At 34.2% G+C, this 282,984-nt stretch overlaps 15 protein-coding genes across 32 annotated transcripts; 7 read left to right on the plus strand and 8 right to left on the minus strand.

Annotated features, from left to right (window-relative positions):
- Positions 1-11,942: 11,942 nt before the first annotated feature.
- LOC128922899 (uncharacterized) lies at positions 11,943-12,740 on the minus strand. The gene has a single exon (XM_054235294.1). It carries the CDS (start codon positions 12,738-12,740, stop codon positions 11,943-11,945), a length of 798 nt encoding a protein of 265 aa, XP_054091269.1.
- An 823-nt stretch (positions 12,741-13,563) lies between these two features.
- On the plus strand, positions 13,564-15,524 carry LOC128922900 (jerky protein homolog-like). The gene is made up of 2 exons (XM_054235295.1): positions 13,564-14,705; positions 14,772-15,524. Exons 1-2 carry the CDS (start codon positions 13,896-13,898, stop codon positions 15,522-15,524), a joined length of 1,563 nt encoding a protein of 520 aa, XP_054091270.1. The 5' UTR covers positions 13,564-13,895.
- A 7,532-nt stretch (positions 15,525-23,056) lies between these two features.
- Positions 23,057-26,024, minus strand: LOC128922706 (protein toll-like). Its single transcript, XM_054234179.1, has one exon. It carries the CDS (start codon positions 26,002-26,004, stop codon positions 23,410-23,412), a length of 2,595 nt encoding a protein of 864 aa, XP_054090154.1. The 5' UTR covers positions 26,005-26,024; the 3' UTR covers positions 23,057-23,409.
- A 4,462-nt stretch (positions 26,025-30,486) lies between these two features.
- LOC105220630 (protein toll-like) lies at positions 30,487-33,861 on the minus strand. 2 transcript variants are annotated; one of them, XM_054234480.1, is made up of 2 exons: positions 30,812-33,861; positions 30,487-30,626 (listed from the first exon to the last, which is right to left on the minus strand). In XM_054234480.1, exons 1-2 carry the CDS (start codon positions 33,340-33,342, stop codon positions 30,515-30,517), a joined length of 2,643 nt encoding a protein of 880 aa, XP_054090455.1. In that variant the 5' UTR covers positions 33,343-33,861; the 3' UTR covers positions 30,487-30,514. The 2 variants fall into 2 exon arrangements, with proteins under 2 accessions (XP_054090455.1, XP_054090456.1); XM_054234481.1 differs by having other exon boundaries at positions 30,796-33,861.
- Positions 33,862-39,474: 5,613 nt separating this feature from the next.
- LOC105213262 (pleckstrin homology domain-containing family G member 4B) lies at positions 39,475-78,386 on the minus strand. 2 transcript variants are annotated; one of them, XM_011185962.3, is made up of 7 exons: positions 77,895-78,386; positions 73,689-73,841; positions 73,104-73,437; positions 41,286-41,372; positions 40,387-40,491; positions 40,184-40,315; positions 39,475-40,120 (listed from the first exon to the last, which is right to left on the minus strand). In XM_011185962.3, the coding sequence occupies exons 1-7, from the start codon at positions 78,167-78,169 to the stop codon at positions 39,689-39,691; spliced, it is 1,518 nt and encodes a 505-aa protein (XP_011184264.2). In that variant the 5' UTR covers positions 78,170-78,386; the 3' UTR covers positions 39,475-39,688. The 2 variants fall into 2 exon arrangements, with proteins under 2 accessions (XP_011184264.2, XP_011184265.2); XM_011185963.3 differs by lacking the exon at positions 73,689-73,841.
- A 4,083-nt stretch (positions 78,387-82,469) lies between these two features.
- Positions 82,470-105,973, minus strand: LOC105213264 (uncharacterized). 6 transcript variants are annotated; one of them, XM_011185964.3, is made up of 8 exons: positions 105,817-105,973; positions 96,936-98,371; positions 84,999-85,091; positions 84,272-84,575; positions 83,925-84,011; positions 83,744-83,848; positions 83,529-83,663; positions 82,470-83,442 (listed from the first exon to the last, which is right to left on the minus strand). In XM_011185964.3, exons 2-8 carry the CDS (start codon positions 98,018-98,020, stop codon positions 82,933-82,935), a joined length of 2,319 nt encoding a protein of 772 aa, XP_011184266.2. In that variant the 5' UTR covers positions 98,021-98,371; positions 105,817-105,973; the 3' UTR covers positions 82,470-82,932. The 6 variants fall into 6 exon arrangements, with proteins under 6 accessions (XP_011184266.2, XP_028896814.2, XP_054090977.1 ...); XM_029040981.2 differs by lacking the exon at positions 105,817-105,973 and adding an exon at positions 101,026-101,142; XM_054235002.1 differs by lacking the exon at positions 105,817-105,973 and adding an exon at positions 100,829-100,981.
- Positions 105,974-111,039: 5,066 nt separating this feature from the next.
- LOC105213265 (glutathione S-transferase S1) lies at positions 111,040-123,143 on the plus strand. Of its 2 annotated transcripts, XM_011185965.3 has the most exons (6): positions 111,040-111,168; positions 111,260-111,317; positions 120,965-121,240; positions 121,322-121,489; positions 121,556-121,698; positions 122,615-123,143. In XM_011185965.3, the coding sequence occupies exons 3-6, from the start codon at positions 120,997-120,999 to the stop codon at positions 122,780-122,782; spliced, it is 723 nt and encodes a 240-aa protein (XP_011184267.1). In that variant the 5' UTR covers positions 111,040-111,168; positions 111,260-111,317; positions 120,965-120,996; the 3' UTR covers positions 122,783-123,143. The 2 variants fall into 2 exon arrangements, with proteins under 2 accessions (XP_011184267.1, XP_011184269.1); XM_011185967.3 differs by lacking the exons at positions 111,040-111,168; positions 111,260-111,317 and adding an exon at positions 111,854-112,008.
- Positions 123,144-124,666: 1,523 nt separating this feature from the next.
- Positions 124,667-127,181, minus strand: LOC105213266 (enoyl-CoA hydratase domain-containing protein 3, mitochondrial). The gene is made up of 6 exons (XM_011185968.3): positions 127,024-127,181; positions 126,690-126,950; positions 126,443-126,627; positions 126,225-126,349; positions 125,988-126,151; positions 124,667-125,928 (listed from the first exon to the last, which is right to left on the minus strand). The coding sequence occupies exons 1-6, from the start codon at positions 127,054-127,056 to the stop codon at positions 125,839-125,841; spliced, it is 858 nt and encodes a 285-aa protein (XP_011184270.1). The 5' UTR covers positions 127,057-127,181; the 3' UTR covers positions 124,667-125,838.
- Positions 127,182-127,767: 586 nt separating this feature from the next.
- Sply_0 (sphingosine-1-phosphate lyase) lies at positions 127,768-132,282 on the plus strand. Its single transcript, XM_011185969.3, has 8 exons — positions 127,768-127,994; positions 128,300-128,722; positions 129,777-130,201; positions 130,270-130,506; positions 130,573-130,782; positions 130,858-131,096; positions 131,169-131,315; positions 131,387-132,282. Exons 2-8 carry the CDS (start codon positions 128,569-128,571, stop codon positions 131,610-131,612), a joined length of 1,638 nt encoding a protein of 545 aa, XP_011184271.1. The 5' UTR covers positions 127,768-127,994; positions 128,300-128,568; the 3' UTR covers positions 131,613-132,282.
- Positions 132,283-139,008: 6,726 nt separating this feature from the next.
- LOC105213273 (homeobox protein 5) lies at positions 139,009-223,760 on the plus strand. Of its 8 annotated transcripts, XM_011185981.3 has the most exons (8): positions 196,318-198,398; positions 211,229-211,503; positions 211,561-212,045; positions 212,351-212,596; positions 213,607-213,917; positions 214,183-214,936; positions 217,252-218,058; positions 218,756-220,508. In XM_011185981.3, the coding sequence occupies exons 1-8, from the start codon at positions 197,726-197,728 to the stop codon at positions 219,519-219,521; spliced, it is 4,317 nt and encodes a 1,438-aa protein (XP_011184283.2). In that variant the 5' UTR covers positions 196,318-197,725; the 3' UTR covers positions 219,522-220,508. The 8 variants fall into 8 exon arrangements, with proteins under 8 accessions (XP_054090980.1, XP_028896821.2, XP_028896820.2 ...); XM_054235005.1 differs by lacking the exons at positions 196,318-198,398; positions 213,607-213,917; positions 214,183-214,936 and adding exons at positions 139,009-139,438; positions 165,813-166,322 and having other exon boundaries at positions 215,131-218,058; XM_029040988.2 differs by lacking the exons at positions 196,318-198,398; positions 213,607-213,917; positions 214,183-214,936 and adding exons at positions 164,685-164,821; positions 165,813-166,322 and having other exon boundaries at positions 215,131-218,058.
- Positions 223,761-223,767: 7 nt separating this feature from the next.
- On the plus strand, positions 223,768-225,387 carry LOC105213272 (uncharacterized). Its single transcript, XM_011185974.3, has 2 exons — positions 223,768-224,544; positions 225,193-225,387. Exons 1-2 carry the CDS (start codon positions 223,769-223,771, stop codon positions 225,329-225,331), a joined length of 915 nt encoding a protein of 304 aa, XP_011184276.1. The 5' UTR covers position 223,768; the 3' UTR covers positions 225,332-225,387.
- On the minus strand, positions 225,213-229,100 carry LOC105213271 (general transcription factor 3C polypeptide 3). 2 transcript variants are annotated; one of them, XM_054235010.1, is made up of 4 exons: positions 227,936-229,100; positions 226,829-227,878; positions 225,815-226,765; positions 225,213-225,699 (listed from the first exon to the last, which is right to left on the minus strand). In XM_054235010.1, exons 1-3 carry the CDS (start codon positions 228,755-228,757, stop codon positions 225,845-225,847), a joined length of 2,793 nt encoding a protein of 930 aa, XP_054090985.1. In that variant the 5' UTR covers positions 228,758-229,100; the 3' UTR covers positions 225,213-225,699; positions 225,815-225,844. The 2 variants fall into 2 exon arrangements, with proteins under 2 accessions (XP_054090985.1, XP_011184275.1); XM_011185973.3 differs by having other exon boundaries at positions 225,213-226,765.
- Positions 229,101-229,247: 147 nt separating this feature from the next.
- LOC105213270 (DET1 homolog) lies at positions 229,248-232,298 on the minus strand. The gene is made up of 3 exons (XM_011185971.3): positions 231,003-232,298; positions 230,608-230,924; positions 229,248-230,432 (listed from the first exon to the last, which is right to left on the minus strand). The coding sequence occupies exons 1-3, from the start codon at positions 232,026-232,028 to the stop codon at positions 230,000-230,002; spliced, it is 1,776 nt and encodes a 591-aa protein (XP_011184273.1). The 5' UTR covers positions 232,029-232,298; the 3' UTR covers positions 229,248-229,999.
- Positions 232,299-233,441: 1,143 nt separating this feature from the next.
- On the plus strand, positions 233,442-239,601 carry LOC105213269 (putative helicase mov-10-B.1). 2 transcript variants are annotated; one of them, XM_029040990.2, is made up of 10 exons: positions 233,444-233,851; positions 235,198-235,376; positions 235,440-235,553; positions 236,423-236,579; positions 236,652-237,043; positions 237,174-237,286; positions 237,359-238,108; positions 238,568-238,923; positions 239,177-239,309; positions 239,374-239,601. In XM_029040990.2, exons 1-10 carry the CDS (start codon positions 233,822-233,824, stop codon positions 239,379-239,381), a joined length of 2,232 nt encoding a protein of 743 aa, XP_028896823.1. In that variant the 5' UTR covers positions 233,444-233,821; the 3' UTR covers positions 239,382-239,601. The 2 variants fall into 2 exon arrangements, with proteins under 2 accessions (XP_054090989.1, XP_028896823.1); XM_054235014.1 differs by lacking the exons at positions 239,177-239,309; positions 239,374-239,601 and adding an exon at positions 239,010-239,101 and having other exon boundaries at positions 233,442-233,851.
- Positions 239,602-269,105: 29,504 nt separating this feature from the next.
- On the plus strand, positions 269,106-282,680 carry LOC105217985 (uncharacterized). Its single transcript, XM_054235007.1, has 17 exons — positions 269,106-269,270; positions 275,311-275,495; positions 275,555-275,668; positions 275,864-276,020; positions 276,092-276,477; positions 276,609-276,721; positions 276,788-277,513; positions 278,007-278,317; positions 278,380-278,528; positions 278,588-278,701; positions 278,874-279,030; positions 279,121-279,509; positions 279,645-279,757; positions 280,386-281,135; positions 281,639-281,994; positions 282,284-282,416; positions 282,486-282,680. Exons 1-17 carry the CDS (start codon positions 269,241-269,243, stop codon positions 282,539-282,541), a joined length of 4,239 nt encoding a protein of 1,412 aa, XP_054090982.1. The 5' UTR covers positions 269,106-269,240; the 3' UTR covers positions 282,542-282,680.
- The last annotated feature ends 304 nt before the right edge of the window (positions 282,681-282,984 follow it).

Here is a 282,984-nt window from a genome sequence, read left to right on the forward strand (position 1 = left end):
CTTCGTTATAGCGTTATTTTTGGCGATTTTGCCGACTGGTGTTTCGTTCATTTGCAATTGAGGAGTAATTTTAAGGCCGAATGTGCCGTTTGTTTGCCTACTAACAGGTGCCAAGTTACCCCTATTCCCGTTAACCTTAGTGGTGAAAATGAGTGAAATTGGTTCTGGAATCACATCAGCCCTTATATACTATATATTATGATTTTCTATGGTACTTTATGCCGAATATATAGACCAAATTGTGTGTTATCTTAATAAAATTACATCAATAAATTGCGAGAGTATAAAATGTTCGGTTGGACCCGAACTTAGCCTTTCCTTATTTGTTACAAATTGTTTTGGGCAAAATATTATTTTTTTGTTTTCTCTTTTTATATTTTTCTTGTCAACTCGAATAAAATTCTCTTATTATTATCTTCCTCGCAATTTTTCCATATTTAGTCACTTTCTAATCTTTTTCTGGCTTTCCACGAATATTTCAAGACTAAAATTAGCCAGATCGGTTTGGCCGTTCTCGTTCCCTAGTGACGCCTACATCTCTACAACGCTTAGTTAGCCGCCGAGCGGATATTTTTCAAAATTGTGATATCGTTTGAATGGAATGTCAGAATCTAATAATTCAAAAAGTTATATAAAGGTTTTGAAGCGATCTTAAATAATAAATCATTTATTTCGATAAGGATTAATACTAAGGTAAAAATAAAGAGCCTTTTCAAGTAGTGGTATTTTAATGAATTTTTGTTTTTATAAAATCGCTTTTTGTGACAAAACTATAATAGTTAGAGATATGATATCGCGACGTTTTTTGTAGATAATGATAAGTTCTACAAAATTGTAGTACATCTCTTTGTTATATCTTCAATCGTTTTCGCAGCATTCGCGATTAAAGAAAGTTTTTTGGTATTTTTTTTACATTATCGGAGTTTTGGTAAGGAACCCTATTTTTTTTTTTTAAACTAAATATAGCCTATGTCACTCAGGGATAGTATAGCTTTCCAACGGTGAAAGAATTTGTCAAATCGGTACAGTAGTTTCGGAGCCTATTCGAAACAAACAAACAAAAAAAAACAAACATTTCCTCTGTATAATATTAGTATAGATATTCCTTTAATTGAAGACCTTAATCCACTACCTCAATCGAGAAATGTAACAAAATCAATGTATTTAGAAATCTCCAAAATTAATAAATTTATTTTCGTTTGTTCAAAGACTTTTTCGTATTAGCTTGAAGAGATTTAAATATTACATACATACACTACAAAAAAATCAAAGACCGGAGCATCCACATGTAGAGACCAAGATGGTAATCTGGTAACCGATGTCCAGGGCATACTGGGATTATGGAGGGAACACTTCTCCGACCTGCTGAATGGCAGTGAAAGTACAACACCAGGAGATGGCGAACCCGATTCCTCAATCGATGACGATGGAATAGATATTCCATTACCCGACCATGAAGAAATTTGAATAGCACCTGAAGAACAACAAAGCGGCAGGGTCCGATAGGTTACCGGCTGAGCTATTGAAATACGGCGGCGAAGAACTGATAAGGTGCATGCATCAGCTTCTTTGCAAAATATGGTCGGAAGAAAGCATGCCTGACTGGGATCTTAGTGTGCTCTGCCCAATCCATAAAAAGGGAGATCCCACAAACTGTGCCAATTACCGTGGGATAAGCCTCCTAAATATCGGCTATAAGGTTCTATCGAGCGTACTGTGTGAAAGACTTAAGCCCACCGTCAACAAACTGATTGGACCTTATCAGTTTGGCTTTAGACCTGGAAAATCCACCATGGACCAGATATTCACCATGCACCAAATCTTGGAGAAGACCCGTGAAAAGAGGATCGACACACACCACATTTTTGTCTATTTTAAAGCTGCTTTCGACAGCACGAAAAGGAGCTGCCTTTACGCCGTGATGTCTGAATTTGGTATCCCCGCAAAACTAATACGTCTATGTAAGCTGACGTTGAGCAACACCAAAAGCTCCGTCATGATTGGGAAGGACTTCTCCGAGCCGTTCGATACCAAACGAGGTTTCAGACAGGGTGACTCACTATCGTGCGACTTCTTCCATGTATTGCTGGAAAAAATACTACGAGCTGCAGAGCTAAATAGAGAAGGTACATTCTTCTATAAGAGTGTACAGCTGCAGGCGTACGCCGATAATATTGATATCATCGGAAGCAACAATTGCGCCGTTTGTTCTGCTTTTTCCCGCATGGATAAGGAGGCGAAGCGAATGGGTCTGGAGGTGAATGAGGACAAGACGAAATATCTCCTGTCATCAAGCAAACAGTCGGCGCACTCGCGTCTTGGCTCCAACGTCACTGTTGACAGTCATAACTTCGAAGTCGTAGATAATTTCGTATACCTGGGAACCAGTATCAACAACACCAACAATATCAGCCTCGAAATCCAGCGCAGAATCACTCTTGCCAACAGGTGCTACTTTGGACTGAGTAGGCAATTGAACAGTAAAGTCCTCTCTAGACGAGCCAAAATCAAACTCTACAAGTCACTTATCATTCCCGTCCTGATTTATGGTGCAGAAGCTTGGACGATGTCAACATCAGATGAGACGACACTAGGAGTTTTCGAGAGGAAAATTTTGCGCAAGATTTATGGTCCTCAGAACATTGGCAACGGCGAATACCGCAGACGATGGAACGATGAGCTGTACGAGTTAAACGACGACATTGACATAGTTCAGCGAATAAAAAACAGCGGCTACGCTGGCTAGGTCATGTTGTCCGAATGGACGAAAACACTCCAGCCCTGAAAGTGTTCGATGCAGTACCTGCCGGAGGAAGCCGAGGAAGGGGAAGGCTTCCACTCCGGTTATTATTCTCATAATAAAACTACATAAATGTATGGCGAAAGTATAAAATTTTCGGTTACCCCCGAACTTAGCATCTCCTTACTTGTTTAATATATGGTTTTGTCAATATCAGAAACTATTTTCCCGCCTTTGATTTTGGAGGAGACATGTAGAACAAAATGTCTACCACTTACTTCCTTTTGCTTAAGATATTAAAATGGACAGATTGCGATCATATGACACTTTAAGCATAAACAATTTAATTTATGTGATACATTTTAATATGGAATTAATAAAATGTGCGAAACAAACAGATAGGTACTTATCGGTGTGGCTTTAGACCTGGAAAATCTACAACTGACCACATCTTCACTATGCACCAAATCTTGAAGAAGACCCGTGAAAAGAGAATCGACACACACCATCCGAAAAGGGCTTGCCTTTATGCCGCTATGTCTGAATTTGATATCCCTGCAAAATTAATACGGCTGTGTAAGCTAACGTTGAGCAACACCAAAAGCTCCGTCAGTATCGGGAAGGACCTCTCCGAGCTTTTCGATACCAAACGAGGTTTCAGACAAGGTGACTCACTATCGTGCGACTTCTTCCATCTATTGCTGGAAAAAATAGTACGAGCTGCAGAGCTACATAGATAGTACAGCTGATGGCGTACGTCGATGATATCATTGGAAACAAAACCCGCGCCAAACAGTCAGCGCATTCGCGTCTTGGATCCCACGTCACTGTTGACAGTCATAACTTTGAAGTTGTAGATAATTTCGTACACCTGGGCACCACCATCAACACCAATACACACAATTGAGAAGATTACCAATTGGCGCCAAAACGAGGAATAAATGGCGCGCTGTCGTGAACTCGGCTAAGCGGTCTCTACACCAGTCTAGAAGAAGACAATTTTTAAGGTTTTAACAAAAAACGGGGTTTACCCAGAACTCAACAGTTTGGAAAAAAACGGATGTAACAGATATTTACCAAACCGATAACACAAAGGCCTTAGTATAGTCATAATATACTATATTCATAATTTAAAAAAAATCTCGGAATGGTTATTGCGGTTAAATATTTTTAAATAAATTTCTAAATAAACATATACGCATTATGATTAATAATCATGATACGAATCATACATATAATAATTGTTATGAGCACGAATTTATATCTCTGGTATAAGTGAACTGTATTTATACTACAAGTTCATACAGGTAATTTCTGCAGTAAAGAGGAACATTAATTTTCTACATTTTGGTAAGTGGATACTAGCTTTGTTCACATAACGGTTGTTTGTAATTCAGAAAACTAAACGAATTAGATATATGGTTATATATATTAGGATGAGGGACGAGTTGAAATCCGAAAATGGTCGAAATCGGACCAAAGTGTCATAACTAATGGTGGCACCATAATCCACAAAAAATCTTCGAGTTAGAGAGACTTCGAATCCAAGGGAATTGGGAAGAATAGTTATATAACCGCACAAGATGCGATGACATACGTTTGCGCCTATAGTCATCCAGATTTATATATATATATATTTGGCGTAGGAACCGCTTTAAGCGATTATAGCCGAGTCATCCAGATTTGCTCATCACAATTATATGCAATCCAACATGGAATGAAATTTAAGAATTTTTGATGTACTTTTAATCAAGCATCATGTTTTTGGAAAGACTCGCTGCTGGATGTATTCCATGAATGGTAATAGGATTGCCACATGCAACAAAACAAAATTACGGCAGATCAAATTGACCGAATCATCTTAGTAGAAATACCAGATACGGTCATTGCTCTAAACTTATTCGACGTCGTTTACATAATTAGATGATGCATAATCCATGTGGCACTCTTGCACGATTCAGCGTGTATGTTTGATGGATGGCGGATTCATCGATCTGAAAGTACGAAACGTCGCTCTCAAATACCTTTAAAACACTAATTAATAACCCCATATAGCAACGGCAATCTTCGGAGTAGAGAATGTAGCCGCACCGCTCTATGAAATCAAGCTAAACTAAATTCAGGAACTAAATCTTCGTGATTATGTTGCACATTGGAAGCACATCAGACAGTTGGTTCCAGAGCAAAGCATTGGACTGTTTTTGATCAAAATACTGGTAAGACTATACATCTTTCACCCATTGTAGCAACCATTCGATCACAAAATAATATTGCAGTCTGGAATTGTAGTAACTGAGTTAAAATTGAAATGGTCACAACTCTCTATATAAACCTATTAATAAGAGGACTTGCGATCCAGAAATTATAAAAATCAATGACAAGCCGTGAATTCCGAAACACCTTTCACCTTTAAAAAACTAATGAGTTCTATTCCATGTTCGACACATTTAGTAAGATAATTAAATAAATCTGAGAGCTCTACATCGGTCATAATATCCACTTCTGCGCTATAACTTCCAGCCATCAAAGATCTATTTTAATTTAAGTAGAAATACAAGAAACAAGCATAAACAACAGCTAAATTATACGGGATTCATCAACTCTTATAATATCAGAACACAACTTTGTGCTTATGTACCCATGGCTCTAAATATCAGTAAATATCTGAGACGTCCTAATGAATGTATTAAACTATAAATGTTATGAAATAACCTCACGTCCACAAGACTCGTATATTAAATCTCAATATCGTAAAATATAAATAGATCTTAAATTTTCTAAATCCCCACATATTTACCTGATGATAATGTGCCCTTGTGCTAAAAACCCAATATACGGTTTTTCAAACTTCCGTTGGTCTTTATACTGTATATATCGCTCAATATGAACATACTCAACAATTCCTTACTTATTTACTCAAATGTTTATTTAAATGCTATATATTTCTTCATAAAGTATACAATTGAGAGGATTTTGTTAGTAGTGGCCATATAAGTTTATAGTATGAGAGTTGAAAATAATAGACAAGTTTGATTAATTATTTATACTTTCTGTTTCACAAAAGAGGGGGAGGTATATTTCAAGCATCTACACCACCATATATTTCGCCAATTAACTTGTCCCATAACATACATTCGTCCATTTACTTCTCAACTCAACTTGTCCCATAACATACATTCGTCCATTTACTTCCAGCATATCGGTATTCTGTTCTCTACCCACCCCTTTATATGGCATAGCATAGCGTAATTTTTCCCAAAATCTGGGATCTTCCCAATCCAAGTAAGTATTCATCTGCAAATATGCCCGCAATTCCTTATCCAATAACTCGTTGTTCGTAATTTCACCGTAATTCACAAGAATTATGCGCGTACGACCCTCATTCAACGAGCATTGATGCGCTGTGCGAAACTCCATGCGCGCCCAATCCGATTCGATGAAGTGCTGCGACAGCACTATGATCGTACGACGCGACTGATCGACCGATTCGATAATTTGTTCCGCTATATAGGCGCCCGGCAGCCAATTACGTTCGTGTGTGCATATGAGAAATGGTGGATCTTCGCTCTCTTCAAGACGCGGAAGTAGGGTGTGGTTGACGAAGTCAGCATCTTGATGGGCTTACGATATGAAAGCATCGAATTTTTTATTTTTATCCAATTCGGATTCTTTTATACAACAAGCCAATATGTTGTGAGCATGTAGCCAGACTTTCACTTCCAAATTATATTTATAAAACAGTGCGATAAACAGCAGTGAAATAATAATGACTACTGTTGCGGTTGTGACACTTGCGATCACAAATGGCGAACCTTCACCGTTAACCACAACTTTGCACAAGTCGTCCACATTTGCGGAGACCAGTGCAACATTCTTTAGGTTAACACAGTGTAGCAGCTCGACATCGGGACTACGTCGCTGTTGTGCGCGTATGGTATACAAAAAATGCTGCGCAGTACAATCGCACCACCATGCATTTCCACTCAGATACAAAAACTGTAGTTTATCGCTGTCATTGAGTAGTGCGCGCAACAAATCAGCACTTAAAGATTTTAGGCGATTACTACGTAGATCTAAAACCGTTAAATTGACGGGCAGTTGAAAGAGGCTGACATTGGTGATTTGATTGTACGAGGCGTTGAGTTGCGTAACGTTGGCATAGCCGAAGGTGGTGTTTGGCGGCAAAAAAGTCAGCTGATTAACACTAATATCGAGTATTGAACTCGTGCGATTAACTTGTTCGGGGCGTGGCAGCTTGTCGATAACGTCGAGTTGTCTACCGTTGCAATTGATGGTCAGCAAGTCGGATTGTGCGTAACAGTCGCAGTTTGTAGGACAAAATATCGGTTGCCAAGCACAAAGCTCGTCGCGTCGCAAATGTGCGATATCCGTTAGTAGTTCGGTTGACGTCTCCTTACACTGTAAATCAGTGAAAAGCGGGCGATAATTATTATTGTAAATCCACGCCAATTTACAATCGCACACAACAGAATTGTCGGTCAGTTCGATTTCGCGCACACAATCGTCTGTTGTATTTGGTAAATTTGTTAAGATGTCACACAAACGATTGTGACTCAAATCGATCACCGTCGCATTAATCTTGGGCCTTCCTGTGTAAGTTTTAGGTTGCAACTTACTGTTGAACTCGATATATTGCTCTAAAACCAAAGGTATATCGTCATTGAAATGTGTTAATAATTTGTCCCAAAAAATAGTTTTCAAGTTGTTCTTGCTTAAGTCTAGCCAATACAGGTAGAGCTTGTTTGGGCGAAGAGTTTTGGTGGTAGATGTGTCAATAAATTGTAACTAAGATCCAGTATTAGAAGTTTACGCTGCTTTTCAAATAGTTTCTGTGGCACTACACTAATTTTATTGCTACTCAAATTCACATAATTTAATTGAGTAAGTGATGTAAAGAGATTAGCGTCCAACACTGGCATATTATTTCCGACTAAGTCCAGTCCATCTGATCTCGGTAAAGCTTTTAAAATATTCCGTTGTCAAGGTGGGATTATTCCATGAACTTTCTACGTTAAGCTGAAGTTTGTAGCCTGAATTTCTATCAACATGTAATTCAAATGGTGTAAAGTCAATGTCATCTCTGGATATTACAATTATTTGTAGTTTAAGAATATTTTGAAATATAAGTTCAATATTTGTAACAGCAAGTTGCGAATTATAGATCAAAATTAGTTTATTCAGTTCATTTGTATATATAGGTTGTCGTTTCGAAGCAAGTTCTATATATATGTGTGGGATGTCCACAATAATAATAAATAAATTATAATTCTTAAGTAGGATGTGTGTAGCTGCTGCTGCGAGATCACCAGAAAAAGGAAGGGTCGAACAGATGATATTTCAGTGTTGCCATATCAGCATCAAATAATTATATTGCAGGGTTGCATTTTAGTTGATGATGTTGATTGAAGTTTGGCCTTGCCACAACACTCCCCCCTATGCGGGAAAGCGAAAACGTACTCGTCGTCCAGATTTTGTTTGATATTCCTTCTGCTTAGTTGTTTGATTGGACGGGGTTTGTTTATCCTCTGCGACGAAAGCTGATTTTAATCGGTCGATGGAAATGTTCACGTCCTTTCCTCGGATTTTGACTTTGAAAAATTTGTCATTTCGTTTGACTACGGGAAATGGTCCCTCGTATGGAGGTTGAAGAGGCTGACGAATTGCGTCATTGCGTACGAAAACTGATGGCGTTGACTGTAAATTCTTTTCCACGAACGGTGCATGCGCTGAGTTATTTGTTGTTGGTGACGGCTTCAGTGCCTGCATGCGTAAGCGTAAATTTTGGACGAATTCGCATTCGTTAGCGTTGTGCGTATGTTTTTCCGAAAAGAACTGACCAGGTAATCGAACAGTGTTTCCGTAAACCATTTCTGCGGGTGTCGCTTTTAAGTCCTCTCTCCATGAAGAACGAAAACCTAAAAGAATTAGTGGGAGTACTTCGACCCATTTGTCTGTCATGTAGCATTTTATTGCTGTTTTCAAAGATCTATGCCACCGCTCTATAAGCCCATTTGACGCTGGGTGATATGCGGTTGTACGTAAATGTTTTACGCCTAACAGTCTGGAAAGATCTCGGAAGAGTGCAGATTCAAATTGTCTGCCCTGATCCGTTGTTATTCTACTCGGTACCCCAAATCTGGCGATCCAGTGTGTGTAGAAATTGAATGCTATTGTTTCTGTCGTCATGTCTTCGAGCGGGTATGCCTCCAACCACCGGGAATAGCGATCGACTATAGTCAAGCAGTATCGATATCCCTTGCAAGGTGGTAATGGCCCTACAATGTCCATGTTAATATGGTCAAATCGTTGTTCCGGTAACATAAATGTTGATAGTGGTGCTCTGTTGTGGCGTTGTATTTTGGATCTTTGGCATGGGATGCACTGCCTGGACCATAAGCGGCAATCTTTTCGGAGACCAGGCCATACGACCTTCTCCGCGATTAATTTTGTGGTTTTAGCCGCGCCGGTGTGTGCCATGTTGTGTATTGAGTCGAAAGCTGTTTTGCGAAATGCCGGAGTTAAGTACGGTCGGACTTTGTTGGTGCTTACATCGCAAAAGATTTCTGTATCTGTGCCTGGAATCGGAAAAGTTTTCATTGTTAGGTTGCAATTCGAATTAAGTAAACGTTTGAATTCTGAGTCGGACTTTTGACTCTCCGCAAGTTTGGCGAAGTCGAGAGTGTTTGGAGTATGTATGGCGTCGATGCGTGACATTGTATCAGCTACTATGTTGTCTTTTCCGGGGATGTATCGAATGTCTGTTGTGAATTGTGCGATAAATTCAGAATGACGCATTTGACGCGGGGATGCCTTTTCTAGCTTTTGCTGGAACACATATTGTAATGGTTTGTGGTCCGTAAGGATGAAAAATGGTCTACCTTCGAGCATATGTTGAAAATATTTCACTGCTTTGTACGCCGCTAATAGTTCTCGATCGTAAGTGCTGTATCTTGTTTGTGGTTCGGTAAGGCGTTCGGAATAAAAGCCTAGTGGTTGCCACTGGTTGTTGTCGTGTTGTTGTAGTATAGCTCCTACAGCAGTTCCCGAAGCATCTACAGTTAAACTTAGTTGTGCCGCGGGCTTGGGGTAAGCGAGTAGAGTTGCATTACATAATTCGTTTTTGCATTGCTGAAATGCCTCTTTTGCTTCGTCGGTCCACTCTACAAGTGATGTGTCGTTTTTGGTGTTACCTTTCACTAACTTGAATAAGCTCATTTGTGTGTTTGCAGCGCAGGGCAAAAATCTTCGAAAAAAGTTTATCATGCCGAGGAAACGTCGCAAATCACATGACCTGGTTGGTAATTTAAAATTTCGAATGGCTTGAACCTGTTCTTCTGGTGGTGAGATTCCATTGCCGTTTATTTTGAATCCTAAAAATTTCACTTGTGGCTGGCCTAGTATGCATTTCGAGCGGTTGATGACTAGTCCGTATTCGCGTAGCTTTTCAAATACTAATTGGAGATGTTGGCGATGTTGGTTCATGTCCTTTGATGATATCAATATATCATCGAGATATGGACAGGCGAAATCGTATTCGCGGAAGATGTGATCCATGAATCTTTGGAAGGTTTGACTGGCGTTCCTAAGACCAAAACACATGAACGGAAATTCAAACAAGCCAAATGGCGTAGTAATTGCTGTCTTTGGAATGTCGTTTGGTTCCACAGGAATCTGGTGGTATGCCCGGCGCAGATCGAGTGTTGAGAAAATTCTGCAACCATGCAGTGAATGTGTGAAGTCGTGGAGGTGTGGAAGGGGATACCTGTCGGGCTCGGTGACAACGTTTAATCGCCTGAAGTCTCCACATGGTCTCCACTCGCCGTTTTTCTTCTTCGTCATATGTAATGGGCTTGCCCATGGACTGCGAGATGGACGACAAATGCCTGCGTCCAACAAAAATTGTATCTCGGCTTTTGCGGCTTTCAGTTTCTCAGGTGATAAACGTCTCGGTTTGGAGAAAACTGGTGGCCCTTTCGTGACGATGTGGTGTGTGACCAAGTGATGTTGTTTTTTGGTTGTGAAATTTTCTATTGTGATGTCTTGGAACTTTCTCAATAAATCCTGGAATTGTTGATTTTCATTAATGCAAGATAAATTCAAATCTACTTCATTATTAGCTGACACTGAACATAGTTTGCTGATGCTTGTGATGTCGTCGATTAGTTTTCTTTGTCGTAAGTTGACTGATAGGTTGAAATGTGATAGAAAATCCGCTCCGATGATGGCTTGCGACACGTCGGCAATGATAAAGTTCCAGGAAAATTGTCGTCGTAGACCTAAATTGAGGAACATTACTTTTTCACCATAAGTTTTTATGGTCGACCTATTCGCTGCGTAGAGGTAGTTATTTTTGTTGCCCGGCGCAGATCGAGTGTTGAGAAAATTCTGCAACCATGCAGTGAATGTGTGAAGTCGTGGAGGTGTGGAAGGGGATACCTGTCGGGCTCGGTGACAACGTTTAATCGCCTGAAGTCTCCACATGGTCTCCACTCGCCGTTTTTCTTCTTCGTCATATGTAATGGGCTTGCCCATGGACTGCGAGATGGACGACAAATGCCTGCGTCCAACAAAAATTGTATCTCGGCTTTTGCGGCTTTCAGTTTCTCAGGTGATAAACGTCTCGGTTTGGAGAAAACTGGTGGCCCTTTCGTGACGATGTGGTGTGTGACCAAGTGATGTTGTTTTTTGGTTGTGAAATTTTCTATTGTGATGTCTTGGAACTTTCTCAATAAATCCTGGAATTGTTGATTTTCATTAATGCAAGATAAATTCAAATCTACTTCATTATTAGCTGACACTGAACATAGTTTGCTGATGCTTGTGATGTCGTCGATTAGTTTTCTTTGTCGTAAGTTGACTGATAGGTTGAAATGTGATAGAAAATCCGCTCCGATGATGGCTTGCGACACGTCGGCAATGATAAAGTTCCAGGAAAATTGTCGTCGTAGACCTAAATTGAGGAACATTACTTTTTCACCATAAGTTTTTATGGTCGACCTATTCGCTGCGTAGAGGTAGTTATTTTTGTCAGGATGTCTACGTTGTTGTTGCGTCGGTGGAATTACGCTGACTTCGGCTCCTGTGTCGATAAGGAAATTCATTGCGGATTTTTTGTCTCGAACGATTAAGCGGCGGTTTGTGTTGTTGAGCCTGTCGTCGGCCGCCATTGACGACAGACTAGTTAGTTTAACTTTTTTGCGCAGGGGCTGCGACATTTTTTGGCTTCGTTGCCGAATTTCAGGTGGTACCAGCACAGACCATTTGAGCTGTCATTTTGCTTGCCGGAACGAGATGGAGGACGGTTCCTGCTTCGACTTCTGGATCGATGATTAATATTTGCTTTAATCGAAGCTATCTCTTTTACAATTTCAGCTAATTGTTTCTCGATGCTGGATTGCGCTTGTGTGGTTATGTGTTGGGCTTCGACCGCGTGTACCTGTGGTGTGTCGCTAACCTCACTTATTTTGTCTGCGAGTAGGGCTAATTTGTCCAGAGGTTCATTGCTGATGGAAATTATTAGGCGCATGTTGGATGGTAGTCGACTCATCCAGATGGACTTTAGAATGTTGTCATTTATTTCGCTGCCGGCTAAACTACGCATTTCACGCAAGAGCTGTGATGGCCGCATATCACCAAGCTCTTGCTCTTGCAGTAGTTTTTTAACACGTTTTTGCTCCGAGTCAGCGAATTGCGTGATTAAGCGATTTTTCAGCGTGAGATATAAGTCACTGTTTGGGGGATTTAAAATTATATCACTTATTTGAGCCAGCACGTTGCTTTCTATTGCGGCCACGATGGTGTGGTACTTGGTTTTGTCGCTCGTTATTCCTCCGGTAATGAATTGCGACTCCACTTGCGCGATCCACAGTTCTGGCTTTGCGTGCCAGAATGGTGGAATCTTTATCGAAACTTTTGCCACTTCCACGTTGCGGGCGTGCAAATTTTCTTCTAACTGGTTGAGTGCTTCGTCCTCGGCCATTTTAACTTACGTCGGGGTCACCAATATGTGGGATGTCCACAATAATAATAAATAAATTATAATTCTTAAGTAGGATGTGTGTAGCTGCTGCTGCGAGATCACCAGAAAAAGGAAGGGTCGAACAGATGATATTTCAGTGTTGCCATATCAGCATCAAATAATTATATTGCAGGGTTGCATTTTAGTTGATGATGTTGATTGAAGTTTGGCCTTGCCATTTGCCTTTGCAATTTATCTCATCCAAATAACTTGAGTTGTGTAGCAAGTTAATATTTAGTTTTGTTTCTTTTGGACAAACCACTAACATTTCGCCCCCGTTTGAATCCAAGCCCATGTAAATATCACCGAATTCATCGTCAATACGACAAGAAACACCAAAATAACAAAAATAAGAGATTCCTTCATACGAAGGGCAATGCTCATCGTATTGCGGTAGATCGATAAGTTCGGTAATGTTCGATTCGGCAACGAGCACAAACACAACCTTGTTGTTGTTTAATAGTAAATCACTTAGTATATAGACGAGTATTATATACATATTTAGTAGTTTCAGTTTGATTGAGTTTAATATTTATTTTTCCTCCACGCCAAATAGACCTTGCAGACCAATTTACATTTGCGAAATACTAAATAATAAGTTTGAGATTCTATCAGTTTAACTCATTTAAATAGTTCTTTAATTTCTTATCAAGAAAATATTTGTAAAACCGCAAACCCGAATTGTTGGCTAGTTGTTGTTGTGAAATTTATAAAAACCAAATCATACTCTAACACGAATTTACACTCAGGTTTTGAAGGGAGAGCAATATTAAATATGTACAGTATAAACTCGGTAACCGCAACCCTCGATACACGCAACTCCTCGATTCATGCAACACTATAAAACATAGCATTGTAACCTTTATAAGTGCAGCTACTCAAAAATATTGACCTCAATAACTGCAACTTTACATCTAAATATGTTTTGCATCAGTTCTTTTTTGTCGGTTTCTTCTTATGGCATTTTTTTGTTATGTATTCACAAACTGATCGTTATTTTACCGTTGCTCTGTCGACTTTGCTGTTTTTTGTGTGCGTTAAGAGCAATTGTCAACAAATGACTTTCATTATCAGTTTATTTTGCAACACGCCAGTAGTGTTTTATGTGTAAAAGTCATGGTGGTCACAAAAAAATTAATAAAACTAACAATTAAAGAAAAAACTGAAATTTTGGATAAACTAGAAAGTGGTGTATCAACAAAAGCTCTTTGTATTGATTATAAAGTTCACAGATCGACAATAACAAGAATAAAGAAGAAAAAAGCTTGTATTCTTAAATATGCCACAAATATGGAAGCTGGGCCAGGAAAACGTCAAACCTTAAAATCTTGTGAATACCCAAGAATGGAAAAGGCTCTCTACAAGTGGTTTTTGAAACAAAGGAGTGAAAATGTGCCTATATCCGTCGGTATCGTCAAAGCAAAAGCTCGCAAGCTCCATGAGAAAATAAGAGAAAAGACAGGATGTTTTCATGCAAGTAATGGTTGGGTATCTAATTTCAAAAAGCGATATGGCCTCCGCCACTTGAAAATTTTTGGAGAGAAGCTTTCCAATAAGACAGCGTCCGTCGGCCCATTTGTAATACGTTTTAGAAATAAAATCAAGGAGCTTGATCTTTCTGCAGAACAAATTTACAATGCCGACGAGTCCGGATTGTTTTTCAGGCAGATACCAGATAAAACGTTGGTGAGCTTCAAGGAATCATCTGCTCCTGGTCGGAAAGTTAGTAAGGAAAGAATAACATTTCTCGCATGCACAAAGGCTTCGGGTACGCACAAAGTTAAGCTCTTTGTCATTGGAAAAGCAAAAAACCCTAGAGCATTCAAAAATTTTCAAAAAATGCCCGTTGTCTACAAGGCTAACAAGAACTCGTGGATGACTTATTTGTTTTTCGAAGACTGGTTTCATCATACGTTTGTTCCTGAGGTGAGAAATACGAAATGTATTGAATTTTTGTTTAAAATGTATTTGTATTTTTTTGGATTGTTATAGGTACGCGAATTTCTAGAATTCAAGGGACTTCCCAAAAAAGCCCTATTGGTCTTGGATAACGCCCCGTGTCATCCTAAAGACAATGAGATGAAAAGTGATGATGGAATGATAACCGTTATGTGTCTTCCACCTAACTGTACCGCGATCCTCCAACCAATGGACCAAAACGTTATTAACTTAACAAAAGTCTATTACAAAAAAAGTCTTTTGGAGCATTTAATAGGGAATAAAACCACTCATCTGGAGGAAAAAATAAAGGAATTCAACTTAAGACATGCTATCTGTCTTCTTGTAAATTCATGGGAAAAAGTGTCAGCAAGCTCCATTCGCAAGTGCTGGAATATTTTAATGAAACCAGATGTTGAGTGGAGTGAAGAGGACGATATTCCTCTCAGCATTCTAAAAAGAGAAATTGAAAATGAACGCGCAATCCTTGTACCAATGCTCCAAGAACTTGCACCAAATGATTCGTTCACAAATGAAGAGCTAAATGAATGGATGCACGAAAGTGTTGCTTATCAAGAAGTGGATAAAGAAGCCGTAGAAATTGAAAATTCTGATGTTATTCCACCTCCTAAAATAAAAGTATCAGTTGCTATGCAATCTTTTAACACATGCATTCAGTGGGCTGAGGAAAACGATATTCCAATAAAAGACATTATATTTCTGAAAGAGCTTCGTGAAAGAGCCATAATAAAAACACTTAATAAGAAGAAAGTGCATACAACAATACCCGATATGTTTAAAAAATAAAATTTTTAATAAAAAAATAAGCTTTCTATATCATAAAACGATTTTCATTTGTCATATTTCTTGTTATATATTTTTCCTCGTTGGGTGCAACAAACTCAATAAGTGCAACTACCTAGATTTCTATTAGTTGCGATTACCGAGTTCGTACTGTACAGTTTGATTTTTGTGTAATCGATTATATATGGATAGCGAATATTCAATAATCGATAATTTATCGATAACAAATTTAAAGCAATCGCTAATATATCGTTAATATCGCCAGAGTAATCAATAATATATCGATAATTAATCGACTTTTAAATTTTTAATATTTTTATACTTCGCAACATTAAAAAATGTTTCGTTTATTATGTATTGAAAACCACTCATTTAATTCGGTTTTTATCGCTTCAGCATTTTGTTATATTTTTGAATATTTGACAATTATGGCTACTCATTGTACTTCCAGGTTTAATAAATCGTATAGAATAGTTCAATTATTGCAACCTAATTTGTTAATTAGTTACTGACTGAGCCCCATTCGCGAACCGCATATTGTTGTTTATTTGAAGATCGAAGAACGACGGAAGCAAGGGAATGCGGTTCCTGTGGGTCGCAAGTACAGAGTTCACCAATAGAATAACGAATGTTATTTGAGTCAATACCACCGGTTAATGGTACGTACAATATTCTCAACATATCATGGACCACGTACAACTCAATTTACAGGACAATGCCCCATAATCCGACAATCATTAAAGCAAATATCTCTACACCTCCAAGTCAGTTACATACATTTTTTGCTATCATCATTCGACATGTTTTCCATAGAACCCTTCCAACCTGTGGCATTTTTACAAGGATAATATATCAGAAGACTTTGTACATCAAATTTGTGTTGGTTCACGAAACTCCGATCTTGAATGAATGAGGAATGAAACACTCCGCAAGGCCAAAAGTTTAACAGCATCGAAAATTATCATTTGGGGGCAAATTCACAATAGCGCGAAAACGAGCATTACGCAATGCCTCGAGATGTTCTGTGGAATCAATTAGTTTACAACTTCGCGTTTCTAATTTCCGCCGCAAACTGTCAGTAATTCCACGCTGAACTGCTGCCGACAAAATAAAGGATTGGCTCAAATCATCGAATCTATGGCGCTATGTGAAGAAATGCCAGCTGACCACAAACATGCGAATTGCAATGCCGAACGATGCATCCGCAGAAAATTTTCCCGAACAATTGCTGACTTTCGGTAATGGTCGAGAACATGCCAACGAAACGAGTGGATGTATCAACCAACCAAAACTTTACAACGGAAGAAAATTGATGAAAAATGTAATTAACGCGACGAGTGACAGTATGAGTTTGGTGTACCTCTGGTCCACCATTTTACACATGGATTTAGCGGTTTATTTTTCCAACGTGTTAGGATTTTTCTTGTCTTGCTCCTGTCCAGATCATCGTAAAGACAGTGCATGGGTTTGCCAATGTCGGTCGCGTTTCTGGAAGACAGTTTTACACCGTTCTTGGCAATTTCGTCCACAATATAGTTGCCTTCAATGCCTTTATGTCCTGTCACCCAATAGAAGTGAAGACACGTGTTCCTAGCAACTCTCTCAACTGCCACCGTGGTGTGCAAAACACTTTTGGCCGAAACGCAAACCGAGTGTAGCCTTGATTGCTGCTTGACTGTCTACGTAGATATTGACTTTGGAGTCGCCAGCTGCTGTATTGAGGGCTCTGCGGCTTTCCCAATAGCAAACAGATCCGCTTGAAAAATACTGCAGTGGTTCGGAAGTTTAAAAGGCTGCCTTCCACCTAAATCCGGAAAGTATATTCACGCTCCTACCCCGTCCTCCATTTTCCAACCATCCGTGTAGATATTCAACGTGCTGCGTGAGGTTATCATCTCATTATTATCTCGTGAGTCGAGAGCGCTGCGAGTCGTTGAACCCTTTCCATTGGCTTCCGGTAAGTTAATTTCTTTATGCCTGTCCACCACACAATAGCACAATTGGTCTTACTATTGTTGTGTAGCACCAGTGTATGAGAGAGGGAGAAAGCCCCCAGGTAGTGCGAGCAGCTGTCTGCATGCATATAGAGCATTACTGGCCTTCCTTACCCTTTTCTCCACATTGTGCTTCCACAGCAACTTACTGTCCAAGACCACTCCTAGGTACTGAGTGCGGTCCTTCGGTGATAGTTCTGTTCCGTTTAGCGAGGGGATTTTATATTTCCTTGTAAAAACAAGCAGATCGGTTTTTTCCGCATTCAACCCTAGGCCTGCTTGTGTTGTCCAATTTTGGACAGTATTGAGTGTGTTGGTCATAATGTTGCTAATAGTATGCAGACACTTTCCCGTTATTATTATGGCTAAGTCGTCCGCATACGCTAACTATCTTGGGGGCTTTACCTTCCAAGTTCTTCAACAGATTATTCACGACCAGTGTCCAAAGGAGCGGAGAGAGTATTCCACCTTGCGGAGTGCCCCTACCAACTTCCTTGGTCATTCTGGCATCGTTCCATTCTGCCGTTATCATTCTAGAAGTCAAGAGGCTTTTTACCCACCGTCGTATGACAGGTTCAACCCCTATAGACTCGATACCATTCAGAATGGATTCCGTTCAAACGTTTTTGAATGCACCGGAAATGTCCAGAAAAGCTCCGAGAGTATACTGCTTATATTCCTGGGCCTTTTCGATGTTAAATACTAGTGAATGGAGTGCAATCTCTACAGATCTGCCTTTAGTATACGCATGTCGTGCTTTGGACAGGCTGTCAGGGGACCATGCGTCCCTTATATGCACATCTATGATTTTCTCTAATGTTTTCAGTAGAAAAGAGGTTGGGCTTATCGGCTTACACTCTTTTGAGTAGGTTGGGTTGTTCTTACCTGCCTTTGGAATGAACACTTTCCTAGCCTCTCTCCACGAGTGCGGCACATACCCGAACCTTAGGCATCCTCTAAAATCGCTTTTAACCACGGCACAACTAACCGTGGTACATTTTGTAGCATGGCTGGGATGAATCCATCCTTGCCTGGGGATTTTAATGGACTTGACGAGCGAATTGCCCATTCAATCTTGTCATCCGTGATAATGTGTTCAGGAAAGTTCATTGGACATTCCACTACACACTCAAGAATGACTGCGAAGTACACACTAACAACGTCCTCTAATGAGTCCTCAGAGTTGTGCGTCCATTCCCCGTCATTTTTGCGAATCAGACCCGGTGGAGCGGGGCTCTTGGATAACAGCTTTCTGAGCCTTGCCACCTCATTGGTCTTTTCAAAACTGCCTCAAAAACTTTTCCAGGAATAACGTTTGGTCCTACGCACTAGCTTTTTGTAGTCTCGTAGAAGATCTTTATATTCGCCCAAGCATTCCTCATTCTCTGCTATTTTAGCCCAGTTGAACATCTCCCGTACCTTGCGTCTGCAGGACCCGAGCACTTTGTTCCACCAGTGGGGCTTTGTGTTGTGCTTCAGTTAAGAGCATTTGTAAACAAGTTTACGCCCTCTAGTTCTTTATAGGAGTTAAAAATGCAAGGTCTGAGTCTCTTAGACAATAATATCCGTCTGTAGAGGTTCCAGTTTGCCCTTCTGGGATCCCTTCTACATACACCTCTTGTTTTAGATTTCGATCGAATGGAAAAATAGATGTACCTATGGTCAGAGAATGATAGTGTATCTAACACCTTCCAGTTCTCCACCAATGCACCTCTACTAGTAAAGAGAGTAATATCTAGAACGTTTTTTCATGTGGGTCCTATAGAAGTAGGTTCCTTAACTCGATTGGCTAGCGCTAAACTACTTTGAATGATAAAGTTGAATAGTGACTCACCCCTTTCATTTATATCTGGGCTTCCCCAGATCATATGATTTGCGTTGTCGTCGGCGCCCATCACCAGCGCCTGCCTCCTGTTACTGGATGTAGCCGCCAGTTTATGGAGCTCCGCTGTTGGCGCCTAGCTATCGTGTGACATGTAGCAGGATACAAGGAGTACAGTTTTTTGCTCACCAGTATTGCCGTTATTACCCTGTTGGTTACGCTCAGGGTGTATGTATTAAAATTTTTTTACTTTAGTTCAGAGATCACGTTATCCGAAGCTATCCACGGTTCCTGGACTAAAGCCACGTCGTAGCCGTCCTTCTCTAAATTAAGAAGGAGCTCGGCTGAGGCGATCCTACTCTTGTGGAGATTCACCTGAAGTACCCTCAGCTCCTGATTTTGACCCCGCCAAGCCATCCAGCTCCATCGAAAGTTGGCATGGGTGCGCTTGGATCGGAGTCCATCCTTGCGAAGAGGACTTCCAACAGCTTCATCTCCACTGCTTTCCACCGCTCTTGTGACATCTGTCCCAGAGGGTTACTGCGATCTATGAGCGCAGCGATCAAGTGTCGTTTCACAATCTCATTAACCGCCGCCGCTGTTGTAGAGTTGGTTTGGCAGTAACAGTACAACCATCGCAACCTGCTCCCGTTGTAGTGGAGGTGCGACCGCTGGCGACACACCTTCTAGTCTCACTGTTTATAGAGGTTATCCTAATAAAAATCTATTTTTATAAACACCGAAATCTGCTCATTTATTGCCTCTAAGGCGGAGCAAAGTTCAAAATACAAAACAACAACGTTAAACAACCTTATTTAATTCATTTATAATCGAGTTGCGTTCTAAAAAATTGGGATGAAATTAAAGAGCTCCAATAGATGGAAAAACATTTTGGACCGCCATGACATTACCGCTTGTGTATATAAACAAAAATTTAAACCTTTAGATGTTAGATGTTTTACATTGAATATTAGAAAAGAGAATTACTCATGCTGATATTTTTAATAAACAAAATTACGCAAGATAAGGCCATTGCTCCAGATTTATTCGACAACGTTACTAAAATTATATGATTCATGATGCATGTGGCGCATTCAACAACAATTCACCATGCATGTCTGATGGATGGCTGCACATCTTAACGTTCTTTCTGCAAAGACCCTAATTTATTCTGAGGTAGCGCAATGTTACATATGAAATGTATCGGCTAAAGAGTTGCAACATCGCAAACTAGGAAACACAAGGACAATCGTTGGAAGTATGTAGATTCAATATGGAGAATTCAGTCTTCCCACATGACCAGCACTCTGTATGTGGTCTGTAACATACAGAAAACCTACCGATTCTTATTCGTATTCGCACCAGATGCAAAAAACAGAAATATTGTGTAATCCACAGCACTTCAATATATATATTAAACAATTACGAAGGCATTTATTACGGGGTTAGTTATAGTTATATTTATACTCTCGCAACAAAAGTTGCTAAGAGAGTATTATAGTTTTGTTCACATAACGGTTGTTTGTAAGTCATAAAACTATATATATATATATATATATATATATATAGGGTTATATATATCAAAATGATCAGGATGACGAGACGAGTTGAAATCTTAACGAAACTTGGAACGCGTATTCCTTGGCACCCTGAGGAGGTTGCTTTCGAAAATGGGCAAAATCGGACCATTGCACTACGCCATAAATAAAGTTATAAAAGTAAAATTTCGAATAAAGGTTCGCACTAGGAAGGGCCATATAATGTATAATGGATGTAATTTTTTTGATAAAGTGGGCGTGGCCCCCAAATAGGGTTTTTGTATATATCTCGCAAACCAATAAAGCTATACAAACCAAACTTGCTGCAGTCGTTTCTTTTAGCCACTTCTTAATACAGTCCAATTAAAGAAATCGGATTATAACCACGCCCACCTCCTATACAAAGGTTAGGTTGAAAATTACTAAACGTGCGTTAACTCACTAACGAAAAACGCCAGAAACACTAAATTTTACATAAGAAATTTAGGAGCTGCGCTCAGATTTTTATACAAAATGGAAAATGGGCGTGGCATCGCCCACTTATGGGTCAAAAACCGTATCTCAGGAACTACTCGACAGATTTCAATGAAATTCGGTATATAATGTTTTCTTGACACCCTGATAACATGGATAAATTGGCGAAATCGGTTCACAACCACGACTACATTCCTTATAACTCAATTTTAAATTCCTTCTGATTCATTCACTTTATAATATGTACATAAGGAACCAATGAAGATAGCGGAATAAAACTTTACACAAATAGTACATATCATCTCTGGCTTCACTTGTGGAAAAAATTGTCGAAAACGGACTATAACGTTTCAAAGCCCCTGTTGAACTCAGCATCTAAGGGTCTCTCTGCTAATTTAATGTAATTCAGAGGAAATTGTTCTCTTCTAATAATGTGTCTCTGTTCCAAAAAATATTAATATCGGGTCATAACTTCTTCTAGCTTCCATATAACTAATTATGGGTTTGTGTGTTATAATAAAATTTGTTCAATAAATTGCGAGAGTATAAAATACTCGGTTGCACCCGAACTTAGTCTTTCCTTATTTGTTATATTCATATATTTATTATAATTTCCGTGCTTAAATGTGACTTTTTTTATGTGAACAACTAAATGTTACTCATACGCCGTGTTGAACAAATGAAATATTTTATTATTCTTTTCCTTTTATCTTTTATATATTATATTCTAGTAATATTAAACCTAAATCCGCAATCTCAATCGAGAAATGTAACAATATTAGTGTATTTAAAAATCTCTAAAAATAATAAATTTATGTTTGTGTGTTCAAAGAATAAAAATGCTCAAAAACTCCAAAGAAGCAAATGTTGACTTGACTTGACAAGAGCTTACACACTTCTACATACTTACACAAGACTACCAATATTTAAATCTGTTTAATATTGATAATAATCGGTAGAACTACAACGTTTACTAACAATATGTTGCAGTCTCCGTTTTTACTTTGGCGTTGAGTTTGTTGATTCTTTAGATTTTACTACAACAATCACATTTACAAGCCTCTCTCTTTCTAGTTTCCACTTCTTGTTAGCTAGGAGTTTTCTACAATGAAAAATACCGTTTCTAGATGAAAAGGATAAAAAGAAAATTGTTTGATTGGTCCAAAGTATATACAAGAATAAGAAGCATTTAACCTTTATATATGACACATACTCATATGCAGATCATCAACTCTCTGGCATACATATGTTTTGTAGTTGTTGCTTGTTTGCTTCTCTTGCGTTTGCTATTGACATTAAGTGTAATGATGATTTGATGAAGCTATCAAAACTGAGAAAACACTCGTCCTCGCCGCTTGCCTTTTGATTATAGCGACTTGATTGCTTTGCAACAAACTGTGCACATACTCACTCTTACACTTCTGTAGTTAGTTAATAAATCTCTCTGTGCTTCACTTTGTGTTTGTCCCGTTCGTTGTTGGTGGAGTGTTGATTATTTACATTTCGATTAGATACTATTTATGTCATTTAATTACAATATAATCTGTTTTCTTACATAAGTTAGGACACTTTTGACAAGGTCACTGGTTTGAGAGACATGATATATAATTGCATATTCGAACGGGCTATTTGGTATGAAGCAAGAAATTTAGACGGAGATAAATATATTGACTTTAAAATTATATTTGTTATAGTTAAAAGGTTGCATTGAACGATTAACCGAAGTACCGCGGGAGCAATACGTTTACACTTTCGCAATATGTTGTAAGGAATGTATAACAGTTTTCTTCACAACGGTTGTTTGTAATACCAAACTAAACTATCTACAGTATATACACCAAAATGTTCAGGCTGAAGAGTAGAGATGAAATTCTGTGCATAATAATGAAAATGAATTTCCGTCAGTATTAAATTAATATTGGTGGTTTTAATTTAAATATGTATATATCCATTAATTTTATTAAAATGATGTATATTTTTTGTATTAAGTATACAATAGAATTTATTAAATTATTTGATTACAAATGTACTTTACCAAGTATCTCCTTCCTTTGTGGTATTTAGACACTCTCTTCACGGAAATCACTCAACTCAGCTTGTCCCATAACATACATTCGTCCATTTACTTCCAGCATATCGGTATTCCGTTCTCTACCCACCCCTTTATGTGGCATAGCATAGCGTAATTTTTCCCAAAATCTGGTATCTTCCCAATCCAAGTAAGTATTCATCTGCAAATATGCCCGCAATTCCTTATCCAATAACTCGTTGTTCGTAATTTCACCGTATTTCACAATAATTATGCGCGTACGACCCTCATTCAACGAGCTCTGATGCGCTGTGCGAAACTCCATGCGCGCCCAATCCGATTCGATGAAGTGATGCGACAGCACTATGATCGTGCGACGCGACTGATCGACCGATTCGATAATTTGTTCCGGTATATAGGCCCCCGGCAGCCAATTACGTTCGTGTGTGCATATAAGAAATGGTGGATCTTCACACTCTTCAAGTCGCGGCAGTAGGGTATGGTTGACGAAGTCAGCATCTTGATGGGCATACGATATGAAAGCATCGAATTTTTTATTCCTATCCAATTCGGATTCATGTATACAACAGGTCAATATATTGTGAGCATGTAGCCAGACTTTCACTTCCATATTATATTTATAAAATAGTGCGATAAACAGCAGTGAAATAATAATGACTACTGTTGCGGTTGTGACACTTGCGATCACAAATGGCGAACCTTCACCGTTAACCACAACTTTGCACAAATCGTCCACTTTTGCGGTGAGCAGTGAAACACTTTGTAGATTAACACAGTCTAGCAACTCGACATCGGGTATACGTCGCTGTTGTGCACGGACGGTGTACAACAAATGCTCCACAGAACAATTGCACCACCAATCATTTCCACTCAGATACAAAAACTGTAGTTTGTCGCTGTCATTGAGTAGAGCGTGCAACAAATCAGCACTTAAAGCCGTTAAACGGTTACTACATAGATCTAAAACCGTTAAATTGGCAGGCAGTTGGAAAATGCTGACATTTGTGATTCGATTGTATGAGGCGTTGAGTTGCGTAACGTTGGCATAGCCGAAGGTGGTGTTTGGCGGCAAAAAAGTCAGCTGATTAACACTAATATCGAGTATTGAACTCGTGCGATTAACTTGTTCGGGGCGTGGCAGCTTGTCGATAACGTCGAGGTGTCTACCGTTACAATTGATGGTCAGGAAGTCGGATTGTGCGTAACAGTCGCAGTTTGTGGGACAAAATATCGGTTGCCAAGCGCACAGCTCATCGCGTCGTAACTGTGCGACATCCGTTAGTAGTTCATTTGACGTCTGTTTACACTGCAAACCAGTAAAAAGCGCGCGATAATTAGATTTGTAAATCCAAGCTAAGCTGCAATCGCACACAACAGGATTGCCGGCCATTTTGATTTCGCGCACAAAATTGTCAATTGTATTTGGTAAATTTGTTAAGGTGTATATGCTTTTAATAGAATTATGCGCTAAGTTTATGCGAAAATCGCGTTTAATGCCAGCTTTAATTAGCCAATCCATATCAAACTCGCACAAACGATTGTGACTCAAATCGACTAGCGTCACATTAAGCTTTTGGTTTCGTGTGTAATTTTGCAACATACTGCTGTAATCGAGATCTGGTTCCAAAACCAAAGGTATATCGGGACTGAAATTTGGTAATAATTTCTCCCATAAAATAGTTTTCAGCTTGTTCTCGCTTAAGTCTAGCCAATGTAGATAATGCAACGGTTCTAGAGTTGCCATAAGATTTTCGGTGTGGTGCAAACCATTGCCATTCAGTTTCAACTGCTTCAGTAAAACTGTTTGGGTGAAGAGTTTTGGTGGTAGATGTGTCAATAAATTGTAACTAAGATCCAGTATTATAAGTTTACGCTGCTTTTCAAATAGTTTCGATGGCAATTCACTAATTTCATTGCTGCTCAAATTCAGGTAATTTAATTGAGTAAGTGGTTCAAGGAGATTTGAGTCCAACACTGGCATATTATTTCTGTCTAAATCAAGTTGTCTGATCTCGGCGAAGTGTCGAAAATAGTCCTGCGTCAAGGTGCGCTTATTCTTTGAACTTTGTACGTAAAGCGAAAGAACTTTCGCATCTAAGTCTATAAAATCGAATTCAAATGGTGTAAAGTCAATCTCATCTGTGGATTTTACAATTATTTGTAGTTTAAGAATATTTTGAAATATAAGTTCAATATTTGTAACAGCAAGTTGCGAATTATAGATCAAAATTAGTTTATTCAGTTCATCTATATATATACGTTGTCGTTTCAAAGCATGTTCTATATATATGTCTTTGCAATTTTTCGCTTCCAAATAACTTGAGTTGTTCAGCAAATTAATATTTAGTTTTGTTTCTCTTGGACAAACCACTAACATTTGGCGCCCCTTTGAATCTAAGCTCACGTAAATATCGCTGAATTCCTCGTTAATTTCACAAAAAGCACTGAAATAACATGAACAAGAGATTCCTTCATACGAAGGGCAATGCTCAGGGTGAAGCGATTGATCGATAAGTTCGATTAAGTTCGATTCGGCAGCCAGGCCCAACACAAAAAAGGTGTTTAATATTAGACCACTTAGTATATAAGCGCGCTTTATATACATATTTAATAGTTTTAATTTAATTAATTATTTAATCTTCCTCCACACTAAATAGATCTTGCGGCTCCATAACCGACCGAAATACTAAATAATAAGTTTTAAAGTGTGGGAATTTAACGCATTTAAATCATTCTTTCATTTATTATCAATAAAAATATTTCTGAAAACCGCAAACCGTCAAAATGCTTTCTATTTGTTGTATATGTATGTTGTTGATATGTATGTTATTGATAATAAAAGTTAATGAATCGATAAAGTTTCGATAATTAATTGTGATGTAATCGATAATGCATTCATTGTATATAGATGTGTTGTGCTCGCTATAATATGACTAAAATGTGGTGGTCTAGTTTTATATTTGTCCTAAAAAATATTTAATATTATAATTTCACATTGTTTGACAGTTAGGGCTACCCATTGTACTTCCGGAATATGCACATGATGTTATAGAACTCTCTCAGTATTTCGGATATGAACAACTTATCGAAAACGGCAGTACTTTCTTCAGTGCTTTTGTAGTATTTATACCAAAACTTTAAAATTGGCGACGTCAATGATTTTATAAATCGTATAGAATAATTCAACTATTACAACCAAACGTGTTCCTGTTTGATTACTGTTCGCGAACGTCATTCTACTGTTGTGGATTTCATGTTCGGTCTGCAGAATGGTCCGATGCCACGTTAGTACACAAGGAACGAAGGACGAAGAACGACGGAAGCAAGGCGATGCGGTTCCTGGGGGTCGCATGTATACAGTTCACCAAAACTTAATTTACAAGAAAACGATACCTATTGCATCCGACAATCGTTGAATCAAATGCACACAATATTTGATATCGTTAATCGTGTCTGTTCACGAAATCGTGATCTTCACATTATGGATGAGATGATACTTAATCTGACTTTGCTCTCGATCGAAGTCATGATTAACCCCATGTGAGGTCAGCAGTTTATTAGTCATATTAGGAATGTCAATGCCAAATCGTTAATATAATCATCAGTCTGAAAGCACGAAAGTTGCTTTATCAATACATCCTCAACAAGTACGCGGAGATTAAAATCGATCGGCTCCATACATTCGAATGAATCAAACCGAGTTGCGTTCTTGTGTATTAGGGTGTCCCTTATATGACGAAAAAAAAATTTTTTTAGAAATTCAAAACGCACACCCTATATATTTTTTATAAATGTAAATAAATACTCAAATATAAATTTTCAACCCCCCAAAGTTTTCTTTGTCTTAGTATATAGCCATTATTATGAGATATAGCCTATCTATTATTTGGGTTACTGTAAAATTGATTAAAACGCTATTAAATAAAAAAAAGTAGTTAGGTTAGACAAATATTTATTAAAAGAACCTTAAAATTAAGCAGGATAACTTCTTTTTAGAGTGCATTAATTTAACGGCCCTTTCAGCAGTGTCATTTACGACTTTTAACTGGCTTACTTTTCGTAAAGCGTCCTGAAAGGCAGCATTACCTTCCCAAGCAGATACATCTAGCGTCGATGGAAAGTAGCGCTTTCCAATATTCGGACTTTCCTCTCTGTTTAAGTTGGCAATAATTTCCTTTTTAGTCTCATTATCAACTTTATTATCAAAAAGTGATAAACTAACAGTTTCTTCACAAAGGTACCATAAATACTGACTAAACTTGCTTATGGAAGCTTAAGATATAGCTGCATACACTTTTCATACGCTTTCAATGCTTTCAAAAAGCACAAATCTTGGTTTAGTGCTTTAGTCGCCACAGAGCATTGAAGCCATGGTTTAACATACAATGTTAAAATAAACAAACAAAACCTTGCAGAGCCTTTTTATCATTAGCGTTCATACGAAATTGAGACTGCAGTAAACATATTTTCAATGAATATATTACTCTTGACATCCATCTTGCCTGGTGCATAGCTCCAGGAGGTCTGATTTTTATTTTACGTTCTTTATCTCCTCCTCAAAAATACTACACATAGCTCTACCAATTCCCGATAGTCATCTCTTACAAAAGATTTGTCTAGTTCTGCCTTATAATATCAGTCTCAGCAGTATAATTCTGTATGAAATCAAGGCATAGTTCAATATTATTAGAATCGATGTTTTTCCAATTGTCTCTAAACTTTTTGAAGAAGGGAATGTTAGGACTATTAGTTACTTGTTTCAGTTTGATTTCAAAGACAGATTTTAGGACCAATCTCTCTCTCTAAAATCTGCTCTAGAAGAACACAAGCTCCACTGAAACGGCCGGTATTAGAAGCAGTTGTATCGCAGCACATTATCTGTACTTTTTCATTAAGATTCCAATCGGAGAGGGCGATTGAAACGGCATTGGCTTGATCCTTACCAGAAGAACTGTCTAGTTTTGGTACTGCGAGAAGCTGTTCGCTATTGTCAAATGAAGCAATAATTGGTAAACCTTCTTCTTTTGAACTTCGCACGTCCAACCCAGGTAAAAGTTTCCCATCCCAATGAACTGTTACTACATCAGGTATATTGTTCTGAAAGTCAGCTTTTATTGCTTCTGCTCTGGATTTTCTAGTCTGCGTACGAATTCGCTGAATTGAGGACTTGTTGATGGTGAAATCATCGCTACTTAGACCAAGTGCCTCTACGACTGCATGAAGAATGTAAACAGAGTCTTTTATGCTGAGTTGACATCGATCCAATGTCGCAACAAGTTTAGGTGTTACAATATTTTTTCGACCTCTTTTATTAGAGCATGGAGCTTCTTCTGGTACTGCGTTTTGTGTATCCAAAATCCATTAATGGCTGTTGAAGTTGATGGGACTGGCAATAACTCCCTATGTCTGACATTTCTTTCCTCTTCTCCTATATGTCTTTGTTTAGCTCTTTCTTCTTTATCCGCTAACTTTCTGTCCACACCACCAAGACATCCTGGTCGACCTGGCTCCCGTTGTTTCATCAGAAATAGTTTGTCTTCCTCTATTCTTATCATATCAAAAGCATTAGTATGTGCGATATTAAATAAGTTATCAAGATTATTCTTAAAATCATTTTTACGATTTTTAAACGTAACTTGAGTTTTTTTGATATTTTTTTGCAGTTCTCTCCATGAATGATATAGGTCTATTAGTTTCTTTACGCAGTTGGGAAATGCTTTTGTGGGAATTCTTGCCTTTTCCCAATATATGATACACTCCCTAATCACTAAATTTGCACTTTCACTGACAGTCAATTTTACTTCTCGAATATTACAAAACAATACAGCGAGAACGATTACAGCGATTTGATAGTAATTTTGCAACACTAATTTGATGGCTAGGCAAACTGATAAGGAAAATATTTTGTTTATCATTTCGTAATTCAACCGACATCTTTATACATAAATACGAAATGGCAATTGCAACCCGTCGCTACAGGTTGCAGCGCTCAGTTGCGCGGTTCTTGTATGAACAAGTTTCAATCGCAAGTCGGCACGGGTTATCGTTGATAAAACGAGCTGATATTTTTTTTAAATGGTATTATGCTTAAACAAAACTTTTAAGAAGGTATGCATAAAAAAATAAACACTTCGAGATTTAAGGGACACCCTAATGGTTATATCAGATAAGGTCATTGCTCTAGACTTATTCGACGTCGTTTACATAATTAGATGATGCTTGATCCATGTGGCGACTTCTACAACATTTCAGCATGTATGTTTGATGGATGGCGGCAAATTGATCGATCTGAATGTACGAAACGTCGCTCTCAAATACCTTTAAAACACTCATTAATAACCCAACACAGCAATGGCAATCTTCGGAGTAGAGAATGTAGCCTCACCGCTCGATGAAAACAAGCTAAACCAAACTCAGGAACTAAATATTTGATTTGTTCAGACAAATCTTCCACAGTTGGTTCCAAAACAAAGCATTGAACTGTTTTTGATAAAAAATACTGGCAAGACTATTCTATATATTATATTTAAAACTATTAATAAGAGGACTTGAGATCCAGAAATTATAAAAATCAATGACAACCCATGAATTCGGAAACACCTTTGACCTTTAAAAAACGAATGAGTTCTATTCCATGTTCGATACATTTAGTAAGATAATTAAGTAAATCTGAGATCTCTACAGCGGTCATAATATCCACTTCTGCGCTATAACATCCAGCCATCAAAGATCTATTTTAATTTATGTAGAAATACAAGAAACAAGCATAAACAACAGCTAAATTATACGGGATTCATCAATTCTTATAATATCAGAACACAACTTAGTGCCACGGCTCTAAATACCAGTAAATATCTGAGATGTCCTAATGAATGCATTAAACTATAAATGTTGTGAAATAACTTCACATCCACAAGATTCGTATATTAAATCTCAATATCACAAAATACAAATCGTTCTTTTTTCTATATCCCACATATTTACCTGATGTAATGTGCCCTTGTGCTAAAAACCCAATATACGGTTTTTCAAACTTCCGTTGGTTTTTGTACTGTATATATCGCTCAATATGAACATACCGCAACAATTCGTTACTTATTTACTCAAATGTTTATTTAAATGCTATATATTTCTTCATAAAATTTACAATAAAGTTGATTATATAAATTATAAGAATACAAATGTATTGTATACAGATGAGTCCACGGTTTGACCAAGTTTCTCTTCCTGTTCATAGTGGCCACATAAGTTCATAGCGTGGTAGTTGAAAATAATAGAAAAGTTTGATTAATTATTGATACTTTCTGTTTCACAGAAGAGGTGATGTTTATTTCAAGCATCTACACCACCATACTTATTTCGACAATTAATTGGAATGCAAATTATTCAACTCAACTTGTCCCATAACATACATTCGTCCATTTACTTCCAGCATATCGGTATTCCGTTCTCTATCCGCCGATTTATGTGGCATGGCATAGCGTAATTTTTCCCAAAATCTGGGATCTTCACAATCCAGGTATGTGTTCATCTGCAAATATGCCCTCAATTCCTTATCCAATAACTCGCTGTTCGTAATTTCACCGTATTTCACAAGAATTAAGCGCGTACGACTTTCATTCAATGAGTTCTGATGCGCTGTGCGAAACTCCATGCGCGCCCAATCCGATTCGATGAAGTGCTGTGACAGCACTATGATCGTACGACGCGACTGATCGACCGATTCGATAATCTGTTCCGGTATATAGGCACCCGGCAGCCAGTTACGCTCGTGTGTGCAAATGAGAAATGGTGGATCTTCGCACTCTTCAAGTCGCGGCAGTAGGGTATGGTTGACAAAATGAGCATCTTGATGGGCATACGATATGAAAGCATCGAATTTTTTATTCTTATCCAATTCTGATTCATGTATACAACAAGTCAATATATTGTGAGCATGTAACCAGACTTTCACTTCCAAATTATATTTATAAAATAATGCGACAAGCAGAAGAGAAATAATAATGACTAATGCTGTGGTTATGATACTTGCGGTCAAATACGGCGAACGTTCAACAGCTTGGCACAAGTCGTCCACATTTGCGGTGAGCAGTGTAACATTCTTTAGATTATCACAGTGTAGCAGTTCGACATCGGGTATCCGTAACCTTTGTGCGCGTACGGTGTACAATAAATGCTGCTCAGCACAATCGCACCTCCAAGCATTCTCACTCAGATACAAAGACTGTAGTTTGTCACTGTCATTGAGAAGTCCGCGTAACAAGTCAGCGCTTAAAGTTTTTAGGCGATTACTACGTAGATCTAAAATTGTTAAATTGGTGGGCAGTTGGAAGATGCTGACATTTGTGATTCGATTATACGAGGCGTTGAGTTGCGTAACGTTGGCATAGCCGAAGGTGGTGTTTGGCGGCAAAACAGTCAGTTGATTAACACTAGTATCGAGTATTGAACTCGTGCGATTAACTTGTTCGGGGCGTGGCAGCTTGTCGATAACGTCGAGGTGTCTACCGTTGCAATTGATGGTCAGCAAGTCGGATTGTGTGTAACAGTCGCAGTTTGTGGGACAAAATATCGGTTGCCAAGCGCACAGCTCATCGCGTCGTAACTGTGCGACATCCATTAGTAGTTCATTTGACGTCTGCTTACACTGTAAATCAGGAAAAAGCGCGCGATAATTGGAATTGTAAATCCACGCTAAGCTGCAATCACACACGATGGGATTGCCGGTCATTTTGATTTCGCTTAAATCGTCAGTTGTATTTGGTAAATTTTTTAAGGTGTATATGCTTTTAATGGAATTGTGCGCTAAGTTTAGGATAAAATCGCGTTTAATGCCGACTTTACTGAAGCGTTCCATATCAAACTCGTACAGACGATTGTGTCTCAAATCGATTACCTTCAAATTGAGCTTTTGGTTTCCTGTGTAATTTTTAAGTTGCAACATGCTGTTGTGATCGAGATATTGCTCTAAATCAAGAGGTATATCGTCATTGAAATTTGTTGACAATCTGCCCCAAAAAATATTTTGCAGCTTGTTCATGTTTAAGTCTAGCCAATGCAGGTAATGTAACGGCCTTAAAGTTGCCATAAGATTTTCGGTGTGGTGCAAACGATTGCCATTCAGTTTCAACTGCCATAGAAAAACTGTTTCTTTGAAGAGTTCTGGCGGTAGATGGGTCAATAAATTGCAACTAAGATCCAGTATTATAAGTTTACGCTGTTTTGCAAATAGTTTCGGTGGCAATTGACTAATTTTATTGCTGCTCAAATTGAGGCAATTTAATTGAGTAAGTGGTTCAAAGAGATTTGCGTCCAACACTGGCATATTGCTTCCGACTAAGTCCAGCCGCCGAATCTCGGTAAAGTTTCTAAAATATTCCCTCGTCAAGTCGCGCTTATTCATTGTACTTTGTACATAAAGCGGAAGAACTTTCGTTTCTGAATCTATAAAATCGAATTCAAATGGTGTAAAGTCAATGTCCTCTGTGGATTTTACAATGATTTGTAGTTGAAGAAGGTTTTGAAATCTCAATTCAATATCGGCAACTGCAATTCGCGAATTGTAGATCAGCGTTAGTTTATTCGCTTCATTTATGTCTATTACTTGTTGTTCGTTATTATTTTCCGTATAGATATTGTTGCAATTCAACTCTTCCAAATAACTTGAATTGTGCAGCAAATTGATACTTAGTTTTGTGTCTTTTGGACAGACCACTAACAATTGGTGCCCTTTTGAATCTAAGCTAACGTAAAGATCACCTAGTTCGTCGTTAACTTTACATTCGATAATGTAATAACAGTAACAGTTGATTCCTGTATACGAAGGGCAATACTCACTCTCATACGATTCGGGTTCGGTAAAATTCAATTCGGCAGCGAGCACAGACACCACTTGGTTGTTTAAGATTATACCACTTAGTATATAGGCGAGTATTATATACATATTTAATAGTTTTAGTTTAATTAAGTTTGATATTTAATCTTCCTCCACACGAAATAGACCTTTAGGATCAGCAACCGAACGAAATACTAAATAATAAGTTGTAAAGTATGGGAGTTTAACACATTTAAAACATTCTTTAATGTCTTATCATGGAAAGTATTTGTGAAAACCGCAAACACTAATATGCAGACTTGTTGTTGCTGGGCTCTTTATAAAATTTATATTTCATATCTCAGTCTTTTTTATTATTTTTATTTTAAGGCAATATTTAATAAATGTATAAAATTATTTTTGAGTAATCGATAGTATATCGATAATAAATTTTAAACAATCGCTCATATATCGATAGGCAAATCGAAAATTGTTCGACATTGAAATTTATGCAAACAATAACAAAGGCCAAAACTGAATTTGCTTCTTTGAATTTATCAACTGATTCTAGTTAATTTGGGTGCGCTTTCATGATATAGCTTTTTTATACCCTCCACTTATGACCTCCAATTATGACCGTCTGTCAGTTTTTTCCAATTTTTTTTTTTTTTCATCTAAATTTTTTATTTGCTGTTATAGTTATTGCCAAAACAAAATTCTCACAAAGCATTAAAAATATAATATATAAATATAATTCTAGTTAAGGAATGTAAAGCTTCTTTTAAGATACAATCTGGAATGAACAGCCGGATCAGAGTCTCTTTGCAAGTTCCAACAGTAGTCTGCCATCATATGTGTATCCCACCTTGCCTGGTACCGATTCTCCATAATTTTGATATCTTGGTGAAACCTTTCTCCTTGTTCTTCGCTTAAATTACCCAAATTTTCAGGAAATCGGTCCAAGTGACTGTGCAAAGAATGAATTTTAATACTCATGTTGCAGCCAAGGTCTCTGAACTTATCCAGCATATTCTCCACTAATTGAACATAAGCTATATTATTTCCCAAGAAATTTTTTATAACTGCCCACGCATTTCGTACAGTTTCATACATTGACTTATCAAAATCGTTTTCATTCATAAACTGCCTTATTTGGGGACCGTCAAAAACTCCTGCTCTAATCTTATCTCTACTTAGATCCAGCAAAATGCAAATATATGCAAAACATTCCCCATCGCGATTCAGAGCCTTAACAAACTGCTTCATGAGTCCTAATTTGATGTGCAACGGTGGTAGGACGATCTTATCACGTGGAACTAAAACTTCATTTACAATATTTTTATCGCCAACAATCATTTTTTCTCTCATAGGCCAGTATTTTTGTCGCCAATGTTGTTGCTTGGATCTGCTATCCCAGAGACACAAAAAGCAAGGTCATTATACACATTACCATTGTGCAAAAATACGCACTTCAAACTCCTCTTGGAACTGTCCACGAAGAGACGCCAATCGCTGGGTAGATACTGGGATAACCCCATTTCCCCCCCCCCCATTTCCTGCATAAGGCCTTTTATATTATTACAAAACACCAGATTGCCTTCCTGAGTAAAAAATGTTAAAAAAGCTGTATCCCTGGTACGGTAATATGTTATTTTTGTTCCACGTTCTAACAATTTCTTATCATTTAACCCCGGAGCTAACCCTTCAGACGCTTCTTTTGATAAGGCCAAATCTCGAATTTTGTTATTCAACTCGCATTGATTAGAACGTTGAGGAATAGTTTATGTGTCTTCGAAAACACTGTCGCAATCACTTAGATCATTAGTGGCATTATGTTCAAACTCCGAATGGGAACATCTTCGGAATGGGGAATTGGACGGCGTGCCGACGGTTTATCGGAATACTGCCATTTATTTTGATTTTTCGTATTAATACCAGCAATACTCACTAAACAGAACTCGTCCAAATGATTTCTGGACTCTCTCTAAACCATCGGCACACCAAACTTTAGCCTATTTCGTTTTCCTTGAGTCCACTGTCGCAAATTTACACAGCAAGTATTGCACACAATGTGTGGAGCTCAGCTGTTATCTTGGTCACCAAGATCAACTCCAAAGTAATCTAAATACGATTTTTTAACAAATTCCGAAAAATTCTGTATTCTCCACAAACCGTCTTCTATTGAAAGTCATTTCTATTTAGATCAACACTTTTTAATAAACTTTGCCAACTGCAATAAACCACTTCTTACAAGCAACTAACTTCCGATATACAATTGAAGCGCAATAAGAAAATATAACGTTCTCAATAATATTATACAAATAAAATACCAATTAAAATAAAAATAATCAGCTAGCACCTACACAAAAAATAATATTTTCGGAAACCTCTTGTACCTAGTTTTATATACCATCCAGTAACTGAGTTACTAAGTTAAATTAACCGAATTCAAATTTTTTTGGAGAAATTTTTTTTTATGTCATAAGTTAAGTGGAGGGTATAAAAAATCTATATCATGAAAACTAGAGCTAATAGAGACAACATGATTACATATTTGAATTCAGCGCGCCCAAATTAACTAGAATCGGTTGATAAATTTAAAGAAGCAAATTTTTTTTTAATTTTGTCGGGCTGTGTAATATATCGATAATGCAGTGTTATCGAATGGCATATTCCTGTATGACTGTATGTGTGTTAATATGTATCATCACAATTATTGTGTATAGTAGTTCTTCTTTTCTTTCTTGGTCACAGCTCGTTAATTTTATGCCATATTCCAAAGATTACTTTTGTCCATGTGTTGCACCTTGCTCATCCTCATATGCATTGCAGCAAATATTTTGCTCATTCTCTCATTTTTGCCGCAATTTGCAGTAAGCACAGATTTAGTTTTATTCATATTATATTAAATTTTTTTTGGCAAAGCACTGACCGGAAAATCAGCGCAACGCACAGCACTACCGGTCCGAGACGTGCTCTGTCAAACAGATTTTATGATTAGAGGCGGTCTATCATAGTAAAGACAGTTGCAAAGATGTCTTTGTTGCTTGCGAAAATTGGTAATATGGGCACAGTGTGCCAAGGAACAAATTTGGTATATTCGTGTTTTCAATAAGGAATCAGACCATTTATCCAGACTTCATATAATATGGATCTATCTTGAGTGCTAAGGTATACACTAAGAACGATCAAGATCAAAGAAAATATACTATAAGATTGACGGACGGGCGGAGAGACCGAATGGTGGATGGATGGACCGGAAGACTGAACGACGATATTTCGAAAAGATTAACGAACGGGTGGAGAAACCAAAGGACAGCAGAATGGATAGGCAAACAACGAGAGGGGGACTAACGAAAATATTGACGGACGAGCAGACATACTGAAAGAAAATTGGATTGAGAGGGAAGCTGATGGACGCACTATCAAAAATTGACAAACGGACGGAGGGACAGATTGGAGGATGGATGAATAGGGAGACTGAAAGACAAAATATCAAAAATATTGACGGACGGGTGGTGAGACTAACGGATGGATGGGCAGACCAAAGGACGGAGTATCGAAAATATTGACGAACAGACGGAGAGACCGAAGGACAGTTGGATGGATGGGCAGACCAAAAGAGGGACTGACGAAAATATTGACGAACGGACAGACTGAAAGAAAGATGGATTGATGGGCAGGCTCTATCGAAAAGATTGACGAACAGACGGAGAGTCTGGAAGATGGATGAATTGATGAATTGATGGGCTGGTTGAAGGACGCACTATAGAAAAGATTGACAAACGGATGGAGAGACCGATTGGAGGATGGATGGATGGGGAGACTAATGGACGAAATATCGAAAAAATTTACGAACGGATGAAAGACAGATGGATGGCAGGCTAAGGGACTCACTATTGAAAAGAATGATGAACGAACGGACAGACTGAAAGGCGAATGGGTGGATGGGCAGAGCAAAGGAGGGACTAACGAAGTTATTGACGGACACAGACGTCCGGAAATCAATACGTTAGTACATTCATTTAAGGAAAGTAACTTCGAAACCCAAAAACTTAAATGGAAAATAAATAAATTTTTAAACAAATTAAAGGTTTACTGAGAATATCAGCGCACAAACCCACTGTCGCCTCCAAGGATGTTTACTTTGCCTTTAGACTATTCGCAAAGAAAATTTATGCACAAAATTTGCGCATTTTGCATATGTTCGGATGACAAAAAGTACACACACATACATATGTATATACATGCATACAATCTCCTATAAGGATGCGCACTCATATAAGCTTAAGATCCTTTGCACACACAAGCTACCAGCAACTGATGATGATACATAGTCAAACAAAACCGGCAACAAAATAAACAAAGCAGTGCACAAAGGCAATGAAAGCGCTGCAAAAGCAAAGAGGAGATGAAACAAGAAAAATAACAATAAGCAACAATAGCAACAATAAACTGTTTGGCTTTTGCATTTGTAGTGGCCACATATACCTCAGATTCATACATGCAGACATACAAAGGACTCCTGCAGGGCGCGGCAAGCAAATGAGTCCAAACAGCGGTCGGTCGGCATTCGGCTGGGGGAGCGGAAGGGGCGGGGTGTGGTGTGCAGTGCGCACGAATGAACAACGAAAAAGGCAATTTATCATAAATATTTGTCAAGGCTGGCGGCCAGCAATATAAAGACAAAATAAAATAACAACAATAAATATAGCAGTGATGGTGTAGAGTGCGGGAGGTGTGGTGTGCTGCGCTGATGATGACCGCAGTGGGAGGATGGGCATTAAGTTGCAAGTTGCATGCTTGAAGAAATCACTGCCTCTACTGTTGGCAACACAGTTATTTTACGGCTCAGCGCACACAAGCTGCAGTGCTTTCAATATTCTGCTGGCTTGCAGTTGTTTGTTGTTTCTTTTAGTTTATTTTTAGTCAGAATTTTTGTAATTGTTGCCAGCGAGGAACTGCTGCTGGCGCTTAATGCCTCTGGGATGGGTTGGGTAGAGTTGGCGTCCAGTCGCGCATAATGATGCATGTCCTCAATGCGCTCGGCTGACAAATGCATGCCGCACATACACTCATACAGAGTTGTAGTAATTCAAAAACTTGCAAATAATACATGTGTTAACAAAAAATTAACATATAAATAATATTTTCGCGGAGCAAAGAAAAAAATGTGGATAATAAAATTCATGAATTATTTTAATTTGTGGCTAACAAGCTGTGAAGTGAATGGAGGTTTTTTTGTCGTAAAAATTCCAAAGGTTTTATGAAATTATAACAGTATGATATGTTAAGTAGTAGTATAAGAATCATCGTAGAAATTCTAAAAAAATATCAAATACCAGAGTGTTTTAGCACTTCTTAAAAGCTCACAATTCGTTGCTGGTTCGTGAATTGTTGACCAAAAACAATTATTTAATGATGCCGCAGTCTTCATATTCGTCAGTTATGACTCCTATTGTGACTTTTTTCTTCTTTCCAAAAATAAAGAGAACCTTAAAGATTGATCGTTTCAGAAGTTTACTAGAATTTGCTGAAAGAGCCAAAGGCTATTCCTAAAATCGGGTTTGAGAAGAGTTTCGACGATTAAAATAATTTTGAAGGCAAAAATAAGTACAATTTTAATGTAAACGAATGAATAATTTTTTTTTTCAAAAAACAAAAATTCCTGTTATTTTTTAACACACCTGGTATATTATGATCTCCATTCGATATAAAATTTTCCAAAAATCGGAAGGTTTTAATACGAGTCTAGAGGGAGCACCTTACTTTCTATCCCAAACAGTACCCAATTGGTAAGTAAAAGTTATTGAGAGCTTCTGTCGTATCGCTATTTTGAAAATCCACCGATAATATCATAATAAAATGTACTTGATGCCTAAAAGTATACTTCGGCTCAATTTTACTATAGATGTGAGAGAGAAGACTTATTTTATCACATAAAATTCATTGAGCACCACTAGATCATTTCGCGTTCTGGGCTATGCAATTGATATACTATATTATTTCTCAGAAGTCTTATACTCTGAATGTCAAACATGATCAAAAAGAATTTTTGTTCAAGGAACACACATAAGAAATCGAAATTCCATTTATATATACCCTTAAAAGGATTTGTAAAACTAAATACTAGGGTTGCCATTAACTCGATTTTTATATCTTGTTTCCAAGTAGTTTAGTTTTCATAATGTGCTACCAAGTTGTAAGGCTTTCAATTAAGAAAGTACGAAAACAAATTTATTTACGAAATAAATGAACAAATTTCGGTTTTACAAAACTATATATTAATTGCATTAATAAAACTCTTACACAATATAAAGTTCGCGGCAATTTTTGTTTCATAAACAAACTAAAACTATAGTTTCATAGCGTAAAAACTTATTGTAAACAGATGAATATCATAAATTAACCCGCTTATTTGAGTTCTGGACCCGCCCTTAATGATTATGATTTAAAATCAAGTTACTACCAAAAACTAATACAAATAATTCCATATCAGCCAAATGGCCGCACCAACGCCGAGCACCAAATCCATTGGCAGCACGAATTTCCCCCGCATCGACGACTCCACGCGATCGATTTCGATGATTTTGCGCGCACAGCGCAACCACTGTGTCACCGCGCACGCCTCGGGCGCCGTAAATTCATACTCCTCCTTGGCGCCATCTGCCGTTACGGCGCCGCTTGAACGCTGCAGTACCGTTATACTCTTGCTGCCATTCAACTGTAACTCCAACGTCGACCATTCGTAATGATGACGATAGGCGAGACGGCGCTTACGCACTTCGGTACAGATAAGACAGCGATCGAAGAGGAACACTTTGGCGGCATATTTCTTGCGCGAACGATGATGATAAGCGTCGAACTCGGTGGCGCGTCGAAAGTAGCCCTGCTCCGTTAAATTGAGCTGCAAGAATGGATAATTGGATATAAAGCATGATTGCGGTTCAAAATTTTTGCACAAACTGACCTCGGTTAACTCGTCTATCGCTGGCACATCTTCCGCCTGATTGACTACATCAAGTAGACGGCGCATGCGTGTCTCCAGCTTGCATACAGATACCAGCACTGGCTTACAGCTTATGCCGCTTTTGTAGAATTCCTGTTGGGATATGGAAATTGAGAATATTCCTTTAGTTTTGTGTTGATGAATTGTGGTTCATTGCTACTTACAGATATGAATTGCTGCAACAACAATGGATATCTGGTCAGTCTTTGTATGGGCTGTACAAGGAAGCTGTCGATGCCCAATTTGTCGTTTATTTCATTTTGCACATTCTGCAGAGAGAAGTAGATTTAATGTTTTTTATTATTTGTGAAACTTTAAAAAGAGAAAAATTGTTATTTTGAAATTATAATCAATATGGACTAGTTCACTTCAATATATGCTAGCGTGGATACGATGAGCTGGAATATTCTAGTTTAGAGAAATAAAACGTAGTAAATTTTATTAATTACCTTTCCATATTCAATCTAAAATCACCTTCTAATCTTCTGATACTCAATACAACTGAACTCAAGTCAAGTCAAGTCAGATATGTACTTTCTCAGGCAGTTCACTTTAGTGCCTTAACTACTGCCTGTTATAACTATTAAAGTAAAGCTGGTATAAATATTTACAAAGAAAAATAAGATAACCTCGAATCTAACGGCGACGTAAGTCTCTTGCTAGCAAGCTATAGGACATCATCACCAGTTTATCGATTTTTCACGATCGATTAAATATATCCTCATCGGCATGACTAATTGGTAGGGGTCTCTCTTTTAAAAGCGGATACTTTAACTCATATGCCGAGAGAGGTTGATTTTTTTATATTTTCGGACATTCCATTTGAAGTTACGCACTCAAGACTCTTGGTTATGAATGGAATGAAGAATCAGATATAATTCTGAAAATTTTTTAGATATGAATGAGCTTAAGACGCCTCAACAAAGAGTCCTTCTTATACACCAATGAGTGTAGGAGTGAGGAATAAAAATCTTAAAACCAAAAGAATTTTCCTATATTTTCTATTCTGCGCTAATGTCAAGAAAACACTTAACCATTATAATTTATATAAATCACAATTTACCTGCAAAAAAGCGCGTTGCTCCTGTCTCAACTGCATCGATGTCTTTTTATTCATCATAAATATCACATAGCAATAAAATTCATTTTTCTGCAATGAAAAAATAGAAAGCTTGAGTGAGTATATATACTATATATGTACATATATTATGCATTTAAATAAATACTTCTTTCTAATAAAATATGCAATATGCATCCGTAGCGATAACAAGGGGTATTACCCGTGGAATTGTGTGTATTGTTTGGATTTCAGTGTGAAGTCCGAGTCAACATACAATTCTTAAGCCTTCTTACATGTTTGTTTAACGCATGCATTTGCTATATACATATATCTTTGTGATATCTATATACTACATACATTTCTATTACGGAATTACCCCATATGCTCGATAATATAAGTAGGTCTGAACTCATACATATTCATGGCAATTTGTTATATACTTTGTTATACAACTTTGCTTCCACCGTTTTTTTTTTATTATAAATTTTAGTAGGCTTTTTTGTATAAAAACGGTTACAAAAATGTTATTCAAAATATTGGCCGTCGCTTTTTTGACCATTCTTTGTGGCAGCATGCGTTTTTCATGCAAATGTCGAGAATTCGGTTCAAAAAGTGACATTTTCAGTTGAGAATAAGTTTGGGATGCAAACAGACCTCTACAAATATTTTGTTGGGTTACTGTTGACACAAATGTCCAAGATCGCTATGAAACGATTTAATCGTTTTAATCGACCAGTTCTTGACCCCAGAGACATCTATTTCTATAAAAAATAGTTTTCTTTTTTAAACGATATTATATTAATAATCTTATTCAAGCAATATAAACTGATTTTCGGTGCGTACTTCACTGATGCATTTACCGAAGAAAACCGTTAAATTGTGTCTTATTTAAATGCTGGAAGGTATTCCAAAAGCATAATCAAAACTAAGGCTTTAGTGTTCAATTAGTGCTTAATTGACAATAAATTAATATGAAAATTTTATTTCAAAATTTGAATGCTTCTACGATACATATATGTATGTAACGTTTTTTTATTATTTATTTATATAAAAGTATTCCCAATCAAAACCGATACCTTTTGAAAAATTGTCAAATACTAATTATTTAAGTTAAAATGCGTTCGTTTGAATACCAAATAATTTATTGTTGATTTTCCACAAATCCTAATGTTGCCAACTGTAGAATACTAATTTATACACTTAAATTGCGTCTTTATAAACACCAAATGTGTTGACTCAATATACAACTTAATTGCCTCGGCTAATTGATTGGTTTAAATTTGGTCTCCTTCGCAGTTCGACGCCAGTTGGAGATCCCAAGTGTAACCAGGTCGCTCTCCACCTGGTCCCTCCAACGGAGTGGAGGCCTTCCCCTTCCTCGGCTTTCTCCGGCGGCCCCTGCATCGAACACTTTCAGGGCTGGAGTGTTTTCGTCCATTCGGACAACATGACCTAGCCAACGTAGCCGCTGTCTTTTTCTTCGCTGAACTATGTCAATGTCGTCGTATAACTCGTACAGCTCATCGTTCCATCGTCTGCGGTATTCGCCGTTGCCAATGTTCTGAGGACCATAAATCTTGCGCAAAATTTTCCTCTCGAAAACTCCTAGTGTCGTCTCATCTGATGTTGACATCGTCCAAGCTTCTGCACCGTAAAGCAGGACGGGAATGATAAGCGACTTGTAGAGCTTGATTTTGGTTCGTCGAGAGAGGACTTTACTGTTCAATTGCCTACTCAGTCCAAAGTAGCACCTGTTGGCAAGAGTGATTCTGCGCTGGATTTCGAGGCTGACATTGTTCATGTTGTTGATGCTGGTTCCCAGGTATACGAAATTATCTACGACCTCGAAGTTATGACTGTCAACAGTGACGTGGGAGCCAAGACGCGAATGCGCCGACTGTTTGCTTGATGACAGGAGATGATATCAATATTATCGGCGTACGCCAGGAGCTGTACACTCTTGTAGAAGATTGTACCTTCTCGGTTTAGCTCTGCAGCTCTTATAATTTTTTCCAGCATAAGGTTAAAGAAGTCGCACGATAGTGAGTCACCTGGTCTGAAACCTCTTATATTAACATAGTACTTTTAAATCAATCGCTTTTGGCGAGATTAAATGAAAAAAGACATTCATGTTTAAAAAAATTTGACATTTCAAACTTTATTCTTAAAACCGTCTAAGGGTTTCAATTCTAAAAGGATTTTGTGCCAATAAAATTGACACCATACATTTCGTTTATCTCTTGATCACTTCTCCTATCATTCCAACAATATTTATATTATTAAAATTTGTAAACATCATTATTTACTCGTATTGCATTCAATTTGGACATTGACCTACTACAACGCGCATACAGAATTCACTTCATTCAAACAAATTTTGACTTGACTGCACGCTGCTCGTAAACAAAAATCGGTGTATAAATAATTTATAATATATAAAAGACAAACACATGGCAAGGCCAGCACAATTTGCGATTGCTAAATACTATATAAATATTTACTGGAGCTACGAGTGCGAAATATATTTACACATACACATATAGAAACAAAACCGAAACGTGTCAAATGAGGGTTTCAAACGAAAAGCGAAAATTTTGTTTAAAATAATTTGATTTATAAATTGGATGACAGAGATTTTAAAACTTTAAACGTAAATACTTGTGCTGGCAGGTATTAAGTAATTCTGGGAAATGCATGCTTACATTACGTTATTTTTAGGGAACGTAAGTGATTCGAAGTATAGAAAACTTTTATGGAAAGACATGGTAGATTTTTCAAAACGTTAACCTTTTTGAGGCAGCGGACACTGGGTGACGTAGAACCAAGTATTTTAAATCAATTGGTATTATATAATAAGCACCCTCTTCTGTTCATTCTTATCTTTCGATATATTTATCAAAAAAAAAACTAAAACTATCGACTATGTTATCGAAATGATAACGATGTTATTTGAGTTAAACAAACTATCTAATGCCCAGTACTTCACCTGTGAACTCCGAGTACTTTTAGTACCTCGATTATGAAAATAGTCGTATTGTATCGATTATTAAAATAATCGTCTTTTGTTTATCGTTACTGTCGAGTAATAGTTGATTTGATGATTTTTTTCAATCGCAATGGACAGAGTGATTTTCTTTAATTAATATTTTCGTATAATCTCGTTTATTAAAACAATCAAATTATGCTATTATAAAATGCGCATATCGATAACAAGTACTCCAAAGACGAATAAATCAAATTTACAGTTTTGGGTAGGCTTTTTGTGGTCTTAGTGCTTTTGTGGTCGTCAAACTAATCATTAGCTGCATTAAAATTCTAAAGCGACCATGAATTCAGAAGGCGCCAAGTCTGCAAATGGAAATAAATTTGTATTTTTTTCTTTTTTTAACTATTTTATGTTATGTTATAACATGCTTTTTGTTGACATATCAAAGCTAATTTGCGCATAATAATTTTACTTAACCATAAGTAACAAAATATACGCATTTAATTTTTTTTTCATATGTGGTTTAACCGCAAAAATATTGTGAAATTGATGTTTGATTAATATTCCAGGCACAACAACACATGTGTTTGCGTACATAAATATTTCAAAACATTAGCATTGCTTTATTTTGCTCCACTTCAGCCCACACCATATGCGGAATTATAAGTAGTGTCAAAATGCGAAGTGGAATAAACTCAATGAAATAATTACAACTCATTTGTAGGCAAAAAAAGAACGACAAACGAGTGTTTGGAAAAGCCGAAACCCGCGAAAATAGGAGCTGTCAATATGAGGTGTCTTCACCTGCGACCAAAAAAATACAATAATTCCGTAGCAATTCTTATGCAAATTCAACACGCGGTATTTGAAGTTTATTTATTAACATTGAGTGTATTTTGACTTGAGCAATTTTATTATTTTTTTTTTTATTCAATTCAATCAACTTTTTATAAAAATAACATATCTATATTATTCATTATTTTGACATGCGACCCTGTTCGATTAATGTCACGCAACTGTCACAATCGTGATGAGATGATATATAATTGTTTTTTTTTTATAAAATAAAATTAATTAAAAAAATTCAAGGGTAGTTTAAAATTACTTAAGTGGAATTGATGCCAATACACAAATGCACAAAGAATTGATTTCTCATACAAACTCTCTTTGACTAATTGCCCATTATCACTTAATTGACCAGGCAATCCTGTAAAGACCGCTGCAACTAATCAAATCATTTAAAATTATTTTTTCTTTTTTAAAATATGTGTTACTGTTAGTGTCCGACTTATACCCAATTTTTGGCCTTTAGGATAATTAAAAAAATTCGATTCTTAATGGTTCTCAATTTACTATGGTAAATGGTATAGTCAATAAAAAAATAACTGACACTTAAACGAAAAGTGACGGTTATTGTAGTGGTATAAAAATATTTCAAAAATATATAAAAAAAAATAGAAGTATTTCTAATTGTACTGTGTTGAAAGTTCATTTTCGGTTTTAAAATCGTGTTTTCTTTAAGTTTAACTATCAATTGTAATTGAGTAAGCTAAATAGATTATAATCATTTACTTGATTAAAATAAGTAATTAAAAATTATTTAAGCACAATTTAGTCTAAATTAAGATAAAATTCAATCAACAAGATACAGTTATCCCCGCTGCCCCCCGTTTATATGCCTTTCCCGCATAAGTGAAAATATTTTGGGCATCGTTATTTTATCTCTAAATTTGCATATAAAATTCCCCGCTTAAGAGCATCCGCTTAAGTGCCGTTCCCGCTTAAATGCCTGTAACATTTAAGCCACAAATATTTTTTTTGCAATTTTCCTCTTTTAAGTGTCTTCTAATATATTTTCCATTGAAAGCGCTGAGTATTGTCAAAAGTAACATATACAAAGTTTTTTTCAGTATTTATTGTTATTAATAAGTATTTTTGTTTTTAATAAGAAATAAATGTGATTTTCATTCTAAAAGAAAAAATAGCAGATCGAAGTATTTGAGAAAAAGCTTGGTAAGTACCTTGAGGCACTTAAGCGAGATTCGGTAAATGCCTTTCCCGCTTAAGTACCTCAAAAGTCTTTCCTGTTAAGAAGAGGCACTTGGGCGAGGATTACTGTAATTGTGTTCGACTTGACTTGGTAAATCTTGTGTCCATTTGTCAAATACTAGTGGTGTAAACTATATTAAGACTGTAAGTAATTTTCTCACTCGATTTATAATTTAATTGTTTCAGTCCACTCAGCTTTTTCGAATGTTATATATTCTGTCCAACAGACAAGTATTAATCTTATAGGCTTAATTGAGTATGTGTGAACATCTTTGACACAATTAAAAAACGAAGTTATAGTACGTTTTGAAGTTATTTATTTATTTTTTTGTTTAATTCTTCTCAATTTTCAAATATTAACAGTGTCTTGAGTCTATGTGACGAAATGTTTTTTTTGTGATTTTTTAGATTTTTTTTTCTATGACCAGTAAATAGATAGAACCTGAAGTTTATTATCATTAATTATCACATATTTCGACAGTATAAATATAAATTTTAAGCTAAAAATATTGTGTAGAACATAGTTATAGCATTTTGAACACCCCCGCCTCGGGAAAATAGGTTCGCACTTACTCATGTTTTTATGTATGTTGATATGCCGCCTGATTGGCTTATCGGAAACGAAAAAAGTTAGCGGCGTTTTAATTTGTAAACTTAAGTGACTGGAGCGCACTACGATCATGCGAATATATCATATATTTTTTGAGGCCATAACATGGGATGACCCTCTTAATATTAACAATTAAATTATGTATATATAAATTTAATAGTCTTGTCCTGTTGGCGTTTTTGATTAGGATATAACTTTTTGCCTTAAGTTAAATATTAATTACATAGACTTCTCAATGAGTTCTCAATTATTAATTTTCGTGGCTTAATTGAGTGAGTGTGAACTCAAAAGTTGTTGAATTTCTTAACTAAAAACTAAATTATATGTGAGTTCAAATTTTAATCAAGTAACACTCTCATGGCTCTAGCTAAATGATGTGTTGAATGAAAATGATACAAACTCTCAATTACACACGATTTAAGCTAAATTGAGTTCTCAATTATTAATTGTCTCGGCTTAATTGAGTGAGTGTGAACTCAAAATTTGTTGAATTTCTTAATTGGCTCATTTAATTTACAAATTTGATATATTTATACAAATTACTGTCTGTGAATGTCTAATAACATTCGCGGTTAAATATATAAGATTAAAGCGGATTGAAAGTAAAAGCACGGATTGAAAATGCTGCACGTCCTATCTTGCTGGTAGCTTTATTAAGAGAGACAGAAAAACGGAAGCATAGCTTGACAGCAGGACTGTAAGTGCTGCCAAGCCAGGCTTTTACAAACATATGATTGCGGTGGTGCCAGATAGGCGCGAACATGCCGGCCGCCTTGAACGACCGTTCAAAATATTACAATTTGATGAAAACTTAAAAATATTAAATATCAAAAATGTCACCTTTTGTAGGTAGTAGCGATAGTTTGATGATAGGTCTCAGCAACTCCCCTTCAGATGTCTTCAAGTTTACAACTCGAACTCGATCATCTGTCCCTGGAGAAGTCTTGATGACGCGGCCTAATTTCCATTTTGTAGGCGGTGTGTTACTTTCGTGGATAATTACAACGTCATCTTTTTGCAAGTTCGGTGTTGAACGTATCCACTTTGAGCGTCGTTGTAGACTGACAAGATATTCGTCTCGCCATCGTCTCCAGAAGTGTTGCCTGATTGACACGATAATTTGCCAACGTTGAAAAATTGTTCCTTTGAAGATTTCTAGATCAGGATCAGGGAGTCCCTTTAGCGGTTCACCAATCATGAAATGACCAGGTGTCAGAACTTCAAAGTCATTTACGTCGGTAGGAATATAGCAAATTGGACGAGAATTTACACAGGCTTCAACTTCAGTCAATACTGTGGCAAATTCTTCGTATGTTAAAAGCGAAGGCCCTAAGGCGCGTTTAAGGTGGTATTTGATTCTTTTTATACCAGCCTCCCAAAAGCCACCCATATGTGGCGCGCTTGGCGGATTGAAATGCCAAGTTGTTTGAGCGTCTGTGAAATAAGATGAGATCTTCTCGTCATGAATGCAGCGTTCGTATGCGAGTCGTAACTCCTTTTCAGCACCCACGAAATTAGTGCCATTGTCGGAGTAGAGATGCTGGCAGAATCCTCTTCTGTTAGTAAAGCGTTTGAAAGATGCGATGAAAGCGGTAGAAGAGAGATCTCCAGCAAGCTCGAGGTGCATTGCGCCAGTGCTCATGCAAATGAATGAGCAGATATATGCCTTTGTAGATTTAGCACCTCTTCCATGAGTAAATTTCAAATTGTAAGGTCCAGCATAATCTACTGCGGTATGTAGGAAGCAGCGGGTTGAAGTGACGCGGCTAGCGGGTAAGTCAGACATGAGCTGTTGCATTGGTCTACAGTTCAGCCGTCTGCAGCGGACGCAGTTACGATATATTCCACGAGCTAGGTTGCGTATGCCAGGTATCCAAAAACGTCGCTGAATTGTAGCTTGAATGATTTGAGGTCCACCATGTAACGTTAGGCGGTGTATTTCAGATGCAATTAATTTAGCGAGCGGTGACTTCTTTGGCAATATTATAGGATGTTTTACGTCGTTTGAAAGTGTTGCGTTTCTGATGCGACCTCCTACACGTAGGATACCATTTGAGTCTAGATACGGTTGTAGTCGCGCTAGACTGCTTCGAATATGTACGGATTTATTTGCTCTGCAATTAGAAATTTCCTTATTAAAGGTAACTGACTGAGTATACTTTACCAAACATATTTCAGCGTATTGAATTTCTGCGCAGGATAAATTGCCAGATTTGCGTGTTCTAACGCTGGATTGTGCGTTATTGATAAAACGGAGTAAATAAGCGGTGATGCGTTTTAATTTGTTGAATGAATGATACTTCGTGAGTAAATCCCAATCGTCAGCGGTTTGTGTGAGGAGAGTCACTGCTCGTTTGGATTTTAACTCGAGATCTGTTGAATGTTGTTGCGTGCAGCCGAGCCATTGACGATTGCTCTCCTGCAACCATTGCGGTCCATGCCACCATAGTTGATGTTTGAGTAGTTGCGATGGTGACATCCCTCTTGAAGCACAATCAGCGGGGTTGTGCTCTGAAGCAACGTGTCTCCAGTGTAATGCTGGAAGCACTTCTTGTATTGCTGCGACGCGGTTGGCTATGAATACTGACCAGCGGCTAGGATCGCTTTGTAACCAAGCTAGAGTAACCATAGAGTCAGTCCATGCGTATAATTTATCGATAGTGTAGTTCAAACTAAATTGAACTTGTTGTAGTAATTTTGCCCCTAAATGAGCTGCACAAAGCTCGAGGCGCGGTAACGAAGTAGTTTTCAGAGGTGCTACTCTCGTTTTTGCTGCTACTAATACGACCTTAAACGTACCATCCGAAGATTGCGTACGGCAATATAAAGCAGCTGCGTATGCGACTTCTGAAGCGTCGGTAAAAATATGAAATTCAGTATGGGAAGTTTTACTAGTTCCCAACCAGCGGTTTAATTTAATTGAAGATAGTTGCGGTAATTCACGGCGATGCGCTAACCAGTCCTTGGCGACTTCGGAAGGAACCGGTTCGTCCCAGTCCACGTTTGAGCGCCAAAGTGTTTGCAACCAAATTTTAGAGCGGATTGTACAAGGTGCGATCAGACCCAGTGGATCAAATACCTTGCTTGAGTCAGAGAGAAACGTGCGTTTTGTAAGTGCGTTGGGTAATTCATCATTGTTGACTGCTATAGAGAGGCAATCGTGATTGGTATGCCAAATTGTACCAAGTGTGCGGATTTGATCTCCATCGGCTAGGAGATGCGAAATTTGTTTAGATGCGTGAGGTATTAATTGTTTCAGGCGTTGACAATTTGTTGCCCATTTGCGGAGTTCGAAACCACTTTCAGAGAGAGCGTTGGAAACGTCTTTTTGAAGTGAAGCGAGATCGTGAAAGGTGTCTGCACCAGTGAGTAGGTCGTCCATATAGAAGTCTGATTTTATGACTTCTATAACCTCTTTGCTTGCATTGGATGCGTTGATAGCAGCTTGATGTAATGACTTTATTGCGAGGTGCGATGCGGAAGCGATTCCATACGTGACTCTGACAAGTCGATAATCACGTACTGGTTCTGCGGGATTTGAACGCCAGACTATGCGTTGATAATCGGTGTCTTCTTTAGCGACGTAAACCTGCCGGTACATTTTCTCAATATCGGCAATGATTCCAAAGCGGTGTGTACGAAAGCGAACGAGAATGGAAAAGAGATCTTGTTGTAACTGCGGACCAACCATGAGAGCGTCGTTTAATGAGTTTCCAGATGTAGATTTCATGGATGCGTTGAAAACGACTCGTAGTTTCGTTGTTTGGCTTGTGTTCTTTACCACCGCGTGATGAGGCATATAATGCATTTTGTCTGTTGTCGTCTCAGCCAATTCCATGTGTCCCATAGAGATTAGTTCTTCCATAAAATCTGTGTACTCCTCAAGAAGTTGTTTGTTTGCGGCAAATCTTTTCTCCATGCGGAGGAGTGCTCGAACTGCGGCTTGTCGTGATTCACCAATCAATACGTTTTTCTTGAATGGTAGACGAACGATGAAGCGACCATCCGGTGCACGTTGCGTTGTTTCATAGAATAATTTCTCACAAAGAGATTCTTCAGGTGAATAGAACTTACGAGTGGGTAACTCTTCAAGTTCCCAAAACTTGCTGATAAGTTGATTTAAATGAGTATCGGAATGTAAAGTTGTAACCTTTAAAGGTGGGTTCTGCGAATTAGTTGCATTGCCAAATAGTACCCATCCGAATACAGTGTTTTGTGCCATTGGAGTACCCCGTTCACCCTTGCGGAGTCCACTTAGTAGAAATTTGTCCATTGTGTCCATTCCAATAAGAATGTCGATTGGACCGGGGTCGGAGTAGTTCCAATCGGCTAGCGGTAAATCGGTAATATGCGGCCATGCAGATCTCGGTAGAGAAGCGGTTGGAAGGTCGTTAGTGATTTTCGGTAAGATAAGCGTACTTACTTGAAATTGTGTCTTAAGGGTTCGAGGAGATATATTGAGCGTTACCTCACCCTTCGTACGACCTCCTTGTAGAGAGCCAATCCCAGTGACATAAGCGGATGAAGGCGATCTGGGAAGGCGAAGGCGTTGGATGCAAGCCTCGGTGATGAATGATGCATGTGAACCATTATCGAGGAGTGCGCGAGCGGGTTGCCATCGACCGGCGAAATCTTGTATCATGATTTCTGCGGTTGCCAGTAAGATGACGCGATCAGCGTTTGCGTGGTGGGCGGTTACATTAAAATGTTCATTTGCGGTGCTCTCGGATGTTGCGGGTTGATTGATGAAGCTTGCGTGAAGTAAGGTATGATGGCGGCGTTGACATATTCGACACGAAGATGTGCTGCGGCATCTTGTCAACATATGTCCTTTACTGAGGCAGTTTATACAGGTTCCTAACTTCTTGATAGCGGATAGTCTACCTTTGGGATCCAATTGGCTGAACTGCGAGCATGAATAGATTCTATGCTCTTCGTTACAATAAACACAATTCGACACCTTGGTAGCAGTTGATGTAGGAACGTGTATTTCTGGTTGCGTGAATGCGGTATGAAAGACATTCTTTGTTGTTGTCTTTGCGGTAGTGCTGACTGACGGCACCATTTCCAATGATCGTGCGCGGTTTTCGAGGAATTCTCGAAGAGCGGAGAAAGATGGCAAGTCATCTAGCAAGATTGATAACTCCCAATGTTTGCGAGTTTCGTAAGATAGCTTCGAAACGGTTAAGTGAATGAGCCAGTCGTCCCAAAATTCGACTGGTCGCCCGAGTGCACGTAACGCACCAACGTGCTGAAGTATTAAATTTAGCACTTGCTTTATGGCCTTAGCGTTGTCTTTAGCTGCGATCCCGACTGACATGAGCGCTTTGATGTGGCTGTCCACTATGACTCTCATGACCTTGTACCTCGCGGTCAATAAGTCCCATGCTTCAGCGTAGTTGCTATCACATACCGCTAAGCTACTCACCAAGTCCAATGCTTCTCCGTTCAGGCAGTTACGTAGATAATGTAACTTTTGTCCGTCCGACAAATTTGCGTTCGTATGAATGAGAGAGCAAAAGGCATCGTGAAATGGAAGCCATTGCGTAGGATCACCGCCAAATGACGGCAGTTGCAGTTTAGGTAGAGGCACAGGAACAGGTGATTCTGGAGTAGTACTTTGTTGCGGTGTCTGCCTTTGAGTTGCGCACAGACGTTTCATGTTAGCTTTAGCGGTGCTATACCACTCCTCTCCTTGTATGCGTGACTGCTCCTCTAAGGAAACGTTCTCGTCCCCACATGTTAATTCGACTTCTTGTTGTGCATCACAAAAGCGAGTCCATTGCTCTTCTAGCAATTGCAAATATGTTGTAATTACTTCGGTATCAACCGAAAGTGCATCCACTTTGCTGGATTGCAAATAGCGTTTGATGGAGTTTAATGCGGAGTCGCGAATTTTCACGGAAGACATGCTGTATAACTTACTGCGGAAGGATTGCGAAAATAATAGCGGGTTTGACGAATTTTATCAAATTACTGATAATATCCGGCTCGAAGGACCAGAAATGTGAATGTCTAATAACATTCGCGGTTAAATATATAAGATTAAAGCGGATTGAAAGTAAAAGCACGGATTGAAAATGCTGCACGTCCTATCTTGCTGGTAGCTTTATTAAGAGAGACAGAAAAACGGAAGCATAGCTTGACAGCAGGACTGTAAGTGCTGCCAAGCCAGGCTTTTACAAACATATGATTGCGGTGGTGCCAGATAGGCGCGAACAACTGTCACATAACCTTTTTGAGCAGGTGTGCGAGTTTGCAATGCTGGGAAATCCAGTACGCGATAACTGGAGCTTCAATTTTGCTTTCTGCGGGGTATAATTTTAATACAGCATTGTCAGCTAAAACAAAATAGTTCAAAGGGTCAGACGTTTTTCCTTATTAGTAACATACATAAAAACATAGACAATACAATTTCCATTTGTTATATGAAAAAGTAAATACATTTAGGCTAAAAATAGTATGCCATTTTATTTACAATTTATTAAGAGTGTCATGCCACAATGGAAAATATTTATATGTACATATATATACTGCCAGGTAAACAGTATCACGTACGGCAACTGCTTCACGCATAAATGCATATATGTAAATTGAGTTAATGGCAACGAAACCAAGATAGTGGGAATTTTTCGTGGAAATAATGGGCATTGTTGCGTGATTGTAATCGGAAAGGCGAGTGATATCTTCACATTTATGTTTGCTACTTTGTTATTACTTTGTTTAGTGTTTTTTTTTATAATTGCAAACATGTACATTAGTGAAATATGTATATTTATTACCGACTTTTGTGGTGAAATTTAATATATTCACCACTCTAAATAATTACAAATGTCAAAAATTAGTTTTGACGTATTTTTTTCTTGTTTATTATATTGTTTAGCTGAGTTTGTTGTAAAGTCTACAAATATAATATTTTGAGGTTAAGTAAAAATACTTTTGTGGTTTAAACTAAATTTTGCAGATTTTTTTAGGTTTTTTATGCTCTTAAGAAAAAATATGATGAGTTATGTGCATATTTTAACTAAATTTTGAAGTTTGAGGTTAAGTATTTTTTTTTTCTTTTTGAGGTTAAGTACAAAAATGTGTGCGCTTATGTAAATATTCAAACTATTCCACAATTAAATCCGCATTAGTCCATATAATTGCATTAACACACACATTCGCATTATATATAATATTTATTTACCAGCCATATGTACGCGAATTCCCAGTAGAGGCCTAGAAAAGCCTAGCAGTCTCTCAGCCGTCCATTGTATACCATATTTGCATTATGTTTTAGGCGTGAAATACAAAGTAAACCATAAATGTATTGGAGTGTGTAGAAATGTCAAACCCATGCCACTAAGTCCCCTCAATCATTGTGCAAATACTCATAGATCATGCAACATTGCGTTGCAGCCTGGAGTCCGCAAAGGCGGACGAGCGATAATGAATGAGTGCATTGCTTGCAGAAAATATATGGAAATAATGGAGTCACAGTGTTTGTCTGCAAATTATTATACAGTTATGATGGCTATTTGCTGCTTTGTGTTGGCACACGCTCACACAGACATACAAATCTATGCATCTAAATTATGTTGATAAAATATTATAAAACGACAAACGACCAAACGACAATTGAGATAATGGATTTATAAATGTTCCTCCTACCATTTGTGCTAGCTGGCGCAGTCAAGTATTGGATAAACTCCAGGGTAGGTGTAGGCTGTGGACTTCTAATGCTTTAGGGAACTAGTGCAGGAAGATAGACCCACTTGGAAATGTTGTATAGGCAGTCATTCCTATCTCTATTAAATAATAAATCTTTCCTTCTCTCCTGCACACGGTAATATACCGTGAATCATTTTGATTCATCTATAACTTTTGTTGTAGCTCGAATAATGCTTTCACAACCACTTTGTGCTCAGCTTAAGCCATTGCCGTAAAGCTGTCACTGTTATGTAGCCAATTTCCAACTGGGTAGCTGCTTGTTTTCATAGATTTGCATTGAGAGCATCTACACCCTGTAGATAAATATAAGCGTTTACTTGTTTGCCGGCTTGTTATAGACTGTCGTTTATGGTATTTAAATCGAAAAGCAAATATTTGATGCGGCCTGCCAGTCTCAAAATGAATGACTTTATTAAAATTATAAGCAATATTTGCAGACAATGCAGTATATAATGGCAGGGGACTTTAGATGCAGTGCAACAGATGAAAGCACAGGCAGGTCACATGAAGGTATGTATGTATACACATGTGCAACTTACTTTATCATCAGCAGCAGAAGAAGCGTTCCAAAACACCCACATGCATAATAAATTATTAATATATAGTTATCAGCAGAACTACCAGTTCTAAGGAGCTTTAAAATAATATACGCATATGTATTTCCTATAATGCATGTTTAATGCATTTTATTAAATACTACAGCAACAAATATTGGGCCACGCTTCTTCATTATTTCTTGTTGCGAAAGGGGCGCATAAGAAGTTTGTTGAAGAGTAAATAGTCCGTATTAAAAACAGGTTTATTGTTTACTAATTACTGTCACATATGTATTAAAAATTGAATATATAACAAGTAAGGAAAGGCTAAGTTCGGGTGCAACCGAACATTTTATACTCTCGCAATTTATTAATGTAATTTTATAAAGATAACACAATTCGACCCATATATTCTGATTAAAATTCAATAGAATAATTGTAATAGACTGAGGTAATTCCTGAACCGATTTCACTCGTTTTCACCACCAAGATACAATATATCGAAGACTACACTCTCACTTAATTTTATATTACCTATAATTAGGCATATGGGATCTGGGGGAAGTTATGACCCGATTTTAACCACTTTTGGTAGATAGACAAACTGTTATAAGAAAAAAATTCAGTGGGAATGAATTACATTAAAATATCTGAGGGATTTACCTAAGTATATTTTCGGAGAAAAATTATTCGTAGGCACTGAGTTCTCCATGTTCGATATCAGGGGCCTTGCAAATTCATGGTCCGATTTTGACAATTTTTCAATTCCACAAGTGATGTCACAGCTCAAATACAGTATTTGTGTAAAGTTTTATTCCGCTATCTTCATTGGTTCTTAATGAATATATTATAAAGTGAACGAATCAGAAGAATTCAAAATTGAGTTATATGGGAAGTAGGCGTGGTTATGAACCGATTTCGCCCAAATTCCACACGGGTCATCAGGGTGTCAAGAAAGTGTTAAATACCGAATTTCAAAATTAATTGACAATATATAAAGTAAGCACTAGCGAAGATATCGGAACAGAACTTTGCACAAATACTACATATATAGTGTGGCATCGCCCTTCTAAAAATCGCCGAAATCGGACCATAAATTTTCAAGGCCCCATATATCGAATATGGGGACCTCAGTGCTTCTAATTTTTTTTTACCGAAAATATAGAAATTCGGAGGGAGTATATTTATTTTAATAGTATGTCTCCGTGCCTAAAATACGTGAAATCGGGTCATAACATCACTTAACTCCCATATACCTAATATTATTGTTTCCAATATTCAATGGACTTTATACCATATATATGACGAATATGTGGGTCAAATTGTGTGTTATTTTAATAAAATTAAATCAATAAATTGCGAGAGTTTAAATAGAATAGAGTCAACTTTTTTTTTATTAAATATATTATATAATTATAAAATTTCACAAATTGCGATAAAATACCATATTTGACTTGAGCACTTTTAATTTTAGTGGATTCAAATTGAACTCTCATAAACAAAATAATATTAAATTTAATTTCTATAAAAATTAATTACTTAAACAACAAATTTGTAAACAACAATATGCCAAAATTTTAAATGAGTTACAAATTATAGAGTTAATAGTTAATAAATATATGAGGTCAAAAACCTATCAAGTCGAGATAAGTGTTTTGTAAATTTTTCACAGACATGTAAATTGTTTCCAAACCTTCATCGAGAGGGAACTTTTCGCACTCTAAAACCTCTTCACTTACAAACACTTAAAACAAGTGATAAAGACTAGCTTCATTTGTTTATTTCTACATCAAGGTAAAAACGAAGCACTATGCTAGTTGTAAGAATAAATAAAGAACTCTTCAACAGATGTGGTTCATAAAATTTCATATCTGTTTTGGAATCACCATTTTTCTACACGCTTTGTTTGGTGATTTGGACTCCATTAGTTGTATGAACCTTTGCTCATCTATCTATATTTGATTATACTGTTGTGATTTATACCAGTTGTTTGTTTCCTCAGCTGTAATTTCAAAAGGCGAATATTTTTAATGAAATCTAACAGTAAGCAAGTATATACATAAGGGTGGCCCTTATTTTCCAAATTATTCCGATTCTCGATCGCACCCCCTAGAAATATGCGAATAGCGCAAAAACTAGTATATACAAATTTTGGGTCAATCAAAAAAGGTTTGGAGGTTGCGCAAGGAGCTTGAAATCCTGAAAAATTAAGAATTTTTGCCATTTTTATGTCTCCATATTTCAAAGCCACACCATCTGGTTTCCATACCGTAATAAGATCTGCATTTTATTACCTTTCCAAAATTACCACAATATTAAAAATCGGTCGATTGATGATAGAGTTACAGAAATACAAATATGAAAGTAAATTTAATGTGGTGCATTCTCAAGCGTCGCATGCTCGTGATATACCGTTATAACGGTTCTAATGTTATTCTTATTATCTTATTACGGTATGGAAAACCAGTAAGGGATAGTGTGACTTTGAAATATGGAAGTCTGAGACATAAGAATGGCAAAAATTCTTATTTTTTCAGGATTTCAAGCTCCTTGCGCAACCTCTAAACCTTTTTTGATTGACCCACAACTTTGTATATACTAGTTTTTGGCCTATTCGCATATTTCTAGGGGTGCGATCGAGAATCCAGAAACTTTTTTTACCCTCCATACAACTAAGGGCCACCCTAATATACATATGTATATATACTTATATGAGTATGTATAAACTGTGACTAAGAAAACATATTTTATCAATAAAATGAGATAACGGTACATTAACTATACTGTAATTATCAAAATAACGCTATTATCTGCATGCAATTACTCACTATTAAAGCTGGCGCTCCCCAATTATTAAGCAAACTCCCACACAGAATTCAAGCCGTTAATTTTGCGTTAATAAAGAGCATGAGAGTATCATGACATGCATATGGTGTAAGTATCTATAAAATATATATATATTTTATATACATATGTTTACTACTATATTAAAGTTTATATTCCTCGACGCGCATTGCTAGTATCAATTAAGCTTTGTTACATATATATACGTATATTGTATATGTGGTTCAATACATATGCAAATCACCACAAATTTTTAGTATAATTAATTAATGACACAGATAAAATGTAAAACTATATATATTTTTGTACGAGTACATATGCCTCTCAGCAATAAATTCTCAAGGAATGATGATATACTGGCCGAATCAAGAATTTTATACTCTCAGCGTGCAACGTGAGATGGACGCTTTAGAAGTAACACGGCATCGCGAAATCTTGGGTAGTTGACTTCATATAAAACTTATTCTAGAATTCAGTTTTTACTGAATATGTGATCGATAAAATAGAACTTGCAGGCAACCGGATTCTACCTTCACACATGAAGAAAATATTCGACATTCCTTAATATTTCTAGTGGTGTCCACATCCACGTCGGTGGGTCAAAATACGAAGCGAAGGTACAAAGGTTTTATGTATGAAAACGGAATTAATTATACTTTATGGTATTATAAGGATAAAGGAAATTGTGTCTGAACTTATGGGTAGATATATTTCCATTGAAAAGATTACATACATTTTGCATCAAGCTTGGTTAGGATCGTTAATCGGGTTTTGATATATCCATACGTTGCACATTCATTCGTGAATTCATTAAGCTCAAGCAATTTGTAATTGTCTTAAGTCCCTATATTGCATTTTGTATTAGAAAAAATATCGTTATAAGAATTGAACTTTTTCACATGATTCACTGGATCCAGATAGTATTCATAGTTCTTTATACCTTAAGGGCCTCCTACAACTAGAATATCTTCTCATTTAATTTGTTTAACTTAGTTTATTCTTCAAGGTTGGAATGTACTCAAGAACAAAAACTTTTGAACTGTGACACCTACGAATGCATCAATTTCGTAAGATTTCTGTTATCGAGGAAATGGTCAATAATATTTATGGCTTCAAGTTAGGGTAATGCATTAATTGTATAAGCATGTATGCACGCATGTATGCACTTGCATACACAGGGTGACACATCTATTTTTTTTAATAATGAAGTAGATGATTGAAACAATCGGATTGGATCAGGTCAATGCCGGGAGTGAAAATTTAAAGATTACAATATAGTCACACACTACTTCACGAACTATCAAACTCTCAAAGTAATTGTTAACCAAGTACTCCCATTCATGACGTCATGAACGAAAGTATTTTCCTGACAACTGCGCTACAAAAGAGTCAAGACGAAAATGTCGAATGCTTTCTATATCGAATTCTTTGTCTGGATCGAGAAGACTTGAAGCTAGTCACAATTAGTTTTCTTTTCCGGAATATGACAACAGCCGCAGTTATAAGGGGTACAAATATGTGGATCTCAATATTATGTCTGGCTAATGATAGCTGCTGCTAATTTTAAGCTTTTTTTAATTTGTATGTGACGCCGAGTTTTTAGCAGTAAACTTTTGAACAACTTTGAGAAAAAACATTTTCTAAACCACCACAATGAGACACCCTTTATATTGATATTTGAATATAATATTTGTATAGCCTAAAGTTCAAAAATCAATCGCTTATCTTGAACAAACGTTTCAAAAATTTTATTAAATGGACTAAAGTTCAATAGTGCCACCCTATATACATATATATGAGTGTAATTACACTACACACTCACACACATGAGTATCTACTCTAATCAATCTTTTTTTCTTGATTTGCTAAGTCATCCCTCTTAACAAAATATTCAAACTATAAATTGCTTATATTTACTCAGTTTGTTGCTTATAATATTTTATTACTTAAATTTCTGTTTTTCGTTGTTATTGTTTTTATTCCACTGCGCGACAGCTTTGCATGCAAAGCGCTTAGTAGCCGGCCAACCATGCAGCTATACAATTACGAGCACAGTGACGTCACCTCACCGAAAGCATTTTTTCGAGTACAACAACTTCAATCACAACAACATGTAAACTTTGTCTGTTTGTTTTTTGTTTTATAGCATGTCACTTCATATTGCTTTGCGTTGTTTTTTTTTTTTTGGTCGGTAGGCAGGCATAGCGTGACGGTTATTTTTGAGCGTCTATTGACATTCCTCAAGTACAAACGCAAATATGCAGGTAAGCGCATTTTTATAAAAGCTATCAATAATATACACATACAAACAAATATATATACATATATATGTATATTCATACCCGTGTCTACTACATGTTTGCGGGTGTGTTTTACCTTTTTTTACGTGTGCCGACGTTTTTTATATTTTTGCGCTTGAAGTGAGTTTAATAGCACTCAACGATATTTTTGTTAACGCTATTCAGAGACAGAGATTTCGTAAAGCTTGCCAAAATGCCTGCAAGCTGTATATTTAATGAATGCTTGGTGTTTGAAAACCGTTGTTTATATAGTGCATTTTAGTCTAATAGATACAATTCAAAGACACGAATATGTTTACACTACTATTAAAAATTGTTTATGCTTTGAGGGCAAATGTAAAAATATTTGAGTGAACCAATTTTTTCGCATACAACCGATTAATCTTGAAAATAATTGTTGTAATAATTTAAATAATGTGGAGTGAAGGGCAATTTAAATTTCAAATCAAGCGGTTAAAAATATTTATGATCTCAAAAATTTCTTTAGAATGAAGAAAAAATTAAGAATTCAAATTTATTAAAGTTTTCTTATACAGTGTTGCACTATTTACATATTTTAAGAAAATAAGTAACAAAATTTTATACATTTATTAAAAAATTCCGTTTTCGAAAATTATTATTTTTTTTTTAAGCGCAAAATCCAAAAATAAAAGCGTATAAGCGGTATCATAAAAGTAATTCAATTGAAAAGTGGATAAAAATATCAATAATGTATTAATTAAATTACTAACGAAACCAGTTACTATAATATGAGAGTTGTTAAAAACAATATGCTTAATTTGGTTTGAAAACCAGCGGAAGTGGATAAAAAAATTAACATAACTAGATGCGATCTCAAGCAATACCTAAAAGAAAGAAGCGAAATTTTTTTTTAATTATAATTCATCAAACCTCTCTTCAACCTAGAGAACATTCTCATGAAATGTGTACTGTGTCACAAAGACTAAGCTAAATACCTCGAAAAAATGAAAAAAAAAATATAATAGAAATAGAATTAATTTATTGCAAAATAACTACTTTAAATAAGATCACTGTAGACATGAAGTTTCTACAATAGCTTAGACCAAAATAATTTTTGGCATAAGCAAAATATCGGAATTATTTAAGAGAAACCATTTTCGAACAGAAAAGTGGATGAAGTTATTTTTGAAATTATTATGTCTAACACACAGCATCTAATTAAACAAAACTTTGCCTCTAAAAATAATGCGAAGTTTCCTGGAAATCAGTATAAAAAATAAAACAACGCAATCAAGGAATTGTGACTTTGACGTATTGTTTTTATTGTTTTAACCAATGGAAGTATTTAGTTCTCAGGAACCTTCAACAAACCAAGCCATTCAATCAATAGCTGGAACAATTGGCATACATGAAATGATCTCAAAAGAAAACTTTCGGCCGTTTCAAAAACGTTGAAGAGAGAATAAAGCAGATGTTATGAAGAGATCAAAGATCCTTTCCTTTTGAGAAAAAACAATATAAAATGGACTTTTAATTTTAATTTCGAAGATGCTGTTTTAATGATGCCCTAACTAAAAATGTACTATATCCGTGTTTTTCTATAACCTCCGCAATTTGAATAAAATTTCCGTTCAGTTGTTTAACCATAATTCTTAAGCAATATAACATATAACGAGTATTAAATTTGTCAAAGAATATGCTTTGACGCCAATTAAACATGCGATCTGCCACAAAAGGCGACTCATTAGTATTTTTAGTTTCCAAAATTGGTGCCTCAGTGGCTATTTTAAATGCTCTTGATTTATTTAAATTAATTGCTCTGCCTAATTTACTTAAGTGCTTCTACTTTATTAAAATTTATTTTGCGAAAACTTCGTTAAATCGTATTGCATTAAAATGCGTGCGAAAAAAACTAATTAGCATGAAAAATTAATACGAATTAATAATTTTTCAATTCATATCGAAACTATTTTTTTTTATTTATTTCAAAAAATATTTTTAATTAATTTTTTAATATTTTCTTTTTGATATGTTAAAAAATACATATATTCGAAATATATTAAAAATAAAAAATATTCAAAATTATAATATTATAATTATTTTATAGAAATACTACATTGAAGCTTACCGGCAACATAAATTTTGACATTATTCAATTAATTGTAATCCCAAATTGCTACAATATAAATGTTTTGATTTTATGTATTAATATTCGTACATCCCCACACACACAAACTTGCTATTTTCAAAGATAAGTTCTATTTGCCCGTCAATTATCAGCGCTGACTTGTTTGCTGATTTAAATTATATTTGACTATGTAATTTCCAGCTTTATGTATTTCTATTTTCGAGTTTTTTTTTCATTTCTAGAGCATTTGCGGAATATTTACTGATTTCTGTCTAAATATAAATATGAGCAAGTTTTAATGTTTGACGCGACAATTGCGAGTAGTCACCCCGATGACAACTAAACCGCAAGTACACTATTACCTCGTATAAATTATTAATAGCATAATAAATAATAAAATGCTATGCAAACATACGTGTATAGTGGTGTTAATGAAATGATAGCATATTTGAGGTTTTCAGTTATAAATAGTTTTCAGTTATAGTATACTAATCTTCAAGACGTTTTCTAGCCGCTTACACGGTTTGAGCACTTTTGTCCAAGAATGTACACGTGAAAGCAACGGAAGAGTTAAAACATACTCGTGTTTTTACTATAATAGTTCTTAATAATATGTTCCAATTAATTTATACCAGCTTTTAATTTATGCTTATTTTTTCCTTGAAACTCAGTTTACATCAGTTTTTAATTTCTAGTTATAGTTTCTTCGATTTATACCGTTTTCATACATTTAGACCAGTTTTATTAATTTATACCAGTTTTTTTATTTATGCTTATTTCTTCATGGAAACTCAGTTTACATCCTACAACTATCCTAGTTATAGTTTCTTCATACATTTAGACCAGTTTAATTAATTTATACCAGTTTCTTAAATTTATACTAATTTTTTGCTCCACTTCATTCTGATAATTTTGGCAAATTCAAAACTTCTAGTATATTATATTTTTCAATACCAAAAATTATTCAAGGCTTCGAATAATATTGAAAAATTTTGTACAATAGCATTTTGTACAAAAAATAATAATTTTATTCGTTTAATTTTTATTTTATTTATTTAACTTTTTACTTTTTATTTTTCTGCCTTAAAATTCTACACTGCTATTTACAATATCCAATTTCGCTGAGTCTCTTAACGGTTCAGTGGCACTTGAACCCACGCAAAAAATACCTTTCAACAAATCAAATGCGTACCTTAATGGCTATTTAAACGTGTTTAAATAAATGAAATGCCAAAAATGTTGACTTTGCATAATTTATTTTAGCACGTTCTCAAGTTGTCAATGTAAGAGGACGGCTTGATAAGTAAGCAAAAAAATTATTTTTTCCAAAATAGCTATAGTCAGTATATTCTTGTAGCGTCCGAAAACATTTCACAAATAACAAGTAATGATGAATAGCAATTTCAACCTAAACTGACCTAACCTGGAATCAAATCTGTTTTCCAAGCTATCTTCATTTGATTTAAAAATCAATAAAAATGATAGTTTTATGAATATCTCTCTATAATTTAAATATCTTCTAATATTCTAAACGCTTCTACATTCTTCAATTTTTTTCTATTGTACGCTGTCTCATCTCAATTGTTGATGCGCCATTGCTGACACGCTTGATTAATCAGTTGACGTTGATCTCAATCGAGCTTTTATCACTTTGTGAACACAATACTCAATTACACTACAAGCTGTGCTAGACATGCACTTAGATATATAGGTATGTATGCATGTACAATTATTATGTATGTAAATAATTACATATGTATATAAATAATGAGCTACACTCACAGATACCTACATACCCCTCTAACTACACGGTTACTTTTATTTGTTGTGCTTTACAAAAGCTACATTTAATGGCATGTACACAGTTACTATTGTTGGTATTCGTTAGACAATAAATAGAAAGAACACAACAAAAACAAAAATAATGTGTGAATAAAAAACGTGATCGATTAGATAAGTATGACACAATCAAATTGTTAATTGAAAATGTTCGTAGGCAAATAAAGATTTAATGTAATTTAATACGATGAGAGATAAGAAGGAATTCCTTAGATATAAAAAATAGTATTTGAACTTAAAGTAGGAAATATTCTTATGTATCTACATACATATATATAAATAGATTAAAAAATAGCTTATTTAATATTTAAACACCAATTTTAGTTCACATTCACTGTTTTTCTATACAGAATTATACTCTCTACTCAGTAGGCAGAATGACTTTCAAGCGCGACTCGCTCATAAATTATGCTTGCTTCAAAAATCATTATTCGCTTGACCAAGAAATGTCTAAATTAAGTGGCCTTTTGGATAACACACATGGAACATGGCTGCACTTTTATTTATTACTAGCTTAAATAAATAAGTAATTAAACAATTATGAATACAAATAAATCTTGGTTATGTATTTATAAGACTCTGAAGCTTTTATATTGCGTAGACAGCCGTGAGACTGCCGAAAATGACGTTTACTATAGTTCCTTATTGGCATATAATAAAGCGATAATAAAAATATAAATATATAAAATAATGAGTTGTTGTTGTTATTAAATTACTTTTATATTCAATCAGTTAAATTTTTACTTATAAAATTAAATTTATATTTAAATTAAAATAATATTTTTTTATTATAAAATTTATTTCATTTCATTTCATTTTATTTTATTTTATTTTATTTTATTTTATTTTATTTTATTTTATTTTATTTTATTTTATTTTATTTTATTTTATTTTATTTTATTTTATTTTATTTTATTTTATTTTATTTTATTTTATTTTATTTTATTTTATTTTATTTTAATTCATTTCATTTCATTTCATTTCATTTCATTTCATTTCATTTTATTTTATTTTATTTTATTTTATTTTATTTTATTTTATTTTATGTTATGTTATTTTATTTTATTTTATTTTATTTTATTTTATTTTATTTTATTTTATTTTATTTTATTTTATTTTATTTTATTTTATTTTATTTTATTTTATTTTATTTTATTTTATTTTATTTTATTTTATTTTATTTTATTTTATTTTATTTTATTTTATTTTATTTTATTTTATTTTATTTTATTTTATTTTATTTTATTTTATTTTATTTTATTTTATTTTATTTTATTTTATTTTATTTTATTTCATTTCATTTCATTTCATTTCATTTCATTTCATTTTATTTTATTTTATTTTATTTTATTTTATTTTATTTTATTTTATTTCATTTCATTTTATTTTATTTTATTTTATTTTATTTTATTTTATTTTATTCATATGTATACTATTTCAAATGTCACGCTTTACAATCTGATTTATTTCTATGTATTCATTATACATATATTGATGGTATTAAAAAAAATATTAACCGTAGAATATAATAAACTTCAAGAAATCAAGAACTTTAGTTATTTCACCTATTAAGCACGGTCGACTAACTAATTAAACTAATAAATATTTTTTTTTGCGATCATCCTAATATTCAGATGGGATTACATATATATTTTTGCTCTATACACCCCATTAGCTGGCGCTTTGGCAAATTTGACAGTTTTAATTATACCCATGACGTATCACTGCGAGGCATTTTCAATTTTGGCGCGCAATTCAAACACTTTTCACGAAAATGTTATGAAAATGTATTGCACTCGTATTTACGCTTAATAAATGAAAAAATGTGCATAGCACAATCTAAGGTTTTAAGTAATAGAAAATAGATGTTTGTGAAAATTTATTGTGATATTGAAAAGCGATTAGTCACAAGAACACTTGCGCCACAGTGAAATAATATTTGGAACGAGAGTTTTTATTCAAAATGATGAAATTATAATTATCATCAAGTGGAAAACATAATTTCTTCTCCCAAAATTTTTCTCATAACACACAATTTTAGTTCCATAAATATGACTGCTAGATTACATTGGTACCAAAATACTACTCAAACCTTATTTAGCTGACGAATATGCGGTCTTTATTATGACAATGACACTTGACATGACAAAGGTATAATTGCGAAAACATGTGTTTTGACTATATCTGATTTAAACGACCTGTAAGATATTTCTATAGACTAATGTGCTATGCTCATAATGTCAAATTCAATGATATTAAATTGACAACATTACCATTTCTATGACATATGTATGTTTCTACTACATCGAACAAATGACTCAAATGGCCAAGTCCGCCAATTTCAAAGGCTGTCACATCAAATTGATTGACAAGCACAAATTTCACTTCGTCAGTTGCCAAGTTGGCATGAAAAGTGTTGTCATAAATTGCTATAAAACTTAAATGGCAACTATTTCTTGAATTGGCAATGACTGTCAATGAATTTGACTTAAAAATGTAAATGTTTCTCACTGGTTAATTGAGCCAATGTTTTATAATTATTATAAGTAAATTAGCTGAAATTTTTATAATTTTTTAATATAAGTAGGAGTTATGGGTCTATGGGCATATATACATTCCGCAAGCACAGCTTAATATAGAAATATGTATGTATGCACTTTTCGACGAATATGCAGATTAGTGCTCAGCTATAACATCATAAATATCCTCATTAGCTAAATTATAGGTGAAATATCTCTTAACACTCGTCAGCAACTAATTTTAAACTATTCAACAAAATCATAAATTCTCAAAGCGCTTGTCATCAAAAGACAAATTTCAATGAAAATTCAATAAAAAAAACTAATTTCTTAAATTAAAAATAAATAAAATAATTAAGTGTTTGCAGATTTGTGAGGCGAAAATTGCAGTTTGGCAAAAATGAAACACATAAACACACACATTGGCGTATATTAGCAACAATGATTTAATTGACAAATAAATTCCGCAAAAGCTGGCAACCATCCAAGCAACATATTATTATAATTACACATGAGTAGATATTTGTATATTTTATATAATTTTTTTTCGTAAATACTTGATTTGTTGCAAACATTTATTTTGAGCTAATTGTTTAATATTCTTCTCTGACACTTTGCACACTTGAGTTAATGCTTTCGCTTCAATGTTTATTTCATGTATTTATGTTATTTTTGCATCATCATATTTATTTACTTTTTCCTATTTTATACTTGTCACGTGAATCATGCATTTATATTTTCATACGATCACATTTGCGTAGCTAAAGCGAATTATCTATGGCTTATCTTCGGTTATTATTAGTAAGGTATGCATTCATATGTGCTCCTATACCCGTTGCATATTTGCGGTAGCATATTGACGAGCTTAATGACGAGTACGTAATAGTTTACCGTTACATTTACTGTAATTGGGGTGTGTCAGCAGTTATAAATAAAGGTGTGTTCAGTATTACGAGTATAAAACTATTTTGCTACTGTGATCCAACAATAAATGGGGAAATACGAGCATATAGTATCTATGTACCTATATATATACCACAATTCTTTAATATCGGTATATATTGGTTACTACCCAGACCGTCATTAGTTCAACTTTTATCAGCTATAGAATTGTGTAATTAAATATGATTTAACGGTTATACTCAGGGCTTATATCCGACGCAATGCAATTTTTTTTAATAACACAGCCACGCAAAAAAAATTGTTTGTCATGACTTGGGGCTCCTACGTATTGCATCCGGCATTTTGATTTTTGAAAAAACCTACACCGAATATGTAATCAGCGACCGAAAACTCCCGAATAACGAGTTTCAAGCGAATCCAATGAATTTTAAAAATTGCTGTCCGCCATATTGGTTTTCTAAGGTTATCCTAAAAACTTGATCTGATGGGCCTCTGATTCGGATTCAGCGACATATAGCACATATAACGGCAGGTCATGATAACAATAGTTTTTTGTGTTGCTGTGTAATCTTTCACCGGTTCAGCAGTTTCATAAATCATGAATACATGGAAACACCTACACCTCGAAGAATTACACCAATCTACAGTGTAAACAAATTGTCTAATTTTTATTTTTTTTAAATATCTACACAAATTGTTGCATACATTTAGGATTAATAATTCTTTTAGAATATGGTCGGAAGAAAGCATGCCTGACGATTGGAATCTCAGTGTGCTCTGCCCAATCTATAAAAAGGTAGACCTATAATCTGCGCCAATTACCGAGGGATAAGCCTCCTCAACATTTCATTCAAGGTCCTGTCGAGCGTATTGTATGAAAGGCTAAAGCGCACCGTCAACGAAATGATTGGGCCTTATCAGTGCGGCTTTAGAACTGGAAAATCCACCATGGAACAGATATTCACCATGCGTCAAATCTTGGAAAAGACCCGAGAGACCACCTTTTCATCGATTTAAAGCTGCCTTCGACAGCACAAACAGGAGCTGCCTCCATGCCGCGATATCTGAATTTGGTATCCCTTCAAAACTAATACGGCTTTGTAAACTGACGTTGAGCAACCCCAAAAGCTCCGTCAGGATCGGGGAGAACCTCTCCGAGCCTTCCGATACCAAACGAGGATTCAGGCAGGGTGACTCACTATCGTGCGACTTCTTCCATCTATTGCTGGAAAAAATACTACGAGCTGCAGAGCTAAATAGAGAAGGTACATTCTTCTATAAGAGTGTACAGCTGCAGGCGTACGCCGATAATATTGATATAATCGGAAGCAACAACCGCGCCGTTTGTTCTGCGTCTTCCAGACTAGATAAAGAAGCGAAGCGTAATCCAACGCAGAATCACTCTTGCCAACAGGTGCTACTTTGGACTGAGTAGGCAAATGAAAAGTAAAGTCCTCTCTCGACGAACCAAAATCAAACTCTATAAGTCGCTCATCATTCCCGTCCTTATGTATTGCGCTGAAGCGTGGACGATGACAACATCCGATGAGACGACTCTTGGGGTTTTCGAGAGAAAGGTTTTGCGCAAGATATATGGTCCTCTAAACATTGGCAACGGCGAATACCGCAGACGATGGAACGATGAGCTGTACGATTTATACGATTTATTTAAACCGCGGAAGAGGACGACCTCCACTCTGATGGAAAGATCAAGTGGAAAGTGACCAAGTGAAAGTGGTGTTTCCAGTTGGCGCCAAACAACAAAACTCAAATCAACTTTGTAAGGTATGTAAATTTTATTAATAACCTCGATTTAAATTACCTTTTCATACCACCGGAGATATATGTACATATACCTCTTTATCAACCTACATATAATTAGTCATCTATCATTCGAAAGAATCGTCTGTTTTATCTTCTGTGACGTCAAAGACATTGCCAAAAAAATATTTGAGTAGAAATTAATACAAACATATATACTATATATGTATATAACTACGATGTTAAGTAAATATTTTTGTTCAAGTATATAAAATTCCACATATAAATATTCTCTTATCTTGTGTAAGTACAGATCACTTCCTTTCATGATTTTTATTGCGAGTTCATTGTTCCGTTTCTTGTAGCTTATGCTCAGCCTTTTCCTGTTTTATCTTTGAACTGCTCTATATTATGATAAAGTATATTTTTTGCAAATAAAACCAAATTAGTTTTAATTTTTTTTAATTTAAACTCTCATTTTATAAATATGTTACTATGTGCATAGAGCTTTTTACATTAAACGTATATATATGTAAATATATATGTATTCTTACTATATTATTTCTATACATGCTTTACTTCTAGATAAAGCTGACAAAACCTGAGCGGTTGACAGCTAAGCATTGCACTTTAATTTTAATTGCAGGTAAAAAAGTCGCAAATATTCGAGTAATCTTAAAGCTGATAAGATATCAATTTCAACTTTTATTCGATTTACTTCCAGGTAGATTAGTTTCAAAAGCAATTGGATTGCTATGAAATGAAATTATATACATATATTTCTCAATTAAATTTTTTCAAATTCATTGAAATTTAAAAGTTTTTTACAGCAATATTTTAATATATTTTAGTTTTTTTTTCGAAATAAAATTTTAAAACGTTTTTCTGATTGCAACTGTTTTTCAAACCAAAAATGCATAAAATTTAATTCTTAATGAAAATTTATTAGTTTTTTTTTAAAGTAAAAATATATATTTTTTTTTTAATTTGGACAATGAGATTTTTTTATTTTCGAGAGTACAATTTTTAAATGTAATCGCAGTGATATTCTTAATTTTACCACCACGAATTTTTAATGATTTTTTACGCAGACTTTTTCTCAACCAAAATTTATGACGTCTTCCTCAGTCCAAATAAGTGAAAGTTTAGTAGTCCCTATTAGGATTTCCATACACGTAAGCTCTTTGAGCACCTGAATATCTATATATAATATATATAGATTTTGAGCTCATAAATTATGCAAGAGACGTCGCATGGTGCTTTTACTCAATAAAAGTGTAGTGGGTTCGTCGTTGCTTATATAAATATTAATAAGTTATATGTATATATTTTTATATTTTTTTATATTATTTATATTGTCTTGTATTATTCAAACTCCCATCGTTGTGTATAAATTTTTGAATGCATTTTTTCTGTGTTCCAGGAATTCATGAATGATTTATGGATGGGAATTGTTCGAGGTTTATGCAATTATATACATACAAATGTATGATATATATTTTATATATGTATATGCGAATATTTTTCTCCGTAACAAATATATAAAATTTAAACAAAAAACTTTTTTTTTTTAATATATTACTTAAATTTAATTTTCTATTTTCCTCCATTGAAGCTTTTTTTCTTCCGCCTTTATTTATTTATTTATTACTTAAAAGTATTTTGCGCGCATTTGTCCGCTTGGATTTTCTTTGATTAGTTCAAGGGCTTTGCTTTCGTGTCACAAGTGACATTTGCTGTCTGTTAATTCTTTAGGCGCATTAAGTGTGTTTCTACTGCTGGCAAGAAATGAAAACTCAAAACAAAAACAATTTTATATATGTATGCATACTATGGCTCTTATAAATGTACAAGTATTCATGTTGATTAGGTGCTTGACCACAACTTTGTATTTTGTGTGGTCGAGACTCGAAATATTTTACAAAATATGTTTTCTGCCAGATAAAAGTTCTCATGAAAATTTAGCAACATTCTGTAGATGCGTCTACAGTCTCTATATAAAATTTTAAGCTTTATTTGAATAGCATCAGATAGCTTGTCATAATTCACCAAAAAAGTTTGGCCAAACAACTCTCATATATAATTATTATAATTTATACCTTTTTGTTTGTTTGTTTTGGTACACAAATATTTTTTTTTTAAATAAGCTGTTTTTGTTTGTTCACTCCACCAGCTTTGTTGTGCATAAATTATTTTGATTGATTGCCGCAGATTTGTTGGGCTTTCGGCAAATTAAAGGTGTGGTGAATTGATCAGTACAAAAACTAATTTAAACCACTCGATTTTTAGCAGCACTCCAGGGTTTCAAAACACTGCCATACAATATTTTCGAAGTAGAGGAAGCAGTGAACAGCAGAATTTTCTCAAAAGCGACAGGTGCTAATTTCATAAATCTTAGTTGGTTCAGATACATTTTCGGTGCACATAAGTACGTCCAAATAAGTGTAAAACTACACAGAGAATAACAGTCGGCTGATTGAAGATATTTATTATTGTTATTGAGATCTGGATATTTGTTTGAACTTTTTCCTGCACCTGAACCGCAACAGAATTATTTACCACCATAATCCTCCTATTTAGATGATATGGGACCCATGAAGCAACAAATAATCCTTTAAAACACACATTACATAGAAAACTTTTGGACTTTAGTGATCAAAAATAAATTACTAAGGTGACCAGAAAAAATTCTATCAGATAAATTTAAATATCACGAGACAATTATACTCATATTGAAGTACTAAAAATATCTCTGATTCCAAAAAATATCGAAAATTGACAAATTGACCAAAATCAACTATTATAGAGGCCAGAAAAAAAAAAATCCAGAGATAATAATATCAAAGCAGAAATATATGCATCTCATCTCAAAAAATATCGAGAACTTTCAAACTTTTTCAAGACATTTAAGGTGACCAGAGAAAAGTTTTTAAAATGAATATGCATATTTGGGAATTTTGAAACTAAAGTACAAAAAATTTCACTTTGAAATCTTATTATTGATCAAAAATCAAGCATAAAGATGACCAGAAAAATTTTAATATTAACATCAAATGATTTTTGTATATGAAGAGATATTAATAAATATATTTAAGTACTAAGAATATTCCTCAGTCCAAAAATATTGAATTATGCTAAAATTGTATACAATAGTGAACAGAAAACAATCATTAAGGTGCCCACAAAAAAGTTCAAAAATCAATTTTTACTCATAATTTAATATCCAGAGGGAGAGCGAGAGGATTTCAAGGTTAAACCAGAGTAGTAGTAGTTTATATTAGCATTTCATTTTCGCAAACAAATACAAAAACTATATTTTTTCTAAATGCCTTCTACTGTTTACTAGCGGCATTAGCACCTGTTGAATTTTTGCTATTGCTTTTATAGCATTTTGTCTACGCGTTCCACCTGTTGAACACTAAATTTACTTGGCGGTGCTTTTTCACATTCTATTTGCATTTCATTAAAAATTCATTAAAATTGTATGTGCGAATGCACGAAAAGCGAAAATTTGTGGAACAAATATAATTTACTGCGCTTTTTATTGTTTTTGTAGTATTTGTTTCACGTCGTTAATTTTCAAAGACACACTAATTATTAAATTTTTACTCGAATATTTCTAAATTTAAGCTAAAAAACTATTTAAAAATCAAAACAAATATTCGTACTCACATCAAAGTAGGCAGCAAACTCGTCGAACAGCGATTTCAAGTCCCGCTGATTGCGCAGCATTAGCGGTAAAATCTGTTTCTCATGCAGCTCTAAAATCTGCTCGATATTCCCGAGCAAGCGCATGCGATTTTCGGCGCCTTTGAAGCACTCGGGTGCATCCGAACGTGCATGCAATTCGCCGTAATTCTTGATGCCCTTACGCAAATTATTCACATAATTCGCTTCGGTTTGTATCACTTCGTCGATAATAAAACTGATTTTCTTCGAGGCATAAATTTCACTTTGATCGCAGGGAAAGAGATTCTCCAGCGAGAGAGTATCTTCGTCATCGTGACTATAAGAGTTGGTAGAGATTTGAAAATGATTTTAAATAAGTTTGGATTTATTAGAAATTTTTAATACTTATATTTAACCTTTGTTTTTGTTTAAATTTTTGAAATTCAAAAATCTCAAGCTTTTATACATCAAAAGCTTTGACCGCTAAGAAGATCACACACAAGTTCATTATTTTGAAATTTTTATTACTAGACAAATATATATATATGAAAAATATAACTACAAAAACCAAAACACAAAAACACTTACTATTCATCGCTGAGTATATCGGGTAGATAGGGCGTATGTGGAATGATGATGTGATTGTTGCCATTGTTGTTGTGTAACAAATTGATGGAATTACGTGCAGATGAGGGTGGCGTTGATGAGCACACCGGCGCTGAGGGTATAATTGTTATAGAGCTGTAATACAAAAACACAAACAAAATGATCGTCGGACATAAATGTATGTATGATTGAGTAAAGATGGGCTGAAAGGATGCTGTGAAGGAGAACATGGAAATGATGCCTAAGAAAGTGGTCGTAATATGAATTGACAATATAGAAACTTTGACAAAAAATTTGTTGACAAATTACACAAATACTCCACTCAATTACTCCATGAATTATTTTTCAGTAAAAAATTATTAAAAAAAAAAATTAAAAAATTTAAAAATTGTAAATAAATATTTTTAATATTAACTATAAAGTAAGAATCGGAATTTAGCAAAAATCAGGATGGAAATGTTTGTGTATATTGATAACATACAAACAAAAATATGTACTAAGATAGAGAGATCAATAGATAATAATAAAAATATGGCAGACAGATAGACATATAAATAAATGTATTGATATTTAAATAGATGAATTGCTAGATAGAAAAATAAGGTATAAGTTGTCTTCGATTCGACAAGCGTTGGAGAGTAATCAATCAAACATGCTATTGAACTAGTACAAAAGTTCCAACGAACAGGCAATACTGAACAACTTTGCGTTAACCTTTCCTCTGGCGCATGTGCAATAGTGTTGCGCTACTTTCTTTAATGCCTAAGACAGACATATGGTTTCTGTACTACGATGTGTACTACAATAAAAACTCAAGAAACCATATACAGGCATAGTGACACACATGTAGTATTGTACTATGTTTACATCCATCAGCTGATACAAATAAATTCAAGCAAAATGTAATTATGAATAACAGGCAGGAAAATTGATCCTGACTTAGTTATAACTTCAAGCAATCTTAAAATATTATTGTCCATGTTACATATTTTCCACATATTTTTTTTTTCAAATTTTGTTTTTTGATTTCAATTAATTTTGAATTTAATTTATTTTCTGTATATCAAAATGTCGGAAAACATATGATTGTGGCAGAAGAGCTTAAAGCTTCCGGTGTGATCAATGCAATCCATTGTAATACATTTCACAACACCACACAATTTTAATGGTTTCTAGAACTCTATTGTAGTACGGAACACCACTTGCTTTCAAACAAAATTCGGAAAACTGGTTTCTGAAGCATACTACAATATGTACTATATGTCTGTCTCAGGTATAACAAAAATATGTTTGTATTGTACAGTAATTTGTCCTTTGACTCATTCGCACTCGTAAAACTGGTCTAAAATGTGTGCTGGCATTGAGGATAGCAGTTATAACACTTTAATGGATTCAACTTCAACGAAAGCGCAGTAAGCAAAGTTAGCGAGCAGAGAAATGGTGAATAGAAAACAGCTACATAATATATAGATAACGATATAAAAAGTGACAGAAAAAGTGGTGGATAGCGACAGAAGGAAACGGATGGATGTATAACTAGATATAATATACTACAAAGAAATATATAAATAATTTCTTGTATTAATAGTATATTTTTGATTTTTTTATTATTTATTATTATTAAACTTTAAGTTTTTAATATTATTTATTTTTAGATTTTTAGACTAGGAAAATGATAAAGCACAATTTCAAAACATTTTTCAAAAGTAACTATTATTATTATTTAGTTAATATTTAATATATTTTTCTTAGTAATTTATAAAAAAAAAATTTAAAAATATAAGATTTTCATAATTAATTCTTTTATTATTTATTTTTTGAAAAAAAAAAATGTTTTGCTAATATTTATTCTTTTTTTTTTTTTGAATAAACAAATTATTTTACAATTAAAAATTGTCGTAATGAAAAAGTCATGCTGAATACCGATTAAATTTTTTTGGAAAGTTTAATATATTTATTATTTATATATTTATTTCTCTCAATGTTTTTTTATGATATTATCAGCCCAATTCTGTGCACTTGACAAAATAACAAAAAAGTTTAAAATTTTTTCAGATTTTTATCAAGTAAGAATTTTTTTGGTATTCTGTAACAATTTTGATAAAATAAAAAGCTTCAGTAACGCATAGCTTTTCCCCACACGTGTGGGAAACAAAATAATGTAAACAGAAACAGCTGATTCTGTCCAATTATATTCGAATTGAATTGAAAAATTGATTTGAATTATTTTCTAACGTAAGTTTTCAAATACATTTCAATATTTGTTGCAAAATAATTAATAATTTAACTTCAATTTCACAATAAATCCATTGCTTTTGGTCTAGACTTTTCTTAGGGTGCGCAAATATTCCATGCTCCGAAGCTGGCACTATTTTTCATAAAAGGACGTTATTTGGATGAGTGTTTGTTTTAACCGAGCCTTCTTCAGTGTGGGTTCGTTGATAAGTTTGGTTTATGATTGACCAAAGAGTTATCAGCCTATCTATCCGATTCTGATGTCGAGATATTGACTGAAGCCTTTCAGACCTGATGCAAAGTATTTGGTTTGGTTTCACAACTCCATTTACTCTATATAGATGACAGGGTTATACCTAACCAAACAGGGAGTGCCGCTCGTAAATAAAGTTGATTGATAATCAAATGGCAGAGCCTATATATTCACTTTTCTATCCCATATCCTCCATAGGATTTTGCTCCCCCACAAAGCCGTAGAATACTTCATAATATAATACATATTTTGATTTAGTTGGTTGTTATGTTTAGCTTCAGAAAAGTTCCTTGAGGACTACGAAATCTAAACTTTGTTCTTTGTTGGCAAAAATTTGCTAAGCTGTAATCGCATGCAATATATAGAAAACAATTTCGTCAATGTTACCCTCATTATCCTCATTTTTTAATACAAAAAAACGGAAAAATAAACTTCTTAATATATTATAAAAGCGGCTCAATAACGCGAGCCATCCACATGATCATATTTTTCATTTTTGTATAAAACTAACGACAAAAGTAAAATATCTCCATTGCAACAAATTCACTTTCACAACTATCCACAGCGAGATATTTTATTTGTCAAGAGCATTTTACTTCTTAACAACTTATAAAGAAAAGAGCTTTTTATTTTAGACACAGAATACGAAATGCTTGATAAATTTCAATTTTTTACAAATTAGAAATTTGTTGAATTTGTAAAGTGCACAGAATAGGGCTGTATATGTGTATAAAAAAATTGTCTCATTTCATAACCTAATCAAAATAAATATATGGATTTTTAATCAAGATACCCAGCAACAAACAAATCTACAAATACAAATCACACAACGATGTACAAAAAACACAAACACAAGAGACAATAATAAAATAAAAAAAATATTCATTGAATTTGTATTAAAAAATTACTGAATTATTGTTAATTCCACTTTGTGTGGATTTTAAAATTATTATATGCTTGATTAATATTTTTTTTTATTCAAAATTTCTTTTAACAAGTCAGGCAAGTTTACTATAATAATTTGGCTTCAATGAGCATTTGTCTTTATTTTGGTGGAGAGCACTCAAAACAAAATAATAACTAGACTTAGAGCACATAAGCAGTTTCACTTCACTGTTTGTCGTTTTCTATTGTATGTACATATGTGTGTACGTATTAGTAACTGTCATATACTAGAAATATAGCAGCCACTGGAAATTTAATTGCTTTTAATTTAAACATTTCACATATAAGTTGTACAACGAATCAAATTTATATATGTACGTATTTAACAACACAGACACTCTTCAATAATTTGTCATATTTAAATGTATACTTGATTTTTAATGTATAATATATATTCAGAATTTTATTCTTATTTACTGATATCTTTCTTATCTTTTTATTAATTATTTTCAAATTACACTTTTTACTTTTTTAACAACTTTCGAGATTCTTAATTATCTTTTTATATTGTTAATATTCCACTTTCAAAATGTATTTAAAATTAAAGAAAATAAATTATATTAACTTTTTTAAATTAAAATTCAATATTATTTCGATTTTTTATTATTTTTTTAATTTTTCAATAATTGTTGATACTTTTTTTTCATTTTTTTTTTGCTAATCGATTTTATTTGCACTTCTTTCAATTACGCTTAAAACTAAATTTTAATATTTTTTGATTAAATTATTTTCACCACACCCCACCCGACACCTACTCTTCACAGTGTTCACTCTTTTGTTTTTGTAATTTCCCATTTTCTGCACCATTTGCGGCTGTTGATTTGCCATTTGCTGCCGTTGTTGTTGTTGTCGCTGTGCCATCTTCGGCCAACAAATGCGCGACGGTTGTTAACTCGTTTGCCGACTTTACGCGACGCGTCGCTTGATCCGTTAACAATGCATTCAACAGTTGCAGCAAAGCGACGGTGATAAAAGGCAACGCGGCAGTGGTCGCGTCGAACCACGTTAACTGTATTAGGCCAAAAAACATTTTAGATACTATTTTTTCTTTTTCTTTTTTTTATATATATTTTTTATCACTATTTTTTTTATTTCTACACTTTTTTGAATTAATTCTTGAAATTAGCTTTGTTTTTTTACAAATTAAGAAAAATAAAAACACTAATAATAAATCGCACACGCGTCACATCGCGCTCTCGACAACATCGATACCGTTGTCACAAGATCGCAAACTCAACTGAACGCGACACACGGGTTGCTATAAATTTTTGTTGAAATCAATTTTTGCCATAACAAATATAAACAACTACCACGACAACCTTCTCCGACATGCTGACAAGATATTGTATATTGTATTGTAAACCAAACAGAGCATTTCTCTCACAAATTCATATGTCTATGCATACATAGATGTCTGTGTAGTCCACGGGCTCGCCATGTGATAAGCGAGATCGCACACTCTTCCAGTAGACTGGCAGCGATGACATCACTGTGTTTTTATATCCGGAGATAACAAATTTACTCACTCTCAGTGTTTATTCTCTGACCTCTTGTCTCATATTCCATCACACACTCTCGCGGTACTCTCAATAATCATTTTTATAGCAACTTTAATGATATCAGCTGTTTCATTCATTGAGCGAAATGTTTATTATGGTATTTTGTTTATAAACAAATTGAATTGAATCAATCAACGCTGTAATGCGATTAGCTTTAGGAGATTTCGTTTATTTACACTTTGTTTTCGTGTGTTTACCTATTGAAAGGTATGGTAGACAGCAATATGATAAGATAAATGTGTACTACCGTCATAACATTTCAATAATTGATACAACTATAATTAAAGTCCTGTTAAATAAATCGGTTTCCAAAATATATTATTAAAAATATTATATTAATAAAGAAAAACTAAAAAAATGAGAACTTTTAAGTAAAAAGTAAGCTTCAATTGTTAAACCATCCGAAATCCTACTAATTAGATACTAAAAAATATAATCCTGAACCTTGTATTGCCTACATTTAGGCGCAATTGTTATTAATGTACTTCGTCTCTGTTAGCATCATTCTCGAATATTAATAGAATACCGTTGCACAAAAGTCCGATTATTTTATTACAAGATTCTCAACTAATCGTTCTAGTTGAAAGTTCTTGGCCGGATACAAACCCGATTTCTTTCCACTTATGTAGAGCGACTAATGCCGAATTATTGACTCTATTCGTTGCCGTCTTTTGTAAAAATTGGCTACCTTTGATACATAAAAAGAGCTCTTCCACCATGTACATAATTCCGTCTTCATCGCGGCCATGTAGGATGTATAAGCTATGAACCTTTCCCCATCCCCAGATTGGGAATCATGCGACTTCTTTGCTTTTAAAATTTAAAATGTCACTTGTCGGGTAGAAACATCAGTCGAACAAGAAGCTTAATACGGTAATCTCATAGATGACAATTACTTAGCGTTGAGAGAATATAGTGAGTTCCTCTTAAATTTCAAAATGTTCAAGAAATTAGTCTTAAATAAACGGACGTGAACTCAAATGATTGCATTGTAAATCTTCATCGTTAAAACTTTCACGGATACAAATTATTTCTACCAGATTTGACTTCTTTTGCATAAATTTTTCTTCTAGAATATATTAGAAACACTGTCAAATTTTTATTTTCCAAAAATGACACCACACCGCTCTTAGAACCTTTCGATGTACTGAAGATTTTCGATTATGAGTGACAAGAAACAAAATTCAGAATTCCAAAAGTTGTCTTCTGAATATCAACAAAACAAAGACTTCCAATAAACGAAAATGATCTCAGCACAATCAAAAATTTAAAGCGAAAAACAGTAAAAACAAAACCGACACTTGCAACAAATTAACGCCGTCATGTGCTGACACTTTTATGCAAATTAGAACAAATGAAGACGGGAGCGACAAAACGCCAAAATGCCAGCAGTCTGCGGTTTATAGTTGCAGCCTGCGAGCATACCATAAAATCAAAAATTCGCCATAAATGTTCAGAAAGAATGTGAGGCGACAAATTTTTGCTAGAATTCTTGGAACCAAATAATTTTTATTGTTGTTATTACTTTTTGGAACGCGATCAGCAGTGATCTTCCAAAAATCAAACTCACTATTATTACGCTATTTATGTATGTATGCCAGTGCACATTAAATATTTACATACATATATCTTCCTAAATTTACTATAATGATGTCACGCGACCTCACTCAAGTAATAGTCTGCAATTGTATTGTTGTACAACAAGTGATCGCGACACGATCAACACAGACAACGCCGCCGCAGACAGCTTCAATGTAATCCCCATCTCTTGTACGAGTATGTTACGCGTGTTGCATAAAAGTAGGAAGCAACTAGAGGGGGGAAGCTATTAAATGATAGACGCTTGCATTTTATGTTTAGATTGATCTGGCAGTGGGCGTTGCAGTCAACAGACTTTATTTGGCACTTTTATATGCCGTAAATATAAGCTCTCTTTTATTCGCTAGGCCTTACATACCGGCGAATCGAACGAATGATACGCATAAATCAAATGGATTGGTATAATTAAATAGGAATCAGTGTTCATACCTCTTTAATGATCTCTTCGTGTACTCTCTAGTATTGAATTCATTTAGAATCACTTTTTTGTTACTTTTACGTACAATTTTTTTACAAGGAGTGTAGTAAGTTTAAGATTACCAGTGTAAAAGAAAATACTTGATAGAATGTTTTGAAAATTTTCGGACTTAATAAGTTATATTTTCAGCTATATTTTAATATTTCTTTTATAAAAATCTTAGAAAATAAATTTTCTAATTTCTAAGACAACAATATTGAAAAATACAGAGTTATGTGTTGTTTTCGAAATGCAAAAAAAATATGACTTTTTTTTAATATCAAAATAATCAAAATGAAGTAGTTCTGAAAAAATTGAAAATTTAAACCTTTTTTAGCTCAAAACACGACTCTTTTTTAGTTTGAACCCCTTTGACCCTTACTTAGTTTTAATTTGAACTCGATCTTTCTTTCTCTTTGAGTTATGATGTCAGCAATTTTGAAAAATTATTTTAATTTAACAAAGAAATCGAAATTACATTTTCTGTTTAATTTTAATATCTTGATATGAATTTTAGTAGTTGTTTTTGAGCGGTAAATTTTATTAACTGTTGGGTACTGCGTTAGATCCAATAGATTCAATTTACTATTTAAATAGTTTCATAAAATATATCAATAATGACTTTGATACGATGGAATCTTTGGATGAGTGTGAAACGGAACACTCCTTCGATGTTTGGAACCATCATAAATATTTGACCCACCAAAATATGAAATGTAAGCTGGTCCCCGTAAGGAACTTTTTTGGGAACTAGATAGCTATAACACTGGAAATTATAAATTTTTATTTTTCAAATTTTCCTGACTTCAAGTCAAAACATTGTGTAATATTGTCATATTATTATTTTTGTAAAATAACTTGATTTAATGGCAAAATTACTGAAAATTCTCATTCTCATTCTCTTGTCTCTGACTACTCCTAACCCCTTTAGTATTCGGGTCTACATAGCCAGAACAGAGGACTTTTTTAATTATTTCGAGATCGACAACTATTTTAATTCAGTAAAGCTATTATTATCAGTTATTATATATTTATGGCAACATGGTACAGTGTTCGACGCTTGGATTGGGAATTATTGAATCTGAAGAAGTAAGTATTGAATATATTGTACTTTATGTGGTTATATGACATTTTTAGATGAAAAAACTTAGAATTACATTGAATTTCATATTAACTTAATAACATTTTAAACTTAAAATAAACATTGTGCCAAAGTGACAATAGTCAGGGCTTTAAACAAGAGAAAATCAGCGAAAGAAGTAAATATTTTAATTTTTGATGAGAGTGTATGATTTATTCAATTCAATTTCAAATCATATATGTATGTACATATAAAATTTGGTTTTATTTTCTATTAATTATTTTATAAATTTCTACTAATGCTGTAGATAAAAGCTCTAATAGCTGTAATATTTTTGCACTCTAATTTTTTAAGGAAACACATCTTTCAGAATATTTTTTGGTTTTTATATATTTATTTACCTATTATAATTGTATATTTTTTTCTTTTTTAATATAAATATATATGTGTATATATAAAAGTAACTTTTATATTTATACTATATTTCATTATAAAAATGTACAATGATTTGTGACACTTAATCAATATATCTAAAATATTATAGACTAAATTTAAAATACTACATATTAAATAAAGCTTTTCTGAAGCTTAAAAAAGCTAAAACATTTTTGGCATTCCTCTGTGAAATTTTGTGTTTTGTTTTTGTTTTGGACTAAAATCACTAGACTTTTTTAATTGTATATAAATTTACAGCCAATGTGTTTAATTATGTACATTAGAGCATAGACTATTTCATATATATGTACATATGTATCTATTTAAGTTACATAAGTCCTAAACAATAATTTGTTATATTTTTTTCTAATTATAAGCAATTTTAAAATATTTTGTTTCGAATAAATTGGAGTGTGTAACCATTTGCATTGCTTACATATTAAAATTAATAAAAATATGGCCACACTAAAGCCATAAAAGCTCCAGTACTAAACGCAGTAAAAGCACATTGCGCTGCATTCGTCACTTTTTGAATTTCCACTTGAATTTAGACTGGCGCTATTGGTCCGAAAATTGCAACTAGCAAACACTTCGTTAGGCACAAGTGGAAGAATATCTCTTTAATATATTCATATTCCATACATTTAAGCACAGCACACCGTTCAATTAACTGCATACCACGTGGTGCGATTGCTTGACGCATCCGATTCTGGCTCCGGTTTCGGCAGTACCCATATATTGCCTATACCACTGTCCGAACTAAAACGATTCGAATCGCGAAACAGCGTCAAGCTTACCGGTTTACGGTATTGTTGTTCGCCTTCGCGTGCATAACGATCTTGCAGCTTTTGACGCTCCTCTGCCGCAAACGAGCTAACCATTTCCCGTATCAGCTCCAGCCAGGCTTCGATCACTGGCGGTTCAGCGTGGAAATCGCACTCTTGCTGCTTACGACGCTCATAGAATAGGGTGAAGTTCTTCGTTTTCGCCAGGATACCGATATGTTCGCACGGATAGCGACCGTTGAAGATCAAGTGCTTGCCCTTAATCTCTGTGTAGATTATGCACTTGTCGAATATGAAGACCTTGCCGCGATAGGTGCGTCGGAGTGTGTGATCAATGATCGAAAAGTCGCTTACTTTGCGGAATTTACCCTGATGGAATACGTTGAACTACAGGTTGAGGAAAATAAAAAATATTTTGAGTAAATAAAAAAATGCTGAATGTGTTAGATGACAGCTGTCACAACAATTCTAACCTCATTACACTCGACAATGTCGTTAATCACTTCAGATTCATTAGTTGTGGTCAACAATGTGCGCATTTTCTTCTCGAGACGGCAGCATGACTCAAGCAAAGGTTTGACCTCGAAGTCGGGATGCTTGAAGAGAGTCTGTAAGCATACAAGTAAGAGAATTTAATTTCCTGAAAGTTACTGTATATAATATATTGTTTTATTTGTCTTCAACTCACCGTGATAAATTGTTGCAGCAGCAGCGGATATCGCGCCATGCGTTGTATAGGCTGTACCAGGAAACTATTTATACCCAACTTATCATCCAATTCGTTTTGTATCCGCTGTAAAATAAAACATTTTTATTAATACGCTTTTTGATATGAATTATTTATATAATTACTTAAAAATTACACTTACCTTAAAATAATTCTTAAATGTATCACATAATTTGAGCGAACGTTGCTTGTTCATTGTGAATATGACATAGCAGTAGAAGGAATTGTTCTGCAAAAAAATAAAAATAATTGTTATAAATATAAAAAGCAAAATATGTATTTTTTTATTTTATTTTATTTATTTTTTTTATTTTATTTTATTTTATTTTATTTTATTTTATTTTATTTTATTTTATTTTATTTTATTTTATTTTATTTTATTTTATTTTATTTTATTTTATTTTATTTTATTTTATTTTATTTTTACTTTTTATTTTCTAGAAATAATGACAATTTTCCGTACAAATCTCTAACAACCTCAATACTTACATTAATATAATGCTGAAATTCATCGAATAACCGCTTCAGATCCCTTCTATATGCATGCAGCATTGGTAAAAATTCCTCCGCATGAAATTCATAGATCTGTCCGATATTACCAAGCAAGACATATTTCTTGCCGCGCAAACCGATGGGTAAATCTTTGCGCGCAAATATATTGCCATAATTCTCCAAGCCGAGTCGCAAATTCTCCACATATGTTTCCTCTGTTTTTATCAGCTCCTCGAGTATGGGTTTGATGTGTTGTGAGCTCTTATCGCGCAACTCAGCCTCAGTTTCCTCCTCGTGCTCGCTGTGAAGAAAGTGTAGGAGAATGTTTTGAATATTTTAAAAAACAAGTACGAAGTGTAATTATGCAACTTATCGCGTATTAGGTTTATCGGTAATTTCATATTAAATAAAAGTTATTAGGAATTTATTGTGTACTTCAGCCTGCTTTCTCACTTTTGTTTTACGTTTTCTGTTTTTTATTAATAATTAGATAATTTTTTTAAACTTATTATTTTTTTGTAAATATATATTTTTACTTTATATTAAACCACTATTCATAATAAATTTCATACATCACAAATGTTGGTGACTCATACGCCGTGACGCACACATGAGGTTTGTGCTTATCTTGAGAAATTAGCAAAAATTTGCTTATTTTTAATAATATAATATTTGATTTTTTGATGTATTACTGTTTATACTTGTTTGTAATTTAATATTTTACCTTGGTTGGTAGAGCGATTTACATTTGTCAACAACCGCATGATTTTTGGTACCAATAATTTCAGTCTTGGGACGAGGCACTGAGCGATAATTTCTGGAAATAAGGACAGAAAAAAAGTTATTATTTATAATTTTATAATATTATAATTAAATTAAGTCTTTAATTTTGTTATTAATGTATAACGTTGGCGGGTAACCATGGCGTATGAGTACTATTTTCAATTTAAATTAATTTCATTATCCGAAAAAGAAAAGGAAAGATTTTTTGTAAATATTATTGTTTTATTTATTAACAGCGAAAGCCTCTTGGCAAGTCAAATCCACTTCTTCATTGATCAAACTCATGTCTTCAGTTCAGTATGTATTAAAAAGAAGCTGTAGAATATACTTATTCCAAGATTTTGTTTTCGAAACTTTGAGCTGATTATAGTACATAAAACAAGTAAGGAAAGGCTAAGTTCGGTTGCAACCGAACATTTTATACTCTCGCAATTTATTGAAGAAATTTTATTAAGATAACACCCAAATTTACCTATAAATTCGGCACAAAGTTTAATAGAATAACGAAAATCTTCCTATATAGTGTATGAAGGCTGAGGAAATTCCTGAACTGATTTCATTCATTTTCACCAGCAAGGTACACTATATCCAAGACTATACACTCACTTAATTTCTCTAAGATATCTCACATATTAATCAATACATATATGCAGATTAAGGCCCACCATATTTTTGAAAAGCCTATAATTAGGTATATGGGAGCTAGGAGATATTATTATCCGATTTTAATAATTTTTGGAACCAAGACACACTATTAGAATAAACAATTTCTTCTGAATTACATTAAATTATCAGAGAGATTAATCCATATTTTCGGTTAAAATTTACCCTTAGGCGCGGAGTTCAACATGTTCGATAACAGGGGCCTTGAAAAGTTATAGTCCGCCAATTTTTTCTCAAGTGAAGCCAGAGATGATATGTACTATTTGTGTAAAGTTTTATTCCGCTATCTTCATTGGTTCCTTATGTATACATTATAAAGTAAAGGAATAAGATGAAATTCAAAATTGAGTTATATGGGAAGTTGTCGTGGTTATGAACCGATTTCATCCATTTTTCACATGTGTCATCAGGATGTCAAGAAAGAGATATGGTTTTTGACCCATAAGTGGGAGATGCCACGCCCATTTTTCATTTTGTAAAAAAATCTGAGTGCAGCTTCCTTCTGCTATTTTTTCTGTAAAATTTAGTGTTTCTGACGTTTCTCGTTAGTGAGTTAACCCACTTTTAGTCATTTTCAACCTAACCTTTGTATGGTACCCTTTGTAACCGATTTCAACTAATTTCATGGTGTGTGGTGGCTTTCCCAAAAAAATTACATCCAAATGTGCCTCTCCCTAATACGATCCTATGTTCCAAATTTTATTTTCATAACTTTATTTATGGCTTAGTTATGACACTTTATAAGTTTTTGGTTTTCGCCATTTTGTGGGCGTGGCAGTGGTCCGATTTTGCCCAAAGCAACCTCCTCAGGTTGCCAAGGAGTACGTGTTCCAAGTTTCGTTAAGATATATCAATTTTTACTCAAGTTATCCGTTGCACGGACAGACGGACAGACAGGCATTCGGATTTTGACTCGTCTCGTCACCCTGATCATTTTGATATATATAACCCTATATCTAACTCGTTTAGTTTTATGACTTACAAACAACCGTTAGGTGAACAAAACTATAATACTCTCTTAGCAACTTTTGTTGCGAGAGTATAAAAATAACCGAAATATAGTCAATTACTTGAAAATTAAATTTATGATATCCGACGATATGATACTCAAAACCCATGATGCTCGGAAGGCCACAGCTGAAAAACGGATTATTAGAGTCAATAGATCTATAAAATCTGAAACTGAAATGTTTCATTTTTGATATATATCAAACAGCCGAGTATCTGCTTGGAAGTCAATGACCCTATAAATCAGAATACAGTGTAATCCATTTATAATGGACTCGCTTAAGATGGAAACTCTGTTATTATGTACCTCTTTGTCAAGTCCCAGTTCAAACATATGTAAAAAACTCGGTTAAAATAGACTCGGTTATAATGGACTCCGGTTATAATAGACAATAAAATCGGATTTTTTCCATAATAACCGAAGCTTTCAAAATCAAATTTCAAAACAAAGTTGGCAATCAGTTGGCAATAAGCAAAATCTTGTACTTCCCCGAATTCGATCAAGAGACACAATCAGTCTCTGCAGCAGAAAACGTTCATTTTTTCTTGGAAATAAGTCAAAGAAGGCAAACAACTTCTGCGGTGGGCTGAAAGTGACGTTCGTTGGCTTTTCATTGAGAGTTGTTAATTTTAAGAAAAATGTCGGAAAAAAAATAAAAAGCGAGCATTTACTTTGCATGAAAAATATACAATAATATGCGAAATTGAAGGAGGAACTTCCCAAGCTGACATTTGCTTGAACAAAAACCTAAAAAAACAGACTGTTTCGAACATATGGATTAATCGGGAAAAAATAAAAAATGATTGGAAAGTCAACGACAAGAGAAAAAAAATAAGAGTGGCGACACATCCTCAAGTTGATGAATTACTGTTTAAATGGTTTATTTTATTTTTATTCATAATTTTTTATTAATATTTTTATTCATAAACTTTATTGCTTTAATAAAAAAACACATTGAATTTACTTTTTGAGTTAAAAATTGTATATTCTGATTAGATGGACACTCGGTTATAATGGACAATTTGACATGGTCCCGTAGAGTCCATTATAACCGGATTACACTGTATATTCTTTTTAGCACCAAATCTAAAACACAACACCAATTAATAGACGAGATTGTTATCGTTGAAGTATGAATAACTCCAAAGAGACTCTAAAGACTCCTTACATTCACTAAAGACATTCGTGTGTCTCCTGTGTCGCTACAAACAAATATACTAGTTATATAATATACTATATAATATATTTATATATATTTAATTGATTCCCAAAAATAATCAATTCTTCGAAAAATTATGTACGTAAATATATATGAAAATCGTTGGAAATTCCATATCATCAATTACAATGGAAATATAGAGGCTTAAACACCATGCACGCAATTTTATTTGTTTTGCTGCGCGCCATCATACATACACATTTCTCACACCTAGTAGCCTTCACATTTTTCCGCTATCATTGTGCTAAAAGACATGTGTGTTATTATATAACGGGTGATTTTTTTGAGGTTAGGATTTTCATGCATTAGTATTTGACAGATCACGTGGGATTTCAGACATGGTGTCAAAGAGAAAGATGCTCAGTATGCTTTGACATTTCATCATGAATAGACGAACGATCTGCCACAACGTCGAATTTTCAGTGAATGGGCCCTAGAAAAGTTGGCAGAAAATCCGCTTTTTTATCGACAAATTTTGTTCAGCGATGAGGCTCATTTCTGGTTGAATGGCTACGTAAATAAGCAAAATTACCGCATTTGGGGTGAAGAGCAACCAGAAGCCGTTCAAGAACTGCCCATGCATCCCGAAAAATGCACTGTTTGGTGTGGTTTGTACGCTGGTGGAATCATTGGACCGTATTTTTTCAAAGATGCTGTTGGACGCAACGTTACGGTGAATGGCGATCGCTATCGTTCGATGCTAACAAACTTTTTGTTGCCAAAAATGGAAGAACTGAACTTGGTTGACATGTGGTTTCAACAAGATGGCGCTACATGCCACACAGCTCGCGATTCTATGGCCATTTTGAGGGAAAACTTCGGAGAACAATTCATCTCAAGAAATGGACCCGTAAGTTGGCCACCAAGATCATGCGATTTAACGCCTTTAGACTATTTTTTGTGGGGCTACGTCAAGTCTAAAGTCTACAGAAATAAGCCAGCAACTATTCCAGCTTTGGAAGACAACATTTCCGAAGAAATTCGGGCTATTCCGGCCGAAATGCTCGAAAAAGTTGCCCAAAATTGGACTTTCCGAATGGACCACCTAAGACGCAGCCGCGGTCAACATTTAAATGAAATTATCTTCAAAAAGTAAATGTCATGAACCAATCTAACGTTTCAAATAAAGAACCGATGAGATTTTGCAAATTTTATGCGTTTTTTTTTTTTTAAAAAGTTATCAAGCTCTTAAAAAATCACCCTTTATTATACTTCAAAGCAGTGACTCATAACAAAGCTGTTGGCGTCACTGATAAGGGTATCAGCCAGTGGTCGCAACAATATAGGACGAGCATGCTCGTATGTAAATATATATAATAATAAAAATAAATAAGAAAGAAATTGTATTTAGCTTGAATAAATTTAAAATGCAAGTACTTATATAATTACAGCTAATTGAGAATTTTCGATGTATAAAACCATTCAGTACTCAATAAATTGAATGAAGTAGCAATAACTGAACTCACTTTCTTTCTTAGTAAGAGGGAACAAAGAACTTTGTAATTGTAATGAATTCTCTTATTCAATATCCAGTCAAAATTCTGATAATTTTACCTCGAAGTTACTTCATTAGATGTTTTGAAGTGAAACCTGTCTTAAGGAATACTGCTGGAGGGTTATTTAATGGGGGAACATCATCACAGCAATCACTGTAAAATAAGCTATTCGTCTATTCCCCGAATATTTAAATATTTGTGCAATCTTTCAGTCTCTCAATCTAACATTATCTATAAGGTAGTATAAGACAGTAAGCCCTCTTCGATTCGCCAATTTTCTAATCGCAAAATTATCGCGTCAGTTACAATACAAGAGTGTATGTGGATACCTAATTAAAGTGGCATAATCACTGGCTAACTCAAATTATTTATACCAGTTGCTTGCTCGATTCGCTACTCTCCATATTTTGGCGCAGGCAACTAATGCATAAGCAAAGAGAAAATAAAATATATATTTAATTCTACTTTTACTCTCTCTACTTCTCCATTCTCCTTTGCATCCACACCTTCTCTTCAAGACAAACTCAAATCACTGCCATTGTTTTTCAGTATTTTTCACACCCACTTCCCACAGCAATTTCATGGCTTGAGCTTAAGCGATAAGCCGTTACATGTCTGTGCGATTTTTTGCACACTTCATTGAACAGACATACAGCTTTAATGAGTGCTAATGTGGGTACTCATGAACTGGTTGTAATGCTTCAACTGTATATAGAGTCTCATATGTTTATATACACAAATGCAATAAATAATCGCCTATTTTTATGTACATTTATATTACTTTTGTAGACATACTTGTCGAACGCTGTAGATCAGCTGTGTCAATTCAAAATATTTACAAATGCACATATGTTATTTAAATACTATATGTAGATACTGTGGGTAGCATTACATTGAGTCACTCAAGTATTGAGTATCAGTAAATGCATTAAATCAAGCAATAAATAATATTTAAGCGTCATCAGTTTTTATTTGTCTCATTTTACGCTGTTATCAATAATTATTTTGCAGTGGAGGCACTATGTGGATACAAAGGTGCGATATAAAATAGGTCAATACCATTTGGTGCTAGTAAAGCTTAGATCCACTCACTGAGTACAACGGTTGAAATTTCAATATCTCTCTTACAAATGCACGTGCCTTTCGTGTGCATAATAAAATTAGAATTATTACAAAAAGGTGTCTAAAAGTCTAAGAAGTTACAACTTCTTGTTTTATGCATTGAATAACTCCAACAGCTGTCATCGAACTTCAGTGGGTTAAGTTCTTTATTACGTTGGAGGTTTGTGTCTTGCTTATATCAACAGTTACAGTAATGTGAAATGTCAAAATTTACCTTAACTATAAAGAGTAAATATTTAAAATAATCCAGCGGAAGCAGAAGAAACTATAATAAATATTATTTTCATGGCAATTTATTCAAGAAAACTTTACAAGAATAGAAAGAGATATAAGAAAATATTATTTTCTCTGCTCTAGCAATTTAAGGTACCCCATTACCCCTCCTTGCCTAACGCTCTGCATATTTAACTACATTTGCATAGATATATATGTCGCTATTTACAGTAATTTATCTATAGTTTACACGCGCTTATCAGTTCTACGAATTGCAATTCATTTATCATTTTATGGCCGAAAGCGCTAAATATTTGTGCCTTGCCATAAAAGACTGCCGACAAGTGATTTACCACCTCCGCAAGGTACGGCAAACTATTTTCATACATACAACATATACATAACTACATATGTACTCATCCAGTATAAATGTTTACCGTACTGATTTTGCGGTTTATTGTTAAATATCTAAATAAATATTATTTAATGATATTACAGTTATAGTTGTTTTGGTTTTTTCGAAAATTTAACATATGAAAGGTTTAATTTGATGTATTTGGAGATTTAGTTGTTTTCGAATCGAACAAGCAACTGGTATAAATTATAGAGACTGTTATAATCAAATAGTGAAATGATACTTATTACCACTTTAACGAATCTATAAATTCGTTGCTGTGTTGAAATGTTTTTAGACCAGATCTATAACATAGCGAGTAGATAAGTGTCGAATCGAGAGCAGTAAACATATAATAATATAAATGTAAAGAAGACGATTTGCTCGCTATTTACACAAAACTATTCATAGTATCTGATTATGTCTGAGTGGTGTCCTAAGTACTTACGGCACTGAGTCATAGGTTTATCTGTATGACTATAAATACTCAAGAGTGTCTTTAGACTAGTACTTAATATAAGACTATACAACTTTTTAATATTTAAGACAGCATTTAGTACCGCATTTAGATATTCTCGGTGATTTTTCTAAAATAATTAAATATTCTTATCTTTTCTATATCTTTTCTTTACTCAGTGTTGTAATCTGTACATCTGTACAACAAACTCCTATGAAAACGTGACACACTTGATAACGTGGTAAAAAAAAAATAATAAAAAATAACGATGTACAGTTAGATTGATATATAAACATCGGTGATAAGTGTATTGTGTTTTTTAGAATCGTAGAAGTCTGTAGTACATTAGTACTAAAAGATATGGGTTAAGGTTATTTATAGTTGGTTATATATTTTGAGTATCTACTGGACCGTTTGTATTTTTGTCTGCGGAAATGCCTTAACAAGTATCAAGTAATAATTAAGAATTCTGGAATAATAATAGATATAGTATAATAATGAAAGATAAATAAGAATTTTAGTACAAAAACACCAAAAATTTGTTGGTGCAATAATTTTAGAGAATTCCAAAAATTATTAAGAATTCTCGTGTGCCTATTCTTGAAACTAAATTTAATTTGTAAAAAATGCTTCTCGCGGTTAAATATCTTTTTGTGTAATATATTTCACCGATTATAGATAGGTCTCAACAAATAAGTTATGTGTATATTTTTTTAATATTATACTGGATTATATTTTTAACAAAAAAAATATTTTTTTTAATTTCTTAAAAAATTAGAAAATAATTATATCTGAAAAATTAAATTATTTATTCAATTTATTTTCTTATTCATATTTCCATATTTTTTTGCACACACATGTACCTTAAAGTCGACTAACAAAAATAAGAAAACAAACGTTTTATTTGCACTTGCTTATTGCGCTAATTAAGCAGCGCATTAAGCGTTGTATAAACAAAGTGTCAACGTCGCCTGTCGGTTACGTATACGCCCACGTGGCTATAAATTATTATCATTACTGCACGTTAAAATTCATTTGTCATGGCCAAAATACACAATTGCATGTTTGCAATACAACAAACCAAAAGTTCGGCAAACACATAAAATTTTAGCAAAACGATTTGTATCAATTTGTAACGAAAGACAAAAAGGAAAAAGATTGTAATGAAAGACAAAAAAATTCCTGAACCGATATCGCTAATTTTCCCCACCAAGGGATATCCCAAACATTAGCCAATATATATGGTATAAAGCTCACCGGATGTTTGAAACCCTAATATTAGGTATAAGATTTTTGGTACAGAGAAATATTATTAGAAGAAAACAAGTAAGGAAGGGCTAAGTTCGGGTGTAACCGAACATTTTATACTCTCGCAATTTATTGATATTTTAATTTTATAAAGATAACACAATTCTACCCATATATTCGGTATAAAGTTCAATAGAATAACGAAAATCATCATAAATATTATATGGGGACTGAGGTAATTCCTAAACCGATTTCACTCGCTTTCACCACCAAGATACAATGTCGAATACTATAAGCTCCCTTAATTTAATATAACTTATAATTAGGTATATGGGATCTGGGAGAAGTTATGACCCGATTTTTACCATTTCAGGTACAGAGAGAAACTGTTATAAGAAAAAAATTCAGAGGGAATGAATTACATTAAAATATCTGAGGGATTTACCTATATTTTCGATGAAAAATTACCCTTAGGCACTGAGTTCTTCATGTTCGATATCAGGGGCCTTGAAAAGTCATGGTTCGATTTTGACAATTTTTCCACAAGTGATGTCACAGCTCAAATACAGTATTTGTGTAATGTTTTATTCCGATATCTTCATATGTTCCTAATGTATATATGTATTATAAAGTGAACGAATCAAAAGAATTCAAAATTTAGTTATATGGGAAGTAGACGTAGTTGTGAACCGATTTCGCCCATATTCTACCCGTGTCATCAGGGTATCAAGAAAGTGTTATATACCGAATTTCATTGAAATCGATCGAATAGTTCTTGAGATATGGTTTTTGACCCATAAGTGGGCGACGCCACGCCCATTTTCCATTTCGTAAAAAAATCTCAGTGCAGCTTCCTTCTGCCACTTCCTATGTAAAATTTGGTGTTTCTGACGTTTTGGCTGAAATAAACGACTGCAGAAAGTTTGGTTTATATTTATTTATTTTATTGGTTTGCGAGTTATATACAAAAAACCTATTTGGGAGCGGGGTCACGCCCACTTTTCCAAAAAAATTACATCCAAATGTGCCTCTCCCTAATGGGATCCTATGTTCCAAATTTAATTTTCATAACTTTATTTATGGCTTAGTTATGACACTGTATAGGTTTTCGGTTTCCGCCATTTTGTGGGCGTGGCAGTGGACCGATTTTGCCCATAATTTTTACTCAAGTTATCGCTTACACGGACAGACGGACAGACAGACATCCGGATTTCAAATCCACTCGTCATCCTGATCATTTATGTATATATAACCCCTTATCTAACTCTTATATTTCTTGGTGACACAAACAACCGTTATGTGACCAAAACTATTATACTCTGTGCAACAGGTTGCGAGAGTATAAAAATATTCCCACCGAATTTCTTTAAAATATCTGAGAGATTTGCCATTACATATTTTCAATAAAAGCTCTAATTCTTATGTTCGATATCTGGGGCCTTGAAATTTTATAGTCCCTTTTCGGCGATTTTTAAACGGGTGATGATGCCCTAGTAATTCAATATTTTTGCAAAATTTTTTTAAGATATCTTCACTGGTTCCTGCTTTAAATATTGCAAGGTGAACGAATTCGATGGACTAAATTGCGTTATATGGGAAGTAAAATATTATATACCCAATTTCATTGAAATCGGTCGAGCAGTTCCTGAGATATGGACAGACGACGTACAGACTGACATCCGGATTTTAACTCTACTCGTCAAACATATCACTTTGATATATATAACCCTATATCTAACTAGCTAAGTTTTAGGACTTACAAACCACCCTTATGTGAACAAAACTAACACCCTCTCGCAACATGTTTCGAGAGTATAAAAACACTGCGAAAATGTGAACGTCACTAACAAAAGATCTAAGCAAGCAAACCAGCTGTGAAATTAGCAGAAGGAGAATAAAACAGATAATAGTTGCATATTTCAAACGCTGATTTACTAAATCAGCTGTCAACTTCCCAAAAGGCAATAAAATTTATAGCTTTAGTTAGAAACAGATAAATTTATAAAAAAAAATAAAAATTAACAAGAACTCACCCATAGCAACCAGAACAGATATTAACTAAGTTTATATAGCTATATATTTTATATCAACAAAAGAGAAAGATTTTGTATGACATTGTCATAATTTTGACATTATAGCACTCGAATTTCACATCACGTAAATGTCTCGGCATGTTTTTTTCTTTTTCAAGGTTGAATAGAGTGAAATAATGACACCACATCTCGACTTCGAAACATAGCACATTAAAAACACATCGGAGGAATTTAGTTCACTTATAATGTGCGACTTTCATGATGTCAAATTCAATGACAGTCGTCAAATAAATTAAAAACGATTTCAAATCATGTTCAGACCTATCTAGACTTCACTTTAAAGATTCCGAAAAACAAAATTATTTTTGCCATTAAAAACACTTTCACTGGGTTCATAATATTGTCAGTTTAGTGTCAATGAATTTGACAAATTAAATGTGTGTATGGCAAGTCTAAAAATGTAAATAAAGTATCCGATATATTAAATATTATAAAATATTCTCACAATTTACATAAATCTAATCTCTGTTATATCACTGTTGCTATACAGAACTGTTATATCAGACTGTATTTATTAACATTTCACTGCTAAAATTAGAACTAATTAATGTTACATACAACACTGTGTCGATTGAACACAGTTTAAGCTGTTGAAGGTAAATTTCAAGCTTAAAAATAAATTTGTGACTAATAAGGCATTACAACAAATTTGTTGTTAGTACAAATAAGCATATGCAGTTACACATCTATACATATATACCAACCCATAAATTATGTGTAGAAAGTGTAGTAACATTTTTTGTTATCGCTTTTTAACCGCTATGTAAACAACAAAGTGAGCGCAGCAAGTGTTTTGTTATTTTTTATTGTTTCAGCATTACCGATTTATAGCTGTAATGCGATGACCGTCAAAATAAAAACCACTTGTATCACAGCGAACGCTTTGAAAACAGCAGCAACTCGTCATGTTTTGGACACAAAACGATTAAAAGCGACCATTGGCCAAAGTTTTCGGTAACGATTAAAAAGAAAACACACAAACATACATATATGTCTAAAGTATATAAATGTTGTCTGTGTCTGACTAAAAAAATATTACAATAATTAAAATGCCCTCGTTTTTCCACACGGAAATGAAAATGAGGGGGAAAGTTCTTGAGTTGAAGAACGATCGTAGCATAAATGAAAGTCTCATACCAGCCTAGCTATAAAGGTACAGATATTCAAAAATTGAAAAAAGAACCATTTGAACTAATTGGAAACAAATTAGTTATCAGATATCTCTCATCAAGTTAAAAGGTTTGGTTATGTTAGACCGAAGAACTATCTCAGCTCCTCTCGAAAAGATCAAGTGCATAGTAATAGTACAAACCAATTAGATATCAGAAATCTCTCATCAAGTTAGAAAATTAGGTTAATTTAGAACAAAGAACTATCTCAGCTCCTCTCTTGGGCTAATGACATCTAAGCTTTCTTTCTAAAAAATTGGATAGCCTCTGAGTCTAACCTTGAAACCATCTACAACATTTTCTCAGACTTTCTTTTAACCCAACAACTAGTAGTGTAGTAAGTGTAATAGGATGTCGAGACCACAAAAACCGTTTCAAGACAGATGATATATGTAAGGAACGGATCCGGATTATTATGCAACCCAAGACTATCACTCTCGCAATTCTTGAGGAAATTTTTCCATATTCGAAATTGAATGGTCACATTTTATCACAATGAATTGTTCAACACTCAGCTTAAACAAAAACGTTCAACGTATCTAGACGATAACCCTGTTCCTCCCGATAGTAAATATACCTCATGAGAATGATAAAATTACACCAAAACTATATAAGATCTTTAGTCAAGTTGCGAAATTGATTTAAGAGTCGCGTATTACGAAACCAGAGCGAATAGAACTCTGAAGAGACTAGAAATCTGATGCCGAAATGAGAAAACATTTTTAAACAGACTATACTGCCTAAAGACCAAAGCGGTTTGGACGGGTTAATAAATTAAAATTAAGCCCCACTCACCTTGGGAAATCTTTCGATGCGATCTGTCCGCTACATTCAACTTCCGCAACCAGCTTCTTCGCACGAGCCTTCGGCATTGTGCGTGCATAATCATCGCTAACAGCGCGACGCACCTTCTCCACCTTACCGAAATCATCGAAATTCAATTCCGCAACGCTCGCCGATAACGCTTGTTCATGCTCCGTTGGTGGCATATAGCCAGGCACTGGTGATGGCACCGCGTCTTCGCGCAATTCATGCGCTTCTTCTGGCAAAACATACTCTGCCTCAGCAACAGCAGCCGCGTGCGACTGCGCATCCTCAGCATAATCGGAGATTTCATCCACATCATCCACGGAACGTTCCTCATCGATGGAGGTGTGAAATGAGCTGGCCGCCGACTGACGACTGGCCACCGAACTATCCGTTTCGGGTGTGGAACGGCGCGTAGCGGGCGGAAAAACACGCCATAAACCAGGCGACGCGGCTGAAAAGCCACCCACACCAGTTGTTGTTGTTGCGCGTGTGTGCGTATTATTTTGTTGATTTTGCTGGCGCAACTGATGACGTCCCGTCTTAAAGAGTATGCGCTGTTCGGCAGTCAATGTTTCGAAACGATTAACTTTCTGTCGCACACCCAACAAGGCGGGATCGGGCGTTTGTGGTTGACCATCGTCACCATTTGTTGTTGTTGTTGTAGGCTCGTCATTATCTAGCGGCGGCCCAGTTATGGGTAACGGTGGTGGCACCATTCTACGCGTAGAGGCACGATAAAATGCACTTTCCGTATCCGATTGAACCGAGTAGGAATAATCCAGTTGACTACTAGCGACGCTAAACGAATGTGAACCGCTACTGCCACTGCTACTCGACGTACTGTGATTGTGACTGTCATTGCCGCCAGCGCTGGAATTGTTCTCATGCGCTGAACTTGCTGAGCTCGCGTTGTTTACACTCTCGGCTGCACTTAGATTAAACGACTCCACCGAGCTGTGACTCTCGACGCTGATGCGTCGACCGGAACGACGTTTGGCAAAATTGCGATTACTTAAATTGCGCTCGCGTCGAAACGGACGCGGACTGTCGAAGGCGCTCTCGTCAGCCATTGGTGTGTGTGTGTGTGCGTTTGAATGTCTGCTCGTAATACGCGAATAGTCGTTTGAGCAAGCGCGCTTATCTTGGGTTTGACGCGGCCACCCACACTCAGTATCAGTGGGGAACTCGCTTTGCACACACTGTAGAACTTTGATCACTAGAGCTCTCACTCTCTTTTACTCTCTTTCTCTCTCTCTTTGCTCTTTCAATATTTATTAATAATTTGTTAATTACACTATACTCTTATTGACAAAAATTTTGCTCAGCTTCAATTTGTTTTTATTTTCACTGTATTTCGATTTCATGAATTTCGCTTTTGTCAGCGTTTTGTTTATGTCTCTCTCTTCTTTCAAATGTTGCTGCTAAAAATAGAGAAATTATTGTGGATTTGTCAAAACACTTGTTTTACGTTGTTTTCATTGTGGTTATTGTTTTTATATTATTATTGTTGTTATTGTTTCCACATCAATTTCGTTAATTCCACAAACTTATCACACATTTGGCTTTTGTTCACTGCACGAATAGAATTTTCACATTTTCACACTTTCAGACCTTGCTAATATATTTGTCACGGCCAATGTAACCGCCGCCACAGATGAGTAATTATTTTTCTCACACAATACGATTATGCATATAATACATATATATAATAAATAATGTTTATATAAGCACTGGTATTGATTTATACATATTTTTGGCACTGTTATCAGTTTATTGGAAATTCCAAAATTTATAAAAAAAGACCCCAGTGGAATTTTTATAAATTTATTTAAAAATAAAAGGAATAAAATAATATTTTTCTCAAATGAGGAATTCAGAATATAATATTATTATTAATATTTTTAGAAAAGTGTTTTATTGGTTTTATTTTTTTTTTTTTTTGTATCTCTTTCATGAAGAAAAATAAATCTTTTTTGATTTTAATTAATCACAAATTTAAAATTTGTTTAGGCTAGTTTGTTATAATAATTACCTTTATTTTTACATAATTTCAAGAAAAACATATCTTTTCAACTTAAAAAAATTAAGATTTTTTTATTTGTTCTTCACTTTATTTACATATTTATCGATTATTTTCCTTTTATTTTTTTAATATTTAAAATTTAATATTAAAAGTAATTTATTTCCAAATATTAATATCGCTTTAATCTAAGAATTATGAATTTATTATATTTTTTCATTTATAGCCACTTCAGACTAACCCTTAATTAAATCAATTAGCTAATTGTCTACAATAATGAACGGTGTTCATTATGACCAATTTAAAGTCGAGATTAAATTACCAATTGTGTAATATTAAGTGTGGAAGAACTAGTGGAAGATCAAAAAAATATTTTGGTTGAAAAGCTCAAATGTAAGTGTATTAGTCTAATTTAGTACAATTAACTAATTGAATTACATTAGTGTTTATTTAATTAACTTAATTTGTTCAAAAAAATATTTTATTATCTTCCAAATCAGTTTATTAATATTTTTTATAAATATATGTTAATTGATATCCATACTATTTTATTTAGTTTTAATCCCGCGATAGTAAATTAAGGTCTTACAGACAGGAATGTATTTTTATGACTTCTACATGAGTATGAAGTTGAGAAAAAATTATGAACTTGAATTATTGAATTTTTTATTGTATCACAAGACAATTCCTTTTGAATTAACGATACTTTATCAAAATTCGTATTACTTATTTTATTTTCAATAATGCAACCTAAAAATTGTCGACTCACAGAGACCCGCTAAAATATTTTCACATCATTCACTAAGGGTTAATATATTTAAATTGTATTTTGATAATTAAATTTGGAAACCTGTTACTCGTTTTAATTTAATTTAATCAATTTTATTTTTATTTTCTTTACTTTCACTTTTAAAATAATTTAAATATTTAGTAAATCACTTTGTAGAATAAACTTCATTTCTTTCTAAATTCTCAATTTTTTTTTTTTCATTAGTTTATTGATTAAGTAATCACATTTTCCATAAAAAATAATAATTGTAATAACAATAAATACAATCAGCAACACGATTCTCACATTATCTTTTTTTCACACACAGAAAACAGAAAATCCCTTCACTGAATACTTTTAGCACAACAGAACAAAACAAAAACTTAGCCGGGGATAATTAAAGCAATTTATTTATTTTCCACCCGTCATTAGCGCCACAGACAAGCGACTAAGTAACTAACTAACCAATAAAGCACGAGTAGACATCTCAACTAAACAGCAAAGCTAACAAGACACTACAGCAAAAAAACACAGCACGAGAACATACATCTTGCTACCACACACACACAGTGTTTATCAGTCTTTAGACGCTGTCAAGAAAATATGTCATTAACAGCTGTGCAAATTGGTAATATCGCGAGAACTCTTTGAAATACTCAAAAGCAAGAAACTGAAATATAGATTTGCTCAGACAAGGCACTAACACAAATGTAAGAACAAATTGGCCAACACAGTTTGCCATTTCTACAGCAAATTATTTGTCTCAATTTGCCAATCTCTGCACTCACCTAGCGCTCATTCTTTCATAAGACTTGTTTTAACCCTTCAAAACACTCGCGATCTGTGCGCTCTCACGCTCTTCAACTCTTTTTATTGCTTTTTCGCAATTAACATTTCATATGACTGCTTTAATTTTTATATAGTAGTATTATATAAATATTCATTTAATAGTAATTTCAACGTGTTTTCTTTGCCGTCTCTACTTTATTGCTGATTTTCTTTGTTTGTTGCCGGAACCCTGACGTGGTATTTAAGTTATTATAATGTGTTTGTTTTTGTTGTATTTTTTTATTTTTTAAATTTATTTACTTTTTTTCACTTATCAATTTGCGCATTTCAACGGAAAGACGGATAAAATTTGCAATATCTCTTTTACGTCACAGTGTTATCGAATAGTATGTGTACATAGTAGCACTTGCTTGTAAAGAAGCTAAAAGTTTATGTAGCCTTTTCCAGTTTTTTTTCACTTTTTTATTTGTTTTAATTATATTAAAGAAAATTCTTACATAATCACATCTAAGAAACGTATTTCTCTAGCTTCTCTCTAAATCAACTGAACTCACTTACTTTTAGATTCATCAAATAGACCGAGTTCCGTCAGCTGTTTTTATCAGTTGAGACCAGATAAGATTATGAAATTTATAAAATAGGTCGCCATGTTTGTTATTGGGATTGCCATTATTAGAGGTGCAATAGTAAGTTTGCAGACGCTCCCACAAATTGAAAACGTGTTCAAACTTTTATTTGCACTTAACGGAGAACACATAAAATTGATAAAAGAATACCCTGGCGATCAACGAAGGCATTTACGATAAATTCGCTGGCACTATTATTTACTAGTTTCCTGTCCTATCCGGTTGCATTCGGAAATTGATTGTTTTTACAGATTACGGATTATATATATATATTTGGCGTAGGAACCGCTTTAAGCGATTATAGCCAAATCCACCAGAGCGCGCCACTCATTCCTCCTTTTTGCTTTTTGGCGCCAACTGGAAACACCAAGTGAAGCCAGGTCACTTTGCACTTGGTCTTTCCACCGGAGTGGAGGTCGTCCTCTTCCGCGGCTTCCTCCAGCGGGTACTGCATCGAATACTTTCAGAGCTGGAATGTTTTCTTCCATCCGTACAACATGACCTAGCCAGCATAGCCGCTGTCTTTTTATTCGCTGAACTATGTCAATGTCGTCGTATAAATCGTACAGCTCATCGTTCCATCGTCTGCGGTATTCGCCGTTGCCAATGTTTAGAGGACCATAAATCTTGCGCAAAACCTTCCTCTCGAAAACCCCAAGAGTCGTCTCATCGGATGTTGTCATCGTCCACGCTTCAGCGCCATACATCAGGACGGGAATAATGAGCAACTTAAAGAGTTTGATTTTGGTTCGTCGAGAGAGGACTTTACTTTTCAATTGCCTACTCAGTCTAAAGTAGCACCTGTTGGCAAGAGTGATTCTGCGTTGGATTTCAAGACTGACATTGTTGGTGTTGTTAATGCTGGTTCCCAGATAAACGAAATTATCTACAACTTCAAAGTTATGACTGTCAACAGTGACGTGGGAACCAAGACGCGAAAGCGCCGACTGTTTGCTTGATGACAGGAGATATTTCGTCTTGTCCTCATTCACCTCCAGACCCATTCGCTTCGCCTCCTTATCCATGCGGGAAAAAGCAGAACAAACGGCGCGGTTATTGCTTCCGATGATATCAATATCATCGGCGTACGCCAGGAGCTGTACACTCTTGTAGAAGATTGTACCTTCTTTATTTAGCTCTGCAGCTCGTATTATTTTTTCCAACATCAAGTTAAAGAAGTCGCACGATAGTGAGTCACCCTGTCTGAAGCCTCGTTTGGTATCGAACGGCTCGGAGAGGTCCTTCCCGATCCTGACGGAGCTTTTGGTGTTACTCAACGTCAGCTTACATAGCCGTATTAGTTTTTCAGGGATACCAAATTCAGACATCGCGGCATAAAGGCAGCTCCTTTTCGTGCTATCGAAGGCAGCTTTAAAATCGATGAAAAGATGGTGAGTATCGATTCTTCTCTCTCGGGTCTTTTCCAAGATTTGGCGCATGGTGAATATCTGGTCCATTGTAGATTTTCCAGGTCTAAAGCCACACTGATAAGGTCCAATCAGTTAGTTGACGGTGGGCTTTAGTCTTTCACACAATACGCTCGACAAAACCTTATATGCGATATTGAGGAGACTTATACCAGGGTAGTTGGCGCAGATTGTGGGGTCTCCCTTCTTATGGACAGATTACGGATTACGGGTCTACATATTGTTGTTATAGAATTTTAAAAGTTAGTAGTTGTGCCTTCTGATACCTTTAGAATCTTGTTAGGAACTTATGATGATTTTTGTGATCTTAGTTCGATGTCGACTTGATTTCAAATGGGTCGAAATATAGATCTTGTTATCAGACCAGAATCACGCCTACGACTTGTATAAAACCCTTAGAAATACCAGCGACTTATTTTACTTGATATTGACTGAGTTATCGAAATAAAATTTGGCAAATGTTGGGTCAAAACAAATTTTAGTTATTCCCGGTATACCCTAAATATTTAAAGCTGTTTAGTAAAAGCTCTTAAATACCGGTACAACTTCGAAACTATTTTCAAAAAAAGTAAAGGGTTTGTATTTCTATATTTATATTCCCTTAGAAGTTCTGCCTTCGACCAACTCGACCCAATAGCTTTTTATGATACACGATAGCTATATTCAGCCCAAAGAAATTCATTTCACAACGAATTCAATAAACAATCGCAAATAAGATTGTGAAAAAATCCCCTGCACGATATCATTTTTTTAAACTATTTACGATTAATGACTTTATAGCTCTTTTCTTTGGCTTTTTGCTGTCAAGTGTGCTGATAGCAACTGATATTGAATGAATTTTCGATTTGCCATTGATATGAAAAGCTATTTATAAAATGTTGATGGAAGAGTTACAATGAAGAATTAAAAAAATATATATAATAAATAAAGAAACACACGACTCCACTTCAAAATGGGAACTGAGTATTCCCACAACTGTCAAAATCGCATATACATATATTTATAAGTACATATGGGTGTATTTCCACAAATAATTAGTCAAACTTCCAGCTAATAACAACAACACAACAAACACGTTTTCAGCTGCGTGACTAGCGTTAGAATAATGCAAAAGTAATTCGCAAAAGTTGTATTCGTGATAAATAACAAATGCGACTTTAAAGCAAATAAAGCAAACAATAAATAAAGGTGCTTTAGAACCAAAATTGCAAATTGTGTCACTTTCTCAACATTTTAAAATATATCAATATGGACAGGGTGACAAAATTAAGTTGTTATTAATGCTAATTAGATGATGAGTTGTGTGCTGTGTAGTCTAAATAACTTATTTGCTTTATGGTTACTATAAAAATATTTATAAAATTTCTTTATAGACTTTTAGAAGAACACATTTGGCAAAAGACGATTTTAAATATTTTTGTCTGTCTTTTATTTTGGATCACAATCCAATTAGTACTTATATTAGATACACTAAACCTTGAAATGTAGCGAAAATACAACTGGTATAAAGTACAGAGAAGACATAATTCAAATAGGGAAAGAATGACAAGTGACTTTACCACTTTAAAGACTTCAATCGCATTACTTTATTTGTTTTCAAGCTCGCATAGCTCCTAAACTTAGCACTTAGGGAAGGGTGGCAAATTATCGGAAACATAATAAAAAATAGTGAAACGAATATAGAACTGGTATAAATCAACAGGATACAGAAGAGTAGTGAAGTGATTAGATAACTACTATAAATCAACCGGATAGAGAAGACTCGATAGAAATGAGTAGTGAAACTAATAGACAACTGGTAGAAATGAACCATATAGAGAATAGCAGTGAACCGAATAGACATCTAGTATAAATCAACAGGATAGGAAAGAGTATTGAAACTAATAGACAACCTGTACAAAGTACAGAGAAGACATAATTCAAATAGGGAAAGAATGGCAAGTGACTTTACCACTTTAAAGACTTCAATCGCAATACCTTATTTGTTTTCAAGCTCACATAGCTCCAAAACTTAGCACTTAGGGATGGGTGGCAAATTATCGGAAACATAATAAAAAATAGTGAAACGAATATAGAACTGGTATAAATCAACAGGATAGAGAAGAGTAGTGAAGTGATTAGATAACTACTATAAATCAACCGGATAGAGAAGATTCCATAGAAATGAGTAGTGAAACGAATAGACAACTGGTAGAAATAAACCAGATAGAGAATAGCAAGGAAATAGTATTGGAACGAATAGACAACTGGTATAAATCAAATAATGGGAATAATGGCAAGTTTTAAAAGCCGTTTCTTCAAAAATTAAGATTTTCGAATTAAAATATCGATAAAACTTGAAATTGATTATCGTATATCTTTCTTAGTAAATTTTACATAAAATTCTCATTCACCAAAACTATTAGGCGAAAGTTTTATTATATTTAAACAACAGCAATAAAATTTGTTTGCAAAAATTATTTCGAAAATATTTCGGAAATTTATTTTTACTATAATTTGGAGATGTAGTCCCACAGCATTTTAAATTCCAATGCACAGTTCATCATTTACGAAAATATGTTTAGATTAGAATCTCTGCCGTTTTTCAAAATAAACCCAAGGAATAAGAGTTCTAGTCTACAATATTTTCAAAATTCGAAAACAACCTTTATATGAACAAAAACCTTCTTTAGAGAATGTCAATACTACTGCTAAAGCTTCGTGATAAAAATTTCATTTGTTTCATACTTGTGATAATATGAGCAAGAGCCCTTGAACACAGCCCTATTTTTGACAAATAAAGCCAAAAACAAGTTTAAATATTTAAACTTCTTATTCATCGTAAGATTTTAGTTCTATCGAACTAACGCATTTCATTGGATTATTTAATCTACGGAGAGTTATGCAAGTCTGAAATTAGTTTTAAAAATATTTTTGAAATACATATGTTAATTTATTAAAAATTATTATATTTGATTTACTTTATTAATTATGCTTTATTATTTAAATTTTATATTTTTAAATATTTTGTATTAAGTTTTTTTATAATTTAATTAATTTTAATTTAATTAATTCAATTTTATTAATTTTAGACCATTTATTAATTTAGACCATTATTTTATTTTTTAATTTAATTTTAGTTTCAAAATTCTTTTTTTTTTATTTTTTGTCACATTTTCCAGTCAAATTTCCACTTCATATCTCAAGATTTCAACACATTTTTTTGCTAAAATATTCCTCATTCTCGCGCTCTCACCTTCACTCTCTTCCAACCATAACACTAACGTTTGTGACGCTTTTACGAAAATGCCTTTTCACGGTCTCACTTTGTTAGTTCTCAGGTCGTCCGTTCGTGTTCGTGTAATTCACGCGACGTTTATACACTTGCACTTGTGAATTCGTACTGTTCTGAACAATTTGCAAATGTCGATTCCAAGTCACGAAAAAGATTTTAATATTTACCTTAATATCGGTAATATATGTGGATTTTTATCTCTTGCGGCAGTCGCGTTGTCGCTGCGGCTCGCATTGCTGATATGCTTATTTACGCGTATCTTTTTTTTCATAGCCAAAATTGTTGTTTCATTATTTATAGTTTATATGCATTTTGTTTTTGCTCGCACCTTGCCCTTTCGTCTGTTAGCACTCATTCTGCACCGATTCAATTTGTTGCTGACTTGTTCCATTCTTTTTGTTGGTTTATTTAATATATTTTTGCTTTATTGTTGTTATTCCAACGTTTCATCTGTTTTCACGTGTTTCTCAATTACCTTTTCCTTTTGTTTATATCTTCCATTTCGCATACGTTTAATTTATTTTACATTTTTTTCTGGTCCGCGGGACAATTAATGAAAGCAATAAAACGCTTAGTTTGCATTTAGTGAGTGTCTGCTAGTCGTTAGTGTTTGTGTTGTTGTTTTAGTAAAACTATATTTATGTAGTGTTTTGTAATATTATCTCTGTTACAGACATTTTATATGAGCACTCTTAACTTGTCATTTGTTCAAATAGTTATAAATTTCAAGCTAGGTGGGTATGGAAATTAATTTATTCGTGAAGAGACTTCGTTAGAATAACAAATATTACATAATTTTTAATATTTAAATTACGATAATAATATCGCCAAATCATATTTTAAATACATTGATTTTAAATTTTATGTTAAAATGGTTTTAGAAATTTTATAAGGATGGCAACCTCAACAATTTTTTTTTTTATTTTAAACTTAGTCTAAGATCACATTTATACCATTATACAGATATAATGCAATCAGAATTTGTATCTTAAAATATTTTTTCCAACAATATTTATTTATATAAAGGTGGCAACTCTATAATAATATAATTCAATTATACTTCCATGAATACATGTTAAGCCATTTTTTATTACTTAAAATAGGTTAATAAAATTAATGTGGCAACCCTTTTATTTAATTATTAATATTTAATCTTTAAGAAGGGGTACTGTTATTGTCGAACATTAAACTTATTTCAGTATACCTATACATGCTAGCCTCAGAGATATAGACCGAGATCCGACCAACAATTTCGAGCCATTTAGAACTGTTAATTCAAAATAGTATTGAAGTCACGGTCTTCTAAAACCTATCCCATCAAAGCTATGTGAACCATTACCCCTTGAGAATTTACATTTTTACTTCTGTTAAAAAATACAGATAATTTTTTATATCTCATTACATTAATTAAATATTTTAAATTTAAATTAATTATTTTTACACACTACTGGTACAATTTCTTGTCTTTTATCACCCTAACGCGACAGCTGGCGTTTAATAGCAACAAACCTGTATAGTTGAGTTGCACTTTAAGCAAAAAGCTTAATTCCAAAGCTCTTAAGAGCAGAGACATCAGAGACATGCATCGAAAGCACTACGACAAAAAGTTCATTTGAGTAAACAGTTATTTACGAATATTTAAATGAACGGCTGTATTGCAATGATAAGTTTAATCAGAAGCTTTGAGATGACAGCAATACATTGGATGCATATAGTAGCCTATTTGGATTTTTATATCATCGGATGAGCCGAATATGCAAATACCCGGACTTCTAAATTAAAATATACGTATGTATGTATATTAGTATACCAGATTATATTTTTTCGATATCGAAAATTAATATAATTCAACAAGGACCAATAATAAAGAGGAAGAGTTAATAGGAATTCTCTTAAACAATCGAAACAACGATTACTCTGTACAACAATCGGTATTGGGCCAAACACATTTTTTTCAGAGAGATAAAGTCAAAAGTAAAAAAGTGTGTTCTTCGATTTTCGAATTTAACCTCCTAAATGGAAATATTTGGATTCTAAAAGGAATTTTTAAAAATACTATTATTAATTACAAAATATATGTAGTTACTAAGATACATATAATCTAAATCTTTTTCGTCAAGCTAATATGACAGATGTTATTATTGTTTAACAACTGCGAGAAGCATACGAGAAATTACACTTAAAGTAATATCAACATATCTATATCTATCTCAATTGGCACGCCAAGCATCAAAGAACTTCATCCTATACTGTCCCGCTGTTGACGTTGAAACCTTTTGGATGTAACCTTTGGGAAACCTGAAGAATTGGTGCAATTGATTTTAGCCACCTTGTGATAGCTTTAAAGCGGAGGATCGATACTTTCTATTGGTTTATAATTTCAAATTTGGACTCAAATAAACGGTATTTCCAAGTGGGATGTCTTTGAACTTCGTCAAGAGTCGCGGATATAGCTCTTATATAGCCTTTTTGCACAGCCAAATTAATTTAATACATTGAGATCAATTATAATCTTTTTTAATCCATTTTTTTTATTTTTCGTACAGCCGGTTACTCGATTAACGATCAGTTATTATATATTTTTGTTTTTGGTGTTCGTAAGAAGTTGGTAAGTTTCATCATTGTTATATCACAGCCGTATTTACAGCGTAGATAACAATCCGCAGAGCTGCATTCCAGTTTCAACTCGATTTAAATTAGATTAAAAATTAATGTAGTAAAATGTTTGTTTTGTATGGTGAATCGATCTAAATCAGCGCTTTAATCGCGCAAAGCCCAGTTAATTAATCAACTAATTATCAAGTGAATTATTACACAAGACGAAATCAGATTTGTTATTTTAAATATACCTTCCTTTAACTAATATACTTCCTGAAAAAAGTAATGAGGCTCTAGAGGTTCTACCGTTGCTAATAAAAATGGTTAAAGTTATGCTATTATCAATTATTAAAATTATTAAATATAAGTGACTCTGTGAATAGCCCTCACTATGGGTTTCCGAAATGATTTAAATCTCTGTAGATCGTGCTTTGCGCATTTTGTCATTTCTGCAACAACACTTTTTTTTTCAAAAAACACTGTCTCTTTCACTTAAAAGAAACACAATATTGACATTGCCACAAATCAAACGGTCATCAGCGACCCGCCGCCTTTTCAACGAATTAGTAATAAGAGTAGGCTTGAAATGTAATAACTCACATTATATTTCAAAGAAAATTGCTATTACTATCTTATTGGTGTTGTTGTTATGAATCAAACGTCAGCACTTGTTGCCAGCCAATGCTTTCTATTGTAAAATGTATATACCAGAAAAAATACTACAAATAAATCGAAAACTAAAGCTATATGCAAAGAAATGGAGCACTTACCGTTAATGTTTTGTTTATTTATTTTACGGAAGATACTTTTTTATTTGAGAATAAGTGTAAACGTTTGGCTGAATGTTTGAGGAATACGTTTTATTTACCTGCATTAAACACCTGGTCAATATTTGTGAAATTGAACTTGAAGAGACAGGGCAGTAGCTTATTAGATAGGAGCACAAAATAAACACTTGCTTCATGGTCGAAAGTTGAGTTTGTATGTTTCTCCAGTATTTATTTCTCAAATCTCTCGCTAATAGAAAGTCATTTATATATTAACTTCATACAGCTAGCAAATCTCCAAAACTTTAAGTTACTATAAACGTAACTCGTGATTTTTTTTACCCCAAAATTCTATAAAGGCAGTGTACAGATTTTACTTCTTCGTAGTCATTCAATGTTTCATTATAAAACTTCTTCTGTCTTTGCTAAATGTTGGATGAGCTTTATCAGCTAATTGGGTACTATCGACGGCAGCACCTTAAATTTACACGACTAGGACGGACTAAGTAAAATTAAAAGATATGTGAAATATTATTTCAAAAAGAAGTAGTTCTTCACCGATAATATTAAAATCCCTAGTAAGTTTCTGTCAAAAAGAGGCTTTAATATGGCACCAACCCTTCGTAGGTACGTTAATTTAGAGCTCTTCTTCTTACTCAATCAATGATCTTCCATGAATTGAAATATATTGCACGACGTCAAATCGCACGACCGAGACGGCCCATTGACAGGGCCATTTCGTAAGATAACACGTTCACCGAACTTGGTTTTAAATAAATCGATTGTGACATTCGCTATGTCGATTGTGACACCATTCGGTTGGAACCACATATTGTCCAAATTCAATTCGGTTCTCATTGAGCGGTAGCGATTCCCATTCCCCACTGAAGAAGTACGGCTTATTGACGAAGACATTCATGACGTATATCTTTCTATGATGAAATGGCAAACCTTACTGAAGAGGCGTCTTTTGCTGTCTCTATCGGTCTACTTTTGTAGCTACCCTATTGAAAAACCTTTATATCCAATACAATTACTTTAATTCAGACAATGATCTCATATGAGTAAGTATACCCAACTATTCATCACGTGTATAAGGCAATCGAACAGTACTCATGCTTATCTTGTTGTAATGATAAGATATGAACTGTCATGACATGTAATAGTCACTTTTTTAACGAAGCTATAGCCACCATGCACACCACAGTCTACACGCGTCGTTCTTAAAGTCCGAAGAAAGAGTACTTCAGCCTACATAGACAGAAATCACCCTGAAACCCAATAAAAGTCACTTGCTCTTAAAAATTTGCATAAGATCATCTCTAACATGAGCAATGTGATCTTTTTCCCAAATTTTCATTTCATTTAGAAATTTCAATGCCAACACAAGTATATTTCTTTTTCAGTGTACAAAAGCAACCACCTAAAACCTACTGGAATACAGAAATTGATTTCCACGCGGCAGTTAACTTAGGTGCTCACTACGCTCAGCGGCACTCTTTAGCACTTCGACAGCGGCTGTCGCTCACCAAAGTAATTGCGCGGTACTACTGTAAGCTGGGGATCGCAGCTAATATCCATTATAATAAAGCGACATATTGGTAGGTACATATTTAAATAGTGGGTCTTCCAGAGCAATTCTTAACTTCCAAAACCTTCAAATCACCAAACCGCACCCAAAAGCTCTCCCAAACTCTCCTACTACTGTGCTCTCCAATACAATGCGCGTTTATTTTGCCGGTTGCTTGCCATCTGCTGGTTCGCCGATAGCAACGCGCTCACCGCTTCATGCGCGTAGCTGCCGGCAAGCGGCTTATCGACGGCGCTGCGTCGCACTCTGCTGGGCGTATTTAAGCGCAGAGCGCAACACCCAACTTTTGTAGTCTGTTCAGAAACACTCGTAGGTTCAGCTGTGCAGTAGTAAAAGGCTTCAGAGGATTCGGTTAATGTGCGTTCATAGCTTCACTGAAGACTTACTTCTACATTTTTGAATTTGTTAATTTTTTAATTTCTAATTAATTTTTGTAATTTTTTTTTAGTTTAAAGAAAATTTAGCGCAAATTAAGTGAAAACGTAATTCGATAATTTGGATTTAAGGTAAGAATATGCTGGAAAAAATCATTGTTTTTAAAGAAAATTAAAAAAAAAAAATGCTGATTGCTGGAGTGGAGAGTTAGCTGCCCTTGCAGACTTTAATAATCAAAATTAATAAACAGTTATTTAAAAAAACAATACAAATTTTCAAAATTTAAACAAAAAGTGTTCAATGATGTAATATTACTACACATAAATTGCAAAAAAAAAACGAAAATGATTTACTTTTTTGCGAATTTATTTTTATATTTTCGAAATCGAGAAAGTGTCTTCGAAAGCAAATTTAAACAATAACAACTTGAAACAATGAAAGGAACTCGTTGTACGTCAATTTCTAGGAGTACATGTGTAAGTGTGTTTGTGAGATCGACTGTATGTGTGTGTGTGGACCCACTTGAAATTGATGTCAATTCGAAATTTATAAAAAGCTTACAACAACCAACAACTTACTGCAATTGTGTACAAAAAAGTGCTTTGTGCAAATTGAAAATTCGATAAACGAACTGAATTGATTTCGGGCGATCTACTGAGAACCAAAAAAAAAAAAAAACACAGAAACACAATAAATTAGAAAACGCAATTCGCCTAAGGTAGCACAAAGGTAACGTCTAAATTGTCGCACGCATTTTAGTGCAGTGGGCGCGTGAACGTGAACCGAGTGCGATCTCAAAACTGTTTCAGGGACAAGCAGCGAGTAAGTTCGAAATTCTTCTGCTGAAATTATATATAAAATATATTCATTAATTTCCGAAGGGTTTCCAGTATTAATATTTCAAAATTAAAAAGTGCCGTTAGTGCTTTATTGTAGATCAAAAATCATTTTCTAATATGAGTGCGTAATTGCTACATTATTTTAGACACATCTTGAACTGAATTACGTTGTGCTTTCAACCTAAAATTGCTGATTATACAATATGTATGTATAATCAGATCTGCTGCTGATTATGATAGTCATCTATTAACGGTCATTCAATTTAAAGCTGATAAAAATCAGTTGTATAATTTGAAAATTATTTAATTCTGTAAAATTTAGGTCAAACTATGCTGAAAAAATGTGCGAAAAAAAACAAAAAAGATTTCTTCATTAAAATTTGTTTAAAGAAGTTAAATTAAATTCTGCCATATTTCGAAAATTTCCAAAAACGGCAATTTGAAATCATTATAATTTTCGTGTTCGTGTTCATAGTCGATAGTTTTAATTTTATTTCTTATTCGAAATTCAAATATTTTGTATTCGAAAAATGATAATGATTTTTTTGATTTTATACTTTCGAATTTCTTCATTTAAATCAAAGTTAAATTTTGTCGAACAGATATTCGAAAAATCTAAAATTATTTCTTATGGTTAAATTGTTGCTAAATTAACTTTTGTGAATGTTCGAAAAATCATGTTTGTTTTTAAAATCTATGCTAAATTTGTGAATGTTCGAAAAATCTAAAATCACTTATGTAGTAATTTTTATCACATTCTATGATCGAACATTCTAAACTCAATAATAATAAATAAATATTTTATTTCAAATCTTAATTAAAATGTATGATGTACGAATGCTCGAAACATCAATGGCTATTTATGATTCCTAAAAGTTAATTGAACATTTTCGAAAGTATCAACTGATTTGCTTTTCATACCATTATATTTTAAGATAAGGGATTGATTAAATAAATAATTATTATTTGCCAAATGGAGACAATTGGATCCACTTTAAAAAAGCAATCTTATCAGAGAAATGTTGAAATCATAGTGATGAAATTCAAAAGTACCGATAAAATTCTGAAGAGGTGGTATGTTGACTCACTGGAATATATCCCTCTGTTACTCCATTACAGTGCTAGCAATGTAAGAATCTATGCTCTGTATGGATTAACGAAATATCTGTAAACTATATTAGGGAGCGGGTCACAAGCCTTTACTTTTATAAAGATGGTCCTCAGATTTTTAACCTGTCTCCAAAAAAGTTTTTACGAAGATGCTTAAAGTATAGTATTTCCCCACCACCTTTGTTCTGCATCATCACTACGCCTTTAAACTTCCAGTATACCAAATATTACTTGTCATGAATCCATCAAATTTTAGAGAGTGATGAATCGAACAGACAAGTGAGATACATCAAATATATTAATATAGTTAAATGGTGAGTGGTATAACTGTCATTTTGAAGAGCTCTTCACTTACTGGCTAATGCTAAATTCTACTCGATGGAGAAACAGAACTAACATAGCCACCAGAAAAGTAACTAAATTAAAATGAATAGTACAATTTTGTAACGCTTTCTTCGTATTGTCTTCACACTTCTTAACTTTAGAAGATATTCAAGCACTTTCTTTGATTGCTTGTCCTCCAATTCATTCCGCGCCTTCCTTATATAGCACACCTGGCAACATGCCCACTAAGTCAGCAATGTGCAATTACAGCATTTTTTGTCATTAAGTTCGAAATCAATTTCGAAAACTTCAATTACAACTCACAGTTGCGTTTCGAATGCAAAAACCACAATTAATTTAAAGATTTCGGCAATTTGGTGTAAAAAAAGACATAAAAAATTGTAATAAATAAACAATATAAGATCACCGTTATGTGTGTATGTATATTTTCGAAATTGCAATAAATTAAATTTAAATCACTACACAATAAAAGTCAATTTAGCATTGCAAATTGTTACTAATTCAATTTGTCGGCGCTCGTCTCTCGTTGTTGTTGTTGGCGCATTTAATTGGATTGAATTTAATTTTATTTTTGCGGTTTTTCGTTAAATTTAAATTGCACAATGCACACATACACAGAGACGCACACACTCACAACGGTAGTAGCGCGCCTTTCATTGACTCAGATCAGAAACTATTTAAAATTTCCTTTTCTTCTTTACTCTTTTGTTGTTGCCTAATCTCAATTAGCTGTTTATTACAATTTGGCATCTGTTTCGCGTTTTGTTGCTGTTGTTATTGTTGGCGGCATTGATTGTGTATTTAATGTATTTTAATGCACCGCTAATGGGCGTATTAATTGATGATATAGAATGCATCACATATGTGAGAAAATTTGGTTCAATTGTTGCACATAAATGAGTACATACCTTACCCATATGTATCAACATAGTTATATGTATATACACACATCTGTATATACAATTTTATATTTACTCGCGACCGTGATAAGCAAATCGTCACAATGTTTTATCAGTTACAAGTTCTCAAGTGGTTTATTGATAACCTTTGAAGACGTTGATAATTAACAGTTAATCAGCATTGAAGAGTCTTAATAAGAAATTGATTATGTTTGTGATAGTTTTTATTATGCTACAACTTGATAATGTCTGGAAAACAAAGCAGACAGCGACGCCTACTCATAATAAGAGTATTTTCAATCTACGAAAAGATTGAATAGTATTTCTACGAAGCAAAAGCCTTGGTACTTTCTGATAGAACCCTCTAAAAACAAACCGCTAAAAAATCAAACGTGAAATACCGAGACCTCAGTTTATAAGATTGCTTATGCCCCCATGTTGAAAAAGAAGCAAAGAACACACAGTTAAGGAATGACTACTTTAAAATCAATTTAAATATGTAAACAACTCTTCGAACTCATATTAAATTAAATCGACAGTTCTCTAGAACTTAGAAGAACTTAGAACAGTTCTTACAGTTCTCTATTTGCGTACGCTTCTACTTAACCGTTCTCTCCTCGATGGCTTTTACTGTTGAACGCAATATTTTCTTAACTATTCCGAAGAACGTGGCCACAGTTATTACAGTTACTTATTAAGGTCCGGGAGGATTAAAGATTCATATTTATACCCTGAACAGGGTATATTAAGTTTGTCACGAAGTTTGTAACAGCCAGAAGGAAGCGTCGGAGGCCCTTTAAAGTATATATATAAATGATCAGTAAGTTGAACTGAGTCGATTTAGTCATGTCCGTCTGTCCGTCCGTCTGTATGTCTGTATATATACGTACTAGTCCTTCAGTTTTTAAAATATCGTTTTGAAATTTTGCAATTATTTTCTCTTCAAGAAGCTGCTCATTTGCCGGAATTGCCGATATCGGACCACTATATCATATAGCAAACTGAACGATCGGAATCAAGGGCTTGTATGGAAAACTTCCGCATTTTACTACATATCTTCACGAATTTTGGTGTGAGTTATTTCTCATAGAAATAATTTAATCTCCGAAAAAATTGTTCAGATCGGTTCACTATAACATATAGCTGCCATACAAACTGAACGATCGGAATCAAGGACTTGTTTTTTACTAACTTTTTCTTACGTCTTTAGATTTGCTTAAACACATAGTTACTAAAAGAAATGCACCTGTGAAGGGTATATTAGCTTGGGTACAGCCGAAGTTAACGTTTTTTCTTGTTATATTCTACGTTTGTACTAAGGCTTATTCCGTTCGGACATAGCTTCAAATTTTTTGCCAAGGATCTTAATGTGAATGAGTCTTCACAGTTTTCATGGGTCTAAGGAACATACCACTGGTAAAATTGCAATGCTTTTAAAGCAACTCTTACTAGAATATACGACAAAAACATTCAGATTTGTTTGACTTTAATGCCTTCGGAATCAAATTGAAAACTTTTTAATTATGAGAAATTAATTGATATTGTATTATTGCCAATCGAATGAAAAAGGTTTACTAACCTAAATGAATTAGTGGTTAATATATGAATGTACAATATAAATCGGTTTCATTTCGACTTTCACGATAGTTCGAAGATGTCTGAAGGCATTGATTCAGGCAAATCTGGGTCACGTATTAGACGCTCGATGCCAATAGGTATGTTTCCCAACATCCTCCCGACGGGAATATATGCAACCAACTGGAGTGCATAGCAAAATCTCAAGCGCAATTGTCGACATGAACGCATTGTCATAATGGGTGGCATACCGCCTGGTTATATCTTCGTATAAGTATAAAATCCCGCTTTGGAATTTCAAAGAATGCATTGACGGACTCAATGTATAATTGGGTACACCTAGTCTGAGTGCAGGGACATAAAGGCTTGGCAAGTAATAAATTACTCCCAACACTATACTGGATATTGTTAGGGTGCTGTGACTAATGGAGTCGTTGTAGGTTTCATGAGAGACTACAACTGACCAAAGATCGTAGTGCACACCTCATCTTTTATCTATTTATCTATCTGGGCTTTCACTTGGATTATCCAGATGAACTAGCAACAGCTCCAGGTTTTTTGTGGCATCCGAAAGGCCTCTATTATAATCGCCTAAGTATGGTCTCCCATTTGGCCGATAATCAGCCATCTAAATGAAACCTGATGTGAGAACACAAATAAATATTAGCTTTACTGATCATATGGGTGCAGACCAGCAAAAAAGTGATTCCCTCCTTAGTAGTGCTAATATAGTTAAAAGGCCTGCTTTACCTACCCCGAAAATTATCCGGAAGAAACTCGTCAGCATTCGTAAAAGATTTCGATTATAAATGTTTGAAAATACCCCCCTCTTATTTGATTTATCAGTTCAACGCTTAATATTTGAGTATTCACTTCTCTTTTCAGGCATTTAAACGCCTATTGCTTGAACTCGTTTGTTTCATCTGCTCAACCACTCCTGTTCGGAGTCCACAACTTTTGTACGTTACTTCTATTCCCTGCATTGAAATTTCGGCTTTGACCGCCAAAGCACTTCAAGTCTTGCTCGTTTAACCGGTTTAAACATTTACCGGCAAATTTTTTTTATTTTTTGCTGCCCGGCTGCCGGCTACTTAAGCTTTGTTGCAGCAACACTTTACCGGCTTTTCGTGGCTTAGTCACTTTTCTGGCGCGTCGCTTTGCGCACGCTTGTGGCTTGTTTAAGTCGCTTACCGCAACTGTACATGCAACAAGCAGCGAAGCACGATGTTTGAATGTGTGCTCGGCGGTGGCGTGTTGCAAGCAAACGCTACTTAATGCAACCACACCTCAAATCATGCCAACCGGTGACTACCTAACACTCCCCTCGCGGTGATTCTCAATTGGCAAATAGCAGTAGTTGCTGCAGATTGATTTCGCTTTGGCAAATTTTTGTCGGTTATTTGCTTTTTGCCATTCACCAGCGCGTTGCATCGAATTTCATGCTGTTTGCCGACGGAAAACAACTACAACAACGCGTTGCAGAAGCAATGAAGCAGAAGAAAGCGCCAACGCCCTAAATTCAACCGCAATTGCAATGAAGACGTCGTTGTGTTGTTGTTGTTGTCGAGGGCGCGGTATTTGCAAACAACAACAACCAAAGCAGTTGAGGCGGCTTGTAATATGAGTAATATTAGCACATTTAACCGCTTTGCGGCTTGACGGCTTGACTTGCCATTGCACACATACATACAATCCAACGGTTGGCAACGCGACAAAACCAATTCCGGTGATATTTCAAACAAACTGTGTACGAAGCCGTTGCCGTGCCGACTGCCGTTATGGCGACAGTTTAAGCGTCGGCGCGTCAGCTAAACGCTCGCTTATTGCATTTATTTCCTTCTTTGTACTTGCTGCACTCTGGTCCGCGTTTGTAGCGTGGGCGTTGGTGTGTACCCAAGTCGGCTTGTTTTGTTGTTGCTACGTTGCTTTGCTGCAACAGTTTCGCCCGATTTGGTCTGCTTGCTCGCATTCCACGACGCATTAGGCGTATTTCCTTCATCTCCAAAACATTGTGTGGTTGCAATTAAACGCCCACTAGAGTCTCATGTGAGGGCACTAATAGCTCACAATATGCTCTCTTTGCGCTCCCTCTGGCTTGATTTTCTCTACAACAACCACAGCCCGGCTTATGGTAATTAAGCTCGTTTAGTGCGACCAATTATCAATTCTTACAAGAATGTGTTAATTTATAGTTAAAAGAAAGAACCCTTAGTCTTGAGATGTGATGCCATATTTACAAAAAAAATTGTATTCTTAAATTAGCAAGTACTTAAAATAAATTGCAGTAAATAGCGGAAATTATGAAAAAAATGTATTTCAGCAAAAAACATATAAATATACACATGCAACAACAACATTTAAATACTCGTGAAATCCCTGATTTTGCCACTGAAAGAACAGGTTTGTAGCATGAAACTACATATACTCAATTACTAAAGTCGCTCGAGGCTCCACTTCTCCATGTAAACATATATGTACATATAATATATATGTATGTATGTCTATATACATATGTTTTATAAGTACTTGTATCCCAGCTGCCCAATATGATCAGCATGCAAATTAATGCAAAATGAAGTATGAATTACTTGTTTGCCCGAAGATGTAGCAGACTTGTGTAGGCTTTCAGTTGAGTTGAGTGCCATATCAAACTGGTTTCATATCTTTTTATTTTGTTTACGAGTATTTAGCACTGAAGCCAGTTCGATAAGACTTCAAGTAGATAACAGTAGCAAGCGCGAAAAGAAGAATTGATTTCGGGCGCAATTGAATATTTTTTTGCTCGCTTTTAAGTGGTTTTTATAGCAAGCATGGAAGGAGGGAGAACAAGCATAAAAGAGGTAGAGAGATTTCTGTTTGCTCTTGTACTTTTAGCAGTACGGCACTGAAGAGAAATTTACTCATTTTTCATTCTTAAAGACTTTCGGTTTGGGATCTCAAGTGTTCCCTTTAGATAGCTACTGAACAACATAGATGAGGAACCTTAACCTATGTCCAACCTTATGCAACGAAGAATGTTACCAGACTATTTTCTTCCGATGCTTTATTCCTTCTTCCATTATCTAAGATATCTTTTATTATTCAGAATACAAAAACCTCTAAAGAATCCATATCTGAACTATTATAAAATAGATATAATAAGATTTCTCGGCAAAATTGCTAAAATAAACCTTTATTTGGTCTCCGCTTCTTTTAATAATTTAGTACAATGAACATCATTTTCGGTCTTTGGGTTTTCGATTGAGTGTAAGAGGTCAACTAATTTGGCATCCAAAAAAAACTATATTCATTTTTATAATCAAACTCCGATTAATAATAACAATTGCTCTGTCTTTGGATCAAGTTCTCAGAATACAAAGTATGTGTCTCATCCGTTAGTTATTAATACGTTGACTTATCAAGATTCAGCATTTGAAACACCCAGCGCTTCAAAAGATTTTTACTTAATATCTCAAGATTCACTTTCTTAAATCTCAAACAGAAGATTGTACTAAACCATTTTCTAAAATTTGTCGTGCGCAACCCAAACAGAGGCTCTGAGACGTTTATTAATTGAGAAACTGTTTTAAATAAGATATAAAAGAGGAAGCCGACTGAATTTTTTTATTTAACTTTATATTTTGTCCAACTAGGGGTCAAATTTGAGGGGCTTGCTATAACCGGTAGTTGTTCAGGATGCTTGAATAGCTCCCCGAGCAAATGTCTGACACTCAAATATAATTATGTAGCTCTCATGTTTATAGTTCCAAAATGGTGTATCCTAACCTAAGTTTAAAAAAAATCGAGTTATTAACACTATAAAAGCTATCAAGTTAAAAAAGTTAAGAAAACTCCAGTTGAATTTTTTAGGAAGGATAGTAGATATTTTCGAAGAGAGCTGCCATTTGTTTAAATTTTTAATCAATTAAACTAAGAGTAAAATATTATAAAATGGTAAATCAAAGCTTGAAATTAACAATATTTGTGAGAGTTGCCGTTTGTTTAAAAAAATATTTTTCTAATTAAATTTTAAAATTCATAAGTGAAATATCGTAATATTAGTTTTATCACTCGAGTTACTTGTTTTAATCTGTAGGCCAAAGTAATGCACATAATTAAATAAAACAAGCTGCTTAGGTCCACACCTGTTAAAACAAATATTGAGGCCATTTTTATCACCTCACCAATGAGTTTACGCAAAATTATTCATTATCTTTATTTATGATTATGAGTGTTTATTTATCTGAAAATTTATTATCGCACATAATCATATTTTTTCTCTTGACTGACAGCGTCAAATTAAGTGCACTTGTTTTGGCAAAAAACTACCGTTATCTTATCTAAACCGTTAATGGGGGCACAAAGATATTTTTATATCAGAAAAGTACAAATGTATGGTAAATGTAAATAAAATCTAAAATCTATTTGACATTGAGGCAGGCGGAGGCAAATTTTAGAGACGAAGAGACCGAGCTAAAATCCTAGTGCCCTATTTAGTACTCAGAAGTTAAAGGGACTCGATTGAATTGTCAAATCTGCCCCTCTCTTCTCTGGAATACGACCGCGAAGTAGTTATTTCCTGGCAGTTTGAATCGGGTTCAATTAATTTTTTGATATTCCTATATATTTTTTGGACATATAACTTGGTAAAAGGTGTGAAGAGACCGAACAAAGAGACCAAACAAACTAAAACCTAGTCCTAGAGCCACAAAAGCTGACGAAAACTTCAGATCTATCAATTCTGAACCACGACACTTTTCTCAGAGGATCGATATCTACTTGAAACTCGAACTAAGTTCGCTCGAATTTTTCGGTTTCGGTGTTTCCTAGAGTTAATCCAATATTATCTTGAAACAACAATTAACGCTTTAAGATCACTTGACTTTGCGTTATAAAGAAAGTAATGACTTCCGGCGTTTTACTGTCACTCCAGCAATAGTAATATGACGTGACAACCATCAAATATATTTTCCATATATAATTACAAAAATAAAATATAAAAAAATATTTATTCTCACCAATTCTATATAGTTACCACAATCAATCAAACAAATATATAAATAATGGCCGATGAAGCACAAGCACCACCACCAGCCGAGGAGGCGCCACCAGCAGAGGGTGCCGAGGGCGCGCCCGCCGATGCGGCTGCTGATGCGCCACCAGCTGAACCCATCAAACACTCCTACACCCTCTTCTACTTCAATGTGAAAGCATTGGCTGAGCCGCTACGTTATTTATTCGCATACGGCGGCATCGAGTACGAAGATGTGCGTGTCACGCGTGACGAGTGGCCGGCACTCAAGCCGAGTAAGTAGATGAAGCAACTGAAGTAACCATTTTTACAAGTAGAAGTGACACTAATCTCTGTCTCTCTCACTCTGTGCATAGCAATGCCCATGGGTCAAATGCCAGTACTGGAAGTTGATGGCAAACGTGTACATCAGAGCATTTCGATGGCCCGCTTTTTGGCCCGTACTGTGGGCCTGAACGGTGCCACACCGTGGGAGGATCTACAAATCGATATTGTTGTTGATACCATCAACGATTTCCGTCTAAGTACCGAACAATGTGTGCGCTTGCATGTTCCGTGTTGTTTTGATTAATTTTTATTTTAATCTATAGAAATTGCAGTCGTCTCCTATGAACCTGAGGATGATATCAAAGAGAAGAAACTCGTAACACTCAATACCGAAGTCATTCCATTCTATTTGGAGAAATTGGAACAGACTGTGAAGGATAATGAGGGACACTTTGCATTGGGAAAGGTGAGTCAAAACATTCGAAGTTGTGAGAAAAGGAAAGTTATTCTCATTTGACGAACTCCAGATTTTTTTGGAAATAGATTTTGTACTGAATGTAGAGGCAAGTTAGGGAAATGTGGGACCTCACAGAGTTTGTAGATGGTGGATTATAAGAGTCCTCTAATGTTCAACATTTTATTTAATTCGAAGAGTATTTTTGACGAAGGCCTCCTCTTCCAGTTATACGTCATTCTCAGGAAGACTGTTTTGATTAGAAAGGCGCTAGAAACATTGGAATTGCTTTCCAACAGGTGGCTTGATCCCACAATGTACTCAGTATCGTTCCGTTCCGCTCCGTCGATTATGTATTCTTAAATTCAAAGTTAAGATCACAAGACGATTAAATATTAAGAGATAGAAGTCATATAACGGTTGTTTTAAGGGAATTTCTTCTACATAACTTTAATAGTTAACATCAAGAGTGGTTATAAGATCTACCACTGATCCTCTGATCACAACTCATCTGTTGAACGTCATTTTCCGAGTGCGGCCGAGTACTATCCGATTGGGTGTCGTCATCCCATCTCAGGATAGCAAGCTTAGATCGATTTTATATCTTCGAATTCGGAGTGGGGAAACTTTCTTCGTCAGAAATCAATAGTTGGCTGTCAAAATAGATGGGTTGGACTTAGAATAGATAATCTCCAGTCAGTCTGATTGCTTATAAGCTGAGCTCATATTATCGGAGGCTCAATAAATTAGGCTATAGACCCACAGTTAGACTAAAAGAAAGCTTATTATAGTTTAAAAAATACAATAAAGGTAAATTTTGAAAAGGAGAAGGCAAAATCAAATATTTTTTTCGTAATAAAATCCCAATTTTAGCATCACCATCACTAAAGCTCTCTCTCACTCTCTCTCTCTCAATTCTATATTACAGCTTACATGGGCTGATGTCTACTTCGCCGGTATCATAGATTACATGAACTACATGGTAAAACGTGATCTGTTGGAACAATATCCAGCGCTGAAGGCTGTCGTCGATGAGGTCAACGCCTTGGAACAGATCAAGGCCTGGGTCGAGAAGAGACCCGTGACTGAAGTTTAAAAGCAAAAGACATAACAACAAATTAACAATAATATTAAATGAACGCTGATTAAAAGCAGCTGATCTAATTTTAAATAACAACTATAAAACAGCTGCCAGAAAATCTTACACCGCATAGCGTAACATAGCATAGCGCTTAGGAAGTATGCTATGCGAAAACTAATGACGTGCGGTAGCAGACATTTATGCAACAAAACAGCAAAAAAATACTATGCTAAACAACACCTAAATAATATTTGTAGAAAAGCCAAGCTTTTTGAACACACACACACCTATATATATACATTTTTACGGATTTCCATGATAGGCAACAACAATAACATTTAATAAAAAAAAACAATAAAAACATCTTAAAAAACAATATTGATCTACATGACACTTTGTTCCTTTTTTTGTGTGTACTTTGTAACGGTAATTCATTGTTAACTAATCTATATTATATAATGGGGAAAATAACAAATAATAATACAATTGTAACTAATAACTGTATTTGTTATTAACAGTTATGTTGCAATTGTTGAAGATTATTTTAATTAGTCAAAAAATATGCATTAGTATGGCGCATTTTTCGGGGGAGCTGGGATTACTGGATTTCTTTTTAATATACAATATTTACTTTTTAATATTATTATTTTTATAATTTTTTTTTTATTTTTATATAAAATTTATTACTTTATTTAAAATAATTTAAATTTTGAAAATTTTCAATTTTTAATTAAATAAATTAAAATTAGCATATTTCATATAGAAAAATATTTTTAAATATTGAATTACAGATATTAATATTAAAAAATTAAAAAAAAAATATTCTGGAATTGTTCATTTTTAAGTTTTTAATTTTTTTCAATATAATTAATTGTAATTTTGAAAATTCGTTTAATTATATTGAAAATAATTTTACGAAAATTTTTACAAAATGTTTTTTGCAGCTGGAAATATTGAATTGAAAATTTAAAAATTTAGTTTATTTTACGTTTTACTAATATTCATTTAATTTTTTTTATTAAAAACTTATTTTATATTTTTTAACAAAACATTTATTTTTTTATTATTATTTTTATTATTTTTATGTTTCTAATTTTATGGCAACTTTAACTTCGAGCCGGCTATGACACTTACATACACATATTTTATTTTATAAAAGTATATTTTATAATATTTTCGTATTTTATTATTTTTAAATATTAAAAAAAAAAATTTATTTTCTCATAAAAAACTATTTATTTTTATAAAAACTATATTTGTTGTTATAAAAAAGCAATTACTATTAGTTAGTTTAATTAATAATTTACTAAATAATTCTCTTTGCATTCAATTCTCTAAGCACTTTATCGCTCACCAAAACACTAAAAGCATATTATTGCTACAATGGTTGACGAAAATAACAACAAATATTGCAAACGAATTGCTTTTGGTGTTTGGTAAACATTAGTCGATTAGTTTTCTATAAAAAATATAAAAAATTTAAAAGTTTATTATAAGCGATATAGCTCCACAAGCAAGAAACTTACACGCAATAATTAACATCTCCTTACGGGTTAATTATTAACATACAGGCATAATTATTATTAATGATAATAATAAAAATAATATAAAAAATATATATTTTTGGATTGTATGCAAGCATTTTATGCCAACTTAAAACAAAAACTATAATTAACCACATTTAAATTGTACTTTAATTTTAATCTAACAAAAATTGCAAATAAACACACTTGAGTGTCGGAAGAAAAGTATTTTTTGAACAACAAACTTGCATATAAAAAATGTAAAGTAAAAAAAAAAAAATTTAAACCTAAAAAAAATTGTTTAACCACAAAAAATTAAAAAAATATGAAAGAAAAGCTCACCATTGCCACTTGCAACAAAGCACCCTTTATTAGAAATTAATAATAAAAAACGCAAATACAAATTCCAACTCATTAAACACTCGCTAACCAACACATAAAATCAAGTGATTAGCGCAACAACAATAAAACGCGCAGAAATGTCAAACTTTATTGCACAACGAACAAACGCAACTACCACGAGCAACAACACAACTCTTGAGGTGTACACTGGACAAGCTACCAAAATAAACAAGCGAAAAAAAACTATAAGAAAAGCAAAGCAAAAACTTATTTGAAAAATACACAAAATGACTTTGCATAGGTCAAAGCAAACAACAAAAAATTTGTGCAAATAAATGCATTAAATTGTTGTACAAACAACAATAATATCAACAACAACAAACAATACAAAATGTATTAATAAATTCGTGTTAAACTAAGTAGCGTAGAGAAGACGCTGCCAATAGTTAGTTAACATCAATTCACTATTTAAACACACGAAATATATTAATAATAATACATGTTAAATACAACAACAAGAAGTTAATATTTAGATAATCAATAGATTCAACATGTGAAGAACATTTTCTTTAATTGTACTTTTCTGCGGAGAAAACTGAAGATACAATAAAGAAAGCATACAGAGAGTGTTTGTGTTTTATTTTCAAACAGGGATTAAGTGCACACATAGATTTTATTTAGTATTAATGAAACAAAAACTGATTCTACAAACAATAATTGGGTACGTGCAGATGCGTCCTGTGTAAAAAGATTAAACGTAGATTTTTATGCGACCAAAAACTTTAAAACGCCAGTACTCCCCAAAAAATATTTTGAGAATGTATTATGTTGCTAAAACAATAACAACCGCGCTGACGTTGCGCTATATAATCGCCTTTAATTGCGTTACCAATTCACTCAATTATCATAAATATACACATTTTCACAATTATTAAACACTTTTCATTTAAAATAACCACAAATCTTTATTACGAAAATATATATTTTATTAGCACGAAAATGAGTACATGTCGCGTAAATTTGCATATGCACTAGCCTGACGACAGTAGAAAAATATCTGCAGACATTTCGTGTAAACATTCAACAAAAAATAACCGTTTAATATATAAAATAAATGCATTTCAGTTACAACCAAGCCACGAAGTAGCACCATTGCTTAGTTTATCAAGGCAACAAACACAATTTTCACATTTAGTTATGCACTTATCACTTCTTTGAGAAATTTGGTTTACGCTTCTCGACAAAACTCTTTAAACCTTCCTGCGCATCATCCATACCGATGTTTTTAACCATCACCTGCAATTGGAAAACATTAAAAATATTTATATTTAATATATAAAAAAGTTAATACATACATCTGTGCCTTGATCGTAGGCATCCTTGACACTCAAACCCAGTTGTTTGTAGTAGAAGGCCTTACCCATGGCCAATATAGCGCGTGGTTTATCCTTAATCGATTGTGTTATTTTGTCAGTTTCAGCGTCTAATTGTGTTTCGGGCACCACAACGCTAGCCAAACCTTGGTAGAAATACAACAACACAAATCAACAATAAATAAAATATTATAAAAAATAATGCGTTCATTTATTTACCGGCCGATAGCGCATCTTGTGCGTTGATGGGAAAACCAGTGAATAGCAAGTAAGAGGACTTCATACGTGGCATAACACGTGATATGGCAATACCCGGTGTAGTGCAGAAAATACCAATGTTGACGCTGAAGTGGATAATTAAACAATTATATGGCAAATAAATAAACGTTATCGACTTTTAGCACTGAAGAGTACACTTGAATATGTCATTTGCATACCCTGAAGCAGCAAAACTGGCTTTATCAGATGCCACAACCATGTCACATGAAGCAGCCAACTGTAGACCTGCAGCAGTAGCCATACCATTTACTTTCGCTATTATTGGCACGGGTGACTTGTAAATATTCAAAATGATATCAACAAGTTGACTGAAGATCGCATGACCGCTATCGCTGGATGCTGACTGCAATAAAATTATGATATTATGTTTAGCTAGATTACTATGCAAAAAATTGCAGTACATACAATTTCCTTCAAATTATGACCCGCCGACCATACTGGACCAGTAGAACTAATTACAATGCAACGCAGACTTTCATCGTGCACATTCTTTGTAATGCCGTCCAGTATCGATGTCATTACCTCGCTGGAGAGTGTATTGCGTGCTCTGGGATCATTTAGTACGATTTCACGTACGCCATCGCATTCTTTAATAATTGTACTTTGTTTCCGAAAGCTGCCAGCTTGCATTGAAGCCGTCGCAGCGGTTGCTGCTAAATTTGAGCTCTACAAAATGAGAAAAAATAATAAGTAAATTATTCCATATGCCTGGTTAAATGCGTAGATATTTTCCGCTTACCTTCGCTAACGTTGTATATAGCACACGCAACATTTTTTGCTTAATAATGTTATAATCACACTTGTTGCGAATTAAATAGGCGCACTGACAGCTCAATTAGCGATAAGTAATCAGCTGTTAATGCATAGATAGCACCAAATGTTTGCTTTGATAGCAAAGGCCCCATAGGAATTTATGCAAAGTGTTTGTCGTGCGTCAGCAATTACTTAATTAGTTTCGTAAGATAAAAAATGCTTGATAAGATATGAGATCAGATTAAAGATACTAAAAGAAAATGTCGGATATATATACTCAGAATAAAGTTAATGCAAATATGGAAGATTAATAAAAGTTTATTTTTTTTTTGTACTTGTGAAATTATCCTTGCCAGCGAGAAAATCTGTAGTAGACAAGTTGGAAACACCCAAAAAAATCTTATTGGACCCATAAACACTTCCAAACAATTTCACATTACCACTTCACCTTTAAAGCCCAGTGAGAAAATATTTATTATATATTATATTTTTAATTAAATTTCATTTTTGTAATTAGCAGTTTAATAACTATATTGTTTTAAGCGTAAGTTTAATTAACTAAATATACATATTAATAAAAAAGAAAATACTTATAATAAAAATTCAAAATTATTTTAAATCACAATTAATGATGTCATTTATTAACACTACTCACAATCCATTCACAATAGCAATATCACTTAAACTACAGCACACTTCACTTATATTTACAAAAATAAATTAAATCAGCTGTTTTTCTTTGAAGGAATTTAAGTTGTAATGTTTATCAATTAGGAAAATTAGACAAAATTTGCAACAAATTATTATTATTGAGTGTAAATTATATTTTTATTAATGACTATTGCAATATAAATTCTCCTCAAACTCATAACAACACAAAACTATCAAGGATATTACCACAAAATGATGGAATGTGCATAAGCTAAGATATATAATAAATATTATAGTAAATACCAGGTAAGCAAAGAGTGTAGCAAAATAAGTGAGAAGTGAATATGTGAGTTTAAGTAATTTACAATCATCATAACTTGATCTTTGTATATGGTAGCAATTGCGGGTCAGCGACCACGCGTACATGTGTTCATACATATGTCTACATGTATACATTGCAGATAAGAGCAAATAAAAAAGCAATAAACAAATACAAAAGGCTTTTTACGAAACACCGCTGCAATATTTGTTGCTATCAGCTTAAACAAAGAAACTTTACATTAACTTAATTACTTATGCTCTTCCTTTCATGTGCTTTCTCAACAACAAAGCGAGTAGGCGAGTCATCAACACGTAATACAAACATATGAGTATACTCCGGCAAGCTTTATGTTCAATTGATAGCTTCACACTTAGTTATCAGCGCGCTTTCAACGGGTAAACTAGCAAACGATATTCAAACGTTGTGGCTGCAAATTTATAGCAGCGCAAAAAACAATTCCACTGTACAAATATAACTTAAGTAACAAAAAGTGATTTATTAAAAGTACAAATTCCAAACCCAACGATATAGTGAGTAAAGCAATAAAGTAGCGCAAACATGAGACCATTCCAGGTTGGCGATTGCACAAGAACAATAACAGGTGGACTGAATCGGGCATTCGGCAATAAGGAACCATGGCAAGTTGCTGCCATTACAGCAACAACAGTGCTGGGCACTGTGTGGTTATGGACATTCATCAATCAGGATGAGAGTGAGTGTAGAATATGTATAAATACATATGTTTTTAAATTTATAATTTAGAAGTGTAATTTATTGTTTTTCGCTTTTATTTAAAGCAAAAGAGCACAACTGATAATATTGAATACGCGAACTAGTAAATTAACTCACAATCAAGTACTAATTGATCTGCACATGCAAAGCAATTCTCTAGGCGGCTGCAACAACTTTTTATTTACAATTTTTGCAATCTTGGACGTCACTCATGTCGTAGTTTATTTTATATTTTTTAATTGTTTGCATAACACCTTTGTAGTGTCTTCAGCAAAAATTTATTTTTATATATGTACATACAGTTATTTTTATTTATTTTTGCCCTTTGACTTTTTGTATATGTTATCTACTACGCTAGTGCCCTGCCTTATGAAAAAAGAAATATCAATTTTTTCTTAAATATTTATGTTAATCAGCAATCGGCTGTTTTTTTTATTTCCTTTGGCTTTACCACTGATAAGACTTAGGCTCATTATGGCTTATGATAGTAGCTTATCAATTAAATTTTGGTGCTTTATGGAAATGCACCAAGTTAAAAGAATTGATAAGCGCGCCTATAAATATGTTTAGAGTTGTATGTGTTGCTAAAAATAAAAGCATTACGCTATGTTTATGAATTTAGATGCCATTGTTGTGTAGTACACTTAAACTAACCATTATGCTGGTTTATTGTTATGTTGTTATGCTATAAATCGCCCGACAATAATAATTAATTTTGATAGTTTACAACTGCACCTAACCTCAACACTCAATCACAATTATCACAATTAACAAACTTTTTTATTTTACAAAACAATACTTCAATAGCACTCTATCACACTAAATCTGTTTTATTTTCAATAAGCGTCATTGAACGATTGTAATTCATTGTTTGGAGATCTATTTTTTTTTTTTCACTAAATTCTTAGATTTTGCTAACACCTAATCCAACGATGACGTTGCAACTTCTTATCGCAAATAATAGCTTCATTAATTTAATATTTTCTTTTCCTTCCATTATAACCCGTTTTCTAATCTCCCCCACTACCTTTCAGGCGTCTTCGTACGTGGCAAGCGTCAATTCTTCCGCTTGGTCAAGAAACTGCCCGCCGTGCGTCGCAAGATCGATGCTGAAATCTCGAAGGCTAAGCGCGATTTCGAGGGTGAAATAAGTAAAAGCTGCAGTGATCTCAATTGGTCACTGGAACTGCCGGCTAACGGGTTGAGCCGCCAAGAAATTCTACAGCTGGTAGATAAACATTTGAATATTGGCCATTATAATTGGCGTGAGGGACGCGTTTCGGGCGCAGTGTACGGTTTCAAGGAAGAACTGGTCGAACTGATCACGGAGGTGTACGGCAAGACGTCATATACAAATCCATTGCATCCCGACATATTCCCGGGCGTGTGCAAAATGGAGGCCGAGGTGGTGCGCATGGCGTGTACACTCTTCCATGGCGATGCAAATAGTTGCGGCACGGTGTGTTTGCGTTATATTCAAATTTTAATGCAAATTTTTCATTCACTGAATTTTCGGCTTCGTTATAGATGACCACCGGCGGCACGGAGTCCATATTGATGGCGTGTAAAGCATATCGTGATTATGCGCGTGAAACGCGTAATGTGCAACGACCGAATATGATTGTGCCGAAAACAGTGCATGCGGCGTTCGACAAGGCAGCACAATACTTCAAAATACATATAATTTATGTAGATGTGGATCCGAAGTCATTAGAAGTGGACGTGGAAGCAGTGAAGCGTGCTATTAACTCTAATACCATACTGGTATGCATTTTTTATTATTTTATTCGCAATTTAATGTAAAATTGCTTAACTGTAAATTTTATATAGCTGGTCGGTTCAGCACCGAATTTCCCTTACGGCACCATCGATGATATTGAAGCTATTGCCGCTTTGGGCGTCAAATACAATATACCGGTGCATGTGGACGCTTGTCTGGGCAGTTTTGTTGTGGCGCTCACCAGAGAGGCGGGCTATAAAATCAAGCCTTTCGATTTTGCCATCAATGGCGTCACTAGCATCTCAGCTGATACACACAAGGTAATTAGAAAACAGTTTATTTTAACAACTTTGGATAATTATATTTAATATAATTCGCTTTCTTTCTTCATTTAGTATGGTTTTGCGCCCAAAGGTTCCTCCATCATACTTTACTCCGATCAGAAGTATCTGAATCATCAATTCACCGTAACCACCGATTGGCCTGGCGGCGTCTATGGCTCACCCACCGTGAATGGCTCGCGTGCCGGTGGCATTATTGCCGCCTGCTGGGCAACTATGATGAGTTTCGGCCATGAAGGTTATCTGGAGGCGACCAAACGCATTGTGGACACCTCGCGTTACATTGAGGCGGCGTAAGCTAGCTTTGGCGCTTCGTTTATATATTAGAATTTTATAAAAAAAAAAAAAATATTTCTATTTTGCAGCATACGCAAAGTGGATGGCGTCTACGTTTTTGGCAAACCCGCCACGTCTGTGGTCGCTATTGGCTCTAATGTTTTCGATATTTTCCGTCTGTCGGATGCGCTCTGCAAGTTGGGTTGGAATTTGAATGCGTTGCAGTTTCCCTCTGGGTAAGTGGTTGTTATTTGAACAAAAAAAAATATTTTATACACTTGCGATATTAATTTTCATTTTCCTTTAGCATACACATTTGCGTGACGGACATGCACACCCAACCAGGCGTTGCCGACAAGTTCATAGCTGACTTCAAAGCGTCTGTCGCTGAAATCATGAAAGATCCCGGTCAACCCGTTGCGGGTAAAATGGCAATTTATGGCATGGCTCAGGCCATACCAGATCGCTCAGTGGTGGGCGATGTGACGCGTGCTTTCCTCAACAGCATGTACTTCACACCAGCCAAGAATTGAGTGGTGCTTCGTTGGGGAGTGCTAGTGCATTTGTTGTTTATTAGCAGTATGCTTTATAAATGTGTGTCAAATCGGTAGTAAAAAGTGTTGTGTAATGAAATTGCTCATCTTTTTTATAGTAATTATTATTTTTTATTTGGAAAAATTGTACACTTTAAATATTTTAGTTTATCCAATGCCTTGGATATGAAAAAATTATTGCTCAAAAACAAATGTTTGTTGTGCTCATCAAAAATAGTTCTCGCTTAAGTTAAAAATTGCAAATTATTGTTACAATTATTGAAGCGCTTAGTTTTAAATTTTTTATTTTGTGATTTATTTGTAAAGAGTGTTGTAAAGCTGCAAAAAATTGTGTCAAATGCAAAGTACTTAGTATTCTATTTAATAAATATATAAAATTTTCAAATTAAGTTGAAATTTTTTCCATTTAAAATAATTATAATCATTATCATATTTCAAACGGGCTCAATATAGTTTTATACAAGTCACAAATTCTTCCTAAATTTTTTTTCATTTAAGCATACAGAAAGAGCATTGTTTGTGTAAATCAGTAGCATTTAAAATATTTTTTACTTAAAAATGTTGAAATTTAAAATTATAAAATCTGAATGTACACATTTTTTAACTTAATAAATGTTGCTGTGAGTTAAAGTATGAAAAAAACCAGTAATTAATATATATTTATGTTTAATAAATAAAGTTAACGTTGAAACAAATTAAGAATTCAATTAATTTAAAAAAATATTACAAAAAAAAAAAGCAAAAGATTACAAAATTGCAAAGTATATATAAAATATTATTATATAAGATATGAAAAACATAATTGATTTTTTTTTAACTAGAAAACAAACTAAGTTTATGCTTATAGTAAATATTTATATGTGCAATTTTTTGTCTTTACCTGTAAATCTTATACATTTCAGTTTCACTGAAAGACATCTTTATTTTGATATTCAATAGTTTTGCCCTTATTTTTTAAAACTAAATTAAGCCGCTTAGGCATAGAATTAACTAAGGCCTGTAGTACAGTTATGTCAATATTTGCCCATTCTTGCTTTATGGCTAATTTGAGGTGACGCACCGTTTCAAACTGCCTACCGTTTTGGAAAACACGAGCAGAGAGTAACCCCCAGAGTTCCTCGATCGGATTTAGATCCGAACTCAATGCTGGCCATTGTAATATAGGAATTTTCCGGTCCTTAAAGAAGTTCTTCGTGATCGGTGACGTGTAGATTGTAGCGTTATTATCCTGCTGATATGTCCAGTTATCGCCATAAATACTGCCAGCAAATTCTATCAGCTCACTGTCTAAAAGATCTACATACATACTAGCATTCATTTGTGTGGATATAAAGCATATAGGTGTCTTTCCATTGCAGCAGAATGCAGCCCATACCATCAAGGTATCGCAAGATCGTCCTGACCGACACGAAGCTCCCAAATATTTCTTGCAATCATCAGTGCCGTCTAAATTGAATTCTTTTTCGCCACTAAAGACTATATTCTGCCACTCTTCATCCCAGTACTGGTATTTATTTGCAAACTGCACACGCGCTAGAATGTGCCTTTCCAAGAGCTTTGGTTTAGGTACCCTGGCAGTGTGATTGAGCGACTTATTTTCATGTATAATTTGTACAATTCTATTTCTTGTTACTGGCAGTCCTAATTTGGTCCGTATTTGACCGCTGCTCAACGATTCCGATACTGCTAGTCGTCGTATCAACCGTTTGCACCGATCATCAATGTTGGTTTTCCGTCCGCTGCGTTGCACTGTACCATAATCAGTGGGATTTTTGAGAAATTTTGAAATGCAGTTGCGATGTCGCTTTAGTCTAGTTGCAATATCGGATATTTTGAATCCACCTTCATGCATTTCTAAGATTATTCCTTGTTCATTGGCTGACAAACTTGTACCACGAGGCATTTTAGGCTTAAAGTTAAATAAATGTAATAAAACTTCAAATATGTAATTCAATAAATTAATACACCTACAATAATTTTGCAAAGAAGTTTCCACGCAAAAAGATTCTGCCGCAACACCAGAATACCCAAAAAGCTCAGCTAGACTGATTTTGCACATATAAATATTTACTACGCCATACTCAATGCACAAGCATATTCTTAATGTAACGGTACAACGAACGTGAGAATAATGAGAGAATTTTTGTTGCATAGTAACGGCAACATATCAACCGTTTATGCTACATTTGCCGAATGTTCTCTAAAAACTCTCTCCTGTTGAATACTTTGCTTAAAAAAAGAGATTTTATCAAATAGAATTCAAATCAAATTTAGTGCTTTATAAAAAGCCGAAATCAAAAAGACAGCAGTAAATCAGAATGAAATACCTGAATAGGTATGTATGTATGTATATCTATAAGATGATTCTCATAGCTGCGCTGCTATAAACGAACAACAACATAAAACACCCGAAGTAGGAAACCGGCAACATAAACAATAAAACACCCACACGAAGCAATAAGTTGCGTTTGATGTGAAACAGTGCAGCGTTGCGCACAGTACAGCAGACATAGCAACGCCAAAAGGCAACAAAAACAATAAAAAAGCACTCCGTATGCCGAAGATGGAGCTGTAGCAACAACAACAAACATAATAAATATAAAAACACACATTTGGATCAAAAAATGGTTCAAGAAAAGTTGACGACTGTTGACTTCGCAAAATGAGATAAAACAAGTAAGGAAGGGCTAAGTTCGGGTGTCACCGAACATTTTATACTCTCGCAATTTATTGATGTAATTTTATAAAGATAACACACAATTTAACCTCGGCATGAAGTCCAATAGAAAAACGAAAATCATCATATATACTATATAGGCTGAGGTAATTCCTGAACCGATTTCACTAATTTCAACCAACAACATATATTATATCATAGATTCTTCTTCTTTTTGACTGGCGTAGACACCGCTTACGCGGTTATAGCCGAGTCCAAAACAGCGCGCCACGTATCCCTCCTTCTGGCAGTTTGGCGCCAATTGGTTATTCCAAGCGAAGCCAGGTCCCTCTCCACCTGGTCCTTCCATCGGAGTAGAGGTCTCCCTCTTCCTCGGCTTCCACCAGCGGATACTGCATCGAATACTTTCAGAGCTGGAGCACTTTCATCCATTCGAACAACATAACATGACAACATGTTTTTTTATTCGCTGGACTGTGTCTATGTCGTCGAATAACACATACAGCTCATCGTTCCATCGTCTGCGGTATTCGCCGTTGCCAATTCTTAAGGGACCATAAATCTTCCGCAAAACCTTTCTCTCGAAAATTCCTAGTGCCGTCTCATCGGATGTTGACATCGTCCACGCTTCTGCACCGTAAAGTAGGACGGGAATGATGAGAGACTTGTAGAGTTTGGATTTTGTTCGTCGAGAGACGAATTAATTACCTACTTAGTCCATAGTAGCACCTGTTGGCAAGAGTGATTCTGCGTTGGATTTCCAGGCTGACATTGTTATTGCTGTTAATGCTGGTTCCCAGGTAGACGAAATTATCTACTACTTCAAAGTTATGACTGTCAACAGTGACGTGGGAGCCAAGACGCAAATGCGCTGATTGTTTGACAACAGGAGATATTTCGTCTTGTCCTCGTTCACCACCAGACCCATACGCTTCGCTTCCTTATCCAGTCTGGAAAAAGCAGAACTAACGGCGCGGGTGTTGTTTCCAATGATATCGATATCATCGGCGTATGCCAGTAGCTGTACACTCTTATAGAAGATTGTACCTTCTCTAGTTAGCTCTTCAGCTCGTATTATTTTCTCCAGCATCAGGTTAAAGAAATCACACGAGAGTGAGTCACCTTGTCTGAAACCTCGTCTGGTATCGAACGGCTAGGAGAGGTCCTTCCAGATCCTAACGGAGCTTTTGGTATTGCTCAACGTCAGCTTACACAGCCGTATTAGTTTTGCGGGGATACCAAATTCAGACATCGCGGCATAAAGGCAGCTCCTTTTCGTGCTGTCGAAAGCAGCTTTAAAGTCGACAAAGAGATGGTGTGTGTCGATCCTATTTTCACGGGTCTTCTCCAAAATTTGGCGCATGGTGAATATCTGGTCTGTTGTTGATTTTCCAGGTCTAAAGCCACACTGATAAGGTCCAATCAGTTTATTGTCAAAATATCTAAGTGCAGCTTCTTTCTGCTATTTCTTCTGAAAAATTTGATGTTTCTGACGTTTTTCGTTAGTAAGTTAACGCATTTTTAGTGATTTTCAACCTAACCTTTGTATGGGAGGTGGGCGTGGTTATTATCCAATTTCAAATATTTTCATGGTGTGTACTAGGGTACGTAAGGGGACCGCCAGTGACTCGACTTCATCCGAATGTCTGCGAAAAGTTCTAGTCAATGTCCGACTAAATGATCAAATTACTCACACTAGATGATGAAATTTCACATTTCACCATGAATATGCATATGTATTATTTTTTTATTCCACTTTAGCTCTTTGATTTCTACAAATACGATTTTGTGCTAAATCTTCTAACAATAATAACTAAAATTATAACATTTAATTAGCACCTCCGTCCAATGACGTAGTATTTAAAGGGACACATATAATACATACATATGTATGTTCCTAATGTTTCTGTTCTTAAAATAAAGGGAATTGTAAAATTTAAAATATCACGGGTTTGAAGTGTTTTTTTTTTTTTGGAGTCCAAATGTTGAAATTATTATGTGCCACTGATGTACGATAAAAGCTTCAGCTGTATTCATTGCCGCTAAGGTTTTTATGAGTCGTTTGTTAAAAGCTCACTCTTCTTGGCTCATTCGAGATTTCTTGGCCAAAAATAATGCCGTAACGATGTCCCAACTTCCCTATTGGCCTGGCATGATTCCGTGTGACTTTTCCTATTTCCAAAGGAGAAGCATACGAGAGCTGAAAGAGCCAAGACTATCCCAAAAATCTAGTTTGAGAGGTATTTCGACTATTGGAAGAAGTACTGCCATAAGTGCATAACACGTCCACATTTGATGGACTATTTTAAAGTTCGAATTATGGAAGGCAATTCGTATGTAATTTGACTTCTATTGTCAATTCAAGAGTTCGAGTTATGGAGAACTTCAGGAAGTTTGAGTTGTGGAGGGAAATTTGTATGAAATTTGACACTTAAGCGCTATTGCCAATTCAAAAGTTCGAGTTATGGAGATCTTCGATGTATAGCAGCTCGAGTTATGGAAGTTAAACTGTAATTACTTTTGAAAAAAAAAAAACATTACCGGTTTATGTTTTCAATTAAAACAAGTAAGGAAAGGCTAAGTTCGGGTGCAACCGAACATTTTATACTCTCGCAATTTTTTTAGAGATTTACCTACATTTTCGGTGAAAAATTACCCTTAGGCACTGAGTCCTTCATGATTGATATCAGGGGCCTTGAAAAGTCATGGTCCGATTTTGACAATTTTTCCACAAGTGATGTCACAGCTCAAATACAGTATTTGTGTAAAGTTTTATTTCGCTATCTTTATCGGTTCCTTATGTATATATGTATTATAAAGTGAACGAATCAGAAGGATTCAAAATTGAGTTATATGGGAAGTAGGCGTAGTTTTGATTTCGCCCATATTCCACCAGTGTCATCAGAGTGTCAAGAAAATATTATATACCGAATTTCATTGAAATCTGTTGAGTAGTTCTTGAGATATGGTTTTTGACCCATAAGTGGGCGACGCCACGCCCATTTTCCATTTTGTAAAAAAAAATCTCAGCGCAGCCTCCTTCTGTCATTTCTTATGTAAAATTTGGTGTTTCTGACGTTTCTCGTTAGTGAGTTAACGCACTTTTAGTCATTTTCAACCTAACCTTTGTATGGGAGGTGGGCGTGGTTATTATCCGATTTCTTTCATTTTTGGACTGTATAAGGAAACGGCTAAAATAAACGACTGCAGAAAGTTTGGTTTATATAGCTTTATTGGTTTGCAAGATATATACAAAAAACCTATTTGGGGGCGGGGTCAAGCCCACTTTTCCAAAAAAATTACATTCAAATGTGCCCCTCCCTAATGCGATCCTATGTTCCAAATTTTATTTTCATAACTTTATTTATGGCTTAGTTAGAGAGCTATATGTGTTTTTGGTTATCGCCATTTTGTGGGCGTGCCAGTGGTCCCATTCCGCACATCTTCGAATTAAACCTTCTTATGATGCCAAGGAACACGTGTTCCAAGTTTCATTAAGATATCTAAATTTTTACTCAAGTTACAGCTTGCACGGACGGACAGACGGACAGACGGACGGACGGACATACAGACATCCGGATTTGAACTTTACTCGTCACCCTGATCACTTTGGTATATATAATCTTATATCTAACTCGTTTAGTTTTAGAACTTACAAACAACCGTTATGTGGACCAAACTATAATACTCTCTTAGCAACTTTTGTTGCAAGAGTAAAACAAAGACATTTCATTAAAATTATTTAATTTTGAAAAGTTATTTTAAAACTATATAATTATAAGTAAAGACATAAGAACAATATTTACACATGCTCATATTTATACATTTATTTTCTAAAAAATCTGGTATTTACTTTGGTATTTAGTTTTTAAATAATAAAAAAGGTGTTTTTAATAACATTTTACAATTTTCGAATTTGAAAAACTCGCCATTTTTTACCAAGTTACTGGTGCTCTTGTTGCCAAAACTTGTTTCAGCCGATTGAATCAAAAAACTTTAATGAGTAGTTAGTTAAACAGGTGAGGAAATGAGTAAAAACGTTTGAGTAAAGATGTACTGAGTCACTGAGTGACTTACTAAGCTAATATAGTAGGTAATAACTGCTGAGAGCAAGCAAAACAAAAACAAACTCAAATTTGAGTTACCAACATTTGCTGTGACATCATAGCCAAAACAAATGCTCTCACCGATTTGGTTAGACGAATAATTCTAGCCAACTGACAGTCGTGCCAATTAGAACAGCTGATACCAAGAGGGTACACAGGAGAAACCCACGAATAATATGCTACAAATATGTAAATATATACCATAAAATCACATATGTATATTTGAAGTACTCATAAATATTGTTAGCCCACTTTATTGAGTCACTTTTCACAGCGCTTACCTCAGTCAACACCTCTGTTCATACCGCAGCTCACAGCAAATAACTCACAACAAGAATCGCTCACAGGCGCTCTGCCGCTCCGCTCCATGTTGTTAACTTGCTTGCATTTGACCAAAGCGAAAAAAACAACAACCACAACAACAACACAAGCAACTAAGCAACCGCACATCAGCGGGGTCTGACTCCAGCAGCGGCAAATCGCAAACGTTCCATATTGTCGCCACTTCAAATGTGAAGTGACGTTCGCAGCGAATGGTTGGTTGACTTGCTTGCTATTAGTTCGTGTCACAAAAAGCAACAAAAAAAAAACCAAAATACAAGTGTAGTGTGTAAAAGTCAAGCCAAAGTGTGAAAAGCAAGAAACAATAAATAATAAGTAAAACAAAATCTGAAACATTCGCTGTGCAGCTTTTATTATTTTTGTTTTTATTGTAATGCATGTGACATTCTGGAAAGGAAAACGCGGCGCGTGTAACTCCAAGTAGCTTTCATATTTGTAATTGTTGTTACTGTGGCACTATGTTGACACGCACAGGAAGCAAAGCAGAACTGAAGTGCAGTGATTTTTGAAAAATATTTGAAAATTTTTATACATACTTTACGAAGCAGCAGAATTCGTGGTAGTGCTTTTGTGGTGACAGTGCATAAAATTTGAACAGAAAATCGTGTGGAGTAGTCGGCTTGTGAGTGACGTTTAGAATATTGTATGCGCGTACACTGCAGTATTTCTATGGTGATAATGTGAGTTAGCGTTTAACTTGGTGGAGAAAATATTTTTGAATATATTGTTTGTGTTTATTGAAGTGTGAAAAAAAGTTATAACAAGAAGTAAAAAATAAAACAAAAATAAAAATAATGAAAAATGCAATAAAAAATAAAAATAAAATAGACAAAAAAATAATATTGAAAGATAAAATAATAGAATAAAATATATAAATAAATAATTCAAATATATTTTATAACCACTGTTGTTGACTGTGTTGGTATATATATGAAGAAGGCATGTTTTTGAACAAAATATATTTATTTAATTTATGTAATTTTTGTTTTAGTAATACACAAACAAACACCAATATACGAAAATTAGTACAGTCGAAACTCTCTATAACGAATTCCAAGGGACAGGATTTTCGCTATATAGAAAAGTAAAACAATATTGTTCCTTTTAACATTTAACACAGTGTTCTTATCATTTCTTCGCAATTAACGAAAACTTCGTTATAGAGAGTTTCGACTGTATATTAAAAATTTAAATTTTTATAATTATTTCACGTGATATAAAGTATTTATCAAATACGCTAATTGCCCTTTAGACTTTTTTTACAAAAAAGTGTTGATCTCTTGCACTAAATAATTTATACAAAAAAAAAAAATAAAATAATTTTAATTTATTAAGATTATTTATTTTTTTTTATTTCAGAATGATGAAAGAAACAACTTCCTTAATTAATGTATAAAATAATTCCATTAGTTATATAAATTATATCTTATACAGAAAATGAAGATAAAAAATTTACCTTTTTATTTAAAGGAAATATGATTTTTTAATAAAAAAAAATTTACAGAGAAAATTTGATTGTTTCTTAAAAATACTTTTTTCATTGAAAAAAAAAAAAATTTTCCTATTATTGTATTTTTTGTGAAGTTAAACTATTTTATTTGCATATTTTCGCATTTTTTTAGTATTAAAAATTAATTTTATTTTTTAATAGATATTATAGAGATTTTATTTATACATTTTCGGTTTTTTATCGGTTTAAAATAACTATATTTTCATAGTAATAAAAATTAATTACGATTTTTTTTTAAATGTTCCACAAATATTTTTATTTTGTTTTTAGTATCTAAACATTATATTTTTTCCCAAACAAATAAAAGTTATTTATTTGTGTTGTTGTGTTAGACATTTTTGGATTTTTTTTTATTTTACTTGAAATTGTGAAACTATATTTTTAAAGAAATAAAAATTAATTGTTTTTTTTTTTTAATATTTTCCGCATATATATATTTTTTTAATATGTAAAGATTTTATTTTTAGCCAAATTATTGATTTTCCTTTTTTAAATGTTTTTTTTTTATAATTTCTACTAGCTTATTATTTTGTTTAAAAATTATTTACTTTTTTAAATTAAAAGTATTTTTGTTAATTTTTTGTCACTTTATTTAAATAATTTCTTTTAAATTGTATGAAAATTTGTTAATTTTTATAATTGATTTCTTAAACTATTTCTTTTTTGTAAAATGCACATAAATAATTTACACCAAACAAATAGTTTAAATAATTGCTTATATATTTTTTTTTTGATTAAAGAGTGTTAAAAAAATAGTTGAAACTTTTGCAACTTAAAAAATGCGTATTTTAGTACTATTAGCTATTGTTTTAACTTAAATAAAGGCGATTTTTTTTTAAATATTTTTTAAACGATAAAAACAAATTAAAAAATTAAATATATTATATAAATAAAAAATTACAAAAAATTTGGATTTTAGTTTCAATAAATATATTTTTGTTTAAACAAAAACAAATTAATGAAAAATCAATTTTCAAAACATAATATTTTCGAAAAGATAATACGACTTCTTTCTGAGTAAAAGTAAATATCCATCTAGTTTTATATGAATTGTTAAAAAGTATTTTTTTCAAAGATTACTAAAAACCGATCGCTAATTGAATTCTACTTCCTCTTCTTTCTATTTAATTTCATTATTTATAATGAATGCATTTAGCGCTCCACTGCTATTTATCATAATGTATTAACCTACAAATGTTTGTGCAAATTTTATTACATCGAATTTCGTATTTTTGGCATTCCCACTTTCACTTATTTTGATTTGCATTTCGTCTTTCTTCTGCCATTGTGAAATTCTCAATTTACATTGTAATTACATACAACATCTTCGCTTATCTGAGTAGGCTGATAAGCGCCAAACCCACTGTGCCCGGCAGCTGCTAGCTGCCCGCTTTCAACTGCAGCTTATCGCCAATTGGCGTGTAGGTACATTCTGCGGGTTATTTATTATTCTTATTCTTTTTTCTGCCCTCCCCTCCTCCTCCCATCGCACAAATATTTGCGTTGTTTATTTGTTGATACAAGTCTCGCAATCGCGTACCTTAACAATAAATTCTGCTTATACTCATATTTGTATTTATATACTCGTATGTATGTATGTAAACAGTGTTATGTATTTAACTGCAAATTTATATACTCGCTTAATAATTAAGTTAAATACTCGTAAATAAGAATATACGTTGGAAATTTGCAAACGATAGCTGCTCAAAGGGCGTCTCAGTACCTCGCACATAATAATAAAAATAATAATAAAGTGACAGTTACAAAAAAATAATTAATAACAACAAGAAATATGTACAACAACAGTGTGAAAAGTGAAAAGGCGATAGTCGCATTCGTGTTTTATTATTGAGTGAGTGTAGATTTATTTGAAACTTCATACGTATTCAAGTGCAATTCAAAGTCGATCGGCAGCTTGTTGCTTGTTGTTTTTAGCTTTTAATCTTAATTTTTACAAACGACCTTTACAACAAAACGAAAAACGAAAAAAGAAAAACAAAAGGAAAACACAACAAATTCTTATCTGCTAAAGTTGCCTGCGGTGAACACCTTTTGGCCTTTTACCAGAGCACACGATTACAACTCAGTCAAAGGTATTCGTGTGTATTCGGTATTGTTGTAATGTTAATGGATTATGTGATAAAAAAAACAGCAAAATGCTTAAAACCGAAAACAAAAATATGAAAAGCACATTAATACTCCGCTCAAAACTGGATTTTGGCATGTTTAATACTCAACACTACATGCTGTGGTGGATTATGGAGCATTAATGACGTGAGCCGATTACAATTCTATCGCCAATTAACAAGTAAATATGAAACACTAAGCAAACTTTGAAATTATTTGTTGTTTGAAAATATATTGGTTTCAAATGTGAACAGGTATAATATTGCGAATTCTTAGAACTTAATAAGAATTATATTGAAAAGCTTGACTTAAGCAGAAAATTTATTAATCGTATATAGATAATTGGGTTTTCTATATTTTTGTTGGATAAATTGCAACGATACGAGAAATCTTGGAAAAAAATTTTATTCGACAACAACTACGGTCTTGTAATGGCAGCCAATTGACGCTAAAAACACCAAAATTTTTTTATATTCTTAAATATCGACCTTGACAGGGCGACAATTTGATATAACTGTATCCATAAATTATCAGGTTATTGCAGACCGCTGTTTTAACTTTGGTTAAATTTTAATATCTTCAAGAGGACGAAAGTCCATTTTTTCAAGAATCTTTTTAAGGTCTAATGACAGTAAGTAGCATTAGTAGCATTCTGCTTTATTGATCTCTCATTGGTACTATTTATTATGTGTCAACATCTCCTCACCAACAGATACCAGATAGATAATCTCTAAACCTGAAACCCCCATCAGAACAGATCTTAGTACTCAGGGTCTAGTTTGTCCATTGATTCACTCCATATTAGAGAGGCAAAATAATTAGAAAAAAATATAGTTAATACGGGTTTCTTACTTATCACTGATTAAACCTATTTTGTAGCTCGTAAGCATTCTTATTTAAAAGTCAAGGTCATATTTAAAAGGATTCTCTGCGAAACAATAAGAGAGAGAGCATCAATGGAATTCTTATAGATTTACTTTTTAACATACTCGTATATCTCTTTATATTCTTTGCAGCTCTCATACTAACCTGTCTTTCGGATTACAATAAATCACAAACCCACATACAGATATTGTAGGTATATGTCAATTGAACACGGTTTCCATTAGCAATTTGTTTTCCCCAACTTGTTTGCATAAGAAAAACACAAATTCCTACAATTTGACTAATTTGAGTTTTCGCGGTGTAGGCGTTTCGATGGCGCATGCTCAGGACTTAATGAACGATTCAAAGGTTCGTGCTTTGTTGAAGCAATATTAGTATGGAAAATATAGTAGAAAAACTATAAAAAGTATTGCCTGTATCTATATGTGTAAATCTAATACCATACGCTAGAATTAATTTAGTATGACAGACTGAAGGCTAGGGATTTGGCTTTGTTGGTTACTTCGCTTACACACCTTAAAAAATGTACGCATATGTAATTTCCTTTGAAAACTACTGCGGTATTTGTTCATTTTTCGCGAGTTCAAAAGTCGACCTTGGCTTGAGTGAATAATGCTAAACTGTGTTAGCCATGGTAGCTATTAATGAATTAGTTTATTACAGCTATTTGTATATTCCTCAGTAAAATGTTTCATAATCAAAAGAAAACGTGAGTAGAAAATCCGTACTCATCTCTCGATTATTAAAGGAGTTCTTTGGTAGCATTTTATATTTTACTTTAGGTCTTTACTAAACCCAACAAAAGACATTCAGAGTATTATTAAAAGATAGTGTCAAACCATTATACTTCTTGATTCTAATTAGATCATTGATCATTGTCCATGTTTCTTTATCTTTTATTTATAATATACCTACATATGTATGTTAGTACGGGAACGATAAAGAGAGAGATTTTAGATTCCTAACTCAGTCCTAACTAGCGTTTATAGGTCGGCCTGAATCTACATATTTTGGATTTCAAGACAAACACTGGTTTTGGAGCAACCGGGTCTAAGATAGGAACATTTCCTAAGATTTTGAAGCTATCTCGACCCTCGCGTAATTTCGTTCTGGATACTGTAGCAAATTAAACTTATACTTATCCAGACTAGACCCCGACATATAAAATACTTGCCCTGCATGTAAAGAGTTCTTGCACAACTCTAACCACCTCTTTGCATGCCCAACGAATCCGACTCAGCAAGCACCCCTCTACCTATGGTCCGATCCTGTTGAATAGGCTCGTATCTTGGGCCTCCTTCAACACATTTGTTATGTTTTTTTTTTTTACTGACTATAAAGAAGTCGAAGCGAGCGACACTTATCTACAAATATAATGTCTACTACCAACTGTCATTACCAACTTTTATTTGCAATAAGGGAACATTAAGAGGTTCTCAATCGTGGCTTGGGACTAAAACATTAAGGGGGATTAGCTGATTACTTTTTTATTGGAACTTAAGAGAAAATTATTCGAATAACCTGAAAACCGATTATTCGAATATCCGGTTTGTAACCGTTTCGTTCTACTGCGACTATTCGAATAGTTGCTCTGCTACGAATATTTAAATAAATGAAGATTGTTTGAAATCCAAGCAGCATTTGATTTTTTTCTTGTTTTAAATTTGAGAATAAGAAAATTAATGAACTCGTACTATTCGAATGGTCGACAATGAACCGATTCGGATAGTCGAAAATGGGCGACTAATCGAATAGTCGACGACTTACGACTATCCGGATACTGCAACCCGAATATTATTGTAACGGATTTCCAAAATCAATCGGAAAGTCACTATTTAATGGCTTTACACTTACTTTATTTCTAATTCAAAGAACTTAACACTTTATTACTTCAACTTTACAACTCTAACTTATAACTCGTTTACACTTTACTCGACAACTCTCTTATTAGATCTGTGTCTTTCTGCCAGTCCGGCAGATCTTATATAGTCGATTGTTGGCAATACATCGCCACTCGAACATTCAAACAACTACCAATATCGATGTCTGTATAAATCAAGCAAGTTATCGATTTCGATTGTCGATTCTAGTTTGTTCTGGTATCATATTATTCGAATAATGCCCTATTATCTTAATCCGGTTATTCGATTATCTAAAATATGAAATTCTTCCCAGTCCTCTTTAAACCTGGTCAAAGCCTTTCAATATTCTTAAAGCTTCGAATATATTATACTAATTTTCATTTACTCTAACTGCTTCTTCACCGGAAAAAGATGCATATACAGCCATTTTATGACTTTGTCGAGCATTTCACTTAAAACCCCTAACAGATTGCACTGCACCTACTGACACAAATAATAATGAGCCAAGGGATGTGCTTTACTTCACTTTTCTTTGTGCGCTTTTTATGGCTTTGGGGGTATTTGTTTCTTTTTATTGCTTTTCATATTTAAAAATTAAACTGAAACTTGTGCTTCTCACAATTCGCTTTGTTTACTTTTCATTTCAAACAAAATCAGCTGATATTACAGTTGGTGATGTGCGATTATTCTCGAGCAAAGTTGCGACTTACATAAGCTTATTTATGAATTTTATAAATTATTTTAATAAATATAATGTCATTAAGCCGTATTTCCGGTTTTGTGATTTTTTCATATAAAATATATGAAGATATATGTAAAATAAGTAACTGTAATAAAAACAGCACTTGACTAAATGATATACACCCACAATAAAAAGTCTACCTACATGCAATAAATTTTTTCAACTATTATATGCCATAAAATAAATATGTAATTATGTGTGGATGTATGTGTATATTAACACTTTTGAATGCACCAAGTCATATGCATAGCTGGCTTTATTAATTTGCTCTTCGTTTTTTTTTCAATTTTTTTACTCACAAGTGTAGGTGCTGTCATTTCGCTTAAATTACATGCATTAAGCAAGCAAGCAAACAACAAACATTGCATATATAAGTCTCCGCAGAGTCGCAAAATGACATTTCTTTGCTGTTGTTAGTGTTTTTGCGCGCAGTGTTTGGTGGCGTTATGCCGCTGGCTGTGGTGTTGGGTAATTACGCGCCTGGTAAATGATTGGCTAGCATGCGAATTTATTGTCTACCATAATTTATTTAATGGAACTACACGTACAATATATCCGGACATAAGCTAGCTAACAAACTTAGATAAATAAAAAGATATATATGTATATAGTATACCTTCATTTAAATATTATATGTATCCAAAGCGAATTTGTCGCATTTTTCCAAAAATATTATCTTTTTTGCTTATCTATCGGCTGTAATTATTTAGCAATTGCGCCAAGCGGAGTTGCATATGTGCAAACACACACATAGTTCAAACATACAGGTGTATGTATGGTAAGCATGAGTGTGTTGAGTGCGCTTAGCGGCTTTGGCGTATTTATCGGCGCGTAGGCGCAGTAATAATTTGGTTTTATCTTATCGAAAAATAATTGTTTGTGAATAAATATGCGTTCCTATCATAAAATTTTCACCTGACGCAATATGTTTGACTAATTTGAGCAACAACAACATATTTAGGCCAGGAGGAAATTTGGTAACATGCAAAACAAAGAAAGAAAACACTGTCAACATTTAAGTGTACTTGAATGTATATATGTATACATTAGGGTGATTCACAATTTTCATGGTATGACTATTTTATATCCAAAAACCAACTTTCATAAAAATATAAAAAAATTTCCAATAATGTTTTCTGATTAAAATTTAGAACTTTGAAATATTGATGATGATATTGGTTTTTGTTGGGCTATAATCCAATTGGGTCTTACAACAATTAGGTCCTAATGAAAGTTTGCTTGAAGATCATTCTTTGGAGCCATACAGCAGAAACAATCTTCGAAGATCGAACTTTTTTCCACTTTTTTCCCTTCTCTCTAAATCAACTCCACAACTTTAAGTTAAATAGATAATCTTGCAATGATTCGAAAGTACGATCGGATGAGTCTTGTATATAACCATGCGATGGCACTACCAAATATTCTTATAGTACATGACGTTCAAAAGTCGTCCATTGATTCCGATATAGGAAACTTTTAGACAGTAGTAGGCGATGAAATATATAAATATGGTAGTTGGATAAGTTGATAGAATAATTCAAAGACTAGCATAGATGAACCATTCCAAAGTTAAGTGAACACGTCTGATTCAGGTCAGGTTTATATAGACCGAGTTTATAAAACGTATCCTGGAAGATATTGATTAATTATCTTCTAACGTCTAATTATGGGCGGAACACTCAGAAAACTTAAAATATTAATTATAACATCAGCAACGGTCATGAATTGGGAATCGGTCGGGCAATAATACTCGTATTAATGTTGTTTTAATGAACGGTTCCAACAAATTTCGGTTAGATAGATACAAATGTGGATCATGATCATTCCGAGGATAGTGAAAAAGTTAGAATACGACTTCAATAGCATTGCCTTTTCCACAAACTACAACTCTAAATATTATTTAGAAAGTATATGTTCCTGTGATCCAATAACTTTCCAAGAAGAGATAAACCGATTTGTAGTCAATGCCAAGCCAATGATGATGAGAATGAACTGAAGTAATAATTTTCCTAATCCATCACATGAAAATGTATATCTTTTAACTATGAAATAAATAAATTCCAAGAAAATTAGTTTGAAGGCAAAGGATTTTCTTGGGTGTGTTTTCTGAAATATATATACATATAGTGAATATGAGCACATGCTAATGTCTAGTGGCATGCAACACGCAATAAAACGTCATGCCACATTTTTAGCCACGCTTACGACGCCACTGTGGCTAACCGAAGGAGCAACATATAATTTCCACCACCCAGCTATATACCTATATATACTTATATACCGCTAAAATTATGAATATACATGCATTAAGCATTTATATAAACTATATAGTAAATACACGCGCCAGCACTCCTGTGCCAAGAGCGACATTCAGTCAACCTGGCCAAATGGTGTGAGATTTCACTACTTTGTTGAAATTAGTGCAGGTTGTAGTTAAGTGGAAATTGTAAGTAGTAACTCTAGGGAAATTTCCATGTACTTTCTGTATAAATACATGTTATCGTGTTTATAAGTTTGCTGCCACGCGACTTTTAATGTTTAATCGATAATTGTTGCATGCCGGTAAGGTGAGAAAGTTGCACTGAAGTACAGAAAATATATACATACGAGTATATACGGGTATTCGGAAGTTTCATTTCATTATGGAGAAATGTTTTGTTTGCTTGACAAGTTTAATTTAGAACTTACAAGTAAGTAAAAACCATTAATAATGGTTCCAGCTCTTCCTTGAATGGGCTTACTGAGCACTCACACTCAACTTCGTCTGCTTTCGTTAAAGCACGAACTACTGTTACCAATATGAGAGTTCCCCTTCGAATGAAATAAGGTTTTTTTTGTTTTTTACCAGTATAACTATATTAAAAAAATATTAAAAGATATGGCAAGGCTGACAATCTTGTAATATATTCTAGGGAAGCCATAGAACATGGCGTTTTTGAGTTTGCTTTCTAACTACTTTTAGATAGACGGACACTAAGCTAGCTCCATAAATTGGCAACAATGTGAACAAGCAGTTTCTGAGGATCTGTGCTCATGTTCTCTGGATCGGTCAAAACATCAGATTTAAGATGCTTCTTCCTTCAACAACCTTTTTGAAATTCGGAAACAATGTTACAGCGAATTTCGAAAATGTATGAAGTCTTTTTCGAAATCGAAAAATTTAAAAAATCATCTTTAACTTCTAATTGAACTTAGTTCTTCTAATTACTGAAGATAAAGTGACGTAAACTCCAATATTATACGCTCTGTTATGTATTTGAAAATCTAAAATTGGATTTTCGTGTAAAAACTACAACAAACATGAATACATACAAATGTGACAGGAATAACTGTTCGATTTCCTCTATTTTGGAATTTGCTTTCAAAAATTGGTAAGTTCTCAGCATTGTGTCTTCACTTTAAAGGTAACGTCATATCAGTATTTCATATGTAAGCCCACACATGCAAACATACAAAAAGGGCATATGAGTACCTCCACTATTGTTTACTTTTAGCTATTTCCGGTATAGCATTAGATACATACAGTCACAAGCACTTTGTGTGCCGAGTTACAGGTTTCTTAACAAGAAGTACGAGCATAGAATTTATTTGCCTTTTTGAAGAACAAAGTAAATTCATTCATAATTGAAGATAGACACCACCGTAAACGTGACAAGGCTACAGCGATTGGCAAATAGATTTATCTAGTTGTATATTTAGTACTTAGAAAAGCAATATACAACCATAACTACTATAAGTAGTTATCCAATGCTTTAGCTGGGTAATGACTTGTTTGGTTGACAAGTGTTATCACTTTGGCGTCTTTACTTATATTTAAAATCTTGTTAATAACTTATATGTGTAGTAAATGAAGTGTCTTTCTAATTTTTCGTTTTTACTTTGTCTCACAATTGAACATTTGCATTGCTAATTACTTTGCAGCGGATTTGCATAACACGCATTACTAACAACAAGTGCAACTACGGCGGAAAAATATATTTGAGTTTGAAGCTTGTCATTTTGTGTAATCATTGACTCAACTCATTATATATAATAGCACAATTTGCGCTGGTATTGCGTAAAATGCGAGAAATCTATACTACTGATTGGTCAATATAATTAAAAAAATTAACTGATTATAAAATACCTTACTAGCATTCGGAGGATCCTGAGATTATACATGTACCGGTCAAAGCAAAATCTAATATCAAAATCTGTCAACATAAAACTGCTTACAAAACTTTGGAACCGTTATGCTTTCCTTGGCTTTTATTCGAACTTCTTATTTCAAACTTCAAAGCAAGAATGAATGAAGAAATCTTTGTTTAGAATTGCTTATATAGTCGGGAATACAAAACTGTATGAAACTAGTTCTCAATATCTAATCGATTTATAACGTTGCATCTCGAGAAAATATTTACCTCAATTTCTATAGTTTTCAAAAGTCTTAAGGTCTGTTTCGAAAGAAAATATACTGCCAACAATATCGTCCATACCAAACTGGAAGCAACCAGACTGTAAACGGTAAACTAGAAGCAGATGTAGGGTACTTAAGTTTCTCAGGCTATAGTTTGGGATCATGGGAACACCTAAATATATTAAAAGGAATTCTCATTGCTTGGCTTTATTACAAAGATTAAAGACGCACTCACTCACTGAACTTTGTGAACATCATTCATCATTGTAAATATCCTGAGACTAAAATTCAAGTTCACTCCGATGGTTTCATAGTTATATTAGGATAGACATAATGAGAACCTTATAAACTGACTACTTCTTCTTTAATATTAAACTTCGATAGAAACTATAAATATTCCAATTATAAAGACGCACGGTTCCTAACTGTTCTGACAGCCTTTTTAACTGAGCAAACAAAGAAATCAAAGCTTAAATTTATTAAAAGAATCAGTTGAGAATTACAGTATACTATGAACGAAAACAACGAAAATTAATAATAAATATATCACTTGATTTCACACATTCATATAACTGTTCAGTTATGTCGAACATCAATAGCATATTGGCAAGCAGTACATACTTCAAAATTTTATGTATAAATTGACAGTTTCAATATAACCGCGAAATGACACTGACAGCTGCCGCAAGTCATGCGTCGACTACAAATGTCAATTTTAAATGTTACTTTTAATCATAACGAATTTGTGCTGCTACGCCAGAAACCGGCAGTTTAACCTTCGGATTTTTTTCATACACAACAGACGCGCTAACAAATTGAACAACAACAGCAACAATAGAAACATTGGCGGTTGTAAATATACATACATCTACTATGTATGAATTAATAAATAAAACCTCAGACTTACTAATGCTAAAAGTGAGCTCTTACACATAAGACATATAGCAAATGATAGTTAGAATGCGTTGAAAGCAAACTCGGAATGTTGGAAGTGAGAGAATGGACAATAATATGCGTAAGCGTGTGGGGAGAACTTGAAAAATGAAATAAGAACTTATTAAGTGGCAAATAATTGCATAGAAAATTTTAATGGCATTACAAAAACAACAATAAAGTGTATATAATATACAAATTTATAAATGAAAAATCAGCTTGAGCATGACATCACCCGCCTGCTACAGCTAATGGGGTGGCCGCATTGTTTGTTGTAGTAGTTATTGTGTGTGTGGAGCTTAGAAAGCGAAACAGCTGCTTAGAAATTTTTTTCATGTAGCGTTTTTTAAGCTTTTGTATTTTCTTTATTCCAAGCAGGTATGGCGGCGCTTTCAAGCACGCCATTTAAATACAAACTCTCGTATTATATTTGCATTAGAAAGAACTCTTATTGAACTCGTTACTTTTATTTCATTTTGATGAATTTCTTTTTAATAAGCTTATTTATAATGTGCTGTTACCAAAACAAAACGGATGAGTCAAGTTGTTGTCTTCGATTTGCCAATCATATCTTCACTTTACTTGGGCTAAGCTCTCATAATATACGAAATTTACATTTGAAAGCAACAACGCAATAGGCCAGTAGAGTTCAATACAAAATATTATGCGGTAAAGTACAATCACTTGTTATTCTCTCTTTTCGATTATGCTTGCCTACGTGACTTATGCCAGTTGCTTGTTCGATTCGTAAATGTTCGTTTAGGGAATAAAGGCAGTTTTTTAATATATAATATTATCAACAATACTTAATCTCTTGATATTCTATATATATTTGATGTAACAGTATTTTTGGTTTATACAAATTGCTTGTTCGATTCTTCACTCCGCTAGTATATTTATCGTTTTACAGTAGCTTCTATAAATTATATACGATTATGAAGTGGATTTTTTAATGAGTTTCTCGATTATCGACTCACATTTCGCTGATTGTTCGTGAATTCTTGGCCAAAGACAATACCGTAAAGATATCCCAGCCTTCATATTCGCCAGACAAGACTTCGTGTGACTCTTCCCTATTTAAAAAAAAAAAATAACGGGATCCTTAAGAAATCGCTGAAAGAAAGCGAAGAAAATCGAGTTTGAGAAGTGTTTCGAAGATTGGAAGAAACGCGGATATAAGAGCACATATCTATTTTTGAAGGCATTAATGTAGACGAATGAATAAATAGATTTTTCAAAAAACGAAAATTCCATTATTTTTTGAATAAACTTCGCAAAGCATTTCGCAGTTGAAATATAAGTACCGTTATACGAAGTTGGTCAGGAAATGGGATGTTGATAACAGTGAAGCATTTCTCATTTAATGATCTCAATTGAGATGGCTTGAACTCCAAGGAAAATATTTCCTCGATCCTGGATCTAGTCTAAATATCTTAAACTCCTTTCATTTATCTAGGACTTGTGGACTGTTAATACTCGTCATGGAGTCTAGTTTTGAGCCTAATATTATGTGGTATACTCGTAAAATAAAGATATCACACAAACATTGTAAAATCTATCAGATCTAATAAATGCTTGTAGCATTTGACTTTGCGGTTTCGCGCACTCACTCACATATCTCCATCCACCGTCATTGGTAATTTGAAGCGGCAACGAAACCACCGCAAATTGAACACGTTAAAATACCGCAAATATCAGACATCCAGCCAAACAGTCAACTAGTCAACCAGAGAACCAACGAACTGTGTACACATTCCCAAACGGCCCCAATGATCGCTTAGTGCGCGGCGTCCGCTCCACGCTTCAGCGGTAAGCGAGTAGGAAGCTGTGGTAAACGTGCCACATGGAAATATGTAGGTGAAATTGCCACAAGCTAACAATTAATAATGAGCACGTCGCTGCCATGACGCCCCTTAAACGCTGCCGCGCCACTACAACTCACGGTGGCCATTCAAACAGATCGTTAGCATAATGAGTTAATTAACTCGTACTTAGGCACCTTTAACATTACCGTTCACCACTTTTGAGTTCTTTTTTTCCTACGTCGAATAGCGGTTAATGCGCAATAAGCTAATCAATAGTGTTGGTTAACGCTGCTGCCACTGGCGTGTGTTAATGTGGAAGGTTTAAAATTACCGTGATTTTATGGGTATATTACAAGCATTTGCATGCGTGTGTGTGTGTGACGAGTGTCTCGCGTTTGACAGCAGCCATAGTAGCTGTCAATTAAATTGATTACAAGTTACAGTGTAAAAAACGCTTTTAACGGCATTTAATACGCTGCGTAAGCGCAGTTATCACATTACAGTTCTTTCTCATTTTCATTTCCAACGATAATAAATCGATTAATGTGCGCTTTATCATTAGAAAATAATAATAAACAATTTCGACTTTTTTCCGCTTGCAATTTAGTTGTAATCGCTGAAGCGGAAAACGAGTCGAATGCACAGGCAATTTCAAGACTCATTACTTTCAGAGAAATGCAAATTGAATGAAACTTGACAATTGACGGCAGTATTGCGCTATAAAGTGGTGTATGGTATTATGTGTCATAAGTCAATATAGTTTTTTAAATACAGTGGAATCACCATAACTCATCAAAAAATTTCGAGTTAGAGAGACTTCGAGTTTTAGAAATTTTCCTAATTTTCCTATCCCATCCCTGTGTTACATGATTTATGCAATCCATAAGTGTAATATCATATTTTTAGTTCGCCTCCATACGATATAGAGGGACTCTTTTAAAATTCTGACTCGATAGTAAAATTTTAAATTTTGTATTATGCCCTGGTCGAAAAGTTCGATTTATGGAAGGAAATTTGTATGAAATTTCACTTCTATTGCCATTAAGAGTTCGAGTTATGGAGAACTTCGAGTTATAGCAGAAATTTGATTTCTAAACGCTATTGCCAATTCAAAAGTTCGAGTTATGGCGATCTTCGACTTATGGAAGTTCCACTGTATTTAATGTTGTTCATTTGTGATTTTTTTAAGATATCGTTTCAATCTGTATCCTTCCAAAAAAGTTACAATAGGAACATTATTTTTCCAACTAAAAACTAAAAATTGTATCATAGTCCCACTAACTGAAACTTTTATATTAAAGAAAAATTAATTAAACGAAACATTTATTATAATTTTTTTTTTTTTTTGATTTTTCAATATTCGGACGAAATAAAAAAAAATGTTTAAGCTGATTTAATCAGAGCATCTAGCAATTTCAATTGGAAGACAATTAATTCGAGCTCTTCTTCTTCTTGACTGGCGTAGAAATCGCTTAAGCTGCTATATCCTTTTGGCAGTTTGGCGCCAATTGGTAATACCAAGTGAAGACAGGTCCTTCTCCACCTGATCCTTCCATCGGAGTGGAGGTCTCCCTCTTCCTCGGCTTCCACCAGCGGGTACTGCATCGAAAACTTTCAGAGCTGGGGCACTTTCGTCCATTCGAACAACATGACCTAGCCAGCATAGCCGCTGTCTTTTTATTCGCTGAACTATGTCAATGTCGTCGAACAACATTCGAGCAAAGCATATATTTTTCGGATGTATGAAAATTATTAATATTAATGACTTCGTATTAAATGTTTATAAAGAAGATGATGGGGTTCTGATCATTGAATAACATTGTTATTAATATTTATTTTTGTTAGGAGTAGTCATATATCGGTAGTGCATATGACAGAAAGTTTAAAAAGTGATCCCGTTAGTGGCAAAATATAAAATAACTGGGAAGCCATAGACGAACTACTACTTACTACCATGCATCAGCTGTCCAGTTGAGATTGATTACAGAGCGCTTCTCATGAATGAAAACATTGAGGCTCCATCGAAGAATTAGAAGAAAGCTCGGGTTAAAAACCATCAAATGTCGTTTTCGCCATATCTTTAGTATGACTGCAAACAAAGAACAATGGAACATGCTTCCAAAAAAATAACATTTATTTTAAGCCTTACTTAAGGTCCAGTCTCAAATAAAAGAAAAAATATATTTTTAAACGACAGCTATTTGATATAAAAAGTAGTCACTGGTGACAACTGAAAATGACAAACTACTCTAACCATCTTTTGCCCATTGTTTATGGCTTTTTAACTCAAGGTTAGTCGACGTTAGGTAGTTGTAAAAAATGTGCGGTTTACAGTTTCACGGCTCCATATGCGGCAACAATTCTTCGTGTTTGAACGTTCAAATTTATGTGGAACTCAAAAGTATACAAAAGAAACGCGCTTGCTGGACACACAATTATGTTTTAGTTTCTTTCTTCTTTGCTGTTCGTTTGCAATCTGAGCCTTAAAGGTAAATGAGAACAATGCATTTTGTGTTGCATACAAAACTCGAGTTCTTGAGTTGGTCACTTTGCAAAGTTTTATTTATGTTTATTTGCTCTGTAACACTCTGTTATTTATTTATTCATTGCAATTTTTCGCTTTGTTTGTTGGACTTTGTTGAAGCGACTTGAAAATGCATAGCAACATATTGAATGCATGCGATTGTGTAATAGAAAATGTCAATGTTTGCGAGACCCCAATAGTGGCTCAAGCATGACAATGTCATCGCACTGCGGATTAATTGTCGGAGGCTGGGGTTTAGCAGACGTTTTACCATTCGAGCTGGGATTGGTTTAAATATATATATATCGTAGCATATATATATATCGTATATATTCGTAGCATCGTGAAGACAGTTCAGCTCTGAGCTCATGATTTTATATGGAGGATCCCAAATCGTAACCCCTTTTCTGATATGAAAGTTTTTATAAAAACAGATATTACTGGGCCAAATGGCTGACATTTTCAGCTTTATAGAATTTTTTTTATTCTTTTGTCGAGTTTTGATAGGGTTGCCTTCTAAGATATAAATATAGATAAGTTATCTTTTGGAAGCTAGAAAAATTAATTTTTAATCACTTTAAAATAAAAAAAGATTTAAAACAGCTTCTTGTAAATGGAAAACTATCCCCTAAAATATCTATATTCGCATTCAATACTATAAAATGGGCACCAAACCAAAGGTATGTCTAGATTGAATAAAATTTTAATAATAGTTTCCAGAAGTTTATCGCTGAAGCTGAAAACCGTCTAAGGGTTACCTTGAAATTTACAAATTTTAGTAAAGTTCCGGTTCTGTCTCAAGTGTCTGATATACATACGTATATTAATACTCAGAACAAGAATCGATATATTTTAATCTTAAAGCATTAAATATATATATTAAACTCTCTATAAATTCATTTTACAGTCTTAAAGTCATTTCTCATTCACTCTCACTTAACTAATACTGTCAAGCTTACTTGCTGCACTGCATAAGTAATCACCCTGAAGCACTCCTATAAATTTTGCTGTGAATTGTAAACTTTCACTTGCGAACTATTCTTTATTGCTACTTGTCTGCAATTCTTCACATATTGGCTCATGTTTAAAATATTTTGTTGTATAAAAATAAATACAAATTTAACTGTCACTTAAGTAGTGGCTGTCACTGATAAAACTCATTCAATTAGTTTTGGTCTAACGATAAGCGACAATCAGCAATCAGAAGTACCTGTTCGGAGTGCCAGTTGAGTGTTGGTCGCGTTGCCAACATGCGTCAATAATAAATTTATGGACAAGCAATGCATTTTGCTGTTTGTTACGCGTTGTCATTGACAATTGTTTGTGACGTCTATAGATATCAGTTGGGTCTTAATTTTAAGTATTAAAATCATATAAAACAATAAGGCTGTAAAAGTCTTATGTGTAAAATTACTTCAGTAATGTTGTTCTATCTAAAATAGTTTGAGAGTCATCTGATGAATATTGACAGTTGTCAATTTGGACAGTTTTTACATAAGAAATTGTATTAAGCACTAACTATCGCAAATTAAATACATCATTTCCAATATAATTTAACATACATAACGTTCTGAAATTTTTACTGGGTTAATTATATGGCATAACCTATATTTTCAATATATTTTAGGCTTATTAGTATGACGTAAGAAAGATGGATTGTTAAGAGGAGGAGTTTTTGGAGTAGATTTGACATAGTTTAGGACATCATAAACGAAAGTAGATCGGACTTTGTTTACATATACTATGACAATCTGACAGTTTGTTACGTTTGGTACGTTCCTGATCTCAAGTTCTATCATTCTAAGCTCAATTCCTTATAATATCCTTATATAATTTCATCATATTTCTGCCTAATTCATATTCAGAACAGACCATCTTCAAGAAGGAAGTGGTCTTACAGCAAAGTTATTCGCATAAAAACCAATCTAAAAAGAGCCAAGTGTTCTAGCACAAACAAAGACCTGATCATTTCCTCAGAGACCGCAGTTCAAACGAGTGTTGAATTATTAATGAGTACAGTAAATATGAGTGATTAGTCGATAGCTTTTATAAATAATAACAAAATCCTGTTTTTATGCATCAATACAACAATAACAACGACTTCATTAAAAACTAAACATTATCTTCCATTAATATGCCTATAACGATCAACTCATTAAAAGTTGTAGAACAACTAACTGACACAGGAACGCGACGACGACGACAAATGACTACGACACAGCAACAACAACAACACGCGTGAATAAATATTTGTTTTCAATTTGTGTCGCTGTCATTCCACCTTCCAACAATGCAATCGTGTGGGCCAATGCTAATGACTAATTAAGAATGCAATAAATGCACGTACAAATTAAAACAATGTGAGAGGGGAGCAAAGACAAGTTAGTAAATACATATTTATAATGCAGAGAGTTATTAAATGCACGAATATCAAATAGTTTGTGGACGAGAACTCATTTTATGGTGGTAGACTGATTAAAAATTCAGAATCCAGGAAATGGTTTTACCATGAAATGACTTGTTCGACATTCAACTATACTCACTATACAAAAACGGTGTTAGATGACCGATTGACAAGTGTTATCCGAGAAATTCTTTGGTCACTTTCTTCTTCTTCTTAGTTTGCTTTCGCCTGCTTATAAAAAATGTCTATTGTTCCGTCATAAGTACAATCAATACAATATCGCGAAATATTGAACTCATAGAAAATTTTTTGGTAGTAAACGACTACGTTTTTTTTTTCAAAAGATGATGTAGGCAGTATTCTTTGCCAGTTCGAATAAGCAATGTGGAATCACTGTAAACTGTTCTCAGTTACACTAATCCGCTAGGAAATGATCTTAGATCGATCATTGATATCAAGAATTAGAGATAATTCAACTTCTAAACGACATTAATAACCTTAAATTGATCAAAAGCACAAAAGTCATTAAAAATACATGTACAGTCGGCAATAATAAAGTACCTTAACCTACAAATCATGTGAAAAATGTACTTTTCTACAATCGAATCAGACAAATTTGGACAACACCCACGAGCATTTGAACTCAATGAAACACAAATGTCAGCGCTGACGGTCAATGGTTGCTCAGCGTTCAACAATAAGTGCTGAATAAAAATGCTTTTACAGCCTACATCGGGTAGAAATATTCAATTGCGGCTGCTATAATTCCAAACCAGTCAAATATCGTTTTTTTTTATCACGGCAAAGAAATCGATTTCGCTCGATTGCACGACTTCCACACCGCCAATTAAATTGTCGATTTTTGGCGTTGCTTTTTAAAGTGTCAATTAAGCGCAGTTCACTAAATTGCAAACTTAATTATTTCTTTGTTCTCATTGTAATTATTGTGTTTATTGTTTGTGGCTTTTTTACATTTTTTCGATTGTTTCATTTACTTTAGTTTCACAACTCTTTAATGACTCTGTTACGTAGTTTCTACAACATCTCTCTCCGCTTCTTATAGTCTACGCTCAAACACTTGAGGCGAACTGTCATTCAAGCCTCTTTTTTTTGGAGCCGGTTCATATAATTTACGAGCTACTTGACCCAGCGCTTTAGCCTGCGCGTTTGGTAGGCTCGTATTTTATATATACTTTTCGTTTATTCTATTTATTTATCTTGGTTGCTTAAGCATTTAGTTGTCTGGTCTTGACCGTAACAAGCCGCAGACACAAGGTGGTCTTGCCAAATTTTGCCGAGTTTTTTAGACAATCTTTTGTTTTTTTCTGTTGTAGTTTATTGCTAATATTTAGCTCATTTTGACTCGCTTTGGTCATCGATTACAGTTAGACATCAAATTTTGGTTAAGGTGTACTAAATTCCAGCGCGATTATGAAAGAAATCATTTGCAAGATTGGATCATTTACGAAAATAGCATGACACTTCATCAATTTAAAGTGATTGGTGCAAAGAGTTAGCAATAACAAATTTAGTAAAATATTTAAAAGAGATGGCTAAATCTCTTTCGACATAAAATAATCGATATTTTTTCGATGCAAGAAGGTTTCAAATCTGCCCGGTAGGAAGGTAGCTCTGTTTGGTTTTAGCTCATTCTCATTGTGAATTTGATTTGGTTCCAATCATGCTTTGTATACTGTTTTCAGACTTTCGCATAGTCTCCGTGAGCTTCCAAAAAATCTGCCTATAATTTCTTTATCCAAAAGGTATTTTTATAAAAATCTAAGCCAATAAAACTGCGAATTCTCGATATTCAACGATCGTGTGGTTATTTAGATCGAAGACTAATTTTGGTTTGTTGATCACGGAAATTCACGGATCCCGAAATTCATCACTTACAACTGACTTCGACATATCGTATTTCACGTCACATTTAAAGTTCAAAAACATGGTAACAAGTTAGTTTGGGGTCACAGTCTCGAAATCTGTTTTTTTTATAGCAAAGGCTTTCAGATTTCTGTTAACCAGTCTTATCCTATTATAGATGATATGAAATTTCATTGTTTCAATAGGGCCTGACTCCTTGGAACAGCTATAAGAATCGAGAAAGTTCTCTATTCAGATAAATTAAAGAACTGGTCTCTAGTTTAGTCCGGATTCGGACAGACGCTCTTTCTTCAACGTGTTGATTTTTGGTTTCCAACTGACCTGGGAACCATTTGGGACATACATAATTGATATTTGTGAATGTGTTTACATTGATCTCTGATTTGACAGCTAACCCTCTTGGAAAAAGGGTCCTTTCCTTTGGTTCCTAATAATCTCTGTAACGGCTATGTCTCATTCAAGCATTTTGACATCAATTTTGTAGATACAGCTAAACCTCTTTTGAGTCTATCTGACGAACTCAATTTTCGACAGTGACACGACAACTAAATACAATTGTTTTACATTATCCCCTAACCTCTACCAATCTAACCCATTATAACGGGTATTTCCCACACTATTCTCTCTTGACATTTTCGATCACACCGAGTTCACTGCCTCACTAATTTTCCACAACAACTCTCAAGCATAAAAACAAAAATATTTCGATAAAAAGCTTCTGCTGCTGCTCACTTCAGTTCAGCGTTGGTATCATTGCCCTTTCGTTACACTACGCAATTGAGCTTTTGTGTGCAAAATGAAAGCGAAACTGATGGCTTGCAATAAACTATTTCCATTCAACTTTGACGCGCTTGAATGCCAAACGAAACATTTCAACTGCCACCCACACAAGGCAAAGCGAAAAAAATATACAACAACAATAATAACAGCAAAGAAAATTTCGAAGTCAACTGATGCCGCACAATAAAGATTCGACGAGACAATGACGCTATAACCGATCATACATACACGCCAGCGACAATAGATCGTGGCTGTGGGGGCACACATGACTACACACATAACGATCATTACGGTTGTGATATTTGTGGGCTTGTGTTGTTGTGTGTGCGACTTTTTGCAGGCACTGCATATGCGCGCGCTGATCTTCAGTGATCTTTGCAATAGAGTCGTGTTTCAGCTGGTGGCAATTTGTGCGCTCACACACATGCATACATACCGATTTAATTTCATTAAACCGACACGAGTGAGAATTTGGAATTATATATTGTATTGAATATATGCCAGCAAAGGCGCAAATAAAAGCATCGCGCTGCAAAAAAATGAAAAGCTTACAAAAATTTCTTAAGCGCACATTTTTTATTTACATTTGCGGGTGTGGGAGTGCGGCTCTGAGTCCGAGTGTCGAAATTCGTTTCAGTCGCTTCATTTTCAGTCTCAATTCTACAATACGGTGTGACGGTATACGAAATACTAACGACGCCGACGACGTCGACGAATTTCAACGAAAATTTATTGTGTTTACGCGAATTTGTATGGCAATAACGACAAGTGCATAAAACTTGAATAACGAAAACAGCGGTGAAAATAAAAAAAAAAACCGAAATAATAAAAAAAATAAACGAAATTAATATAAAAAGTAAACAGAAGTGAAAACGATTTGGAAAATGTGTAAAAGTGTTAAATGAAATTTATTTAAGCGATTTAAATAAATTGTTATTATCTGCTTTCATAAACAAGTTCAATAAAGACAGCGTATTCGTGTGGGATTACACAGAAAACTGCTGGGGGACGTCAACTAAAGAAACATATGAAAGTATGTGTAGTAAAAAGATAAACTAAAAATTACAAATTACAATAATATATGAATATGTACAAACAAGTAGTTCAATAAAACAAACAAGTTTGTTATTTTATATTTACATTGAATAAAACATGGTGGGACAGAAGCTTTTTTCAGTTTTCAAACATTGGTAAAAACTATGGCACAATAATGTATATCTATCTACAGATAAGTGAGATAAAAACCGGATTTTTACACTGAACTACTAAAAGAACACAAAGAAAATGTTTAAATATTTAAGAAATTGCATAACTTTAATCTGATCCTTTCTTATATTGATAAAGCTGCAGGCGGTAGAACAATATTCAATGCTGTCATTAAAAGTATTTTGTGAAGGAAATTTATGACATTCAATTGAAACTCCTTAAATTCAGTGATTCAAAAAATAAATGAAATCTTAAAATTTTAAAAATAATAGTATAATGATATCCTATATTCACGAGACATGACTCGCACTGACTTTTTCCACTAATTATGGCAATATTAAAGGGCCGAAGTGTCACAAGCATAGTTGGCATCAAGGGCGCATCGCTGAATGAACTAATGACTATCCCAAAATCGAATTTGAGAAATGTTTAGACAATTAGAAGAAGTGTTGGCATAAGTACATAATATCGAATGTGACCATTTTAAAGGCACATTAATGTGGGCGAATGAAAACATATTTTACTTCAAAAATCTAAAATTCCCGGTATTTTTTGAACAGAACTCATATTTTAAGAGTTCAAGAATGAGTTTCACAATATTCTGGAAACCACATGTTTGGTTTCTTATAACTAAAATATCTGCTCTATTTGAAAATATTTTTAAATCTCTTAAACATCCCTGAAATACCTTTCTAATTCGGTACCAATATTGTAAATTTTATTTGAGATAGTTTTTAGTTAAAAATTGATAACCCTTCTCTAAAATATCTCATAGGGAAATCTTTAATAGATCTATTTAGATTAATGTTCATTTTGTACTATTATAAAAATTTAATGAAATTAACAAAACAATTCATTCAATTCAATAACCAATTGTAAATCTTCCTAAACCTCTTTAATTAGATATCCTGAATATCTATTTTATAGAATTATATTCTTGAAACAGTTGGCAGCCCGCTTTTAAAAAAACGCTATTAATTCCTCTTCAATTTCTATCGTTTACTCTATCTAATAATTTTGTTTTACTTAAACAATCTAAAAATGATTGAAAATGGTTCAACTTTCATCATATTTGCGCTCTCTTTGTTCGTCACACAATTTCGTTGAGAGTCCCAAAAAATTCTGGACTTGAGTACTTTGGCAATTTTTTGATAAATTGATAGAGTTGCTTATCATAATTAACACTTGCTCCAAAGGATTTTTTGATTTTGATTTTTTATTCATTTAATGATTTTGAGCTCAAATTATGCGCTGAACTTGCAACAATAAGGCAATGCGAATAGAATTATTACGTGTATGACAAAGGAATTCATTAGGAATAATTGTCTTGACAAAAACCTTTATGACTGAGTTCTAATTGATAATAAGTTATTACTTGAAGAAGAACATAGATACTTTACATAAAACACTTTAATATTTCAATAGTTTCGAATTAAGACAATATAGATTATAGAATAGAGTATGATCTCTAAACTTGGGTTTTCCTATCATCAAAATATAAAACTTAAAGTGAAAATTCGAATGAGAAAGCTTACAAGTTTTTCACCAACACAAATCCTTATGTTAAGGCAGTAGACTGCTTTACAGGCTTCAAAAAATCGATTTTTTTTGTTTTGCTTGAAATCTCTTCCAAAATTATCAAAAAAAAAAATTCCAAAGGCCAATTCGACATATTTTCGAAGCTAGAGCAGTTTTAGCGGCCGAGCGTCGAGCAGGTGCGAATGCTCAGGCAGACCTTTAAAGCGCGTTTTCTCGAGTTTTAATTTTCACAAGTGTTAGTAAACGGTGCCGGCGATAGCAAAAAGAATATATGTCCGATCGAAAAAAACCAAAGTGATCTAGCTTCAGTATTAAATTATCTTCTATTTAAACTAAAAAAGTTGGACAAAAGTTTTATTTAAACTACTTGTTTTGCAACTTAAAGTAAATTTTTTATTCTTCAAAAAGTGAATTTTTTTTTTCAAACTTCGAAAAAATTTGGAATTTTATAACTTCTATTATATTATTGAAAATAATTTATGTTATTATTCCATAATTTTTCTGGCCACCTCATCTAATTTCTATGCAATCAAGCTAACTCTTATTTGTTTATTATTTATAAAATTTGCATTTCTCATTGTGAACTTTGACGTTTGCCGGTTGTTGGTTCATTGTTTCTATGTATTGCTGTTGTTGTTGTGAAATGAGACGATTGTTTGCAATTACAACACAAAAAATATATGATAGCATTGAATATAACACGAAATGATTTATGATTACTCAGAAAAAAATATTAATGATGCGAATAAAATATAGAAAATTACGTAACAATGGTGTATTATGGTGACTTGTTGAGGGCTATTGTTTTACTATTATTAGTTATTTGAACAACGTGTTATGCAAAATTTTAACGAAGATGATAATATTAATTGGAAAATCATTTCGATGACTTTGATATTTTAACTACAGTCTGTTTAAAAGTAGATGGATATTTTATTTGGGAGAAGAAGAGAATGTAATATTTAACGAACTACAATAAAATCTGTTGATTTACAAGTCTGCAGCTCTGTTAGACGGATTTCTCTTCCCAATTATAAGGGTATTAACCAAAAATAAGGACTTGGAGGCTTGGCATAAAAAACATATTGATCGTTATTAGAAAAAACCGTAAAATCTAAGTAAGGAGCATCATATTGGAATATAAAATTTCTCTGGAGAGTAAAATTGCTTTACTGTTTGAAGTTTTTGCTGAAGCCAGTATTGATATCAGAGAGAATCAGTCTTAATTTAAACTAAAATAATATTTCTTATACTATTTGCATGTTATTGTTGTTAATTAAAATATTTCAAAAATCACTCACCCAAATTTTCTTCTCCATTTCATTGCAGCTCCAAATGTGAAATTGGCGTAATTCTTTGTAAAATTATATGGACTAAAGAATGCCTGTACTGTGCATATAAAAAGTAAGCAACAAGCAACGTTAAACACGCAAGCAATAAAATGCACGCCTGCGCACTAAAACTACGTAAGCAAAAGCTTGAAGCTAAAAAAATTAAATTAAGAAAAAATGTAAAATTTGCATATGAATTTGCAAAGAATGTCTGAAACTTGTAAGAGCTTGTATAAAGCTGTTGTAAAGGCTTCCTGCACATGAAAAACAAAAAAAAAGCTACATGCCGTTGTGTAAATTCAAAATTTGTGAAATATGGAAATGCAGCAACAGTGTTTCGAAAACCCAAAACTCGGCAACATTGTACAAGCTTTGGACTAAGAAACGATTTTTCGTTAAAAAACTGTAAAATTTTTGGAATTTTTTCTTTTTATTGCATTTATTTTTAATTTTTTTTTTTTTTTGTAATTTGTAAAATCACTCACCGTGCGCTGTGATTATCGCGTGTTGAAATGCCTGTAAATAGCAAGAAAAAATAATAAAATTTAATTTTTTGAAAAGAAGTGCATGAAATGGGAAGCATTTATTAATTATATATTTGGAAAGTCAGTGAAAATCCTTAAGTAAGTAAAAGTTGCACCAAAGAAAGCAATTAAAAAGCAGCCATCTAGCAATTAGACACAGGCAATAGTGGAATTTTGCAGAAATTAAGCCAAGAGTGAAGTTAAAACACGAATGCGACTAATTATAATTGCCTAATGCAGGAATTATTTGGCGCAGTTGGTACAAGACTTTGCTAGCAGAACGCGAGATCGCGTGTACTTTGCGAACCAGCGCCAACTAATAATATTTCCCAAAGCAAATCAACACAAAATCTTGTATTATCTGTTGCTAATGAACACGTGATTGACTTAATTGCAGCGAACTGATTGCAATGTGGAAATAACGTGTGATTGCACACGATATTACACGTGTTTGTTGTGGCAGATTTGCATTGTTACTAGTGCTGTTGTACTTATTTGTTCAATTTACCAAAAAAAAAAAATAAAATAAATAATTTTTTTTTAAATAAAGAAGTGAAATTTTAATTAAAATTTTATATTAAAAATTTCTAATTTTTTTGCAGTGTAGAAAACGCAAAGTGAACGTAAAATTATAAATATTTATAAATAAAAATAAATTATTAATAATAGTGAAGTGTAGTGTTAGAAAATGGAAACGGCTAATGCACCAATGCTTACCGCCACTGCTGCGGCGGCTGCAACGCCTACGAAGCCATTAAAAACCATAGCAGCCGCCACAGCAGCCGCCGCCGTCGCTGCAGCGGAAGCAGAAGCAGAAGCAGCAGCAATGTTGTCTACACCACCATTAAGCGATTTAGCCGCCTCGGTGGCAATGCACACAACAGCCACACCACAAACACCAACAACAGCAATTCGTTCGCCTACAATGCCAATTGCCATGGCATCTGCGGCGACTGCCACTGCTGCTTCTCCAACACCATCACCGTCATCGGCATTCACCGCATACGCCACCACACAAGCGCTGTTGCAGTTGCCATTGGAATTGCAACAGACACTGGCGAGCGCCGCCGCCGTGGCCGGTTACTTACCATCCACGTATCTCATGGATTTATGTGAGTACCAATTGTATAATTAATTGAAATAAGACTTGGAGACACTTTGTTAGGCTTAACTTGTTTCAAATTGTTTTTTATACATATTTAATTTGAACGCTTAGTGACGCTAATATAAAGAGTTGAGACAGTGAAATCGTTAAATCGATAATGTTGAGTTGGTTTGAGATGCGTAATATACGTTATGCAAAGTTTTTTTAAGCATAAAAAAAATAAATTTGCATATTTGCTAAATTTTTAAAGAAAATTGAAAATAAATTGAAACAAATTTTAATTCAAAAAATGTCAAATAAATTTAAAAATTAATATTAATTCAAAAAATTAATAAAATTTATTTTAACATTTTAAATTTAAAAATATATTTTTTAAGCTTTTTACAAATGAAAATAATTTTAAAAATTTTAAATATTTTTTAAACTAAATTTAAATACCGAAAAAAAAACAATTTAATTAAGAGTTATTTACATATTTAAATTAAAAAAAATATTAAATAAAATTAAAAAAAAAATAAAATTAAAAAAAATAATTTAACAATCAATTATTTCTCAATAAATTAACAAAAGAAATAAATTTAAACAGACATTAATTAAAAAAAAATCTATTTTAATAAAAAAAATGGTTTTAATAATAAACTTTGGAAAAAATTCAATTTTAAAAATTATAAAAAACTTCGATTTTTTAACAAATTTTATTTTGTTCTTCAAAAGTTATTTAAAAAAATTACAAATAAAGTTAATTGTAAAAACTTTAAATTTTCTTCAATTTTATAGTTTTTAATGAAATTAAATTAATATTAAAAATTATGAATTTAATTATATATATAATTAAATATGCATATATATAATTAAATATATATATATAATTTAATATATTTTAAAAACAATTTTCCATTTAAAAATAATCAATAAAATAATATTAAATTAATATTAAAAATTATAAATTTAATTATAAATTATTTTCAAATTTATTATTATTTAAAAAAAAAGTATCAATTTCCAAAAAAATTTCAATTTTGAAACTAAATTTTACTTTTCTACATTATTTGTGTTAATCACTTCGAATGCCTTGCAGGCACACCGACATTCACTTTCTTTAATTTCTGTACTTCCGCCCCTTTTACTTTTAAAGTAAAGACATCAACCAAACAAAATAAAATAAAATAACAAAAAATGTAAACAACCACAAGCATTTCACTCACATCAACGCTTTATCAATTAATTAACTAATTTACGTAAAGCAGCAAACGTTAGTAATCTCCTCCTCCGGGACTGTATTTACATGCATACATGCATACATACATATGTATGTATGTATTCTCATAAGTATGTGCCAGACCGAAATCAACGCTAATATTCCAAATTACTTTTGCAAATTAAGAACATAAATAAAATTTCTTTTTCTTTGTTCGCTTTTCATGGCTTTTCTGTGAATGACATCAGCCAGTCAGTTTGAAGTTGGGCAGTCAAAAGTCAAAGTCAAAGCAGAAAGCAGCAATCAATTTGCAAATTTGTAAATTCGCAATATGAATTTATAGTATGTATAAAAAAAGCGTGACGAACGGGGAAGCATGTGCGAAAAAGTAAAAAATGAATAATAAAAACTTTTTTTGGAAATATATAATATAAACTCAAATTGACAAACGAACGTGAGCTACATTAAATATTAGACAAGCTCAACTAATTTCATTAATGAGTGCAATTAATAAATATAATATAAATTTGTGTGTGGTTAATCAATTGCTATCGATTTTCGACTACACTCGCAACAATAAATTATGCGATTTATTTTACACATTCTCTTAATTATTTTGAGTGATTTTTGATTCAAAGTGTTCAAAGATTAAAAAAGAACATTTATTTAAAGCCAAGCTTCTAATATGACCAAATATATCATAAGATTTCAAAAAAATACTTCAAAAATTATTTTTTCTACAAATAAATGTATTTTGACTTAACGTCCTTAATACTATGTTTATATATAACGATATATCTCCATTTACGAGCTTAACTCGATAATCTGTAATTAAGAAACGAGATTTCTCATACAAAATTACTCCGAGAAAAATTATCTCGTTTTATACAGCGAGATTTTCGGTGTTATTACTAGTTTTATCGATAAGATCTGTAAACGGTTAGATTATTGAACGAGCTTAGAACGAGATTATTTTCATATGTAAACATACTATAAGAATTCTAGATCAGGGGAATGAAGGTGAAAAAATTGTTTTAGAGCAGTCACCTCCCGAACGATTACGATTTTTTAGAAAGTACTTCTTTGGAATTTAAATAAATCTAGTAATTAATGAATGACATTAGATAGCTGATCCAGTCCAAAAACCGCTCATAAGAATTATACACTTTGAGAATTCGATTTCGTTGTTGTTGTTAACGGCATAAAACATTCCTTAACTATTTTTATAAACAGCTACTGAGTTGTCAGTCCTTGTTCGCGTAAAAATCTGGGCATGTTCCAGTTACAGTTGACTAGATTAGTTACTTATACTATGTTTACATATAACGAGATTATCTCCATGTACGAGCTTAACTCGATAATCTGTAATTAAGAAACGAGATTTCCCATACAAAATTGCTCTCTGGATAATCCGAGATTATAAAATAATCTCGTTTTATACAACTAGATTTTCGGTGTTATTCCTAGGTTTATCGATAATTTTGCGAAGAAAAGGAGAAATGTCAAATGAAAATGTAAACAACAATGGCCGACAGCGAGAGAAATGTGTGTAATACAACAACAAATGCAACACATTTGACAATTGATAATCTCATTTGGCTATATGTAAACGGTTAGATTATTGAACGAGCTTAGAACGAGATTATTTTCATATGTAAACATACTATTAGATATGGATTTCTTATTGTCACAATATTCACTTTTGATACAATCGATATCTTTATTTCTGGCAACTTTGTTTTGTCCCAGAAATTATGGAATTTAAATTTTGACAACTGTTTGACATTTGTCAGTTTGTTACTCTTCCTTTCACTCTCATTATAATTATATTATTGGATGTTAATACGACACTCCTTCAAATACACCCACTCTCATACATATTTTCATAAGAATATATAGACTGAAGTATTCATATACGTATGCAATTCGACTGTCTTTTCAGTTGACACCACATAAATATTAAATATATATATGCTCATACAAAAGTATGGTAAATCTATTCGAAGCACGAAAAGGCAGAATAAATATAGTATGAAAGACCAAAAAGGGACTTCCTAAATTCAAATCAAGAAAAAGTGTCACTCTTAACTGCCATACTAAGAGAGTTGCTAGCAATATTTAAAATAAAAGTGAATAGAATTAAGATTCGCTGTAGTATTTAAATTTAAAAAGCAGTTAACTCTAAAATTTATTTTTAACATTTACATTATAATCAAAGTAAAAAAAGAAACAACTAACGTTACCGCTATTTGAAAATCGTATATTCCCAAAAATTATAATTAAAGTTTGACCTTGTTAAAGGTTTTAACGGGCAGGTGTAATGTGTCACACTTAAAGCGGTTTACATGCTAAGCTATGTCCGTTAGTACTTTTTCCAACTGAATGAGCATACAAATGCAAAAAAAAATTAATTTCATTTCAGTTTCACTAGTGAATTTCAGTCACGTCCATCGCAAAGTGATTATTCGTTTTTGGCAAAAAGAAACAAACGAATTAAAAAGAGGGCGGAAAAAATTTGGAACTGAAATTTTAGACATGATTTGGCAATGAATTACGTATGCAAAAAATATACTATGTATATGCTTAATGACTGTGGCATAATAATTTTATTTGACTTATTTTTTCGGGTGTGCTTTCACTTTTTTATGAGCAAGCAATTTATTGTAAATGAGCTGGGAAAATGAAAGGGCATACTTAGTATTATTTTTATTATTTTCTATGTCCATTTGGCTGGTTTAATGTGCAGCTAAAGTAGAGAAGATTAGATAAAAAGAGAGAAAATAGATTGTTAATGTGACTTTTCGGTTTTGATGGTTAGTGGTTTACATAAAAAAATCGATAACTAATGAGTGTATTTTTTTTCACGAATGATATTTAAAAATAAATAAAAATTACTAACACTAATACGAGGAAAGTTAGAATTTGTGGATTGTTATTGTTAGCTTTCAGTTTAGGTAATTGGTGAGTTGCATAAAAAGTCGACAACAAATGAGTTTATCGACGTTTTATTATTTTGACGAGTAAAATTTAAAAAATAAACAAAGATTATAAGACTACCTTTATTTTTATAGTGTCTTCACGGGTTAGGTTCTTCGTGAGTTATATAAAAAATCCATAATAAAGGAGTATGACTTTTTCTTTTTTATTTCAATGAAGAATAATTAAATATTTGAATATCTTTCATTAAAACAAGTAAACAAAGGTTAATTTGGGGTCCAACCGAACATTTTATACTCACGCAATTTATTGCTATATTTTTATTAAGATATCACACAATTTGACTCACATATTCGGCATATACATACATATATAACATAAAGAACATTGAAAGTTTGAAACCCCTAATATTAGGTATATTCTATTTTTTTTAGGGGAAGTTATAACCCGATTTTAACCATTTCTGGTACAGAGACACACTATTAGAAGAAAAAGATTTCCTCTGAATTAGATTAAGATATCTGCGAGATTTACCGACATTTTCGGTGACAAATTACCATAAGACACGGAGTTCTTCATATTCGATATCTGGGGCAGTGAAAAGTTATAGTCCGATTTCGACAATTTATTCACAAGTGATGCCACGGATATTATACAGTATTTGTGTAAATTTTTATTTCGCGATCTTCATTGGTTCCTAATGTATATATTATAAAGTGAAGATGGGAAGTTATCGTGGTTGTGAACCGATTTCATCCATTTTCCACACATGTCATCAGGGTGTCAAGAAAATATTATATAACGAATTTCATTGAAATCTGTCAAGTATCGTAATTCCTGAGATATGAGATTTTCCATTTTGTAAAACTATCTAAGTCCAGCTTCTATCTACTATTTCTTCTATATAATTTAGTGTTTCTGACGTTTTTCGATAGTGAGTTAACTCACTTTTAGTAATTTTGAACCTAACCTTTGTATGGGTGGTTATTATCCGATTTCAACTATTTTTATAGTATGTAGTGGGGTACGTAAAGAACCGACTGCAGAAAGTTTGGTTTATATAACTTTATTGGCTTGCGAGATATGTACAAATAACCGATTTGGGGGCGGGGCCCCGCAAAAAAAATTACATCCAAATTTGCCCCTTACTAGGACAATCGGATTTTGACTCGTCTCGTTACCCTGATCATTTTAATATATATAACCCTATATCTAACTAATTTAGTTTTATTACTTACAAACAACCGTTATGTGAACAAAACTATAATACTCTCTTAGCAACTTTTCTTGCGAGAGTATAAACATTAGTGAATGAATCTAAATTGAACACATTCTGATATTTGTAGGATAGTAAATAACTGTATAGTTGTCTTTGATGAATTAATTATTCGATAACTATTAAGCATTACCAGCAATCTACGAAAAAAACTCAGTCATTGTTAACTCCAGCACATAGTCCATAACTCTCTTGCATCGCACTGTCAATTTTCTCTCTCAACTTTTGTGATGGATATTTTTTTGGTATTTTTCGACGATACGTTGCTCAGAGATGGACTGCTTATTCTTTCCGAGATACATTGACTATTTTCTAATATATTTTTTTATTAAAATAAATAACTTTTTTTTTTAAATATCAATTATCAACTTAATTATCTCGATCCTATTAATTGCTCCAATCTCTTTTCTCGCACAAAATCAATACCTAAATGAATGCGATCAACTCATTCTCAAGTAACTAATTAGCTTTTTCTTTAAATATTTCTTTCGCAACGACCTCGTTTAAGAATCAAGTATTTTATCTTCATTTGATAATATTTTCTCTCGCAATTCGACACACACAAAACGACAAAAGCATTTAAAAGAGTTGCCAATTGCAACTAATTGCTTTGACATTGAAAGGATTCAGCGAGCAAACACTTGGGGATTTTTTTACAAATACAGTTTGCCAATTGCAATGAATAAGTAGAAGAAAAAAATTTAAACTCTGATGAATTTCAAAATTAACTGCACAAGTAATTAATGGCAATTTAATTGTGAAAAGCCAAGACAATTAAGCGCAACTTTCAAAATGTAATTATAGCGCAAGACTTAATTAAGCATGCGACGAGTAAATGAGCACGTTAAGAACGTTTACGAAGACTCAAGCTGTTTTGGTATAATAAATTTGTGCTTGCAGTCGCCTTATAAGCGGAAATAACAGAAGTGCTTGTGCCATTAGAAATTCCTGGTGCAGACAATTGTCAAAACAACGCTTGACAGCTAATGAATTGACAGCGCCGTTGCAATGACAACGGACAATTGTTTTTGTTTTGGTTACAAGCAGGTGCTATTTGCTTCGTTTTCTTACGTGTTTTAGTGGCGTAGACAAGTGCTTAGTAGAGACCCGTGCCACTTATAAAAGTGCTTGTATTATGGTGATTTACACCGTTTTAACCACCAATTGCATTTCAATTACTTCTTTAAAACTCGACTACTTGTGCGCCAACGCGCCGGCCGGAAGCGCACATTTTACGAATGTCATACAATATTCAAAGGAAATATTTAAAAATATGCATATTTTCTTCTATGTCGGCAAGTTGCGGTAAATTTATTAATTTTCCTCTATTTTTTATTATCTTAAATACCTTTAATGGTTTGCTAATGCATTAGACGTGCTCAAGTGCTATACGTAAGTGTTTAGGTATTCTGCATAGCAATCTATATAATTGCCGTTATTAAGTATTTTAAAATTTTATGTACGAGAGGAAGTGAAAGCAGAATTATGCTAATTTTCTTCTCTTTTGAAATTCTTAAATATCCACTTATTTCCTCCACATAATTGTTTAAAAAATTAGTTATCGAAAATAAATATACGTATTGTAATTGAGCAACAGATTATGAGTAAAAAATCCTGCATCATTAATAAATGAGAGAAAATAAACATAATATGTTTAAAAGGCAGAGAAGGAAGAGTTCAAACCTTGGTCTATTACAAGGTATAACAGCCTCTCAACAACAAAAATCCCTTTTCGACTATTGTAAAGACTTCAGAAATAACGACGAACGGTTTTTCATTGTTGTGTTGGAATAATAGAATTATAAATAGTGGAATGCAATGTGTCCTTTCCATGACTACAAGGACTTCATTAGTCCCAGCACTCTAATAATTTCCAGAATGGTGCTGGGAGTAAGGCAGTCTAGGTGCCCTTTTGTTAGGGTTGTATGTTCCAAAATTCTGCTCCTGCTCCTGTGAAGCGCTACACATATATATAGTAATAGTGGGTGTATGGGAGTTTCAGCCTATATATCACAGAAGCGGCAGGTCAGCGACGAGACCACTTTCAAATTGTGTAGGTGTTTCCTGTGCTTACAATGTATATACATATATATCGTGTATATCCCCACCAATATGAGTTACGTTAAAATAATATGCCCTTCAGATTTTCTTCAAAACTATCCTCTGTAAAAATTAATTTGAAAAAATTAAGAAAGAAAGAAGAAATTAAAGCTATTTTGGTAGTATTGGTTATTACGAGTTCTATCAAGTGAATAATTTGAGCTTCTCACTTCAACCAAAATACCGAAAGAAGAACAGAAATTAATATATTCTTGACAGTTTGAATAGTATACTCGCTCAGTTGTCATCTGATTTGATGAGAAACCATAGAGTCGCGGGAAATTGAACCCCTAGAACAGTTTGAAAGCTAAACAGCTCTCTCTCTGCTTAGTATTGAGAGAATATTTCGTTACTCTCCTTTGCTCGAAACTTCCGCAGTAAGGACAGATGTTTTATATGATGCATTTTGATTTCTATAAATCGTTATACAGAGATCGGAAGTGGAGTCATAAGATGTCTAATAATATTTAAAGGAAGTAAATTGAATAATGAGTTTATTTATACAAATTAGATTTTAAAGCACTCGTATTCGATTAAACCACAAACTTTCTCTGCAATAAAAAGGAATATACAACAGATACGCTTCGGGACTTACATAACAAGTTAGGATTATACACCATAGCAACAAATTATTGAAAATTTGGTGTGGTCCACAAACTCTTGTATTAAACTGGTTGAGTTTGGTTAATATAAATATATTAAACTGATATTTTTAGTACATAGTTCTCTAATAGAGTCTGGACAAGCGAATTTACGGGAAAAAGTCATTAGCGATAAGGACAATTTGTCTGATTTTGTATAATGCCGAATCAAACAAATAAATGGTATAATTCAAATATAAATAAAAAATACCCTGATAACTTAAATAATATATTCTAGTATAACATTCGTTAACCTTAGATAATGACAAATCGAAACAACTACTGGTATACATTAAACAAACCAATTATATCAATTTAATTATCTAAACACTTACATTAAATTCAACTGTAGAAATTTTGCTTTCTTATATAAAATTTTTGTCGAGAAAGCATAACTCAAATTTAGCTAGCAATGAAGTGACGAATCGAACACTGTTTAAAAAGCGGTTTTTATTCAATATGAGTGTGTTTCAATTTTTTATTGTTTTTACGCTCTCACACGTGTGTTTATATAAATTAAGTTGAACATACTTGACAAGCGACCACAACAAATCCCACTCAAATACTTCAGTTTTCACATTAAAGTGTGTTAAATTTCGCATTAAAATATAGCAAACAAAATAAAATTGATTAATAAAAGTGCAACAAAACTCCTTGACATTGAAATTGAACTTTTTTATGAATCACAAATATACGAGTATATGTGTTTATATGATTTTATACCACATGTGTTAATGCGCACTAGCGCACACGCATTTTTTGCTGTCACAGCATAAATTCCGCCGCTAAAAAAATATAAATAGCCGCAGCTTGAGAAAATATTTCGCATGAAGTGCAAATCAAAAACCAAACAAATTTTTGCAAATTTTTTAAAACTTGTTTACCATTCGTCGCCTGTCACACACACCCAATATTGTGTACAAATGTCAACAGCAGGCACTTAAAACCGCCAACTCAATTATTTGCCGACATAAGTTTTGGGTCATAAATGATCAAATAAGACGAGCAGCAGCGATCGATTGCTCAAATATGTTTGTAGAAAAAAAGAATTAGTAAGAGCATTGTGCTAACTCGTTGTTTAAGCGCACGAAACATGTGTCACTTGTGAACATTAGAAGATATTTGCATACAAGCGTGGTGAGTTTCTTGCCAAAATTTTTTATTTAAATATGCTTATTTATATGTATATACACATATATGTATATGTGTGTGTGCTTGTAAGTTATATTTTTTATTGCTCAACAAGTCAACTCGTTAGTATGAAAACGAAATATTTGTGTATTTATGATTTTACTTTATTGCGCTATTTCGCTTATTCTCTTTTGTTTATTCAAATCATACCGAAAACTAATCATTTTAATAACTGCTTACTTGCATGGTTAAAAATATTATTAAAATAGAATGATAAACATAAATTAAAAAGTGATTTATTGCCAGCCAAAGTTAGTTTGACCTTGAAGTGTAAGAGGCAAACATATGTAGTTTGTGGCAGATTTCCACAAAGGGTCAATTAAAAGCATTTAAAGAATATTTAAATTTTTTCCATAAATAAATATATAAAGTAAATATATAAATTGATAAATAAAAAATATCAAAAACATTTTTTTATTTTATTTAAATAAAAAAAAATTAAAATAAATTTATTTCAAAATTGCCTTCCCTTATACGCTGTATTTTGCTTACTAATCCCTTACTCACCCTTTACTAAATCATTTTCTTGGTTCTACGGATTTTTTTTCTGCGTAAAACTATACTTTGTACAACAATTAATGCTAACTAATTCTTATATAATTACTTTTAATGTTCTTGCTTTTAAGAGTTATTAGTAATTGTAGAGAACTATATGAATTATATATGTACATTAGGGTGGCCCTTATTTTCCAAAGTATTCCGATTCTCGATCGCACATATTTGTATTTCTGTAACTCTATCATCAATCGACCGATTTTTAAGATTGTGGTAATTTGGAAAGGTAATAAAATGCAGATTTTATTACGGTATGGAAACCAGATAGTGTGGCTTTGAAATATGGAAGTCTGAGACATAAAAATGGCAAAAATTCTTAATTTTTCAGGATTTCATGCTCCTTGCGCAACCTCTAAACCTTTTTTGATTGACCCAAAACTTTGTATATACTAGTTTTTGGGCTATTCGCATATTTCTAGGGGGTGCGATCGAGAATCCAGAAACCTGTTTTATCCTCCATACAACTAAGGGCCACCCTAATGTACATATATATGCTATGTAGGTATATTTTATATATGCGTGAAATTTTTTTGAACTAAATATCAAAACATGCTTGTTTGCTAACCGCAGATTTAGGTAAAAACCAACAGAAAATATTTAGCATTTAGAGCGGTTAGGGTTTAAAGATTCCGTTCTTTTGTTCACTGTTCTTACATACGATATGATCAGGAGTTCTAAATATATAGAATTTAAAAGAGAACGTTTCAATAATTCATTTTTTTATTTTGTAAAATAGAGAGAGAGTTATATAATTGTAATATACAAACCACTGAAAATTTAACTTACTGAAACTTACTTACTGAAGGGGAGAGAGAGGAAGGTAGTCACTCTAAAATCTCCCGACAGTGGGTTTAAGTTTGACCGAAGACTCACACAGAGCTCTGCGGCTTCTTTCTCAAATTGTTACTTCTATAATATGGCCTATCTGATCGAATATTCAATTGTATTGGTTCAGGCACTCCTGAGTACAATAAAATTATAAAATATTTAAAATATTAATTTATTCCTGGATATATCGTCGAAAAAGACGCATGTAAAGAAAACGCTGTAAAAGTTGGGCATATATACATATATATATAAATAAACAAAAAATAAAGGATTTAGTGCACCTTTATATTCACCTTTTTAAAGGCAAATAATACTTAAATCGACAAGACCTTACATCCGAGCTCCTAAGTTTGTTCATATGAAATCTTGTCATACTAAATTGTGGAATCTAAATTAGTAGGAGCAGAACGAAGGAAATAGATACTATATCTGCAATGAGCTTACATAAAGCAATCCCTGTAGCATCCTACTTAACTTTTAGAACACATTAACGATGTTTCAGAGGCCCCCCTAGATGGAGAAAGAATGATCTCGAAGTTATAAATCGAAATGTATAGCTTTGTGATTGTTACCAGTTTAAGTTGGAAATCAGTCTACTCGTTCTTCGAAGATAGAGCTTAAGGTCAATTAGTTTATTTTTATAAGTATTGCTTGATTTGTCGATATGATTATATAATTGTGAAATACTATTCTTAAATTTGAGGTTCAACGGTCCGTGATATATTAACATATGTTCCGAGAATATTTTTCATACGACGCGTTATCCACTGTGTTCTTTATTTAGTAATCCCAACTACCTTCTTCGGACTAATTGTATATTCAACGCTAACCTAAACTGACCTAACCTAAAAATGCATTTTTCTTTTCTTACGTGTTTAGAATATTAATCACTTTTATCTCTCGCACACATCTTCTTAAAAACAAATGCACTTAAGTATTATATAAGTATATATGTATATATTACATACGAGTACGAGTATGTATGCGGGCCAAACGTTCAGTTTCAAAGTCAAGGTTAGCTGATTGTCGAGCAGGTTTTCATGCGTTTCCACTGCATGAATGAAAAAAGCGAAAATGGAGTAAAGAGAAAAACGCATAAAATTAAGCATTTCATAGTGCAAAAGCATATCATTACGACACAAACAAACATATTTATGCATAAGTGTAAAAAAATTAATCATTAATCCACTTCAAAAAAAGTACAAGCGTTTCCTTTCTTACTGAAGTACACTTATACTCGTATAATAGTGGTGTTCAAGTGCCTTTGAACGCAATGAATGGAGTTGTTTGAAGGTATGATAACATGCCAAAAAAATAAAATAAAATAAAAAGAGTAAACTATAATAAACTGAAAAGAGGATAAAGAGAAAAAAATTAGAAAATAATAGATAATTCTTTTTATTTTAAAAATAATAAATATAAATATTAAAAAAAAAAATCAAATTAATAAAAAATAAAAAAACACAAAAATTAAAAAAATAACTCAAAATAAAATCGAAATATTTTGAATTCCACTTGTGAAGAACCTTCACACTTTGTCCATTGGCTTTACTTTTGGGCGGAAATTATTATTTTGAAACACTTGAACATGAGCGTTTATCCAATTCACTGCTAATTTGAAAATGTTAAAAAAAGTAAAGGTGTTAAAAAAATGTATTTAATGTCATCAAATTTGCATATTTATAAAACAAAGTAGTGCTCATGATGTAATTTATAAAAAATTTGCTAATGCACCAGTGGAATGTGTCTCTATGTGTGTGGGATGCCCGTTTTTGAGTGACTGTAGCTTAATGACTACAATGTATATTTATACTCTCGCAACAAAAGTTGCTAAGTTCACATAACGGTTGTTTGTAAGTCATAAAACTAAACGAGTTAGATATAGGGTTATATATATCAAAATGATCAGGGTGACGAGACGAGTCAAAATCCGAATGTCTGTCTGTCCGTCTGTCCGTCCGTCCGTCCGTGCAACGGATAACTTGAGTAAAAATTGAGATATCTTGATGAAACTTTGAACACACGTTCCTTAGAACCGTGAGAGGGTTGCTTTCGAAAATGGGCAAAATTGGACCACTGCCACGCCCACAAAATGGCGAAAACCGAAAACACATAAAGTGTCATAACTAAGCCATAAATAAAGTTATAAAAGTAAAATTTGGAACAGAGGATCGCACTAGGAAGGGACATATTTGGATGTAATTTTTTTGGGAAAGTGGGCGTGGCCCCGCCCTAAATCGGTTATTTGTATATATCTCGCAAACCAATAAAGTTATATAAACCAAACTTTCTGCAGTCAGTTCTCTTACGTACCCCACCACACACCATGAAATTAGTTGAAATCGGTTAATAACCACGCCCCCCTCCCATACAAAGGTTAGGTTGAAAATTACTAAAAGTGGGTTAACTCACTAACGAAAAACGTAAGAAACACTAAATTTCACATAAGAAATGGCAGATAGAAGCTGCACTCAGATTTTTTTACAAAATGGAAAATGGGCGTGGCATCGCCCACTTATGGGTCAAAAACAGTATCTCAGGAACTACTCGACCGATTTCAATGAAACTTTGTTTGTAATAGCTTCCTTACATCCCAATGATATGTTGTGAAAATAGGCCAAATCGCTTCACAACCACGCCTACTTCTTATATACCAGAATTTTGAAGACAATCTGAATCGTTAACTTTACAATATATAAAGTAAGCACTAGTGAAGATATCGATGCAGAACTTTGCACAAATACTACCTTTATAGTGCCCCATTCTAAAAATCGCCGAAATCGGACCATAGGTTTTCAAGACCCCATTAATCGAACATGAGGACCTCGGTGCTTCTCACCTAATATTATGGTTTCCAACTTTCAATGGACTTTATACAATATATATGACGAATATGTGGGTCAAATCGTATATTATATAATATAAATAAATTACGAAAGTATAAAATGTTCGGTTACACCCGAACTTAGCCCTTCCTTACTTGTTTTTATTGTTGTTTCGTGAGTTGTTGTTGCATTGAAAAACTTATAAATGCTATATTGAACGACTCATGGTCAATTTGTGTAGGAGTTTATGCGCGTGCGCAACTGCCAATAATTCACGAATGCCGCACGAAAGGTTATGATATTCCTGCTTTTTAACTAATCGCTGAGGATTTTAGATGTCAGCTTTAAATGAGATGCAGAGAAAGATAAAATTCTGAATAAAATCACATTTGCTTCTAGGGATTTATGTTCACTCTATAATTAATCTTATAACATAATTTTATGTTTGTTAAAAAATTCAGCTTAAAATTTTTATGGTCGTAAAATCATAAAGAAATTAGAGTAAGAACTCACATAAAAACATAAAAAATATATATTTTTTTTGCTAATTTGTCCATTTATAGTTAGAGAAACTGTATTAAAGAAAAGTAGTAATACTCGAGCTAATAAAGAACCTTTTCTGAAATGTTTCAGATATCAGAGTTTTTTGGTTTGAGAAATTTGAACTTTTTTTGAAAGCATAATCCGTTGCCAAAAGCTGTCAATAGATGGCGCTGTGATAAACTTTTTATACTCTCGCAACAAAGTTGCTACGAGAGTATTATAGTTTTGTCCACATAACGGTTGGTTGTAAGTCCTAAAACTAAACGAGTTAGATATAGGGTTATATATATCAAAATGATCAGGGTGACGAGAAAAGTTCAAATCCGGATGTCTGTCCGTCCGTCCATGCAAGCTGTAACTTGAGTAAAAATTGAGATATCTTAATGAAACTTGGAACACGTGTCCATAAGAAGGTTAAGTTCGAAAATCAGCAAAATCGGACCACTGCCACGCCCACAAAATGGCGAAAACCGAAAACACATAAAGTGCCATAACTAAGCCATAAATAAAGCTATGGAAATAAAATTTGGTATGAAGGATCGCACTATGATGGGGCATATTTGGATGTAATTTTTTTGGGGAAGTGGGCGTGGTCCCGCCCCCAAATAGGTTTTTTGTATATATCTTGCAAACCAATAGAGCTATATAAACCAAACTTGCTGCAGTCGTTTTGTTTATCCATTTCCTTATACAGTCCAAAAATGACAGAAATCGGATAATAACCACCAAATTACTCACTAACCAAAAACGTCAGAAACACTAAATTTCACATAGGAAATGACAGATAGAAGCTACACTCAGATTTTTTTACAAAATGGAAAATGGGCGTGGCGTCGCCCACTTATGGGTCAAAAACCATATCTCAGGAACTACTCGACCGATTTCAATGAAACTTGGTTTGTAATAGTTTCCTTACATCCCAATGATATGTTGTGAAAATAGGCCAAATCGCTTCACAACCACGCCTACTTCCTATATACCAGAACTTTGAAGACGATCTGAATCGTTTACTTTACAATATATAAAGTAAGCACTAGTGAAGATATCGGTGCAGAACTTTGCACAAATACTATGTTTACATTGTGGCAGCCCCATTCTAAAAATCACCGAAATCGGACCATAGGTTGTCAAGGCCCCATATATCGAACATGAGGACCTCGGTACTTCTAACCTAATATTAGGGTTTCAATGGACTTTATACAATATTTATGACGAATATGTGGGTCAAATTTTGCATTATATAATATATAATAAAGTTAAATAAATAAATTGCGAGAGTATAAAATGTTCGGTTACACCCGAACTTAGCCCTTCCTTACTTGTTGTTGTTTACTTTTTATCGAAAAAAATGTATTTTTAACTCTCGAATATATCTTTAAGTATGAAAAATCATACATATTTATTGGTTAAAAACCCTTTTCATATTTGATATGGATGATCTAAGCTTTCATTTAATTATTTTTTTCAAATATATATAGTTTAATATATTTAAAAATAATAATATAATTTCACATGCAATATCTGCCAATTAAATGACTCATTGAGGGCTCGAACCGGACTATAACAATTATTAAAACCCTACAATATGATTCTGAACTCTATTGTTTTACTATTTATTTTCTCACCGTAGAAACATTTAATTTTAATTTATGCAGTTGAGAAATAATTGTAATTGAAAAACGAAGTCAGATACATGTTCCCATACCCCTTTTACTATTCTACTGCTTTACAAAGCACTAGATAGCTTACTCATAAGCTGCTTAATACGCTCTAGTCAGTCACTTCTAATGTTTACATACGATCACATATAGTTATTTTTATATTTTTCTATTATTCTTTATGCCCATCATTCTGTCATACAGGCTACAGAATAAGCGCGTGCATATTTACCTAGTACATATTATTGCTCTCCACACAAATGCGCTAATTGCCTCAAATACTCTTTCTCTCAAATTCATTTCACTCAGTTTTCATTTCACCACATTTAAGTTAATGATTTCACCACTAAGCTTCAGCTTTGTTTATGGAATGACCCGTTGTCTTGGTGTTGAGATACACAACTAATTGTTTACTGGCCTGCCAGACCATGGAGTGAATTGAGTGGAATTTTAAATGTTTTAAGAAATATGTTTGAATTAAGAAAATTATATAAATTAATTATTTCAATTCTAAAATATTTTAAATTAATATTTCAAATACCTATTAAAATACCACAAAAATAAAATTGTAAATTTTGTGCAAAAATTTGAATCAATAAGTTTTTTACTTAATTATTTGAGGTTAAATTTAAATTTGTATGCATGGATATTTTAAAAATATTTATATGTGCATACGAAACAAATATTTCAATATTTTTTATGGAGTCAACTATATACCGTTGAATAAATATATACTATATACATACATTATGAATTTCCAAATAAATTATTACTGAAAACACCGACATGTGAGGTAACTCTGTTCGTGGCAGTGCAATGCATTTAAGTGGCAGCACAGCAAATAAATAACAAAAGACGGAAACCAAGCAAACGAACAATAGCATTTGTAGTGAGTGGCGTTACAATTTCAATTTACTCAGCAAAAACTATTTAGAAATGATTAATAAGTTTGAACAATTGATTTATTAATCGCTTAATATGTTGTAGGAATTAGCTGAAGGAAGTTCATAAATTAATAAACATATATAACAATTAAATGGAAAAATGCTCTGACTCAGAGCGATTATGACTTTTAATAACAAATATAATTAATAGGAATAAATTATTTAAAAAATAATTCAATAATGAGAAACTGACTAATATCGCACACTACTTTCGTAAAATTTGTGTTTTTTATTTATTTATGAATTATAATTCATTTCCTTGCTTCATTAGCATACTTTTGAGCGCTCAGTAAAGTATGTGGATGACAGGATGTTGCTCATACGCCATGTGTTTTTTTTTATTCAAATTTTTTGTGATAATAAAATATGATTTTTTTATTTAGTACAGTAAGAAGTTGATAATTTTCAAGACTTTTATAAATGGTTGAAGTCACTCTTAAAATGACTATGAGATTTGTTAGGGGAAGTTATCTATTTCCAATCTATTTAATTGTCTGATTATTAAGCTAAAAAGCAAATTAACGGAAAATTTTACATAAAATCTCATTATGACATTTAAATACTCAAATGATTGCCCCGATTTAGGAACCTAAGGATTTCAACTATTCGTATATGATTCAGGTCTAACCTCAAAGTTTTTGCAAACATGAAAAGTGTTGTTCAGTCTGAGTGATTGCTGAGAATACTCCTATATTTTGAAAAGTAGACCAAAAACAATTTCGAGAGTTCTCTAGTAATCTTTGCCGAACAAGATCTTCTACAGGCTAACACATTTATCAAGCTAAATAATTATCGAAGTCTTTGCATATTTTTGGAAATCTAGAATGACTCAAACACTGTATCAATCATATGCCGAAAACCCCTGTTTTCATTGTATTAATTTAACCCTGGTCGAGACCAACGGTCTGATACACTTAGTCGAGACCAATGGTGCTTGGCTAGGCCCCTATGTGTTTACATACATTTGTATGGAAATACGAGTTGTATTTACGCTCATATATGTACAATATAGATACATTTTTGAAATTTCTTACCTCTCGATTTGGTTTGGGCATACTCTGAACTACCCGAAAAAGAAAAATTCAACTCATATGTGACTTTTAAAATGAAATACAAAAGGAATGCCTTTTCGTTAATTTTTTGATTTATTTAGGAGCATATGACTCATTTTTGAGCGATTTTTCAATTGATTTTATGATGATGGGTCCTGAGGAATACAAAAAAAATATATGTAATCAATTTTCGAAGGATGTTGACAAACTGTATTTGAAGATTTAGAACAGAAAAATCGAGTTTTACTACGCAATTTATCGCTTTCTTGCAAACTACGAAAGCAGCCAATCCCATCACATCCAACAAGTTGCAAAAAAATGTCCATCGTTTCGTTGGCCGTTTTGTAGTGTAATGGGAAACCAACTGATCCATGCAGTCAACGCCGGCCTTTGTTGAATTATAAAATAAAATTGCTTCCGGTTTTTTGGCTTCACCTTCACAATCCTTTGTGTAGTGTAGGGTTGAAATCAAATTGACTGCCTTGTTCATTTTCGGAACATAGCTACAAATCGAAACGAGATTATCGTGAAACCCGAAAAGAGTAGAAAGCAACGGACGAGACGGATTTTTTTTTCAATTCTTCGGGTAAACACTTCTTATTGGCGCGAATAGTACCGACGAAAGCAAGTCCAATGGTAGCCAATCGTTTGGCTCCTGTCAGTGTTGTGAAAAAGTTGTCAGCTACTATTGTTCTGCCGGTGTTTTCGTACCGTTTCACAAGTTTGAGCAATACATTTTCTCCTTAGTTCACTTCACGCTCTCCGCCATCCTTTTTTCCCTTGTACAATATACCTTGCAATGGGTATTTCGTTTGTGAGTCACATGCCCACCAGAACATATTTATGCATGTGAGTATGTTTATATGAGTGCTAGATAAACATACAAACCAATTGGGACATGTAACGAACATGAAAACAGATAAATCAACCGTGCAAAGTGATAGAAACATACCAAAGTTCATATATTTCCATACAAAATATATGGGGTCTAGCCAAGCACAATTGGTCTCGACTAAGGTGTAACATTTATTATATTTTTATAAGAAAATAAGAAAACGTTTCTTACGAGAATAACATCAATTAAGCAATGATATTGTTAGCAGTCAGATCACATAATCTCGCGAGAAATTGCTCCGACAATTACAGTCATGAGTACATGATGAAACTAATGTAAACTATTAAAAACATGAAACTAAGAAAGTGGAGCAAAGCTAAACAGCGTCATTTAAATGCACTTAAAAGGGTTTACATAGTTTAGACGATTGTGGGAATGTAAAATATTTAGACGTAGATGAAAAAAAGTGGTGAGAAATGCAACCCACACATTCTATTATCGTTATCAAGTACTTAAGAGGCGTTGCTTCCTGACCTTTCTCATACAATTACTAACTTTTCTTACAACTCTTTCGCCGGCGCAAACAACAACATAACGAGACGCTCCCTCATTATTAGAGGTTGCACGTCTGCCGCGATTTTTTCCCAATGATTTGTAGGCTTGTTGTGCATTTTTTTGCGCATTTCTACTTGTGTGTGTGTAAGCGAGTTGCTAAGCGTAAATACCACTCAGCGCCTTTCACTTGAGCACGATTTGCAAAGATTTTGTACAAACTTTGTATTTAATTATTTGCTAACACAGGCGCTCGTTTGTTATACTTATTATTATTTCATCACGTCAAAAACGCGTGAGTGAGCGCATACAACGCGCTGTGAGTACCGTTAGCGCCAACAATTGTGTTTCTTACGGTAAATAAGCAACTGTTTTGACAGCTAGGAAGCATAAACAAATTGGCAATTGGCATTCACTGCAAGCCAGTTAGTTACCTTGGTACTGCGTGGCCATGAAAGTGGAAAAACACAAATTAACAAAAGATTAGTTGGATCAAATATGAAAGTAAAAAGCTGAAAAAGGGCACAAGCGAAGGCTGCACTTGCGTCAACAGCGAAATAACAACTCATTTATAGGTAAATAACAATAAATATATAAACTTTGGCAGGTATTTTGAAGGAAGAGTAGCAGCCAACTTAACGAAAATAGCTTATTGAACAAACAACGCAGCAAAGCTGAAAAGAAAAAATTAACAAATGCAAGAAAAATCAGCCACCACAGCAGCATAAATTGATGAGAGATCAATGGTGTAACAAGAACCGCGCTGACAGCTGTCAATGAGAAGTGTGCAACGCCGAGTGTTACCCAAAAAAAATAAGTAGTCAAAAATAAATACAAAACAAGCGCATGAAGTTTGGTCGATCATTCGTGCCACCATTTGTCTTGACTTTTCTCAATGACGCGCGAACGCTGCAGCGTGGAATGAAGTGTTCTATTGCAGCAATAATATTTACAAACTCTTTGCACACGCATCATTGCCTAAAGAATGTATGTACTAGAAATGTAGAAGACGGCGACAATCACTGTGTGAAATTTCGGCACTTCAACGCATGACAAAGTAATGTGGAAGTGATGAATTCGTAGGTAGGCTAGTAAGAGGATGGTTCGAAAAGTACAAGTGATCGGAAGACTGTTCGTTTGACAGTTGTATGTTTTGACATTTGTCATCAGAGAAATATTTATAAAAAAATATTGGTATAAGAAGAGAAATAGCAATGAATAGAAATAAAAAGTTTCGAAGTTTCAAATAAATGTAATGATCGGCGATCTATATCTATATCAGTTCTGATTTTATTCGAAAAAACCATACTTATTTCATACCAATCCACTAAATAAGTTGAGGAGAAAGCCAATGTATAATCCTAAAAACTTATTATCTAACAACTTATAGCTTGACAGCTGTCAGTTTTGACATTGACCAACAGAACTTTTTCCAAATTCTTAAAATAAGTAAATAAGCTGAGAGTAAGGCCCCTGTACAACCATAAAAGCACATTATTTCAAATATGATGGCTTGAAAGCTGACAGTTTTGACGTTTATCAACAGAAAATGCTGAGGGAAAGCTGTCTGAAGGCACTGAAACTACTTCTTCCTAGGTATTCTAGGAAATAAATTTCAGCTGATCCTTGACTAAAATAAGATTTTTATTTTTATCTTACTATATTCAAATAAATGTTAGGAGTGCCATTTTGACATATGGGTATATATATATGTATATTTAATATTCAGCTCAAAAAGGCCTCTTCGAAGTTAAAATAGGATTAAATGAATATCGGCCTATTACTTCTTTTTACGAATTTTTGCAAATGCCATGGTATTCTTTGTAATTTTTGAGTGATATTTTAAATATTTTTTAAAGGATCAGATTTATATTGGAATTTGACCATACATATATGCCAGGAATAAATTAATAATTTACATTAATATATATCGATCACCCCTCGTACTGTAAAGCGAGACGCTACCGATGCAAATTGAAAGCTGTCGAAGTTTTATGGAAACTCAAGCAATAAAATATCTTGGATGTATGTATTAGTAAAAAAATAGGGAAGAAACAAAAAACCCAAAAAATCAAAACGAAACTAACTTAGTGCCTCTGAATTCCACTTCCTCCATGCTACACACCCTCCGGTGTGTATATGTAAATTACTCGGAGCAAAACAAAAGCCAAACGCACTGGGAACCACATAATGGAGCCACTTGCAGCCGTTGTGGAAATTAAACTTAATTTCGCTTTCAATTAATTGCTCCATTTTCCGCTTGTTTTGCATCGCTACATTTTTGCTTTTTCTTTTTTTTTCTTTTCTTAGTTTTGTTTGGTCGATCTTTTGTTTTTATGCCGCCAATCAATTGCGTCATTTAATCGATTTCAACTGCTGCTCTATTTTTTATTTTATTGGGTTATGATAGTGGTTGGAGCAATGTTCGATGCAAATGGAAAGTATTCAGAATATAATACTACTCTGTTGATATCAAAATGAGATTTTGTTTAGTCTCACGAAGCTCTAAATACGAGGAAAAATCAAGGAAACGTCGCACACAATACAACTCATATTCATATTGAAGATTCGAAGTACGTGTTGTATGAGTTATATAAATTTCCATGAAGATCGATGAAAAAACTTCTTATAAAATATTTCATCCATTTGGAATCAGTTCAAAACCAGCAGCTTCCTTTTTTTAAGAAAAACATTCCTTTAGAAATGAGATTAGTTATTCCACCATGTATTAAGAGGAGTTCTTAGCATCAGAAGCGCGGAGTAAAATAAAAAACATCTCAACAAAAATCTAAATGTTTTAAATTTCCCAACCGCTGACACCCTGTACCACCCAAATACCATTAACACATCCTTAATGTCTTCATTATACAAATATCAACGATTCCCCAAAGCGCTTGAGGCCAACTACATACATATACATACATATGTATATACCATTTGACACTTTTGGTTTTCCTTTTCTCGAATTTCCGTAAGGTGTATATACACTCAAACAAACACACACCAAATTCCGCCGTGATCTTTTCACTTTTATGAACTGAAAATCATTACAACACAACAAAAAGAACAATAAATAAAAATCGTACAGAGTCAAAAACAACAACAACAATAAAAAACCTTGCTCCACATGAAAATGCCATTTTTGGTTTTCGACGCGAGAAAATGTCACACAAATGACAGTGTTCGAATGGCAGATGGCGGAGATTTACTGTTGACAACTGCGGCAAATAAAGAGCACAAAAGAGATGAAAATAAAAAGTGTAAAAAAATGAAAATAAAAATAAAAATAAATGCAACAGGCTGTTAACTTTGTTAACGATTTGTTTTATAGCAGCGGAAAGAAATAAAAAAAAAATTAAAAATAAAATAAAATAAACGGAAGAAGCAACAGAGAGAGTAGTAAACAAGTAAAGAAAGGCTAAGTTCGGGTGCAACCGAACATTTTATACTCTCGCAATTTATTTAGAGATTTACCTATATTTTCGGTGAAAAATTATCCTTAGGCACTGAGTTCTTCATGTTTGATATCAGGGGCCTTGAAAAGTCATGGTTCGTTTTTGACAATTCTTCCACAAGTGATGTCACAGCTCAAATACAGTATTTGTGTAAAGTTTTATTTCGCTATCTTTATCGGTTCCTTATGTATACATTATAAAGTGAACGAATCAGAAGGATTCAAAATTGAGTTATATGGGAAGTAGGCGTAGTTGTGAACCGATTTCGCCCATATTCCATCAGTGTCATCAGGGTGTTAAGAAAATATTATATACCGAATTTCATTGAAGTCTGTCGAGTAGTTCTTGAGATATGGTTTTTGACCCATAAGTGGGCGACGCCACGCCCATTTTTCATTTTGTAAAAAAATCTCAGTGCAGCTTCCATCTGCTATTTCTTATGTGAAATTTGGTGTTTCTGACGTTTTTCGTTAGTGAGTTAACGCACTTTTACTCATTTTCAACCTAACCTTTGATGGGAGGTGGGCGTGGTTATTATGCGACTTCTTTCATTTTTGGACTGTATAAGGAAACGGCTAAAAGAAACGACTGCAGAAAGTTTGGTTTATATAGCTTTATTGGTTTGCAAGATGTATACAAAAAACCTATTTGGGGGCGGGGTCACGCCCATTTTTCCAAAAAAATTGCGATCCTATGTTCCAAATTTCATTTTCATAAATTTGGAACATAGGCTTAGTTATAGCTCATTATGTGTTTTTGGTTATCGCCATTTTGTGGGCGTGGTAGTGGTCCGATTCCGCCCATCTTCGAACTTAACTTTCTTATGGTGCCAAGGAACACGTGTTCCAAGTTTCATTAAGATATCTCAATTTTTACTCAAGTTACAGCTTGCACGGACGGACAGACGGACAGACGGACGGACGGACAGACAAACACATGGATTTGAACTTTACTCGTCACCCTGATCACTTTGGTATATATAACCTTATATCTAACTTGTTTAGTTTTAGGACTTACAAACAACCGTAATACTCTCTTAGCAACTTTTGTTGCGAGAGTATAAAAAATAGTAATTTAAAAAACAAATAATAATGAAAAACACAAACAATAATAATTTAAAAATAGCAAAAATTCGCATTAAAATTTCACTTGATCGTCATGCTTGACCCTGTTGTGGTAGCGCTATTTATTTATTTTTAATTAGTATTTTTTTATTATTTTGTATATTTTTATTTTGTTTATTATTTTTTTATTTAAAATTATTTGGGTTTATGTCCACGCTTTATAACAAATTTGTTAATTTTCCTTAAAAGTTGTGTGCGCAAATGCATTGCTGCTGCAAACATTAAAAGCTGCCACAATAAACAATAAACAGCAAGCAACATGCAATTTACCGTTACTTTAGCGTACACCATTTGGCTTACTCGTTCATTCACTACAAATTTGGCGAATTGCGTAAGTCGTACAACACAAAAAAGAAAGAAAAATCGTCCGATTTCCTCTCACACGCACAAGCAAATAAACGCCGGCAGCGCTGCCAACGGAGGCGTCTGCTGCTGGAGTTGCATTGAACTGCAATGCTTTTGCTCTGCGTAGTCTTTAGACGTTTCTAAAATAAGACACTTTGCGTTTGTTGCGGTGTTGTTGTAGGAAATTTTATTTTTAAATTGCCACTTTCAACGATGCGTTAGCAAATACAGACATACATACATATGTATGTGTGTAACACATAAAACAAATGAAATGGAAGCAAAATGAGTGCAACGAATGCCCTGATGCGTAATGATGAGCAGCAGCTGAGTGCCGTTACAAGTGCGGAAGTGCGGTAAAAAAAGATGTGTGGCGGCCAGAAGCAGGTTTTGAAGTCATACATACATACTTACCTACAAATTTATCGCACTTAAGTCGTTTTCCTCAAAAACTAAAATCATTCAGAAGTCGTTTTGAAAATGAAAGTCATGTGTTGGTTCTCATGCTGGATACTCGCTTAAAAGTAAAATAATGAGTTCACTAGTTGTTTACCTTGTCGTTGGTAACTGTAGCTATACCTCAAAGGAGCATTTACCACGCTAGAGAAAAGTCTCGGAACTTGAAAATAGTTCGCAGCATATCATTAAGTTTCCAAAATTTTAAAATAACTGTATTTGATGCCTTGAATGATCTACTTCCGTCAAGCTTCTCTACGGATTTCAGTTTAAGATCGAAGGCAGTGTACCTCAAAGAACTTAAGTCTCAGACTTATAATGGTTATGCGATATTAACGAGTATACGGTCCCACTGATTTTGGTGTACAAGACATCAGAAGCATTATATGCTGATGCAAAGCCATACAACATGAACTCTTATTGAGCAATGGTTATCTATAACTTCCCAATTTTTATAAATTTTACAGATTGAGATTTTTTTTTGGAAAATCGACCAAAGAACCTTAAGATCAGTCCATTAGCTATGATTGAACATTTACTATTACAAAGTTAAATAACTAGTTACAAAATATTGATTGGGCTCAAGACCTTTCTACATGTCTTTGAGTGAACACCAAAACTTAACTCTGAAGTGCTAGGTCTACCATAACCTTAAAAAAAATGAGTCAAATTAATTTCGGAGAGTCAGTATGTTTTTGAGAGCTGTCTTCCGACTTTAGTTGTTGACAGTCTTATTGTGGGAATGTAAAAATTAAGCTCATAAAACATAATTTGTGTATTTAAACGATATCTGAAGCCGAAAAGAGTTTAGGGTTCCCTTAATTATAAATGAAAGCTAATATTTCGTATAAAACCGAAATCTTAGTAATACAAGTAAAAGAAATCCAACTCTCAAAGTGCTGTTCCAATTGGTCCAAATCGGTTCATTACCGATATTCTTCGAAGTACAATACCTCTGTCAATAATAATTTTAACAAATCTTAGTGACTACTCCACACTAGTAATACTGACATCTTCTTAACTGCTCTTCATTTAAGCCATATCAATATAGTTACAACATAGAAACTGTATTCAGAAGTGTGTGACCCTCTATTTTATCGGTTAGCAACAATAAGCATCTCATATATGAAAGGAAAGCTCAAGCATCCTGGCAGTAGTGTTGTAAGTTTTACCCCAAAATATTTACAAGTTTTAGAAAACAAATATTTGACGTTATGAAATGAATCCATATAACCAATTTATATTCCTTTGTGTTTGATAATTAAGATTCGCATTTCATATTCTTCGAACTATTTCTAGACAATGGAAAATCATTAAGTTATAAGCATTTGCATTAAAAGCAACATTATACTACATTTGACCTCTAGCAAAAACACTTGAACACTGCATACTGCGAAAGCAACACTTGAATTCATACTTTGCAACACAAACAGACAACTACAAGCACTGCAAGCAATACAAAAGAGAATTGGATACCAAAAAATGTTGCTAGCAACATTGTTGACCGAAATACCGCGAGCAAAGGCAGCCTTTAAATGTTTAGAAGCAAAGAAATATTATATGCATATGTATGTATATGTATATAAACCCTGCAGCTGAGCAGCGTTGCAGCATTATTATTAAAAAAATTCCAACAAAAACAAATACAAACAAAGAAATCAAAACTTTTGAGAAAAAATGCAAAAATGAGTCTCTGTTGCATCAACACTCATATAATTATGATAATAATGAATAATCCTATCAACAACAAGATCAAAATCAAATTAAGAGAAACAGCTGAATACAATAACAAACAAATTGTTGCATTTGCTGGCATTAATAAACAAACATACAAAAAAACATAAATACACACATTCATATGTATTTAGGTGCATTCCTCTTGTAATACAACAAAAACAACACAATGCAAATGCATTGCAATATTCTGGTTGTGTGCATTTATTACTTGCATTTGCTGGCTTAATTCAATTTTTTTGTTGTTGCTGCTGCTGCAACACTTCACTACACCGCACCGGCAGCTGGGCTGGGCTCGGTTTGCTGCCGAGCAACTGTAACTGCATATTTACATGCATATGAGTGCACATATCATCAATGCATGCATTCTTATCCGCATGTTGCGCATATATGTATAACCACCCTCCTCCCGCGGGTGCACCTCTTCTCAACCTTCACTGCAAGTGTTCGCCTTCAGCATGTTGCAATGCTGCCTCCGAGTTGCCTTCATTATTGCCCAGCATTCAAGCATTCAATTATTACTTCACATAAGTAAAAAAGATAGTACAACAAAAAAAAACTACGAACAACAACAACAACAAGCAGCTCATGCATATTATTATAATATTAATAATCAAGCGAAGCTCTCAGCTGCATCACACAACTGACGCAAATATGCTGGCTACTTGATGTTGTTGCTGTAGCCTGCCTGCCTGCCATATTGGGTGTCTGCCACTTGAACGCTTGCAATTGAAAAAATGCCCTGCTGTTGTTGCTTGGATGTTGTATGGTGGTCCGACCGCCCGTTTGACTGTCTGCCAACAAGCAATCACCGGCTGACAGTAAATCTTTAATAATTCAAACACTTCTGCTTAGAGCTGTCGCTTTGTTGTTGATTGTTGTTGTTGTTATTATTGTTGCTACAACTTTGCTCAATATTGCAATGTTATATTGTTGCTGTTATTGTTTGTATGCTTATGTCTCACTTTAGTATGCCAATGTGACGCCCAACAGTTGGACGCACACAACAACAACAGCAAAAAACAACAAAAACAATAGCTTTGTTGGTAATAAATAATTCTTCAGAGTGCAATCTCATATGGTGCGCTCTGCATTCAAGCATTATTGGTGTTTATGGCATTCAGAAAAAAAAATAATAAAAAAGTCTTTATAAACATTAAAGTAGAGATTCTTCAATATGTGCTTCCTCAATTAATTGTCGTAAAGCGTTGGCATTTAATGTTTTCATAGGCGATCCTCAATTAATGAATATGCAAAACAAAAACCTCTGTCCTTTATGATTTGTTAGATTTATTGTTTACAAAACTAAAAAACTAAAAGAAAATTATGTGTAGCTTTTAAACAAAAGCTCTTTATTAGACTTTTGAACTTAGGCAACTTTAGTGTCACTTATTAATATTCCATTCGGTTGCAGTGAACTTTGAAATGTAAGGTGAGCCTTCACAAATGATGATTAGACAAATTACTCAAGCTTTCTTCTACGATTTAAGTCAATTTAAAACTTTTAATTCTCAATCAAACATTTTTTTAATTCCTTCACAACTTTTAACAATGACTTTTTAAAAATATTCCCCGCAAAAAAATGTCTCGAGCTTTCAACGAGCTTTCACAAATGAAAATTTAGTCATTACCATTAAACTCCTTTTAATGTCCTTCGTTTTCAATGCAATTCTTCTTATCATTACAACTACAACAATATTCATCCGATTTGATTCCTTGTATCTTCTTAACTCTTAATATAAAAATTTCTTTCAATTCCAATTAATAGTTCTCTTTGCGAAAGAAGACAATTTAATAGATAATTAGCAAATCTGAAAACCCTTTAGAACCTAAACTTTAAATTTAGAAATCCACATAAACGCAAAATAGTATTTTATCCCAGCAAAAAAACAAAGTACTTTCCGTAACGGCGACTTATAAAGCTAAAACTAGAGTAATATAATCTTTCACAACTCATCTTAGTTGGAAAGAAAGTAAAGTACTAAAGAGACTATTAGCTAAGAGTTAAGGTATCAAATATTAATCGTCTAAGGAACGAATCTATTTTCCAAATCACCTCTACCACGAAATAATTAGATATTCTGAAAACTGTGAAACTTTTCCAGTTCTTAGAGAAATACAAGATCCAAGCTTCTACAACTTTCACATTACGATCGCTTTACCATTAAAGAACATGATTTGGGGACATTGAAAGAGAGTAGAGAGAATGTGTAGGATAAAAGATTTGACTTGAAGAACTATATGTTTATTTTACACGAAAAAAAATATTTATCCACTTTCCCATTTCTGCGTCCCATTACCGGTTGATACGTTGACTTTATCCATGAACTTCCGCGAAGCTTTCAAAAGCTATTTATTCCTCGCAGTTACTTCCTTGATATTTCTCATGATATTTCTAAGGAACTATAAACTTAAAGTGTATTTCTAATTCTTCTAAACCAATCTAAACAAATCTTCGAGTAAAATTTGGATTATTCTAGCAAGATATTGTCATCTGCTAATTCCAAATTTGTTCTTTGGTATATTGTAGGCTATGCTTGACTTATTTGATACGACAGTCATCACTTTTATATGTCTTTATTGCTCAACACAGAGTTCGTTTGTGAGAAAGTAATATTACAATGTTGTATGCAGTTCTTCCAACCTCAAATCATTAAATCTCACATCAAATCATACTCTTCTCAAACGACCACCGAAACCAATTAATTTCGTTTCGGGAAAAATCTCAAGGGTCTGATTGAAAAGTCACTAAAGATTTTCACAAGTAGAAAGCTTGTGGTTTCTTCCGTTGAGAATTGGATCATGCAGCTACGAAAACAAGCGATCCGCAAAATAATTAAGTATCGCTGCTTGCCAATGATAGCTGGTGCTTGACAAATATATTTCTATGCACCATACATATGTATTTACGATTATGTCTACAGATATGCCGATATCTAACTGCGGCACTCAAACTGGCAATTGTGTGGCGTATAACAATGATAGCCAATTGATTTCCGATGTGAATTCATTGTGTCTTCCACGAAACATAAATATAAATAAACGTCAACTTCACTTTGGCGCTGCGACAGCATGATCCCCAACCAGCCGCACTCGTGCGCCTACGGAGCACCGAACTTCACCCCCAAAGTGAACCGTAGAGGATGCCGTAGTCTCGTCGGTGCGACTTAACTTTGTCGTTTTATAAATAAAAGCGAAACAAAATAATGATTTATAAAATAGACCAAAAGAAGGAAGACGAAATTGACGATGAAACAGAAAGTTCAAAAGAAAACCCGAATGAAATTCAGCTGCAAAACTTATTCTAAAAGCGTAGTAAGAACTAAGTCACTAAGGTAATATACTGTGGGTGGCAAAGGAATTTTTATGCTTTGGAATACATATTTATCGTATTATACAGTCGATGATTTAATGATTTAAAAGTAATGGATATTTAAAAACATTGGTCTAGATAGAGCTTTGAAAAAAATTTGAAACTTTCGAAAAAATTTTGAAACTTCTGATTAACGTTAAAAGCTTATGTAAAAGCTCAGAAGCTTCTGAAAACAACTAAATGCTTAAACGCTTCTTCAAAGAACGAAAAGCTTCCGAAAAAGCTTTTGAAAACCACTAAAAGCTTCTGATAAAACGCTGTTATATCTATAGTTTGAATGTATTAAACGTATTAAGAGAGATAGTGATAATAAGAAATAGAAAAAGAGAAAGAGAAAGGATAGAAATTGAAAAATAAAGAGGAAGATTACAAATTGTTCTAAGATCTGTGGAGAGTCGGATTTTTCAGCGTCGCTGTTAGAAATTAACCATTTTTTAATTTTCATATCTTCGGCTCTCAATTATATGGTTGGTCCGATTATGAGAAGCCAAGCATACTTAAATTAGCTTACAACAGCCTTTTAAGAGCTTATAGAGCTTACATTTTATATAGTAAAATACAATATATCGTAAGCTGTCTTTAAAAGCTTTGTAAAAGCTCAAAAGCTTTTCAAAAATCTTTAAAAGCTTCCAAAAATGCTTAAAAGCTCCTGAAAACCACTGGCAGTTTCTGATATATTCCGTATCTGTAGTAAAATACAGTGGAACGTATGCACTATTTTCACTCACACTGTCTTATCTTACTTTAAAGTGGTCACCCTACAAGGAAATGACAATAGTTTCGCCGACAAGTGAAATGCTATGCAACATAAAAAAACTAATTTGGAAAGAACAAAACCATTTTTGTAGGTTTTAAATAACCGTTAATATTACAATTAACCTGCTGACTATCACCAAAAGCTGTTCTGAGCTCTCATATAGTTAGTATGTCATACAATTAACGGTAACCTTTACGCTGTCATGCAGCCCGTCTAGCTGGTTTGCTGCGGGTGAAATATTAATTGCTGTGAACTGGAAATTTCTTTTACTAGAACATTTTTTCCCTGCAGGGCAAGCACACACACTTAGCTGCTTATTTACGATTTTGAATATGTGTTGTTGTGTATGTAGATATGTAAGACAGCGCGCACTCAACATCTTGAAGTCAACATGGAACTTGGAGCTTCATAAGAGACTGCCCGCACAACGGCCCATTTGTGGCAGCCGCAAAGTGAGGATAGGGGGACGCGGCATGTGTGTGATGAGGCAAGGCTGTGTGTATGTGTGCGCGCAGAAATATATATTTCAGTATCAAGTAATAGCTGTCGGCGGAGCGCCGCGCAACGCAGATGGCGCGTGAAGTGGAGCAGTCGCAGCGCGTCGCTGCAGCAGAGTTTTCGTACTGAGTAGAAGGCAGAGAGTGGCAAGCGTCGTTGTTTGTGGCTGCGGCAGCAAGTACTCGACAGCTTGATCGCATTTTGCCGGTGGTCTTCACTTTATTTACTTCGCAATGAGCCAGTCAGTCGCATTTTGTTGCCGAAACGGTAAAGTTGTGTGTGGTGAGCGCGTAATGAGTGCTGAGCGATAAGCGTAAAGTCAGTCAGTCCATGAACTGCGTCTATGAAAATGTAGTGATGCGTGTGAGCAATAAAAAAAATTTAAATTATTTTGGGCATATTTTCTCGAAAAAGTGATTTTGAGAGGTGAAGAGTGAGTTGCCATTGTTGCAACAGAAAATTCCGTTATAAAAAAACTTTAAATTTCAATCAAAAAGTGTGTGCAACAGCATTGTAAGAAGCTCTTCAGCAAGATGAGCAAGAAAATGTGGAGCAAAATATTTAAAACTTCGAAAACGACGAAAGTCGCCAAATTGACGACGGCGTCATCGGCGAACAAGCGTTGCAGCATTTACGAGGAATACCAGCAGTTGAATGGTGGCAAAGTGGAGGGCACCAAGAAACAGAAAAAGCTGGCAAAAGGCGTGGAACAACAAAGCAAACAGGCGCAGGAGCAAGAAGCGCAGCAACAACAACAACAACAACAAAAACAAGATGAGTTGCAATCGACAGCTGGCGATGTTGCAAGCGCAACTGAGGCAAGCACGCACCACAAAAACGCCGAAAGAAATGCGCAAATGACTGCAACAACAACAGCAACAACAATGAGTATAAACAAAAATAGCGAAGTAACGCAAACGCTTGGCATTAGCGATGTTACGCTTGCGAGCAGCAGCAACACCACGACTAGCAACAGCAACAACAGTAAGCCACCAGCAGATGCCAATGACCAGCTAATTGCCAATAAAAATAGCAACAACAACAACAAGCAACAATCCACATTTGCCAAAGTTGTTAGTAGCTTCACACTCAAGCGCAACAACAACACGGCGAGCGCGCAAAAGCAACAACAACCACAACAGCAGCAGCTGCAGCCAACAACAAAGGGAAACGGAAATGTCAAAGCTGCGGGCAAATTGCCAAAGAGTGAGTTCATACAGCATGCCACGCCTACTAACCAACAGCAGACTAGCGGTCATGCGTTGCAGCAACAGTTGGAACAAGCAAAAGGCGGTGACTTAGCGGTGGATGGTGGCGATAATGCCGCAGCAGCAGCAGCGACAAATGCAAAATTGCAACAACAAGAACAACAAGCGAAGCGCTCATCACAAATACTAATTGTTATTAAGCAAATTGTGACATCCACACCGCAAATGGTGTCGACAGCGACAGCAGTGTCAACAACGCCAATAACGACAACAACAACCGTGCAATTGGCCGCTGTTGCTGGCAGTGACACTGCAACTGCAACTGCAAGTGTTGTCCTCGACAAAGACCGTGCCACAGCCACAGACTGCGCTGTCAATCAAATGTATTCAAGTGCAACGCATGACAATGTTTCCACTCGTATTTCGGCCGCTAGTACTGCTGCAACAAAAACAACAACAACCACTACTACTATCGCAAGCAAATATTCAACTCCCACTACTACTACCATTACTACTTTTAACAATAATAATAACAACAATAATAGAGTAACTACTACTAACACGCGCATGTCCGCAGCCGCAACGCAAGTTGAAAAAAGTAAATTATTGTCCCAATATGTAAACGCATACATACACATATATATACACATACACATGCACACGCATGCAACATTTGTAATGCACGTACTGCCATTCATTCACCCATCAAACACCTTATACATTGATCGATTGTTCGATTACTGCGCTCCCATTTGCATTGCATGCCATTTAATACGCTGCACCATTACGCAAAAAGCAGTTTATTGGCTTAAAATTTGAAGATTTTTTTGTTTAAGATTTCATATGCTTAAATATTTCAAAAAATTCATTTTGTATGTATTTTTTTTTTAATTCCAAAAAATATTTTTTTTTTCACTTTGAGGTTGCCATATGTATTTGTTTAAGACATTTTTTACTCAAACAACCTTTATTCCTTAATGTTCGTGTTATAAAAATGATGTATTTTCATTTTTAACACACGAAATTATTTTTGTTAGCAGACTGAAATTTTTTAATCAATATAATTTTTATGTCGAAATTTTAATGTTTTATTATTTTCATTTATAATAATAGCGTTTTTTTTATTTAAATGTTTCATTTTATCGCACATAGAGTTATCACTTATTTTTTTTAACGATTTATCTTTGTTCCATCTCTTTTCGGCTTTTGAAAAGAAAGTATTTAGCTTCTATTTCCCTTTAAAAATATTCATTCTGATGATTTATAACTTCATCCTAATGTTACCGGCCAGTGATGAGTATAATTTATTTTCCCATATAAAAGGGATCCATTGTGTGATAAGTATTACAATCTAAGTAATCTCATTTATAATTTTAACATTGCCCTTATTCATAAAGATATCTCATTCACACTAATCTTGAGAGGATATTATATCCATCCAATGCCGAATTACTTCTTTCAATACGGTTCGAAACATATCAGAACTTAGGCAGTTATGTGCGATTATGGTGCATAAGTGATGATGAATTTAAAGTCTGCCTTTTTACAAAGAAAGGGCTTTCGAGCGAATAGATAAAAATACCATCTAATGAATGCAAACGCACTGATATTTTAATGATTCCATGCCAGATTCGGCGTAATGTATCAGAAACAGGTTGAGGTGGTAATCCACGTAAGAATAAACCCTTTTGTAGCCGATTAGATAAGTTTTATGTCAGTTAAGCTTGAAAGTCTGAAGTCGTTTTAGTAAAGAAACAAGATAAGAAAAACTAATGGAGGTTAAAGGCCTCATGTATCAGTAATGTATATGTATTTCCAAGGTTGCCACAGTAGTGATCAACTGAGTTTACAAATATATTTTTTAAAGCCGTAAACTTAAATTCATCTGTGGTCCCGGTTCCTTTAAACAATGCTCTGACGATCAGTAAAGTGATAGATTTTTACACGCAGGTGAAGAATTCAATGTGGACTCTTAATGTCAACTTTCCGGCTAGTAAACTCCTTGAGTATATTACCGATTGACATACAATTTTATGTCAGATCCAGAGTCCGACCGATTAATCGGTCTTGCCATCGGCAAAAAAAAAGGCATAGGTCGATTCTTTGTACTTCTTTCAAATGTCACTTAAACCAATGTTTTGTTTTCATTTTTTTTTATTTCTTTGAAGCTTAGGAATTAAATCTTCTGTTTATCTTATAAAACACAGTTTAATTTATATTTGACTGAACCTATTATTCCGCGCGATAATAATATAAAATCTATTAAAATGAAAACAACTATGTTGAGATTTTAAAGACATTTTCATAATGCCACTCGTTGCTATTGGTAAAAAACTGGGACAGTCGATTTTTAAAAGTTTATCTTGAGGAGAATTTTTCAGAAGCAACATCATTCACCATATACAGCGTAATACGCACTTGGTGCCTAGTCTGGACCATTGCATCTACCTTATGGTCTCACAAACAAACTTCCGAAGCTTCTATCCAGCCACTACCAATATGTGTGGCCTGTCGTTGTTCTGGTAGAGCACAACTCTTCTTCTATTGGCTGAGCGCTTCAAGGCAATTTCTTCCCATTGTTGACAGTACTGGTTCGAAATAAGTTTGGCTGTAGGGGATAATAATCGGCCCAAAATAGGAAATCTATCAGACACAAGTCTAATCCTGTTATTTACTCTTTTCGGAATTAATAAATGGGATCATAACTAAACGCAATTTTCTTACAATTTTTTGAATAATTTATACTTTCCAAAGACAATAAATGAACAAACATATAATGGATTTTATCTTATAATTTTTGCGAATTCTTAACTATCATATTTACTTCGAAAATACTTAATTTCAAATCACAGTATTATTAAAATTTCTCTTGGAAATTCATCAGCTGGCAAACTGTGTAAAAATAAATTGCGAAGATATTTTATGGCAAGCCCTTTCATGTAAAACCATTGTCATGTCAATACAATTGCAATTAAAATGCAATTTATTTAACGCAAATGGCTTTTAATGCATTTTTTCGATGCACATAGACAGAAAAAACCACTTGTCAGCTCCATCTGTCAATCAATGCATTTTCGCTTTTTTTTTGCACTTGGCAACTATTTCTTTACCACAAAAAAACGAAAAAAGAAATTAACAAACATTTGCAAACCAAAAAAACAGTGTAATTAAACAAAAGTAAGCGCACAAGTATGCAACAAGATTTGTTAAACTACTTTTGTGGCACAATGTAACGATCGCCTGTAATTACAAATAGTAGCTGCAACAGGTTAATAAACCGGCATTATAACCTCAAAAGTGTTTAAATCCATTAAGCGCAGATTAAACAAAGTGATTTTAGGCAAATGACTTGCGGAAATTAAATGAACAGTTTGTTGCTATTTATTTAGTCTTTTATGGCATTTTAAACGCTACTCATTTATATAAGCGCTGTTATATCACTTGGGAAATAAAGAAAGTATGTATGTAAGTAGATAAATAATGATATCATGTTGGTGTTGATCGCTTAATCGACTCTCCGAAATAAATCGACTTCAAACACATGCTGCGATAATGCGCGTATGTAAACAGATTATTGACATTTATGCCAAATTAATTAATCAGCTGATGAAATATTTTAAATAAATTACTTTTTATATGTTGCTTAACAGGGAATTATGTTTTACCAAAAAATGAAAGGTAGCCTCAAGGTTAACTTTAACCTTACATTAAAGCTTGGGAAAAAGTGTAGAAAATAAGTTTACGTTTTTGATAGCGCTGTCATATATCAAAGTAAGCTTAGCAACAGGCTCTGTGACAGCCTTCAAAGAGTAAAAATAATACTTTTTGATAAAAGAAATAATAAAAAATCGGAAATTGTACTAAAGCGCCATCTAACGTAAGCTTTTGGCAATGATTAAAATCAAATATGAATTTGTTTAAACCAAAAAATTTTGATATTTAATAATCTTATCTGATAATATCTAAACAGGGTCACCAACTTCACAGGTTAGTAGCTGTCTTTCAACGCACACCTAGTCAACTTCTGAAAAGTTTATTAAATGAAACAGTTCTAGAGACTAAAATCCATAAAATATATTTTCCTAAAAGTCAAAATTTTGCATTCTACTCTTAAAAAGTCTCCACTCCATCACGAACGAGTATTTTCTTACAATAAATATAATATAAATTTACTGAATTCACTCTTTCACTGATTCATTTGTATGTAAACAATCATCTATAGGTTGCTATGTTTTTTTACTCCACACAACAATGTCGTAGTTCAAAAAGGCCAGCAAAATAGCTGATAACACAGCGCAATCATTACTTAAAGCGCGATTTCGCAGCAGAAGTACCATTTTAACCTTGTTACCAGAATTGTGTTAATAATTATCAGTTGAGAGTTAATTGGTTTTGATGAATTTATGTGTTGTTATTTGTACTCGTACTCATACTCGTGGTCATAGAAAATATGGAATGCATTGAGTGTATGTTGAGTTTGGTAAACATTTCAATATTTTTACTTTAGGGTTTTCAAAGGTACTGGTACCGAAATTCTTTGGGAACTCTTAAGATGACTAGAGTTGTTATCTTTTTTAACAAGTTTATTGATTTAGCAATAAATTTTGAATATGTATTAATTTAAAATACCATAGAGGCAAAATTTTAGAAACAGTATTGTCAAATTGTTGGCATTATGGTGTATTAATCCCATTTCCACAAACTATATATAAGGCGAGGTCCAAACCCTTTAATTTTCTTGCACTAAATACTTCCGTTTCAGAAAAGAAAAAGTCAAAACGAATCAGAATTGGCAAATCAGCTGACTGAGCAACAAATTTTGTTCGTTTTTCGTTTGCAAGTTATAGTTGAGGCAATTCTTGTACGTGAACCCTCAGCAATATCTTTTTTACCCAAAATAACAACACAAATATACATATATGAATCGATGCAGGGGAAGGTTTACGAGCCTTTGATATTTCTCTATTTTAAAGAGCTATTTGCTTCATTTTTTCGATGACAATTCCTTTGATCTAACAACACTAATTGAATACAATGAACAACACAACTATTGAAAATAATTACATTTTTTAGAAAGAACATGTTTTTTTCGTTCTAAAAACTATGTTTTTTTATACCGGAAAAATACATATGAACATATTTATGTACATATGAAGTTTTCAAAAATGAAAAACGCAACGAAAGAAACTCGCAAACTTTCCCCAGTCTCCATTCGAGATTATTATTATCTTCCAATCGTCGAATCACTTTTCAAACTCGACTTTTGTGAAAGCCTTCGGCTCTTTTATTCATTTCTCGTAGGCTTTTAAAACGACAGCCCTTTAAGGTTCTTATTTAGGAAGTGGAAAAAAATAATCGGAGTCATATGTTGCGAATATGGAGGCTGGGGCAATGTTTCAGTACTGTTTTTTGCCAAAAATTCACTACTCGTGTGCTTTTAACAACCGAAAATCGCCGAGCTCATAAAAACTAGTCTAAACTTAGCGACAATTGGAAATTTTAAAATTCCCGTTATTTCCTCGTATGTATATAATATTTTTTTTTTTTTCAAATTTTATTTTTGAAAAATATATTATGTAACAAAATTAGATTTCGATAGCAAGTGTGGTATTCTGAGTAAATTCTTCAGATTAAAACATTACATTACCAGATTTGTTTATATTTTCACTTTTTGGAAATTTTTCTGAGCTACAACACCAATGTTGGCGTCTTTTATGAATTTTTTATAATTTAAACATAATAATAAATATGTTATTATATATATATATATTTATATATATGTATGTATACTTTTCAAATGCCCACAGTTTTTTTTCGTTTTTTTTTATACACCTTACATATTCTTGTTGTTGTCTTCTTGCTTCACACCACCTGTTAATTGAGAACAAAAATAAACGCTAAATACCTATGCCGAGCTGTCGCAACTAACGAACTACATAGCTAACGTCAGGGCAGAAGCACCTTACGCGCAGCAATCCGGTGTTTCTAAGAAGTTTGTGCAAACTCTACAAGTGAGTGTGTGCAGCAATAAGACATGGTGAAGTGATATTAATTACACTACACCACAAAAAACAAGAAACCAGAACTAAGGAGTAGAAGCTAAAAATGTTGTAGCGGTAAAAGCGGAAAGCAGCCAAAGAAATGTAGCAAAAGCGAAAAAGAAAAATAAGTATAGCACCAAAAGCTTTGTGAAATAACAGTACACGAGTACTAGAGAGACTAAATTTAGCTGCAACGACCTGACCCAATGTGTGCGCCCACTGGACGAACGCTAACGCTGCCGCCTGCCGAAGAATTGCTTGCTTTTGCAATGCACTGCCAGCAAAGCATTTCAAGTGATCCGCTAAATGGCGGTACTTATACTTAAAAATACTTGCCGGTGCGCACACGCACACACAGACAGACACACATAAAAGTAATCATAAATGTATTTATACCGCCTTGCAATGGACAAGTGCCCCCGAAATGCTTGTTTGCAATTAACCAGCAGACAATTCCGCATAACTTTGCACTCAAGCCGTGACCGCTCCGCTGTTGCTGTATGTGTGGAGAACACAAAATGTGCGCTTGCGAAATGTCAGACGTAGTATTCGTTCATTAAAAACTTGCACAGATTTTGTGGCGGCAGTGTCAAGTGGTCATAATGGTAGGGCTATAACAATATGCCATTATGACGGGTTTGCACTGACACACTCACATATTTACATATACATATGTAGCAGACAAGAAGTTTCTGCGGAAGAATTGCTCAAGACGCGCATTCAACGCCAGTAAAATTCATAATTTCTACTGTCGAATCAATAAAATGTTCGTGACGACATGTGAGCGACACTTTTTAAGATTTCTTCGAAGAATGTAATCAATTCGAATACGCCGAAAATGAATGTCATTGTTCCACTTTCTTCACGAAATGCTTTGAAATATAATTTTTAAAATGACAGTATGAGTATTTAGTTCTATTTGGAGTACGTGATCCAGCACTTAGACGTTACTACATTGAATCCATATTATATATGCATTTCTATCTTATTATCATCGTGCCCTACCAACTTCTTTAAAACGCATCGGCTACGTATGGAGATTCATAAAACTCTCCTATAATCTTATATTCGTAGATAGACTACACAGTCACAGACAGAGGATAGATTATAACTAAGAAGCTCAACCGATTTTAATCTCTTGGGTCAATATTCAGCACAGCAACAGTCATTAAAGCTTTGTAACTATAATTGAAGAAAGTCATTGATATAGAAAGTACCGATATCATAGTTTGCATATGTCTCTTCAAAATGTAAAATATAAGGAGATCCTAAGCATGTTTGAAAGGAAGACTATATTTGGTGGGTTTGAAGATTAGCAACTTCGGTAGTATCATGAATTATGGTATAGTTCAGCAACTCCTTAAGGTTAGGTTAGGTTAATCTGGTAGGCCAATAAGCCACACATAGACCGATTTTGGATTTTTGCGATACCAGATGGAGTGCCGTCAACTCCTTAAACTGACCACCGAAACCATCTTCGGCGGCTGCATTACTAAAATCACTGAATACCTTAACGATGGATCTGAGTGGAGATCAGAGGTTTCGAAATTCTAACTATGTAATTATAACTCATAGCACTTTCGCGCAAATGGAGGCAAGGATCTTGGGCGGTTTTTGCCAGGTCTCTAACTTCATAACTGTGATCATGAGGGGCAAAAAAAGTTGCGTTTAATCTGATCTCCCGTTGGTAAAAGCCAACCAACTAGAATGAAATAATTTCTAAACAAGTAAGGAAGGGCTAAGTTCGGGAGTAACCGAACATTTTATACTCTCGCAATTTATTTATTTAACTTTATTTATATTATATAATACACAATTTGACCCACGAATATGTGTATATATATTGTATAAAGTCCATTGAAAGTTGGAAACTATTATATGAGGTTAGAAGCACCGAGGTCCTCGTGTTCGATATATGGGGCCTTAAAAACCTATGGTCCGATTTCGGCGATTTTTAGAATGGGGCTGCCACACTATTAACATAATATTTTTGCAAAGTTTTCACAACATATCATTAGGATGTAAGGAAACTATTACAAACCAAGTTTCATTGAAATCGGTCGAGTAGTTTCTGAGATATGGTTTTTGACCCATAAGTGGGCGACGCCACGCCCATTTTCCATTTTGTAAAAAAAATCTGAGTGCAGCTTTCATCTGCCATTTCTTATGTGAAATTTAGTGTTTCTGACATTTTTCGTTAGTGAGTTAACCCACTTTTAGTAATTTTCAACCTAACTTTTGTATGGGAGGTGGGCGTGGTTATGATCCGATTTCTTTCAGTTTTGGAATTTATTAGGAAGTCGCTAAAAAAAACGACTGCAGAAAGTTTGGTTTATATAGCTCTATTGGTTTGCGAGATATGTACAAAAAACTTAGTAGGGCGGGGCCACGACCACTTTCCCAAAAAAATTACATCCAAATATGCCCCTTCATAGCGCGATCCTTCATACAAAATTTTATTTCCATAGCTTTATTTATGGCTTAGTTATGGCACTTTATGTGTTTTCGGTTTTCGCCATTTTGTGGGCGTGGCAGTGGTCCGATTTTTCTCATTTTCGAAAGCAACCTTCCTATGGTGCCAAGAAATAAGTGTGCCAAGTTTCATTAAGATATCTGAATTTTTACTCAAGTTACAGCTTGCACAGACGGACGGACGGACAGACAGACATTCGGATTTGAACTCCACTCTTCACCCTGATCACTTTGGTATATATACCCTAACTCGTTTAGTTTTGGGTGTTACAAACAACCGTTATGTGAACATAACTATAATACTCTCTTTAGCAACATTTGTTGCGAGAGTATAAAAGAATATCTCTCAGTCGTTGGCAGCCGATTTCATAATTATAAGATTCTCCGTGTGACTTTTTCCTATTTCCAAAAATAAAGAGAACATTAAAGGGTCGTGGTTTTAAAAGTATACATAGATGAAATCGCTGAAAGAGCCACGAGCGTCCCAAAACATCACGTCACAACAATGATTGGAAGAAGCGCTGGCATAATGCATAACATTGAATGGGGACTATTTTGAAGGCGACATTAATGTAGATCCTCTCAAAAGGTGTTCCCTATAAATAAAGGGTTACACGCTTGGTTCTGGACGCGAGTTCTTGCAGTAAATATCTACAATTTTGAAAAAGTTTTCATATCTTTGCATTGCAATTTGGAGTAAATAAGTTGTAAGTAAATTGAACATAAATGTCAAAGGCATGTGTTCACTTTGATAGCTGATTTGACTGCTATTTGTCTATGAAATTCTGCAACTCCAAAAAAACATGTGTCCTATGTGTTGTATTCTTCCACGCATATCTTTACCGCACTGTTTTCATATTCAACTCCGTCGTATCTGTCATTCTGACATTAACTTTAACCCACATAACACACTAGAGCGCATGTTGGCCAAATTTAGTAACTTGTCTGTCATACTACAACTGGCGAGCGCTTTCAAAACAAAGTACTTACAAAATTCCAACAATATTTTGATGAAATAAACATATTTTTCGTTTTTTTTTTTTTTTGTTTTGCATTCTATACACCTTGCTTTGACTTAACTCATTGCTTTGCAAGTGGGCGGATTGGTTATGCTTACAAACACTTCAACGCCAATTCGCATATCGAATTGAAAGATGAACGTGCAGAAATTGCTAAGAAGCAAGAAATTTTTCAAAAAACAAAAAAAAAAACTGAAAACAAAGCCCACAGTGCACTTAAAGGTGTTACAAAGCGCGCCGCCGCACCTGTTCTGCTGCGGCGTACCGCGAGTTGGTGTACGTTTTGGCACAGTTTTGGTATTTATGTTTTGATTTTATAATTGTTTTGTCGTTCACTTTCTTTCACATATTTCCACAACAAAGTTTTCGATACGGATGTGCGGGTGGGTTATTGATGATGATCTGGTTTTTGTTGTTGAACTGATGAGTGGGAAGTTATTTCAAAGGAGATCATGAAATTATTAAAAAATAAAATATAAAAAAATAACGGTAACTGGATATGCAACAGTGTATGTTAACGGTTTTTAAGTTTTTTTTTTTTTAATTTTCACATGACGTATTGAATGCAGTGGTGCCATCTGTTAATATCAAGCTGTGAAATTTTGTTATTATTTGACAAGCAAACATTATTAAGAAGGGTGAATTTCATTCAAAAAAGTGAATTTCGTACGAAAAGCTGAATTTTTATTTTATTTTTTTTCTTAAATTTTTCGAGATTCAAAAACTCAAGAAAAATTGTTTTTGAATCATACAAATTTTTAATATAATAGAAATTTGAATAAAAAAATATAACTTCGTTGAATAAAAAAACTACTAATTTATCAAATTACCCCCGTTAATATAAACAGTTTTCTTCATTTCAGTACAATCAAATACGTTAAGTTACATTTCATATATACATCAAGTATCACTTCACACTTCACGCAAATAATAATTAGCTGTTGGAAGAACTAAATTGTTGAAGACAACTCATTTTTGTTGTAAGTGTATAGTCAGAGTATACAGTCAAATGAGTCATCTATGCGCATCTCTAATTAAATCTATACATATTTCCGGGAATCTCTCAATGCTGCAAAGAAATGTGAGAAATGTATGCAACACTTTATAAAATAAGTTCTAGTTGGTGGTGACCCTGTAGGAAAAATGTGCTGTTTTTGTGATATTTAATGCAAGTACTATTTGATCTACAAACATCGAATAAAGAAATTTATGGAAAATAATGCAATTATTTTTATATATAAGAATTAAAACGATGCCGTTATATGATTTTTGGTATTATACTGACGACAGCGCCATCTATCTTAAGCAACAAAAAAATTGTAATCGGTAGTTACGAATATTAACTCAGGTAACAGTATTTAAAAATCTTGCTTTTCCGCTAAATAGCCAGAGATTTTGTACAGAGTACACTTCTGTATCCAGTTTTGTTCAGTTTGAGAATAGTTCAGTCTACTTTGTCTGCATTAAACATTCAATAGAAAGAGATCTGTTACAAAATAAAATTTATACCCAAAAACATATTTTATATACATATACTTCTGGACTTAGGCTGTCAATTCTTCAGCCATTAAGAACCTTAGCAGATTAGTGATGAGCTCAGGGCATTTCGACAATTTATAGATTTTCTTGATTTGTTTAAAGTTACGAAAAAGTTTTCTCAGAGCAATTAGCTCACTTTGGTTAACTTTTATAGAAAACTTCTTTTTAGTATTATAATTTTGTTTAAAACATTATATACGGATATATTCGTATGTTCGAATTCGTTAACTCGTTGTTGAAGGTAATATTGAGACATCGAGACGCTTTCTCCATCATTGTCCAGCTTTCGCTAGACTGCAGCTGAAACATCTTGTTAGGACGAAACATCTTAGAGAACCAATTGAAATGTCCCGAATATAAATTAGTTTCCTCAACAAATTCGTAAAGAGCTCACAGATCGCTTTGTCGTCACCTAAGGGTCTTTGGCAGCCATTTTGAGAAGTTTGCGACATCACAACTGGCAACATTAACTGTCTAAGAGGGAGATACTGTGGTACAGGAATCTACCCCTTAACCTTACCGGATCTGATATAATCTAACTCGTTGTTTCGAAATAAAGTGGCTTGCAGTCCTATTCAACCCCCTCTTCGACGCTGTTCACTACTAAAAAATTAAATTTTTACTTCAGAGGTTATGAGAGAGAGGCGACATTAGTCTCCCCAAAGCGGAAGAACTTTGAACTTCGTATTGAAAGTTATGCATAATTTTTTGTAGATTTGTATTCAAGTACATTATAATTTATATAAATTTAGTATATTATTTCCCTATTTTAAATATAATAAAATCCGATAATTAACGAAGATAAAATTTACTTTTTTTTGAGCTGAATGCTCTTTGAGTAATAAAGGTTAACAACATGAGCCATTTGGTGAAAAATTATGGTCTCCAAAATTTTTAAATGTAATCAATTTTTTTTTAGAAATTTTGGAATATAAAATTTACAGTTATTTTTTGTTTATAAAACAGAAAAAAATCTGCTTGAGAAAACTAGTATTTTTTGTTTCGTTCAATTTCCCACAATGAAACACATTCGAACATATGCAACGCAAATTTCTTTAAATTTAAAAATAGACAAAGAAGTTCATTGTTTCCACTAAAGCAAATGTGCTGAGTGGAGTTTATTTTGTCGCCTGGCATTGCAACATGCCAAGCAGCAACAGCTTGCGGCAATAACATAATAAAAGCAAATGCTGTGCGGTAAAAATAATTTAGGCGTTGAGTCAACTCTTCTAAGCACATAATGAAGTAGAATTGTATATATGTATTTGTGAATAAAAATACACATATGTTTGCTTCAATATATTTATTATGTAGGGATGTGCGCGCTTCCGCTACTTTCATTTATGAGTAATTATATATATATATAATTATAACTTAATTAAAAGCTTAATAACTTAATTATATCTTACATTTATGCTTATGCCGCCACAATATGGTAACCTCCAAATTTATGCTAGAAATCATTGAATCAAAAATTAAAAAAAAAAATCTTCTGCTTTTAATTTGCTTTTCTACAACCCTACAACTGTCAGTAGCGTCACTAAAGCGTAACAGTAAATAAAAATAAATATACGTATGTAAAAGTATTAATATTTTGTCGCAGTATATACAACAACGCTTATATAGTTTTACAACAAACAAACGAAAAGAAAGAAAATATTAATTTTCTTAACTCTATTTCTCTCTATTTTTTCCACGCTTTTAACTCTCACTACTACGTGCTTCAATAAACCAACAACAATCAACAACAACAACAGATAACAGCAACACAATTGCGAGCACAGCGGATCCATATCCGGATGCACCAGCCCAATTGGTGCCCTGCCCCATCTGTCAGCGCACCTTCAATCCCGTTCCGTTGCAGAAGCATGTGGGCATATGCGAAAAAATGGCAACAAAGAAACGCAATGTCTTCGATTCATCGCGGCAGCGACGCGAAGGCACCGAATTGGCTAGCTATCCGTTGCCGAAGAACTTCGGCTTACCGCCAACGAAACAGGAGGCGCGCGGGCAATCGCCAAAGCCGTTGCAGGTGAGTGCGATAAATTTGATTATAAAAAATAATTTATAATTATTTTAACTGTTACAGCACATCGCCTCACCGATATTGACGCGCAAAAAGTCGAGTGGCGGCGAGGAGTTGGCGCGCAGCACCGCACGCGCTTCAATGCGCAAGTTGGCTGCCAACGCACAAAGTAAATCGCCGTGCACCACAGTCGCTGCCAGCGCCGTTGCCGCTGCCGCCACGGCCAGTCAAGCGGTCAACAACAGCAACAACATCAGTCAGATGACCACTTCCACGGCCTCAACCACTTCACTACCCGGCGCCGGCAGTTTTACACGCGATCGCATGCGTTCATCAGATCGTTCGCTCGCCAAGCGCATACAACCGCCACCGGCCGAGCAATGTCCGCACTGCGAGCGTTGCTTCGGACCGAAGGCCTACGATCGACATGTGGAATGGTGCAAGGAGAAGGCGTTGCAGGCATCCATAAAACAGACGACGAAAACCGAACAGAACTTGGCCAAAGAGCGACTGGAGGCGCGCACCAAATACCGTGCACCCTGTCTCAAGTAAGCATTGAAATTTCACATGACAAGCGTTTTACATATTTTACTTTGTTGTTTGACACGATTCGAATTCATTTGTCAAATGTTGTAGTGAAAATTTGTTGGGGAGAGCAGCAAAAGGGCATAAAACAGAAATAAAATATAAAAAAAAATTGGCAAACAATTTGCCCAACCAATGAGGATAAAATTATAATATTTGCAACTTTTTCTACTTTTTTTTTACATTTTTTTTACCAACGTTTTGATACAAAACCGGGGGGATTTAATAATAATCGTAATATTTTTTTTGCTTTTTGACCATTTTGCAGAACTAAGCGTTCGATAAATCGTGATAAATACGCGGGATTGGCGGGTGATGAGAACGAGTTTGGCGATAGTGTGAAACAAACGGCGAACGGCAGTCACAACAGCAACAACACTAACAATAATAGCAGTCTTACAAACGGTATTGGTGGTAACGACAACAGCAACAACATAAATAGTAGCGCTAACGGGAACGGGAACGGTAACGGTGTGATGTCACTTTCGATGACATCGTCAATGACAAGTGAGAGGTGAGTACACAACTAAACACTAATATGAGTAGTTAACTGGTTAGACCGCAGAGAATGGAAAAGTTAGAGGAAACACATTCGAGTAAATTATTTTAGCGCCATGGTGAGTTTCTGTGAAGTGAATAAAATTATATTCTAAGTCACTTCTAAGTCAAACATCGCCAAGAATCTAGTCTGTGGTTTAGCTTTATTTGAGATGAATTTCGCATTTCATTTTGAGGCCGTGGTGAGTTTCTTTAAGGTAATAAAATTCCGCTTGTAAGGCAAATATTGTCAAGTATCTAGTCTTCGGTTTAGCTTTAGTTGAGGTAAATTGTTAAAAAAACTGTATAATAAAATTACATAACCTTTGCAGATACTCAAACCGAATGTAATGCGGCAATAATAAATGGGAATTTAATTTTTACTCAAATAAACAGGAATTTTAGTCTAGAGATTTTTTTTCCAATTTGCAAGAAATTACTAAAAACTAGACCTAATTTTGTAACTCAACAAAAGTTTGTACCGTGGTTGAAAATGTTGGTAAAAGAATTGAACCAAAGAAATAACTTAAAAATAGTGGAGATTAGAATGAAAATTTTTTTCGAGTGGTGAATTTTATTTTTTTTTTTTGGGAATACGTCTATTACAACTTTATACTAGATAATACTAGTTTTTTTACTTGCGATACTGTTACTTGATTTCCATTTTATTTCAACAACACATTTCACAAAACTTATGTAGCATTATTTATTTTAAATGAAAACACTATTTATTATAATTTGCGTAAGTATGTAGCTATTTCACATGAACACGTACAGAGTTGCCGCATAACAATTAAACGAATTGAAATTTATACTAAATTCAACAATTACTACTTTTTACGCGTGACCACGCATAATGGATAATATCGTCACAATCAAACTCAACAATAATCATTATCATCATCGTGCTCATTCATCATCACTCTCATCATTAATTTCATCAAATTCATCATTTTCCTCTTGATTCTCGCCACTGATCCGTATCAGAAAACCTTCTATTATGAAAGACTTCCATGGCACTTTGCGTACACGTAAAACGCAGCGTAACGCCATCGAATTGCCGCCACCCTCACCTCGGCGTCTTGCCCATGCCGCCAATGATGATTATGTCAAGAGTGCTTGTTTCGATAATATCCGTTTGATGAGCGCCAAACTGACTACAAATGTTCCTGGCAAGAAGTTGAACAAACGTCGCGTTACGTTGAATGCAATAAGTACGCAAGCGAGACCGCAATCGCCGCAATTCGAGAAGGTGCGAACACGAAAATACGATGAAAGTTTGCCAGCAGTCACTACAGGTATAATCAGTTTTGACATTTATTAGTACGGAATTATGGGGCTGGGGCCTTAAAAGAGTCCAACGAAGGTGCTCAAATTTTTTGTTTATTCTTTTAGTTAAATGCTTAATTTTTCGGAACAATTTTGTATTACATATTTTTCTGAACGGTTTCTTGTTGAAATTCCCAATTTATTGTTTGAGTAGATCACTTCTCCTTCATATTTCACTATCACTTTCATCCTCATTCTATTTCATACAATTCTACTTCCGTCCGTTACGCGTAGAACAAAGCAGAGACCATTGTCTCGGCGATGCGAATGCCTTATCCGCCACACTAACCTACACTGCCTGCCCATTGAATGGTGTCCATAAGTCGACAACATCAACACGCGTTCAAACACAGCCGACAGCGAGCGTCGCATCAGTTTGCAAGCGTAGAACTAAATTGAAGCCCAAAGTACCGTCGGAGTCTAGCATACGCGTTGACGCCGGCACGGTAATGACCGATCATGATGATGAACTGTTGCAAGAGAGTAAAGTGCGTAGTAGTCAATCATACGAATTGGTACAAAAGCAAACACAACAACAAGAGCAACAACTACAAAAACTGCAACGCCACAACTACTCGCCGCCACTCACGCCACCCATGAAAATGTTGCAAACACGTCAGACTACTTTTGACAAGCTGCCAAAAACGACAATCGCTGTAACCACAGTCGAAACGGCGACCACATCAACCGCGGCTGCCTCGCATACAAAACTAGAAGTGAATGCTATAAGATCCTTGACAATATGTCGACCCAAACGTAAGAAGCTGGTGCGTCAATCGATTTCAGCGCATGCCGCACCAATGAAAGCGATACCGTTACTCAAAGAGAGCATCGAAATGTTCGGTGCGCCCACGAATATGTTAAACAACGACGGTGATGAGCTCAAAGATAGCGATAGTCGTACGCTAGCCGACGATGAAACGGATGACGAGATAAAAGTAATCAAGGCGCCGCCGAAATTGGCGCGTGACAAGTCCTTTGTGCTGAGGTTTGTATGAAAGTGTAGAAAATCATTGCCAACGAAGAGACTACATTATGTCATGAAACTCTCTATCCAAGTATACGCACATCTCTCTATCAGCTTGCTTGAAAAAATCAGTGACAGTATCGCAGCATAACTTAAACTTAAAGCTCAATTTATATAATTTATCATTGCATTTTACTTATTTAATATATTTTTAGCGGTCTAACATGCGATAAATACGATCCCTTTCTGTCGGCCAAGCGTCAATTGGAGGAGCTCTGCTCATCCTCACCTCCTAATAATCCTTCCTTTTCCACTAACCTACCGAAAACTACACCACAAACTCCTGTGTCACCGGCTGGATTGCCAGCCAAAATGTCCACTTCACTCACATTAAGCTCTTCTACACCTAACTCTAGTCCTTTAACGAACAACGCACAAAACCTACGCCAGACAGCAACGCCTACTGTAAACGCCACTAAGACAACATCGAATTTTCGACGTACATCATCATTGCGCGGTCCACGTCGTTCGCCGATGCTTTCGTCACGTCCTTTATTCGCACAAAATCATCGTCCCACCATACAGCGTGGTCTTTCCGATGAGGGTCCCATCTCAACGAACTTTCTGAAACCCGAAGAGTATGATGAGATGCCGGTACGTTCGGTATGTGTCAACGACTATGCGGTTACGAAGAGTCCACGTGTTGCGCGTCGTGATAACAGTCTCTCGAATCGCAAACAGTGTCTAAAACTTAATGTACAGGGTGCTGGCGCTACAATGACGTCTGTAACGAACACACCGAATCGTGCGACAATGTTGGGTGTGAACAGCAGCGATGAACTAATGAACTCGGCTGCCAAATATCTATCGAAAACCGACTCATTAGCGGCATTCCTTAAATACGAGAAAGAACTGGAGAAACTGAATGCGCAAGCTGCGGCAGATGCCAGCGCCAGCCTGTATAAGCCGAATGAACAAAATGCAAACGACACATCTGCCACGAATCTCCATAGTCACATAATCTCGAAGGAGTTAAAAGAGAAAAGCAACACTTTGAGCAAACAAAACTCCGCCAAGAGTATTAAAGCAGAGCTTAATGAATCTCCAAAACCCAACACGGACAGCGTACAAGAGAATTTGTTCCAACATCTACCGACACCGGTGCCAAAGACACCGCATGGTGACACATCGCCATATGATAGAGGGAATGTTAGTATACAAAAGACGCAAGCCGTACGGCTCGAGGCTATAGCATTGCCACAGGCAACGTCGACGCCAATAGCGAAGCCGAGCACAACACGCGCACTCACACAAGCCACACCCACACAATTGCCTGTTGTTAGCCGAGCAATCAACTTAAATACCCTACTCGGCGAATCGAGACCTACAACAACTTCTTCGCTCTCCGCTTACAGCAAGGATGTCAAGAGCTCTTCAAGCAATGAATACATCGATCCCAAGCTGATTAATAAATGCGATAATCTGCCGGTAAATCTGAATTCGGTGCGCACACTGAAATCGGTTGGCGCTAACAATGTGGAACGTCGTTTGGACTTCTCTTCGTCCTCATCAGAGTGTTCGGCTACTCAAGCCGGTCCGATTTCGCAGCTAACAAAATTATTACCACTTACTAAACCCACGGAGGTACTGCATGTAACGGCACCGGTGGTTGTGACAACCAGTCCGGCTGTGAATATACCTAGTCGGCCCTCCACCACAGATGACAGCCAGCCGAACGCGCATCCGACACTCAGTCAACGCAGCTCCGCCGAGGGTAGAAACCTGTTGAATCGTAAAAAACGACTTGGACGTAATCATTTTCTTTACGATGTCTCACCTGAGGCGGATGACTCTTGCTCGGCGGACGATGAAGCAAATCGTTCTTCGGTCGAGTATTATGAATCCAAGTATAAATCGTCATATCAGCAGCAGCAGCAACAACAACAGCAACAACCACAGACATGTTTCGTTAATACACGCGGACAGACCACAACACTGAAGACGCCGCCAATAGTACCGCCATTACCGATTTTCGACGACTTTGACTTTGAGGAATTTCTCTCGTCATTCGAGAATGACGATGAACAATTTCCTCTGTTTAAGGACTGTAGGGAATTTCTGTTGAATCGCTCGTCGAATAAGCAACGTTCGACGCAGACGCCGAATTCAATAAATACAAACAATAACACCAATCACAACAATAACAATAGCAAAGTAAACCAACATACAACAACAACTAAAGACTACAACAACACTACGAACCACTTTCAATTCCCAAGTCTCGCCTCTAATAAATATTCCCAACCCACGCACCTATTAACACCCTCTTCCCACAGATCCCGCGATGAGTCGCGTCCAAAGAGCAAAGAATCTTCACCGCTCTCTGATCGTTATGAGGAACTAAAACGTGTAAACACACAAAGTCACGCTTATATGGACGACGGCATGACCACCAAACGACATGCTGATGCCGAGCATAAAAAGCGTGAGATCTTCATCAGCATCGAGACGGAACCGAATGAGCATGGTCGTTCGCCCATTTCGCCCGACTCGCTGCGCAGCATGGTCGGCAATCCGCAAACAATGGTCGAAGTTGAAGTCGACGGCCTCGACAATAAGTTCAGCAAAATTAGTGACGATGACGAGCAGTTGCCGCCTCGGCATGTCGCCGGCCCAAGTCATGCGGGCGATATGATGATGCGTTGCACACCCTTCAACAACAATGGCAATCACTTGCCCAATGTACAGCTGAATAATGCCAAAAATCTGATACAGCGCATGCAGGATGACTTTCGACAAATGAGCGAAGAAGTCGGTGCCAATATACGTCAAGCCATGACCGGTCTCAATGCGGTCGGTACCAATACATCGATGTTGTATGGCAACGAGCAGGTTGGTATGTCAGCGGGCATTGGTGGACGTGGTGGTGGTACATATGTGCCGCGCAATACAAATACAACGCCACCGCCGTCAGCGACTAGTGTTGGCGCCGTAGCGCCCATGTATGCCGCCTCGGGAGACGTCAGTGGTGATGCTTGCGGCGATTCGGATGACATGAGCAGTTTGGATGGTTATCCGATTTCATCGAAGTCGTCGCGACGTGGTGTCGGCTCTAAATTAAGCGCTGACTCTGCGTACGGGAGGTGAGTACAATAAAAACAATTTTTTTTTAGTTTTGTCTTTACTATTCTTAAAACTGATGCGAACCCATAAAATATATACCACGGACGAAGAATCGATCTAAGAACATCGTACTCTGAGATATCATATTTCTGAATGAAATTATTCGCTGGATCCCCGGCTATTGTCCAAAGCCACTGCTATAATTACTTCGGGTTAAGTCCATGTGTGATCTACGGCACCGCTGTAGACGAGTTTATTCTCCGTAGATCATGAACTCGGAAACTTCCAATCGAATTTCTCAAAAGAGCCCGTAATAACGTTATTCCTCCAATTTCTCTCGAAATCAGGTCCATAACCTTAAGTTTACGCGATTTGTTTTGATAGAAGGCCACTGAGCCTCACATAATTTTCAATGGTAGAGCTAGTTACTATTCAATCTTTTACGTAGACGTTTTCCAGCAAGCAAGCAGCATTCTACAACTTTCAATTAATCGGTCTTGATCGACCAGTGTCATCTTAAGCTCATAGGAAAACCGCTGCAAAGCCGGCTTCACTATTTAGGCTTCAATTAAAAAAAAACCGAACGTCTTCTGACATCTCGGCATCGGTTTCTCGCGTCTTGAATGGCCACGAGAGAGTTCCGAACTGGTTTAGAAACCGTTTCCCCTCACAGTTCTTTGCTGAAATTCAACTAATATTATCCTTTCTTCCCTGCAGCCTCTCACGCCAGAGATCCTCAGAGCTGTCGACCACACCGCAACGCAGTGCAGCGCGCAGTCGTCCCAACACCAGCAGCACGACCGCAACGACCACAGCGACGCTGCCCGCTATGCTGCCTACAGACTTACAAACACAACAGCATCAACTACAGCAGCAGCAGCAGCAGCAACAATATCACTATCAACAACAGCAACAACAATTGCAACAGCAACAGTTGCCACAACAAGCTACACAACTGTATAAATATGCACCGGTGAATGCGCGTCCGCGACGCATTAGCGCCTCATCCAGCAGTGATAACTCGGATGCCAGTGATTGTAATATGAAATATAAGCAGCAGCAACAACAATTGTTTGGCGGCGTTGGCAATAAAAATCACAACAGCAACAACAACAATTATATGTTTGCGACACAACACAGCAGCGCCGGTGGCAACAATAATAATAATACCACTAGCAACAACAACAACAATTATGATAGTCCACTCAGCTCGCCAACAACAATAGAGCGCACCGCACGCCTAACCACCAATAATACAACAAACACCACACTGCCGGCAGAGGATGCGGCAGCGACACCAACTACAGCTGCCAACAACAACAACAAGGGACACTACAGTTCGAGCAGTTCGCTGTCCAGCACGAATGCGGCAATGAGTGCGAGTATGAAAATGTCGAAATTCTGTCACGAATGTGGCGCTAAATTTCTAGTCGAACAGGCTAAGTTTTGTATGGATTGTGGGGTTAAGCGGATCGTACTCTAGTTACATAAATCAAATGTAGTTGTAGTTGTTGCCAATGAGTATACACATTATATGCATACATCGATAGATAGTTATTGCGCTTAGTCATGCAACATTAAACACTCACATATTAATACATACATACATACATACATATACATACACACTCACATATGCAGCGGTAACCATATTTATATATATACATATACTTAGAGTATTATAACAATAACAAGAACAAATTTATAAAAAAAAATCGTAAATTTTAATAAATTTAATAATCACACAAAACCAACAACAACAACAACCACAAGCAAGCAACAAAAGAATGTGCGCCAAGTCACAAAATAAAATTTAGTTACTAAAATCAAAAATAATAAAAAACAAAAAAAAACATTTCGATGAAATTTTGATGATTGACGCGACATCAGCATTCATTCCAACAGCGAAAGGTAGACACACGCATATACATACAGACACACATGCAATAAAAATTAGTTTCACATTCGCTTAAATGGCATAATGAAGAACTTACAAAGAAAGCACTAAAAACAACAACAATAAATTACAAAAACTAAACACAGTAAATATTACAACAAAAAAATAATAAATATTTAGAAAATTACCACTTACAAAACGTAGCTGCAAATGAATTTGTGCGAAAAATGTGGCAAAAACAGAATGTAATTGTAGAAAAAAAGAAATATTATATTAAATATGATTTTTTTTTTTTTGTAAAAGCAACAACAACTAATGTATGTTGCGCACGAACGACGCCAAAGTGTAGCGCTGCAACAAGTGTAGACACAAAATAATCAATGTACGCCTGCTTTATACATACGATATATGTGCGCTAGTGCGCCCGTAAGTATGCTTAGCATACTTAGCATACTAGCAACTTTATTTTATGCGTATACCAAATTTTATTTAACTTGCGCTTTAACTCATATCATTTTACTTTATGACAAAGAAGAACTAATAATAATAAACATTTTTATAACAAAAAAAATATTAACGACATGCTAATTTTATTTGCGGAGGAGTGGAGAATTTTTTTTAATTTTTATTTTTGTACTAATAAAAGCTATTTTTTTTAATTCATTAAAACATTAAAAAACAATTTTCACACATCATTTTTAAGGTTTACCTAACGGTTAGTGTAGCCATTATACTAAAATATAAAATTTTAAATAAAAAAAATTGCAAATATTATAAATTTTGTACAACACGGAATTTAAAACGAATACAAATAATTAAAAAAAATAATAATAAAAATAATTTTAATAATAAAAAAAACCAATTATTAAATAAAAACAAATTAACAGGTAAAAATATAATGAAAAATATTACTAAAGTAATTTTAGTACTTAGTTAAATATTTTAAATTTGAAAAAAAAAATATTTTTATTAATAAATAAAACAGTGTTTACATAAGTAAAAAAATTTTTAAAGTATAAAAAAATATTTTATAATAAAAATAAATAAAACAGTATTAATATTTAAAAATATTTAACATATAACATAAATTATAAAAATTAAAAGCAAATAATTAATAAAAAATAAAATCATAATAAATTATTAATTTATTAATTAATAAAAAATCAATCACAAAAAATTTATAAATTACAAAATTGTAAACCAAAAATAAAACCAAATAATTAATAAAAAAAAATACAATTTTATTATAAAAAAATTTTTAATTACATAAATTATAAACAAAAAATAAAACCAAATAATTAATAAAAAAAAAAATTATTATAAAAAAATTTTAATTACATAAATTATAAACAAAAAATAAAAAACAAATAATTAAAAAAAGTAATAATTATGTAAAAATTAAAAATTAAAATAAAAACAAATAATTAATTTGAAATAAAACAAAAAATAGCAATATAATAAAACATATTAATAGAATATTTTTTAAAACACAATTAAATAATTTAATTTTTTTATTAAATTATTCTTTTTTTATTTCAACATATACTACATTTATGCTTCATTTCTACACGGTTATATTCTACATGGGTAAAACCTATAAGCATAAACGACAAATACTCTACTCGAGGTAAATTCTGAATTGTATTAAATTGAGGGCTGCCACGTAAATGATTTCGATAGAATTTTTGGTAAATAATTAAATTTTTAGCGAAAAATTGGCAATACGGTAACCCTGTGTATGCAATTTGTCAAAACAATATACACCGGCACAAAAAATCAGCTGTTTTAACGTTCAACATAACTCTAAATCCGTTTATGCATCCGAGTTAACTCGTCTATATACGTGAAGAAAATGTGTATATTCTATCCGAGTAGATCATTTAACTCGTGGTGAAAAAGTGTTTATGCATGTTGGTTGAACTTACCCGTGTATAATATAACCGAGTAGAAATGAAGCATAAACGTAGTAATAGAATCTTTACATACATTAGACAAAAACGACGTATATTAAAAGAAAATTAAGAGTTTTATCAATTTGTTTTTGTATAAAGAAAGTAAATTTTGAAATAAATTAAATTTTGCAATATTAATAAAAAAAACACATCTGATTAATTAATTATATTGAAAAAAGGTAATAAGCAAATTTAAAAAATTACTTTTTAAATAAAAAATCTATATCATTATATAAAAAATTAAATAAATAAATAAATTTTTAAATAAAAAATAAATATTATTGAATAAAATAATATTTGTTTATAAAAAAATAAAAACAATTTTCAGTACTAAATGAAGTAATAATTATTTTAAATAAAAAAAATTATTCAAAATTGCTACCAAAATTTTCACCTTTTTTAAAAAAGTATAAAGACAATATTAAAAAATATAAATATAAAATTTTAATAAAAATAACATTCGCTTAAAACATTTTTTTTTAAATAACAAAAGCTGCAATTTCTAAAATTTGCTTTTCATTAACAAGACTGAGCAGTAACCATGGCGTATACGCCACAAATGTAAGCTTGAGATATTGCCGAACAACTAACATTTATCGAACCGGTTAACGAACAAAAAACTAACCAACGATTACAAACGAAATTACGAAAAATCAAACTCACAGCAATGTTTAAAAAAAATCAGCTTATAATTTCAAACGCAAACAAATTTACTTTACAACATTTTTTCTACTCTTTAATTACAGCCAAAACTGCTGCAAATAAGTTTAAGCGAAATCCCTTGAAACTTTTCAAGTTTTAGGCCACACGAAAGAACAACAACTGCAAATGCTTATCAAAAAAATTAATATTTTTATAAATATGCATATATTTTTTCTATAAAATAAGTAAAGAAAATAATAGTTAAGGGCTTATATTTACAAAATTATAAAAAAAAAATAAATTAAATAAAAATACACAAAGATGAAAATGAAAAATATCGCGCTTATGTGCGCACTATATTCATACTAATATACATATATAAATATATTTTATTAATATAATTATATAATAAAAAGTGAATAAATTGCTACTCACTCACCTTCATCTCAATAAAATGCAATTTGTTGTGCTTTAATACACAAATATAATATATAAACACAAATTATATATGTATGTACACGTTAAACATATCAAAAATGTCACAATTATAAATATATTTTAATATTTACATATATTTTTAATATTTTTTAGCATACTAATACGTATTACAACACTAAAACAAGAAAAGCAACGTAAACAAAGATTATGCCGTAATTCACGTACGAACATGTTCTTTGCACATGTACATATATTATGAGAGCATTTGAAGTGAATAAAACTAATGCTATATACACAAATATTTGTTGTTGTTGTTGTTATTGTTATTGCAAAATTAAGAGTAATAATGATTTTAACTTGGACGCGAAAGAAAAACAAAACCTTTCAAACAGCCAAACAAATGTTTAAGAGCATATAATTGAGAGTCAATGTCATGCAATAAAAAATGCAAGCACAAAATATCGCATGCGATATAAAAAAATACTTTCTACTAGTTTAAAAGTTTAAATGCCACATTCGTTTGCTTATAACGAACAACACTTCGGAAACCCTTGTTAACAATTTTCTAAATTTCAGCCACACTTTCGTCACTTTCGTAGCGCTTTCATTCCGTACCATCATTTCATTTCATTTCAAATTATCAGTACTTCAGTTGAAAAGCAGTCATTTAAATTTTAAATATTTAGAACTCGAAAGAGCAAATGTTTGTTTTTCAGTTTTTGAAAATTATTTAATTTGTTCGTGTGTCTTGTAATTGAAAAAATTCCAAATTCGAAAAAAAAACAAAAAGAAATCAACGAAATGTTTGCGTCCGGCAGTCGAACGAAGAATATTATTGTGCGCCAGTCCATGACGCATCGTCAGCTACCATTATTGCCTACAGCAGCAACACCAACAACTATGACGGCGCGAACGGCGCGTCGCGTCAGCTCCACTGGCGACGACACGCGTCTAGGTGCAACGCTTAGCGGACGCCAGCTGTCACCACAAGTGCGTTCGAAATTCACCGAACGCAAAGCGACCTCAATGTCGGCCACAACAACAGCCGCAGCACATGTGCGCAATGCAATGCAGTCAAGCGCCAGCAATAGTAATCACCCTGGTCTCTATAAAACGAGCGCACACGCAGCGGCCGCCGCAGCGGGTAGCGGCAGTGCGCAAGGCGATGGCCGCAAGGTGATGCGCGGTATACCGAGCAATACGGCGGCGCGCGCCACCGCACGTCAACGCAGGGAGGCGGCCGCTAAAGGTATCGACACCACTGTTAAGAAAAGCGATGTTATGGAGCAGATTATTAAGACAGAGATCGGCATACAAACGAATGAGCCGGAAATACTTAATCACGATCTGATTATCGGCGATATTAAGTTGTTGCCGCCCACGGCCTGCGTGGTAGCGGAAATCGAACGTCAACGTAGTGAGCTCAATAAGAAGCTGATGTTGAAGACACAACGAAAATTTGAAGGTCATTCGGAGAAGCAAGAGGAGCATTTGACCGATTTGAAGGAGTTCCTCGAGAAATCGGTGGTCACCAGACGTTTACGCAAGTCCAAACTCTCGATCGAAGTAGATAAGAAGTGAGTGAGTGTGTGAGTGATGAGCAAAGCTCAATCATAACTGCAAATAATTTCTGGGTAGGGTGGTTTTCGTAGACCACCCACAACATGTTCCATGTTAGGACAGAGACTATTAGACCGTATTAACGAATACGGTGATTGCAAAAAAAAAATTAATTAAAATAAAAATTTATTATAAAAAAAATTCAAAAAATTAATTAGAATAAAAATTAATTCAAAAATATTATTTAAAAAATCAATAAAAAATAATAATCAATAAAAATTAATTTAAAAAAATAATCAATAAAAATTAATTAAAAATAATGATCAATAAAAATTATTAAAAAAAATAATTAACACAAAATTTAATTTAAAAATAATAATTAAGAAAAATTAATTGAAGAAAATTTAAAAAATGGTGTTGCCAGATTTCTAAATTAAAAAAAGCATCACTATTAGGATTTAAAAACGAATTTAAATTAAAAAAAAATTAAATTATTATTATTATTTGAATTATAAAAATAAACATTGAAATCGGCTAATTTTCGGGCATATAAAAAATTTCCCCTAACTAATATATTAAGGGTAATTTCGCCTTAAATTGAAATTTCAAGTGAAATTTTTTGCAAATTTCCAATATTTTTAACACAATTTTCTTCTTTTAATCAGGCTTATAAACTCAATGGATGAAATATTAAATAGAGGCGTACCAAAAACTGAATCCATCACAGATATTAAGGGGCGTATCAAGAAAAAGGAACAGGAATTGCTAACACTATTCGATACTGTCGAAAATTTGCAAGTTTAGTATACAAATTTATGCAATGCAAATATGTATATACAGAGCTATTATATATGTATAAATAAAATTACGGTGATTTATATTACTAAAAATTTTGGATTAATTAATAAATATAAAATTTTTTTAATACAAAAAATTAAAAAAAAATATACACAAATCATTTACATACCAAACACATATTTAGCAGCATTTTCGCTTAAAAACTGTAACTGGTTCTTCTTCTTATTATATAGTTTTAATATTTTTTCAAATAATTTCCAATGCTGTATGTCATGGAGAGAATTGTTGAAGATATATTTTTATTATCGACGCCTTGAATTAGCTTACATGTATATATCTCCACACAAGGCAGCGCTGCTGATTCAATAGAGACGCTGCTACAAATATTTTCATAATTTATAAAATAATTGCGCACACAAAAATGCCTTTCGCGAATTTACACTATACGAATTTAGCCGACATGCCTTGTGAACACACTTATTAGCTCACCAACATCCGTGCATTTTTTACATACTTCATTCATACAACACAATACTCATAGAGATATTGACGCGCTTTACGTAAATTCCCCGCTGCCTTATAGATGAGATGCAGATTGTAGGCAATTTCCTGCCGCAAACCCAAATACTCTTCGTGCTCCTCAATTAAAGGATGTTTGGCGGCCAAACCACGTTCATAATACTCCACGGCGAGGTGTGCTAAGCCGGCTTGTTGATAAATGCGCCCAAAATTATAGCAAATTTCCTGTTCAGCAGCGCTACAAGCAGCATTTGTGGCTGCATGCGTTGACGACGACGACGACGCCGCAGCTACAGTGGCGGTGGCAGTAGTGCCAATTTGCCATTCAACGCCAGCACGCAGTTGAGCATACTTTTGGGCGAAGGCGATGGATTGCGCGACGGCAGCAGTTTTACGTAACACTTTACGTTGCAATGACATTTGATTGAAAATAACCGCAATGCAGAGCGCCAATATCGGTGTTTGTTGCTCTTTAAAGAGTGGCACATAGATATTCAATGCATATTTGTACGAACAACAAAATAGATGATAATGCGCTAGAAAAATACGCAATTGTCGCTCGGTGGGATGACGTTGCACAAGACGACGCACATAACGATGATAACGTAAATCCTGACCCTTTTGCACCAGCAACGATAGTAAATTCCAAAGCGCGATGTTGTGTGGATTTTTTGAAATTAACTCACGTAAATATGAGAAAGCAATGGCGCAATTGTCATTGAAGTAGCAGGCGAGTATTATGATGCGTTCCAATTCGATGTGATAGGCGGTGAAACGCTTTGTGGTGACCATGCCAAAGCAGAGACGTTCAATGCAACTAAATTTACGATGTTCGTAGGCGACACGTATCAGCTCGAGAAATAGACGATATTCATCTTGTATGGTGAGATCGGAATTCTCTTGCGGTATTTTAATATATTCCTAAATAAAAAAAAACGGAAATTACAATTATTGCATGTATGACATAGAGAAATATATTATCACCTGCAATGCCTTGTCTGTATCCTCGGTGATATTGCGCATTTGCAATATTACCTTGAGTCCTTCTGCATTGTAAAAACTGCCACCATTCGCCGCGGCAAGCATTTCCTCGCGATTGCGTAACTTTATAGAATGTCGTGCCAGCAGCACATAGCCGACTTCAAGAAATTCATCTATCTCACCGATTTGCTGCAACATCACGCAACGTTCATACAACAAACGTGCATTCAGCGGTTGACCATCGCATTCGCCGGATTGTTCGAGCGCCTTAACCGCTTCCAAGTGACGTCCCTGCTGCTTGAGTAGCGCTGACAATGTAAATTTAGCCTCATAACAAAATGGTGCCAACTCCACAACACGTGTATAACTTTCGATTGCCTCATTGGTACGATTCAAATTACGCAAACATTCAGCTTGACGTAGCCAAACGAAGGCCGGACACTCAATCGTATCGCCATCCGTTATGGGACGTAACAATTCTATAGCTTCAGCATATTTATGCTCTTGCATTAGCGCCTCGGCAATGTCGATGTATAAGTCTAGACGATCATCCGTCAAGGGTATGTGTTCATGTACATTTTGTATAAGATAGCCGAGTAAATGATGTGCATGCATGTGTATCAGACTTACACATAGTTTAGCACGAAAATCGGGTACAAAATCGTCGGGTATGACACAAAAGAAAATCAACTCCAAATTACTCTCTTGTTCCGTTTCCAATTCGAGTGAAGTGCGCGCACGTAAGCAACGTAAGACTTTGCCGTAACCCTTGTTAAAAATTAGTAGATCCATATACAGATTGAGATCTTCTAGTGTAAAACGATCACCACAAATTTGATATGCGCTCTCCATGGCTTCCAGCGCAATGGCATGTTTTGAAATACCATGAAAATGATGTGCGACATTTTTGGCTGTCATCAAACAGAGTTCAGATTCGGAGCGTGGTACGTGTGGCAACATTTTCAAATATGTCAACATGGACATATGAGTTTCACCCATCAATTCCAGCAAACGTGCTTTGCGCAAACGCAAATCATAATCTCTAGGCATTGCCTTAAATAAAATTACATTTAATATAGAATAAAAAAACATACAACATATACTACCTACTTTTATTGCTTTCGTGTAGAATACACGCGCACGTTGTAAATTTCCTTGTGCAATATGCAATTCCGATATACGTATCCATAGATCGCGATCGTGTGGATTCAAATGTGCCGCGAGCGTTAGAAAATACAAATGTTTTTCAGTATTGCGTGTTTCATATATTTCGGCTAATGTAAAAAACGGTTCCGGTGCCAACGGATTTTGACGTATAATTTCCAAGCATATTTTCTCGGCAATATCAATTTGTCCACGTGCAAAACTCAGATTGGCCTCACCCATGAGACCCTGTAGCGCGGCATTAAGTACAGTACGTCGCCGGGGTGCGCTAGGTCCGGTACTGCTACCAGTACTACCTGATCTACTACGCCAATTTGGTTCACTTAAATCGGTGTCAACCGTTTTGCGTTCCATAACAGCGTAATCATTTTGACGCTTTGCAGTTGCTTGCTGTGATGTTGATTGTTCCACGTCAATAATATATTTCTGTTGCTCTTGTGCTTCCAATTCGAATTTGTCGACATCATATTCTTCTTCTTCGCCGGGCTCAAGTTTTGTATAACAATCGGGAAATTCTACTTCTCCACTTACAAAACGCTTTATCAGCGCTGCTTCCCCCTCAACACCTATTGCAGTTGAACTTTCGTGGTTTTTGGCTAAAGCGCCATCAGAATTGCGACAAATATTTGTGCTACTTGTCGGTTTACAATCATCAGGTGCTATGATGTCCAGCACCTTTAATGGTTGCGTTTCTTTGAATTCTGACAATTCCGATTCGCTTACATCATTGCTGGAGAGCTCCTCAATCAAAAACGCATTCTCATCCATTTATAAATTTGAGATTTCTCTGTTTAAAGTAACACAGCGTTATTTTTTGGTAAATTTAATAATTAAACGCGAAAACTTGGATCACAATTTAGACGCGGCGCCAACTGCACAAATGTTTACAACACGCTTATAGGATTTTGTTAGTTTTTGACATTTCACACGCTGGTCCGCAATTGGACCTTCTCTATATTTTACATTCTCTGCTTCTAGTTTCTTGCACTTTACTCGGCAACTCTCTAATTACTGTGTTTTGGTGCTAGTCCGGCAGCCCTTATATAGTCGATTGTAAGCGATACATCGCCAATCGAAGATTCTGGCAACTACGAATATCGATGTCTAGATACATCTAGTACTTACCAGATATCGATTTCGATTGTCAATTCTAGCTTGTTCCGGTACCATTTTCGTTACAATATATTCAAAAAATTTAATTAGATAATTCAAATTTAAATTTATAGTTTTATAATTTTTAGAAATAAATTAAAATGCGTTTTAAATCAATAAAGCACTTTTATATTTGTCATAATTATTTTTTTATAAGAATATTTTAGACCGCTGGTAGGAGTTTTTGTCGGTGCATTTTATAAACATTCTATCAAATTTATATAAATTCTACAAGTATTTTTTACAATAGTGAAAATAAGTGTAATTTTGATATATTTTGTTAATTATATTGTAGTAATAAAATATAGTGACAAAAATATAGTAGTAATGATGGTTTTATATTTGCCTACTAATCATGAAACATGAAGGTATTTTTTAATTATAAATAAAAATAGTAATGCCATTAACTATGAAAATACAAAAATAAACTTTAGTTACCAAAATGAATATGCATAGACATGATATAAAACATTTCGTAAATAACTTTAAATTAATTATTTTGACTATTAATTGACAGCACATAATTTATGCTTACTAATACTTTTTATACAAATTAATGACAATATCAATTGGCTACATTTTCCAGGTAATTAGGATGTTTTCTTTTGAAAATAGTTTCAGAAAACTAAGTATTAGTTTTTCAAGCGTTTTCTTTGCTTTCATCACATATTACAATTATAAATTGTAAGTTTCATTTAAACTATTATTATTACTTAATTTTATACTAATTAATGTCATTGTCAATTGGCTACAATTTTCAGGTAATTGTGCTGTTTTTTTATAACTAGTTCTGGAAAACTAAGTAATAGTTTATATCTTTTTTCATACATTACATTATTGTAGATAACAAAAACCTTATTATTGAAATCCTGGACATAAATCTGGCCATATATCAGACTTCAATTGTCTTGGACCGGGAGCGACAACAGTTGTTTCACAAAATATATGAAAATTAACGAGATACGAATTAATAGCAATTTGTTGCACACTTATAGCAAACGGTTCAAATGGATGAAACACAAATGAGACGAGTTGCTTTTGCTTATTTCTAGCTAATAGCGATGTTTCCAAATATAAGCGAAATTTCAAAACATTTGTATAACGGTCTGTAAAAACTATTGGATTCGGATTCAAAACCTTTGGCACCTCCAATGCCGTTATACTCCGATCATTATAATTAAACATATTGTAGTCAAAATATGGTGAACAGCAGGCACCTTGCGCATTTATTGGCAGATTTGTATTGAGACGCGTTGCAGCTTTATTTACACCGCCACTCGACTTGAAGGCGCTAAGATAAGATAATAAAGAAAATTATAAATATAATGAGTTAGTTTTTTGTTGCATTAAAAAAATGTATGCTAAAATTATTTATATATAAACCGGAATTTTATAGTTATACATATTTTAGCAAATTACTACTATATAAAAACGAATATTATATTTTCACAGGAGTAAATACGAACCAATTAAATGCTGTCCGGAAGTAAACATTATTGCTAGGCGATGAAGCTGGTCTCCGCGTTTGTGCCGAACGTACTTTTCGAAAATAATCGTAATAGTTTCGTTGCAAATAGACTAATTCCTTTGAGTCATCACGATAGATTTTAAATACGGAATCTTCTGATATTGAATAAAACACAAATAATTTGAAATTCGGGTTTTGTGCATTAAAGTTTTCATTGCCGGCATCGGACGACGATGGTCTCTTTGGGATTTCAAAACGTATGAGCAAGGTGTCTTCATCAATAAGTTGCATTTTCGTAATATGCATTTCTTCATACTGGAATGAGATAATATAACTTTTTTAGTGAATATATTATCTAACGTAAATATGTTCCTAAAATTTTTTCAAACTTACCGCTTTAAAGTTCCTATAGAATAAACGCAATTTTTCTGGTTGTTCTATTTCATCGCTGTAGGCTTCTTTGAACAAGTATGACAAGCAATGTTGCTTTAATGGTGAATATATTCCTTTCATAAACGGCTCCGGCACACCCTTTGTGTGCAACTCAATTTCTAGCTCTTCTCTTCTCGTTGTTTCCTGTTCTCTATTTACTTGATATTGTAAAAAAAATTTACCTTCACGCACTTGCAACACGTCAATGCATTGACGGCAGCGTGACAATATTGCAATTGTGTGACCAGCAATTGAGACACCATAATTATGTGATAAAAACACAAAATCACGTAATTTATATACATCTGATATAACACCTTTATGTAAGTCTATCAAATAGAATGTATAATCCGAAATATCAGTATTATCATACAGATCGGGAAAGTTCAGGTAATGTTCACGCGGCATATTAGAATTACCCATTATAGATTTGGCGGCAAGCAACACATAACGTCCCTCATCAATGAAAATGCTAAATTCACGATGTAATTGCCAATCTCTTTCTGTTTCAGGAAATATTTGTATTCTCCAAAGTAGTGGAAACAATTGACGGGTAAGTAATACCCCCGTTTGAAATGTTGCTGGCACAGCTTCGCTCTTTATACCGAATAAAGCATGTTGTACTCTACCAACGCCAATATATTTATATACACATATACAATTGTGTTCAGCAGAGAAACATAGCAGCAGTTTGCCATCGGGTGTGAATTTGCGTATAAAACCGAGTGTAGATCCTACATTCAGTATGCTCAAATTGGGTGTGAAGCTTTTATAAAACTCCTGTTCGTGCGTTAGTACAGGCACACGACCACGTCTATTATAACGGTTTAAACCCGATTCTCGATCCCAAAGGTGATGTTGCAAATTTTGCGTTAATGCGCGTTCCGTAAACCATGAATGCCGTGTCTCTCTATAGCAGGGTGCTGCGTTAACTTCTTCAAGGAAATCATTAAGCACTATCACAGCTCGCACGAGTGACTCCATCATAACGACTTAAAACGTTGGCAAACAGTTCGTATACTTCGATAAGCAATACAATCAATACTAATACAATAATTTTATGTTTATAATTCTTTCAAGTAATGCTTTGTAAATTTCTAAAAATATAAAATACTTTAATAGAAAACTTCGTAATGAACAGCTGTTTTGTTTGTTTGAAACATATTGTGATAGCACGATTCCACAATAAACAGTTAATCGATTTAATTCCGATAAATAAATCGAACACTGTGGACATTTATTGTTGTAACTTTTTTGTTGATAATTTTTCTTTTCGATTTTAAGAAAATATTTTTATTAATTAATGTTAAACTATAAGTTATATATTTTAATTGTAAATGTTACGGAAATATATAAAATTATGTCGATTGGATTTTATATGCGTATTTCTTGTTAACGAATCTTCTAAAAATTATGATAAAAAATTAGGAATTTCTCCACTAGTAGCCGCGATTTTATTTTTAAATTAATTGCATAAAATAATTTAAAGATAAAAAAGGGTTGCCCCTATCGATTTTCGATTTTACTATATCGCTATGTAGAGGCTTCATCATTTCTAATGTTAACAGTACAGTATTTTGGGGACTCCCCTCACTTGAATGCAGTCAAATATAATTTCCTGTAAATTCTGTACAGACATACCTGTTTTAAATGTACATGCAATACTAAATACCAATAAATAAAATATTTATAATCGAATGACATAAGGTTATTGAAAATATTATATTATTATTATTAATATTAAATATTATCACTTAATTTTATTGAGATATCTTCTTATGATATATATACTATATAGAACGTAATAATATAAAATATAAATATAATAGAAAAAATCTTTGAATTAAACTGAATGATCAGAAAAAATCGCTTATAAGTGTTTTATAAACGTTGTTTGAAATATTCTAGGAAATCATAAATCGGAAAATTACAAAAACTTAATAAATGCACTATAATACAATACACAGCTTGGCGATGTAATAAGCCCTTAAAAATACATTTGCTAGACTCTTATCTGGATTTCTTTCCGACAAATTTGGATGCTGTGAGTGAAGAACAAGGAGAGAGTTGCCTCCAGAACATTTCCTTAATGGTGAAACGCTATCAAGGGTTATGGAACGCAGAAATGCCAGCAATACTAATCATCATATGCTCAAATTCTATTACGTCATGATGTTTTCAACCAGTTTTGTTAGCTTATATTTAACAGTTTGCGAGATATATGAATGTACATACATATGTACATAAGTATATTAAGGGGCGGGCGCCTTAGTTATAGTACTTTAAAGCTTTTCAGTGAATGAAATCTGCAATACTAACATTTACATCATGCCTAAATTTTTACTCAATTTATTGTCAGCATGGGCGGACGGACAGATAGAATATCAACTGATCTCTTCCCCCTGATCATTACAACTTTTGAAATTGTACATATGTATGTATGTACATATTAGGTGTTGCAAACAACCGTTAAGTGTACAAAACTATTATAATCTATGCAACATGGTGAGAGAGTATAGAAATTATTAGAAACATGTTCATTTCCTAGCCACCATCTCTAATCCACGTTTCACTGTACTGACAACTCCTTTTAATTATAATAAAAAAAGGGAAGCATTTACAAGGCATATTTGATAATTTCTTTGAAATCCGAGCTTTAGTTTCGCGTCGATCGTTGAGCGTTGCGTTTTAGCAATTTGCTTTGATCGCAAAGTGTATTGATACATCACAAATTACTGTTTAATAAAACAAATTTAGTTTTAAATAAAAGGACATAAAAAATGGGCAAAAATAAAAACAAAGGAAAAAAAGTAAGTTTGCAAACAATGCTTGAATATTTTAGGTGAAGAAAATGTGTGTGTTTGCGGTTAACGAGAATTGATTTCGCAATGTGTTCGGAACAGTTTAATCGGAAATATTTTTGTTTTTAATTACAGTAAACCTTTAACTAATTATTTTGAAAAGTGAACAAAGAATGTGACGAAAATTTTGAAATTATTATTTTTAAGCTGCAAGGTCATTTAGAAAAAACTCCATATCTCGTTAACTTCATACTGACTCCTATTGATACACATAACAATATGAAATAGTTTAATGAACATACATATATTGCATTTTTATCTGACGTTGCGGTTTTTAAACTCTCTTTGGTCTTCTGAGTAATTATATGTGACGTATGTATTTCAAAGATGACTTAATATAATGTACTACATACATACATATATATATATATAAAACATAAAAATTATGTAATGAAATAAAGAAGTGATAACTTCGAACGTTCTCATTCTCATCATTATACGCTCACAACTCCATAGAATGAGAGAATGCTCGATTCATTTTATTTAGATATGTACATACTACTATAAATATACTACATATATCTAACGCTAACGGATTTTTACGGTGTAAAATAAAATAAAGTGTCCGATAATCAATAATATATTTAATAAGACATATGGGGTCTAGTAGTGATATGAATGACTTGTTGGAACGCGAAAGAGAATTCATATTGTTACGATCAGTTGATGGGGCTACAAATAATAGTAATCTGATTTCAAGCTTGCTTCATGAGATAAAAGAGCGCTGTTTTGGATCGATTTTAACAATGAATTGTTTAACAGTGCGGAAAAGACGAATCGAGTATGTTATGTGTCGCATTTCGAATCGGTTCAGGAGTTTGAGAGATGTGCGGTAAATCTAAATCTATATACATACATACTCACATTTGTGTATGTTCGTTCTATAATGACCTTACTCAATTTACAACGTACATATATAAATATACTACGTATTAGTCATGATGAAAAAGTTTTGCATTTATCCTTTCGCTTTCAAATGCATACATACATACATATGTCTGTATGCACCACTCAAACACCCGTTTGGTGCTTTCTTTGTTCACCGTTATCAAATCGGCATAAATTATTCTGCATTTGCGGTACTTTTAACAGAAATGCATCATTCTTCCTTGGTTATTTTTTATTTATTATAAGACTTTTGAATATAATTCATTTAATAGAACAAAGTGCAAAACTCGGAAAGCAAGAACTAGAAAATTTTTTAAATATTAAAAAGATTTTAACCACTTAAACCTATTATTATTAACAATATATATATATATACATATATCATATACATGCCTCTTACTTTACAGGGCATCCCTGAAATTGTGGAGAAACCTTTAACTACGAACACTGGCAAGACCTACGCAGATGTCTGCTCGAAATTCAAAGAGGCTCTTAGTATCAAAGAAGATGTCGTAGAGACACCGGGTCCGAGTGTGTCTTGTCTTACTCTTCCGGATTATCGTATTTTTGAACAACCAAATTTCGGGTAATCGAATATAAACAAGCATTACCTACTTGATTTAATATTTTGTTAAATTATATTTTAAAGACGTTTCACAGTAATCGAAGATCTGGCGGAATATTATCCAACGGAGAAAATGAAGATGGCTCAGGAGTATGGGTTTGGCCGCAACAGTCTGGCACAAAATGACAATACGATTGAGTGAGTTGGGAAATTAACTAAAAATTAAAATACTTTAGTCATATTTATACGAAGTGTTGGTTGAAAAGAAAGGCGAATAACGTCTTACCAGAAGCGGCCGCAAAGCATTCATTAAGCAAATTGTGCTCCCAAGAGATAGCCTATTAAGCATCAACTTCTTCTTCAATGTTAAACTTTATTTTCATTAATCTGTAGTTGACCTTTCACCCTAAGCAGAGCTTCACCCGAATGAAACCGCAATTTCTCTTTCGGCATCAGTGTTCTGTCCCGCTGAGCTTCAAAGCGTGCCTCGTCGAGTTGACATACCTGGGATACCTCATCCTGGGATACCTCCCATAGATATTCAGTTCTATATTATACTTGGCCAACATTTATAAGATGGGCATTACTACTATCTGACAAAGAGGTGGGTCTTTCGGGTCTAGGAACTTCATTGTCACGCACAAAGCGCTGTTTAGTGTTATCCCATACCTCCTGCAGACTCTCCACGAAGCTGATGGCCAACCGGAAACAGCCATATTAATCTTAAAGACAAAGTTGTTGGAAGACGACGACATGTTTGACATCTAATGGAAGATTATTATTGAACGCTGTCTCAAACAGGCGCTGTTATCCCAAAGACTTATTCTCCATGTTTACTAATGTCTCTATAACCGCTTAGTTCAAGGGACGGGCTTAGTTCGCCTCTGCGTAAGACTTCTCATCTCTCTCTGCGTGAGCACTGATTCAGGTCTTGGCGGTTCCTGAACCCGAGCATCCACTGCTGTGCCGCTCAGATGATCCCCTGCAAGAAGCATGATGTTTACTTTCAACTTTATAATTTACAAAATATCATTATCCGCCTTAAATAAAAAGTAATGTAATTTCAGAGACTACTTAAACACAAATGAATTAACGACAAACAACGTTCGCAAGATTTTCCAAATGCTAATACAAATAGAAGATCTTCACACTATGCTGCAGTATTGCTATGTATATCTCGAGAATGTAGTAGTGACTAAAAATGAAAAATATATAACATTTTATGTAAGTGGTGCCGTTATTTGCTCCAAAGCTCATTCTATTAAATTCTGTTAATGTGCCAACTACTTTAATTAGATAAACGTGCCATCAAATATAAATATTGATGAAATACTAAACCCTATAATGGATGAGGTGGTGTTCGTGCCTCTGATGAGTCGTGCGGTATCACAACATCAACTTTCTTATCCCGTTGATCTACTTTCACACCATCCACATGAATCACTTGGAGGTGATGTCCAGTTTTTTCGAGAAGTTGGCTTACTTGATAAACTGGTGGGAAAAATCGCATATGTGGAATGCTCCAATCCACGCTTCGATACTACTAAAACATATGATATTATATTTCGCTCACGTCGTATGCATGTTCGTTATCAGCATCGCGCATTGGAATTATTGAATGATGTGCGTCGTGCATATCTGTTTCCTAATATAAATCCGTATAAACAAGAGCAAAAAAGGAATATTAAGTGAGTGTTAAATCTGTGTCCTAACAGAAATAATTATTTTTTGTGGCAGAATGTAAAACTAGAATTCGATAAATTTGGACCGATTGTATGAGGCATATTTTTTATTTATATTTTTATATTTTTGCAACAGATTACAAATAATTAATAGGCAGATTAGTGAGAACCCCGAACAATTACAAGCTGTACAACAGATTGTCGGTGGTGCGAACCCCTATGCGCCATACATAGTCGTTGGCCCACCAGGTAGATCTTTTTTATAAGTTCCGTTTACACACATTCTCTATATACAATAATTTGCATATATATCCCCTGTAGGTACCGGAAAAACGACCACAATCGTTGAAGCCATTTTACAGCTTTACATTAACCGACCTCAATGTCGGATTTTAATTACTGCCAGTACAAACTCAGCATGTGACACAATTGCGCTGAAATTAGGTGAACAATTTGATAATAATCCCTTACTTCGAAAATTATCATCACAACGTAGTGGTGTCAATTTTATGGGACGTCCAAAACCCCCCACCGATATGTTACGTGTCTTCTCGAAGTCACTTTGTAAGAAAGATATGAAATATGTCAGTCGTACAATCTTAGAGCATTCGAATTATTGCAAACGGGAATACAAATCGCCATCTGTGGAAGTGTTGCAAAAATACAATATAATTATAGTGACACTCGTGACTATGGGTCGTTTACGTACTGGCACCACGGGCGATTGGCCATTTACACATGTTTTTATTGATGAGGCTGGTGCGACAATGGAGACGGAAGCCTTGATTGCCTTAACAAGTGTGAATACGAAGAATTGTCGTGTCATCTTATCGGGAGATACGAAACAATTGGGACCGGTTGTCATGTCACCGAAAGCCGCTGAGCTCGGTCTCAAATATTCGTTAATGGAACGTTTACTCGAACGCAATTTGTATGCGGTCAATACTGATGGTACCTACGATTACACCTTACAGACACGTTTGAGACGCAACTTTCGTTCGCATCCGGCAATTGTGAATATCTATAATCATCTCTACTATGACAACGAATTATTAGCCAAAGTCAATTTAGGTGAGTTCATTTATTAAGTACAGTTGTTGAAATACCAATTAAAATTAATTCTAATTATTAGTTAAATTGCTGCAATGCTCTTAATTGCTCAATTAGTATACATATATTATTTCATTGTATGGCAAACTGAGAAAATTTAAGAATTAAATTGCTTGAACTATCCAAATTGTCCAATGAATTGATTGTTTTAATGTATGAGTTAAGTTGTTGAAATTATCTTAATTGATCAATTAGTTAATTGTTTTATTGTACCGTAAATTAAGAAAAACTTAGGATCCAGGAGAAATGTTGAAATTCGCTTAATTACTCAATTATTATATTATATAATTGCATGGCGATTTGAAATAAATTAAAAGTTAAACAACTGAATTTATTTTTATTTTTTTATATTTTTACAGAATTATTCAATTGCTCTTTCCCATATATTCTATATACATAATTTTCTTTTTATCGTTTCAGATAATTTATTAAACTGCAAAAACTTACAAATTTTGAAAAATAAAAACTTCCCAGTACTTTTTCTATCGGTTTACGGAAAAGTTGGCAGATCGTCAACATCTTGTAGTTCTCTTAATACTTTGGAAATCGATGTACTCATTGGGACTATTAAACAATTGAGAGCAAAACCTGGAGACATTGGTGTAATTTCACCGTATAAATTACAGTGTACACACATAAAACAAAAATTAAAAGAAAAAAATATACAGGGTGTTGAAGTGGGTACAGTTGAGCTATTTCAAGGTCGAGAGAAGCCCATCATAATTGCATCATTCGTTAAGTCATTTTGTAATTTAGGCTTTACCGCCGATGAGAAGGTGAGCAAAAATATTCCTATATCATAATGTTAAAGAAGCTTAAGTCGACTTAAACTAATGTCAACTCTCTCTTTAATCGATGCAAGAAAATGTCACCTGTAACGGTATTTTCAAAGTACATCGAAATACATGCAAAGGACTTGAAGGAGGGGTGATTGTGATCTTGATAAAAGTCGACTTAAAACACTTTAAATATTAACACAGAATCGCTATCTGTAGTAACATATATCAATTTGTATTCTCTCTAATTTAGCGCCTCAATGTTGTCCTGTCACGTGCACAATCACTACTCATACTCATAGGCAATCCACAAACACTGCAGCAAAGTGAAGACTTTGTATATATAATCAATAAGTGTAAATCTATGGACAATTATACGAACAACGGTAAATATACACTTTGTTTTGAAAATAAAAAAATTTAGAAAATTGATTTTTCTTTTTATTCCAGTGCTATGAATGAAATGACAGCAATCCATGAACGGTGAATTCGCCTATAATGTGGATAAAAGTTTAAACTTTGTGTATAATATAATAAGCGTGTCTCTTAATTTATGCATTATATGCAAATACTTTATTACTTATGAATGAAATGTAACCAACATACAATACAATGTATGTATGTATATTACTATATTGCAAATCCTTCGATTGTAAAATATAATCAAATGAAAACTAACCTGTTACTTTCACATTTAATTAAGAGAATAATAATATTATACTCGACATGCTGGCTGCTGAAGCGCTCAAACATTTGCGCGTCAGATCTCTTCAGTTTTGGTATTTTAGTTTCCATTTCTGCCAATAGACAGCAGGTCTTATTCCGTTAAAATAGGCTTGCAATTGAGCTTTAATATTAATTTTAACGTTTCTACTACCGTGCCCCCGCTTTTGCTTAAGGAATCTAAACTTCCTGTTAGTTGCTTAAAAGGCTTCTAGAAGCACTTGTTGAAGGGCCACTATTGTTGTATGTAAGGTCTGTAGAGTTTATGTCTGTTTGTCCGTCCGTCCGTGCAACGGATAACTTGAGTAAAAATTTAGATATCTTGATGAAACTTGGCACCATAAGAAGGTTAAGTTCGTAGATAGGCGAAATCGGAAATAAATACAAAATGTCGATAACCGAAAACCTATAAAGAGCTATAACTTAGCCATAAATTAAGCTATGAAGTGAAATTTGGTTCAAAGGATCGTAATAGGAAGGGGTATATTTGGATGTATTTTTTTTTAGGCAAGTGGGCGTGACCCCGCCCCTACTAAGTTTTTTTGTACATGTCTCGTAAACTACTACAGCTATTTCAACCAAACTCTTTATAATCGTTTCTGTTAGCTACTTCCTTACATAGTTAAAAAAAATGGAGAAAATCGGATAATAACCACGCTCACCTCCCATACAAAGATTATGTTGAAAACTACTAAAAACGCTTTAATTCAGTAAGGAAAATCAACAGAAACGTTAACTTGCATTATAAAGATGGTACAGAAGAGCTGCACTCAAAATGGTATACTAAATTTTAAATGGGCGTGGTTTCGCCCACTTATGGGCCAAAACCACATCTCCGAAACTACTCGACCAATTTCAAAAAATCGGTTCATAATATATGCCTCTCTAAAAATCACCGAAATCGGACCATATGTATTCAAGCCCCGATATATCGAACATGAAGACCTCAGAGTTTCGAATAAATTTTTTACCGGAAATATAGGTAAGTCTCTCAGATATTTTGAAGAAATTCAGAGGGAATACGGTTTAGTGGTTTAGGGATTCCCCTACCTACTCCAATTATGTAAGTGTACTATTTCTTCTGGCTACCGAAACAAGATTTCTTATTATGATTAGCGATTTATCTCAGTATTCAAAATGAATTGCGAGGGAAATAGTTTCTTCTAAAAAACGAAATCACAACAAAATATTTGGAAATAATTCACTTTAAATCAAAGGTGTGAAAATTTTTAAAATAGTATAATCAATAGTTATTGAATTTGTATTTTTTTATGGAGGAAAAGTCTTATCGCAGATATATTTGATTCCTATAAGCTCAGGGAGACATTGGCCGAGGCTTTGTGAAGAGTGAAAGTCGATGCGCTTTATAAGGAATTGATTGCCAGTATAAGAGATTTCTGGCCGAACAAAAATACAGAAATAATGCCTTCATTAAGCGCCGTACTTTTAGAACAAATCGAAATTTATTCTCGTTTGAAATCACTTAATAGAATAAGACGATGGTGATGTAAGAAGTAAATAATATATCAGTATATCAGATATAGAAAAGACATAAAGTCAATATTTCATCTTCGATATACTCTAGTTGGGTGGGGTAAAACAATTCCGGATGTCTGTCTGTCTGTACGTCTGTTCGAACAAGCAATAACTGTAGTAAAATTAAGAAATCTGAATGAACACGTACTCGTATTCTTAACTCCCGATGAAGGTTGTAGATGGACCGTTGCCGCAGAATGAGCGTGCAACGAGTGGCTCTCATGGAGTTGTGTGAGTCTCCGGACCACATCAACACCGATTGGCACTCAATTCTTTACTGTATTCTATGCAGCTGTGGGCATAGCCGGAAAGTCTCAATGTTGCGAAACTCGATATCAGGCTCAGGGAGGTTGGGTTTCTAGAGGAGAATAATACTCGCGCGCATCCGACTATATCGCCGAGCACAAGCCTGGCTGTTGCTTCTCTGTTCCTTTATGTGACTTCAAGATAGGTTAAGGTGGGTTAGGAGACGCTGGTGAAGAGGCGCGGCGAGCTTTAGTACCCAAAATCGCAATAGAAATGTCCATTGAGGAACTTTGTTCTGACGAATGACACATTTATTGTATCCTTCTTCCAACGAATTTCATTCATCCGATGGACCACAATCCAATAAAACATGTTTATCGCCATCGATAATTGGCGTTTGGCGGCCATTGTGGCCCGAATATTAGATATATGGGAGCTAGGGGAAGTAAGTTATCACGCGATTTCACTAATTTTTGCACGGAGACATATTATTAGAAGAAAAATATTCCCTCAAAATTTCTTCAAAATATCTGAGAAACTTATGGACCGATTTCGGCGATTTTTAGCGATGTCTCTCTTTAAATGCAGTATTTTTGCAAAGTTCTGTTCCGATATCTTCACTAGTGCTCACTTTACATATTGTAAAGTAAACGAATCAGATCGACTTCACAGTTCTGTTATATAGGAAGTAGGCGTGGTTGTGAACCGATTTGGACTATTTTCACAACATATCATTGGGATGCAAGGAAAATATTACAAACCGATTGCATTGAAATTAGTCAAGTAGTTTCGGAGATATGGTTTTTTACGGGCGGACCACGCCCACTTCCCCAAAAAAATTACATCCACATATGCCCCTTCATAGTGCGATCCTTCATACCAAATTTACTTTAAAATTTACTTCAAAAGCTTAATTTATGGCTTCGTTATGGAACTTTATGTGTATACGGTTTTCGCCATTTTTTAGGCATGGCAATGGTCCGAAATTCCCCATCTTCGAAAGCAACCTTCCTTTGGTGCCAAGAAACACATGTGCCTGGCTTCATCAAGATATCTTAATTTTTACTCAAGTTACAGCTTTTACGGACGGACAGACGGACAGACAGACATTCGGATTTGAACTCCACTCTTCATCCTGATCACTTTGGCATATATAACCCTATATCTAACTCGTTTAGTTTTGGACGTTACAAACAACCGTTATGTGAACAAAACTATTATAGCCTCTTAGCAACTTTTATGCTAGCAACTTTGTTGTGAGAGTATACAAATATATATTTTAAGTACGATGCTAGCATTTACAAGGCATATTTGATAATTTCTGTAAAATCCGAGCTTTAGTTTCGCGTCGATCGTTGAGCGTTGCGTTTTAGCAATTTGCTTTGATCGCAAAGTGTACATATATACTTATACATCATAAATTAGTGTTTTAATAAAATAAATTTAGTTTTAAATAAAAGGATATAAAAAATGGGCAAAAATAAATATAAAGGAAAAATGTAATTTTGCAAATAATCCTTGAATATTATAAAGGAAAAAAAATACATATACATATATGTTTACGGTTAGCATGAATTGATCTTAGCATGACTATATTTCAGAAACGATTCTTTGAAAAATTAAAGTAAACGTTTAACCAATTAAATAAAAAAAAACCAATTAAATAAAAAATTAACTTTATCATTTATTTTATATTAAAAAAATTGCAAAAATCGGAACCAAAATTATTGAATTTTGACTCGACACTCCATACTACGTCATACCAAAATGAGTCAGGTTCATCAGCATATTGTTTTTGGAAATGCAAGCCTCTTTTGTCGATGCACCAGAGGTATAAAAGGTTTTAAAGGTTTTGGTACCCGTTCTTGTAAAGCACATTTCGTTTGAGGATGCACGCTACACCCTGAACTGCGTAATACTTCCTTCCATATTTCTGGTGTTAATTGAATTGGGTGTGCCTGTATTGCTCCCAGGATTTTACGTTCACCGTGGGGTGTCAACCTATAAAATTTCAGACTTTTCATATGTTTGAATTATTGTCTGCTCACTAGATGGCGGTTTGTTAATAAGATTTGTACGTCAACTTTTTTTGATCACTGTATGCATATACATACATATGTGCAACATCTTGCGTGGGTAGAAAAATAAGGCAGTCGCCGCTAAAAGCGATAACAACAGCACCATAAAAGATAGACAATAATTATTATGTTTTTATACTCTCGCAACAAAAGTTGCTACGAGAGTACTATAGTTTTGTCCACATAACGGTTGTTTGTAAGTCCTAAAACTAAACGAGTTAGATATAGCGTTATATATACCAAAGTGATCAGGGTGACGAGTAAAGTTCAAATCCGGATGTCTGTCCGTCCGTCCGTCTGTCCGTCCGTGCAAGCTGTAACTTGAGTAAAAATTGAGATATCTTAATGAAACTTGGAACACGTGTTCCTTGGCACCATAAGAAGGTTAAGTTCGAAGATGGGCGGAATCGGACCACGCCCACAAAATGGCGATAACCAAAAACACATAAAGAGCTATAACTAAGCCATAAACAAAGAAAATAAAATATAATTTGAAACAAAGGATCGCATTAGGGAGGGGCACATTTGAATGTAATTTTTTTGGAAAAGTGGGCGTGACCCCGCCCCCAAATATATATCTTACAAACCAATAAAGCTATATAAACCAAACTGCAGTCATTTCTTTTAGCCGTTTCCTTATACAGTGCAAAAATAAAAGAAATCGGATAATAACCACGCCCACCTCCCATACAAAGTTTAGGTTGAACATATAAAGTGATCAGGGTGACGAGTAAAGTTCAAATCCGGATGTCTGTCCGTCCGTCCGTCTGTCCGTCCGTGCAAGCTGTAACTTGAGTAAAAATTGAGATATCTTAATGAAACTTGGAACACGTGTTCCTTGGCACCATAAGAAGGTTAAGTTCGAAGATGGGCGGAATCGGACCACGCCCACAAAATGGCGATAACCAAAAACACATAAAGAGCTATAACTAAGCCATAAACAAAGAAAATAAAATATAATTTGAAACAAAGGATCGCATTAGGGAGGGGCACATTTGAATGTAATTTTTTTGGAAAAGTGGGCGTGACCCCGCCCCCAAATATATATCTTGCAAACCAATAAAGCTATATAAACCAAACTGCAGTCGTTTCTTTTAGCCGTTTCCTTATACAGTGCAAAAATAAAAGAAATCGGATAATAACCACGCCCACCTCCCATACAAAGTTTAGGTTGAAAATTACTAAAAGTGAGTTATCTCACTAACGAAAAAGTCAGAAACACTAAATTTCACATAAGAAATGGCAGATGAAAGCTGCACTCAGATTTGTTGTTTTTGTCAAAATGGAAAATGGGCGTGGCGTCGCCCACTTATGGGTCAAAAACAATATCTCAGGAACTACTCGACCGATTTCAATGAAACTTGGTTTGTAATGGTTTCCTTACATCCCAATGATATGTTGTGAAAATAGGCCAAATCGCTTCACAACCACGCCTACTTCCTATATACCAGAGCTTTGAAGACAATCTAAATCGTTTACTTTACAATATATAAAGTAAGTACTAGTGAAGATATCGATGCAGAACTTTGCACAAATACTACGTTTATAGTGTGGCAGCCCCATTCTAAAAATCGCCGAAATCGGACCATAGGTTTTCAAGGCCCCATACATCGAACATGAGGACTTCGGTGGTTCTAACCTAACATTAGGGTTTCCAACTTTCAATGGACTTTATACAATATATATGACGAATATGTGGGTCAAATTGTGTATAATATAATATTAATAAAGTTAAATAAATAAATTGCGAGAGTATAAAATGTTCGGTTACACCCGAACTTAGCCCTTCCTTACTTGTTTAATATACACCACATGTGCTCGATAGAGTACGGAGATTGTGGAGGCCAATCTAGCGTACAAATTATATTGTCCTGGAGTCAGCTAAGTTACTTACAATTAGGGATGCAAACATCGTGAAATGAAACATCGATGGTTCGATGTATCGATGTTTCTTCAAAACCAATCGAAATCAAAAACATCGGCCATTAAAACATCGATACATCGAAACATCGATGTATTTTTGAACTTTTTTTTAACTTATTTTAAATTTAGTGTGAAAAGCTAAGGGATACAGAAGCAGCAGCTTAAATAAATGAAATGTAGTACGTTTAAATTGATACATTTTATTTCACTTAGCATTATATGTCTGTTAAAGTTTTTTCTCAATAAATAACAGAATTTCAAAACAACGACATGAAAAGTTGTTTCACTGTATTTCTTTTCGATTTTACTTCTGCGTAATAGTTGCCTTGGGTTTAGAAAGCGGTCGTGTACTCGGCACTGAAGTGGCCACAATGTGTAAATATTAATAAGCCTATTTATACAACTCCGGAAACACAGTCTTCATGTCAACCCAAACACTATTGACTTCTGATTGGTAGAGGTAACAGCCGAGATACACTTTCCAACCAACCTTCCGTACCTGTAATTGTAGATAAATTTGACAGCTTAGATTTCACCTTTTGGTGGACCAAATGTTTATTCTGGTTCCAAATATCAAACGAGTTTCAGTTTCACACTTCAAAAACATCGATACATCGTTTGCATCCCTACTTACAATGCTAAACAAATGACTGCAGAATCTCAATATAAGGCTTTGTTGTCATACGTTCTTTTATCTTCGCCAGCCGACCAATACCATTGGTCGTAATGCATTGTGGAGCCTGCTTCAAACTTCAGCATAGGCTTATGTGTGGCGTGGCTCTAATTTTCGGGCCCATCCGATCCAAAACATTGGTTATCTAACGGTAGACCCCTGAAATGTGCTGTTACGATAGGGTTGGACCAAAGAAAGAGGGGTGTTGAGTGATGAGTCGGGTTCGTTGGTCATGCAAATAGGTGACTAGTATCATGCCGGGACGCATTGCATACAAGACTTATATTTTGTATGTCCAGGTTCAGTCAGGATAAGTAGGAGTTTAACCTGTCGGAAGCTGTTCGCGTCCGCAGTCTAGTCGGCGTATTGCGTTATGTCATCGGCCTATTGTAAGAGTGACCTCTTGATGCAACTAGGCAGCGGTTGCGCTTCCAGCAAATGAAACTGCTTCGTGAGCCCTTCGTTAGGCTCCTTTACAGGTAGCTAAAGCCATCGTTGTGTAGATGTGCTTTAGGAGATATCAAGAGGTCCTTTCTCCAGATGTACTTTCCCTAATCGCCCAAAATTTTGGGGTTACTCACAATCGGTATTAGAATATCACCGACGTGAATGTTAAGGTTTAGCCTGTACTGCTCCATCCAACTGGGAAAGTGTGTCGCCGTGGATTTAGCAGGAGAGAGTGCCAGACTTATAGAAAAGAAGAAGCTATGATGATGAAGCCAAGATGTTGATGGTCGGTGAAAGATTAAATTTTAATCTTAATAAATGTAAAAAAAATAGTGCACAAAATATTAATAACTTATTCAGAGGCATACATAGTTCGTTATACACCAAGCACCTAAAAATTAAAATTAAAATTATCTTCAAACTAAAGTTTTTTCAATTTTTCCAATTAAATTAAATATTTTTTTATAATTTCCAGAATTTTTTTTAGGAGTAATGCTTAATTCTATCGTATACATGCAAAGAAATTGAAAATCTAGTGCAGCTATAAGTCTAAGCGCATGTGGATATGCTAAATATTTTTAAACATTTTCTTAAACTGAGTTTTGAAACATTTTTGCCATTCCTTAGTTTGCTTTCTCAAGAAGTTGAGAAAAATTATTTAAAATCAACGAATTATGGTCACAGGAAGGTCGAAACACCTGAAAGTATGCTATATATGTGTCTTTTTTTATATATTTGCTTTGAAATTCCATTTGAATCATTTTTGTTCGTTCATATTCATTTTATTTCATGTTTTATAATCAAATATTGAATTAATTGTTTTTTACTCCTCTTCAGGTCAAGACTGGCACGTCGCACATTGGAGTCGGCATCGCAAACCGCATCACAAATTCAAGCCACAACGGCGTCAAATGCACAGACAAACAACAAATGAGATACAATTACGATGGAATCCGTATTAGTGTTTTAAGGGCAGAGTGTTTCTGAACAGTATATGCAAACAACAAAAACAAAACTAATTGAGATTACAACAAAAATAAGAAATAATTATGTATTATTTAGTTATAAATATTAAGAAAATTATATATCTACACATACATACATGCATATAAGCAGTTACCCTGCCAGCCAGGCCTAACCACTTTCCCCTCATGTTTCTTCAATTACTAACACCAACGCACACGTTTGGGTTGTTTTGTTTTTGTATTCGTTCGTGTGAGGGGAATAGTGGTTAAAAAACTCACAAGCAGCTATGCTGGCCTATGGCAAACTCACCACTTTTTTTACCACTTTTGTGGGTTTGAAAAACTTCGGTTTAACCAGCTTTTTCACCACTTTTGGCTGGCAGGGGTTTTTTTTTTTTTTTTTTTTTTTGTTGTCGGAGGGGGAATCTTCAAAAGATACCGTATTAAATAGTATACGGCATTTTTTGTTCCATCGCTGCAAGGGTGTATGCATGCATATGTACACACACACACTCATACACACATAAAATGCATATATGACAGGTTCATATATGGTATTAAAGAATGCCGGCGAGCAGTAAATGATAATAATGAATACAGGAAAGTTAAATAAAAAACAAAAATAGTGAAAAGGAAACTAAGCTCGTTATGAAAAACACGGAGCGCAAACACACACACACACACATAATGAATTAGTGAAAAAATGCAAGTGAGCAGAGAGCGAAGCCAAGGGCTGAGCATTTATGCAAAATATTGACAGAAACATTTGGTCCAAACCGCAGAGGATTCCGTCGTGCGAAAACCGTTAAGCAGTAATTTTTTTGAACTTTCGTTTCTCTACTACTTTTCGAGCGGACTGGCAAAGCAGTTGTGTTGTAGTAAATGTGGGAGTTGTAGCGCTCTAAATGCTGTTTGTTTGCTAGTAGCGTGCGTTTTAGTTGTTGTATTTATTGTATTTGTAAAATTCGATATTTTTTTGTAGTGAATTTTCTCATTTTCTCAAAATATAAAAATGCATAAAAATATATATTGTATGGAGGATGGGATCATGTGTAGAAGTTCACGCAAGTGAGGAAAGTTTTTGATTGTCATTCACTTGGGAGTGGCCAGAAACGATTCTTCTCCACATGGTTCAAGCAGCTCACGACTTCCGGTTTTAGACCAAGTATCCTCTGGGTAGACAACAGACATCCGTTTGAAGGCGAGCTAAAGTGAGAAGGCGAAGCCCGCTTATGCAATGAAAAATCTACGAAAGCCTCGGATGAGACACCCCCCTTTTGATGACGACCCCTGCAAACGTTTTAAGGACAATGATATAATGGCATGCACCTGGAATGTCCGGACCCTTAATTGGGAAGGTGCCTCTGCCCAGCTGGTTGATGTCCTCATCCGACTCAAGGCTGACATCACCGCCATTCAAGAAGTGCGATGGACGGGACAAGGACGGAAGAAGGTGGGTCCTTGTGACATCTACTACAGCGGCCATATAAAGGAGCGCAAATTTGGTGTTGGATTTGTGGTGGGAGAGAGACTCCGACGCAGAGTCCTGGCATTCACCCCGGTGGATGAACGTCTAGCCACAATCCGCATCAAAGCGAGGTTCTTCAACATATCGCTGATTTGCGCCCACGCCCCAACGGAAGAGAAGGACGATGTGACCAAAGATGCTTTCTATGAGCGCCTAGAACGTACCTATGAGCGCTGAACCCGCCACGATGTAAAAGTCGTGCTTGGCGATTTTAACGCCAGGGTGGGTAAAGAAGGTGTCTTTGGCACAACAGTCGGAAAATTCAGCCTCCATGACGAAACATCGCCAAACGGCCTGAGGCTGATCGACTTCGCTGGGGCCCGAAATATGGTCGTCTGTAGTACCAGATTCCAGCATAAGAAAATACATCAAGCTACTTGGCTGTCTCCTGATCGAAACACGCGGAACCAAATCGATCACGTTGTGATAGACGGAAGACATGTCTCCTGTGTTTTAGACGTGCGTACGCTCCGAGGACCAAATATAGACTCGGGCCACTATCTGGTCGCAGCGAAGATACGCACCCGCCTCTGTGCAGCAAAGAACGCCCGTCAACAAACACAACGAATTGGTTTTCGGCAACGACAAAAAACAAGCTGTTACGATGAGGAGTACCGTCTCGCAGCGGAGAGAAAACAGACTGCCTACCTCGCAACGTTGCAAACGACCACAATACGTGCGGGATGGGATAGATACCGAGAGCTGAAGAGGGAAGCGAGACGCATCTGCAGACAAAAAAAGAAAGAGGCCGAAATGCGTGAGTACGAAGAGCTTGAGAAGCTGGCAGGCAGAGGTAATGCTCGAAAATTTTATGAAAAAATGAAGCGACTTAACGAAGGTTTCAAGACCGGAGCATCCTCATGTAGAGACCAAGGTGGTAATCTGGTAACCGATGTCCAGGGCATACTGGGATTATGGAGTGAACACTTCTCCGACCTGCTGAATGGCAGTGAGAGTACAACACCAGGAGATGGCGAACCCGATCCCCCAATCGATGACGATGGAACAGATGTTCCATTACCCGACCATGAAGAAATTCGAATAGCAATTACCCGCTTGAAGAACAACAAAGCAGCGGGGGCCGATAGATTACCGGCAGAACTATTCAAATACGGCGGCGAAGAACTGATAAGGTGCATGCATCAGCTTCTTTGCAGAATATGGTCGGAAGAAAGCATGCCTGACGATTGGAATCTCAGTGTGCTCTGCCCAATCCATAAAAAGGGAGATCCCACAATCTGCGCCAATTACCGTGGGATCAGCCTCCTAAATATCGCATACAAGGTTCTATCGAGCGTACTGTGTGAAAGACTAAAGCCCACCGTCAACAAACTGATTGGACCTTATCAGTGTGGCTTTAGACCTGGAAAATCGACAACTGACCAGATATTCACCATGCGCCAAATTTTGGAGAAGACCCGTGAAAGGAGGATCCACACACCACCTTTTTGTCGATTTTAAAGCTGCTTTCGACAGCACGAAAAGGAGCTGCCTTTACGCCGCGATGTCTGAATTTGGTATCCCCGCAAAACTAATACGGCTGTGTAAATTGACGCTGAGCAACACCAAAAGCTCCGTCATGATTGGGAAGGACCTCTCCGAGCCGTTCGATACCAAACGAGGTTTCAGACAAGGTGACTCACTCTCGTGCGACTTCTTTAACCTGATGCTGGAAAAAATTATAAGAGCTGCAGAGCTAAACCGAGAAGGTACAATCTTCTACAAGAGTGTACAGCTCCTGGCGTACGCCGATGATATTGATATCATCGGAAGCAACAACCGCGCCGTTTGTTCTGCTTTTTCCCGCATGGATAAGGAGGCGAAGCGAATGGGTCTGGAGGTGAATGAGGACAAGACGAAATATCTCCTGTCATCAAACAAACAGTCTGCGCATTCGCGTCTTGGCTCCCACGTCACTGTTGACAGTCATAACTTCGAGGTCGTAGATAATTTCGTATACCTGGGAACCAGCATCAACAACACGAACAATGTCAGCCTCGAAATCCAGCGCAGAATAACTCTTGCCAACAGGTGCTACTTTGGACTGAGTAGGCAATTGAACAGTAAAGTCCTCTCTCGACGAACCAAAATCAAGCTCTACAAGTCGCTTTTCATTCCCGTCCTGCTTTACGGTGCAGAAGCTTGGACGATGTCAACATCAGATGAGACAACACTAGGAGTTTTCGAGAGGAAAATTTTGCGCAAGATTTATGGTCCTCAGAACATTGGCAACGGCGAATACCGCAGACGATGAAACGATGAGCTGTACGAGTTATACGACGACATTGACATAGTTCAGCGAATAAAAAGACAGCGGCTACGCTGGCTAGGTCATGTTGTCCGAATGGACGAAAAGACTCCAGCACTGAAAGTGTTCGATGCAGTACCCGCCGGAGGAAGCCGAGGAAGGGGAAGGCCTCCACTCCGTTGGAGGGACCAGGTGGAGAGCGACCTGGTTAAACTTGGGATCTCCAACTGGCGCCAAACTGCGAAGGAGAGAGAGAGGTGGCGCACTATCGTCGGCTATAACCGGCTAAACGGTTGCAACGCCAATCACATACACTTACATTAAAAAAAAAAGTATATTTAAAAACAAAAGAATATATATATATTAAATAAAATATTTACTCATTCACTCTAATTGTCTAAATAAGCAAAAATTGCGAACTAAAAAAACAAAAAACCATAATACGCTTCACTGTTATCAGAAAAAAATGTAACAAAAATTATATAAAAGCATACTAAGCAACATGAACAAATTGCAATTTATTATAACTGTTATTTATTTATTTAAATATTTAATTTATTTTAATTGTAGGCAAGTGTAAGTGTAAATTTTGTAATTTTTATTTTTTAAGTTTTATTTTTATTTTTCCTGTAAATAGGTTAATTTTTGCAAAATCAGCAAATTAATGCCATAAAAAAATAAACAACAACAAAATCTAGCATTTTATAATGCATGTATATTAAATTGTATGTTCAAAAGTTTTTAGAAATTATGCATTAAAAATTAATTAATTTTAAAATATTTTAAAATAGCAATTGATTTTCGCTCCACTAATATACAGCTTTTAATGTGTAAATGTAGTTCATAATGGAAAAAGAAGAAAGTATAGTAAAGAGCAAAAAAAAGACAGCAGTCATATTTATAAAGCATATGTATGTACGACGTAGTTGAAATAACGCTAGTTTAATTAGCAAAACAAAGAGATTGAAGTGAGCGGGTATATGCACACAGTTGTATGAGAATGTATACAGATGTAGGCAATTTAATTTTTGTTTTTGTTATTTACAATATTTAAAACAATTTAATTTTTGGTTATACTGTTGCTGAACATAATGGTAAAGCTAGCATGCTTTCATAAAAACAAAATTTTTAACATTTTTTTGCTAAAAACTCGAACTAACCTCAAAAAAATATTTTTTAACAATTTTTCCGAATTTATTTTTTCGGTTCAAACACCGTATTGAGGTTAGCTGCAACAGTGTGATCAGTATTTTTATTGTTTCAATCTTTTTGTATATTTTTTTTTATTTTATTTATTTATTAATTTTTATTTTTATTTATTTTTAATTTTTATTTTAAATACTAGCGTTACCCGGCGCGCTTCAATCAATTCAATTCAATTTGATACAATTGTATACACAACATTTTTTGTTTTATTTTGTGGTGCATAAATAAACAAATTTTTCGTGGCTCCAACTCTCGAACATGCAACGTACAGTTGACCGTGAGAAAAGCAAGCTTCCTCTAAATTAACTCCACACACCTGGAGCGTTTGCCCTTGGGCTTTGTTGACGGTCATAGCAAAAGATAGCCGAACAGGAAATTGAAGACGTTTAAATTCGAATGGCATGTCCGTTATTATTAATGGGATGCGCGGTATTAGTACAATTTCACCTTTTGCTTTGCCAGTGAGAATTGTTGCTTGAATTAAATTTGACATCAATTTCTTCACTGAAAGTCTCGTCCCATTACAAAGTTTGGGTGTATTAAGATTTCGAAGAAGTATAATCGATGAACCAACTTTCAAATTCAAATTGTGCGGTGGCATGCCTGGTGGTTCCAAAGAATTTAAAAATTCAACCGGATAATTGACTGCGTCTTCATCATTCATAGCAGTATCAATGGATTTATACGTTTCCGAATTACCTGACAATTTTTCCTGGATGTGGAATTTGATTTCATTGACATTGACATTTTTTGGTGCTAAAATTGCACGTTCTCGTAACCAATCATTGTTATTATAATTTTGAGCAATATTTGGAAAAACGCGATCAATGAGTTCTTCTTTTGATGATACAATTATTGAAAAATTATTCGGTAACGTGATAAACCCATTTTGATCACTTGCCATTTTTCCATCGCCAATCTGCAGCAATTGCTTTGAAAACTCACGTGCTGAAGAATCATTTTGAAGACGCACACGTATATTGGTCGTCAACGAAAGCATTTGTACGTGTGCCCACAAAAATGAACTTTTCAAACATGCATTAATTTCATCAGCTGGTGTTGATCTCGGAATAACAGGCAACGTTTGACGAAAATCACCAGATAACAATATTAATGCACCGCCAAACAGCTGTAAACTCCGTCTCAAATCTTGTAATGTTCGATTTAAGGCTTCCAAAGATTTTTTATGGGCCATTGGACATTCGTCCCATAAAATAATGGATGTTTGTTGCAAGACTTTAGCCATTCCAGAACTACTTGAAATATTGCATGTTGGTGTTTCAATTGCTTGCATATTCAATGGCAATTTCAAGGCGGAATGTGCTGTGCGGCCGCCATTAAGTAATGTAGATGCAATTCCGGAAGAAGCAAGTGCCAATGCGATTTTTTGTTCCGACTGAATCGTTGCCAGTATTAATGAAATCAAAAATGTTTTTCCAGTGCCGCCAGGTGCATCCAAAAAATACAATCCACCAGTGTTTTCATTGACAGCTTGCATCACTGTGTCATATACATATTTTTGTTGATCATTTAATTGTGGAGTATACGTTTGTACGAACGCGCGCAATTCATTACGATCGAATTGCAGTTCGCGTTGCAATTCTCGTTCAAATAAATCATGCATTGGACGATTTGGTGGAGTCAATCCTAATTGCCCTAATGCCTAATTTGCAATCGTGAGGCACAAATCTTCGATCATTATCAAGGCTTCATTATACATTTCCAATGTCAGCAGCAAACCACGATCATTGGAACGATGTCGAAGTCGAATCAAAATGTCTTCAGCCATGAAATCTTTGTATTTATTCCACAATTCCAGTGGATTTGATGGAAAACATGTTGATATTATGATCACAAATAACATACGAATTTGAATTGGTGGAGAAACAATTGATGCATCACGAAGCGTAGCATCCCAATGCGTATCATCTTCCAGCAAATGCAAGTGTTGACATGCTTCACGGTATGTTGCGCACAATTGACCATTAATAGTTCGTAAATGTTGGAATGATTGAGGTCCATGTACGTTCACCAACAAAAATCGAAAGTAAAAACATTCAACATTAGCTGGAATAACTGTATAAATGCGTCCCAAAGCATCTGTTCGAAAAATACGACGTTGAAATTTTTTTGTTGATGCATTCCATGTGAAATAGTGAGGCACTTTCGAATATAGCAAAGTCCTGGAAAATTCATCAGTTTCACATAACTGGAAATAAGCTGTCAGTGTAGTTACTGGTGGCTCTACTACTCTTTGTTCGGCATTTGCAGCAGTGTAGTAAACACGTTGGCCGTTTTCAAGATGAACTGCCAAATGTACAACAACCGGATGTCTGTCATGAATTGGAAACGATAAAATACGCCATACAGCTTCATTCCTACTAAAATAGCGCCCCATTTGGTACTGCAAAATTTCGTCATGATTATTCTCAGGAGCCACTCCAGAAACAGCCATATCGCTGCCCTTATTCACATACTTGCAAATATATTTGATTGATTATACAGAATTGCAATATTCTACATTGATGTGAGCGTTGAACATTTTTGACAGCATCGGTGAGTACGGAATTATCCACCGGTTATCGATTTCAACATCTTGACTTTTAATTTTAATTATAGTTGATTTACCGTTGTCTTCAGTTCATCGTCGACGATACCGTGGATATCCATCATCTCCTGTAATTGTTTCAGCAATCAATTGCTTTGGAAAACGTTTCGAACATTTACCATCAATCATACAAAGTGAATTAATTGATTAATATCACCACAGGGACCGTGAATCATATTTTTCGTGACAACTTCGAATAATCCTGGGTCGATGGTTTGATCTGGAATTTCGGCCGATATGACGGTATCAATCATATCAGGGGTTATTTTGTTTACGCACCAAATCAAAATATGTGCGTGAGGTAAGCCTCTTTTTTGCCACTCTATGGTATACATAAAGTACCGCACTTCTCCAAATACACGGAGTTTGACAATCAGATCCATTAATTTTTTCAATTTTTGTTGGAATACACGGGCAGTTATGTCATGCCGATTTTTTGGCACCTGACCATCAAGTAAACAATCAGACACATCGACCCACTTCGGGTTGCACGTAAATGTTATGAATAGATCCGGTCGTCCATAATTTCGTACATATGCCATCGCATCTTGCGTATATTCATGCATATGACGTGGGCTACCAACATATGATGATGGTAAAATGGTTAAACGGCCGATATCATTCACATTTACATCATTGATTATTGCGTCACGCAAATGTATGTATTCCTCTGATCTTAATCGGGCTTGATTGTAACGGATGAAATTTAATCGCTCACTTTCAATTTTGGCGTACATATCGACGATATATTGATGCGAAAGTTGATTGCATCGCAAAATAAAATTTGTTTCTTGAGGGCGATTCATCAATCGGTACGAATAAAAATTCATCGCACTGACTTTTTTTGTTGATTCTTGACCTGTATTGCAAAAATTAATTATCGTATGAAAATGATTTATAAATCATATTTAGCACATTCGCGTAAATTGCGGGAATTCCCGTCATTCATGTTTCCTTCAATAAAACAATTGCGGGAATTCCCGCGAACGCGAACGTGTTAAACAAAATAAAATGTATATGTACCAGTTGTTGGATTTATCATTGGTATGTTGATGTGATAGCCATCGTCCCTTCTCCAGAACAAAATGGGGTATTGCAATGCATCATAACAGCGATGGAGTTCTGAAATACGTTGTAAATTCTCATTTCTACGATACAAAACAATGTCTCGTGACTGAAAAAACTGTTCGCCAACCACAACAATGGCTACTACTTCAATCGTTGGTGCATTGAATCGTCTGGTGTGCTCCCCAATTTGTGTTTTATCGGCTTTTATTATGATTTTGTGGCCATCGAAGGGCATCCGTTCCAGTGCCACTTTAAACAATTTCACCAATTCATTGTGTTGATGAAAAAATGTTTACAATTCAATCACGATTGATCTTTTCGTATTCGTCGAAATTGCACAGCGCTTATTTAATTCACGATTCTCACCATCAATGAAATATATTTGCAAAAATTTATGATCACCATCTGGTAATGGTAGCAAAGACCCAGCTCTATGGTATATATATATATATAGATGATAACGGATCTTAATTTCTAAAAATATCGAACACTGGGACGGCACATAAATTAAAAATGATATTGCTAATTCCACACGAAGAAAACACCTTAAACGTCGGCATAAATCCATCTTTTATAATATTTGTAGCTCCAAAAGATGTCATTTGAAAGCATGAATTGTATTTTTGAATATTTAAGAGGATATGCTTTGACGTTGGCGAATTACCAAAAACCAATGAATGCAAAGGTTCTGGCGGAAGTTCTAGCACCGGTAATTCGACTTTCCCACCAGCACAACACATGCCAGGCGTTTCGTTTATGAATTTAAATGCTTTGCAATGTATACATTCTATATTCATCTGGCATCGTAATTGAAAGCCGCGTGTTCCATTTGACGTATATCATAAACGGTCGTACGACGGTTTCTTGGTGCTTCGCTATTATCCAAGTGAGTTCTCCGTCTGTGTCGTTGTGTTTCCATTTCATTTCGTCGAACACGATCTTCTTCACTTTGTGATCTTCGATTTAACGCTGTAGCATTTGATTGACGTGAACGTCTGCCAATGTTTGTTCGTCTTGAACGTGGCATTCTTTCAGTACAGTGTATGACTAATTGAATGTAAAAGCAATACATTGAAAATTATTTATAGAAAAATCTGTGTGTGCGTGGAAATATGAATTCACATACACTCACACTGGACATAACCTCAATTGTGCAAATAAAGAAAACACTCACCGGAAAGGGAAATCAAATTAAATTTGTGATAATTAAGTAACGCTTGGCAATTGAATATATATAAAAATGAAGCAATTAAAATACAATTAAAAAAGAAACACATGGTTAACACTCACCAAAAGTATGTTTGTTCAAAATGAGAGCAAGATATAAAAGAACTCAAAGCACATAAGAAAACTGTCAACTGAATTCCAATGACAGCAAATTAATATTCTGTTCGCAATGAGAGCACGATGTAAAATTGATAAATCGTATTGAAAATACTTGATTTTGGTACAGTGTATTTACTCACAAAAAATGTCAAACTCAGGAACGGCTGCACCGATTCCAAACAAACTTCACACAAACCACCTCCTTATAGGTAGGAACGAACTCTAAAATTTTTGTGTCTATCGATTCGGCGGTTCTTGAGTTATTAGATTACCAAGGAAATGTAACTTTTTTTTATATATATAGATTTCACTGTATTTTTTGAAAAAAAAAAATTAAATGTATAAAAAGCAAATGTAATTGATGTATTTAGCAAACAAACACAATAAATTCTATGTAATATGTAAAACAAGTGGCCTACCAGGCGCTATAAATGCACTAATATGGATTGCACGTGAATACAGTAAGGCAAGAAAATAAGAAAAAAACTTAAAACTGAAAAAAAAAAAAAATTATTTAAAATTAATATATAATTACAATTGTAACAAAAACTGGGGAAATATATAAAAATAATATTAATAAAAAATTATTTAAAACCAAAATATTTATGCTAAATTACATAAGTTATTATAAAAAATATTAATTAAAATATTTATTATTTAAAAAAACACTTATACTTAATATTATTTAAAAACAAAAAAACAATAATTTTTAATTAAATGTGAATATGTATGTATGTATACAGCAAAAATTTAAAAAACCAAAAATTAGTTATTAGACCAAACAAATATAAGACATGTTTCATGAAGTAAATGCTGAATAGTGTTACAAACTGCGAGAAATATTTGGGAAATTTATTCACTGAACACAAAAATTAATTTACACAATGTACTCAAAGCCCAACTAAGAAGCGTTAAATAAAATTAAAATTTGAAAAGAAAAAATTAAAATTTTAAAACATTTCATGTTTCGAATATAGCTGCGAGTAGAGGTTTTCTGAATACACAATTATTAAAGCTTTTCTCATACAAGAGATTGGAGATTCTCAATAAAAATGTTATTTTTTTTTAAAGCTTTCTTACCTTCTCAAATTTAAAAAACCAAATCAACACAAACTCTTCAAAAGTGCAGTGAAGTTAGTTGTAAGATGTCTTCAAAATATCGTATGTCATTAAGCACATCCCTCCATTTCAAAGACAAACTTGAAAATTGTTACTAAATGCTCACAAAATTAAACAATTTTTTTTTTTGTAAATAATACGTTTTGATAAGTTGAGAATACAAGATACAGATATAACTACGAAAACTCTGCGTAATTTTTGGCAAAAGCGATAAACATTGGTACAGTAAACACAAACCAACAAAAGTATTCAGTCGGATTTGTATTTGACTGCATATGTAAGACGGAATGAATGAGAAGAAATGGCTATTCAACGAAAGCGTGATCAATTACGTGAGTCACTGTATATATGTATCCATTCACAACATTTCACTAATACTATCGCAACCAAAGTTAGACAATTATTTGTATATATTTTCCCTGTAGGTACCGGAAAAACGACCATAATCGTTGAAGCCATTTTACAGCTTTACATTAACCGACCTCAATGTCGGATTTTACTTACTGCAACTACAAACTCAGCATGTGACACAATTGCGCTGAAATTAGGTGAACAATTTGATAATAATCCCTTACTTCGAAAGTTATCATCACAATGTAGTGGTGTCAATTTTATGGGGCGTCTAAAACTCTCTACCGATATGTTACATGTCTTCTCAGAGTCATTTTGTGAGAAGGATATAAAAAATGTGAGTCGTACAATCTTAGAGCATTCCAATTATTGCAAACGGGAATATAAATCGCCAACTGTGGAAGTGTTGCAAAAATGCAATATAATTATAGTGACACTCATGACTATGGGTCGTTTACGTACTGGCACCACGGGCGATTGGCCATTTACACATGTTTTTATTGATGAGGCTGGTGCCACTATGGAGACGGAAGCCTTGATTGCCATAACGGTTATCAAGTCACCGATAGCCGCTGAACTCGGTCTCAAATATTCGCTAATGGAACGTTTGCTCGAACGAAATTGTTATGCGATCAATACTGATGGTACCTATGATTACACCTTACAGACACGTTTGAGACGCAACTTTCGTTCGCATTCGACAATTGTGAATATCTATAATCATCTCTATTATAATGACAAATTATTAGCCAAAGTCAATTTAGGTTAGTCCATTTATTGAGTACAGTTGTTTAAATTGTTTGTTAAATTACCGAAATGCTCTTAATAGCTCAATTAGTTTATTATTTCATTATATGGCGAACGGAGAAAACTTAATAATTAATTTGCTTGAACTGTCCAAATAGTACAATTAGTTAATTGTTTTATTGTATGAGTTAAGTTGTTCAAATTATCTCAATTGCTTAATTAGTTAATTGTTTCATCGTACCGTAAATTGAGAAAAATTACGAACTAAACTGTTGAAATTTACTTAATTAGTTCATTATACAATTGCATGTCTATTTGAGATAAATTAAAAGTTATGAAACTGAATTTCTGAATTCTACCTAATTAAAAATATAAAAAGCTTTTAAAAATAACTACGTTTAATTATAATATATTATCTAATAATCGGTACATGTTTGCTGCGTAAATACTTTTCTAAATTTATTATTTTTAACATAATAAATACTATTACAGAATTATTCTGTTGCTCTTTCCAATATATTCTATATACATACATAACTTTCTTTTTATCGTTTCAGATAAATTATTAAAGTTCCAAAACTTACAATTTTTGAAGAATAAAAACTGTCCAGTAATTTTTCTAGCGGTTTACGGAAAAGTTGGCAAATGCTCAAAATCTTGTAGTTCCTTTAATAAAAGTGAAATTGATGTACTCATTGGGGCAATTAAACAGTTGAGAGCGGAACCTGGAAAAATTAAGACAAGAAAATATCCAGGGTGTTGAAGTGGGTACAGTTGAGCTATTTCAAGGTCGAGAGAAACCCATCATTATTGCTTCATTTGTCAGGTCATTTTGTAAATTAGGCTTTACCGCCGATCCGAAGGTGAGTAAAAATATTTCTATGTCATAATGTTAAAGGAGCTTCAGTCGACTTAAACCAATGTGATCTACTTGAGTTATTTTGATTAATCGATCCAAAATAAATTGTTTAAAAAATGTACACCTTTGTTACGGCATTTCCTGGACTTCGGACTATCGCTCATGTATGTATATGAATAGTGTCATAACTCAAAAAACACGATTTTTGAGTTGAGTATGCAGAAATGTGCGCAATTTCATCGTCCACATTGTATAAAAATTTCATTCTGATGCGCAGAACAATTAAGCGTAAAATAGGAATGTGCCGTTATTAGACTTGTTATGTTGCATTATATTATATTTAACCAAAACAACGTCACCTTTCAGTTGTACCAGAATTAGGCATGTTTTTTTTTTCAGAAAGAAAGACATATTTTGTGTTACGACACATATTGACATAGGGTGAAGTTGCTTTTATTTTCAGAAAGAATGACTTATTTTGTGTTAGAACGATATTTGTGAAAAGGGAATTAAATTTTTCATGTTGCTTTTTCAGCAATAACGACACATTTAACTTATGACAGCGAAATTGATTTATATTGTTTTTATATTGCCAACAATTTTGTATTTGTGGCTTAAAGCGGGGAATTTTATATGTAAATTTTAAGAAAAAACAAGGATGTCGCAAAATATGGTCACTTAAGCTGGAAAGGCACTTAAACGGGGGGCACTTAAGCGGGGATCACTGTACATGCAATGGAGTTGAACCGTTTTTACTAGTAATCACAATTGTGATCTTGGCAAGTCATCTTGAAACACCTTAACATATTACCACCGAATTACCATCTGTAGTTACATACTCGTATTTTTATAAATTTTTATTCTCTCTAATTTAGCGCCTCAATGTTGTCCTATCACGTGCACAATCACTACTCATACTCATAGGCAATCCACAAACACTGCAACAAAGTGATGATTTTGTATATATAATAAATAAGTGCAAATCTATGGACAATTATACGAACAACGGTAAATATATTCTTTGATTTGAAAATTAAAACATTTAGAAAATTGATTTTTCTTTTTTAAACGGTGAATTCGCCGACATCTTCTATAATATAAAAATGAATCGCAAAATGTGTTGTTAAGCGCATAACTCGAGAACCGCTGAACCGATTTCGCAAATTCTTTGTTTAGAATGTTTTTAGAGATACCGGGATGGTTCTTACAGTCTTAAATCCACAATTTTCTAATCACCCATACAAACAATTTGTGTCGTTAGTCTCGAAAAAAGTCGAGAAGGGCCAAACCGATCTGGCTAATTTTAGTTTTGAAATATTTATGGAAAGATTAGAAAGTAAGTACATATCGAAAAATTGTGAGGAAGATAACAAGAAGATGATTTTATTGGAATTGACAACAAAATTATAAAAAAACAAAAACAAAACAAAAAATAATAATATTTTGAAAGTGTCATTGTTGCTTTGTTAAAATATTTTTATCATTGTTCACTTGTATAAGGCTTTGTCGATAGTCCAAAACAATTTGTAACAAGTAGGGAAAGGCAACCGAACATTTTATACTCTCGCAATTTATTGATGTAATTTTATTACACACAATTTGAAATAAAGTCCAATAGAATAACGAAAATCAGCATATATACTACATGAGGGTTGAGGTAATTCCTGAACCGATTTCACCCATTTTCAACGCCCAGTTATAATGGGAATAGGGGCAACTTGGCACCTGTTAGTAGGCAGACAAATGGCAATTCGGCCTTGAAATTACTCCTAAATTGCAAATCAACAAAACACCATTCTGCAAAATCGCCAAAAAAAAAGAGCTATAAAGAAGATTTTCCAGATCTTCAAGTCGCTTGAGGTACTGCACAGGATTTACGCGACAACTAAAATACTTTTGGTGAAGCCATGATGACTATTCCTGCATCAACTGTTGCTGACGAACTAATCACATTCCTAAAATCATCTAATTTGTGGCGACACATAAAGAATCGCCAATTAACAAATAACATACGAGTGTTTTTCCAACAATATCGAATATGCGATTGTAGAAATAGTTGAAAATGGTAGCGACGCAGTTGACACCTCGATGGATTTTTAACGTTTTTAACGGGTTTCTGTCACTTCATGGCCTCGAAAGAGGAGCTTATTCGTCGTGTTTTTCCTGACACGAAACCATAATATAATAAACATAAATGGCTGATTGAATGACCTATATATATATATTCGGGCCCCAGCGAAGTCGATCAGCCTCAGGCCGTTTGGCGATGTTTCGTCATGGACCCCACCTTCTTCCGTCCTTGTCCCGTCCATCGCACTTCTTGGATGGCGGTGATGTCAGCCTTTAGTTGTATGAGGACATCAACCAGCTGGGCAGAGGCACCTTCCCAATTAAGAGTCCGGACATTCCAGGTGCATGCCCTCAAATCATGATCCTTAGTACGTTTGCAGGGGTCGTCATCAAAAGGGGGGTTTCTCATCCGAGGCTCGGTGTTTGTTTTCATTGGGGAGATTTTTTTTTTTTATGTGGTGGGTCCCAAGCCCTACGCACAACCGCACAAGCGGGCTTCGCCTTCTCACTTTAGCTCGCCTCCAAACGGATGTCTGTTAGCTACCCAGGGGATACTTGGTCTAAAACCGGAAGTCGTGAGCTGCTTGAGTCATATGCAAAAGAATCGTTCCTGGCCACTCCCAAGTGAATGGCAATCAGAAACTTTCCTCACTTGCGTGAACTTCTACATATGACCCCATCCCCCATTGAATGACCTATATTGATGGTAAAAAAGCAAGGATCTCTTTGATCTTAATGCGACAATTTAGAATTTCGTTAAAGGAGAGTTGGCTCAGCTACAAACCAGGATGACGTATTCAATTATCGCACAGACTATTTTAAATTGCTGGACTATCCCCACTCACTTGCAATTAAAAGTAGTGTGAGTTGTCATCATGCTGCTTAACATAAATCAACCTCGACTTTGCAATAGAACAAGACTGGCTGTGAAGAAAGTAATCAATATCGTCACCAAAGTCAAGATAAAGCCAACTATGAAATTTGGTCATTTGTTACTTTCTCCAATATACGATTAAAAAAATCAAAGTTTTACAAATTATGATGATTTAAGTTTAACACAGATCTACAATAATGTCTATCAATCATTTTAAAATGTATCGGCTATAACGTTTTCGTCTTTATGCGTAAGAATTTTTTCTGTACATTGAAAGATTTACTAATTTAATGTATACCTTAGCCACAAAAACGTGTGGCCGGGTCTGCTAGTTGTGGATAAAAGTTAAAACTTTGTGTATAATTTTTATAGCTTGTTTCTAAATTTATGCAAATACTTTATTACTTATGAATATATCTAAACCAATATACAATACAAATTTATATTATTATATTGTAAATCTTTCGATTGTAAAATATAATCAAATGAAAACTAAACTATTAGTTTCACATTTTATTAAAAGAATAATAATATTATACTCGACATGCTGGCTGCTGAAGCGCTCAAACATTTGCGCGTCAGATCTCTTCAGTTTTGGTATTTTAGTTTCCATTTCTGCCAATAGACAGCAGGTCTTATTCCGTTAAAATAGGCTTGCTATTGAGCTTTAATTTTTATACTCTCGCAACAAAAGTTGCTAAAGAGAGTATTATAGTTTTGTTCACCTAACGGTTGTTTGTAAGTCATAAAACTAAACGAGTTAGATATAGGGTTATATATATCAAAATGATCAGGGTGACGAGACGAGTCAAAATCCGAATGTCTGTCTGTCCGTCCGTCCGTCCGTCCGTCTGTCCGTGCAACGGATAACTTGAGTAAAAATTGAGATATCTTAACGAAACTTGGAACACGTATTCCTTGGCACCCTGAGGAGGCTGCTTTCGAAAATAGGCAAGATCGGACCATTGCCACGCCCACAAAATGGCGAAAACCAAAAACTTATAAAGTGTCATAACTAAGCCATAAATAAAGTTATGAAAATAAAATTTGAAACATAGGATCGTATTAGGGAGGGGCACATTTGGATGTAATTTTTTTGGAAAAGTGGGCCTGACCCCGCCCTCAAATAGTTTTTTTATATATAAATCGCAAACCAATAAAGCTATATAAACAAAACTTTTTGCAGTCGTGTCTTTCAGCCGTTTACTTATACAGTCCAAAAATGAAAGAAATCGGATAATAACCACGCCCACCTCCCATACAAAGGTTAGGTTGAAAATGACTAAAAGTTGGTTAACTCACTAACGAGAAACGTCAGAAACACTAAATTTTACATAAGAAATAGCAGAAGGAAGCTGCACTCAGATTTTTTTACAAAATGAAAAATGGGCGTGGCATCTCCCACTTATGGGTCAAAAACCAGATCTCAGGAACTACTCGATTTCATTGAAATTCGGTATATAATACTTTCTTGACACCCTGAAGACACATGTGAAAAATGGATGAAATCGGTTCATAAACACGACAACTTCCCATATAACTCAATTTTGAATTCCATCTGATTCCTTCACTTTATAATGTATACATAAGGAACCAATGAAGATGGCGGAATAAAACTTTACACAAATAGTACATATCATCTCGCTTGAGAAAAAATTGTCGAAAACGGACTATAACTTTTCAAGACCCCAGATATCGGACATGTTGAACTCAGCGCCTAAGGGTAAATTTTAACCGAAAATATTGGTAAATCTCTTAGATAATTTAATGTAATTCATAGGAAATCTTTTTCTTCTAATAGTGTGTCTCTGTTCCAAAAATTATTAAAATCGGATAATAACATCTCCTAGGTCCCATATGCCTAATTATAGGTTTTTCAAAAATACGGTGGGCTTTAATCTACATATATGTATTAGTTAATATGTGAGATACTATATCTTTGCGAAATTAAGTGCGTGTATAGTTTTGGATATAGTGTACCTAGCTGGTGAAAATGAATGAAATCGGTTCTGGAATTACCTCAGCCCTCATACACTATATAGGACGATTTTCGTTATTCTATTAAACTTTGTGCCGAATTTATAGGTAAATTTGGGTGTTATCTTGTTAAAAATTCTTCAATAAATTGCGAGAGTATAAAATGTTCGGTTGCACCCGAACTTAGCCTTTCCTTACTTGTTATTTTTTAACGTTTCTACTGCCGAGCCTCCGTTTTTGCTCGATGAATTTTCTGCTAGTTGCTTAAAAGGCTTCTAGAAGCACTTGCTAAAAGTTGCTGGTAACGCTACTCAATCTTTCAACGTCTGCAGTAACGTCGGAACACCAATTGGTGTTTTTGTTTTTTGGTGTCATGAAAAGTTGCTGTGTGTTTGTATTGGGAATCTGAAAAATGTGCAGATGGTTTCATACAGTGCAGTCTATATCGTCGAATTCGGCTAATGTTATAGCACGCTTCAACGAAGTTATTCGTCGTTTGGTATCCGGCTGAGTCTCTTTCGTTACACTTTTTCTGTAGACAATTGTATTATTTTAGGCAATAATTGACTTAATCTTTTTCTATATCAATCGGTGCAGTGGTTTGGGGATTCCCCTTATTTACATACGGTGAAATATTATTCCTTAAAAATTCTTTACATACTTACATACATATGTACACAGCGGCTTCAAATAGCACTTCAATTGCGGAAGACTACTGTAGCATAGTCGCCAGTGTATTGGCATTGGAATTTATAAGGAATTGATTACAGTGTTCAATGTACATAAGTACATGTTCAACCAGAGAAAGAGAGATTTCTGGCCGGAAAAAGGTAAAGAAACAGAAGGCATGCCTTCGCTGGGAAAAAGTTGATCACAACACTTTTGAAGCTTGAGCAACTGGTGGGACCAGTTTTGTTTACAATATCAACTAAATTTCTTCTGAAAAAAAAAATCCGTAGATACTCCTTCTTGTAATACACCTCTGTACCGAATTTCACTTTTATAATTTAATTTGAATTAGGTTAGGGTCTATGCCTGTTTGCAACAAAAGGAAATACACTTACATAGTTTAAATGGACAGCTGTTTAATTTGATTTACGAATCGACAAAGCTCCTAGAACCTATTACAAATCGACAAATGTTTTCTACATTTATATCAGCAAATTCGCGAGGATTACTTATCCGCATTCAACTGTAGATGAGACAGAGGCCCAAACTAGCCCAATCACGAATTAGCCCGATGCCACTGATAATGAAGATAGCCATTCCCTTACCAGTTCTTCAACTCATCCGTAAAGAAGATCAACGCGCCTCTCTACCAACGTAACCGCGACCAGGGTAGGAACCCAACGAAACCTCTCTTGAAGGCACATAAAAGAGAAGAGAAGAGACAGCAAGGAGTGGGCTAGGCGATATGATCCAGTAGCCTCGGAGTGAAAGCGAAGCGCGTGACGATTCTGGAAACCCAACCTCCCTGAGCCTGATAACGGTTTTCGCGGCCATTCACTTTCCGTCTGTGCCCACGACTGCTTACAAATATGCAGTAAGAAATTGAGTGCCAATCGGTGTTGGTCTTAGTACAACTTACATAACGATCGTCTAATTTTATTAAGTGATTTCAAATTAGAAAAAATTTCGATTTGTTTTAAAAGCACGTGACTTTAGCACTCAAAATCGCATTAGAAACGCCCATTGAAGAACTTCGTCATTCAACCGATGGACCAAAATGCAATAAAACATGTTTATCTCCATCGATAATTGCCGTTTGGCGTCCATTGTGGCTCTAGAAGCGCTGTCGATTTTTCATGACATTTCAAGTGATAATATATAAATAGATGTAATCGAGAAATTCCAGCAATTACCAAAAGAGGCTCTTTAGCAAATGGCAAAATGATTAAAAAATATTAGAATTCTTTGGTTTCGTTGCGGACATCACTAATCCACGTTCTACTGTACTTACAACTGTTTTTTAATTCCAAAGAAAACAAGTAAAAGAAACTAAGTTCGGGTGCAACCGAAAATTTTATAATCTCGCAATTTATTGCTATAGTTTTGTTAAGATAACACACAATTTGACCCATATCTTCGGCATAAAGTACAATAGGATAGCGAAAATCATCATAAGGCTGAGGTAATTCCTGAACCGATTTCAGGTTTGTACAAAGGTTTATTCCGCTATCTTCATTGGCTCCTTATGCATATATTATAAAGTGAAGGAATGTGATGGAATTCAAAATTGAGTTATAGAGGAAGTAGTCGTGGTTGTGAACCGATTTCTTCAAGAAAATATTATGTACCCATATGTTAGAGTTAACGCACTTTTAGTAATTTTAAACACAACCTTTGTATGGAACGTAGGCGGAACATAGGATCGCATTAGAGAGAGGCACATTTGGATATAAAGTAGGCGTGACCCCGCCCACAAATAGGGTTTTTATATATAACTCGCAAACCAATAAAGCTATATAAACCAAACTTTCTGTAGTCGTTTCTTTTAGCCATTTCCTTCTACAGCCCAAAATCGGATAATAACCACGCCCACCTCCCATACAAAGGTTATGTTGAAAATTACAAAAAATGCGTTAACTCACTAACGAAAAACGTCAGAAACACTAATCTATACAGAAGAAATATCACAAAAGAAGCTGTAGTGAGATTTTTTTTACAAAATGTAAAATGGGCGGGGCATCGCCCACTTATGGGTCTAAAACCATATCTCAGGAACTACTCGACCGATTCGAATGAAAATCGGTATATTCTTCACGCCCTGATAACACGGATGGAAAATGGGCGGAATCGGTTCACAACCACGACTACTTTATAATGTAAACATAAGGAACCGATGAAGATAGCAGAATAAAACTTTACACAAATACTGTATATCATCTATAGCTTCACTGTGGAGAAATTGTCGAAATCGGACTATAACTTTTCAAGGCCCCGGATATAGAACATGAAGAACTCAGTGCCTAAGAGTAATTATTCACCGAAAATATGGGTAAATCTCTCAGATAATTTAATGTAATTCAGAGGAAAGTGTGTCTCTCTTCCAAAAATTATTCAAATCGGGTCATAACATCTCCATATACCTAATTATAGGTTTTTCAAAAATATCATATCCTAGCTCCCATATACCTAATTATACATACATAGGTTTTTCAAAAATACGGTGGGCTTTATTCCGCATATATGTATGTATTGGTTAATATGTGAGATATCTTAGCAAAGTTGAGTGAGTATACATATAGTCTTGTATATAGTGTAGCTTGCTGGTGAAAATGAATGAAATCGGTCCAGGAATTACCTCAGCACTCATATAATATATATGACGATTTTCGTTATTCTATTAAACTTCATGCCGAATTTATGGGTAAATTTGTGTGTTATCTTAATAAAATTTCTTCAATAAATTGCGAGAGTATAAAATGTTCGGTTGCACCCGAACTTAGCCTTTCCTTACTTGTTATACATATATATAACCCTATATCTAACTTGTTTAGTTTTGTGATTTACAAACAACCGTTATGTGAAAAAAACTATTATAGCCTCTTAGCAACTTTTGTTGCGAGAGTATAAAAATATTTGAAGCACGATTCTAGCATTTACGTGGTATTGATAATTTCCTTGAAACCACAGCTCTGCACCAGTTTCGCGTCGATCGTTGAGCTGTGCGTTTCAGTTATTTGACTTGTTCCTCAAATTATTGTTTAATAAAATAAATTTGTATAAAATAAATGACATAAAAATGGGCAAAAATAAAAATAAAGGAAAGAAGGTAATTTTGCAAACAATGCTTGAATATTCTAAGTGAAAAATGTGTGTGTGTTTACGGTTAACGAGAATTGATTTCGCAATGTCTGTTCGTCTATTTGGCATGATTATATTTTCGGTGACGATTTTTTTTTTAATTACAGTAATTAATTAACTAATTGATTTAGAAAATGTAACAAAGAATTTATTATTCTTTAAACTCTAAACTCCAAATATCGTTAACTTATATAATAATATGACTTCAATGAATAAAATATAAAGACTTCGGGGAAACTTTAGTATACTATCCCAGGCTTTCGGTAATAAAATGGGTATCGTTGGAAAGAGGAGGTTCTCCAGATTAAGAATATATATGGGCATTTCCGCCATGTCGAACGGGACAATCGTACACCTTACAACTAAAAAAAAATATGAACTAAAATGTTTTTTAATTTTGACAGTAGGATTTTTTAATAGTCCTTCATTAGCTCTTCATTTAGTGTTAAGGTTGATTTTGGAACGGTTTTCATTTTCAAGATAATTGCAAAAAAACAAGGCATTCGCACGGGACAAAAAATGGAAGTCGATTTTGGGGACAACGATTCAAACGACGATTTCAGCGAATTGTGAGGCAATATTCAAATGTTTTTGATTGTAAAATGTTGCGCATTGACGGCCTTTAAAGATGGTATGAATTTCATCCAAAAATAATTTATAGTTTTATTTAAATTAATTATTAACCATATTCGCACGGGACATGTCGCACGGGACATTTTTTTCCATCATATATTTATGTTGATTTTGTTGTTATAATACAGAATTATTTAACAACAAGTCCAATGAAATGGCTTAACATAGTAGTAAATGTATTTATTTATTTATTTTAACTAATATCCAACGAGAAACACAACAAAAATTCTATAGTATGAAATGAAAATGGTATTATGAATGTGAAATACATTTTTTTTTATAAATTTTTTTGGATTTCGTTATCTGCCAGACTTTCCTTTTGATAACTGCTCCCACTCCATCGACGACTCCTTACAAAAAAAATTCTAATGAAGAGTATTTTAATTATTTTATAAAATCTACCAGGCTTGATAATATAAATTTGAAACTGAGAGCATTTACCTTAAAAAAATAAATATTTTAGAAAAGCAACTAAAGGATTTCTTAATTTTAGTTAAGAGATTTATCAAGAAAATAATATTTCATGCGTTTACTTGTCACTTTTAAAAGCAAACGATTTTCCCTTTCAACCTTGTTAAAATGAGCACTCTTATTTTGATTTGGGAGCCTATAATTTTCGCCAAAATCTATTTGAATAGCTATTTCAGTGGAATTTAAAGTGCAGTTTTTGCTCATATTTAAATAATTAATGTAAATGTATCTATTTACATACTTAAGTCAATTTTACAAGACAAAAAATAATTTTCAATTTTTAAATTCCACACCTACGATGTCGCACGGGACCAATTTTAAGTAGTTACCAAAACTACAAATCTTCTGATTTTTGAACAAGGTTTTTTTTATTTTAATTGTATGCAAGTTTACTGTTTATACCCAAAATTTGGCGCGCTTGCTGCTTATATTTGCGATGCAGTGGGAACAAGTGTTGTTTTAGGATGTCGCACGGGACATTAAAATATAGGATAATAAGAGAACAAAAACTTACAGTTATTTGCAATCGCATGCTTTCTTATGCATTTTATTTTGCTCTTTGTACCCTTATAAAGGTTTTACACAAAGCAAAAAATTATACATGATATGTTTCTTTAACAATTTTGACGAAAAAACAAATGCAGTAGAAAAATCGAAATGAGAAAAGTAGCTCCTATGCGACTTGGCTTTCGAATATCTCGTAATTGGTTATGAATTAATTTAAAATTAATTAAATATAAATAAATTTAAATACTTTCCTATGAGAATATCCAAAAACTTTGTAATTCTAATAATGCTTAATATTATGTCTGTGGTGGACCTTCTGGCGGAAATGCCCAGATACATACATATAGCTGCAGCTGACTTATAGTTTTCGAGATATTCGCACTTAAAGTTGAAAAAAGTGCTACTTTTATCTTGAATTTTCACAATATATACTGAATATTTTATTAATATTATGCACTTATTTTACACTTACACTTCACCACATTGTTTCTGCATATTTATTTTATAAAATTTATCACGAAAATAGCTGTAAATAAGTATTTAACATTTTACACAAATCTTCGTTTAAAAAATAGCAAAAGGGTTGCAGCTTGACAAATATATATATATAAATAATATACTTTATATATAGTACATATATGTATGTACATACGTTTATGGTTCAGTATTTTTTTTGTTACGTTGAAGTTTTTAAACCCTCTGGACTTCTGAGTAATTGGATACATACATATATGTGACGTATTTACAAAACATATTGGACTCATGCCTACCACGTACATTCTCTCATCTCCTGTTCTCGCAATTATCATTTTAAACATAAACAAATTACTCAGATTTGAAGAATAACTATTTATTTTATGAAAACAAACAAAATTTTAGAAGCTATTTGACTCTTTACCTTTTTACGCAAAAAATTAAACATATGCTTTTTTCAGTGCGACAAAACATATGTATTGTAATAATGATTTTTGTTTAATATTTTATAGCATAACCGTTATTTTTAATTATTTAACTGCATCTATTTGGCATATTAGCTGTAATATTGTTAATAAATTCCTGTGGAATGCTTAACCAGGTTTGTTTTACAACTCTAAACAATTTGTTTTTTTTTTCTCCATTCACATTTTCTTTGCCTATCCTTATATACATATGTGATTTTAAATAGTATTGAGATCGGTGATTGAGCTGGCTACTTTAGAACATTCATATTTTGTGCTAAGACCCAATTTTCAAATAGTTTCGATATTTTCTTTGGCTTGTTGTCGTGTTGAAATGACCACAAAAGTGACATATGGCATGGGGAAGCATCAAGCTCTTTTGGATATCCTTGCATATGAATCGATCCATAATGCAATTGAGTCGTTGTCAACCCCGGAAAACATCTCCATGCCATAATGGCACCTAAACATGCTTAACTGTACCTTGAAAGTATCGGGATGTAACCGTTTAATTTTGTGGTCGGCGAACACTTCTCTTTCCGTCTAAGTATTTCAAATTTCATATTAATTTATCAGAGAAAATTATTGATTTTTATTATATCGTTTCACTGACCAGTTATTGTGTTCCCCAGCAAATTGTAAACGTCTTAGTCGATTTTTTCTTGATTTAACTATAACTTTTTTTCTTGGATGCTCTATAACTTTTTATCCCAATTGTACATACTCTCCTTTGTACATTACGACTGCTAATTATCATATTTAAGTCTTTAACCACGCTTGCCGCCGACTTGTTTGTAAACTTTTTTAGTTCTCTAAGTATTTTTGAATCGTCATGCCATGTTTTAGCTTTGGATAGTTCTCCACGATGGTTAGTTTTCACAGATACCTTTCCCTAGATTTCTTTACATAAAACTTATTAAAAATATCTTTTTGTGATAAAACATTATTGTAGTATTTAATAAATAATGGTTTTAATTGAACTGAATGTTTATGCACAGCCATGGCTACTTTTTATACTCTCGCAACAAAGTTGCTAGCAACAAAGTTGCTAGAGAGTATTATAGTTTTGTTCACATAACGGTTGTTTGTAACACCCAAAACTAAACGAGTTAGATATAGGGTTATATATACCAAAGTGATCAGGGTGAAGAGTGGAGTTCAAATCCGAATGTCTGTCTGTCCGTCCGTCCGTCCGTCCGTCTGTGCAAGCTGTAACTTGAGTAAAAATTAAGATATCTTAATGAAACTTGGCACAAATATTCCTTGGGACCATAGGAAGGTTGCTTTCGAAAATGAGCAAAATCGGACCACTGCCACGCCCACAAAATAGCGAAAACCGAAAACACATAAAGTGCCATAACTAAGCCATACATAAAGCTATGGAAATAAAATTTGGTATGAAGGATCGCACTATGAAGGGGCATATTTGGATGTAATTTTTTTGGGGAAGTGGGAGTGGCCCCGCCCCCAAATCGATTTTTTGTACATATCTCGGAAACCCATAGAGCTATATAAACCAAACTTTCTGCAGTCGTTTTTTTAGCCACTTCTTAATAAATAAAATAAATTACTAAACGTGGGTTAACTCACTAACGAAAAACGTCAGAAACACTAAATTTCACATAAGAAATGGCAGATGGAAGCTGCACTCAGATTTTTTTACAAAATGAAAAATGGGCGTGGCGTCGCCCACTTATGGGTCAAAAACCATATCTCAAGAACTACTCGACCGATTTCAATGAAACTTGGTTTGTAATAGTTTCCTTACATCCCAATGATATGTTGTGAAAATAGGCCAAATCGCTTCACAACCACGCCTACTTCCTATATACCAGAACTTTGAAGACGATCTGAATCGTTTACTTTACAATATATAAAGTAAGCACTAGTGAAGATATCGGTGCAGAACTTTGCACAAATACTATGTTTACAGTGTGGCAGCCCCATTTTAAAAATCGCCGAAATCGGACCATAGGTTTTTAAGGCCCCATATGTCGAACACGAGGACCTCGGTGCTTCTAACCTAATATTAAGGTTTCCAACTTTCAATGGACTTTGTACAATATATATGACGAATATGTAGGTCAAATTGTGTATTATATAATATTAATAAAGTTAAATAAATAAATTGCGAGAGTATAAAATATTCGGTTACACCCGAACTTAGCCCTTCCTTACTTGTTGTTATAAATTTCTTCGAAATAAATAGAATTTTAATCTCATCCCAGGCTAAAATAATGCTGATTTTTTATGTCGATATTCAAATTGCGTAGATAATGCAAAATTGTCACAAAATAACGTGATTTTCGTCGCCTATCGCTATAAATTGCGACCAGTCCACTTTGTTTTGTCGCGGTGAATATTGGGTACTTTTAATTTCTTTCGTATAAAATTTAAAATATTAAAAAAAATTATAAGTTTTATTATTGGTTCACTAAATAAACAATTTATATTCATATTTAAGTACTTTTTTTATATCGAAAATAGTAATTTGGACTATGCGAGATGTTTTTAGCATTCATAGCCATCAGTCCAATATGTTTTGTCCGACACTGTATATACATATAACGCATAAATATTATGTAACGAAATATGGAAGTGATAAGTTCGTGCGTAACCGATCCTTATATACGCTCACAATTCCATAGAGAGACAATTCTTGCTTCATTTTTTTGAGATATGTATATAAATATGCTAATATCTTGCACTAACCGATTTTTACGGTATACAGTCAAACAGAGGGACGGAAATCAAAAATATATATAGCGACATATAATATTGAATATGGAGTCTAAACTGATTTATATTGGTATGAATGGCTTACTATCAAGCGAAATAGAATCAATAAGTTGGATGGATAGGCGTTATATAATAAAAGAGCGTGGTTTTGGATTTAGCTTACAAAAGTGAAACAATCGCCGCTAAAATCGGTACCTACAGCGACATAAAAGATAAACAGTAAGAAATGGCAAGTCATGCTCATCAGCTTTCGTTAATGCATACAATTTATAAGAATTGCAATAAGTTTATTAAAAGAAATGTATGTATGTGTATGAAAAACGCATACAAAATATAAAATAATTTATAAAGAATTATGTTCGAAGTCAGCTGAAAATTAGATACATATAACTGTTTCGTTACTATAAGCGGTATATATCTAGTAGATATTTACATAGGTACATATGTATGTATGTATATCGTATACTCAACATATACATACCTTTCGTTATATAAAAGGGATCAATTTAAATCGAGAGATACAAATTATCATATTGGGGGTCAAGTGGAAAAAATAATTGATTGCAAAATTAACGATATATCAATATAGACAGAACCGGATGGACAAATAATGTAATGTTCAGCATATAAGAACTGTGTGAAAGCTATTAACCAGTTGCGCCTATTTTGAATAAAAATAATGTATAATATAGATATGTATGTATGTCTCTTGTCTTACAGGGTGTACCTGAGCTTGCGAAGAAGCCTTTAACAAACAATACTGGCAAAACTGATACTGATATTTGCTCTAGATTCAAGAATAAACTTAGTTTCAAAGACGATGTGGAAAAGACACCGGGTCCGTATGTGCGAAAGCCTCATCTTCATCGTCCGTTTTATCGTAATTTTAAGCAACCAGATTTCGGGTAATCGTACATAAACAAGCATTACATGATTTAATATTTCTTTAAACTATATTTCATAGACATTTCGAGGTAGAGGAAGAACTGGAATATTATTATCCAACAAATGAAATGAAGATGGCACAAGAGAATCGGTTTGACAGTATATTTCTGGCACAAAATGACAATATTATAAAGTGAGTAAGAGCATTAATCAAAAATGGAAACACATTATATTATATCACGTAAGTGACATCTTTAAGTGGCAACAACTGAAATAAAAGTTTGAAATAGCCATCTTAACAGAAAAGAGATAAAATCAACTTTCTTGCGATAGTCTATTATACGCTTTAAATAAAAAGTAATTCAATTAAATATTTTTCATTTTTCAGAGACTACATAAACACAAAAGAATTAACGCCAAACAACGTTCGTAAGATTTTCCAAATGTTAATAGAAATAGAGGATCTTCACACTATGCAGCCGTATTGCCAAATATATCTCAAAAATGTAACAGTGACTAAAAGTGAAAACTATATAAAATTTAATGTAAGTTGGGGGAGAAAATAAACAAAGCTCATTTAATTCAATTTTGTTAATTTACCAAGTACTTTAATTAGATAAACATGCCATCATATATTAAAATTGATAAAGTACTCAACCCTTTAATGGATGAGGTAGTCTTTGTGCCTCTGTTGGGTCGTGAAAACAATCAACTTTCTTATCCCGTTGATCTACTTTTAAACCATCCACATGAGTCACTAGGAAGGGATAACAAGCTTTTTCGTGAAGTTGGCTTACTTGATAAACTGGAGAGAAAAATCGCATATGTGGAAAGCTCTAATCCACACTTCAATAGTACTAAAGAATATGATATCATATTTCGCTCACGTCGTATGTCTGTTCGTTATCAGCGTCGTGCATTGGAATTATTGGATGAAGTGCGTCGTGACTATATGTTCCCCAACATAAACCCTCATAAAGAAGAGGAAACCAGGGAGGTTAAGTAAGTGTTTATTCTGTGTACCAACGATAATGATTATTTTTGTGATAGAATGGAAAATAGCATTCGGTTTATTTGGACCGAATGTGTAAAGCAGGTTTTCTTAAAAAATCTATTTATTATTTTTGCAACAGATTAGAAATAATTAATATACAGATTTGTGAGAATCCCGAACAATTACAAGCTGTACAACAGATTTTCGGCGGTGCGAACCCTTATGCGCCATACATAGTCGTTGGTCCACCGGGTAAACTTTTTTATAAGTTATGTTTGCACGCATTGTCTTTTTACTTTTTACATGTATCCCTTGTAGGTACCGGAAAAACGATCACAATCGTTGAAGCCATTTTACAGCTTTACATTAACCGACCTCAATGTCGAATTTTAATTACTGCCAGTACAAACTCGGCATGTGACAAAATTGCGCTAAAATTAGGTGAACAATTTGAAAATAATCCATTACTTCGAAAATTATCATCACAACGTTCAAATCCGCCCACCGATATGTTACGTGTCTTCTCAGAGTCATTTTGTAAGAAGGATATAAAAAATGTGAGTCGTACAATCTTAGAGCATTCGAATTATTGCGAACGGGAATGCAAATCGCCATCTGTGGAAGTGTTGCAAAAATACAATATAATTATAGTGACACTCATGACTATGGGTCGTTTACGTACTGGCACCACGGGCGATTGGCCATTTACACATGTTTTTATTGATGAGGCTGGTGCCACTATGGAGACGGAAGCCTTGATTGCCATAACAAGTGTTGATACGAAAAATTGTCGTGTAATCTTATCAGGAGATACGAAACAATTGGGACCGGTTATCATGTCACCGATAGCCGCTGAGCTCGGTCTGAAATCTTCGCTAATGGAACGTTTGCTCCAACGCAATTGTTATGCGGTTAATACTGATGGTACCTATGATTACACCTTACAGACACGTTTGAGACGCAACTTTCGTTCGCATCCGGCAATTGTGAATATCTATAATCATCTCTATTATGGCAACGAATTATTAGCCAAAGTCAATTTAGGTGAGTTAAAGTCTTTAAAATAGCTGAAATTGCTCAATTAGTATCTATTATTTCAATATATGGCGAACTAAAGAACAAAATTAAGAATTAAATTGCTTAAATTGTCCAATTAGTTAATTGTTTTAATGTATGAGTTAAGTTGTTTAAATTATCTTAATTGCTCAATTAGTCAATTGTTTCATTGTATCGTAAATTTAGAAAAATTACTCTTAATTACTCAATTAGTTTATTATATAATTTCATGGCGGTTTGATATAAAATTTATTAGATTTAAATAACTGAATTTATCTTAATTGTACCTAATTAAAGGCTTTAAAAATTATAAAAGTACATACATATATAACTACTCTTAATTTTAATATATTACCTAATAACCAATACATGTTTGCACCGTAAATACTTTTGTAGATTTATTTTTAAGATATAAAATAAATATTTATTTTCCATTGCTCTTTCCCATATATTCTAAATAACTTTCTTTTTATCTTTACAGATAATTTAATGAGTTGTAAAAATATAGAAATTTTAAAGAACAAAAAATCTCCAGTGTTTTTTCTAGCAATTGGTGGAGAACTTGAGAAATCTTCAAGATCTTCCCTCGATGCACTTATATGGATAATTAAAATGTTGAAGACAAATATCGATGATATTGGAGTAATTTCTTCGTACAAATTACAATGTAGACACATAATGCAAAAATTGAAGCAAGAAAATATTCGAGGTGTTGAAGTGGGTACCGTTGAACTATTTCAAGGTGGAGGAAAACACATCATTATTGCTTTTGGCTTTACCGGCGATCCAAAGGTACGCAATATTATTTATATGTATGTTTTAAGCTATGTACATTTTTATTCTTTCTAATTTAGCGCCTCAATCTTGTTCTATCACGTGCACAATCACTACTCATACTCATAGGCAAACCACAAACTCTGCAACAAAGTGATGATTTTGTATATATAATAAACGAGTGCAAAAATATGGACAATTATTATATTTTTAAACAACCAGATTTCGGGTAATCGAATATAAACAAACCTTGCTTGATTTAATATTTTGTTAAATTATATTTCATAGACGTTTCAAACCAATCAAAGACCTGGAAGATTATTATCCAACAAATGAAATGAAGATCGCACAAGAGAATCGGTTTGACAGTAAATTTCTGGCACAAAATGACAATACTATAAAGTGAGTAAGGGCATTAATTAAAAATGGAAACAAATTAGATTATAACACGTAAGTGGCACCACTGGCACTAACTGAAATAAACGTTTGCAATAGCGATCTTAACAGAAAAGAAAGAAATCCAACTTTCTTGCGATAGTCTCCACAAATGATTATTATCCGCTTAATCTTTCAGAGACTATATAAACACAAAAGAATTAACGTCAAACAACATTTGTAAGATATTCAAAATGCTAATAGAAATAGAAGATCTTCACACTATGCTGCCATATTGCCAAATATATCTCCAAAATGTAAAAGTCACTGAATGTGGAAAACATTTTAAATTTTATGTAAGTTTTAGGAGCAAATAAACGAAATGGAATTCAGTTACATATGTAAATTTTAGTTGGTAAATTAATTTTCTTATTATCTTTAATTAGATAAATGTACCACCACATATAAATATTGATGAAATACTAAACCCTTTAATGGATGAGGTGGTGATCGTACCTCTGTTGAGCCGTGAAGTATCACTTTCTTATCCCGTGGATATACTTTTACGCCATCCACATGAGTCACCTAAATGCGTTGACAAGTTTTTTCGTAACGTTGGCTTACTTCATAAGCTCAAGGGAAAAACCGCATTTGTGGAATTTGCTAATGGAAATACAAATATTGATACTACTAAAATATATGATATTATATTTCGGCCATGTCGTATGTCTGTTCGTTATCAGCATCGTGCATTGGAATTATTGGATGAAATGCGTCGTGAATATGTGTTTCCCAACATAAATCCTCATAAAGCAGAACAACCCAGGGATGTTAAGTAAGTGTTAATTCTGTGTGCCAACAGAAATTATTATTTTTGTGGCAGAATAGAAAAATTGAATTCGATTATTTGGACCTATTGTATGAGGCATCTCCTATTACTTATAGGCGTGTTTTTTTATTTTTGCAACAGATTAGAATTACTTAATAGACAGATTTGTGAGAATCCCGAACAATTACAAGCTGTACAACAGATTGTCGGCGGTGCGAACCCTTATGCTCCATACATCGTTGTTGGACCACCAGGTAAACCATTTTAATTGTAGTTTAAAATTTACAAATATAGTTGAACTTCCATAACTCGAAGTTCTCCATAAGCCGAACTCTTGAATTGAAACTAGAAATCAAATTTCATACAAATTACCTGAATCTGAAGATGATATAGAAGACCATTGTCTGGGGTTTCTCAAGCCTAATATTACATGCGGAATATGACATATACATATCTATTGAGTTATCTACGGTATCAGCTTTCTTACGCACCTTCAATCGACGGTCGGACAATACGAGTTCATGAACTTCTGTCACGTAATTTGTCGTGGTGGTCAACGTTTTCCGGGCACCTGAACGTGACTATTCCAGGGGACGTGGCAAAGGGTGACCACATCACCATTCGGTAAACAAATCGAATGGGAAGAGTTACCATAGACAGCACCCAAGCGCTATTTGATTTCTATTCCCAACACAAAGCCCGATTCACCGGCCGGTACTGTTAGTTTATCATTTTTCTAAATATCTTATGTGATACGTGATACTGACACAATCGGCCGAAAAACTCCGCTTTTGTGTATGTACATATATATGTATATATATATATATATATATTTGAATATTTTTCTGTATAGACAATTATTTTTTATATGTTTACCTGTAGGTACCGGAAAAACGACCACAATCGCTGAAGCCATTTTACAGCTTTACATTAACCGACCCCAATGTCGGATTTTAGTTACTGCCAGTACAAACTCGGCATGTGACACAATCGCTTTGAAATTAGGTGAACAATTTGAAAATAATCCATTACTTCGAAAATTATCATCACAACGTAGTGGTGTCGATTTTATGGGACGTCCAAACCCGCGCACCGATATGTTACGTGTTTTCTCAAAGTCATATGGTAATAAAGATATGAAAAATGTCAGTCTTATCATTTTGGAACATTCGAATTATCCTACACTCAAATACAAGTCACCATCTTTGGAATATTTGAAAGAATACAACATAATTATAGTGACACTCGTGACTATAGGTCGTTTACGTACTGGCACCATGGGTGATTTGCCATTTACACATGTTTTTATTGATGAGGCTGGTGCCACTATGGAGACGGAAGCCTTGATTGCCATAACAAGTGTGGATACGAAAAATTGTCGTGTAATCTTATCAGGAGACACGAAACAATTGGGACCGGTTATCATGTCACCGATAGCCGCTGAACTCGGTCTGAAATCTTCGCTAATGGAACGTTTGCTCCAACGCAATTGTTATGCGGTCAGTACTGATGGTACCTATGATTACACCTTACAGACACGTTTGAGACGCAACTTTCGTTCGCATCCGGCAATTGTGAATATCTATAATCATCTCTATTATGACAACGAATTATTAGCCAAAGTCAATTTAGGTGAGTTCATTTATTAAGTACAGTTGTTGAAATACCAATTAAAATTAAATCTAATTATTTGTTAAATTGCTGCAATGCTCTTAATTGCTCAATTAGTATATTATTTCAATGTATGGCGAACTTAGAAAAATTAAGAATTAAATTGCTTGGACTGTGCAAATTGTGCAATTAGTTAATTATTTGAACTTATGAGTCAAGTTGTTGAAATTATCTTAATTGAGCAATTAGTTAATTGTTTCATTGTACCGTAAATTAAGAAAAATTAGGAGCTAAAATGTTGAAATTTGCTTTATTACTCAATTAGTATAATATACAATTGCATGGCAATGGTGAGATAAAATATATTACTACTGTTAATTTTAGTATGTTATCTAATAATCACATGTTTGCTGTGCAAATACTTTTACAAATTTATTATATTTGAGATAATAAATACATTTTTTACAGAATAATTATATTTCTCATTTCCATATATTCTAAATAACTTTTTTTTATTTTTACAGATAATTTAATGAGTTGTGAAAACATAGAAATTTTGAAAAATAAAAACTTTCCAGTGATTTTTCTACCAGTTTACGGAAAAGTTGGGAAATCCTCAAAATCTCGTAGTTCCTTTAATACATTAGAAATCGATGCGCTCATTGGGACAATTAAACAGTTGAGAGCGAAACCTGGCGATATTGGTGTAATTTCACCGTATAAATTGCAATGTACACTTATAAAGCTAAAATTGAAAGAAAAAAATATTCAAGGTGTTGAAGTGGGTACCGTGGAGCTATTCCAAGGTCGAGAGAAGCACATCATAATTGCCTCATTTGTTAAATCATTTGGTAATTTAGGCTTTACCGCCGATCCGAAGGTAAGCAATATTATTTCTATGTCATAATTTTAAAGGAACTTAATTCGACTTAAGCTAATGTGAACTACTAGAGTTATTCTGATTAATTGTTTCAAGACAGTTTGTTTTAAAAATGTACATCTAACGGTAATGGCATCGAAATACATGTAAAGGAATTGAACCGTTTTTACTAGTACTCACAATTGTGATCTTGGCAAAAGTCGCCTTGAAACATCTTAACATATTACCGCCGAATTAGGTACTATCTGTAATTACACATTTTTATAAATTTTTATTCTCTCTAATTTAGCGTCTCAATGTTGTCCTATCACGTGCACAATCACTGCTCATACTAATAGGCAATCCACAAACTTTGCAGCAAAGTAATGATTTTGTATATATAATAAATAAGTGCAAAAATATGGACAATTATACGAACAACGGTAGATATATTCTTTGTTTTAAAAATGAGAAAACATTTAGAAAATTTAATTTTTTTCTTTTTATTCCAGTGCAGAGAAAGTGCAAGCGAACCAAGAAGAATGAATTATTCGCCATTGCGGACTAATTTTATAAATTTTTAAAGCATGTCTCTTTATTTTCATACATTCCCACATATAAACAGATTTTATTACTTATAAATATAACTAATTAAATAAAATACATTCATAAATATATATACATATTATGTATAACTATGGACGTTGTATGACACATTTTTATTTTTATTTTTGTTCTACAAACCCAATTAAACCAAAAAAATTTAACTTGCTCAGTATAGCTGTATGTACATATATAATTTGAAATTTTGTATTATATACACATTATAAAATCGAAGCTTCTGGTATCAATGATGTCAATACCAGCAATTGGGGGAATCACCACTCTCTATACATAATGACAAAGCAACAATTTGTATACCAACAATAAATAAACAACCAACAATATTTGCTATTATGATTCTTCTTTACATGCCATGCATACATATGTATGTAGAAGCCAATCGGCGAC

Source organism: Zeugodacus cucurbitae, chromosome 6 (genome assembly GCF_028554725.1).
Source record: "Zeugodacus cucurbitae isolate PBARC_wt_2022May chromosome 6, idZeuCucr1.2, whole genome shotgun sequence".
Lineage (NCBI taxonomy): Eukaryota > Metazoa > Arthropoda > Insecta > Diptera > Tephritidae > Zeugodacus > Zeugodacus cucurbitae.

Excerpts from the sequence above, each read along its gene's own strand:
- LOC128922706 (XM_054234179.1), bottom strand. The coding sequence starts at position 26,004 with ATGTATATAAAGCGCGCTTATATACTAAGTGGTCTAATATTAAACACC.
- LOC105213273 (XM_029040986.2), top strand. The coding sequence starts at position 197,726 with ATGAGCAAGAAAATGTGGAGCAAAATATTTAAAACTTCGAAAACGACG. Across the intron at positions 198,399-211,228 it reads TGCGGGCAAATTGCCAAAGA|ATAACAGCAACACAATTGCG; the intron begins GTGAGTTCATAC and ends CAACAACAACAG. Across the intron at positions 212,597-215,130 it reads TCGTCAATGACAAGTGAGAG|CGGTCTAACATGCGATAAAT; the intron begins GTGAGTACACAA and ends ATATATTTTTAG.
- Sply_0 (XM_011185969.3), top strand. The coding sequence starts at position 128,569 with ATGAGACCATTCCAGGTTGGCGATTGCACAAGAACAATAACAGGTGGA. Across the intron at positions 130,507-130,572 it reads TTAACTCTAATACCATACTG|CTGGTCGGTTCAGCACCGAA; the intron begins GTATGCATTTTT and ends AATTTTATATAG. Across the intron at positions 130,783-130,857 it reads TCTCAGCTGATACACACAAG|TATGGTTTTGCGCCCAAAGG; the intron begins GTAATTAGAAAA and ends TTCTTCATTTAG.
- LOC105213262 (XM_011185962.3), bottom strand. The coding sequence starts at position 78,169 with ATGTTTTTTGGCCTAATACAGTTAACGTGGTTCGACGCGACCACTGCC. Across the intron at positions 73,842-77,894 it reads AAGAGTGAACACTGTGAAGA|CTCTATAACAATTATACCCT; the intron begins GTAGGTGTCGGG and ends TTTGTATTACAG. Across the intron at positions 40,121-40,183 it reads CGATAGACGAGTTAACCGAG|CTCAATTTAACGGAGCAGGG; the intron begins GTCAGTTTGTGC and ends CCATTCTTGCAG.
- LOC105213265 (XM_011185965.3), top strand. The coding sequence starts at position 120,997 with ATGGCCGATGAAGCACAAGCACCACCACCAGCCGAGGAGGCGCCACCA. Across the intron at positions 121,241-121,321 it reads GTGGCCGGCACTCAAGCCGA|CAATGCCCATGGGTCAAATG; the intron begins GTAAGTAGATGA and ends CTCTGTGCATAG. Across the intron at positions 121,490-121,555 it reads CATCAACGATTTCCGTCTAA|AAATTGCAGTCGTCTCCTAT; the intron begins GTACCGAACAAT and ends TTTAATCTATAG.
- LOC105213269 (XM_029040990.2), top strand. The coding sequence starts at position 233,822 with ATGGGCAAAAATAAAAACAAAGGAAAAAAA. Across the intron at positions 235,377-235,439 it reads TTTGAACAACCAAATTTCGG|ACGTTTCACAGTAATCGAAG; the intron begins GTAATCGAATAT and ends TATATTTTAAAG. Across the intron at positions 237,044-237,173 it reads GAGCAAAAAAGGAATATTAA|ATTACAAATAATTAATAGGC; the intron begins GTGAGTGTTAAA and ends TTTTTGCAACAG.
- LOC128922899 (XM_054235294.1), bottom strand. The coding sequence starts at position 12,740 with ATGGCCGAGGACGAAGCACTCAACCAGTTAGAAGAAAATTTGCACGCC.
- LOC128922900 (XM_054235295.1), top strand. The coding sequence starts at position 13,896 with ATGGTGGTCACAAAAAAATTAATAAAACTAACAATTAAAGAAAAAACT. Across the intron at positions 14,706-14,771 it reads ATCATACGTTTGTTCCTGAG|GTACGCGAATTTCTAGAATT; the intron begins GTGAGAAATACG and ends GGATTGTTATAG.
- LOC105213264 (XM_011185964.3), bottom strand. The coding sequence starts at position 98,020 with ATGGCTGACGAGAGCGCCTTCGACAGTCCGCGTCCGTTTCGACGCGAG. Across the intron at positions 83,664-83,743 it reads TGCTGCAACAATTTATCACG|ACTCTCTTCAAGCATCCCGA; the intron begins GTGAGTTGAAGA and ends GTATGCTTACAG. Across the intron at positions 83,443-83,528 it reads ACATTGTCGAGTGTAATGAG|TTCAACGTATTCCATCAGGG; the intron begins GTTAGAATTGTT and ends CTCAACCTGTAG.
- LOC105213271 (XM_054235010.1), bottom strand. The coding sequence starts at position 228,757 with ATGGATGAGAATGCGTTTTTGATTGAGGAGCTCTCCAGCAATGATGTA. Across the intron at positions 227,879-227,935 it reads TCTACACGAAAGCAATAAAA|GCAATGCCTAGAGATTATGA; the intron begins GTAGGTAGTATA and ends ATTTTATTTAAG. Across the intron at positions 226,766-226,828 it reads ATACAGACAAGGCATTGCAG|GAATATATTAAAATACCGCA; the intron begins GTGATAATATAT and ends TTTTTTATTTAG.
- LOC105217985 (XM_054235007.1), top strand. The coding sequence starts at position 269,241 with ATGGGCAAAAATAAAAATAAAGGAAAGAAG. Across the intron at positions 278,702-278,873 it reads CAAAATGACAATACTATAAA|AGACTATATAAACACAAAAG; the intron begins GTGAGTAAGGGC and ends TTAATCTTTCAG. Across the intron at positions 279,031-279,120 it reads GAAAACATTTTAAATTTTAT|ATAAATGTACCACCACATAT; the intron begins GTAAGTTTTAGG and ends ATCTTTAATTAG.
- LOC105220630 (XM_054234480.1), bottom strand. The coding sequence starts at position 33,342 with ATGTATATAATACTCGCCTATATACTAAGTGGTATAATCTTAAACAAC. Across the intron at positions 30,627-30,811 it reads CTGGAAGTAAATGGACGAAT|GAAGAGAAACTTGGTCAAAC; the intron begins GTATGTTATGGG and ends CACTATGAACAG.
- LOC105213272 (XM_011185974.3), top strand. The coding sequence starts at position 223,769 with ATGTTTGCGTCCGGCAGTCGAACGAAGAATATTATTGTGCGCCAGTCC. Across the intron at positions 224,545-225,192 it reads TCGATCGAAGTAGATAAGAA|GCTTATAAACTCAATGGATG; the intron begins GTGAGTGAGTGT and ends TCTTTTAATCAG.
- LOC105213270 (XM_011185971.3), bottom strand. The coding sequence starts at position 232,028 with ATGATGGAGTCACTCGTGCGAGCTGTGATAGTGCTTAATGATTTCCTT. Across the intron at positions 230,925-231,002 it reads TCTATAGGAACTTTAAAGCG|TATGAAGAAATGCATATTAC; the intron begins GTAAGTTTGAAA and ends ATCTCATTCCAG. Across the intron at positions 230,433-230,607 it reads TTCCGGACAGCATTTAATTG|CGCCTTCAAGTCGAGTGGCG; the intron begins GTTCGTATTTAC and ends ATCTTATCTTAG.
- LOC105213266 (XM_011185968.3), bottom strand. The coding sequence starts at position 127,056 with ATGTTGCGTGTGCTATATACAACGTTAGCGAAG. Across the intron at positions 126,951-127,023 it reads TATATACAACGTTAGCGAAG|AGCTCAAATTTAGCAGCAAC; the intron begins GTAAGCGGAAAA and ends CTCATTTTGTAG. Across the intron at positions 126,350-126,442 it reads GCCAGTTTTGCTGCTTCAGG|CGTCAACATTGGTATTTTCT; the intron begins GTATGCAAATGA and ends TATCCACTTCAG.